This window comes from Lygodium microphyllum, chromosome 21, assembly GCF_053477565.2.
Source record: "Lygodium microphyllum isolate KBCC chromosome 21, Lygodium_microphyllum_v1.1.10, whole genome shotgun sequence".
NCBI classification, from domain to species: Eukaryota; Viridiplantae; Streptophyta; class Polypodiopsida; order Schizaeales; family Lygodiaceae; genus Lygodium; species Lygodium microphyllum.
The window spans coordinates 87,299,293-87,587,650 of record NC_141155.1 but is presented as its reverse complement, the minus strand read 5'-3'; the positions used below and the strand labels follow the sequence as shown (position 1 = coordinate 87,587,650).

The window sequence follows — 288,358 nt, the reverse complement described above, 5'->3', positions numbered from 1 at the left end:
GGTGCCCACACTTAGCCTTTTCTGCGACAGCCTTTGGTGTCTACCATGTTTGTGGTGTGCCCACACTTTGCAAGTGGTTCTCATTATAGCCTCTACACACTTTTTGCCTTTCTAGTTGTGATTGAGGAGGGGTGTTGAGAATCAGCAATCACACTCACTAAACAGCCTCTTTGTATGGAGCTTCAGGGCCAAGGACATGCAGGCTAACCTATCCCATATGCACAGTGGTGCCTACTACAGTTTTCTACTTTCCTATAAAGCATTGTACTTGCTTCCTTTTCTTAATGCAATGATAGTACTCTTTTCTTTTCAATGAAGTGTCAATGTCATTTTCCACATACACAAGATTGTGTTTATGAGTCCAAGTCTCAATCTTGGAACCTAATTCACTTGTGTAACAAACAGTGTCTTTGTCTTCTCCATCATGAGTCCACACTTCTCCTTCCATCCACCATAACTCACTGCCATGCTCTATATCCCGCATGTTTCTCAACTCACACTCACAGTATCTAAGCTTGTGCCATCATATCTTCCAATCTCTGCCATTGTTGAATGCACATCCATGTAATCATAATCGATCAGGTCTTCCATTGAATCCCTAACTAGGATAGAAAACAACTCTTCTTCCTTCATTTCCAAGTATTGCAGTATATCTAATAGAAGTAAGTATTGTACACCATCTACTTCAATGGGTGTCAAGGAGGCAAGGTTGGGTTTGTCGACTTGTGGCTATTCTGAAGAAGATGGCACCATGAGAGCCAACCCTTGCTCTATCACCACTCAATGTTCCTCTTCAACATTTATGAGCTCTTCAATTGGTTCTTCTCCCGTATATGTGATAGAAACAACCTGTGGAGTTGTATCTTCATTGCTCTCCTCCTCTAGGGGTTATCCAATGCAAGGAGGTAAATTGCCAATGCGCAATCACACTCCAGGAGATCCAAAGGTGATGTACCTGGTGCACTTCCCATGAGAACAGTGCATAATCTATGCGAAGGATCCACATGGGCCAGACACCTATTCACCACTTTTTGGTGATTCTTCCCTGCCTGAAATACCATGAGCTATTCCAAAGGCACCCAAGTCATGTCGGATCCCTCGATGGAGTATGTGCATGTAGCAATGGTGCTCACAAAGTCTTCAAAAACCTGAAGGGGGGGATCCAGCGATGAGAGCACACTTTCAAGGTTGAAGTTCTTAGAGAAAACCTGGAATATCTCGTCACCTTGGTTGGCAAAGATAGTCTTGTGAATCCACTCATCAAAGTGTGTGCGAGCATCCATCATAGCAGATAGGAGGGATGTGGTGGATATAAAGAGATGAAGAGAGAAAGTGTGAAATGAAACAATGAAACAAAAACTAAACTAGTTCTACCTAAAAAACCTTAAGTTTTAAACCATTAAGGGTTGTTCGCATACGATATTTAGTTATGGCTTTACTCTTTGTAAAGTCTACATGCATATGTAAATGTGTTGATGTGGAAAGTGTATAACAAGTGTATGATTTTGCATAAATACCATAATTTTTAAATATTGCAAGTTTGTAAGCGACAATATTCTATTGGCCAAAAAAATCCAAAAATTTACAAGTGTTGGATATTACAGCTTGTGGTGTTGGGAATTTTAGGGAGACTCTACAATTTATAATATATGTGGAGCCACACACTTTCCGCTGGTAACAGTATCCTCAGCTTGGCTTCAAATTTTCCTACCATCTAGTTTAAAATAGAAGTTAACAGGTGGATTCTGCATTAACATTGTAATTTCCTGGTGCATTATACTCAAGGGCCAATCATCCTCCATTTGCAACACTTGGGGCTCGCGGCCCTCACAAATGACAGTAACATCCACATCTGCACTTTCACACATGTCTTGATCAAGGCACAACCATTTACCCTTGAGCATCCTCCATCTACGATACTTGAACACTAGGCATAAAGTTTGTCGTGCGACAAAGTACATGTAATTGGAAAGGGAAGTTAGCCGATTCATCCCAAAGTAAGATAATAATCAACTAAGAAAGAAAATTTTTACCTGAAAGCCATGTCCCTTGTTGTGACTCGACACTCCACTGTGTCAGGACTATGAGTTATTTTTTATGTCCAAGTTTTTCCTAGAATCCTTGTTACATAATCCTCTGATGTATTTTTTATGATGTACGTACTTTTGGTACGTCTCAGACCCTTATATTCCTTGAACATGTGTGCAAAAATTGCAATCGGTATGAACCAGCTTAGATGTACATTCTTTGAGCCGGTGCTTGGCTTCATAGAATTCAATATGTCTGCTGAAATTTTTGTACTACACATGTGCAAAATGTTGCTACTACACAATGGCCATTCTATGCTATTGAGATTTGATATATGCATAGACTCAAGGGTTCCATATTCTCAACTCCCCTTGGGTAATATGTACTTGGAGTTATAGAAAAAAACAAGGTCCTCTGTGAGTTGCTTAGTTGTATGTCCCTCAAAGAGCAATCTACCAATTTCGAGGTGGTAACACTTAAAAGAACCAGTGAAACTCTCAACACTTTGCCACTCACAGCAATCCGAAGGGTATACTTCTGTAAATACAAGACAAGTTGTTACATAGGTATCATGAAAGTTCTCATTCTCAATGAGTTTCAAATACTTACTGTTTGCAATGTTTCGTTGAAAGGGCACAGTGGGCGCAATGTGTATTTGTTTTTGCATGAATATATGTTGAACAAATGCCTCTGTTACAAGGTGAGAATCAACATTCCTTTGTCTGAGAGCTAAAATTTTACCCTTCCAGTGCTTTGATACATCTGCAATTTTAGATGCTTTCACCCTGAAAGCCCCCTTCATACTTGGACGCATATGTACCCAAGATGAGCAATGATACGTATCAGTGATCCAATTCCCTTATTCATCTTTTATGTTATGTACTTCTATCGAGAGAAGGCTTGTTCTTCTCTCACGCATTATAACCTATGCATTAGATGTAAAGAAGTATGTATTAACCCCTAAATAATAAGCATTTTAAGTCCGTTCAGTAATCACCAATATGCTATACAAATCAACATGGCATTAGGAGATGTTTACACTTTTGTAACAGACATAAACATCGATATCAAAATGCATGTGGATATATACATCAACACAAAGTATAGATTTAATTTCAAGACATCACTTTAATCATACCATTTACATAAAATATAATGAAAAGAATAGCACAAGAATACTTAGAGAATTTTACCAAAATAAATTGTATTATAATGAAGAGGAGTCTGATTTGACTCAATACATTGTATGAAATGTGGGTATTATAGAGTAGTTGCTACAAGGATAATAGCCACATGGCATGCAAATCTTAATAGGCACATTGGATTGACACCTGAGATATTCTAAGACTCAACACATTGTGTGTTATATGGATTATATGATACAAGAGTTTCATGGATCATTGCCAATTGGCATGGAGATCCAAATGGACACATAGGACCAATAAAGTAGAGGATTTTTGAACCATCGACTTCTAGCAAATCCATATCATCCAACACAAAGGAATCACTCACCACATCAAAATAGTTGATGGAGAATTATATGCTTCACCTAAACCTTGTACAATACCTGCATGTACAAAAGAACACCTGCATGAATCCCTTTTAACAAAAATACTTGCATGAATCCCTTTTAGCAAAAAATATCTAGATAACTGCATGAATAGAAGCAATACAAAACATGGCCAATTTACCTATAAGCTGGTTTGCTGAAGATAAGATTAAATCATTGCTAATCAAAACCCATTGCAAATGATGGACATAAGAAAACATCAATCCCATCAAATATAAAAGTCACTAATTAAATGAATAAATTTTGGCACCACAAAATATGGTAGATTTACCTGTAAATTGAGCTACAGAATCTCTGTTCTACCTTGTGTTAAGTGTTGCAACAACAATTGATCCTTAAGTTAGAACTAGCATCAAACCCTATTGTAAAGATAGCAGAAAAGGGATAATGCAAAGAGGAAGAAAGAGAGAGTTTGTGTGAGTATGCGGGAGAGAGAAAGAAATGAGCACCTATCCAATCTTGTCCAAATTGATCTCTACAAAAGACAATTTTGCAAGAGTTAGTATTTACATCAAGGTATATTGAAAAAATAGTAGAAAAGAGGAAACATAGACAGAGAAAGACAGAGGGAGAGAGAGATAAGCACTTATGCAATGTCACCCAAAATTATCTCTGCAACAAAACAACAACAAGAGTTAGAACTAACATTGTGTTGTATTGAAAAGATATCAACAAAAAAAAAAACAAATAGAGAGAGAGAGATTAACACATTTGCCACTTTCTCTAAATAAACTCTGCAAGAAAACAACAATTAGAACCAACATCAAATTCTATTGAAAACACAACATAAAAGAGAAACAACACATAGAGAGAGGGGGGAAAGAAAGGAGAGAGAGATGAGTACCTCCGTCTCCTATCCCAAACAACCTCTGCAATAAAACAACAACAACAATAAGAAATGACATCAAACCCTATTGAAAAAATAACAAACAAGAGAAAATGCAAAGAGAGATGGGCACCTGTATTTTGCCCAAAATCTAGAGCTGCGTGGTGAAGAAAGTGCAGAGGTAACCAAAATGCTCAAAACCCTAATTACTCTCAGCGCAGGGAGCTTCAATGGAGACGAAAATTCACAAGTATAGAGAAGAGAGGGAAAGTGGTATGTTGCTCAACTTTTGGGTCAAACTGATTTCGTGAGAGGGAAAAAAACCGAAATTGAAAATTCTCCAAAAAAGGGGGGGAAATACGAGGTGAGAGAAACTCAAATTTTGTGTACTATTCATTCTCCCTTTTTTTAATCCCCCACTACCCCTTTTTTTAATAGAAAATCCAAGATTTGGAGAGAGAAGATTCACCCTCCATGGATGTCAACATCTAACCTTCCTATTGGACAATCCAAAAGGCCCACATCTTAAACTATATTATTTTTAAGGGCCCATTTGTGAGTTCATTTTTTTCCAGGTTCATTATAAATATGAGGCATGGGGAGGCACAAGGGAGCATAAGGAGACCGCGAGAGGCTGCGAGAGAGAGGTAGAGAGAAAGATACCCCTCCAAGAGATTGAGAGAGAGAGAGAGAGAGAGAGAGAGAAAGAGAGAATAGTTACCCCGAGAGGCTGCAAGGAAGAGAGTTAGCTCAATTCCCTCTATCTCAATCCTCGATTTAGCCATCTTCTCTTACGCTCTCCCATCTCAAATCTATTCCACCTTCTCAATCTCTTGAGTCTACTTACGAACGATGGCCTCCAAGCGAAGAATGTCACGTGCGGATGGCAATCCTACAACCAGCAACGAAGCTTCGGGCAAAGGCATCACTATCAATCCAACAACGGTTCCGATCGTAAGTAATGTATTTCTAAATTGATAGATGCTTGCTTTGATTCTCGGATGAGATACATTAGGCTCCATACATGATGTATGAGAATAGGATATGGGAAGGGATAGGCCTCTTCTCACATATTTGAAAGATGGAGTTTGAAAAGTACACGTATTAAGGAAAGTTAATTGCATTTAGTTGCGTATGGCTTATTCGTTGATAGAGCAATTGGTCAGGGGTTATGAATAGCATAATTATAAAAAGAATGACATTAATAATTGTGCATACAAGTATTAAGTAAATTTTGCATAGAATTGCTCTTTAATCCCAAGGGGTAGAGCGAATATGAGATGGAATTATTATCGCGTCTATTCTTGTATTGTTTGGGAAAAATATAATTAGTTTTTTTTGTTGATTGAATAACACCCTAAATGTTTCTCTTTCAATCAATTGATTATTGCATTGTGATTTGGATAAATATTCCAAGGTTTGTGTTGATGGCAAATGCATGGCAGGGGTCTGTAATGACAAGTTGCCATGGGAATAAAGGAATGTTTTCCTAGAAGATGATATTAGAACTAATTTTCCTGATTATACTTGATTCTTAATTTGATTAATTAAGAAAGGATATTTTGCATGGGTGGATCATCTCCAAGATCTTACTGTGGATTACCCCGAGAGGGCATTGCTCGATTCATGGGCCGAAGGTCGAGTGGTAAAAAGGCCAACCACTGAAATTGTGTCTCACTCCTAGGTCGCTTGGGGTCAGTGGAGCTCTGGACATCCCTTGCCTAGACCGGAATGGAATTGTAGACTGCCGTGAGCCTAACATCTGGGACATTGGAAGATCCTATTCTAGATAAAGGATAGAAATTATGGTGCCATGTGATTTGGACCGAGTATTTCTATTGGACAGAAGGGATACATAATTCTCCTGTATGTGCAAGAGACAAAGATTAACTTGAAGATAAGTTAAGGAACTTGTTTGACATAAGGACTACTTGTTTTGTCTTCCTGTCTGTGCTGTAAATTATGCGAACGAACCCTATGCCCTAAAAGGCTTAATTAATGAAGCTGATTTTAAATGTCACACATAAATGTGGTAGAACCTGATTAGAAAATTAAAGCTATCAAGGGAAGTGAGTGGATGGAATCCCCAATGGGTCTATCCTACAACAAGGTGGTCCCAGAGAATTGCGAGGCTTATCACAAGGATTTATCGCCATTCAACTTTAGGTATTGTTAAGTTAAAAGCCAGTTCATGCCGTTTCAGGATACTAGAATGGAACTATGCCCTACGAACAGAGAGGTTGAGCGGCGCATCCCTCTCGTTTCCCATTCTCTTTGAACCAAAAGCGATATGGATCTACTTCAGATTGGGTATCTCTGCATAAAGTAGGATGTCCAAAACTCGACGCTAGAATGCTGTTAGAAGATCTTGGCCCTAGGAACCCAGATTTTAGATTAATTCTAGTGGGTTTGGCCGTGAACGTTCCATTGCGAGGCAGACTTAGAAAACCCTAGGCGACAAACCCCAAAATATTCCCTAGAAGTGCCAGGTGGCAATACTTAGATCCATTTCTCGATGGACCACTAAAACATGCTTGGACAGCCGATAGGCAAGCACATTACAGTTGGTATCAAAGTGAAACTTCATGATGATGTGTGATTGATTTATGTATGGTTCATAGACATATCCTAAACAAAAATAACCTGAGTGGTATGGCTTGATTGTCAGGCACCTTATGCACCCAGGAATGCTAATATGCAAGAGAAGAAATTCCTTCTCAAGTAAATTAAGGCACATGAGTTTGATAAAAAAGGAATAGACATCACAACAGAGGAGGAGATATGGATTGAGTCGATGGACAATTATGTCTTTGCTTCAGGAACTGCTCCTACCAATCAAGCAATGATAGCCAAACTTAAGTTAGTTGGCCAGACTCGGTTATGGTGGAAGCAATGCTGCAAAGATCAAGGTGTTTCAAAAGCCGATGTTACTTGGGCTCAGTTGAAAGATGCTATACACGGATGATACCTTCTGCCAACCTACCAGACTTTGAAGATGAATGAATTTTTCAAGCTCAAGCAGCTGGAATCAACCATGGAAGCTTACTACTCAAAGTTTGTAACCTTACTAAAATACGCACCACCTATGGATATTGTGCAGCAAGTATCCAAGTTTTGCCATGGCCTAAACACTCCTTTGAACCACCGTCTTAAAGCAATGCATCCAATGGACTAGCAAGATGCATTACTCCAAGTGAATCCAATCATCCAAGAATTAAATCGGGCAATTATAGCAAAGATGACTCCCGAGATCAGGATAAGAGATGGCATATGTGCAGAGAGATAAGGCACATCCGTAGGAGATGTCCCTACCGTCAATGCTTCCATTGCAATGAGCTAGGACACGTCCAAGCACACTACCCTGACTTAAGTCTAACAGACCTTGGGCCTCCAAGAAAACGAAGCCACACAAGTGTAGCCTTTGGATATATAGGCGAATTAGATGAAGAAGAAGACCTAGAACCCATTACATCTTATCAGGATGACTAAAAAAATTCTAGGAGATTAATCGACATGTAACACAATTGAGAATAAATTCTACTCTTGTCCCTATGGTTAATTGGAATAATATAAGTGTACTACTTGAAACATTAAGAGAAGCAAAGCAGATGCATGGTGGGTCCTAACCCACAGGCCTTAAGCCCCATTAATGCTTGTCTTCCCCGGTCTCTCTCGAGATGAGGACATCTCGATTTCTCTAAGGGGAGGAGGATGTAATATTTCCACGCAATAAAAGTTAGTTGGTTAGTCCGAAAGTTAGTTATTCAATTAATGAGTTAGTAAGATTACTAACTAAAAGACTAACTACAATAAAAACTAACTAATGTTAATAGCTAATAATTTTTATTTAATTAAAAATACTGAGAGTCGTAATCTGACATTTTTCTCAGATTGACAAAGACCATAGCCACCTTTCATGGAAGTTACAACGTGAACGAGAGTTATGAGCCATATTAATCATTAATGTTAATGTGTATAATATGGACGGTCCAAAGATATTAGATTTTTGGGCAAAAAAAGTATATTTTAGATATTATCCTAAAAATATAGAATTGGATGTCATTTAAGAAAAGACAAGTGATGTCTTGGTTAAGTTTGGAGATTTTATAAAAAGAAAAAAGATAAAGAGAGTGATTGGCGAAATCACGTGCACCGCGATCACAGTCGACAGGCGGTAGACAACACTTCGAACAGGGAGAGAAAGAAGGAGTGATATGAAAGCTTTCCAATCAAGTGTCTTGGGATTTCAGTCCCCTTTTGGAGCTAATGGAACTATCAAATTTATGAGTTAAGCATCAGATCACTGAGTTTTCCAAGAGTCCCTCCACCAAGAACTCTTGTTCTCAGCCTCATCCCCTCTTCTCTAATTCATTATAAATATGAGGCCTGGGGAGGCACAAGGGAGCCTAAGGAGACCCTGAGAGAAGATTGAGAGAGAGAGAGAGAGAGAGAGAGAGAGAGAGAGAGAGAGAGAGAGAGAGAGAGAGAATAGTTACCTCGAGAGGCTACAAGGGAGAGAGTTAGCTCAATTCCCTCTATCTCGATCCTCGACTTAGCCATCTTCTCTTACGCTCTCCCATCTCGAATCTATTCCACCTTCTTAATCTCTTGAGTCTACTTGCAGATGATGGCCTCCAAGTGAATAATGTCGTATGTGGATGGCAATCCTACAACCAGCAACAAAGCTTCGAGCAAAGGCATCACTATCAATCCAATTGCAGTTCCGATCGTAAAAAATGTATTTCTAAATTGATAGATGCTTGCTTTGATTCTCGCATGAGACACATTAGGCTCCATACTATGATGTACAAGAATAGGTCATGGGAAGGGATAGGCCTCTTCTCACATATTTTGCACTTTGCAGGTAGTTGTGTATGACGTCTTCACACACTCAAGCGTAGGTCATCATAATGAAAAACAGGTGCTATGTATCCACTTCTTTATATTCTTATACCATGGTTGATATGCACATGAAAAAGTGGATGATCCTAATGTGCTCAAACAAAATTTTCAATCAAAGACGTGTCATGCACAACCATGCTTTCTAATGCTCATTCACTGACTCATTGCGGCGATGTAAGGATAGCACCGAGACAACGCTCATGCTACTATTCTCTTAATGAAAATACATTGAACCCTATATCATGTTATGCATCAGCAAAATCAGCAATAATCAACGCCCACATTGCATCATTCAAACACCCCACTCCCTACTTTTAGATAGTGCTTCCGTTGCATAGGTGTAGGGGTTCATTTTGTCATATTTTAATGTAGAAAAAGTGATAAATCATGAACTTTGACAAATAGATAGGGAAAACTGAGGCTAAACCTCATGCTCTACCACTACCATACATTCACAAACACTCATTGTATTTTTCCTTATTTTTATGAAGCGTATTTCTATTTTTCCTTATTTTTAACCGTTTATTTGACAATAATCACTATTATTTTCTAATTTTTTCATGCCAATCATTTTAGCATACTAAAATTCAATTTTATTTTCTATTTTTTCCCATAGGAACACATTTCACCCACCCGAAACGACAAAATCATCATTCTACCCTTTAAAAACTGCATTTCGGATTTATGAGATTTAAATAGCACATGTAAATCATTATGAAATCAAAGTTTTCTGATGTACAAAAATTAAAAGTAATGCAAACAACACTCAAACATATTTTTATCGCATAAGAACATCATTTCCATCATAAAATGTCAAAAAAACTTCATTTCTTTCATAAAAAATAGTCGCACCATGTTTTTATGAAACCCGAGATGCATTAAATGACTACGTGACTAGCAACAAAGCCTCCATTGCTCTCAATTCCATGCTGCACATCAATCTTCAGCATCTCCATTAATTTCCATCATCATTTGCTTCAATCTCCTTCCTGATTCTTCCTTCGAGATCATGCGCATGAACAGCCCATAGAGGGGAGAAAGAGGGAGGAGAGAGAGAGAGAGAGAGAGAGAGAGAGAGAGAGAGAGACTAGATCTAGTTCTCTTCATTGAGGCAGCTATTTCTCATGTGAGAGACAACGATGGAGAGAGAAGGAAGCAAGAAGATAAGGGATGTAATCGCTTTATGGGGTTACATTGAGGCTCCATAGCCCCCCCCCCCCCCTTCTCTAAGAAAAATTGTCACCTTCGAAGCCATATTGTCCTTTTTTTCGTCCATGCTGAAAAAAATTCCCCCCCCCCCCTTCGCGCGAAAATTTTGGAGGGTGGCCCCAAGAGTCATACCCCCTCTTACTAAGCCCCTTAAGTCCTTTTCCACTTAAGTTCCTTTTGGCCTTTGGACCTTGGGTATCTCCATTTGATTGTCCGGCATGAATTGCGTTCTGAAAAATCAAGCACGTCCATCTCAAAGTCCCCCGCTACCGGGCATCTCTTTAAGTCTCATCTGACAATCAAAAAATTTATGAAAAATCTACAACCATCAATTGGTATATCTTGAAGCACTTTCAAAACCCATCTCTGACTTTACGCTTAAAATCGAACTGACTGCCCAGCTGCCGCCTTTGACAGAGTTTATTTTTCCCTTGAAATGCGAGTTTTTTGACAAATTTTTGACACATCTCGGGCCTCAAAAATCAGCTCTCATTAGCGACCACGGGATAGGGCGACTCAGCCCATCGAATCCCACGAACAGATATGCACATGAACACAACCACAAAGAGCAGCAAGCATATACAAAATAGATACACAACAAAGCACATCACAGCTCCCACCCTACCCCCTGACAAAACCAAGGCAGGAAATCCATGAGGAGTAGGCCCAGTATAATCCGATAGCAAGCCCAAAGCTAGTCACTAACCTGCTGCTCCAACACAACCAAGCTAAAAAGAACTATCAAAAAGGTCATCCTAAGTGGTGGTCTGAACTATCTACCTAACTAAGGACAACTCAACTAGGAGCTCTTCCTAGGCGAGGACTCCTATAGCCTGATCAATAAATGATGTCTTTTAGCACATTTTCCTTATAGCCTCGAATTTTCCATACTCGTGTGTGTAAAAAGGAGGGAGTTGAGCATAGTGACCCAAGGAGAATAGGGCATCAGCCTTAGGTCCTGTCTCGATACCCAAGAACCTACCAAGCCCTCGCGAGGGGCCACTTAATCCTTTTTTGACACTCACTCCAACCTTCTCTTATTCTTATTTTCAGCTAGATGCCACCCCTAACAAGACAATGCATTGGCCCCAGGTCTTGTCTTGTCCCCAGGAACCTACCAGGCCTTCACAAGGCAATGAACAACTGCTCAAGGATTTGTCCTTTCTTGCCTTTTCTTTTTTTAGAGGATTTAGAACCCCTTTTTACACACCTCTGTAGATTCATATATTTCATTTCAAATATTTAGGGTTTTTTTCTTTTGGTTATTTTTAATAGGCTTCTCTAATTGCCCCACACTAATAGGACCTCCTAGAACTGCAGCCTAGCGTAGGGCAGCAAAAGAGGGTCACTAGAACTCCCATCTAAAATATGTCTTTCACTCTAACACTCCGACTCTCTATGCTTGGTGTTGCCATCATCATCAATGTGATCTAATTCCCTCGTTGATGCTTTCAGCTACATGCAAGGAGGACTGATTAGTCCATCTCCATTGCATCAACATTGTAGGAAGGCTTGGTTTGCAACAAGTACATGGAGCAAAGATCATTTGAATAGGGAGACTTAGTTCTTCTTTTCTTACTCAAGGGATACAAGCAAAAATTGAAATTCATAGGATTAGGACCCTACCACATTTGAGCCATCAATTGAACTAAAAATGTAGAACTTGAAACTCTTGATGGGGAGGCGATTAGCCACTTTAATGGTAGCTGCATCATGAAATATTACCCCTTGGACATCCTTGACACAAGAAGGCCATAGCAACCACCAAAAATTGAGGTAACCAAAATACCATGGTAAGACTCTTGTAGAAGGACCCCAACATGCCCCAGTAGTAGAACTTTCAAGTATGAGCAGTTGCAATAAGTAAATTGGATGACAAAGAAGACGTAGTTGTACCATCGGCTCATTTGCACCTTAAACTTATTTCTTCAAAGGAAGTCCTAATTGATACTCTCATTGATGAAGTCTTATACTTCAAAACCTTGTCATACAAGTTTTGGCATCAAAAGCAAGCCATCCCTCATTGGTACCATTTGTGATGTGAAACTAAATCCATATAGAGGCTTCATCCTATTCAATACTAGGCAAGTATAAATTGATGGTGATCATAGAAACAAAAAGAATTCTAATGCTTTTTTACATTTTCCCCAATCAAGAGAATATGGATATGGGATGAGAAATCCTATTAGGATGTTCCTTCAAATACAAGACACAATGTTAAGTTGACTTTGTTGATCAACACATCCACCTAAACCTCCTTGAATCTAGAATAATTTTTGCCTTCAATAAGAAGGGAATTGACCAAAAATGACCATCACTGACCAAACCTACCCAGTCAATTGTGCCTACAAAATAAGAAGAAACTCTACTAAAAGAACTTCCATTGTCCCAAGACTAAAAGCTCTTGCTAGTCAATAGTTTGAAAATTGCACAATACCATGATGACCTACAAAAAACAATAACACAAACTTATCCTAAGCCACATAATAATAAAGAAAATCTAAGCAAAAATCTCACATCATTGTTGCCACATGGATGCCCAAAGCCTAACTAACTACATAAGGCTACTATGTAGTCATTGGATCTAGATCCTAATTAGAACCTCTTGCGCTCACCATAATTGATGACAAAAGCCCTATAGGTTGTAGCCTAAATGCAACAATTCAAGCCACCACACTAAGATCCATGTCGACAAAACAATGCTTGAACAAGCTATTAGGATATACATGCCTGAAACCACTCAATGCAAAATCATGAACAAATTAGTCTATCATGGGCCCAAAACAGTTGTGCCTCAAGTACAAACAACAAAAGAAACACCAACTTTGACACCTTCACATAAGAAAGTGGAAAATATGATGGTGCTTCTAGCATTCAACCTAACTACTACAAGGAGAATATAACCAAGAGCAAATAAGTACTCATTTCTATAACACCCCCTTGATAAATGTCACAAAGTCACAAACACTAGTAGCTAGGATAAAGCCCTATTACACAATCTATCAAATGGCTACCAAATTGACCAAAAAGATCGATATTCCAACTATGGATTGTTTCACCTAGCTAGACAATACATTCAAAATGCTTGCTCAAGAATATGAAATGGTAGATTTGGAAATTGCTGATGCAGAGCTTGTCTCCCATTTGAAGACTCCTTGAAAGGATAGTGAACACATTTTTTGCAAAAAGTGTAGTACAAAAAGATATGCCAATGTTACTTCCGAAAAAGGGCACTAAATCCATGCACCTTATCTCAAATTGGACTCCAATTACAAAAAGCAAATAACACTACTAAGGTGGCTGAGATCTAGCAAAATTGTGATTGTCCAAAAATTTGTTTCTCAAGGTTTGGTAGAGTCATTATCTTGACACTACCTACAATGGTGGTTGGTTAATTACCAATGTGGAATAGCAATGCACCATAAAAACCCTATAGCATGACCCAACTCGCTACAATGGAATTTTGCTTCAAACAATTCTCATTGCTCACAATTTACCATATCCCTCTAAAATAGAGCAACATCCTTATTGAATAAAGTATTTCTAGAATAAAAAGTTCATGTGGCAAGAAAACTTGAAATCTTATGGACATAGTCAATTATCTTTGTAAGCTTTCATGTTGGCCATTTGAGTTGAATGCACTTATCGAGCTCTAATATAATCTGACATTTTACAATTGGTAGCTTCCTCTGAACATCATGTCAAAAAACACTCTTAATGAACCACATATTTTGTAAAAACAAAATTTACTTATTTATTTAATCTATTAAAAAACCAAAGAAAAAACAAAACCAAATCCAAACAACTTACACACATGAAATCCAACACCACATTACAACTAGGAAGCTCTCCATTGCGAAAGGAGGGAAAGCCAAGAAAGGGGGGAATTGTATTAAGTTAATGAAAAATAAAAAATTGTGCTGAATTTAAAATTGTTGTATAGATGTTGTGTCAAGTGCATTGCCTTTGTTCATATCATTCTCACAACTTTTTGTGGAACATGTGTAGATGGCTAGTAGCATTTCAAGTCCACTCAGAAGAATGAGTGATCTGAATTACCTACACTAATTAATGACCCTAAAAACAAAGAGAAAAGTGTATTTATCATAGATCAAGTATGACTTACAACCCCCCACATGGGGCCTAGGGATTCTCAAATTCCAGTTGACCAAAAACTTTGATGTTAATGACAATGACATGGCTAAGAAACAACTTTCTGTTAAAGTATGCAATGAACCAACTCACTTGATCACATGCCTAAGCTTCATTCATGACTATGAACCTAATTCTAAAATGAGTGTGTTAGGCTATTGGGTGAAGGGGAAACAAATGATCAACATAATGACACTTACATTATAGCTTAGAGACATCACCTTAGCAACACAACATAAAGAAGGGAAGTACAAAGGACCATGAGAACTCCTATAGTTCTAAAAAATGGAAAAAACCACCCAATATCACTTAACGCATTCTCAGGGAAGGTCACTACTCTAGGAGAACCAATGCAAAAACAATTGCACCCCAAAGAATCTACAGAACAAGCTAGAGAAAAAGAAAAGGTGTAGAGAGAGCAAGCTAGGAAAAGAGAGCAAGAGAAACAATAAAGAAGAAGTCAAACTTCTAGCAAAGAATAGAGTGGTCAAAAAGAGAAAAAGGCAAGAAGACAAGTAGAAAATAAAGCAAAAAGAGAAGAAGAGCAGTAGTAGAGAAGAGAGCAAAAAGAGCTCATCTACCTCAAACTTCGATGAAGAAGAGACCCAAAGAATGACCATTACCCCATACTTCCAACAAAAGAAATAAAAATGAAATGAAAAATATGGAAGATAGAATGAAAAGGCACACTAAGCACATTCAAAGGACCCTCATGCAATTATTTTTGTAGGCAAGACAAGAAATGAGCCATATATTTCAGAGCAAGTCTTAGAAATCATGACAGAGAGAGAGGAAGGTAGCTTAAGTAAAAGGAAAGAAAAAAACGGTTGAGAGCTCTCAAAATTTTGATAGGATTGGTAGTGCAAACACAAAATCTATAAACAAAAATCATTGATCTAGAGAATGTGAAACCCATAGAAGAAGGCACACTCCCTTTACAAGGTGGCAAACAATCCCGTGGAGTCCACCTTATAGAACATGTAAGATACGATGTGAGTTCAAAGAAAGGGTATATTTATTCTATTGACTTACAGTTTTCTAAAAACATAAGGGGTTCATAAATGTGCTCAATGTAATTCATATTATGGGTCATTTTATTCCAAAATTCTCAAAGGCACAATGGGGGAGGGAGGGGAGGGAGGAGGGGTGGGGATGTGCATAGGATGTGTCTATTTGTGAGAGCCCCAAATAAAAGCCCCATCTCCTTTACCACCACTCTCTCTCTTGGTATACAAAGTGTTGGCTTATTTTCAAATCACTAGCCTATTTACTTGGGATCTCCCTACTTGATAAGGAGCCTATGCCTCTTTCAACATCCCACTGTTAGCTATTAGTTTGTACCTTTCTCATTCAAGCCAAAAGCATATGGTCTATAAGAAAAAACTAATGCTTTCTCTTTGTAAACTCCTCAATAGCAACCCTCAAATAGCATTGTACCTTCCTTCCACAAAGAGACAAAAGAAAAAGCTATGCCTACAAAATCCTACCATATGGTTTTGTTGAAATAGACCTCACTTTTATCGATGGCTGGGTGCTTTCTCTTCTAATCACCTTATCATCCTAGACCACTTTCTTCAACCTATGAGGATACACCCTCCTCCGTGATCTCTCTACAAGGATCAAATTGAAGATTGAGACCCAATATCCTCCTCATAGCTAGACATAGGAGGCGTACAACTACATCTCAAGTCCCCCCTCAAGTCTTTGGGTCCTTGCTTTATCTTTTGATCTTATGCATATGTGGAAGATCAAAAGTATGCTTGAGATATGAACTTCATGATCAACCATAATTTTTAGAAGAATACAATATTTGAAAAGAAAAGCATTCATCAGACACTCTTATGTTAGGCCACCAAATAGGGATGCCATGAAAAAATTTAGCTAGCTTGGTCATGCGCGTCATGAGTGTCATGAATGGTTCACAAGACATAGGATTCATTGGTTGATTTTTATCTTAAAGAACTCCTCTCGCCCCTTTAATTGTTTTAAAAAGGGAAGAGAGGGAGAGTGTGTACGTGTTTAATTTTTTGGAAATGTATTATTTCGTGAAAGTGGAGTTAGAGAGAGGGAGAGAGAGTGTGTGAATATATGGTGAGCATGGCATAGAGAAAGGGTTAGGACGGTCCTAGTAGGTCTACCTTCCCTCAAGCCAGCGTGGCAGAAAGGATATGAGGTATCATCATCATCACCATCAATCGGATCATCATTCTTACTAGCAACATTTCCACAAGTCTTAGTAGAGAGTTGGTCTTGCAATCCATAGCTCCCCTTTGCATTCAATCAAATCTCAGGAAGGCAAAGGCGGAGTCATTATGGATGTAGTACTTCAAAGATTCCCCGCAGTGGTGGGAGTCGAGACGGTTGCAACAACAAGGTACTTTGCCCCAATATATCTAATTACGACATATTCAACCTTTGCATCTAATTATGATGTATTCAACCTCTGCAAAACATGAAATCTTGTGAGCTCTCATAGAAACATGACTTTTTCAACCTTTGCATCTGATTATGATGCAACCTCCGCAAAACATGAAATCTTGTGAGCTCTCATAAAAACATGGCTTTTTCAACCTTTGCATTTGATTATGATGTATTCAACCTTTGCAAAACATGAAATCTTGTGAGCTCTCATAGAAACATGGCTTTTTGTTTCACCCCACTACAACACCAAGCCGATGCAAGGTCTCTAGATTTCAAGCACAAAGTGATAATAAAGGCATTATGGTTGGATTGATGGTACAATCCAACATGGGGTTTTGAAGAGCTTTGAAAAACTGCATCAATGCTAACACTTGAATTGAGTGAAGCGAAGCCTCAAGAGGAGAAAGGAGCTACTTTTCTGGAGGAGACTACTCATGCTGTGGGACTTTTGAAGGCTTGTACAAAGAAAAATGATCTATTCAAGGGCACAAGTCTACATGAGGATATTCGCAAAAGAGGGTTTCTTGAAAGAAGCCCCTACATTGCAAGCACTTTAATAACTATGTATGCTAAATGTGGGGCTCTTGCAAAAGCACGACAAGTGCTTGACGAAGGTACTATTTAGGATAGATTCTCTTGGACTACACTGATTGCAGGATATGCACACAATGACCACGATGATTAAGCTCTAAAATGCTTTGATAAGATGTGGCACAAAGGCCAATTTCTTGATTCAGTCACCCTTTACATGTGCACTGAAATGAAGTATTTAGGGACTTAAGTTTGTAACATGCAAATCTGCCACCCAAAAATCCTCCATAGCACCCTTCATGCATTGATGCATAGCTTATAATTATACCTTTCTGACTATTAGAAAGCTTTGTTAGGTTGCAAAGCCTTAGATGAGGAACATACATGATTATGTACACGTTTAGGAAGGGCTCGTGTGTTTGTAGCAAGCTATGTGTTTGTAGTACCATTAAGTGGGCTATGTGTTCACTCCAAAGCAATGTACAGTGAATTTCTTGTTAGCTTTTGTAGGGTTGGTGGCTTGGAGGAAAATGATTGTCAATGGCAATGCAAAGTGAGTAGTAAGGTTATAAGAAATGGTGGGTTAGTGCCTTGTAGGGTTGGTTAGCATCTTGTGAGTTGGTAACAAGCAATGTGGTGGCCATGTGTTTTGAGTTGGCAATGTAAGTGGGTAACAAACAATGTAAATGCGCATGTGTTTGTAGCAAGTTATGTGTTTGTAGTAGCATTAAATAGGCTATGTGTTCTCTCCAAAGCAATGTACAATGGATTTCTTGTTAGCTTTTGTAGGGTCAGTGGCTTGGTAGAAAATAATTGTCAATGGCAATGCAAAGTGAGTAGTAAGGTTATAAGAAATGGTGGGTTAGTGCATTGTAGGGTTGGTTAGCATCCTGTGAGTTGGTAACAAGCAATATGGTGGCTATGTATTTTGAGTTGGCAATGCAAGTGTATAATAAACAATGTAAATGCTCATGTGTGTAGCGGGCTATGTGTTCATAGTAGCATTAAGTGGGCCATGAGTTCATTCCAAAGTAATGTGCAATGGATTTGTTTTTAGCTTGCTGCAAGATTTGTGGTTTGATAGAAAATGATTGTCAATGGGCAGTGCAAAGTGAGTATCAAGGCTATAAGCAATTGTGGGCTAGTGCCTTGTAGGGTTGGTTAGTATCTTGTGAGTTGGCAACAAGAAAATGCGGCAGCTATGTGTTCTGAGTTGGCAATGTAAGTGGCTAACAAATAATGTAAGTGCTCATGTGTTTGTAGTAGCATTAAGTGGGCCATGTATTGATTCCAAAGCAATGTACACTAGAATTTTTTTTAGCTTGTAGAGTTGGTGGCTTGGTTGAAAATGGTTGGGAGTGGCAGTGCAAAGTGAGTAGCAAGGTTATAAGCAATGGTGGGTTATTACCTTCTTGTGTGAGTGGGTAACAAGAAATGTGGTGGCTATGTGTTTTGAGTTGGTAATATAAGTGGGTAACAAACAATGTAGATGCATGTGTGTTTGTAGAGGGCTATGTGTTTGTAGTAGCATTAAGTGGGCCATGTGTCATTTTCCAAAGTAATGTACAATGGATTTCTTTTTAGCTTTTGTAGGGTTGGTGGCTTGGTAGACAATGATTGTTAGTGGCAATGAAAAGTGATTAGCAAGATTATAAGCAATGGTGGGTTGTTGCCTTGTAGGGTTGGTTAGCACCTTGTGATTTGGTAACAAGAAAATGTGGTAGCTATGTGTTTTGAGTTGGCAATGTAAGTGGGTAAGAAACAATGTAAATGCTCGTGTGTTTGTAGTGGGCTATGTGTTTGTAGTAGCATTAAGTGGGCCATGTATTCATTCCAAAGCAATATACAATGGATTTCTTGTTAGCTTTTGTAGGGTTGGTGGCTAGGTAGAAAATGATTGTTAGTGGTTAGTGGTTAGTGGTTAGTGGTTAGTGGTTAGTGGTTTTGTAGAAAAATTTAGTGGTGCTACAAGTGGATAGAAGATTGGTTATGCTTTGTGGCAATAGCTTAGCAATAGTTAGTAGTATAGCAATGTTTGTAGCAATGCTAGTTAGTATCTTGTAGGGTTTGGGGTCAGTAGCAATCATGGCCTAGAGGCATGGGTAGACGGTTTTAGGGTTGGTTTGTGATTTGCATAGTGGGTAACATTAAGTGTGGCAATGTTACATTGAGCATGGCAATACAAGTGCAATACATTAAATGTTTTTAAATGTAGCAATGTAAGTGGCATTAAGTGGCAATGTAAATGATTTGGTCAACTTGCAGGGTTGGTTAGCACATTATAGAGTAACATTAAGGTTGGCAAGTGTAATATTGTTAGTAGGCAAGTGCTAATGCTTAAAAGAGACCAGTTGGTATTTTTTTAGGTTAAGTCTTATTGTTGACTAAGGGTCAAATCATTCATGGTGGTGTGATATTCACTAAATAGTCAATTTTTGGTAAAAGAGTCTAAGTCTCTTGCTGCATGATTAATAAAAGAAAGAGAGCATGTTTGTAATAGCTTAAGAATGGTATCTTGGTCCCACGTCTTCGTGGCTTGGCACTAAGGGACATTGTAATAATAATTAGAGTCATGTGACTTATTTAAGGTCGTTATAGATTATATATCTTCAAATTTACCTATGTAAACATGAGTTTGGTTGAAATGTGCAACTTTATGTGTTTGTTGGGATGCACTCTCTAATAGGTCATACAATATTATGTGTGACCTTCATGGGGCATCTCTCTTGAGAAACAAGGTTTCAAGTTATATTTAGATACCCAACATCTCATGTTCCTTGTTTTTTTTAAATTGAGCTTTGTAGTACATGGAGTGATGCATTGAAGACCATGTGAAACAAAGCAAAAGCATTTTAAAAGCATTATATCGGTAAGCACTGCATTGGCATGCTCATTCTAGCAAGCAAAATAAAATGTAAATGTGTGTGGTTTTCTCTTGTATCTGACCTAAACGATCTGAGGCTTGCACTTTTTGCTTTGTGTTGGTGTCTCAAGCTTGCTTAGCACACAAAGACACAAGGCTTTCCTCATCTCTACAATGTGCATGGTGTCCGGGCCCTACATCTTCATGGCTTAGCACTAAAGGGGCACCATGATTAGTGTAGTGCTACAAGTACAAGGCTGACAACTCATGGCTTCAAAGACTTGCATGAAGGTTTTTGAGCATAAATCTAGTGAGGAAGTACTTTTGGGGTATGTCTAAGTTGTAGTTGATTCCACATATAGTGCAATAGGACAAGAGATAATGCAGTATGGGCTTATTCGTGGTTCGTTTAAATTTATCATTGAAGATGAAGATGAAAATAGTGGATGTTGCAAACTAAACCCAATACAAGAAGAATGTTGTCATGTCGAAAATGTCAAATTTGTCACTATAAGGAGGGATTCAATCATAGTAGATAAGGCTGGGGGTGAGGGTCGGCCCACATAATGGATATGTAAATACTTGAATGATACTATAGAAGTTACAGGCTTCAAAGCAAGTGATAAATCTATGCACAATCTAGTTGATAACCCAAAGTAAGCTATAAATAAGCTAAAGAGCATGTTGCTTTCAAAGTCTACACTTGAAAGTTGGCTAACCCAATGTGAGACTACTCGCAAGAAGTTGAGGAAGCTCAATCCACCAAGAGATGATAATTTTGAGCTTACCACGAAAGATCTTGATGGTGGACCATTGGTTCAAGTATGGTGCCATGAATGTGGATCTGCTTATGGATCAGGAGTAAGTGGTAGGCAATCCACCTACTCGTGCCTTTCCAATTTCATACGAACCCATGTATTGGAGAATCAAGCACATTAGAGAAGGTATCTAACGAACAAAGGGTTAAAGGTTTGAAGTGATCATTAGCTCAAAGGATATAGAAGAAAGCAATGAAGATGACATGACGGTGATTTTAGCTAGTGTAGAGAGGAGATGAATATTTTCAATAGCACTCATGAAGGCAAGTCACTTTTTCCTAAAAATTGAGACCTTGAGTAAATTGCTTTTTATATGTAGTACTTACTAATTTAGGAAAGAGATGTAATTCTGATTCATTTAATGCATGATCTAATTTTTAACTTGTTGAGGCAACCTTGCATGACTATAAAGACAAAGGAAGAGTAAGAGTTGTATGTGAGTATGATCAAAAGTGGCTTGCAAACACTCCTTACAGAGCATGCAAAGTCAAAGTCTCACTTCTTGGCTATATCCAAAACATCATCCACCAACCAAGTAGTTTTGGCAAATGCTCGAGGATGACCAATAAATATTTTTGAGGTGGATCCATGACAAAATTCATTGGGTGCCTTTTTCCTATCAACCCAAAAAACTACAACACCAATAGATTTGGAAACACCTTCTATTTATACAGGTGACTCAAATATGTCTCCTTCATGTGAGTTGAATTTGCTTTTTTGGGGATTATGGCAAAGAGCTGTAACTTACAAATCTTGTGATTCGGATATAAAATATATGCTACATGACCTTAAAATAGGGAATGTGTGGTATCCATAGCCATACACAAAAGTTACCTTATCTGACGGATCTATTGAAATCAAGGTACATGGATGCTATAGGCATGTGAATTGTCTTCGTATTTCATATGATGAAAAACCCTTTGAAAATTTCACTTGTGAATATTGCAAACAAATTCCCACTTGTGATGATTTTTGCATGAGAGTGTACATAGAGAGGGTTGCTATTGAGAGGGGCTACGAACATAGGAGGAGGAAGACAATTAGATTATCTAAGTGGTGAAGAGCTAAAAAATGTGATAATTGAGACCAAGAGAAACTTGAAAGAGGCCAAGAGGGAGCTATGGTGGTTGCAAGCAAGAGTTTTTGTGCTTTCTATGAGGATTGGATCCTTAAAAGAAGCAAACTTTGACAAATCAACCTCAAGGCATAGAAGTTCAGCTTGGTTGGTACCAGAGGGTGAAAGGATCACGTATGTTCACATATGACTTAACAAACTTGAACATGATTCCCATAGAGTCGGTGATCACATCTAACATACAATCCATCAAATGAAAGATATCAACTAGATGAGAATGATTATAAGTTGTTTAATGACTTTCTCAAGTGTGTTGAGTAATCATGTGCATGCTCAAAGTGATTTCAATTTGGAACAAGCTTTGTATTTTCTTTCTAAATAAGCTTGTTACGCTTTTTATAGTATATTTTTTCCTATAGGAAATGATCTTCAAGCTAGCATCTCACAAGGCAAAAGGACATACTCTTTGCAAATGAAATATTGCTAGTAAAGGATTTTTTGAGAGCTCTTCAAATTAGTCTTATGGCAAGGTACTAGGTTGACTGAAGTATGTTTTTGTTGCTAAAGTATTAAAGTGATGTATTGGGATTACATCGTGTAGTGGAAGCTCACACTCAACCGCCAAGACCCACAAACCACTTATTACTTCAAGCGTTTTAAGCAAACATAAATGGCTATCTCTCACCTAGCCGATGCTCCCATAGGTGTAATGAGCTTAGCTTGATGCCCAAATGAGTGGCCTCCTCCCACAAGCACTCCGGTAGCTCCACGATCCTAGTTGCAAGCTCAAGCAATCTCATGCCACCTCCTTCGAGCTCCATCCTCCATAGCCATTCACAGATCAAGAGAAGAGAAGATAAGAGAAGAAGAGAGGAGAAGATGGAGAGTTTCTTCACCATGGTCCCTCACCCTCACACACTCACTCCCTCACACTCTCACACTCCCTCTCTCAATCACAAGTATACACAAGCAAGGAAAATAGAAGAAGAGAGAAAGAAGAAGCCACTTTAGCCACACACCAAAGAATGAGCTTCTCATTCACTTTTTGAGTTTATATACAAGCCCTAAATCCCTTAGTACCCATCCCCTTTTTACATGACTGGGCATCTTGCCAAGGTCCTCTTTCCTTATTCCCTTCTAATTGCCTTATCCCTTCATCTATGCCCATCTAGATTTTACAATTTGCACAAGATGGAGCCTGGCATTCTTTTACAAAATTTTAGTGGCACCTTTGCATTATAAAATGTGTCTTTGCCTTTGATTTGACATTTGCAGTCACCCTTACGCTTTTGGCATTTTCTCCTTTATTCCTTTGCATGGCTACCTTTTTTCCACATTATTTCATATTTTTGAATTTCCTTTTTTCCATCTTGCATTGGGGTTAACATTACTCCCCTCCTAGACGAGTGCCAGTCCCATGGCATGTGTGAGTCTGTGTTGATGAGGGCTCGGTGATATAAAGGGCAGTCATGTGAGTCGATGATGATGGGGCCTCATGGGGATTGGTACTGGGGAGAAGTTGATCAAATGATTGAGGTAGTGGAGGCCGAGAGTGAATTCAATGGATGACAGGGCCTCCAAAGTTGGTGGTTTGCAGCATTTGTATTTATCTGAAAAGAAGAAAAGAAAGTGCACTGCCTAGGGGGTGTGTCTACCTTGCCGTGTGGTGCATTGTGCTCATGCTAGTGGAATTGGGAGCTGGTTTGAGCTTGGGTGTTGTCCCACACTTGAGGAACTAGTAGGGGAGGTGTGGTGGGTGCAGCTTAGGGAGACAAGTCTAACCATAGGAAAGGGTGACCTCCCTAGGTATATCCTGACCTTGATGTGACTTAAGCATGAAGTGGGGAGTCAAAAAAGGGCTAGGAGGTTAGGGGCAGAGCTAGCCGACTGAGGCCACTGGGCACACATAACTTGAGGACCCCTAGGTGCAGTGACTGTGACCTACATGTAGTGAGGTGAGTTATTTGCTTTCTCTATTTTTAAGTTAGAATATGAAAATTTAGAATGCTTGTATGACTAGTTAGCATGTGGTGTTAATTCAGGTGTTAGTTTTTCTGTTAAAATGCCCTATTATCAAGACCAAGATCTTGGGAGATGATGAAATCTTCAATTTATTTTCTAGTGATGCAATGAGGCCTTGGGTGCATAGGAATATTTTTGAAGAGAAGAATCGAAGAAAACTCGAAAAAAACATGGTTTTAGCATGGTGAATGCAATGCCATCTATGTATGTTATGAAGTTGTATCTATTGGGAGGGGAGGGAGGAGGTTACATCCTTTGCAAGGAGATATATTGACTATTATGGGTTTATGTATTATGTAGATAAATCCTTACGTGAATGGGCATGTGGGAATTTAAAAGATTTTAAGTTTAATCCTTGGTAAGGGATGTATGGGAAAAAAAATGAGCTATCTAGCTATGCGAGATGGAGATGGGGATTTGAGATTAATCAAATCATACTTTGCATGTAAATAGTGAGATTATCCCTTTGGCTTCCTAGCAAAGTTGGATAAGATGAGTATGAGGAGAATTGATATATTAATGGTGATATGGAGTCCTTGCATGAATGTAGCATGGTGTTGCCATGCTAAACACTTTTATGGCCAAACAATGATAAAATATGTAGAAATGCACATTTGATTGATAGTGGGGTATGCTAATAGGCCACCATGATGATGTGATCCATTTCTATCATCCTTTCTTGATCGCTAGACTAGACCTCCTCCCTTTCATATCTATTAACCTTCTTATTAAACCTTTGAAAAAGTAGATATTTTTGGGTCCTTTGACATGGGCAAGTACACTAGAGATGGTGTCTTCAACCACATGGAATAACTACAAGCATGGATTGGAGGTTACAATCATAAGCTTTTATTGGGGCTATCTTGAAAGAGGATGAGGCATGGATGGAACTCTTCCCCAATCGAGAGTCTCTCCACACACCTCACCTTTGTCTCGAAAACACAATTAAAAGCCGCCTGTCAAAGGCAAACCTTATCCCCTCAGTTCCCTATCTCTCACTTAAGATGCTCCTCATCCTCATTCTCTCTATAAGCCAAGCAAACTACAAACTTATTATCCCCAATAAGGCTACTTAACAAGCTAAACCTCAAATGAAAGAGCTTGAAATTACCGAACTATGGATCATCCATTGTAGTGAAAATGGTTGTCTACAATGGCTCCATGGGTTGACACCTCCAATCTTCAATGCTCCAAGCTCTCTAAGCTTTTCAAGTCTAGTGAGCTTTAATCTCCCACAAGTAAGAAGAGGAGAAAAGAATAAGGAAAAAGAGGATGAGGAGGGAATCTTCCCTTCTTTCACACCATTGACTCACTCATGCACTCAAGCTCCCTCCTTTGCACGCTCTCTCTGACAAGTTATGGAAGAAGAGAAGAGAGAAGAATAGAACAAAGAATGAAGCCGAAATTTGGCACACACAAGGATAAGCTTTCTATTTCCTTTGACACTTTATATACATTAGGAGTAGGGTTAAGGTGTTCTCATTGAATCCAAAGTCATATTTTTGTCTATTTGTACACTTGGTCTTTGCTAAAAAGGCCTTCGTGGCTTGCCATAGAAGTTTCATACAATTTGCACAAGATAGATCCCAACACTTGGTTTTGTAAGTAGTTAAAAAATATATAATTGCTCAATTTTATGGTGGTCTCACCTTTTTATTTGCTTGATGTTCATGTGTCAACCTTATTCCTACTTTACTTTTACCTTTGCTTTTCACTCTTACTTTTTCCTTTCTTTAACTTCCTTTTGCTTCCACTCTATAATCCTAGAAATAAAAGATAAGATGACAAGAACTTAGTGGTATACTATGCATGCTTTACATAGGTATATATTTTTAATGTGCATAAAAAACTCATGCATATGATACTAAAAATTGTACACCTAAACATATGATGGATTTATACAAGGTTGCTTGCCATGTTATGGCTCATGGAGGTAAGCAAGTATATCAAATTAGGGAAAACGTTTGTAGTGGATCTTCAACCTCAATATAGCATATCTCTATTGCATCCTAAACACTTATGAAACTTGGATGAAATTGTTGTCCATAAAAGGCACAATCTTTGGGTAGTATGATCACCTAGTCATATGTGTGTTATATCTAAAGAACTAATGATGCTTGTTATGAAACTATCTAGAGAGGATCAAAGATAGCAATAGAAAATGTGTACAAGGAACTTGAGGAGTTCTTTCTTTGGGACATGCTCCTTCCCAATTTATAGTAGCAATCGTATACCTTTGCACATTTTATTGGTTCCTCCGCCTTTTATTTAGGCTTTCTTACTACCCTTAACTCAACCAAACCCTCATTCCCTTCTCTTAGGCAAGCCATTCTGAATTTCTTATTTCTTCACCTTGTTTTAGAAACTAATGTGAAGAGGGTGCCCAAGTGGCATTGCAAAGAATGCATAATGCTCCAACATGTGTAAATATGCATGGAAGACAAAATCATCTAGGTCACATCACACATTTCACTTCCATAACTCATCAAAAGAGAACCCATGTGTTCTTAGGCATGCTTTAATGGAGCTTTAATGAAGCACCACATGGCAACATGCAAGAAACTTTCTCACGATTTTGGTATTGGGGAATATATGAATATATATATATATATATATATATATATATATATATATATATATATATATATATATATATATATATATATAAATCACCACCTAGCGGTCAAAGTATACAACACTAGTAATCTTGATAAAGCAACAACTCTTTTCATTATTTAATGTACCCATGGTAGTGTTTTCTTAAAAGGAACTTGATTTGATAGAGAAACAAAATCACAAAAATTGACAAGAGCCAACTTTGAGCATAAATGATGGAGTGCCTTGCATCATCATTGAATAATATAAACAAGAGATCTTTCTCCACCACTTCTCTAAAATATTGGTTTTTGTTCAATTTCTATTTGTTTTTGAAACCCCACATAGGGAATGCTTGTTGTCATCATCATCATCAAGCAACCAAAATGAGCAACCTTGCATCCACCATCTTCTTCAAAGGGTAACTTTTGTTAATTTCTTATTTGTTCAATTTCGACCATTATTTCTCTAATAAAGCAGGAGCCTTTCAAAGTGCATCCTCAGTGGCTACATGTATGACCAATGACATGCAATGTTGTGCCACATTAGCGAGGTGGTTGGCCCAAACCTTGCATGACCAAACCTTACTTATACATGTACAAATTGCTTATAAGTATATATTTTTAAGAGATCATACCCATTCTTCACATGGCACTATCAATTTTGTATTTCTTTTTGTTTGAATGGGAATAAACAAAGCAGATCTTGGGGTGTTGTTTTGGTTGTGACCTATAGGATGAAATTTGCAACCTTACCTTGGTGTTCTTTTTGAAGTATTGTTTCTTAGGACATAGAAGTTGAGAAATTGATTTTGGGCTTCAAGCAAAGCCTAATTTTGGCATTGATCTTAATGTATGATGATAGAGTTTTTCATAAAACAAACAGTGCCTTGTGTAATAATAATATCTAATAGATTTTGATTTTCTCCAATAATATAAGGTGGATAACATACTATGGTGATGTAGACACAACATACAAACCAACTTGGATCAATGGATTTTATCAAAAGAGATACCTTGATATGAAAACAAAACCAACAAAGCATTTTGGTCCTCATTAATGCTTTTAAAAAACCTAGGTTGAGTGTAATTCACCTTCATATTTTGAAATTTCCTTTTAAACTAAAATTAAAAGATGGGTAAAGCTTCAAAATGTAAACTTTTAATATAAAAACCTTCAAATATAGGCATTTTACCACTTCAATTTTCCATTGAAGGTTTTTCACCTTTTGGAGAAAGCTTTTTTCAAGCATTGCTCCTCACATTGAGAATTTGCAATTGAGGATTTTCCTAACTCTCAAAATTTAGGATATCTAGGAGACATTCTCATGAGGTAGTTCCTTGGAAACTATTTCCAATGGTTTTTACCGAAAGCTTGAAACCCCTCCAAGTAACATGGGGTGGTTTTTGGTGAAAACCTCTTGCTCCTTTGAGGTGGTTTTTGGTGAAAACCTCTTGCTCCTTTAGGATATCTAGGAGACATTCTCATGAGGTAGTTCCTTGGAAATTATTTCCAATGGTTTTCACCGAAAGCTTGAAACCCCTCCAAGTAACATGGGGTGGTTTTTGGTGAAAACCTCTTACTCCTTTCAGAACCTAGCTTGGGTGGTTTCTAACTAGAAAACCACATCTTGCTTTACGAAAGGTCCTAAAATAAAACCTTCGTCAAACATTATTTTAGGTTAAGATCTCAATTTCTTGTATATTTGAATGTACAAGTTTTCCAAACTATCTCTCATGTGAACAAAAGGGAGCTATTCACACGTGGATTTTCAATAGGAAACCATTTTCTAGAGAGTTCCCCATTACCAAAAGAGGTTTCTTGGAAACCAGAAACCAATCAAAATTTTGGTTTCTAGAAAACCCCCTCATGAGAACAGCTCCCTAGTGAAAGCTTCAAATTTTGGCAATGCTAGCAACCTACAAACGTTGTCATTGAGTGTGAGCCCTATCATGGGTTCAAAACCCACAATGGAGAGGCTCATTAGTGTCTTATCCCTGGGGATGTATGTACCCATTGGTGAATAAGGTAGGGGGTTTCCCAACCACCAATAATCTAGCTATGTATTTTGAAGAAAAGCTTGCAACCCAAAGCACAAAATATTTGTGGCATGTGAATCTATTTAGAGAGAAAGGGAGGGGGGAGGAAATGTTGGGGGAAAGAGAGGTAAAAAAAAGAAATATCATTAAGAGAGAGTGCAAAAAGAAAATGTGAAGATCAAGAAATGAAAATTTGGAGGGGGGAGAGGGATATCTTGGAGAGAGAGAGAGAGATTTAGGGGAGGGGGAGAGAGCGAGAGAGATTTAGGGAGAGAAATTTGAGAGAGAGAGAGAGAGAGAGAGAGAGAACTGAAATTTTGGAAAGAGGAAAATACTTAGAAATTGAGAGAGGGAGGGAGAGGGTATTTTGGGGGAAAGAGAGGTTTAGAATAAATAAATATTGTAAAGACCATGAGCACAAAAGAAAATGCAAATATGTAGAGGGAAATTTTGAGAGAGAGAGAGAGGGAGAGAGAATTAGTGAGATAAAGCAAAACATTTGGAAAGAGGGAAAAATTTAGAGAGAGAGGGAGTGAGGGGAGGAAATTTTGGGGAAAACAGAGGAAGAAATAACTATTGTAGAGAGAGAGAGAGAGAGAGAGAGAGAGATGCATTTGGTCTACAAAAAATTTGGGTTTTTGAGCATGTGGAAGAGAGAGTGTGTGTGAGAAAGGAAGAGAGAGAGAGAAAGGAGGAGAGAGAGAGGGGGGAGAGGGGGAGGAAATTTTGGGGACAAAAGAGGTAGAAGAAAAAAGTTTTGTAGAGAGAGTGAGAATCTCATTTTGTCTACAAAAATTTAGGATGTTTGAGCATATGCAAGAGAGAGAGAGAGAGAGAGAGAGAGAGAGATTACAATTCATAAAAAAAAGTTAGGGTTTTTGAGCCTGTGGAGAGAGAGTGTGTGTGTGTATGTATGCACATGCACATGTGGAAGGAAAAATTGAGAGAGAGAGAGAGAGGGGGGAGGGGGGAGAACAATAATTTAAAGAGAGACGGGGAGTACACACACACACACGCAGAGAAAGAGAGAGAGAGAGAGAGAGAGAGAGAGAGAGCAAAGTTTAGAGATGAAGATATAGAATATTGGCTCAAAGAGAGAGTAACGATGGTAGTGTGACTGAAAGTAAGGAAGTGTGCGAGTGAGGTGGAGCACCACCCGCAGAAACCGGATTGTGTGGCGCCAAACCGACTGTTAAGGGCAGTTTTGGCACCAACGGTACCATTACCACTCTTGGAAGGACACGTGGAGGCCTCGAGACTCTCCTCTGCCATGTTCTTGGTAGACAAGACATCTGTCCCTGTGGAAAGACAACATGCCGCATCAGGCGCTCATGCTAATAGTCTCGTCATCCTGCAAGGGCTGCCCCCCAGGTAGGGATATCTCCTCTCCACCATGGAACTAGCATTCCCTCCCATCCTGAATCAGCTTTGTCCCTCATCCCACTCCCATTCGGCACATATGTGGCATCCACTTCGTCCATTATGGACATGACAATGGCGCCCCCCTCCCCGCCTACTAATTACCATGGTAGATTCCCCATCAAGGACCAGAGATTTAGAGGAACCATGGCAGAGGTATTTAGTAGCACCAATGGGCAGAGAAACCACCCCTCTCAGTTACAGCATCAATCGTCCCAGCATGCCGCGAAAGGGAAAAGCTCCACACCCGTGGCCACGACCCAGCTGTCCCCACTTAGGCAAGAAGTCCCTAAAGGTATCGACAAGCTTCAACAAGAAATGGTCAGCAAAGGTGTTATGGGAAGCTCTAGCATACAGTCTTCGGGCAAATCCGGACCTTCTACCACTGTGCCGGTGGCCGACTTTGGGGAAGGGCAAGAGCGAGTTTTTTTAGCGAGCTTTTGAGTGAGTTTTTTTTTGCAATCCCTCTATTTTTATTCCACATAGTTCTTCTAGCCTTAGATATACCCATCTTCACTTCCACTTCCACTACCACAAATGTACCCATCTCCACTTCCACCACCACTGCTACCGCCGCCATCGGCCATTGTTGCTAGCTCTACCATCACCGTCACCACCGTTACCTTCACCACCACCTTTACTTTCTCACTCTCTTTCTCTCACTTACTCACTCACTCATGCACGCACACACACACAATCTCTCTCTCTCTCTCTCTCTCTCTCTCATTTGCATTAAAAAAGTATTTGTGTGAGTACTCTAGGTTTGACATAACTTATTTTACATTGGATTATAATATGTGTCACAATAAATAGTTCACTCTTTACTTGTAAATAGCTCTCTCTCTCTCTCTCTCTCTCTCTCTCTCTCTCTCTCTCTCTCTCTCTCTCTCTCTCGTTTGCACTACAAAAGTATTTGTGCAAGTACTCTAGCTTTGACATAACTTATTTTACATTGGATTATAATAGGTGTCACAATAAATAGTTCGCTCTTTACTTGCAAATAGTTCTCTCTCTCTCACACACACATTTACAATACAAAATAATTTCTACAAGCAATCTAGATCTAGATTTATATTATATTGATCTCTAGCAAGTGTACTATTGTTCCACAAACTGATAGACAATTATAGTAAAATATTATTATAAATTTAATTATAGCTAACCAAGCAAGGTGTGTATATATTTTCTCAATAAAATAAAATGCATTTGCTATAAGAATTAGAAGTCTTTGCTTTGCTAGTCACACTATGGGCTATGTTGAAAATCTTTTTCTCTTTTTAAATATGAGATGTAAGTTCTCTTCCATATGCATGGATTGGTGTATAAACATGTTTATATTTGTATCCATTCCAAATACTCACTAAATATTTTTCTTTATACATGGCTCTAACAACCTCATTAAACATTGGTTAAAAAGTAAAAACTCATTATTAAAACTTACACATTTGTGGATTATTTATTATGGTGGCAAGAAGAGATATTGATTGGTGAAAATATGTATAAATTTGATGCTCAATCAATATGCTTAATGAGAGAGAGAGAGAGAGAGAGAGAGAGAGAGAGAGAGAGAGAGAGAGAGAGAGAGAGCATTATTTTGATCTCTCATTGTGCATGCATTTGCTAGCTTGACATCATATTGCTGTAATATTAATATTCAAATGCTATAAAATATAGTTATATTTCTTTGAACTAATCATATGTGTGTACATGTGTATGTGTGTATTAGGACTTTCAATATACACACATAAATATATGCATGTGTGTGTGTGTGTGTGTGTGTGTGTGTGTGTGTGTGAGGGAGAGAAATAGAGACTCTTGGTTATAATAGTTTTTGAATAAGAGAGATATATAGAAACAAGTTTTAATGAGGCACACACACATGTGCATGCATTCATGCATGCACACACACACACATATACATAGAGAGACAAATCAAAGTATTTGGATAAGAGAGAGATATAGAAACAAGTTCTTAATAAGACATCCATGTGCGTGCATGCATGCACACGCATATATACATAGAGAGACAAATCAAGGTAGGTTTGTGTATTGTATATTACATAAAGAAGAGACATAGCTTTAAATATTATTGCTCATACAAACTCTAATCCACCTTGACTAAGTAATTCATAAATGGTTTGTCTAGTCTTTAAAATAAAAAATGCATTCTAGATACTTTGAATGCAAGGAATTTCAATTGGAAGGGTAATAGGACAAAATGGAGGAGAGAGAGAGAGGAGAAAGAGATAAAAATAACTTTTGGATAAGAGAGAGAGGAAGAGAGAGAGAGATATAAAAATACTTTTTGATGAGAGACAAGAAAGATGTGTTTTTTAAAAAATCATCGATAATAGAGAAAAAAAGAAATGTGAAAACTTGTTTGGATAGAGATGTACATTTTTCAAATTAATGTAAGAGAGACCCAAAAGTAGTATTGTAGTATTATAGGAGAGAGTGTTAGAAATTTTTGAAGCCAAAGAAGGGGGCGTTGGCACCTCCTTCTCTTTGGCTTCAAAAATTTCTAACACTCTCTCCTATAATATTACCTTAGACTCTCTCCTACATTAATAGCCTTGGATCTTTATACACACACACAGACACACACACACACACATTCTCTCTCTCTCTCTCTCTCTCTCTCTCTCTCTCTCTCTCTCTCTCAACAATATTATTTTTGGGCCTTTCTTATACATTAATAGCTTTGAATTTTTATCTAAACACACACACAATCTCTCCCTCTCTTTCTCTCTCCTTGTAGCTTTAAAAAAATCTAGCAACTCTCTCCTATAATACCATAATACTATCTTTGGACTTCTCCCATATTAATAGCTTTGGACCTTTATCACCACATACACACACACACACACATATGTGCATGTATGTATATGTGTGTGGCTTTAAAAAATATTTTAACTTTCTCTTACAATACTACATTTGGGCCTTTCCTACACATTAATAGCTTTGGATCTTTATCAATACACATACACATGCACACACTCTCTCTCACTAACTCACACACTCACTCATTCACACACACACACACAAACTATATATATATATATATGGCTTAAAACAATTATAGCAACTCTCTTCTATAATACTACAATACTACTTTTGGGCTTCTCTTACATTAATAACTTTGGACACACATTCTCTCTCTCTCTCTCTCTCTCTCTCTAGATTAACTTCCTCTATTTAAAAGTTTTTTGTCTAAGTACAATTAGATGAAAAAGTCACATTTTGATTACAATTTCAATAGTATAATTTTAAAAAAATATTTGATAATGTCTTTATTTTTCCAAATACACAATGCAAAAGAAAATAGCCATTATATGTTATGTTAATTATTAGTTTTCTATGTTAGGATTTAAAAATATCCCAAAAGAGAGGACTGTTTTTTATTTATAAAGTTTAAACATTTCAATATAGTTCATTCAAAAAGTCTCAATCTACTATATCTCATATTAAAACATATCATAAATATGTATATAATTTGATCTTCTTAGCTAGTAATTATTTTTATATCTTCTCTCTCATCAAACATTATTTTAAAACTTTCCTCTCCTTTTCTCTCTCATAAAAAATCTCTCTTTCTCTATTAACTCTATTAAGTCTTGAATGATGAGAGAGAGAGAGAGAGAGAGAGAGAGAGAGAGAGAGAGAGAGAGAGAGAGAGAGAAACACACAGAGGTACAAGAGATATATATAGTGAGAAATGAAGATAAGGGCCATGCACAAACATATACACATACACACACATACAGAGAGAGAGAGAGAGACGCATACACACATGCACTACTTAATTTATTACTTAGTTAATAACTTAATTATTAATTATTTTTTACTTAATTATTAAATAAAAATATAAAGAGAGGAGGGAGAGAGATAGAGACAAATGAGAGAAGGAGAAAGCGAGATAACGAGAGAGAGAGAGAGAGAGAGATTATGTGACTTACTTTGACTTTTTTTTTGGTCAAGAAGGGGGTTGCTAGCAACTCATCGAGAAGAGGATTGCTTGCAACCCCTTCTTGAGATGATTTTTTTTTTCACAAGTCTCCTCCATCATTTCTTCGAGGGGACTTGTGAAAAAAAATTTCACCGAACAGGGTGTTGCCGGCAATCCCTTCTCAACAAATTTGTTTTTCACAAGTCCTCTCTTTTAAAAAAATCACTAAACATAGAGCTGTCAATAACCCCTTCCCAACCAAAAAAAATTCCATAAGTCCCCTCAAAGAGATAGGGGCAACTTGTGAATTTTTTCACTGAGAAGGGTTTGCCAGCAACCCTTGTCTAGCGACAAAAAATTTCACGTCCCCTTAGACATATGATGGAGGGGAGTTGTGATTCAAAGCATTCTCTCTCTCTCTCTCTCTCTCTCTCTCTCTCTCTCTCTCTCTCTCTCTCTCTCTCTCTCTCTCTCTTGCCAAGAAGGGGTTGCTGGCAACCCCTATTCGGCAAAAAAAAAAAGTTATCCCCTTAGAGAGATGATGATAAAGTCACATAATCTCTCTCTCTCTCTCTCTCTCTCTCTCTCTCTCTCTCTCTCTCTCTCTTAGTGAGGAAATTACTACAAAATTCAACTGGATAAAGATTTGTTCTTCTCATTCACATAGGAGATAAAGAGAATTTCAAACTAGATGATGATATTGAGTCTCAAAAGTCACGCAAGTTAGCAGCATGGAGACTTCTCTACAAACAAAAGTTGATATCCTTCTATAGAAGTATATTTGCAATGGTATCTTGTCGATGTATTCTCTATATGTAATAGAACTATGAATGGTAGGTTCATGTGTGGGTAATTGGAGAAGGAGATATTCAAACTTTGCCAAGAAAAATTCATAGACTAGGTGCATTTGAAGAAGGAGTAGCTCATATATAAGGATCACCAAATTGAGCAATAGCGGAATGAGGTGTACTGGAGATGTCATATCTTCCTCGACTACCTAAAGGTGAATTCCCCTCCAATGAGAAGGCATTATACCAAACATACTCGAATGAAAAAATGTGCAAGAGACATAAGGATCTAGATTCCAGTAAGTAATTCCACATGTATTCTTTAGAATATATTACACTTTTATGTCTTCTTCTAAACAGAATATGGATTATCATTGGAAAGTGATACCTCCAGTGCATTTCTTTTTGTAACTCATTCTTCAGTAAGGAGTCAGGGTGAAGCCACAATTTCTAAAATGTTTTGATGATATTGATTGGCCACAATTAACCCCTACAATGATACTATTTGTGGATGATAGCATTAAGAAGATACATTGTAACTTACCTAACTCCTTTACATATCCATTTACATTTTAAGAAAATCCCATGGATACCATCCTCGTCAAACACATGCTTCCCTACTTGACTGAGGTAAATCCTTTCAATAGCATTGTCTTGGAATACATGCTTCCATGTTTGATTGAGCAAGTACATTTTCACGGGGGAATCTAGGAGTTTGTTAGAGAACATCCATTTCACCCTCCAGCAATGGATATCTGGATTGATATTTAATATTTGCAATAAATATGTTCATTTACTTTGCGCATAGTAGTTCACTAACTTGCAAATGCATTTGTGTATTTAGTATTTTTTTGTAGATTTTATAATAAGTTCATGCAATATGATGTGAAATATATCAATATATTAAAATATTTGATTATTAAAGTATGGAGTTTAAAATGAAGAATTCTTGAAAAGAATAACAATTACAAGTAATGAAGCAATATGGAGATATATTTTATGGAGATTGTGAAGCAATTGCTTGCAAGGGTCTATTGTAAATGAATGCATAACTTCTGTCCATATGTAAGCCTAATCAAATGAGAAAGAGAGAGAGCAATGTGCAAGTGTAAGTAGATCTGTCTGTAGTTTGCTTGTGTGTGCATAATTAAAGTACTAACACATCAAGATGTAATTATAAAATACATGTAAAGAAGGGAGAGAGAGAGAAGATATAAATGTATATGTAGTGTGATATCTCATATATATGCATAATTGAACCATTAACATCGTGATAATATTATCAAAGATAAGCACATCAACTTAATCTAGTGATGTAAATAAGTTAAGGAGAGAGAACTACTAATGCATTGTTAGAGAGAGAGAGAGAGAGAGATGATAAATGATAGAGTTGGGGGTGAAAAAGACAGAGAGAGAGAGAGAGAGAGGGGAGGAGGAGGAGATTGTTATTCAGAAGGAGGAGAGGGAGATGCATGTTGTGGATCCCCAATACGTGTGTGTGTGTGTGTGACAGACAGAGAGAGAGAGAGAGAGGAATGTGTAAGTGTAAGTGTATCTAGTTTTACTCTTGTGTGCACAATTAAAGTACTAATACATCATGATGCAATTATAACATGTATGCAAATAATTGAGAGAGGGGACGTGAATGTATACGAAGTGTGATATCACTTGTGTGTGTAATTTGACTACTAACGTTGTGATAATATTATAAAAAATAATCACATAAGCTTAATGTAGTGATGTAAAGCAATTAAGGAGAGAGAGAACTACTAGTGTTGAGAGAGAGAGAGAGAGAGAGAGAGAGAGAGAGAGAGTTGGGGTAAAAAAGAGAAAGAGAGAGAGAGATAGAAAGAGACTGTGTTATTGAGGGGAAGGAGGAGAGGGAGATGCATGTTGTGGGTCTCTAAGAAATGAGAGAGAGAAAGAGAAATGTTATTGAGGGGAGTGAGATGTCGGTAGTTGGTCTCCAACATATGAGAGAGAGAGAGAGAGAGGAGAATCAGTTGTGGTTTTGATGAGGAGGAGGAGAGTAAGATGTGGTGATGTAGTGGTAGTGGTAGTGGTAGTAATGTTATTGAGGGGAGTGAGATGTCAGTGGTTGGTCCCTAACATACGAGGAGAGAGAGAGGAGAATCAGTTATGGTTCTAATGAGGAGAGGGAGAGTAAGATGTAGTGGTGGCAGTGGTGGTGCTAGTGGTGGTGGTGGTGGTGGCGGTAGCGGCGGCAATGGAGGAGCAGCATTGGTGCTTGAATATGCCCAAAAGGAAAAGAGGTCCAAGTGGACTATGTGGAATAAAACTTGAGGTTGCCAAAAAAGCTCGCTCTAAAAGCTCGATTCTCGCATGCACTCCCGACTCCCCCCCTCTCGCTCCTCAACTGACTCCAATGAAGAAGCGGACCAAGAAGATACATTCTCTATTCAGATTCCAGATGATGGTGTTTCTCATAGGATAAAAGAGTATCAAGCCAAAGCGATGTATGGTTTGTGTCATGGTTCGCGTCAGCCAAACAGAAGTCCTCAAAGCTTGGATGAGAGATCATTGGTAGCCCCTTGGTATTAGGGTGCTACATGCTAGGTATTTTCCCAATAATTACATCCTTTTCCTCTTTGAATCTCACCAAATGGCAGTCCATGTGATGTCCTTTGGACAATGGATGCTAAAGAGCTCCCCGTTAACCCTATTTAGGTGGGATGAATCCTTTGACCCTCTCGGTCCTAAGCCAAGCAAAGTACTTATATGGGTCAAGTTCTCCAACCTCCCGGACCATTTTTACCCCTTCCTCCACTCCATAGCTACCCCCATAGGCAAAATCCTAGGGCAATGACCTTACTCAGATATTAACCCGAGATGGCACCCCCATGTGCTAGTTGAGGTAGACCTAAGCAAAAAATTGCACAATTCCGTCCTAATCAAGAACAACATTGGAGTTGTTCTAAGAAAGCAAGAAATTGTTTATAAGAACCTCCCCAATTCTTGTTTCAAATGTCACAAACAAGGACATTTCATAAAGGATTGCCTCGAATGGGCTAAAGAAGATGATTCTAGTAACTCGAAATCAGGAGCGAAAGAAGTCTCGGAATCTGGGGTCAATAATGATAGATATGATAGCTTCTAATCAATACAGAATATGAAATCAAAATGTTCCAAATCAAAGGGTAAGGCCAAACATGCCTCCATTTCAGCCTCTAACAGTAGATACTCTCCATTGCTTATGAGTCTCGAGAACTCTGAAACACAGCGCAAGCCTAAAGGCAAAACACACCCACTGTTGTCTAATGCATTAGATTTGGACAATGAGGACTTTATTGATGGTTGAAAGTTTTTTAACAAAACGGCCAACTCTGTTTTGATGGATCAGAGAAGGGCTCGGAAATTAATCCCCCTCCACAGGGTGAGACCATGTAGGTAGGGGAGGATTTAGAAGGGGAGGAGGAAGAGAGTCACCCCTCCTCGAACCATTGGGTGGGACATCATGAGGCCACTCTCCCTAATAGCATAAGTATAGAAGAGCACAAAGAACATCACAATGGGTAGAAGGGCCCCACTCTAATGGAGATGAACAAGCATTAGCAGCAAACGACGGCATTCTAAGGTAGGAGCGGGGCCTCGATAGCCCTGTGAGCACTTCAGGTAAAGACAAAGGTAAGAAACCAAATAAAGTAGGTAAAAACTTAATGACTTAAATATGATTTCATATAACTGCAAAGGACTCTCAAAATAGTCCAGAGCATTAGTATTCCGCAATTGGCTACATCTGAATGCCATTAACCCCAACATCATTGGCCTCCAAGAAGTCAAAATAGCTGGTAAGTGATTGGAGAATAACCTCCAAACCATTAAAAATGAATATACATGGTACTCAACCAATCCTAGGGGGGGAAAAAGGAGCTGTAATTGGTGCAGGCTCCAAATTGCAACCTTACATCCAAGAAGTTCTCTTGGATCCAAGCAACTATTGGTGTTAGTCTCAAAGGCATTGAGGAGTTTGCAGTTATCTCAGTATATGCTTGGGGAACAAATAAAGATAAACCTAGAATATGGGACTTGATTAAACTCCTAGTTTGCTTGATTACCCTTGCAAGGGATTTTAATTTTGTTGAAAAATTAGACGATCGTTTTGAAGCTAAGGGGAACATTATCTTAGGTAAGGAGAGAGACTCATGGCTCAATCTCAAAGGATTCCAGAGCCTAATCGAACCTAACCTGGAGGCTGACTTCACTTGGTTGAATAATCAACGCGGGAGCCTTCTAAGGAAAGCCAGACTTGATAGATTCTATGTCACAATATGACTGCTATCCACCTTCATGGATGCCAAGACCAAGACATGGCACAACATCTCCCTCTGTGACCATAAACCAGTCCAACTTACTCTTTCCACTACTAATCACATCGTTAGAGCGGGGTGGTTCCACGCAGATCAGTCCTTGCTCCAGATGGACTTCGTCCAGAAATCCTTGGAGGCCATATGGAGGGGGAATGTCACACTTCCACTTACTTTAGCTAAGGCTTGGGAATCAATGGTAAAGGACACCTAGAGATTCCTAAGAGAGACCAAACTTCAAGTTACCAAGCATAGAAGGGAAAAAAGAAACCTGATCTACCAAGAGGTTATCTTGCTGGGAAAAGCAGTGGAAGATGGACAGATCGAAGTGCAATATATATTTTTGGAATCCAAAAGCAGACTTCGTCATGAAGAATTGGCTGAAGCCGAATCCCTCCAGGTGTACTTTCGAGGATGGTGGGCGGGTAAAATTGATTGCCCCATGAAAGAACAATTTAAGTTACTCAAGCTCAAGAAGGAGAGGGACAAAATCCCACTACTTATAAAGGATGACGGTCAAGTCTCGCAAGAGGAAAATCTTGAGATTGCCTACGACTACTTCACAAGGATATTCAATCAATCCTCTCAGTTACACCCGGTTAAGACTGCTGCAAGGGTTGAAATAACTAGATGTCATCACTCAGTAGTTCCGAAATCCATAGCAAAGCTTCTAGAAGAAGACCTAAAGCAAATAGAACTTAGCGACACCATAGACTCTCTCTCAAAAGGAAAATCTCCAGGCCTCGACAATGAATTCTTTCAAGAATTCAAGCAACTCCTCCTCTCTCCTCTTACTAGGGTTTGGAAGGAGGCTATGACTAAAGGGTCTCTTCCTTTGTGCATCAATGAAGGGGTAGTCAAGTTGATTCATTAAGAAGGACTCCAAGGAAGACCTAGCTAATTGGAGGCCAATCACGTGTTTATCAATAGCCTATGAAATCTTCGCCAAAACTCTAGCTAGAAGGCTAAGTACCCACCTCCATAAGTGGATTAGATGGGAACAAAAAGGCTTCATTAAAGGTAGGTACATTCTAGATGCAATTATAGGTCTGTGGGAGGGGATGGAACACGCTTCGAGAACTAGTCAAGATATCATCTTCCTTAAGATCGATTTCAACAAAGCATATGATAGGATAGGATAGAGTGGGACTTCATCCCATAGTCCCTTCACAATATGGGACTCGGGCATAGATTCATCAGATATGTTAGTGTGTTGTTTGGCAACGCTTCAACAAGAATCTCCATCAACGGAGCACTTACCAAACCGGACATCCTTAGAAGATCCATCCGGCAGGGATGTCCCCTGGCACCCTAATGTTCGCCATAACTACAGATGCACTAGAATGGATGTTAGAAGACCAACTCAACTAGGGTAATATCCAGGGCACCCAACTCCCAAACTCAGCTAGACAGATGCTGCTCAACTTATTTGCTGATAACACAAATGCCACCATCAAGAATGATGATCTTTCACTTAAAACCTTATGGATGTGCCTCCACAAATTCTATCAGGCTTCAGGATCTAAAATAAATCATGCTGAAATAGGCATTCGATCCATGCTAGCCCCCCCTGCCCCAATGTCTTTTGGATGAAGGATGCCAAGTCATCCAAGAAGGAAAAATATTGAGACTCCTAGGTATTCCGATGGGTTTTGGGGTCACTTTGAAACAAAGATGGTAGTGGGTAATGGACAAGCTCAGTGGTAAGCTAGATTGCTGGAAGGGTTTTCAAAATGGGATGACCGCGAGGAAGTTTGTTGTCCTACATCACTTTGTATACTCTTCCTGTATCTACTTCCTTGCGTGTTGGAAACCAAGTAATTCATGCATTAAACAGTTAGATGCCTTTTGTAGAAACTTTCTATGGGGAGAGAACTTTCATGGGTATAAAATGCCTAAAGTAGCTTGGAATACTTGTATCCTGGAAAAAAAAAGGGTGGCCTGGGCCTCCTAGATATAAATCTACTGGCATCCAAATTAGCTGCAAAATGGATCATGAGAAGCTTGCTCCTTCTAGAAGACGACTAGACCATACTCTTGAATCACAACTTCCAAAAAGGGGTAATCTATGAGGGGATTACCTTTCAAAACTTACCAGTATTAAACATCCTCTTTAGTCAAACATGTTTCCATATAAAAAAACCCTCTCAACTTCTCAGGACCATGTGGGATGCCTAGCTACAATATAAGATAGAGTTCCCACTTGAAATCAAAAGGAAAAAATTCGTGCATGGGCACCTAATGACTCAGTTTGGTTCAACCTTACTATACCCCCAATCAAGGAAGAGCTAGCCAAAACAGCAGGCAAACTCCAAAAGAAAGGCATCCACATGTGAAATAACCTTTGGGATAGCACACATAAGCCATGGAAAAAACTGTTAGCCCTCAAAATGGAGTTCAGACTTAACAATCAAGACCTCGATACAATCATGAATAGAATTAATGTCTGGGATGCTTCTAATACTGGTTGGATGCTTAGTAGTCTGCATGTTAAAGTAGAGGACATCCATTGGAAAGGAAGACTTCAACTTCTCCCCCTCCCGCCCTTGACGGACATAAGACTAGTAGGTAAACTCAATAAATGGTGGAACAGTCAGTGGTCAGAAGCTCAGTGGTACTACCAATTCGAGCAAGCATGGTCGGTCTCCCTGCCCCCTAAACAATCAATTTTGTTATGGACTATCCTTCATCATGCTATGTGGACTAATGAGAAGGCAGCCCGAATTGGCAAGGGGAATGGACTATGCCCCATGTGTGGTCACTGGTCAGAGTCCATTCCCCACCTAGAACTGCACAGAATTATCTTTCCCCTTCACCCTACCTCTCTCTCGTAGAAAGAGATCCTTCTTCCCCTAGTTATTTGGACGGTGTTAAGAAGAGCATATCTATGGGCCATTTGGACCTTCAGGTACGACTATGTTTTTAAAAGGAAGCGCTCTAAGCCTAAATAGTCATTTATCTCCCTTGTTTGGTGGTAGGTGGCTGACATAAAGACGATCATTCGCAAAGAAGAAGCTAGGAGGATGCTGCAGAGAGGCAACACTCCAATGGGGAAGAAGGAGAGGAAAGACACATTGATGGCTAAAGAAAGGGAAGTTGCTGAGGTACTCATTTCCTTAAAGGAAGCCATCATGGAGGCCCGTCCATCTTTAGCTGCGGAAACATAGAGCACATCAACCCATGCTAGTCGTGGAGGCAGTCCAATTTTTGTGTCTTCGCCACCTACCCATGGCCAGTGGATGTCCGTTCACTTTTGTGACCCAATGCTTATATAGTGTTTGAGTGGATGCTACCACACACTCATGTATACATCTATACTAGTGACTGTCTCTAAGTACCACTCAATGTAGTTTTCCTCCCCAGCTTAACAATGTTGACACTTCCCCTTGTATAAACCTCTTTACTCGAATACAAATCAATGCTTTAAAAAAAAGAGAGAGAGATAGGGAGAGTAACTAAAGAGATAGAGGGAGGGAAAGACAGAGAGAGAGAGAGAGAGAGAGAGAGAGAAGAGAAGTGAGAGAGATGATATAAAATAAGAAGAGAAAGAAAAAAGTTAAGAGAGAGAGAGATAATAAAAATGAGAAGAGCCGCACGACAACTTATTAAGGAACACCGGAATGGTCTATTTGTCTAGCACAAACAATGTACAACTTTTCTTTCTTTAATGGAGAAATATCTCTCATTGAACAATGAAAACCTTTGGCTAATACGCCAAAAATACAACTTTTTCTTTGAAGCCTTATTTATTTTTCTGGAGAAATATCTCGCATTGAAAACCTCTGGCTAATACGCCAAAATACAGCTTTTCTTTCTTGAATGAAGTCTTGTCTTGTTTATTTTGAAGCGTGAGGCGTCCGAGAAGCCACATAAGTTTTACAACTGAATGGGTGGGCTGGTGTGGGTGGTACCCACAAACGATAGAAGGATGCACATGCATGATGCGACGTTGATCAGACCCAGTAACCAATATAATCAATCACAGTAATCAGGGCGGCATGGAATAAGGATAATTTAGAAGGATTATTATTCCCTTTTCAAATGAAAATGATTGCAGCAGGTCAGGCAAAGCTCACAAGCTTAAGAAGAAGAAGAAGCAGATCAAGAGGCATCGGCTAAGCCCCAGCTGTTTGAGAAAGAGAGACAACACAAGCAGCAGCAGAGATTAGGGACCCATCCAGCCCTGTTTGCTCCCTAGGGCTCCATTGCTGTGCTGCAAAGCTCAAGCAGGACAGAGAGGACAAGCTGCAGCAGAAACATCGATCAGATAAGGGGATAATTCAGCACGGTTTTCCCCCTATGGCACCATTGCTGTGCTGTAAAGCTCAAGCTGCATGATAAGGAGAGAGAGGACCAAGCAGCAGCAGAAGCAAATATCAGACAAAGGACCAATTTAGCACTCTTTGCTCCCTTGGGCTCCATTGCTGTGCTGCAAAGCTCAACAGCAGCAGCAGCAGCAGAAGCAAAGATCACTTAAAGGACCAATTCAGCACTATTTGCCCTGCAGGGCTTCATTGCTGTGCCCCCTGCTGCATGACCCTGGCCACCTGGCCCTGTTGACATGCCCCCCTGCACATGGCTGCCACCATCGTCTGGCTGAGACGTGACCTGCGCATCGATGACAACCCTGCCCTTGCTGCAGCTGCAGCTGCTGCGGCATTTGCAGCAGGCCCTCATGCTGGCCTTGTCATCCCCGTGTTCATTTGGGCACCTGAAGAAGAGGGACAGTTTCAGCCTGGGCGTGTCTCGAGGTGGTGGCTAAAGCAGAGCCTGTTACATCTTGCTGACTCACTGTCGCACCTCGGCTCGCCGCTCGTACTTTGCAGGTCCAGCAATTCTCTTGCTGCACTTGCAGAGCTTGTACGGCACACAGGAGCAACTCAAGTCTACTTCAACCAACTCTATGGTTCAGCTCTAACTTTTAGCTAGCACAGAGATTGATTATGTCTATCTGTTTGTCTTCTCTTGCATTGAGGGTTTGCTGCTTACACTTCATATGCAAAGTACAACAGTTATATTTCTCATTTACAACTTCCAAATCTTCCTTTGCTTTTTGGAAGGAATGTGCACCTCAATGCTTCTTTAATGGTATCATCACCAGTTAATAAAGTTCCTTTTGGTTGTCACCTAACAACAATGTAGGTTTTGTTTCTTCTTATGAACCAGAAGCACTGACGTTTGTCAGACAGAGACCTCTCATTTGCACACCTGTGCTGAAAGGAAAGGTTTTCCGCTTGTCTGGATATGGCAAATAGAGGCATACAGTAGCTAGTAGAAACTTACCGATTTTCATATTTAAAAGCTCTGTAGCCTTCTTGAGTCATCTGTGTGAAGAACATAAATAAGCATGCATGAAAGTGAGCGGAGATCTCATTTGTGCAGAATGAAAAAGAAAACCCTTGGGACATTTTGCTTGCCTCAAAGTAGCAATCTATGAAGAAGCATGCAAAACCTTATTAAGATGGATTTTTGGTGAACTACTTTGTTTACCTCAAGAAAGTGTATCTTAAATGTTGCAGATCCCATTTTAAGAAAGCCTAGTATCTTCAATGTTGCAGATCCCATTTCTTTAGTCCGGGATCACAGGGTGAAGGAGGGACTTACACAGGTTGGTGTTACTGTCAAGTGTTTCAATGCCGACCTATTATACGAGCCTTGGGAGATGAAGAATATTGAGGGTAGGCCTTTCACCAGCTTTGATGCATTCTGGGCCAAATTCATGAACATGGATGTGGAACCAGAGGCCCCATTATTACCACCAAAGCGTCTTCTGGGTTTACCAGGTCAGATCTGCAATAAGTTATGGGCAAGACTCCAAATTATGTAGATCACTATGACTGTGATTTTGTGTCTCTCCTTTAGATGGATTTTATTGTTCTTCTCGTAGGACTTAACTTCTAATTGTGTAACCTACTATTACTCGTGTAGGGAACCATTCAGTTGAATTTTTCTGTATGGTTATGATACTTGCATGAAATCACTTCAGCTACCTCTTTAATGGGGCTCTCTCTTTTAGGTGGTGTTCCAACCTGCTCCCTGGAAGACTTGGAACTTGAGAATGAGTTTGAGAAGGCTAGTAATGCATTGCTCGCGCGAGCATGGTCTCCTGGATGGTGTAATGCAGATAAGGCCCTTGAGGCCTTCATAGAAGGGAATCTTGTAACTTATGCCAGTAGCTATGGTAAGGTTGATGGGGCCACCACGTCCTTTTTGTCACCTTATCTGCACTATGGGGAGTTGAGTGTGAGGAAGTTGTTTCACAGCATTCGAATGAAGCTGGTACTATGGTCAAAGGAAGGAAAATTAGGTTGTGAACAGAGCGTCAACCTGTTTCTTAGGTCCATTGGTTACAGAGAATATGCTAGGTATTTATGCTTTAACTTTCCTTTTACACATGAGCGACTTCTTGTGCAAAGCAAGAGGGCATTCCCTTGGCGTGTAGATGAGGGGCTGTTCAAAGCATGGAGGCAAGGTCGGACAGGCTATCCGCTTGTGGATGCTGGTATGCGTGAGATCTGGGCCACAGGATGGCTGCACAACAGAATCCGTGTGATTGTTGCCAGCTTCTTCGTCAAGTTTCTGCAGTTACCTTGGACATGGGGCATGAAGTACTTCTGGGATGCTCTTCTTGATGCAGATCTTGAGAATGATATCTTGGGTTGGCAATACATCTCAGGTGGTCTCCCTGATGGTCACGAATTTCATCGTATGGACAATCCTCAGGTAAGCATATTGTGTCTATTGTGGTTTGTCAATTTTGATCTGTCCTACAAGGGAATCAAACAGATTATTATGGATTTGCTATGCAGCTGGAAGGCTATAAATATGACCCTCAAGGAGAGTATGTGAGACGATGGCTGCCAGAGTTGTGTAGGTTGCCCACTGAATGGATCCATCATCCTTGGGATGCTCCCCCGGGTGTGCTTCGTGCTGCTGGGGTAGAACTGGGATGCAATTATCCCCGACCTGTAGTAGAATTTGCAGCTGCTCGAAAGCGCTTGGAAATGGCACTAGCAGGAGTGGTAATTTGAACATGGAATCTGCAATGTCACAATGTAATTTGCTCCAGGAGCTGTACTCATGTCCACGCTGAGGTTGAGGACTCACATCGAGTTCTTCACATACTTCCTCCCTTGAATGAACAAATCCTCTGCATCTTCAGCCCAGTTACCTGTCCTCATTATGGCTGCCCACTGCCGGAATTGTGAGAAGGTTCCCAACATGTGCCTCCGCAAAGCTGCTTAAGAACACACGGGTTTGCCTTTTGCTGAAGATGGCTCTGAAATGTGTGATGTGACCTAGGTGGTGACTTTCACATCCCTTTCATGCAGTGTATGTTTTTCTTTTCCTGCGTTGTTTCTTTGCAAAGCTAGTTCCTTATTATTGTGTTCTGTGCAGATGTATGCACTTTGGAGCATTGTATGTTCATTCCAATGGCACTTGGGCACCCTACAAGCAGCACCCTGTTTACATTAGTTGAACCTGCTAGGGTGGTTGAAGGTCTTACGGCCGAGTTGAGCTTTGATGGTCAACATAGTGGTGTATAAAGTGGACCTTTCTTAAAGAGTTGCAGTTATAATAGCTATACCCAGCTTTGATGTAAATGTTTAGATTGTCTGATTTCCAGTAGCTTCTGCTAATCAAAAGGCATATGTTAGTTATTTTGCTCAACTATTGTCTGTGCATGCTCAGCTAGAGTGCCAACCTCTGTTTTGTGGAGACAAAATGGCCTTTTAATTGCTTGATGTTGGCAGTTGTCCTCCTGGTTTCAAGCAGATATCTATGGAGTGGTATGGTGTGCTGTGGGATGTAAGAAAGTATTTCTTTCTCATTGAATGATCCTCTCTGAACAATAACTCGTATTTGTTTCCTTTATTCATGCTGCTGTGGGGTAAAGGCATTTAGTAAATCTGTCAAAGGTGAAGGTTATATTCAATAGGAAGATAATTGAAAACTTTTCAGGTCTTCTAATGCTGATAATGAGCAAAACACCCATAGTCACTATCAAGATTGACTTGGAAAATTGAATTGCCTAGCGGCTGAAATGTGGACTCAAATCTGCGAGGTTGTGGGTTCAAATCTTGCCAGCTGTTTGATGTGGTTGGACACCTATATTCATGTGGTGTGCTTATGGATAGTATTGGACCTATACTATTGATGTGCATACAGCTAGCTTTAAGTTCCTTCATTTTAAAAAGGTAGAAGTTTGGGCTCTTGCCCACTTGAACACTTGGACCTTCTTGATAGGGTCATGGAGGAGAGTTCTAGAGTAGTGGAGCTCCATTGGTTAAACTTTACTTGATTCAACACAAATCACAATAAATAACAAAATTTACTAATCTAAATTTAAACTTTACCAATTAATATTGGGTAGTTAACACTTATTTGAACTCAACAATCAATGCTCCTTGTGATATTTCATAAGTTCAAATATGGATTGATATTCATCAATCTTCCATACAAGTGGTTGTCGCAAAGGATTAACAACAACAATAATCTATGTGCCCCTTGATTGGACTAGGGATTGAGCATAAGTTGATTATTGGGTTCTTGCATGGGGGCGTAGTCTAGTGGAAATGGACTTATTGCTTGATCAACAGTACATTCTCAATTCATAACTTTTGCTATGAGTATGGGGTTTTCAATTATTGGGCAAGGATCTCTAGGTGACTAAGCAACCGTACTGGCTATTTCAAATTAGGGTTTTAGCATAAAAAATCATTGTTCTTCACCAATGATTGGAATTTATTGGGAATTATTGAGGGATTATCAAAGAATGAGACAAGGAATCGATTGGAGGGAGAATCTTTTGTATGATAGCTTTAAGGGTGATTTTGATGGGGCCAAGCCCTTGGAAAGGAGGGATAGAACTCTAATGCAATTAGTGAGGCTCCTTATCCTATTACCACTTCTCACTAAGAGTTCTCCCTCCACTTTAGTGAGATTTTCCCAAATCGATTAAAATTGATGGAAAATGAAAGATTGTGTATTGCAAAGTCAATAACTAATCTTAAGTTTTTGGTGAAATCTATACTTCTTTACTATATTGTAATTATTGAAATTGCCAAACTTCATAATTTCTTACATAACATGCATGCATTGTCCTTGAATTTCTTATTCTCAAATTATGATACTCTCTTAGAAATATAAGCACACTATATTGAAATCTCACACACATGCATGCACACGCACACACACACCCACCCACATGCATGCACACACACACACACACCCACCCACATGAAATTAGCTTTTCTTCTCAAATAGAGTGATAGATAACTTGATTCAATACAATTTACAATAGGTAAAAAATTTTACAAATCTAAAATTTAAACGTTAGTAATTAATCAATCTTAAGAGTTTATACGTGTCTGGGCCCAACAATAAGCACTCCTTGTCATATTTCTTAAGTTTAAATGTGTGAGATATCGATTGATTTCCTTCAATCTTCAATACAAATGGTTTTCACAAATGACCAAGAAAAACAACAATCTATGTGCCTCGTGATTTGATAGGAGATTGAGCAAAATTGATCCTTCAGCTCTTGCATGTGAGCTAAATCTAATGAAAGTGGGCTCATTGCTTAGATTAGTTATAAATTCTCAATTCATAATTTTTGCTATGAGTATGTGGTCCTCAATTATTGAGCAGGGATCTCTAGGTGACAAAGAAGCCCTAATGCCTATTGCAAATTAGGGTTTTAGCAATAATAATAATAATAATAATTTACCAATTGGTTGAAAACTTTGGGAAATTGTTGAGGAATTGTCAGAGAATGAGATAGAGAATCAATTGGAGAAAATCTTTTGAATGATAGCTTTGATGGTGATTTTTATGGCACCAATTGCTTCAAAAGGGGGATAAAACTTGAATGCAACTAGTGAGCCCTCCTCTTCTATTGCCACCTTTCACTAAGGTTTCCTTCTTCACTTTAGTGAGATCTTCCCCTATAATTAAAATTGATGGAAAATGAAAGATTTTATGCTGCAAAATGCAAACTAATCTTTGTTCTTTGGTGAAATCTAAACTTCTTTACTATATTGAAAAATTGATGAATTTGCCAAATTTGACAACAATACTACATAGCATGCATATAATGTTCTTGAATGTGTTTTTCTCAAATTATGATACTAAAAAATATAAGCACTTTATATTGAAAGCTCTCTCTCTCTCTCTCTCTCTCTCTCTCTCTCTCTCTCTCTCTCTCTCTCTCTCTCTCTCTCTCTCTCTCTCTCTCTCTCTCTCTCTCTCTCTCTCTCTTAAAAATAGGCTTCCTTCTTGGATAGGTAGATAGATAACTTGATTCAACACAAACTACAATAAGTAATAAAATTCATAATAATTAGCACTCCTTGTGGTATTTCTTAAGTTAAATATGATCAAATATGGATTGATCTCCTTTAATCTTCAATGCAAATGGTTGTCATAATTGGTCAATAACAACAATAATATATGTGCCCATTGATTTGATTAGAGATTGAGCACAAATTGATACTTGGGCTCTTGCATGTGAGCTAAATCTAATGGAAGGGGGCTCATTGCTTAGATTAACTATAAATTCTCAATCCACAACTTCTGCTATGAGTATGTGATCCTCAATTATTGAGCAAGGATCTCTAGTGACTAAGAAGCTCTAATGCCTATTACAAATTAGGGTTTTAGAATTAAAAATCATTGTTATTCTTTGCCAATGGCTAAAAACTTTTGGGAATTGTTGAGGGATTGTCAAAGAATGAGAAAGAGAATCAATTGGAGAGAATCTTTTGAATGATAGCTTTGATGGTGATTTTGATGGCACCAACTGCTTCAAAAAGGGAATAAAACTCTAGTGCAACTAATGAGCTCCTATCTTCTATCCTCTTTTATGTGTGTGTGATCAACCATTGCTTAATAAATCAAGTTGTCACCAATCTTAGAGCAACGTTTGGATGATATTCTCTATGGCTTTTGGGTCTTCTACTAGTTGGCACAACTCCCATTTGTTCTTGGCTAGCTAGAAACCTTTCTCACAGTAGCTCTCCACCTCCCTCCACCTTTAGAATGGATGGCCACCTACTTTGCTAGCTGCAAACAACCTTCTCTGAGCTTACATGGGCAAGTTTGCTAAGTGTTAGCCTTTTAAAAGCAATTTCTAGCATCAGTTAATTCATTTTTAGAATCTGCTTTTTTGAGAAATAATTAATTATTTATTTATTATTGGCCAACAATTCGTTGGTATCCATTCACATTTAATGTTCGAATCCCTTTGGAACCTTAAGTTTTTCCCAATATTAAATGACCTTAGACTAGTATTAATTAATTAACTAATGCTTAGCTTTAATGTCACCACAATATATTTTAAAGATTCATTTATGTCCTAGGCCCAACTTGACATAAGGCACCCATAAGTACCTCTAAGGCATAACTTACACAATTTTTGTAAATGTCATCCATTGTTCACCTAGGGTCACCCTAACTTAGCTAACTTGCACTTCACATGTGCACAACTTAATAATGCCAAAGCTAAGTGTTAAAATTACAGGACCCCATGATAGAACTCCCCTTGGAATCCTTGCAATAAAATGTGACATCAAGGCATTACTGACCACTCAAAACACATGTTGGCATCGTAGTCAAACAACATGTGCACTTATTGCTTAATCATGCTTATGCCCTCTATATGTTTGAATTTAGAGCCATTTACACCAATTATGATCCACACACATGAATTATAACCACTATTAGAACCATAAGGGATGCATCTGCATTCCAAAACCCAACACTATTATGACTATCAAGGCAAAGTAATGCATAAAAATTGAGCACAAACAATGCCTTATAGCAATGATGCCCCACATGATACTCATGTTAAACCACATGTAATTTAGGCCAATATACTTCTCTTGCGTGACCTACAAATGTATGTTGCATACCATCCACATGTCTTCACATGCCTTGCAAATATAGATGACATACAAATGTACATTCTATGTATTCTATGTATGTCAGTAGCCTTGTAAATGCATAGTTTTAGAGCCTAGGTGCGGATCATACAAATTCACATTCCAACTCACAATGACTACTACACTGAATAATGATCCCAATGGCCAAAATTCTGTCAACACATAGAACCATGGATGCAAACAAATTTTATCTTAGTTCCACTACATAACCAAGCTATCAATTTGTAGGGGAGTGGAGGTGTAACCTCCCTTTTGAGCATCAAACAATACTTTGGATCCTCTATGCCTTATAGGTACGTGCCCAATCCAAAGTTGACTCTAAATTGAAACACATAAAGGTAAATCATTGAGAATGATGTGGTCACCCTCCTCTGTCCATGTGCATAGGTGAAATAATCCTAGAATTTCATCAAATAGTACTAGAAAGTTTACCTCCTCAAGACCCACACTAAGTTCTAGGTCTTCTTCTATCTAGATCACATAGATCCTTGTAACTTTCACATTGTTGACAAAAATTGGTACATTTGCCCCATTTCTCTCATGAGTAGCATTGTATGAAGCATTTGCATGACCATCATTAATATAATGGGCCCCAATTGCACCGAGGCTAGCAAATTCATTTCCAAACATGCCACTTGGTGCCCCAAACATCATGCCAATATTAGTATGCATGGAATTCTTGCATTCCTCTAGCCATACCTAGATACATTGGGCCCTGCCTTCCATGTGTTTCTTACTACATACCATAAGGATTTGTGCCATACATTCCCATAGACAAAGCCCCTGTATGGAAAATAGATCCACCACCAAAGCATCCCCATAGATGTTCCTTGAATAGTCATTGCATGGAAAATATATTGATCATCAAAGTATCACAAGTATCCTACATTAGCATCCATGCGTTGCTATCCAAAACTCATTGGATTGGCGGTACCAAGTTGGCCTTGCATTTGTGGTACTTGCACCATCGACATCATTTGCTTGTGTGCATCTTGTAACTAAAGTGGCTCTTCTTTTGTAACATCATGTTGTCCCAAAGCTTTAGAAGATGACTTGTTAGCCTTTGTTGTCCTTTGAAAAAACATTCAAGAATTGCACAAACCAAGGATTCTTTACCAACTTTGTAAAGAGATCAACCATCATCCTCAATTGTGCCTTAAACTGATCATCATCCTTTTCTTCTTATTGGTCATCAACATTTTGAGGCCTTCAAATAACAGCTTCTTGGTCAAATCCAACATTCTTAGCATGCTACCCATGCTATATGATCATTTTCCAATATTAGGTATTTCGTTTTTCCCAATGCTTTGAGAACGTGCAAATTGTGAATAATCTTTATGACTTGAACCCATTTCACTAGACTATGATAAGATGCTTGTTGCTTTGCACTTAACTGATCACAATTTCACCAAGAACACAAAATCTCCAACTTGTCCACAAGTGCCTCAGGTCCACCTACCCACCAAGGGAGTTAATGTGATATGGTAATGGAACCATGAGACCATTCTTCCTTCTCCAAAACAATGGTAAATGGCACTAATTATAACCAACAATAAATTCACATAGACTAAAATATAAATGTTGGAAAAGAGACTCCCAATTGGCCCCAAACAAGTGGCATCCCTTGCAATATTGAGTGGAAGGTGCATACTAATTAACACTTCCTTTACACGAATGAGTAATATTTTAGCTTTTTTTTCATCTTCTATGCCTATTAATTTTACAAACTTCATCACACATTTTTCATTGAGTGCATTAGTTAGATAAGTAATGTTGAGAACTAAATATTTCTATCTCTTATTAGTGCTCTCATCTGGAAAAGTTGAGAACGTTGACTTCCAGTCATCTCATTTTTAAATTTATTCCAATATAACAAATATGTTGATTAAATAAAAAATCCCAAACTATATATGAAGTTAGCACTCTTCTTCAAAACTTCCCAAATACATATATTTCTTGACAATATGGTAAACTATTTGGAAGACATTTATAATTATTATTTTTCCTTAGCCACGTTTCTCTATTATTTTGGCTTGACTATCTAAAAACTTCTTTTTCAAAATTTATTGATTATGTAGCTCTAATGCCTCATGTATTTACAATACATGTCTTTGACTTGTTTTACTTCCCTCATTTGCAAAAGCTCTCTCTGTCTCTGTCTCTCTCTCTATGGGTGCATTTAAGGCTAGCCAAGGTGTTCTCTTTGCCATCCCGCAAGTTTTTCCATTAGGTAGGTAAATCTTCTTCCTCGTTGCCTCTTGTAGCTCTTGCACCATTGATGGCCATTGCTCAAAATGGTGGAATGCTTATTCATACAATGAGAAAGAGAGTGATCCACAAGTTCAGCAAGATTGAGAAGCCAACAACATGATCACATATAATGAAAGTGAAGTGCCATTTTCTACATCGATTGGAGGGTTCCAAAGCATGACAATTGACAAGTTATAAATTGCCAAATAGGAACTTTAATTGGAAGATAGAGCTAGAACCATTTCAAATACACATGGAGAACAAGTACTAATAGAAAGCTTGGATGTCTTTTAGTAGCCAATGTTTATATCCCCACCTTCTTTTTAGCCACCTATAGCTTGAAACCTTGCCATAAGAAAGCTTGGATGTCTTTCAGTAGCCAATGTTTATATCCCCACCTTATTTTTTGCCACCTATAAAGAAACTCTTTCACTCACTATGCTATTGACATTGTTTTAAATCAATTATTGCTATCCCTTTTAATTATGCATTGTATATTCCATAGCTACTCATAAAAAACTACAACATCCTATTATCTATGTTAGCCCCTCTAAAAGATCTACTAGTTTTATGTAGCTCCAGTTGTCAACTTCTCCCCTTCTCCATAGTCCTCAACACAACTTACAATTTTTTGATCAAAGGTCTTCAAACTCTCTTTCAAAATGTAGATTTGTTTTTTGCTCTTCAAAATCTACCAGTCTACTTTTGCTAAAGATTGGTTTCCTTTTTCATTTTTTGTTTTACCAATTGGTGTATCTATAACATTTTCCCTTTGAGTGAAACTCACTCTCTAAAAGCAAGTTCCACATTGACAACAAGGAGATGATGCCCCTAATGAGCACTAGTGTAGCCTAGGTCCAACATGGCATCCTACTACTATGTGAAAAAAGACACACAGAGAGAGAGAGAGAGAGAGAGAGAGAGAGAGAGAGAGAGAGAGAGAGAGAGAGAGAGAGAGAGAGAGAGAGAGAGAGAGAGAGAGAGAGAGAGAGAGAGAGAGAGAGAGAGAGAGAGAGAGAGAGAGAGAGAGAGCTTGAGCTCTTGTAAGTCACAAAACACAGAGAATGCATACAAGATAGGAAGTTGAAAACCATTATCTTTCTTCTTCTTCACACACGCTAACTAGCAAGAGGACTAGATAGATATTCTGTAACTCTAGGTAGTGGACTAATTGATGTCTAGTTGTAAAGTATCATTGGAAGCATATGCCGATGTTGGTACTATTAATGCTAGTGATATGAATGTGGAAATGGTAATCCAAATACTTGAGTATTATTGAGCTGGAAATAGGCAAATGAAAATCCGCAAAATAAATAAATAAATACTATCTTATGTTCATATAATTAAAATAAATAAAATATCATAATATTTCATGAGGATAGAAAAGCAAAAATTTTCAATTGATGAAAATAATGTGAGTAATCAGACACATGCAAGTAGTCCATCATGTGGTCAAGGTGTGAACGTATAAAAGTAGCTTCCTTTTATTAATCCATTATACAAATGTGTTAACACGTCCTTTATGCACATGAATAAACACTTCAAAAAATAGTAATAAATTAATGTAAATAGTTATTACAAAATCACATACAAGAGTGGTCAAAATTGTCCCACTTAGGATGGAATCTTCCAACCTTGTTAGGTAAAGCATATGGAATTGCATTGTTCCCATGGTCACAAGGGATGAGCAAGGGATTTATGAGCTCGTAGCCTCATTGAGCTCCCTTGAGCCTCCAATGTCATCTTATATTACTACTTGGTCCTTTGCCATATCAAGTACTTACCACTTAGTCTTTGCCCTATCAAGTACTCAATTCATCAAACAAAACAAAACACTTATACACTTTCGCAAGAGTGTAGGACCCTCACCCCATAATGTGAGTTTTTCCAACAATCCACAATATTCTTAGGTTTTGTTGGTATGGATATCCCAAACGATCTTTATCCACATATCCTCTTATTTTTTTGCTATCACAAACACAGATCTTAGGGCAAAATAGCACATACACAAATTAAAGAATAGTCAGACCAGAAAGAGAAAGCATAGTTCAATTATTAAAAGAGCATGATATACATAAAGATACCTTTTCTTTTATCCCCTTTTTCGTTCCTAAAAATAGAAAAGTCGTCTAAATTTGATTTGAGGGTCTCATGCTTATTATTGAAGTTAATTTTCAACCAACACAATTTGAGAAACAAGATATTATTTTTATTGTGCTTTTTTAGCACTCTTAGGATTACTTTTATTATGCTTTTATAGCACTCTTAGGATTGCTTTTATGTGCCCAATAATGTGCAGATGACTAGTCACATGATTATAAGAGAGAATCAAGGAATTTAAAGTGGATTTTAATGGAAAATTTATTTATAATAATTTAGCCAAACCTCATTATCCTTACTTGGCCAACACTACAAGGGTACATGGCCATAGCAACGAACGGTAGCAATGCTTTTTTTTTTGGCATCACTATGACCATCAATATTAGTGATGCTTATATTGATGCACTTTTCGATGCTTATTCCGACATAGATATCGATGCAAATGGCAACAGTATATTGTGCAAAAGGAGGCAAGCTTAGTATTAGCCTTATGTAACTCCTCCTTGGATGTGTGGAAATAGACACTTGAACCTTGTTAGATTTAGGGTTTTAGGAACACAAGTACATAGCTAGGAGAAGAAGAAACATGAGAGAGTATGACTCAAAGTGTATTTAAGAGATGTGCAAGGATAAGATTTGTAAGACTAAGTATGCCCTAAAGTGAATAGGCATATATACAAGGATGAGGGGAAAAACCTCCTACAGAGGGAAAAAGTGCCCCGACGATCCTAAGTGTACTCACATGCATCACTATCAAAATATGCAACGAATTCCCCTTAGGAGTGATGCAGTGAGCAAGAGATAGCACTTATATACATAGAAGTGCCAAGCCCAATGGATTGGATCAATCCACAATGGGGAGAAAGTCGATAACTTTGTGGAAAGCTTCAAATTAAAGCCTTTTTGAGAAGATCTGCAAGGTTGTTTTGTGTTGGTACATATGCCAAGTTGATCTAACTTAATTAGAGTCTCTCCCTAAGATAATGATAGTGTAACACTTAACGTGCTTATTATGGGCATGGAACATTGGATTTCATGCAACTGCCAATGTGCTCTAATTGTCGATAAAGATGGTGGTGGCAGATGACTATCCAACATCCAAATCAATCAAAAGGTGTTTAAGCCAAACATACACAACTAAGTTATGAAATGTGCCATGTACTTAGCTTCACATTAGAAGTGGCTAGAGTGGGTTGCTTCTTGCTTAAGCACGATATGCATGAGTTGCCAAGTATGAAGAAAAAATCACTTATGGATACACGAGTGTCATAACTAGCATCCTGATTAGAATTTGAAAAAGCATGTAAATTTGGTGGTAATGATCCCTTCTTGGAATAAAACTATCCAAGTTTCTAAGTATCACTCAAGTACCAAAAGATTCACTTCATTGCTTGCCAATGCTTACTGCTTGGGCTAGGCATAAACTTACTCATTTGTGAGATTACTAATTAAATGTCACGCCTCATAATACATACATAAAACAAGCATCCAATATTCCACTAATAGAGAAAGACATAAATGCAATCTCTAGCATAATGAAGGTTCAAATTTAAACTTGTCTCCATAGGAATAGCAATAGGCTTGCAATCCTCAAAACCAAATCTTAGTGATAATGTTTCCATATACTTTGTTTCACATAAAGCAATACCTCCATCACACTACTTGAACTAAATCTCCAAATAATGATGCAATTGGCCCAAATCTAGTATGTCAAAAGTTGAATTAAACTTAGCCTATTAGGACAAAGAATGGGTCTGACATTGGCTCTAGGGCTCTAGTTAAGCTTCCTATACTTACCCAAACAACCCCATGGCCTCGTGGCGGCTAGGAGCATATAGACACTATGAACTAATTTATTGAAAGAACATGTTTATAGATACCATCTCTAGATTGTAGCCAATGTGATGCCCTTCTCGAATTCAAGTAGAGGGAGTAACCAAACATATAGGTGGCTAACACCTCGTAACACAAACAAAGGGAACACCCACTAGCTTATCACTATGGCCCCACTACGGCTCTTCTACACCCAAGGGATTGATGCTGGCCCCAAGATGCACCGTCTCAACATTTAACACATACGCACAAAGTCCACTCTTCACAATATTCATTCTAGAAGATAGTATATTCCTTAAAAAATGAGTCTCCAAGGAAACAATTATACTAAACCTACAACATAGGGAGCCTCACACTCATTGTGGGTCAATAGTTTGAAACCAAGTGCTATGCATCTAGGAGATGATAATCTTTATACCATCTCGATGTAGTGTAATGCAAAATGGATGACTTTGAGTGCATAAACATTTTACTCAAACAAAATCAGCATTGTGAATGTGTTGAAATATTTTTTCCATGATTTTCTTTCACTAATGACTTTGTTGTGAGCCTATATGAAAAGAGCATCAAATAAATCATATTTTGAACCATATTCAACACATAAAATCCCCATCTCTCCCTACTATTTAGGAATTTGCATGCAATGGGTAGGTTAAGAGGTGTTTTCGTGTATGTTTCTTCATAATGTAAGCAATAAATACGCACTAAAACATACTAATGGGGGACAGCTGATGCAAATCCTCATGCCCTACATCCATTATACTTGTACAAACATAGCCCTATTTTTTCATAAATTTTCACGTGTGATATCTAATTTTTTCTCAATTAAAACTCATTTTTCAAAAAGTTATTATTTTTAGGGGGATGGAGAAGGCACCGAAAAAAAAACGCCCCCCTCCCCCTTCCCTCCCCATTGCCATGGCATTCATTTCTTGGCTTTTCCTCTTCTTAATCAAGGTTAACATAAAGCTACAACTTATTTAGTTCATTTTGGCCTTTCACACTTAACCGAAGTGGTTTTGGCTTTTGGTTGAGGGGGCAAATGATCTTAGAATTGCGATTCGACTACATGGACGACTTTCTGGTGTCGAAATCTATCACCCTGGCCTCCATCACATACTTTTTAGCTTCCAGATTTGATAGTCACTTCATAACACCATACCTTAAATGGGGGGTCAAACGGACTTCGATTGATGAACGGACACTTGTGTTGGATTCTCGGCATCGAAATGCATGTAGGAAAACTCCAGCTCCTTGATATGCAACCATTTCATTTTCCATGAAAATTTGCTCTTTTATACCTCCCATGTCACTTTTGCACTTTAAATTTGGCCTTGAAAATCTGCTCTCATTTGGCAACCATAGGATAGGATGACTCAACCCGTTGAATTCACGAACTGATCTGCACATAAATAACCATCAAGCTGCTTTAAATAAAATAAACAACAAAACACAAAGCAACTCTTACCCTACCCCTTACAAAATCAAAATATGAATTCCACGAGGATAGACTAAGCATAATTTGACAGAAATCCAGAGCTAGTAGTTGACCACTTACTCCAACACAGAACGACTAAAAAGAACTATCAAAGGAGACATCCTAAGTGGTGGTCTGACCTTCCTACCTAACCTAGGATAATTGGACTAAGAACTCCCTATTGTGACCTAAGGAGAATATGGCATTAGTCTTAGGTTCTGTCTCAGTACCCAAGAACCTACCAAGCACTCGCAAGGCGACACGAAATCCTTTTTCCTTCCGCTCACTTTTGTTTTTGCTCCAATCATCCTTATTTATTTTTCAGCTTAATGTCACCCCTAGGAAGACAAGGCATCGAGTAGGTTTGACTCGTCCCCAAGAACCTACCAGGCCTTCACAAGGCAATGATCATCTCCTCTTGGAAACTTTCTTCCTTTATTTTCTTATTTTAAGGGTTAAAATCCATTTTTACACACCTCCGTATCTTATATAGATTTCACATATATTCATTGTTTTTTCTCTTTTTTTAATTTGCCAGGCTTCTCTATCTACCTCACAACTAACTGAAGCTCCTAGAAATAGCTTCCTAGTAGGTTGGCAAGATAGAGGGTCACTAAAAATTGCATCAAAACAGATCTCTAAATGTATGATAATGCCTTTACAGGAGACAGAAAATTACTCAGACCTTCCCAAATATACCAAAATCTACCTTAGGACTTCATGCCTTGACTTGCTGGTCCCCAAAAGAAGAAAAATTTCCACAAACACATATACATTCTAACTAAGGAACAAAAAGCTCGAAAAGGAATAATAACACTTGGACTTGGCCACAAGAAGCTTCTGCGCAGCAAGCGGCTCTCTCCAAGCACTTTTTCAAACGTGTTTGGTGCAACCCTAAAATAGAAAACCATCAAACACACCTGCACCAAACAGACACAGACACATGGCCCTCTTGGCCTAATGAAATAAAGCATTTCATGCCAAAAGAAATGGCCCTCTTGGCCTTATGAAATGTAACCATACAATACACCATTTAGCAACCTATTACTAAAATCAAACCCTTGGTCCCCACATAAACTCTACTATAGCTCAAAACTAGACCAAGGGATGGCCGCTCATGCCCCCTATACTAAATGCATCTAATTATTAACTAGCTTCCCCACATAAATGGCAAGGGGTGTCCGGTGAATATGTTGTTGAACAATCCTATGCATCCATGAAAGAATATGAAGATGGTCAATCGCTACCTGGCTCATCACCCATACTAACCATCGGTGGCCATAACAAGACATGTCAGCAACAAGCAGTCCCCACAGTAGTCTTGGGCTAATAAGATTGGACAATTCTAATAACCCCTTAGGACCATAGTTGTGAAATATGTCCTCTATAAAGGTATAATTTGCCAACGAATCCGCAAAGCGGTTCCATTGACGAGGAACAAATTGACAAGTCACTATCTCAAAAATATGAAGTATATCCAAGGTTGCACGATAATACATCCGCAGAATGGGATCCCTCACACTATATGTCCCATTGAATTGGTTGATCACTAGCGACTGCCTTTCACCAATAAACAACGGATACCTCCACATTGGGCTATATTCAGTCCCATGATTAATAAAAGCCTGCTTAATCTTGTTGGTGAAGTTATTATGTGATCTCAGGCATTCTGGATTGTGATTATTAGAAGAAGTCCAAGAAAACTCCAAATGCAGACACAAGGAAGAAGCAGGAAGAAAAATGGCTAAAAATGCAAGGGCGGCCTCAAAAGCTAAGTCAAAGGCAAAAGCACAAAATACAAGCTACCCATAAAACTTTTGTAAAAGAGCTCCAAGCTCCCTCCTGTGCAAATTATAAAGGGTAGACACCTTATATTTTTTCATATTATTAGTAAAAGCAGTGCCTAAATAAATTCCCATTTTTCATAATGACTCTACGTCAAGGATATTTAATAATCATATTAACACTCACATGCTTTGTAGGACATCGTGAAGCTCCATTAAAATACAAAGTATAGACCCATTCTTCATTAATAGGCCACACCATACCAATTAGTCTACTCATACTTATGGTAGTCAAAGTCAAGCATAGAGAAAGGATGTATGACATGTACAATCCCTCTTTCCTCACTAAACTCAACAGGGATGCTAATAAGAACCCTATGACAATGGTGGCAGTAGACCTTAATATCCCACGTGAAAGATCCTTATTGTTGCTTAGTAATATGATAACCCTTACTCCACTAGATCACTCGACCTTGGTGGTAACACTACTCTAAATACGGATATTCAAGATAAGGAATGATTCTGCCCATCTGATTGCCTTGGCACCTACTGCAAGTTTAAGCTCGATCTTGGAAGATGTGCTAAGGCACCAAGTCCGATGTCAACCCCTATACATAATAGGGCTTCAAATTATTAAAGTTTTCTTTAGTTTTAAACTCTACCGCCTGCAAATATGCTAAAAGGAATGTAAAACCATTCTTTCCTATATAGACAATCTTATAAGGGCCATCCCATTCGGGTTTTAACTTGCCAGGAAATAACTCGCGACGTGCATCATAATATAGGACCAACTGACCCTTCACAAATTTATATCTTTTAGCACGAAGGTCATGAAGTGCTTTCATCCTCTTCTTCCCTACCTCTTGTCAAGAAGTGAACTGGAGAGAGAGAAAGAGGAGAGAGAAGACTGTAGAAGAGAGAGATGGAGTGTAGAAGTGTTATACCTATGTCAATGTGACATGGTATCACTATTATTTTCACACTAAACCACTACTCTTTCTAGCTTTTTATAATTCATCCCTTCTCAAGGGTTTTTGCCCTAAAAAACAAACTTACAAAGATTGGGAAAGGATGGATGAAACAGAGTACTACTCTATTTTCAACTTTACAAATGGAAAAATGAATGAAAGATGAGAGACATATGAACTAAAATGAATAAATGGAAGCAAGCCTCAACTATATACATAAGCAAGAATGCTTCAAAAGTACTTGGAGCCGTAAATTCTTCAAATGATGGACTCAAAATGAAGCAGACAACTTGTTGTAAGAACAAACTATGCTGAGCTAAATCTGCCATAACTTCTGGTAGAAGTATCCAAACGAAGTGTGCCACATGTCAAAATGTAGCTCTTGAAGAGTACTTTAATCCTATGTAATTTTGAACATTAGGCATATTAAAAATTGTTCTAAAATAGTCTGCTATCAGGTCCCTGTGTTTGCACCATAACTTTTTTTGAGTCAGTAAGCTTTAGCCACCAATGTGTCCTGTAGTGTAAGGAAACTCATCTAGTATAAAAGCAACTCAAGAAGCTTCCTCAAGTGGTAAACCTCTCCATTTGATCAAATATTCAATGATGGAGCAAGATCAAAGCTTCTTCTAATGCTAACCTATGACAACCTCCTCTGGGATGTATTGAATAAGACCTTGTTCATCAATAGGTGGCAACTTATCAACTGTATCAACAAGATCACCAAGGCTTGAGTTGACTAACATGGAATACATTATGAATCTTAGTGGAAGAGGGTAGCTCCAATCTATGTACCAAGTCTCCAATGCACTTCAAGCTCCTGTAGGGCCATAAAATCTACAAGCAAGCTTGTTACTGGATCCATCTTTCAAAGTAGAATACTGAGACTTGGATACCTTTAATAAAACCACTTCTCCTTCTTGGAACTCTAAAGGTCGCCTCTTCTTATCTACATATATCGTCATTTGATCCTGGGATTTCCTATGTTTTACACTACTAAAGAAGGGTTTGTGTTCTTTCCAATTATTGTTTTCCATGAGGATTGATTATTTAATTGAAGATGATTGTGGGTAAGGGCACCTTATAACCATACATAGTCTCAAAGGAGGGTGAAACTCCAATGCTAATATGAGTGGAGTTATTGTAGGCAAACTCAGCCAAGTGTAACCAAGAATCCCATGAATTCTGGACATCATAACAAAAATGGCGAAGATAAGTGTCCAACCACTTGTTTATCCTTTCTGTCTGTCCATTAGTTTATGGATGATAGGCTGTAAAGGGAACCAATTTAGTGCCCATGGATGTGAATAACGCCTGCCAAAAGTTACTTATGAACTTTGAATCTATGTCATGAACAATAACCTGCAGTAATCCATGTAATCTAAAAATCTACTCCATAAATTGACTAGTCACTTGAGAAGCAGTAAACTGGGTATTGGTTAGAATGAAATGGGCTGCCTTGGCGAGTCTGTCCACCACCATATATATACAATTCCATTATCCCTTTTTGGTAGTAGACAAGCGAGTAATAAAATTCATGGCAATGTGCATCCATTTGCCTATAGGAATGGGTAATTGGTGCAACAAACCACCTAGCTTATGGGTGCTGTCCTTATTCTGCTGACAAGGTATGCACTTCATGACAAAATCTTTGACATCTTTCCACAATACTTTCTAATAAAAGCTTTTACTGATTATACCATAGGTTTTGAAAACTCCAAGGTGTTCAGCTAAAGACGAAGAATGCAACTCCATAATTTTTTGTGTAAAAGAAGAATTAGAGGGAATGACAACCTTGCAATTTAACCAGATTAGGCCATTTTGAAGCTAATAATGTGACTTCTCTTCCATGAAACCTTGTTGTAATTTTTGAAAAACATGACTGAGCTCTTTATCAAAAAAATAAGCTTCATGTAATTCTTCAATCCAGTCACTATGTAGCTCAATCATTTTTGCTAAACTTTGCAGGCCCACATACGAGAAAGAGAATCAGCCACTACATTGTCTTTGCCCCTGATATGAGTGATGTCAAAATCATAATTTTGTAGTGTAGCTACCCACCTACGTTGCTTAGGAATAAGATTGGAATGAGTGAGCAAATACTTAAGACATGTGGCAGTTTGAACTCTGAATTGGCTACCGTACAAATAATGGTGCCATTTCATTATTGCATACAAGATAGCCAACATCTCTTGGTCATAAACATTCATAGCCATTTTCTTATTAATAAACTTGTAACTTTCAAAGGCAACCACTCCATGATCATGTAACAAAACAACCCCTATGCCTCGGCCACTAGTATCACACTGTATGATGGTAAACTCTGAAAAATCATGGCATACTAGAATAGAAGCAAAAGTAAGGAGTTCCTTTGACGGGTTGAAGCTACTATTAATAAGAGCATCCCAAAAGAAAGCTCCTTTCTTCAACCTATCAGTCAAAGGAGGTGCAATAGCCACATAATGTTTGATGAATAGGCAATAAAATTAATATAGATTAATAAATCCTCTAAGTGAAATAGTGGTAGTAGGTGTTGGCCAATCTTTAACACACTGCACCTTCTTGGGGTCATCATGGATCCCTTTTTCATTGATAATATGTCCCAAGTATTCCAATTTAGTCTAGATGAAAAAAGATTTCTTCTCCTTAGCAAAGAGTCTGTGATGCCTCAATAAATCAAAGACTGTCCTCATGTGTGATAAATGGTCATGAAGGGTCTTACTATAAATCAAAATGTCATCAAAGAAGACTAGGGAAAATTGAAGGAGGAAAGGCTCCAAAATCCTGTTCATCAGACTCTGGAAAAGGTAGCTGGAGCATTTTAAGCCCAAATGGCATCACTAAGAAATGGTAAAGCCCTTGATCAGTCCTAAAAGTAGTTTGGATTTCATCACCCTCTCCCATACGGATCTGATGATACCTTGATCTCAAGTCAATCTTCATAAAGAATCTAGCCTCCTTGTTGAGCTCATCAAGCAAATTATCAATTCTCGGTATTGGGTACTTGTTCTTTACTATGATCTTGCTAAGATCCTTGTAATCAATACACATCCTGAAAGATCCATATTTCCTTTTAACTAACAAGACTAGAGATGCATAGAGTGAAGAACTAGGTTCAATGAATCCCATTTCAAGAAGCTCCTTGATGTGCTTGGCTACTTCTTCACGCTCACACTTGGACAATCTATAAGGTGGCTTATTAATTGGCTTTGAGTTGGGCTCCAAATCGATTGGGTGATCTATTGCTCTCTTGGGAGACAATGAAGTAGGCACTTCAAACAAATCCTTGTACTCCTCAAGAAGAGCTTTCAAAGCTAGATGACTTGGTGAATTTGTGGACTAATCTTCAACCTCTTTATTTAGGTGCAAAACAAATACATGTGAGTGCCTCTTGTACTTCTTTTTGAGTTGTTGAATGGTGTTAAGATGAAAATATGATTTACTAGAAATTTCCTATAAGTGGATAAGCTATCCATCAAAGATAAATTCTATATATAGTCATGAGAAATCCATATAAATTTTGCCTAATGTCGTCAACCAATCACAACCAAGTAAAAAATCTATGGGTCCCATTTCCAAGGTTATCATGTTTACTTTTACTTTATAAAATTTAGACAATTGTAAAGAAACCTGTGGGCATATTTGAGTGCTGATTTCTTCTTCACCATTAGCAACTTGAACTCTTATGGGCTACTACAAGTCAATGGGAAGACAATTCATCTTGTCCATAATGGACTTATTCACAAAACTGTGTGTATTGCCACTATCTATTAGGATGATGAACACATCCTTTTTATGAATATTACCCTTCAAATGAAGTGTATTATGGCTCTTAGTACCTATCTAAGCATCCATGGAAATGGAACAACTAGTGGCAACAAGTGGCTCATTATAAATCCCTCATGAGTCAAAAGGAACACTTCCACCTAGATCAAAAGGAAAAGAGTCGACATGATCATAAAAATATTCTTGCCCAACTTCTTTATCATGATCATCATTTTCAGTAGTAGGTATAAATGCATTGGTCTCATCAATATCATCTTCAGAATCCTCAAAGACTAACATACTATGAACCTTGACTTTTGCATTTTTGTATTCACACTTTATGGCATGATTAACTATATAATTTTCTCCACATTTGAAGCATAAGCCTTTTTCCTTTCTTTCTTTGTAGAGGTCCATAGGAATAGACTTTGGATTCATATTAGCTAAAATAGATTTAGACTTGCTATCCCCTTGTTTAAAATCTACTCTTGGACTATTTACTATCATGAAATTGCTTTGAGGTCTTGAAGCATTGAATGATGGATAAGTCGACACTCTTAAGCTCCCACTTTGGTGTATGATTGTTGTCATAAACATTGCCAAACATTCCTTGGATTCCCATAACTAGGCTGAAATGGGGACCCCCTTCTATATTTTCTTCCATAGTGCTTTGCAAGCTCAATAGCTTTGAAAAGAGTAGTAGGGTTTTGTGCCATAACATCAGTTGTGATAAAGATAGCTCTAAACCATACATGTACTTGTGGAGTTTAGCTTCATTCACTAATGCTCTCTACATACATGGTAAGATTGAGGAATTGGTTGTTACACTCTCGTACACTTAGGCCTCTTTGCTCTAATCCATACCATCTCCGTGCCAATTTCTCTTTTTCAAGAGGAGAGACAAAGACCTCAACCATAAGTGTCTTGAATGCATCCCAATTTTCTACAAGTATGTTCTTCTTCTTAATGTATCTCCACCAAAGTATGCGCAAATCCCTCCAAATGCAAGGATGCAAAAAATAAATCTTCATATCATCAGTTCTAGGGAATATATCAAAGTAAGATTTCAATTTGGAAATCCATTCCTCTAGTTTGGATGGTGAAGATGATTGACCATTGTACTTTGCCAAAATGATATTATCTTTCAGCCCTCTTTCATGAAAGGGTTGTTGCCCCAAAATAGAATGGTCATGAGTATTAAGTGTGGAACCCCCAAAATAAGATGGAACTCTCCTAATAGGTGGCAAAGAACTAGTATGAAACCTTCCCATTGGTAGATGACCTCTAGGAAGTTGGGTATTCAACACAAAAGCTTGGGAGTTAGCACAATTTAAATTGCCCAAATAGTCATCATGCCTTTGTGAAGTCTCACCTACTTTATTTTTGCTGTTTGGAATATCCCTTCACCCAATGATACCATGACCTTGACCATTTTGGTTAGGTGGCTGAAGCGGGATTGAGGGTTCACTTTTTGAATGAGCTTTCTCCTTAGCTTCTTTGGTTCCCATTTGCATTTGCATCCACTGGGAGAATTGGGCCATTATTTGAGAATTAGATTCTACTAACTTGTCAATTGAAGCCTTGGGTTTGGGTAGTGGAATCCACCAACTTCTCAATGGAAGACTTCGGTTGGCTAGTAGACAATATCATCTGCTCCACTCTTGATAATAGCTCCACATGCCTTTGAGCATGCCTATTCTCATGTTCACACATGGTATTATTGAGTGGATTGATTTCTCCATGTACTTGAGGCTCTTCAGAGCCCTCTTGAGGTATATTATCTAGTATGGAATCTTTGATTTGCTGTGCATACTCATCTTGGCCCTGCCATAATAGTGCAATCCTACAAGATCCCCTATCAAAAAATTGGCTATATCTTGAGCTAAGAAACTTTGATTCCCATACTTTTTGCTTCAAATCGAAGTCAACCATACCCTCTTTAAGATGAGCTATAGCATGCCATAGGTTTAGGATAGAAAATTTTGCAATTCAATCTCTGAGTCTAAACTGTGCAGGCATGCACCCTGTTTCAACATGTAAATATCATGGTTTCACTTGTAAGAGTAAAATGGTGGTCCCAAATGGCTACCAAACCCTGTAAGAGACTGAATAGGACCTTTGGGCACCCTGTATTACTTGCACTTGTACTTTAGTAATGAAGTTGGTACTTGTAAAGACTTATATATACCCTGAAGTGTCTTGTAAATTCTCTGTTTTACCCTGTTTTGCTCTTGCAGGTACTTGAGTCTTTGAAAGTGCTTTAATCTTCAATTCTCCACTCACTGTACCTGTGTGAGGGATAAAATGGTAGGACAGGCTCTGAATCACTGGGAGATGGGCAAAGTTTCCCCCACGCCAGTTGGTTGCACCCCTTTAGGATCTTTAATAGTGAGAGAGGGTCACCTCTCTTTTGTCTCACTATCTTCCACGGCATCCACCTTTTTCCTTGGTGGAAATTTCAACATGGCAGTAGCATACTACTCTAATCAATTAGCATGAGATGCATTACTGAAATATCCATTTTGCTCTTTTCATGTAATACAAGAGAATTGAAATTTTGGCAAAATGGATAGGAAGTGGATCTTACCAAACAGCGACTCACTTCTAACTTACCCTTTTACAATGGGGTTATGATATATTTTGCCATGAAGGAATAATCATCAGCAATCAATGGATTAGAGCAAGCAATCTTATCAATCAATCAAAGGACTTAATCAATTGAATTAAATACAATGCTGAAATTTTCACTTTGAAGCTTCTAATTCACTTATTAGATCCAATATGCATCAAAGCAAACATTGCATTACATGAATGGGATGATTTAAGCAATGGTTGGTTGATATTTGATGTAAATTATACAATTCTTCAATCTCTCAATCAATTGGATAAAGCTCAGTAAATGGATAAATGAGAGAGATTAAGAATTGAAGAAGAGTACATTTAATATGATTCATGAAGACTTGATTAATCTCCAAATGTTTGATGAAGCCTTTGGTGGTCCAATGTTGCCAAAATAATCTTCAAGGCTTGTGTATTTAATTCTTGGAAGCAATCTTGAAGCTTCATATGCTTAAGATTGAAGCACTAAATCCATTTCCCTCAAATGTTAACTCCATAGAAGCTCTTGAGCTTAAATCTTTGGCCATTTGTGCACAATCCTTGCAATTTCTTCAAGAATCATTTACTGAAATGATTCCACAGGTTGAAATGATGAAGAATCTTCAAGAAATTGAAGAGAAATGAAAGCTTGAGCTGAAGCTTTCATGGCTATCCACTGTCCATGGACAATTCTATTAGGGTTTCAAGAGAGCAAAAGGATGAGAAATAAAGCTTCATTTGGGAGTCCAAACATCAAAGACTTGTAGTAAACAATTATAATGATAATTTAGAAGCATCAATGCTATCCATGAGATGAAGATTTGCTAAAGAATAGGGATAGAAATTCAATGCAAATTTCGGGTTGCCTTCTTGTACACGTGGTCCTCCACACAATCATGAAAATGGTATTATACCTATTGGATTTGATGCCTAGAAGGCCATTATGGATTCCATTGTTGAAGAGAAGCAAATATTAATGAAGGAGAAGAAGATCTCTGTTGAAAAATCCATGGAAGCTTGACCAAAGCTTAAAGAAAGAGAAAAGAAAAGCCTCTCTTGAAAAGTAACCGCAGTTTATTTCCCTTGTAAGCCTAGTTAACTCCCATTTGACCAAGTTACCTCTCAAAATTACACGAAAATTTGATGTGAAGACTTGCTATTTTAGCCTTCCACCACCATATCTGTTCTTAAAGATCTCCATATATAGTCTTTATTCAATTGTAGATGTCCTCCTATAAGTGACTGCTAGTCACTGTCCGTGTTTAGTAAACACTATATTTGGAAATTTGGAAATTTCCATGCACTTTGGGAATGCCCAATACCTTTATGTTGAAAGTGGAAAAATATTAAAATTTTGACTGATTTTTGTTGTTTTTGAGGTCTGAATGATTGATTTTTGATGGATTTAGAGTGATGTATGGTTGTTAATGGAAGTGTTTGAGAGTGTTTTGGATGATATTGATTATGTTTTGGAAGCTCATGATGATTCTCAGTGGAAATATGAAGCTCTGTGATGCTCTGATAGGTTCTGTTAAGGTTCTAATTGGTTCTGATACCTTCTATATAGCTTCTGTTTTGTTATGATTTTCTTCTATATGAAGCATGGATTGATGATTGATGAAGGTTGAAATCTTTTGAAAGCTTATTGAATAGTTTTTGATAATTTGAAATGGTTTTAGTATGAGTTATGAGATTTTGATAACCTTCTGTAACCCTCTGTAAACCTTCTGTAGAGCCTCTGTCTTTGTTCTGTCTCTGTATTGTAATTGTATTGTAGCTGTCCTAGTACTGTACTGTGACTGTTCTATAGACCTTCTGTAAGTGTTCTGTAGAATGTATGTGTGACTTTGGGAAAGTTTTCTAACTTTTGAAAAGGATGAATCTAAGTTCAAAAGAGCTAAAACAAATGGAAGAAGCAGCTGCTGACGAGACTGAAGAGAAGACTGGAGTGACAGTGATAGTAGGTAGCTATGAAGAGACATTGTAGTGGCTGTGGTGCCTCTTCACATCAGACATATCTCTTGGGAGGTGTATCCACAGCCTAAGAAGGATTATTGAGAGTCATTATGAGAGTATTGTAGTGAGGAGATGATGTACTATTGAGAGAGTGAGAGAGAGTGAGCCAAAGATAGCAAATTCTATCAAAATAGTGTAAATGTATATGAGAGATTGAGAGAGAAAACTATGAAGACATTGAAGATGAATACTGTGTGATTGATTTCCATTCAAAGATGGTGTATTCTTCTATGTTCTTTGTTCTATTGATGGATTCTATAAAGATATTGAAGATTATGGTTGATTCTATCAAATTCGTGGGAGATATCTACTATGATACTATGTGAAGATTTGTTGTTTTCTTTGTTTTGATGATCAAAAGAATGAAATAAAAATTTGTTGATGTTACAAGATAGATTTTCTTGCAGTAGAATCCCTTTTCCTTGGTGTTTCTCTTGGGGCTCCACTTTATTATTTGACCACATGGTCAAATCTTGTGGTCTTAAAGGTGGAGTCTATCCTAAATGCTATATAATCTACCTTTCCCAATCCCACTTTTAAATACGGATCAAGATTTAGCCACATGGTCAAATATTAATTACTTATTTAAAATTGAGACTTGGAAAATTTTCAAATTCTCTAATATGGTGTTAGTACCTGTAGTACTTGAAATTAGTTTTTATGGTGAAAAGTTAGATTGAAATAGAAGAAAAATGAATCAAAGACCAATGCTTTGATACCACTTGTGAAGAAGTAAACTAGAGAGAGAAGACTACAGAAGAGAGAGATGGAGTGCAGAAGTGAGAGAAAGAGAGGGATAAGGAGACAGAAAGACTAGAATAGGAGAGAGAAAGATAGAAAGAAGTAATAAACCATTGAAGATGAGAGCAAGGTAATGAGGAGAAGGACAATAATGTATTAATGTGTCAAAAGATACTCAATTGTACTTGGATCTTGAAGTCAATCCATGCAATAAATATTGCAGTTGGGTAGTAGGTGGAATAGGGATAGAGGCTTGCAATTTGTGAAAGACCTCTTTCATCTTCTTGGCATATGCTCGGGCATTTTCATGGGGTTCTTGACATTTCACATTTAGCACAGGTAGCCAATATTGTCCATCTCTCTCAGGGCAAAATTTCCTTCGAATGGTTGCAAAAAATAAATTGATTGTGGTTATGGTACAGGCTTTTAAGCCAGACATGATACCGCATTGCAACCGTCCTTTTTATGGTCATGCCAAAGAACATCATTAGATTTTCCTCATCCTAAATTTGACAATTAAACATGAGTTTCTAGGACTCACTGATGTGAAGCTCTATATCCTCCTCTGCTAACCCATTAAAGATGGGTAGAGAAAAACCTAAAGCTGGCAAATTCGTCATTCCTATAGAATTGTAATAGCTTGCACCATAATGACGACCGGATTCACTATACGAGTTTATAATAACAGTGTGATTGAAATCCCACTTAAAGTGGGTTGACTTACTAGGAGAAGGGGAGTACTAGAGCTTCCTCCTCCTCCTAATGGATTGTTAATGGCACTAGGGCCACTAAGCTCTCCCTCGTAGGTGTATCGGGCTACTACATTGAGAAGAATACCTCCTAAGGATTTCAGCCCGCTATCTAGCCCTTTCGGCTCTTTTTTCTTTTGGGATCTCGACTTGTCGGTATTTATCGAGAAATAATGGGTCTATCTCGATGCTCTTTGGCATAAATTGATTAAGTAGTCCCTAATTAACCAAGGTTCAAGAACCGTTACTTATGATAGATCTTGGCAAAAATGGACCCAACATTGGCTCTAGGGCTCTAGCCAAGCCTCCTATACTCACCCAAACAACCCCATGGCCTTGTGGTGGCCACGAGCATATAGAGACTATGAAATGATTCATTGAAAGAACGTGTTTGTACATACCATCTCTAGATTGTAGTCCAACATGATACCGTTCTTGACTCCAAGCAAAGGGAGTACCCAGACATATAGGTGTCTAGCACCTCATAACACAAACAAAGGGAGCAACCCCAACTTATTGATATGGCCCCACAATGGCTCTCCTAAAACCCAGGGATTAGCTCCAAGATGTATTGTCTCAATATATAATACATACACACAAAATCCACACTTTACAATATTCATTCTAGGAGATAGTATATTCCTCACCAAATGAGTCCCCAAGGAAACAATTATACTCAACCTACAACATGGGAGCCTCACACTCATCGTGGGTCAATAGTTTGAAACTAAGTGCTATGCATCCAAGAGATGGTTCTCTTTATACAATGTTAGTGCAATGCAATGCAAAGTGGATGACTTTGAGTGCACAAATATTTTAATTAAACAAAATTAGCATTATGAATGTACTCAAACATTCTTTCCATGATTTTCTTTCACTAACAACTTTGCTGCGATGATAAGGCACTGTCGAACTACTCCGTGCCATTATACCTCTTAATACTTAAAATAAAATCAAAACCTATATGAAAAGTATAGCAAAAAAAAATCATATTTTGAACCATATTCAATATATAAGACCCCCTCTTTCCCTACCGTTTAGGGTTTTGCGATGGATAGATTAAGAGGTGTTTCTATGTATGTTTCTTCATAATGTAAGCAATAAATATACACTAAAACATACGTGAAACACTTAAGAATACTGACCTTTGTTAATACTTTCCATTTCCCTCAATATGAACACAATTAGCCATGATGGAACTCATAAAATTGATAATCTAGCATAAAAATATACTTTTGCGTATGTTAAATAACGTGTATAAATGGTTAAGACTTGTTGTTCATATTGATATTTATGATAGAATGAATTATTTTCAAACACTAGAAACCAATTTCAATCCCATAGGAAATCAATATGCATTGTAAAACCAAGAGAAAGCCTAGTTATACATAAGATCATATACGCACGCCTCATAATTAAAAACCGGGAAGCCGATGATGCAGTTTCTAGTCACTGATGCTTCCTTGGTGCTTTCATGATTTATCTCTTGCATTCTGTCACTTGTGCGTGAATTGGCATCCATTCCCTCTCATTCTCTCAACCCATATGAATCATGTTTATAACGAGAGAGAAAGACTAAAATTTGATCTTACTCAATACTACATCATTTCTCGCACAGATCTGAGTGATGGAGAGTGAAAAATTGAAGCATCCAAGGCCTAGGAGAGCAGGAAGGAAATGGTTGCAGAAGGGTCAAAATTGTCATTTTAAGGGGGATGGAGAAGGCATCGGAAAAAATGCATCCCCTCCCCCCAATGGTGTTTCATTTCTTGGCTTTTCCTCTTCTTAATCAATGTTAACACAAAGTTACAACTTATTATCTGGTTCATTTTAGCCTTTTCACACCTATCCCAAAGTGGTTTCGACTCGGTTGAGAGGGCAAATGATCTTGGAATTGCGATCTGACTACACGGGCAGCTTTCTGGTGTCAAAATCTATCACCCTAACTAAACTTTGATCTTACTAAATACTACATCATTTCTCCCACAGATCGAGTGATGGAGAGTGAAAAATTGAAGCATTCAAGGCCCAAGAGAGCAAGAAGGGAGTGGTTGCACGAGGGTCAAAATTGTCATTTTTAGGGGGATGGAGAAGGTGTCGAAAAAAATGCATCCCTCTCCCTCCCCCCCCCTTCCCCCCTGGTGTTTTTCTCTTCTTAATCAAGGTTAACATAAAGTTACAACTTATCATCTGGTTCATTTTGGGCTTTTCACACTTATCCCAAAGTGGTTCCGACTCGATTGCGAGGGAAAATTATCTTGGAATTACGATCCAACTACACAGGCAGCTTTCTGGTGTCAAAATCCATGACGTTAGCCTCCGTCACATGCTTTTCCAGCTTTTGGATCCAGTAGCTGCTTCATAACGCCAAACCTTGCGGCTATTAAATGGGGGGTCAAACGGACTCCGATTGACGAACATGCACTTGCTTTGTATTCTTAGCATCGAAAGGCATTTATAAATCCTCTAGCTCCATGATTCACAACCGTTTTATTTTTCATGGAAAATTGCTCTTTTATGCCTCCTCCTAGGCCACTTTTGGGCTTTAAAATCGGCCTCAAAAAACTGCTTTTATAGCCTTAAAATCAGCAATATGTTTCTCATTAGGACTAATGAGTATCATGCCATTGACATAAATCACAATGATAAAAAACATATTACCCTTATGTATGACATATAAGGTGCTCTTAGTTGGACTATTATGAAAAATATGTGCCATCAATTATGCATGTATCTTCTCACACCAAGCCTAATGTGCTTGTTTCAAACCATACAATGCCTTCTTCAATCTACACACCTTGTTTTCTTGTCCCTTTTGCACAAAACCATGAGGATGAAAAGCATACACTTCCTCATGTAAATCACCATTGTAATTTTGATGTCCAACATTCTAAATGGTAATGGACGTGGTGGTGGATAGACTCACCAAGGCAACCCTTTTTATTCCAACCAAGACCCAATTTACTCCTTCTCAAGTGGTCAGTCAGTTTATGGAGCACATTTTTAGACTACATGGATTACCACAGGTGATTATTCATGACAGATATTCAAAGTTTATGAGTAACTTTTGGTGGGAGGGTATTCATATTCATGGGTACTATATTGGCTCCCTCTACGGCCTATCGTCCACAAACGGATAGACAGACACAAAGGGTAAACAAGTGGTTGGAGACTTATCTTTGTCATTTCTCTTATGATGTCCAGAATTCATGGGATTCCTGGTTACACTTGACTGAGTTTGCCTACAATAACTCCACTCATGCTAGCATTGGAGTTTCACCCTTTGAGGGTATATATGGTTATAAGGTGCCTTTACCCCACAGTCATCTTCAATGAAATAATCAATCCTCATGGGAACTTTTTTTTGGAAAGAATACAAACCCTTCTTCAGTAGTGTAAGATGAATCTTAGGAAAGCCCAAGACCAAATAAAGATGTATGTATATGAGAAGAGGCGACCTTTAGAAGGAGAGTTGGTTTTGTTAAAGGTGCCCAAGTCTCACTATTCTACTTTGAAAGATAGATCCAGTAACAAGCTTGCTCCAGATTTTATGGTCCCTATAGGATCTTAAAGCGCATTTAAGACTTGGCATATAGATTGGAACTACCCTCTTCCACTAAGATTCATAATGTATTCCATGTTAGTCAGTTGAAGCCTTTCTATGGTGATCCTATTGATACAGTTGATGAGCTGCCACCTATTGATGAAGAAGGTTTTATTTAATACATCCTAGGGGGCTGTCATAGGTTAGCGTGAGAAGAAGCTTTGATCTCACTCCATCATTGAATATTTGATCAAATGGAGAGGTTTACCATGTAAGGAAGGTTCTTGAAGGCCTAATTCCATATTAGATGAGTTTTCTTACCTAAGGGGCACATTGGTAGCTGAAGCTTACTGACTATGGAGCCAATTATGATGCAAGCAGGGATCTAACAGTAGACTGTTTTAGAACAAATTTTATTCTGCCTAATTTTTAGAATTATGCCATCTACATAGGGTCAATGTGAGGTGCCTCATTCAATAGACTCGGAGTTCTCTTAGTAGTCGACTGAAATTCATATCCATGAACATCATAATCTAGTCTCCCTATGGGGAACCTAGGACTTAGTTGAACATGGGAATCTTAGTTCTACTTCACAGGGGAAGAGTGGACAAGTCACCCCTAATAGCAATCTAACGCCCACCTAAGAAAGACCACTTTGCAATCAATCAAAGGCAAGAGTGAGGTTAACACCGCACTTGGTTTAAAGAGAGTGAGAGATGGGGGAAAGTGTAACTCGATCCCCCTACCCATAAGGTAAAATCTCAGCTCTGACCCCCCAAAACGGTGTTAAACTTGGTAACTCATCCTACCGATATTGGGAGGATCATGATTTAATAAACTCTATCTAGTGTTGGAAAGTTACTTGACTTATCGAGTTCACCGAGCCATAGGCATTTGATTGTTAGGATCGAAGCCTTTCACTTTCCTCGATTGGGTTTGCTTAGTTTTCTAATTAGCAAAGCATACCACCATGCCATTTGAATATATAAAATAAACTTTTTTTTATTACTCATTAAATTGGATTCATTAAACTCAATCTTTAGCACATAACAAACAATTCAAAAATCAAATAATTTATTTCATAGTAATATCCAGAACCATCACTCTACAGAGTGGTGTAAAATCCATCTTTTCATAGAAAGACACTGTCTAGCCTAGGATAGGACCTTCCAATCCCTCGGGATTGGGTTGTATGTGATCGCACTCTGTCTGCGGTCAACAAGGAATTTATTGGCTCATAGCCTCTCTAAGCTTCCATGAGCCTTAGGAGCCATCCTATATAATAGGGGCACTCTCAGGTGCTTGAGTGATCAAAAACCAAAAATACTTACCTTCCTCGGGAGCATAGGATCCCCACTCGCAGGTGAGTTTTTTCCACACTTCATAGAGTGTTAGGGAGCATTGGGTTAGGGACCCCAACGTCCCAAATCACCACAATCTACAACTCGTTTGGCTGCTAATACAAGCCCGGAATCATAAGAGACATAATTCATTAATCACAAATCCAAAAGTAGTCATAACCATAAAATATTTTAAACACACTTGTCAATGTATGCGATGCATAGAATCTATCCCCCTTATCAATTCTTGTGTTCTTTTCTAAAAAGCAATTGATAATACTAACATGCTTTTGCAAGTTTAAGTAAGTTCTAACTAAGCGTAATTCTTTTCTTATGTACTAACTTGATTATCACCATTTGGCTACTCATCGTGATTATGGGGCGCAATCTCAATTTGTTGTGGGATAACTGGTCCTTCGGGTTGAATGAATTCAGGGTTAACTTCCTCTTGCGCTTCAACGACGACTACTTCCTCGCATTGAGGAGCTCTTTGAGCATGATCTTGCTTAGCATCTCGATGTCTCTTGGGAGCCATGGAAGAAGCTTGATGGATTTGAGTAGTGCTTCCGCGTAGGTGTGGAGAGAGAGAGAGAGAGAGAGAGGCTCGACTGATTGCAACAAAGCTTCATTGTATCAATATGCAGAGACACTTCTGCACGGGTCATTGTGTTCCCTTGATGTGATGCTCTATCCTTGTTTATATAGTAATGGGGGGGGGGGGGGGGAGGGGGAGAAGGATAAAAAGAGAAAACCCTTGTTTTTTAACGTTTTCGATGACATCATTGATATGATAAAGAGAGAATACTTTCTTTTAGCATCCTCGATGATATCAAAGATCTTGGCATACTTAGCAACGGGCTACGAAGGCTTCGTTGGCTGCACGTGAGAAGCTCATACTAATTGTAGGAAAAGCTTCTTGGGAGGTCACCCATCCCAGCAACGTCGCCACCCAAGTGTACTTAATTTCCAAGTGACTATCCACCACTAGGCTAGTTTTTTTTTTTGTTCTATACTACAAATATAGTTTTAATAAGCTTGTCTTGGGAGAGTTTTCTAAGTTTTCCTTCCATGAAATGGCATATAATACCTCATTAATAATAACAATTATCTTCATAGTTAGAGCTAGTTTTAAAAATGTGTAATTTATTTTCAATATAAATCAATTTTTGGAATGTATATACACATTGCTTATTGAAATAAATTAAGTAATGGGGACATTACAATCAAAGTACTCTTCAAGAGCTACATTTTGACATGTGGCATGCTTCGTTTGGTTACTTCTACTAGAAGTTATGGAGAATTTGGCTCAACACGTTATGTTCTTACAACAAGCTGTCTACTTTATTTTGAGTTCATCATTTGAAGACTTTAAGGCTCCAAGTCCTTTTGAAGCATTGTTGCTTATGTATATAGTTGAGGCTTGCTTTCGTCTATATGTCTCATCTTTCATTCATTTTTCCATTTGTAAAGCTGAAAACAAAGTAGTACTATGTTCTATCCATCCTTTTCCAAAATCTTTGAAAGTTTGTTTTTTGAGGGAAAAAACCATTGGGATAGGATGGATTATAAGAAGCTGGGAAGAATAGTGGTTTAGTGTGAAAATAATAGTAATATCATGTCACATTGACATAGGTATAAAAGGAGGGGACATGTAATTTTTCTCATCTATTTGACACATTAATACATTATTGCCCTTCTCCTCATTACCTTGCTCTCAGCTTAAATGGCTTCTTACTTCTTTCTATCTTTCTCTCTCCTATTCTAGTCCTCTCTCCTTATCACTCAGTTTCTCTCACTTCTATAGTCTTCTCTCTCAAGTTCACTTTTTAACATGCTTTTGGAGAAATACTTATGTTAGATGAAAAAGATTCATGATGTGTTATATAGACTTGCAACTTAAGTGTTAAAGGAAATGCTATATATAATTTCTCAAGTAATTTCCTTGTAGTTGCACTCTTTGACGGAAGGTTCTATTGTTTGATAAAATTGGTTGTTCTTTATGGAATAATAAAATGTATTGTTTGATAGTAACTAATGTTTTTCTAGTTTAAGTTAGGCTTGGTTGCCTTGCTTTTGCTTTCATCAAAGAAATTTCAAACCCATGTGGACTAGTGTTATGGGAAGGGTGAGTTGACAAACTGTAATCAGATTTCCTCACCTAGTGGAATAAATTGGAAAGAGTTATATTAATCATGTGCTTGAGAAATAATGCCATCTCACACTAATATATTTATTGAGATGTAAGAAACTTGTGAAATTTTCATTATTCAGCAATACACAAAACAATCTCTTCATCTCTCTAATTTCTCCAAGCTTTCATGGTTTGTCTCACCTCTTCTCTCTCAGTCGTCTTTCTCTCTCCTTGTCAATATTCTCTCTCCTATTTTCTCTCTCATCTGCACTCTTCTCTCTTCTCCCTAGTCTCCTCCTTGACAAGTGGCATTGAATCCTTGGTCTTTTGTCCCCTTTCAATGGACATTGAGGCTATGGAGCATTATGGATCAATTTGGGGCTTCCTTGAGTTGAGGCTTGATTCATATTAATTCATCAAACATCTTCGACCTCTAAAAGAGGTAACCTACTCATCTCATCTCTAAAATCTCTCTTAATCCAAATGTTGAAGCTTTATCCACTTATTTATGGGAGATTATGGCATACATAAGCATCGAATTCAACATAAATCAAAGAGAGATACATCTTTAAATTGATACAATCATTGTTGATCAGTTCTCAACATTAAATCCAATGGAATTGCAGTCATATTTCAATCTTCTTATGATTTCATTGAATAACCCTGATTCGTTCTTAGATCTTTATTTTTCCAAAAATATATTGTATAAGGGTGAGCTAATGCAATCAATGAGTCACTAAATTGCAACTATAAGACCCTCATCCCATCTTCCATTTCAATTCTCTTTTCCAATTGATCCATGCACCTCATTAAAGATTGAAAGCTTCAATTCTAGAAATGCATTTATCCCTATTTTCTTAGATTAGCATACTCTTGTCATGTGGAATATTTCCACTGAGGAAAAATGTGAATGCTAAGGGAGATAGTTGGAAAAAAGAGAGATGACTATCCCTCACTATCAAAGATCTCGAAGGAGTGCAACTAGTCGACTCAAGGAGAACTTTGCCTACCTCTTAGGGATTTAGAGCCCATGTAGGGAGCCTATCATACCGCTTAATCCCTCACACAAGTACCACAAGAGGAACATTGAAGACTTGAGTTAAATGCAACAAAATAGGGTGTTTACTGATTAGCCTATAGAATTTGCAAGTTATTTTCATCTTCAAGAATGTGTTGCAAGAGTTTACATGTGAGACATGGCACTATAGTTTATTTTTGGGAGCGATTTTCATCCATTTACAGATGCTACAAGGTATAATAGGGTGTATGGAGATTTATTATAGGTCATTGGAGGTTTCTCTCAATAGACACCTTACTTTGAACGTACACATGGTTAGAACACTAAGACATGGCATTTGTAGGTTACTAGATAGTTTTGTATAGCCACAAAATAATGTTTCTAGAATATTTTTTTCTAATTCTAAAGGATTTCTTGATAGCTCATCCTTGGCTTTCATTTGAATCAAAAAATAGCTTGTTTGCATACCACAATCAAAATTTATAGCCATTATTTTGATAGGTGATCTGTTTGGACATCACTTAGATAGCACATAGAAATGGCAGGAAACAGAGGAAAGAACAAGGAAAATGAGGATATTCAACCACAAATAAAGAAATCTAGAAATGCAATGACTAAGCCACATAATGAGGAAGAAGATCCTCAAGAGTATGAGGCATGTAGCACTTTAAATGCCACTCTATGTAACCATGAGACTAAGTGTTCAATTAAGCATCTTGAGCTTGTTTCAAAAGTGGATCAGATGGTTGAGCATATGGTACAATATAATGTCTAAACCAAGGAAGCAATTGAGAAAATGGTTCATTCTACCAAAGATTATTTTGATAAGATCATTGCTCCTACAAGGGATTCATTGCACAACCTCACTATCCAAATCTCATAGCCTATGATAGCAGAAATGGCTGATAAAGAAAGTACGAACATAATTGAATTGAAATAGCTATTTCAATCTCCTCTAATCTTAACTCATAGCCTCAAATAATTGGATAGAAAAGAATATCTACATACAACTTATGAAACAGTAACCATCTTATAGAAATGAAGAGATGGTCTTGAGAATTCATACATCCAATCCTCAAGGGGTGAGCATTCAACCAACTCTAGCTCCAAGTAGATTTTAGAAATCTTATCAAAGGAGTACTTCAAATAATTTAGTCTCCATTGGAAGTTACATGACATACGACCCCAAACTTCTAATGGCTTTTTTGAAAAAGAACTTAGTACTGATAAGATAGTTTTGACTACCGATTAATCAAGTGAATAGTTGTCATAATAGCCTTTGCCCAAAAGCCAAGGGATAATGCATCATGAGATAACAAAGTACGGATTTTATCCTATATGGTACGATTCATATGCTCTGCAACTCCATTTTGGGGTGGATTATGAGGCACAGTGAGCTCCCTCTTTATCCCTTTGTTGTCACAAAATGCCTAAAAGGCATTGGGTATATATTCCCCACCATTGTTAGAGCGAAGACACTTAAGTGTATTATCAGTTTGATTTTCAACCAATGCCAAGAATTTTTGAAACTTGTCAAGCACTTCATCCTTGCTACGAATAGGGTAAACCCATATCTTCCGTGTAGCATCATCGACAAAGGTGACAAAGTATTTCTTTCCCCATAAAGATAACCCTGGCATTTGATATACATCAGAATGTACTAACTCTAGAGGAGAAAATTTCAACAAAAGAGACTTCTTATAAGACGTCTGTGCATGTTTACCATAAACACAATGATCACAATGCTCAAAATCAGCATAATGAAGACAAGGCAAGTAACCCAAATGAGAAAGCACTTTCATTCTAGTTTGACTCATGTGTCCTAATCGGCCATGCTACAAAGAAACACTTGGATACTCAGTCATGGCAACAACATAATCACACACACTAGATACATGGAGAGGATACAAGGTATTACTTTTACAACCTCTAGCAATCACTCTAGATCACTTACAGATCTTCCATTTTCCATCACCAAAGGTGGTATGAAATCCATCGTCATCTAGCTGCCCTGTGCTAATCAAGCTCTTCTTGAGCTGAGGTACATGCCACACATGCTGAAGTGTGAAGACAAAACCATACTGAAATTGCAACTGCACACTACTAATACCTGCAATGTCATATGCATAGTTGTCCCCAAGATGGATAACACCATGTCGACCCCCTGTATAGTCAGAAAACCACTCACGATAAGGGGTGGCATGAAAGGAAGCACCTGAATCTAGAATCCAAGTGTGCATGCCATCATCGGTATTTATAAGTAAAGCATGTGTACTAAAGTGTGAAGAGATAAAGAGTATGTCATTCCCACAGTTACTATCATGAGTGACTACATTCACCTCTTCAATTTTGACACTGCTCTTCTTAGGCTGACTCTCTTTCTTCTCTTCCTTGCTATCATCTATCTCCTTGGCCTTTCCTTTCTCTTTTCTCTATTTATAGCAGTCACGTTTAAAGTGACCGTTCTTGCCACAATGATGGCATTCAACATCCTTACCACGTGATTTACTATGTCTCGTGCTATCAGATTTTCCTTTCTGCTGTGATCTGCCCCTAGTATGCAAAGCACTCGAAGACTTACTGGATGCATTGTTCTGCTGATTAATTTCTTCCATGAGTAGAGCACTCTCTACATCAGCATACAAAAGCATCGCATTAGAATTGCTCATAGCGGTCTTGAATGTATCCCAACTCTCTAGAAGAGTGCAAAGCAAGAATGTAGCCTTAAATTCTTCATCAATCATGAACTTCAAGGCAACCAGCTGGCTGAAAATGGAGTTCAACTCACTCAAGTGAGTAGACATTGCTATACCCTCTTTCATACGCAAATCCATAAGCTTTTTCAGCTAGTAAACTTTGCTTGTGGCACTCTTCTGGGCATACAATTCTTCCAGTCGAGTCCAAATAGCATATGCAGAATCCAAACCTTGAATGTTAAACAACAAGGCATCAAAAATCGAGAGCTCGATGGTTGAGTGTGCAAGCTCATTTAACTCATCCCAATCTTCATGTTCCATATCTGCGGCGGGCTTTGTCCCTTTGGTCTTAATCGGCCTTGCCTGCTTCTTCTGCAAAAGGATATGATAGCACTTTTTGTGCAGACTGCAAAGTTATGTGCTCCTTCAAGTTTCTTAATGTGCATGAGATGACTCCTGTCATATTGCCAACCATGATTTTCAACCCAAACATGACCAAAAAGTTCAGCAAATACATGACCAAACTGTCACACAAGTGACCAAGGTATAAACAAGTACCAACCAACAATAAATAACCACGTAAAAGCATAAATTTTAGATCTGCAAATAAATTTTCAGAAGCACTAAACCTTGTGCTACAGCACTCCACAATTGATTACAGTTGTTCCAAGGACAAATACATCACATTACATGAGAAGTCCCAAATATTAGATGCAATTTTTGTTGTACATGCATCCACGGGCACAAAATTTGACACGCACGATCAAAAGCCCCAAAATTTTTGTGCTCAAAGCATCAACCATACATCTGCAATGTCTTTGACATGCATAGAATAGGCCAATTTTGCCAAAATAGAGCAATTTCAGCAAAACCCCCAAATTTTTCTAGGTGCTAGATGTCCAAATTGCATGGAATTAAACCTGCATGTACATAAAATGACCAAATGGCACAGAAATTTCACCCAAACAGCAAAAGCCCCAAATTGCACGGGGTCCAATGTGCATCAATGTCAAGAAATTGGATAAATTTCAGCGCAATTCTTGCATGTACATGAAAAGCCCCAAATGTCAGAGGCAAAATGTCACAACTTCCTGCAATTTCTGAGACAAATATCAATGACGTCTCTTGCTCACATCAAATCTAGAGAAATCCCCAAAATTTTTCAGGTCCCGTATACACAAATTTCATTGAAATTGAAGAAATTTCGCCGAAATGTGAAAAAACCTCAAAATTTCACGAGCAATTGCGCACTGATTTCACAATTTCTGAGTTAGATTATCCACTTCTGTATTAAAATCCCCAAATTTGAGAAAAGCCCCAAATTTTTTAAGAGCAAATGAGCATAGATTTGTATTCTATGCTTGTATGCGTGAACGTCCGATATGGAAAAGAAAGGAAACCTCATTTTTTTTCTTTTCAATTTCAAAAAAAAGAAGGAAAAAGTTGACCGTCAGGTTCATGACGACCTCCCTAGTCACAGCCCTCACGTGTGACCTGTCAAGCCCATCCCGTTTGGTTGCGTGCCATGGCCTGCAGCCCGTTTCACCTGCGTTGTTTCATGTTGCTTGCGCCTGGTCGCTTTGCCTGCAGCGTGGTTACCTATGGCTGTTTCCTATAGCCTACAACCTACCGACTACTATTGAACCTGCTGCTTGGTCTGTAGCTTGTCGCCCCTGCCGTCTCTTTTGCACGTATCAGGCATTGGCAGCTGATGCTGCTTGAAGTTCCCACTCGCTTGTCACGAGCTTTGTGAAGAGTGCACAACCTATGTGCTCTAATACTAGTTTGAAGTGAGCAATGTGTAGTGGAGATGCAATGTCTTACAATGAAAACGTTAGGTAGAGAGCAAAACGTGAGCAAGAGTAGAGACTTAGAGTCAGACACAGAGATGCACGATGTTCTTGGGTACAATTTTGTGTGCATATCTCTTTAGGTTTTAGATAGATATATATGAAAGTACAAATGTGCTAAGGGTGTGTTCACACCCATGCACATATAAAAGGCACGATAGCCCTTTATTCCCAACAACGACGGTGCATCACTACTTCACATTACAGGTTGACATTACATGCTTCCTACCCCGGCATTGCCTGTTTTCGTATTCGTTGTTCATAACTGCGCTTCCAATATGTCGTATAGTTGGATCTGTATTTATGGGTCGCCATTACTCCTATGAGTAGAGAGCATTTGAAGCTTGGCTTATCAGCTTCTTGCACATCAAATATTTCGATACATTATTGCATCTACAAGCTGCAACGATTGAAAAACTAGTTGACCTATTCCTACAACCCTAATCCACCATAGCTTCTTTATCTCAAGCTATTTTTCCACTTCATTTTCTCACTAATTCCATTACACTGGACCTACTGCCACTCTGCTTCACTAATTCACTGAATTTCTAGCAAGTCAAACCTCAAGAAAAAGATTTGGAGCAACCCACCTGAAGATCAAGAATACCACTTGAAATCAGGCAACATCAAGCCTGAAATCAAGCTAGTATCTTTTGATACTATTTTGCTTGTGTCTCTTGACACATTGTCGTATAACTCTTTTTGTTGGATATTCTCAGTTATTTGAAGTTGATTTCCATCATGAGAATGACCAAAATCAAACCTTTTATGAGGATGCTTCTCATGAAGAGTAACATAATCATTGTTGCTAACTTCAACTACATGGAAGACTTGTTTGACCTACTTGCAGGAAGATATGTAGCTACCCATACCAAAGTAATCAATGATCTTATTTGAAGACTCTGAAGACATTTCTATTGCCTTAAAGATGATGGTACCTTTGCTTGAGGGGGATATGAACACTAATGCAAGCAAATAAGAAGACCATAAGGACCATGAAGAAGAGGACCAAATTATCAAGAATCACCATGGAAGTCCTCTTAGTCCCAAGCCCACTGTTACACAAGTGAATTAGATTCCAAGATGGAAGATTGGACTCATAAACACAATCTTGTGCAAGGGACTAACACTGTCTCTCTAATCTATGTCATCATGAATCTAGTCTTCATCTTTAAAGGATTTTCACAAAGCATTTAACAATGCGCCTCGAGTTAGGTTCATGCAGCGACTACAAGATATTGGCACTCCAAAGGATCCTTTTTGATAAGATGGACACTATCATCAGGGTGAAGCAAGGATACCCACTTTTAGCTACTCTCTTGGGTGTTTATGTTGATGAGCTCTCAGATTATGTGAATAGATTCGAAGGGACATGAGGAGCTTAGTTCACATATTGATATCAATTTTTTCGTATGTGAATTATGTGGTATTGATTGCAAATTCTCTTGAGTGCTTACTGTGGGAGCTTTCGCTTAACCGCCAAGATCCACGGACCGCTTATTGTTTCAAGCGTTCCAAGCGAGCTCTAATGGCTATCTATCACCTAGCCGACACACCGTCGATCCTACGAGTGTAGTGAGCTTACCTTAATGCCGATATGAGTTGCCTCCTCTCTCACACACGCCGGTAGCTCCATGATCCTAGATGCAAGCTCAAACACCTCAAGCCTTCTCCACCTCCAAGCTCCATCCTCCATAGCCGTGCACACAAGAAGAGAGAAGAGAAGAGAAGAAGAGAAGATGAGATGGTGAAGAGCTTTACCCTCTTGATCCCTCACTCTCACACACTCACTCCCTCACACTCTCACACTCCCTCTCTCAAGAGCACACACAAGCAAGAAATGAGGAGAGAAGAAGAAGAAGACTCTTGTTGCCACATACCAAAAGAATGAGCTCTTATTCACTTTTTGAACTTTATATATACAAATCCTAAAATCCCATGGGCACCCATTCCTTTTTTACATGACCGGCCATTGTGGCAAGGTCCTTTTTTCATTTCCCTCTTCTAGCCTTATGCCTCTAGCCTACACCCATCTAATATTTTATAATCGGCACAGGAGGGAGCCTGTCGCTCTTTTATAAGAGTTTTTCGAGTTTTTTAAGACGCCTTTTCATTTAAAGTTGCGCTTTTTGCCCCGGTTTATCTTTAGAGGCCGCTTGTGTCTTTGCTCTTTTTCCATCTTCCTTTTGCTTTTTCCTTCATTTTTCCTCCATCTCGACTTGGGGTCAACATTATCTCCTTCCTAGACGGATACCAGTCCCATGGCACTTCGGCATTGGATTGGTGTAAGGGTGAGGGCCATATGTAAACTCAGGTGCTTGTGGAAGCTCAAGAATGATGTTTGTCGGAGCAACTAATTGGATGTCATGGGTGGATGAGGGCCTCTGAAGTTGGTGGTTTGGTGCTTTTGGGGTGTCTGAAGGAGAAGATGTGGTGCTCTACCTAAGGGGGGGGTGCTTCCTCAGCATGTTGGTACATTGTGCTCGTGCTAGTGGAATGGGGAGGTGGGTCTAACCGCAGGTGAGTCTGGGTGATGTCCCACACTTGAGGACCCTATTTGTGCCAAGGGGGTGCGGTGCCAGTGGCTTAGGGTGACAGGTCTAACCATAGGTGAGTGTTACGTCCCTAGGTGTGTCCTGCCCTTGATGTGCCCTAAGTGTGAAGTGGGGGAGCAAAAAGGGCTAGGGGGTTGGGAGTAGAATTGGTCGATCGAAGCCACCAGACACGCCTAACTTAAGGACCCCTAGGTGCAGTGATTGTGCTTTTTGTGGCGATAAGTGCTTCTACAAGTGGGTGATGTTGACCAATCTCTTTTTTTAAAAATTAGTGGAATGAATGACAACTAGGCCTAATCCTCTTCGTCCGAATGAGGGGGGAAAGGAGGGCGGATGGACTTGTGCAAAAATTGTTGGCTTTGCGTGTACCCTTTCAGGTTCATGCGGACGTGGAGAGAGATGGTGGAAAGGAAGGGGTGATTACACCTAGTGAATTGACTGTCACTCATGTCCTCTAGGAGAGCTAAGCAAAAGGAAGGTAGTAGGCTAGCTCTCATAATTAAGCGTGCCATAGCACAGCTATCAATAGCATTGGGATCAAAAAAGAGGGGAGGCAAACTATTTTCCTGCGGTGCCAGATCTTGCTTGAGTAGGAGCTTAAGAAGCCTAAGGTAATTACACGTAGTTATGAAAGCCAAATCAAGACATGAGGAGAATTCCGCGAGGAAGCGCGTCATGGAGTCGGTTAGGCTTCCTAAATAAAAAAGTAGGGCATCCTCGAAGGAGGTGGCATTGGAATTGTAGATGATGGGGAAATCATGCCTCCCATGGAGGGTGGCGACAAAATCCACGCCTACCCTACGAGGATACGCCATGAATGTGGGGTTGTTCCTCTCGTAGGGTAGGGTGTTGCAAAATGCCATCCAGGTGAGCATGTTAATATTGCATATTTGCCTTCTCTAGAGGGGTTGGCAGTTGTAGCCCCTTACGGTATGTGGCACTTCGTACACTTTGTCTTGCCAAAATTCTGCTTCCTCCGTGCCCCATAGAGTGGGGGTCTTTGCCCTATCGTCTAGCCATTTTTGGCCCAGTCGACTGCCAGCCGCGATCACCTCCTCCATTACTTTGATCGGCAGGACCCTTCTCAAGCTGTTAGGCATAAGGAAGCTGAAAGAGAAAGGGTCCTTTTCGATTTCCTGCCATTCCCAGACCACCAGCTCCGCGTGGAATTGCGTTGGGAGGTCATCAGGGCATGGTGGGAGGGATGCCAATGGCCACACGACTGGCTTAGCCTGCAGCCTTTTTCTGGCTTCTTCCACCAATTTTTTCCGTCACTCCTTGAGCATGGCTTGTCTGTCCAAGGGCGGATCAAGTGGTTGTTGTTCCTGAATGTGCGGCGAGGGGGGTTGTGGGATCACATCTTCTGTGAATCTATTCATGTCGACTTCGAGTTCGGCTTCCTCCCCTTGCCAGATTCCATGTGGTGCTCTCTCTTCAAATCGTAGGGCATCCACTTCCTGGGGGGTTAGGCCGGCCAGCAATAGGTATTTTCGTTGCTCGTCCAGGCTCAACCTAACCTCCGCAGGTTGGGGTGGCATTTGCAGTCCTGCATGTAGGGCTCTGCGTGCAATGCTGAGCTTCCTTTGTGCCATCTCCAACGGCTCTCCCTCCTCTAGGCGGGTAGTGTCCATGATGGTGTTGAGGAAGGCTTTTTGTTGGGCACCGAAGGTCACTTGGGCGGCTTCTGCCTTGCTCTCTGCAATGATCTTTTTCTTTTCTACCAGAGCAAGGTGTCGTGCCAGTGCCTTCACCCTCTTTTCATTATGCACCGCCCACTCCTCAGCTTGTTCATTTTTTCCATGCTCTCCCCTTGCTTCAGGGTCAGTATCATGAGCCTTTGCTCTTGGTCCTCCAATTCCCTAATCAGCCTCTCCTGTTCTTCTCTTTCAGAGTTCCACTGATCGGTTAGGTGCTCAATCTCTTCTTGCTGCTCCTCCATGTCCTGCTTTCTTTTCTCATCCCTAGCGTTGAGCTTAGCCATGAGCTCTTCAACTTTAGTAGTTTTTGCAAATGAGCTCTTGATATTGCATTATGAGAAGCTTATGTTCTCTTTGCATCTTCACCAGCTCCTGTGTTTCATTCTCGAGCTACTGCCTCCAGTGCTCTTCTTTGTCATCCTTAGCCTTTATTTCCTGCTTGAGATATGCGATCTCCCTTTGTTGCATGGCTATTATCCTTGTTTTGTCAAGGTGGAAGGTGGCTATTGATTCCTTCTCAACTGCCAACTCAGCCACTGCTACCTTTCGTTCCTCCTTAGCTCTCTCCAACTGCGAGAGTAGCTCGGTGACGTATTCGTCGTAATTAGCTGGTGACATCATCGTTGTTTGGATGGGTGTTGTTGAGGCCTCCACCTTTTGTCGTTTAGGATCTTACCTAGACTCTGCGTCTGTGGCCGGCGGCTTTTGCCTTGTAGCCGTAGTTTCAGTGCTCGTCCCCTGGGCTATCTCCTTGTTAATGAAGTACTGCATCCATGTCACAAGATTTGATACGTCTATACTGGTGGGGATGCTGGGAGTGATGGTGGTTGGCTCGGTGGGAGGCACCAATAGAGTAGGAATTGGGTGGATTGGAGCCTTGCCCTTGCTCTCAATGACGACGGGCGGCACAATCTCCGGCCCCTATGTGCTTGACCCAGGCCTTTCTTCTCTATGTGGGCTCAAACTCCCCAGTTCATCAGCTCTGCATTGTTATTCGATGGACCAACGTGTAGCTTCAGCCAGGTCCTCTTCCTCCTTCCTTCTTAGTTCTTCCTCTTCTTCATCAGCCTTTCTTCGCCTTTCCTCTTTTGTTTTTCTCTGCTCTTTCTTCTTTTTCTCTTTTTCTTCATTTTTCTTTCTTTTTCTCTCCTCTGCTTCATGCTTTGATGCCTTCTTAGCCTTCTGTAATTGCTCCTTTTTCTTTTCTTCTTCCTGTTTTTTCTTCTTCTCCCTCTCCTTGGCCTCCCTAAGGGACTTTCTCTTGGCCTTCTCTAAGTCCTCTTTCTCTTTCCTGCGGCTCTCGTCATCCTTTCTCTTTTTCTTTTGCGTTGCCTTCTTCTTGATCTTCTTGACCTGCTTTTTGCTTTTATGTTCTTCCCCTTCTTCCTCGGTCTCAGTCCTATCATTGGACCTCTCCTGGTGTTGATGAGGAGGTGACCTGTCGGGTGTTTCTCCCTCCCCCTCTTCTGTTTTCTGCGTCTCCTTTACGGCCTCCTAGATAAGCGCCGTTAAGACACCTCCATACCCGATGTAAGAGGCCTTGGATGAAGCTTTCTTCCTCTCTGTAGCTTGGAGGCTGGAGACCCTCCACTTACTGGCACACTTCCTAAAGCCAATGCTTTAGCTGCCTGGTCCATAGTTTTTTGTACATACCCGTTCCAGTCAACTTCGTCTAGAGTGTGGGCCGCTATGTTCTCCAGCACAAGCACGCTGATTCAATGCATCAAGGAGTTGTAGCGCTGGCTGGAGAAGAGGACATGTACTAGCTTTGCTTGTAGCCTAGCTTCTGCGTTGGGGATGTCTAGGATGCTGATGCCGTCATTGGTGAGCACCTCCTTTTTCATTTTCAGCATCGCATAGACATCCCTCTTCTGTTTTCTCTCCATCTTTGGCTCCAATCCCAACGTCTTCTCCACCAAGGCTAGGTGATGGGACCTGAAATGGGTCGACACTGGCTCATGCACTAGCCGGACCTCTATCATGCGCTTAACAACCCCACGGCCTGTTAGAATATCAAGCTCATTTAGTGTGTGTTGACCGACATGAGCTGGACACAACTAGTCTAGCCATAGTAGTTAGATACATTAAATAAGTCGGTGCCTTTGGTGTGAATGGTCTTATGATCGTAGGTTGTATCTTTCACTATTGAGTGTGGTATAAATAATAGAGTGTGAGAGAGGAAGCGAGTTGCTTCACTCTGTCTGTCATCTATCTGCCTCTTTGAATCTGAACATGGTATCAGAGCTTCATCCATGAGGCTGTGGGAGAATGGGCATGACAACTTGCAGTGCAAAGGAGATGGAAGTAAGGAATCAGGAAAAATTGTGGACTGCCTCCTGAAACCTATGTTTGAAAATCGTGGACTGTCTCCTGAAATCTGTGTCCTGAAATCGTGGACTGCAACCTGTGTCTGAAAATCGTGGACTGCCTCCTGAATGGACAGCAACCTGTATCTAAAAATCTGCGCCTGCTGATCTGAATGGATAGCAACCTGTATCTGAAAATCTGCGCTTGCTGATCTGAGTGAATAGCAACCTGTCAATCTTCAGTGGGGCACCTGGACAAGGTTCATAGAGCATGTATGCTCACTATTGAAGGTATTTGAAGTGTGCAAGGAGTAAATGCTTGTGTGGGAGCTCTGTTATGAGCTGGAGTGACAGACACAGACCTGTAATCATTTCTGAACTGCTATAAACATGAATGGACAGCATGCATTCAGTCATTACTGACACACAGGAGCCTTGTACTACACTCAGAAAGCATCTTTGGAGCACAATAATGTGTCAAAGCATGTATACATTGGATCAAATGTCTTGGAGCTGAGATTTCTTGCTCAGAATACTCAGATCTAAAAATCTGAAAACTGCCATACACAGTCAATGACAGAATACTCAGATCTGAAAATTTGAAAACTGTCATACACAGTCAATGACAGAATACTCAGATCTGAAAATCTGAAAACTGTCATACACAGTCAATGACAGAATACTCAGATCTGAAAATCAATGATAGGCTGAAAACTGTCATACACAGTCAATGACAGAATACTCAGATCTGAAAATCAATGACAAGCTGAAAACTGTCATACACAGTCAATGACAAGTACTGTGCATTACTGAAGCAATACAGGTCATCTTGGGGGTTCCATCATCTATATGAACTGGCCTATACATGCTAATGCATGGAGAATTGAAGCAAGCAATGAGCATCATTGAAAACTGAATTTTGAAGCTGAAGTAAATGCAGTTACACTGTCCTGGCTAATTACAATTTTGGAGCTGCTTGGAGCTTGGTATGCTGAATTTTGGTTGACTGCAACCTGAAACTGAATTTGTTGACACACTCAGTTTTGGACTTGAAATTGCTGCTGGTTACTCACAGTTTACAGTTTTCAGACTGCATGTATGTACCCTGGCAGTGAGGTTACATAAGCTTAAGCTGAAGCAAACACATAGCTTATGTATTGACAGTTATATCTACAGTTGAGACCACTTGTTTGTGGGTTGTTTTGGGGTGTCAGTGGACTGAAATACTCTGGTTTTTTTACTGCAATTAATTGCAGAAAACTGTCATAAACAGTTCCGGGCTGAAGTTGAACTGTTAAGAAAATCTTGGTTTGCAGGTAGTCAGGCAAGGTCTGCAACATGGCAAATGCTGATAGAACTGATAATGTAACCCAGATTGTGGGAGAAAAGCTTGATAGCAACAACTATGCAATATGGAAGTTCCGTATGGAGAACTTTCTGATAGGCAAAGGATACTGGGACTTAGTGACAGGTGTTGAGGCTGAACCTGAAGTTCCAGATAGGAATCCTACAGCTGATCAAAGACGAGCACATCGAGCTTGGACGGAAAGAGCTCGCAGAGTTTTACATTGGCTGTCATTATGTATATCGGATGCTATGGTGATGCAGATCATGAACTGTAAATCCCCAGCAGATGCATGGAACATATTGGTCAGGTACTATGGCACAACTACAAGTGCCAGGAAGATACAACTGAAGCAAAAATTCAACAACATAGAGAGGAAGAACAGATCCATACAGGACTATGTCACGGAGATTAAAACCTTAGCAGATCAGCTCGCATCTGTTGGCTCACAGGTAGAAGATGAGGATATGGTTGCAGTGACCTTAAATGGCTTGGGTCCGGAGTACAAGTCTTTTGACACTTCAGTATCTGTGCGGGCTGAGATGCCTGATTTTAATGAGCTGGTTGCGTTGTTGATTCATGAAGAGGTGAAGCTTGGCTTAGTTACAGGGTCAAGCAACTCAAAGAATAAGGATGCAGTTTTTTATTCCAATCAGCGTGGTCGTGGTGGCCGTGGTAGAGGCTATGGATCTGGCAGAGGAGGCCAGCAGAATGCATCCTATAGTAATAGCAATCAACAGTCATCACATGCAAGAGGTAGTGGCAACTTTCAAGGAAGGGGGAGATCTAACTCCCGTGGCAGAGGCTCATGGCAGCAGCAGCGTCAGTCAGACAATCCAAATAAAGATAAGGATTGTCACTACTGTGGAAAGTATGGGCATATTGCAAAGGATTGCTGGAAGAAGTAGGGAAATCAGAAGGGCAAGCAGCATGGACATTATGCTACGTCCAGTCAGACAGATGACTCTGGTGATAGACTGTTTGCCATGCAATATGTCAAAGATAAGGCTGCTGAAAAATCATCTGATGATGCAGTGTGGTACATTGACTCGGGGGCGTCGAATCACATGACCCCTCATGGTGATTGGTTCACGGATATGGTGGCTGAAAAGCATGGCTATGTATGCACAGGTGATGACACGCAGCATAGCATTGAGCATAAAGGCAAAGTGCCTCTGGTTGTACATGATGGCAGGAAGAAGAATCTTCATGATGTTTTGCATATTCCTTCGATTACGAAGAACCTATTGTCTGTGGGTCAAATGACAGAGCAGAACTTGTAGGTTCGCTTCAATAAGCATGGCTGCTTTATTGAAGAGTTTGGCAATGGATGCAAGTTGATCGCGAAAGGCCACAGAAATGGAAGAATGTTCACTCTTGATGCTACACTGCCAGAGCTGAATTTCGCTATGTTTGCTCGGGGTTCTGGCACTATCAGGGACTTAGAGATTTGGCACAAGAGAGTGGGGCATGTCAATTTGCAGAGGCTGCAAACCATGCAGAAGAAGCAGCTGGTAACAGGGCTACCTAGATTCCAATATTCAGATATTGGTCATGTCTGCGAGGCTTGCCAGTTTGGTAAGCAGTCACGATTGCCGTTTGTCAGGCATGTAAGACAGAGTACACGACCACTGCAGTTAGTGCACTCTGATGTTTGGGGACCAGCTCATAATGCATCTATGGGGGGTTCCAGATACTATGTATCCTTCATTGATGACTACAGTCGATATACCTGGCTTTACATATTGAAAACAAAAGATGAGGTCTTTGCTGTTTTTCAGAAATTTAAGGCACAGGTTGAGAAGGAATTTGAGTGTTACATCTCTTGCTTGAGATCTGATAGCGGTGGGGAGTATGTCTCCAATGAATTTGCTGATTTTTTGGCTGAAAATGGCATTTGTAGGCAGCTAACCTGCAGCTACACTCCGCAGCAAAATGGAGTAGCTGAAAGGAAGAACAGGGTTCTAATGGAAGTTGCCAGGGCCATGATGAATGAGAAGCATATGCCGCTTTACAATTGGGCAGAGGCTGTTGTGACAGCCGCATATATTCTGAACAGGACTCCCACTGCAGGCATTCATGACATGACACCGTTTGAGAGGCTCTATGGCTATAAGCCGGATGTAAGACACATGAAGGTCTTTGGCTGTCTTGCTTATGTGCACATTCCAGATGAGAAGAGGAAAAAGCTGGATCCCAAAGCGCATAAGAGTGTGTTCATTGGATACTCGCAGGAGAAGAAGGCATACAAATGTTATGATCCCTCTACCAGGGAGACTTTGGTAAGCAGGGATGTCATCTTTGATGAGCTAGGCTCTTGGTATGTCTCACCAGTTGCAGTGCTATCCGATCTGTCTTCCACTCATGTCTCTACAGTTGATATGCAGCAGAGCACTGCTATGACAGGCCCTATCAGTCAGACAGTATCCCCATGGACAGGGAGATTGAGGAGCTCACCGTCCACTGACACGGGTATGTCAGTGAGGGGGAGACATGATGTCTTGGACAGCAAAGGAAAAGAGAAAGTTAGTGAGGATGGTATGAAGACACCTGGCAGAATGACTTCGGGCTATGAGTCTAGTGATACTTTAGACAGCGAACTTGGTATTTCGACTGTCTATACGCCTGGCACGAGGCAGAACAGGTACATTCCGCCTCATGAGAGAGGTGAATCGAGTAGTGCACCACAGACTAGACGATCGCAGAGGGTCAGATACCCTGTTGACAGGTTGACGTACTCTGGTTATTCTGCAAAGCATTATGCATACATGACAAAAGTGATGGAGATCAAAGAACCAGGTACTTATGCTGAAGCTGCAAAGGATGAAAACTGGTGCATGGCTATGGACGAAGAGATGAAAGCCTTGGCTGAAAATCAGGCTGGTCGCTAAAGGATATGCTCAGCAGTATGGCTTGGATTATGATGAAACATTCAGCCCGGTTGCAAAAATGGCAACCATACGAACTGTTATTGCCTTGGCTGCTGCAAAAGGCTGGAAATTGCAACAGATGGATGTTAAGAATGCATTCCTCAATGGTGATTTAACAGAGGATGTATACATGGTTCAGCCGAAAGGGTATGAGTACCCTGATTTTCAGCATTATGTGTGCAGGCTGAAAAAGGCACTGTATGGGCTGAAGCAGGCTCCGAGAGCCTGGCATGCTAGGATCAGCAGTTACTTGCAGAGTCTTGGATTTGTTGTTGGCAGGGCTGATCACAGCCTGTTTACAAAGAAGACTGACAGTGGCTTGGTAGTGCTGGTCATATATGTTGATGACTTGATAATCACTGGAAATGATGACATGGGAATTCAGCATGCTATGAAGATGCTGAAATCTGAATTTGACATGAAAGATCTGGGAGATCTGAAGTATTTCTTGGGTATTGAGGTCGTACCAGCTGAAAATGGCTTATGACTGATGCAGAAGCACTATGCCATGGAAATGCTTAAGAAGTATGGCATGGCTGAATGCAAACCACTGGATACACCTCTGGACCAGAATGTAAAGCTAGACATGAATACTGGGGCTGAAGTAGAAGATGTGACTATGTACAGGCAGATGGTCGGCAGTCTGATTTACTTGACCATCACTAGGCCTGACTTGAGCTATGCAGTAGGGCTGATAAGCCAGTTTATGCAAAAGCCGAGAAAGCCGCACTTGGATGCAGTTAGACGCATCATGAGGTATGTTAAGTCCACTGTAGACTATGGGCTGTTCTATGTCAGAGATAAGCCCTTGATACTGATTGGATACACAGATGCAGATTGGGCAGGATGCTCAATTGACAGACGATCTACGAGTGGCTATGCCTTTGGCTTTGGTAGCGGCATGATCAGTTGGAGCAGCAAGAAGCAGCCTACGGTTGCTTTATCTAGTACTGAGGCAGAGTACAGGGGGGCTGCATTGGCAGCATGTGAGATTGCTTGGCTGCTCAAGCTTATGGCTGACTTGGATATTCAGGTTGATGCTCCAGTGAAACTGTTATGTGATAATCTGAGTAGTGTACTCCTGGCCATGAATCCAGTTTACCATGCTAGGACAAAACACATAGAGGTACACTACCACTTTATTCGTGAGATGGTTCTTGTAGGAAAGGTTGATCTTATGCATGTGAGGAATGATGAGCAGGTAGCAGATATCTTTACCAAGTCTCTGGGTAAAGATAAGTTCTGTGGTTTTAGACAGCTACTTGGAGTACATATGCTGTCTTGAGCTTGAGGGGGAGTGTTAGAATATCAAGCTCATTTAGTGTGTGTTGACCGACATGAGCTGGACACAGCTAGTCTAGCCATAGTAGTTAGATACATTAAATAAGTCGGTGCCTTTGGTGTGAATGGTCTTATGACCGTAGGTTGTATCTTTCACTATTGAGTGTGGTATAAATAATAGAGTGTGAGAGAGGAAGCGAGTTGCTTCACTCTGTCTGTCATCTATCTGCCTCTTTGAATCTGAACACGGCCTCGCGGCCAGGAGCGTGGATGATACAACATCTTGCGTTTGTACCATGTCTCGTAGTCCAACTCTAACCCAATTAACACTCCTCAGAGAGAGTCCCAGCACATTGCCAAATAGCACGAAACACAAACATAGAAGGTCCTCCCACGGCTGACTGCCGCTACCTCACTGCGACTCTCCTACATCTTGGGGATTAGCCCCTTGATGCGTTGCTAAATATATATAACACAATATCGCACACATTTCCACTCAAGGTACCAATTGATCGTATCCAGGATTGTATCATTCCTCACTTTATTTTTCCTTAGACCCAACTCCTAGCCTACAGCTTGGGACAACCTTACTCACTCAACGTTGGTCATGTTCCACTAGAAAGCAATTGCCATGCATCCAAGAGGTATTGTCCGATACCTTTTATCATTTTATGCTTCATGCAAATTGTGAATGTCCATGTGCTCAAACAATTAAGAAAATCAACATTGGTGCACATGTGAAAAACATTTCTTTCAATGATTTTCGACTATTGCTCGTATGCGGCATTACATGAACCTAGTACCGAGAAACCCTCGTGCTACTAGGTTCTTAATTTTTAATTATCGACCAACCTAAATGGTATTAAAAAAAAACAAGCTTTTCATCATTTCATTCAGTATTTAAACACCTTTTATACACTCTACCTCCTCACCCGTTTAGGTTGTGCATGGTGCATAGGTTTAGGGTTCATTTTCCACATTTTCATTACATAAAAAGCCATAAAAACTCACTAAAATATAAAGGTAGGGCTGAACTGAGGCTAAACCTCATACTTCAGACCCCCCATACATCCACACACATGAATCTTATTTTTTTTAAATTTTCGATACTCAAAATCTTTTTTTTTTATTTTTTAAATATTTTCTCTATTTTTCTTATATTTTTTTCAATATTAAATGACTGAAAATACAAAGTGAGTTGTGGGCTGTGGCCCTTAGGTTCATTTGTAGTAAAAATACAAATTTAGTTGGTGTGTCTTATTATATTTTCCATTTATATCTCAAAAACACCAAATTTTTCTATATTTCATGTGTTTTACGGATTTTACACTATTAATTTTATCTACAATACTTATGATTTTATGATTTCAAACAGTTGGAAGACATTACAAACAACATTATAATGCATAATCATCCCATGGGAACAAATATTCATGAAGCAAATTACATAAACCATCAATTTCCTTTGTAAAAATGAGATTACCGTTCTTTGCGGGTTGCGGGTTTTTATTTGCCATATCTCGAGACTGATTTTCAGCCACCATTAATGCTCATGACAGTCCACAATCAGCAATCTTCCTTCCTCTTGCACCACGGAGCAATCCGGTCTTCATTGGATAAGCATCCGTCATCCATTCTTATTATTCTTCTTCACCACATGAATCTGCCCTTAGATGAGAGAGAGAGGAGAGAGAAAGACTGAAATCAGAATTCTTCATAGAGACCGCCATTGGAGGAGCGAAGATCAGCGATATGATCAGCAGGCAGAGAGGAGGCAAGGGCCATTGTCAATTATAGTGGTTGTTTGCAGGCAGGGAGAAGCATGATCAACATTTAGGCGCAAATTTCGGCGCCTATTCCTCACGCCCTCCTCCATGATTTTCTTTCTTTTATTTGCATGAAAGTTTCATGCTACATTAAAAGTTGGGCTCCCAAGGGTCACTTGCCCACTTTGGCCAAATTTTGTCCACCTCTTCGCATCTTGACTGGTTTCTTGGCCATTTCCCCGTCCGGACTCTGAATTGAGCTCTGAAAAATCCTGGGCGTTCGTCTTGGCATCTCGCATTGGCCAGTAACTCTTGTCAAACCGCATGACTGTCTGAAAAATTATGAAAAATCAACAAGTGTCACTCGGGCACCTTTAAAGCACTTTGACGCTTAAAATCGTCCTAGATCGAGCCGCCGCCTTCGACGTTGAATATTTTTCCCTTGATATTCATAATTTTTAGATATTTTTAAGCACTTCTTGGCATCAAAATTCTGCTCTCATTGGCAACCACGGGATAGGGCGACTCAGCCCGTCGAATCCCACAATAGATCTGCACAAAACAACCAAAGGAAGCATCAAGATTATATAAAAGAAATACATACTAAACACAGCACAATGCTCACCCTATCCCCTGACAGAACCAAGGCATGATATCCACAGGAGTAGGCCTAGCATCATCTGATAGAGGATCCGAAGCTAGTCACTAACTAACTGCCCCAACACAGCCAAACTAAAAAGAACAGTCAAAGAGGTTGCCCTAAGTGGTGGTCTCCACTACCTACCTAACTAAGGACAACACAACTAGGAGCTCCTACTAGGCGAGGACTCCTATAGCCTGATCAAGAAGTATTTTCTTTTAGTACATCTCTTCTTTTAGGGTTTGTATGTTTCATACTCGGGTATGTAAAAAGGAGGGAGCTGAGCATAATGATCCAAGGGAAACAAGGCATCGGCCTCAGGTCCTGTCTCGGTACCCAACAACCTACCAAGCCCTCGCAAGGCGATAATCATTTTCTCACGCTCACTTTTATTTTCACTCCAACCTTCCTTATTTTCTTCTCTAGCAAGATGCCACCCCTAGGAAGACAAGGCATCAACCCCAGGTCTGACTCATCCCCATGAACCTACCAGGCCTTCGCAAGGCGATGATCAACTGCTGATAAATTCTTTTTTCTTTTCTTTTCTTTGATAGGGGTTAGAACCCCTTTTTACACACCTCTGGTATATTTATCTTATCAGATATTCAGGGTTTTATTTTCCTTTATCATCATTATTTTCCTTCTGGCAGGCTTCTCTGGCTGCCTCACAACTAACACGAACTCCTAGAACGGCTGCCTAGCAGGCTAGTACAACAGGGTCACTAGAACTCCCTTCTAAAACAAGTCTTTCAATGCCTGATAATGTCTTTACAGGCGGCAACGACTACTCAGACCTCCCTCAAACATACTAAACCTAAACCTCGGGACCTCATGCCTTGGACGTTGGTCCCCAATAAGAAACGAAAAACCCTCTTAACAAGTACACAAACACATAGAGCATAAAAACCACAGTACTCATAAAGGAAAGATATCACCTGGATAGGCCACAAGAAGCGTCGATGCCGCGACAAAAGCTCCCTCCAGCTCCACGGAATCTGTCAAGCATAAAACTCAAACAAGAAACCATTAACTGCACTTGCACTAAACAGGCAACTGGCCCTCTTGGCCTAATGAAATAAAGCACTTCACTACCAAACTGAATCGGCCCTCTTGGCCTAACGAAATAAACCATTCAAAACCTCGCAAAACGGGCCCTCTTGGCCTAACGAGAACAAACAAAATAGCGCATACACATCCCTCCCTAAAATAGTGCAGATATACAATAAGATGCTCCTTTCCAAGGAGGAAAAACAGACTCGTAGCCCTAAACTAAATGCATGAGGTTATGACCCATCTCTCCTGCATAGATAGCAAGAGGCGTATGCCTAACATGTCATCTAATTAACCTACGGGTCCAAGATAATAATGGTAGATTGGTCTCGCCTACTCTTTGCATCACCCATATCAACCATCGTCTGCCATATATTGCATGTTCTGATAACATACCCCACAAGCGACCGGGTCCTGTTTCATCATTGATGACAATATCCAAACTAGGACCACAATTGAAGAAGAGGTCTTCTTCATAAGCAAGATTTGCTAATGAATCCGCAAACTGATTCCAGTAACATGGAATCAGCTGAAAAGACACTCTCTCAAACTCCTCTAGTAGGGTCATCGCAGTCCGATGATACATACAAAGAATGGGATTCCGCACTGTGTATATCCCATCTAGCTGATTCATGATAAACTAGGAATCCCCTTTTACTAACAACCGACGAATACCACCTTGTTTGGCAATATACAATCCCATAATCAAGGCTTTATACTCCACCATATTGTTAGTGAATCCTACCCCGAGATAAGTAGCTGACTTCATCGCAACTTTGCGTCGGGGATTTCGGATTACTACTCCAACACTTCCTTTTCTATTACGGCCCCTGGACGCTCCGTCAAAATATATTGTATATGTCCATAATGGGTTTACACAGCTGGCCATCACAAACTCCTCTATTCGTAATTATGGTAATAAAAGTTTAGCATGTTGAGAAGATGAACTGACGGCTCCATCCCACCTTCTTCATCGAACTCAACAGGGATACTCGTTAACAGTCGTAAACAGTGATGGCAGAAGACTTTGATCTCCCACACAAAGGTTCTGTCTCCCTGCTCAATCACTTTGTATCCTTTGCTCTACCAGATGAGTTTCCCCTGATGGCATCTTTGCTCCAAATATGGGTGCTCCAAATAAGGGATTAACCGACCTATCCACCAGCTTTTAAGCTTTTTTCCGCAGGTCTCAAATCATCCCCAGCATGGACCTGCAATGCATTTTCTTTGTATTAGCAGACTTAGAAGTAATAAGGTTTAATCTTATTAAGATTAACCTTATTTTTAAACTCTACTCTCTCTAGACCAGCTAATAGGGCTGTAGACCTATTCTTCCCTAACCTGACGATCTTGTAGGGTCCGTCCCATTTAGGTTCCAACTTCCTTGGAAACAACTCCCTACGCGCATTGTAATACAAAACCAGTTGTCCTTCCTTAAAGGTATACTTCTTCGCCTTTAAGTTATGCAACTGTTTCATGCAACGTTTAGCCACCTCTTGATGTAACAGGCTTTGCAACTTGATTTCATCTAGGTGTGCTAAGGTCATAAATCGCTCTAACAAGGCGTCTTTACTACCCAAAGAATGGTTTATTGCAAATCTAATGGTCAGTAACTCAATTTATAAGGGTAAAACGTACTCTTCACCATAAACTAGTTTGAACGGGGTGTGGCCAGTGGCTCGCTTGAATGTGGTATTATATGCCCATACTGCCACATATAGCTTCTTATCCCAGTCGTGTTTCTTTTCAGATACAACTTTCGATAGGATACCCACAAGCTGCTTGTTGATACTTTCAACCTGCCCATTTGCCTGCGGATTATAAGGAGTCGTTTTATTGTGCTTGATTTGGCAAGCCTCAGTCAAGCTTTTGATCATCTTATTCAGGAAATGGGTTCCACGGTCCGACACTAATTCTTTCGGTGGACCAAAACGGCATATTATCTGCTCTAAGAGGAAAGTAGCAGTTTCTTTAGCATCATCTTTCCTTGTTGCACGTGCTTCTGACAACTTTGTGAAGTAGTCAGTTGCTACAATAATATACCTCTTGTGCAGTCGACGACGAAGTAATAGGATCCACAAAGTCTATTCCCCACTTCTCAAATGGAAGTATCGCCATAATAGAGGTGAGTGGTCTTTTTCTATTCTCTTGACTATCATGTCGTTGACAAATATCACATCTCTTAATATACGCAAATGCATCCTGAAATATGGCAAGCCACCAGTAACCTGTTCTTAAAGCCTTTTGTGCTGTAAGCCGTTCAGCAAAATGACCTCCGTAAGCGGAATCATGGCACTCTTCCAAAATGAATGGCACCTCGTCAGGCATCACACATCGGCGATAGATGTCATCAACCCCTTGCCGATATAATGTACCTGCGATCAAGGCAAACTTTAACACATGCTGCTTAATTTTCCTTCTATCAGCTTTAGATAGTTCGGATCCAGCCTCTCCTGTCGATAAATAATGCGTTATTGCAGCATACTAAGAGGGAATAGACGTAGTATCTATCTTAAATAACGACTCCATGTCACTACCTTCAGCCACAGATTCTTTCGGCTCCCCAAAGTCCACAAGACATTCCACAATACCCTGTAACCTTGGTGGTTTACTCCTGATCTCATAATCAAACTCCTGCAAAGTGATTAACCACTTCGCTAGATGATCAGGCGGCTGCATCTTATTCATCAATAATCGAAGCCCCTCCTCGGCCCGCAGGGCCGTTACGGTAAACACCATGCGCAATGCCAAATTTTCAACTACTTGTCGTAAGTTTCAGCCCTCCGCCTTCGTATAAAGCACAAAATTCTCATAGAGAATATACTGCTTGAATTTCTTGGTCCCAAAGACCATCGCAAGACACAACTTCTCCATGTAGGTATAATTGATCTCTGAAATGCCCAATTTTCGACTAGCAAAGACTATCGGATGATACCACTTTTCTTCCCAAATTTGGGCTAAATAGCAGCTGATACTATGCTGCTGAAAATATATAGAACACCTCACCTCTTTTATGTTATTTTAAAACGGGATCTTTGACTAGATCCTGCTTCACATCCTCGAATGCCACCTTACAGGGATCACCCCATACAAACAAACAGCTAAAGGACAATAGATTTGTAAGCGGCAACATTCTTTTTGCCAAGGCGTTTATGAATCTATGGTAATAACCAACCGAAGATAGGAAGCTATGAACTTCTTTCGGAGTGCGTGGTGGACCCATGGCAACTATGACTTTGACCTTCTCGAGATTTGTCGCAATACCTACCGAACTGACCACATGACCCAGCAGGAGCCCATAAGGTATACCAAAAACACACTTCCGTGGGTTTAGAGCGATACAAAATTGTCTGCAGCGCTCAAAGCATTTTCTTAAAATGATCAACTACCTTTCTCTCACAGTGGCAGCCCCTAAGTCATCAATAAATACCTTCAATTCTTCGGGGGATATGTCACCGAATGTCTTATCTGTTGTTCGTTGCCACGAACCAGGCGCATTGCATAAACCAAAGGCCATCACATGGTACGTAAAAGTACCAAAGACAGTAATAAAAGTTGTTTTCAACTTGTCCTCTTCTGCAATTGCCATTTGGTTATATCCTACAAAGCAATCCATAAACGAATATATCTCCCTACCCGCTAATTGATCCAAAATCTGATCAATAAATAGCAATAGGTAGTAATCCTTAACCGTTTGCTTATTTAGCTCTCTAAAATCTACACATAATCAGATTTGATTATTTTTCTTCTTTCTGATAACAACTGGTGAACACCATTCCGTGTGTTGCACAAGAAAAATCAAACCCGCTCTCCTTAGCTTCTATAACTCTTCAAACAGCCCGTCCCTCAATTCAAAAGGCATACACCTTACTTTCTGACACATAGGGCGGCTTCCTTCCTTCAACAGAATTGTATGAACAGCCAGGCTGGGAGGAATGCCTCTCAGCTCATCATAACTCTAGGCAAAGATATCACGAAATTCTTGAATTAGAGACACATAGTCCTCCCTTTCTGCTGAACTGAGCATGGAACCTAATTTAATTGGCCACGAATCATTTGGTGTGCCAAGGTCTAGCTCGATAAAATCTGCATCTCTTATACAATCTTGGGCCTCTATCGGCTCGTTCAAAGTGATCTGATAGATGTCTTCCGTGGTGGATCCCTCTTTGGACTCATCACTCCGATGGCGTCTCACTGGCGGATAAATCCTCTAATGTCTCCAATTCTGTGGAAGATAGAGGAGATCTCTCACTTTGCGGGGACTCAAGATAGGCATCAATCACCACGCGATGAGCATCTCTGCCGAATATCAGCCGACTGGCGGGTATATCCACTTGACAGTCCGCTTGCAAGATCCAAGGTCGTCCAAGTAATACTCGGTAACTTGGACGCCCTGCAAAACGAATTACCCTAAAGTCCAACAAGCATTCTACATTTGCAATAGTGACATGGATCTTAGTAATGCAGCCTTTCGGCTGTCTCAAACTATCATCCGCCATTCTGAGAATTGTGGAAGTATCTTTCTGGATCGCAAGACCCAACCTTTCCATCAGTTCAGAACTCATAATGTTAACAGATGATCCTGTATCGACAATGGCATAATCTACTAATATCCCATTGGCATAGGCTGCAACTCTTGGGCAATGCTTCTCAGCATGCTCGAACCAGTCATCACCAACTCGCGCAATACCCAAAGGTTCTATGATATACCCGGTACGCAGGATCTTTCTAAATTCCTTGCATACTCCTGGGGAAAGCTTATTAAGCTGTAAAAGGTTCACATTCGGCTTGACTTCGCAAAGAGAGCTCGCCAAATCGAATTCATGATAGTTCGATAGAGTTCGCTTTTCACACCAAACCATCCGCTCTTTAGGTCGCTGAACCGGCTTTATTGCCTCTTTTTTAACTTTCACCTTCTTCCTTGGTGGTTCCTTATCCTTCTTAACATCGGCTTTACTCTCCACGGGCTTCAGAGGTCCCCCTTCCATGGTAGGATCCAGAACTTGCGTTCCTTTGCCGCCCTATTTAGGGTTTCCGTCGACAGGCTTATCCTTGTCGGCCTCTCTACCCTTTTGACCTCTTCTAAGGACAGCTCGCATATTAGAGGTTTCAAAGTCATTAACGTGCACAGCCTCAATCAAACTAACCCGACTACCACTAGGCAGCTCCTCCACTGTAGTCTTTGGTCGTTGGAGTATTTGTTTAGACCCGTCTTCTCGCTGGGAATCATTTCCTTGCACACGATGATTAATAGGCCTTGGTTTCCGACTACCTCGTTGGAGGGAACTAATCTTACTCTAGCAAGTGGCTGCTAAATGGCCGAATTTCCCACAAATGTCACGCTTGACATTTGGGCAATTTCGTGGATAATGTTGCCCACCACACCATTTGCAGCTAAACCTCGAAGGTGTACCCTCATCTGGGTATCTACTTCCTATCAAATTTTGTTGTTTTTAAAGAAAGTTGACATCAACGGCTATTTGTCGATACTGCTCCGTAATCATGTCGGTATAATGCTTCATCATGTCCTTAACCTCGCCAAGAACATTGGAAGTACTCGACTCGTAGCCTTGATCATTACCCTGTCGTTCCATCGGCCTAACAATTCGATTAGGCACTAGTTGTTGAACCACAGGCATGGTATTAGGATTAACTACCTAGCCTCCACCATTTGGAGCCATTTGACTGCCTGTAGGTATCGACATGCTAGGGGGAGCTGGTAATAAAGGCACATTCTGCATCATGTTCCCTCTTCCATTAGGATTAGCCATCGCCATCCCTAGGCTACTACTGCCATTGGTCGTCGCCATATTATTTCCCAATGTTAGATCCATATTCGAATTGCCTCGAGAGGCATAGGCTGCTTGTAGTCAGGATTCCACTTCTTGTGCTCGTGTAATGGCAGTATCTATATTCCCCAAAGGCACACTACTCAATTGCAACTGGATGTTAAAGTCGAAACCATGCAGAAAACATTGCAATTGGGCCGCTGCGGGGATAGAAATAGAGGTGTCCAACTTACGGAAAACCTCTTTCAGTTTCTTCGCATAAGCATGAATATCCTCGTGTGGTTCTTGACGGGTCACGTTGAGTACACGCAACCAATATTGCCCACCCCTTTCAGGGGCAAACTCCCTTTGAAAAGCTCCATAAAATGAATCAATATTCAATATGGTTCCGACTTCTAAACCATGATACCATATGGCAGCTCTTCCTTTGAGAGTCATATTGAAGAATATCATTAAATGTCCTTCTTCTTGGATGCGACAGTTAAACATCAACTTTTGAAACTCCCTGATGTGGAGTTCCGCATCTTCCTCAACTAACCCATTAAAAATGGGTAGCGGGTAACCTAGAGCCGACAAATCTGTCGTTCCTGCAGGAATCACAATGGGCTGCGCCATGACGGAAATTGGATTTGTATTAGAAATAGGGGACGGTGAGATTACACCTCCTGCACTTGATATAGACTGCCTTATGGAAGAAATGGGAGCACTAGAGCTTCCACCTTCTCCTAACTTACTGCTTGTGGCACCAAGACCACTAGCTCCACTCCCTCATAAGGGTTCAATACCACTACGCTTAGGGGAATACCTCTTAAAAATTTCAGCACGTCGCCTAGCTCTTTCGTCTCTCTCTTGCTTTTGGATTTCGGCTAGACGATGCTTATCTATGAATAACGGGTCAATCTCAGTATCCTTTGGCATAAACTACTAACTGGTCCCTAGACAACCAGGATTCGAGAACCGCAACTTCTAAGCGGCTCCCGGCAAACGCACCACTGATGGGACTTGAAACGGACCGGCACTGGCTCATACACTAGCCGGACCTCTATCATGCGCTCAACAACCCCACGGCCTCGTGACCAGGAGCGTGGATGACACAACGTCTTGCGTTTGTATCACGTCTCGTAGTCCAACTCTAACCCAATTAACAATCCTCAAAGGGAGTCCGAGCACATTGCCAAATAGCATGAAACACAAACATAGGAGGTCCTCCCACGGCTGACTACCGCTACCTCACTACGACTCTCCTACACCTTGGGGATTGGCCCCTCGATGCGTCGCTAAACATATATAACACAATATCGCACACATTTTCACTCAATGTACCAATTGATCGTATCTAGGATTGTGCCATTCCTCACTTTATTTTCCCTTAGACCCAATGCCTAGCCTATAGCTTGGGACAACCTTACTCAATGTTGGTCATGTTCCACTAGAAAGCAATTGCCATACATCCATGACGTATTGTCTGATACCTTTTATCATTTTATGCTTCATGCAAATTGTGAATGTCCATGTGCTCAAACAATTAAGAAAATCAGCGTTGGTGCACATGTGGAAAACATTTCTTTCAATGATTTTCGTCTATTGCTCATATGCGGCATTACATGAATCTAGCACCGAGAAACCCTCGTACTACTAGGTTCTTAATTTTTAATTATCGACCAACCTAAATGGTATGAAAAAAAACCCAGCAAGCTTTTCATCATTTCATTCAGTATTTAAACACCTTTTATACACTCTATCCTCTCACCCGTTTAGATTGTGCATGGTGTATAGGTTTAGGGTTCATTTTCCACATTTTCATTGCATAAAAAGCCATAAAAACTCACTAAAACATAAAGGTAGGACTGAACTGAGGCTAAACCTCATACTTCAAACCCCCCATACATCCATAAACATGAATCTTATTTTTTCTTAATTTTCGACACTCAAAATCCATTTTTCTTCTATTTTTTATCAATTTTTACTATTTTTCTTGTATTTTTTTAAATATTAAATGATTGAAAATACAAAGTGAGTTGTGGACTGTGGCCCTTAGGTTCATTTGCAGCAAAAATACAAATTTAGTTGGTGTGTCTTATTATATTTTTCATTTATATCTCAAAAATACCAATTTTTTTCATATTTCACGTGTTTTACGGGTTTTACACTATTAATTTCATCCACAACACTTATGATTTTCTGATTTTTTGATTTCAAACAGTTGAAAAACATCACAAACAATATTATAATGCATAATCATCCCATGGAAACAAATATTCATGAAGCAAATTGCATAAACCATCAATTTCCTTTGTAAAAATGAGATTACCGTTCTTTGCAGATTGCGGGTTTTTATTTGCCATATCTTGGGACTGATTTCCAGCCACCATTAATGCTCATGACTGTCCACAATCAGCAATCTTCCTTCCTCTTGCACCACGGAGCAATCCGGTCTTCATTGGACAAGCATTCGTCATCCATTCTTCTTCTTATTCTTCACCACATGAATATGCTCTTAGATGAGAGAGAGAGGAGAGAGAAAGACTGAAATCAGAATTCTTCATAGAGACCGCCATTGGAGGAGCGAAAACCGACGATACGATTAGCAGGTAGAGGAGAGGCAAGGGCCATTGTCAATTATAGTGGTTGTTTGCAGGCAGGGAGAAGCATGATCAACATTTGGGCGCAAATTTCGACGCCTGTTCCTCACGCCCTTCTCCATGATTTTCTCTCTTTTGTTTGCATGAAAGTTTCATGCTACATTAAAAGTTGGGCTCCCAAGGATCACTTACCCACTTTGGCCAAATTTTGTCCACCTCTTCGCATCTTGACCAGTTTCTTGGCCATTTTTCCGTCCGAACTCCGAATTGAGCTCTGAAAAATCCTGGGCGTTCGGCTTGGCATCCCACATTGGCCAGTAACTCTTGTCAACCCGCACGACTGTCTGAAAAATTATGAAAAATCAACAAGTGTCGCTCGGGCGCCTTTAAAGCACTTTGACGCTTAAAATCGTCCTAGATCGAGCCGCCGCCTTTAACGTTGAATATTTTTTCCTTGATATTCATAATTTTTAGGTATTTTTAAGCACTTCTCGGCACCAAAATTCCGCTCTTACTAGGTCTAGATGGACTTGCACCTGCTTGGTACTTTCTCCTCTAGCCACTGTCACTGTGCCACATTCTTGGTCTAGGTCGTATGATCTGAGGAACTCTACACACTTCAGGTGGTCCGGCTCCTGTGAGAATTTTTCAAGGTACTTGCTGAGGTTACATTGCTCGACCACCCTTCTAGCTGCTTCCTCCCTAGCCACCACAACTTCTATGTTACGGATGGGTTGAAACTTAAGTTGGCCGAAGGCGCGGTTTTCTAGGTAGATGCGATATTGCTCTCTTTCCTCGTCTCTGAACGGGAGTCGGTGGACGCGGTTTTGCTGCAATATCTTTTGTTTCTGTCATAAACCGTAATTTTCCTTAATGCTTGCGGCATAATAATTTGCTGAAAAAGAAAAACTCTATGCTTTTGAATGAATTCATTAAGATCCAATGTAGATTCTCATTTTCAGACTTTGACTTTTTACCCTTTACTTCAAATTTTCCATGCCCTTTTCCTATCCCATCCGTTTTTCATAATATATGTCTATGTGTTTCACTGACTTTGATTTGATTTACTGATTCTGATTTGATTCACCTTACCCCCTCCCCTTCCAGCTTGAGAGGAATCCTTCCTAGGATTTAGGGTCAGAAGGTTAAGGGCTTTCGGCATGGGGGTGTAGGGGTTACTTGTGAAGGAGCCAAGTATAGAAATTGGGATTTTATTACAAATGAGCTTCGCGGTCCAGGTCAAAGGGTTTAATCCCCACTTGGGTGATATATGTGAGAACATCTGTTAGGAGGTTACCAGAGTTGACTCGGCTAGCAATGTGCAACTCTTCCTCGGTCAACAAGCGGTCGAGGTAGGGATGTCCTTTGATGTGTTCTTCTATAGGGCGGCCCTGAAGAGTGGTTAACACTCGATATGAGGTTGGCGCGACATATGTGGGGTCGTACTCTACTATTTTGATAGTGTGGCGCTGCTCAACGTTGGTCATTATTCGGCATCCTTCAACTTCCCATTGCAACCTAAGAGTGTACCAATGCCTTAAGAACTGGGATTCTATCTCAGCAAGTCTTGACAGCCCTGCAACTTCTTGGTCAGTGATGGGAGAAGTGGTTCGATGATCATATGACGTGATGAGGCGTTGTTTGATTGCTTGCTCTTATCTCAGTGCTGAGCAATTCAGCAGTGGAGATAGCAGCTTTTGCGAACGCGAATTCAAACATTTCTCAAGAACAAGGCATCGTTTGAACTTCGGTTGCGAAGGATTCGTCCAATACGCCTAAGTCCAAGCGATCGTAGCTCAGAGCTAGTGACACAAAAGTGGCGTCTAATCGCTTAATGCAATCCACCACGTCATCCCCTGTTTCTTCAGCTAAATCAGTTGCTAGTGTGAGAAAGGATTTCCTCTCGTAAGAGGGCCTAAGGCCTGCGGGTGGTTTGGGTTTGGTAGGACTTAAGCCTTTGGCAACGAAAAGTTGCGGTGGTGAGTATTCTTGAGCTTGCGATTGGGTCACTGGGACTATGGCTGGGTTAGCAGCAGCCTCGAGTGACGGCCTGTTGCTTTCAGGATGGATTTGGGAAGTCGGATCGACTCTGGTGGGTGATGACTCTTGTGACGGTGGCTGTCGCTTGGGTCGATAGGCTTGGGCGACTCTCTTGGGTTCATGCGTGGATGAATTTGATGGTTGCGGGTCAGGGAAGCTCTGCGGCTTGTGGTTTTGAGGTTTTATGGTTTTTGGGATGATCAAGCTTGAGGCTGGCATACGAGTGGTGCCTTTGGCCGTGTGGACCTTAGGTATCCATAGCCAAGCATTGCCCTCATAGTAGCCTTGTGCATGCAAGAGGGCTTTGGGGACCCATCTTTGACTGATTACGCGTCTATTCCTGTAATTGCATTTGGGCCTCCTAGGTTTAGAGTTTCTGGTCTTATGAGGATAGGAGCGTCGACTCCGAGGCGGCTGTTGCGGCTGTTTAGGCATCCATTGAAGGCGAGGCTGTGGGGCCTTAGCTTTGGCTACTATGGGTTGCGGTCTATGAAATTCGGGGAGTGGCGGCCGCACACTAACCCCCTTCTTAGACTTGACTACATATGTTTCTATCGGTGGCTTTGTGGCCCGGGATGAGGTCACGCAGCCCTTGCTGAAAGCTGTAACAATGCGAATGTTGTCTATTGCGAGGTGGATGCGCTCTGACTCGTAATCAACATTGCAGTGGATCTATTTTTTGAAAGTTCGCCCCAGCAGTGACTCTGTGCCTGCGTTTTTAGCATTTGACAACACATAAAAAATCATTGGAACAGCCTCAAACTCGATAGAAACGGCTGCTTTGCACTTGCCGAGTAGTGCATAGGAATGGGCCCCATATGGGCTTAATTCCGCATTAGTGGGCTGAAGTTGTGGTCTGCCAAGTTGAGTCCAATGATCGTGGGTTAAGACATTGAAGTCTGCTCCCTCATCGATCAAGGCCTTGAAAGCGCATGTTTGTTTTGCCGTGACCGTAATATGGAGGTATGCAGGTTCTACGGCTTCCTCATCCTCATCGTCGATTTTAGTGATTGTGACTACTCGTACTTTGACAGGCGGTTCTAACATCGGTGGCTCATGCAAAGGATGCATAGGAGGGTAGTACTTCTTGACACGACTGCCATTGAAGAAGCCTATTCCCTCACCGTCTAGGGTCTCAAGTTCGACATTGCCTGTTTGGTTGATTGCACGAACTTTGAAGGGTCCAAGACCTCTAAATTTCATTTTTTGCTTATGCCTCTTAACTGAGTAGAGGAGCACTAAGTCACCCTCTTCGAACTCGTGCTACTTGACGTGCTGGTCAAACTAGCTCTTGCATCAGGCTTTCTCACAAATCATCGTATGGGTGGCTAGAAGACGAGTCTCCGAGAGGCATTCGAGTTCAACTAGACGTTGTGTCCATGCCTCCTTCCCTTCCCATCGTTCTTGAAGCGCTATTCTCAGGCTAGGAATGAAGAATTCTAATGGTAGAATCGCTTCTGTTCCATATGTCAGCCTAAAGGGGGTTTGACTGACATCCGTTTTATAAGCTGTGCGGTAAGCCCACAAAGCTACCATCAGTTTGTTGTCCCAGTCGTTGCATGAAGCAGAGACAACTTTGGTTAAGACATTGAAAAGAATCTTATTCGTGGATTCGGCCTAGCCGTTTGTCTGAGGGTAGTATGGCGAGGATTTGCGATGGATGATGAGGAAGGTGGACAGGAGATGCGCAATCACTTCATTGATGAAGTGCGTGCCTTGATCACTGACCAGTTCGATGGGGCAGCTGAATCGTGAAATCACTTGCTCCCATAAGAACTTAGCAGTCATTCTAGCGTTGTTTTTTCGTGTTGCTCTCGCTTTTGCCCATTTCGTGAGGTAATCCGTGGTCACAATGATGTATTTGGCCTGCGAATACTGTGCCGCAGGACTAATGGGTCCAATGAAATCAATTTTCCATTTTTCGAAGGGTTGTCGAGCAATAACTGGGGTTAATTCCATTTGATCCTTGCGAATTGGAACCTTCGTCCGCTGACACTCGTCACAGTGCTTGACAAATCGTGCTGCGTCGCGAAAAGGCGTGGGCCACCACAGTTGAGACTGCAACACTTTTCGTGCTGTCATGTCTCCGCTAAAGTGCCCTCCGCCAATGTCGTCGTGCGCTTCTGAGAGCACATCGTGCATCTCATATTCGCATACGCATCTACGCAGCAATCCATCTTGCCCCAACCTATAGAGTTGGCCTGCAATCAGCTGATAGGGCTGGATTTTAAGGATTAATCGCCTAAGTCAGGCTTTTTCTATCGGTGGGTCAGGCAGTCCATGCTCAAGCACTTGGACTATGTCATCTGCCCAATATGGCGTTAGATCAGCCTTAAATAGATCTCTTTCGCTGGGAAGGTTAAACAGATGGGTGTTGGGTAAGTCATTAACAACACCTTGTCCAGCGGCTTCTCGGATGGGAATGCATGATATGTGATCAGTCATGTAATGATGTTTTCCCTTCCGCACCACCACTGAGAAGTCAAACTCTAAAAGCAAAAGGAGCCATCGAGCTATGCGTCCTGTAGCGCAAGGTTTGTTTACTAGATAGAGCAAGGCTTGATGGTCCACAAAGAAGGTAAAGGGCATGGCCAAAAGATAATGCCGAAATTTCTTCACTGCGAATACCATGGCTAATCCCTCTCTTTCCGTCGTCGAGTAGTTCATTTCCGTCTCAGTGAATTGTCTGCTAGCAAAGCTCATTGGATAGTCTAAATTGTGTTCGCCAGGATGGCACAATACTGCCCCCACGACAAACTTAGAGGCATCGATATGCACGTGGAAAGTAATGGTTCAATCTGGGGCTCGTAGGATTGGTGTTGTGGTTAGAGTCTTCTTCAACTCTTCGTATGCCCGTTGGCATGCTTCGGTCCATTCGAAGACAATAAGCAGCTTGTACAGGGGTCTGGTGATCAACGCATAATTCAGTACAAATCGTCGATAGTATCTAGTATGGCCTAAGAAGCATTGAACTCCCTTGTAGTTGTTTGGGGGTGGAAGGTCAACAATAACCCTGACCTTTGAGAAGTCAGTGGCAATGCCGTTCTTTGACACCATATGCCCTAGGATGCATCCATGCTTCACCCAAAACTGGCACTTTAAGGGGTTCAAGGAGAGACGATATAAGCGACACCGCTCGAAAACTGCTTGGAGTTTGTCTAGGTGTTCGATCCAGGTCGAGTGGACACAGAGGTCATCGACAAAGACTTCTAACTCCTTGCGAAGCATGCCCTTAAAGATGGTGCACATGAGGCGTTGGAAAGTGGCAGGGGCATTAGTCAACCCGAAGGGCATGACTATGTAAGCAAAGACGCCCCGCTGAAGGCAATCTTATGCCTGTCCGCAGGATGCACTTGCACCTGGTTGTACCCTGAGAAGCCGTCCAGAAAATTGTAGGCTTCCTTGCCTACCACTCTCTCAAGCATGTGCTTCGTGTACGGCAACGGATAGTTGTCCCTCTTGGTAGCAGCGTTCACCTTCTTGTAATTGACGCACACTCGGATTTTTCCATACTTCTTCATCACGATGACTATGGGCGATACCCAGTTTGTGTGCTCAATTTCGTAGATGAATCCCGCTCTCATCAGCTTATCAATCTCTTCTTTGATAGCATGAGCATGTTTTGGATTCATAGGGTACGGTCACTGCTTGACCGGCATTGCGTCTGGCGTCATGGGTATGTTGTGAGTCATGACACTTGGATCTACCCCCTTAAGCTCTTCTAAGGACCAGGCGAACATGTCTATGTACTCTCCCAAGAGAGCGACAAGACACGTTTCTTCTCCATTAGTCAAGTTATCGGCAATGAAGACTGGTCGGGGTGTTTCCCCTTCTTGGGCTAGGTCCACCTCCTTGACCTTGGCTAATCCCTCGATTGGTTCGCTTGTCTGCGCTTGACGTTTGGCACCTAACAAAACTACCACCCTATCCCCTTTTTTGAATTTTGTAAGTCGTTCAGGGAGGTCATGCGGTTTTCGTTGTTCTATCGTTCGTGTATCCCTGGGTTGTTTTGCCTTTTCCTGCCTTGATCGTCTGCGCCTCAGGTGGACGGGTAGGTCCCCCTTGGTGCGTCTGGCTGTGGGCGGCCTAGGGATTTTTGGATCACCATTCGAACTAACCTCCGATTCAGAGTCGAACCCTCCATCTTCGCTAGAAGAGGTGGTCTCCCCTGGTGGGCGCAGTTCAGATGGTGATTTAGTCCTAAGTACTGATGTTGTTCCTGGATGGGCTAGGCCTGCTTGCTCAAGGTCTATGGCTCCTATGTGTTCCAACCAAGCGCAATCACATTCCACGCGCATGACTCCTCGCTCCATCCTGAAGATACTCTTTTTCTGCGGCTTGGAGTCTGCTCGTATTTGCTCTATTTCTTATCCTTCAGTGTCATATTCCACGGTATCTACCTCACCCTTACTTTCATCACTGAAGGATTGGCAGTCTTTGTATTCGTCGTTAGAATTCTCTTCATCAGATTGCTCGTCGTCTCCTAAGGCTTGGTATGTCTCTGGTCATTGGTCAGGAGCCAAGGCCCAGTTATACATGAGGTTTAAGTTATGCACTCTGGTCCATTGCCACTTGGATTCATTTAAGAGATCCTGGAGTGGTTTGAAATTTGCAGCTGGATTGCCAGCTAGCTTGTCCGTTAGGTATTCTAGTATCTCCTCGAGTTTCCTTTTGTTGGTTGGGACTTGAAAGTTGACTGGCTTCGGTTTTCCACGAAGGCTTCTTGCCATCATGCAGACTGGTACGGAGGGTGTGTCGTTAGCCTTGTCGATTGTTTTGATGGCTTGCTCATACGCCTCATGATCCGAGAACGGTAGGTCGATTGTAGCAAGGACATGCATCTAATCCCGCTCGTTCTTTGGGCACGGGATATACTTGGTCAAGGGCCCATAGGACTTCTTGACCTAAGCATTATCCTTGAGCATAGCAGAGATGGCATCTAAGTCGACTAGTGAGGTCTTCTAGGTGTCTATCTCTACTCTCACAACGTCCGTCCTATTGCCAAGGAAGATCAAGCCGCTACCCCAATCTTCGATGACTCTAGCGTTGCGTATCCAGGGTCGGCCTAATAGGATGTCGTAGTCCACTCCCTTCATGACTATAAAGTCAATGGAGAACTAGACACCTACGATCTTCACTAGCCAATTCTTTAGCACCCCGAATGGCTTGACTCTCATACCATTTGCTAGTGTGACATTAAACCTCGTAGTCTCAACGGGTGGGTTTCCCCAAGTCTGAAGCACTGCGTGGCTAAGCACACTAACCCCAGCCCCCGTGTCCACGATTCCCTTTCTCGTATTGCCTAGGGCTAAAACCGGTAAGACCGCATGCATCTCAGAACCTTCCCAGAAGGCATTGACGTGCAAGGATTTAGGCATGGAGTGCAACGTCAAACTCGGTATTTGCGTCTCTGCATCATGGTCATGAGGGTCTGCCGTGACCTGCTCTTGTGACCCTTCAACCCACTGCTTAAGATCTTACCATAGGGTGGGGTGCTGCCTAAGCAGATCTCCGAGGCTAAGTGTTATAGGAGTGGTCACCAACGTGGTCAGGAGATCGTTGGGTATTCGTCTCTCTCCTAACCTGGATCGTCCTGACCAGTGGCCATGACTGAACCACGGCCCTGTGGCGCCGAGGCTTGGCCTTAGCGGCACTACTTGTGGTGCAATTGCTTCTCCCGACTTTGGTTGTGGAGGTGAGGTTGGCGTACTTATGCTGGAGAGATCATCGATCTCGTCCTCTATGATGGGCTCAGCGTCTTTTAGATACTCTTGGGCTTCCTTCACTCATTCCTTCACCTTTTCTATGGCCTCTAATTGTCGCTTCGGATGCGGGTATTCCCCTACCTTAGCACTTCCCTTTGCGGCCGTCTTAGGGGCTGAATTTTCTGCCTCTGCGTTAGAGACCTTTCCAACAGGCAAAGTTGTAGCACTCTCCGTTTTTAGTGCGATTTTAGCTTCCACCTCTTCCTCCTCCGTCTACGGCTCTTCGTTCCTATCGAGGTTGCATTGAGATTGCTAGGTCCCGGCAGAGAGATGCCGGCCTGCTTCGTTTGGGTACGGGTCATGACCTGCAATGGGATAGGCGCAGCTTGCCCATCGTGGTTCTCGACACCAAACAACCCCAATGGGACAGATAGCACGTTGGTTGAGCTAGAAGGCAGCTTTCACTTTGGGCAATTGACGAAGAGATGGGTGATTCCGCACTCAGCACACCTTTGGTCAGCCTTGTCTCTATTTTACTGCTCCCTTTCAGGGCAACGTGATGAGACATGACCTGGGTGACCACAAGTCCAACAGGTGATTGGATCATACGTCTGCCCTCCTAGGCCTTTACCTCGTCCTCTTCCTAACGCCATCACCGGTATGAGGTGATAATCCATGAGGACAACGTTGCCCTCATCGTCATGTGAGACGTAAGGCCATATGTAAGCTTCTTCCTCGTTCGGTTCTTCCACATAGTGGACAGGAGCGTTACTCGGTGGATGGGTTACATAAGGACCAGGCGGTCTAGGAATGCCTGTAGGATTTATTTCCATCCTAGGAATGCAGGGAGGGTCAATGGGACTCCCCTTCCGAAAAATGGCTATGGCCTGTTCGCTAGGTAAGGCTGGCCATATGGTTGTGAGTATGAAAGTCTTCTTGGCAATCTATAATGTGCGACGTCATGACCAAACCTACCGCAGTTAGCACAAGGTCTTGACCTAGGGTCTTGACACTCGGCTGGCAAGTGGTTTCCGCCACAATACACGCATTGGACGTGTGGGCGCGTTGGTCGTCTCAGCATGTCTTGCAACTTGGCTAGTTCCATCTTAACGTCAGCCAAGTCTTGGTTCGTCTCGGTGGTTTTCTCCTTATCCTGGGATGATGAGACTGATCGCTTACTCGAGGCTGACGCTCTCTCTGAGCTTCGCGAGTTGGTCTCTTCTAGATTCGCGCTTCTGGAGCTCTGCTCCTTCAGCTGATTGTCAACTTGGATGGCTTCCTCAAAGACCCTAGCTAGTGCGTCTCGCTGCAAGCTCGAGTTGCCTACCAAAGCCTTATATAGTTCCTTGTTTTGAATCCCGCTTATGAATACAGTTGATACTACTCTTTTAGTCGGCCGCTCTCCAATAGGGATTCTCTTGAAGAGACTCCGCACATGGGTCACGTAATCGCGAATGTCATTCTTCTCTTTCTGCTTGACGTTCATCAAGCACACTAGTAGATTATCGGAGTATCCGGGCTCGGCAAATCTCTTAATGAAGATATCCTTGAGGCCATTGAAGTTGGCTCGCTCTGCGGTATCTAAGCTCATATATCACGTTCTACCCTTGTCGCCCAAGCAAAGCCTGAACGCTTGAGAGCGTTGAGTTAGGTCATTGAGGCCGTTGGCTTCGCAGACTTGCTCGAACTGCTCAGCAAAGCTGTATGGATCATCATGGGGTTGGTACTTATCGAGTTGTTTGGCAACAATAGGGATTTTAGACTGGCTCTTTGAGCCCTGGTTTGCTCCTAATCCTGCGAGCAGCGATGTCGCTAAAGCCGTGGCACTTTGCTCTGCAGCCGTGTTATCGAGCAGCCGCTTCATGAGAAGCTCACTCAGCGTTAAGTCTTCTTCTTGCGCTCTCTCATGGTCCGTTCGATTTTTTCTAGCCAGGTTCAGCACCCCCTGTACCTCTCGCAACTCCATGCTTTACCTTTGGCTCCTAGCCTGCTGATCCCTATTATATTCAGCCATGCTTTGCGGGTCAGCTTTCTCTCCTCTTCTAAATCTGCGATGATGGCGTCTGCTGTCCTACCGCGGTGCTCATACCGAGTATGAGCGTCGTAACTGCTGACTAGCTACTGAATAGCATTTGAAAAGACTCCTAGGTCCAATTCCTCGTTAGATCTGCGGTTTGAACTTTCTTCTGCCATTGTCGAGTTATCGTGCTCCACCAAGTTATCGATCAGGTTCAGTAGACTTGTCAAATCCACTTCGTCGACGCCCCTTGCTTGGTCCTACTTTTGTGCATTGATGGTTTGTCTGTCTTGGGTCCTCTCCTACTGGTGGGTTCCTTGAGTGGTTTATCTGGGTGAGTCCCTTCAGTTACTGAATACAATCCTCAATTTATGGCCACTTAATGTGTGTGTCTTTTTCTGTGCAGTTGTGCTCAATCAGGCTTTCAGTTTCCTTAAGTGTACTTCAAGTGCGAAAATTCACGGTGAGTGCAGCAACCAATTTCTAGGCGTCTTATGCACTCTCGCGTTGTTTCGGGCCTAATAGGCTTGTTGGTCAATTTTCTGGCCGTCTTGGCAGGGTTTAGGGTTTCCCTAATATGTTGCCTCGTTCGTTTTTTGTCCAATCAGGCTTTACAACTCAGCTGTTTCCGTCTAGGTCTCTGGGTCTAGCAACTACCTACTTCTAGCTGCTAAGCGGCTGCGCCCTACGATTTTGCATATTCCATGTGCCAGAATCAAGTTCTGAGCATCCTAAGGGCTTTCGACAGTTTGCGCTGCTGAGTTCTAGCCGGGTCAGGTTAAATTTCTAAAAATTTGGTAAAAACCTACACTCGGCCCAACTGGTTCGAATTGCAGGGTCCGAGTGGATCACTCGGATGGGCCGAGGTGCATGGGCCGAGGGCCGAATTTGAGACTTGGACAGAGTGGGCTCGGACGGGCTGAGGAGCGGACTCAAACGAAGTCACTCGGATAGATTGGCTCGAACGGGCCGAGTGGTCAATTCGAACGAGGTCGCTCGGACGGGCCGAGGGTCAAGTTTGATACGTTGCAGAGGGCCAAATTGGTCCACGGTTCGAATGGTAGACTCGGACGGGCCGAGTAGGTTTGGGCCGAGTGGGCCGATTAGGGTTTGGGCCGAGTGGGCCGAGGGCCGATTCTAGGACTCGGCCTAGAAGTGACCGTTTGGACTCGGGCCGAGTGCGTCGCACGTCGACAGCGCGAGTTTGATTTTGATCATTCCTTGTGATTTACTCAATCTTATCAAGCACAAACCTCCAGATCCTACCTAAGGGAATAAGGGAAGGGATTCATATACCTGGATAGAGTGGTGGGCTTGTCGTTGGTGCGATCGGATTAAATCGGGCAACAACTCTCTCTCTCTCTCTCTCTCTCTCTCTCTCTCTCTCTCTCTCCCTCTCTCCCTCTCTCCCTCTCTCTCTCTCTCTCTCTCTCTCTCTCTCTCTCTCTCTCTCTCTCTCTCTCTCTCTCTCTCTCTCTCTCACTGAAATGTCACAAATGAGCTCTCCCTTGGCCTTTTGGCTCTTATACCCCTTCTCGGGTATGGTGTTGGTGACCCCAATTACTCACTTTGCTAATCTTAGGCATCACAAGCAAGCTTCTTGCCATTTTTGCACGATTTTTGCCCTGTTTTGCCCTATTTTGCAACAGTAAACCCTACCCTTCTCCGATGCGATTTCCTAATCCTAACCTACTCTAAATACAACAAGAATCGAAAGCAAAACACTGAAATGATTTCTCCATGTTTCCTAATCATCAAACAAACAAAATAACCCAAAATACTTACTTGTTTTGAAGATCAAAAACACCCAAACTTCCTACCTATCTCAAGCTCCGTTTTGGGGATGAATCCCTTATTTCGATGCTCGATATGAGGCGCGTAAGTGCTCAAGCTTGAATCCATTGGTCCCGGCAACGGAACCAAAATGTGGAAGTTTTCGTTCAACCACCAAGACCCATGGACCGCTTTTTGTTTCAAGCGTTCCAAGCGAGCTCTAATGGTTATCTCTCACCTAGCCGATGCGCGGCGATCCTACGAGTGTAGTAAGCTTACCTTAATGCCGATATGAGTTGCCTCCTCTCTCACGCACGCCGGTAGCTCCACAATCCTAGATGCAAGCTCAAGCATCCTCAAGCCTCCACCTCCAAGCTCCATCCTCCATAGCCGTGCGCACAAGAAGAGAGAAGAGAAGAAAAGAAGAGAAGAGGAGATGGTGAAGAGCTTCACCCTCTTGATCCCTCACTCTCACACTCCCTCTCTCAAGAGCACACACAAGCAAGAAGATGAGAAGGAGAGAAGAAGAAGACTCTTGTTGCCACACACCAAAAGAATGAGCTCTTATTCACTTTTTGAACTTTATATATAGAAACCCTAAAATCCCATGGACATCCATCCCTTTTTTACATGACCGGCCATTGTGGCAAGGTCCTTTTTCCATTTCCCTCTTCTAGCCTTATGCCTCTAGCCTACGCCCATCTAATATTTTACAATCGGCTGAGAAAGCCTGGCGCTCTTTTACAAGAGTTTTCCAAGTTTTTTGAGACGCCTTTTCATTTAAAGTTGTGCTTTTTGCCCGATTCATCTTTAGAGACCGCCTACATACATGTCTTTGCTCTTTTTCCATCTTCCTTTTGCTTTTTCTTTTATTTTTTTGCCATCTCAACTTGGGGTTAACACTTACAAGGAAACATGGATGCATTGCAAGCATTTTGAGTGGATAAAGGATTGATAGTGAACCTTTTGAAGACCAAGGTCATGGTGTTTAAGACCACACAAGCTTGGGTAATGAAGCAGGACATGAGTTTACTCTTGGAGGGGATATTGTTAAGTACACTAGATCCTATGTTTATCTAGGGATCACATTTACATGACCTATATTTTCATTATGAGATGCAATAATTACTAGATTGGATAGAGGTTATATAACACTTGGGGCACTTCATAGAAAAGGTGCATATGCTCAATTCCAAGAACTTCAGACCAAGTTATGGCTATTTGATACATTGGTTACCCTAGCCCTACTATATGCATCCCCAATATGGGGGCCAAGTCTTTACAAAAGATGTAGAAAGGTATGGAGAGGCCACTAGTGATGATGATTGCTCACATGATATGAAGCAAACCGTCAGTACTTCATGAAATTATTAGAGCATAGATTGGAGCAACATCCATGGTCATAGAGCATTATTTCAATTAGTAACTTGCTTAGAGAGAGATGTATTATATGTTACAAGATTAGAGGGACATTTCATTGCCTTGTTCAAGAGGGGTTTGGGCCTCTATGCAAGGCGATGGAGTACAAGGATTAGAGTTGATTAGGACCATTCTTATTAGAGCTCCATACATACAAAGAGAAGCTTCTGAGGAGCAAGACAAAGACAAAGGCTAAGTTGGCAAGCTAGCGGGTTCTTAGAGATTTTTTCAATGTTAGCTCTAGGGTTAGCTTACTAGATGTTGCCACTATATATGCTACCATTGCAACTACTACCACTACAACAATGCCATTACATTATCCACAGGTTAAAGGGATCACTGTAGACCAAACAACCACATTGTAGAGCACAACACTGACCACGTCAATGTGCCCGACATCCTTATCTCCAATAGATTTGAGCCATCATCGCTTACCACCATAGATGAGTATGTCTTCTTAGTAGACTCCATATCTTGAACCACCCCTAATAGATATTCTTGCCTCAAGGAGAGTACATTGTTTCTAGAGAGTCATATTAATCAAGGTGGCATCTTACAAGTTAGCTAAAGGATCATCCAAAGATCATTTTGTACATGATGATAGCCTATACTTGCAATAGTCATAGTCATTTTCATTTTCATTGTTGTACTTCAATCTAGACAAAATGGTTAGATGTACTCATTTCTTTGTCTCATAGGCCATTTTGGCTTTTTGAAGATGTAGATATATATATATATATATCTCCCCTCTCCAACATTTCATCCACAATCACTACTAGCATTTTTCATCATTACTAGCATTCTTTTATCAACGGCCCCCATGTCAAAGTTTCATTAGTAGCTTATTCTTCAACTTTTCGATCAACTCTCTCTCTCTCTCTCTCTCTCTCTCTCTCTCTCTCTCTCTCTCTCTCTCTCTCTCTCTCTCTCTCTCTCTCTCTCTCTCTCTCTCTCTCTCTCCCCAACTTGTCAAATCTTTGCATAATCATTTTGGTCTCTGGCTCATTAAGCTTCTACTCTAGCTTTTTAGGTCTCTAATAGTCTACCTACACATGTCTCTTGATAGGTGAACCTTACCTTGCATATCCCTTTCTTATTTCCTTTCTTTTCCATCCCATCCACATATTCTCCCCTTTTCATAAATAGTCTTGTTCACGTTGAGAGGCTAATTGATTTTGAATATTCTCCACCATCTTCTTGTAGGGTGCAACCGCAACACTTAGGGGTCAAGATTAGACCTAAGCTCTTATCCTAACAGTAAGAACCCAAAGACTCTCTTAGCAATCTTGGAATTACCACCCAAGTCAAATCAAGTCAAGCTCATGAACGGAGTTCTTATATTAAGGAGTTCACAACTTGGCAACTCGCTTGCCAAAGTGTTTGCATGCTTAGCAAAACTAGAGGGAAAGATGGAAACAGAACTAGATGCAACGAATGAAAATATTGAATATAAATTTTAGGAAGCAACAATCAAAGTCCAACATGGAGTGTTAAAAGAAATTAAAACAAGAAAGGAGGTAGATCAACAAGTACATGAGGAAATTATAACAAGAAATGAGATAGATCAACAAGATATGACAAACACCATCTTTTCAGCAATTAATGAAGCTCTACTACAAAAGAAGATCACATTCCATGCACATATAGGCAACCTCCCTAAGGGATGGCATGAAGAGCAAGAGAAACTACTTGATCAAGAGCGTCGAGAATGCTCAAAGTCATACATGCTAGAGACAAAAACTAAGGCCAATATTGAAAGAATATAGATTCAACTGGTTGGTACCATAACGAGTCATCAAACAAGGAAAGAATCAAGCAACTTTCAAGTTTGGAAACATAAAAAAATGAAGTATTAAAGCAATCAAATGTTTCAAGCGAATTAGACTATGGATCATATATGAGCTAACACTAATATAACTCAAAGTGGGACCAAGCAAAATTACCAATGTAAAGGCAACCAGAAAAGAGGACAAATGGGCAATTTGTAAAGGTGGAAAAGTCATCGTAGAAACACTAAGTTACATTTGAGTCATGATAAGTAACTTGATAGCATTAGTGGTTGATTTTCTTTTAGGCATTGATAACACCTTGCCCATGGGTTTCTTTTTGTGTTCATGGCTCCCCCAAGTGGATTGTAGCTGAAAACTTTGAATTGTATCTTTGTCCTATACACCTTGATGATATCTAAAAAAACCTCTCTCTCTCTCTCTCTCTCTCTCTCTCTCTCTCTCTCTCTCTCTCTCTCATATCAGACAATCCCCTCTTGTCACATAACCACCCATTTTGTGTCAAAGACTCCAATCAATCTCTCACACACTACCCAAAACCCTAGTTTAGACACTAACAAACTCTACATGTAAGCTTCCATCACCTTCTCCTTTAAGGGCAACCCCCCGTGCGAGGGCAATACCTAGAAGAGAAAGTTAGACCAAAGTTTTAGGCCTAGCTTCAACCTTTTTGAGGGTCCTCACAACATTGTCGAAGCAATAGGAATATCTATGCCAATGAGTTTGCAGCTTGGAAGCAAAGAACACAGTATTGAAGGATTGATTGGCCAAAAAGTATACACACTTAGCCAAGCTAGAGAAAAAGTTGGAGACAGATATAACAACCATTAAGAAGATTGAAGATGAGGTCAAGGAAATCCAAAAGGTGCAAAGGGAAATCCAAACAAGGAGGCAAATAAACTAGATATGGCACATACTATCTTTTTGGTAGTCAATGAAGTTAGATTGAAAAGGAATATGGCATCACATGCATGCCTATGAGGCCTTTGTGATGGGTGACATGAAGATGAACAAGATTAACCGGATGATGAAGAGTACCAAGAATATTCAAAGTCATGCAAACAACTTTGGTGTTTGGGAGATATAGTAAGATAAAGTTGAAGAATTAAAGCAATCAAAATGTTTAAAGGGTATAAGAATGTGAATCAGAGATGAATTTACACCAACACAACTCAAAGTATAGCCGAGTGGAGTTGTGAAGATAAGAGGCTAGGAAAGAGAGAAAAACGGGCACGGCAGATTATCAAGGTGCATAGAGGAGTTCATAAAGCCTGAGCACTAAGGTGGCTGAGGGTCATTATGTATTTAGTAACTCTTGTAGCTTCAGCAATTGGGTTTTCTTTTATCTTGATTTTTTTCATTTTGTCGTATGTGCCTTTGAGGTGTCTTAAAGGATCTACCTACCCCCCTCTCTCTCTCTCTCTCTCTCTCTCTCTCTCTCTCTCTCTCTCCAAAAAAAAAAAAAAGGCCAGGCCTCCATGACTCCTTTCACCTTGTTTTGACAAAAAAACATATAGAAACAACACTTTTTAATGCAGTCTGCCAGATATGACAGCATGGGAATATGACTTCATTTCTTAAAATCATGCTGCTGCATAGCATGTAAGTTGGAAATTATATATGATTTTGTCATTGTCTTTACAAGCAACCGAATGAGCATTTAGTTCTTCAGTCTGAAAGATTCAAACTGTTCAACACAGGCTTTTTCGAGTAAATTATGGCCATAAAAGCCAGCATCCTGAGGGAGATGGAACTCACTGCACCCTTTTCTGGGGATTCCATCTTCATTTATAAGGGTTAAGAGTCATTTGTCTATCTTATACCCACACAGTAGCATGTTAAGAGATTCTTGAATACTCTGCAGAGACTTTCAAAACCTTGAGAAATATCTAAAAATGAACCAACAACTCTTACTATCAAGTAAAACATATTGAAATTGAAGTCCAACACTGATAGGAATGCAAAATTTTGTGTAGAATGCAGTCCTGATGATTTATCCTCCATTATCTGAAGGCCAGCTCATCCACTTCCTTCAGCTCCTGTTTCAGATAATGTATGAGAAATAAGAATAGAAAGGGATAATGCAGTGCCAACTCTTATGACCATCAAATCTCACCTAGCTGTTTTCTTATTACATTGGACATTCAATAAGATTTTTATCATTTTTAGCAGCCCTCCTAACTCTTACCATCCTACAATACGCAGATGCTTATTCATTTATTTCATTGTCAATGAAAGGTTACTTGCAAGCTCAGAAGTCCTACCCTAGTCCCATAGTTTGCTTTTAGGTTTTCGGTTAATGTAGAAGTTGTGGTATTCAATGTTCAACAACTATTGCTCTAGCTTGGCTCTAGAGTTCCATCATCTCACACCTGCAAAAGTTTGCTTAGATCAATTGCAAGAAAATTCATTGCTAGCGAGGCCCTAGGCATCTCTTGAAGGGTGAAGTCCGAGTGGAAGCACAAGCAAGAGAGATGCGATCCACGGAGGATGATGCAAGAGAGCAAGAGAGAGAGACACAAGATGTAAAGAATAAACTGACAACGATGGGCACACACCCCTCCCCCCCCCCCCCCCCCCAATGTACAGGTATGTCGTAAATACAGAGCAGCGTAGGCATAGGTACCTCCCACTTAAAGGTAAATGTGCCTCTAGTAAGGAGAGAGCAAGAAAAAAAAAGTAATGAAGTACAAATGTACATAAAGTGCAACAAGATGAGGAATAGACCTCATCTCATCCTACGCCCATCATCTTCGTAAAGAAGGAAAAACGTTTCACTGAGAGACTTTTAGCAAGCAGATATGCAAGATCTTGTCAGTCGAAGCTCAGCAAACTTGTCCTCTATCACCTCCCTAATGAAGTGAGGGTACCTCAATGTGCTTTATTTGCACATGGAAGGCCAAATTCTTGGCCAACTGAATAGCACTCATAGAATTAGAATGCAATGTAGGAGTAACAGTAATACCAAGGTTTGCCACCAAAGGGCCTAACCATAGGAACTCCTTGCAAGCCTTGGTGACCACCATATACTTTGTCTCATTAGTAGATAAGGCCGCATATTTTTGCACCTTGGACATCTAAGAAATAGCATCTCCAACAAAAGTGAAGACATATCCAGAGGTAGACTTCCTCCTATCTGTATGTCCTGCATAGTCGGAGTCCATGTAACCCACCATTGTAATATCTTGGCCACCACAGCAAATGCACATATCTGCAATGTCTTTAAGGTACCTCATGGTACCCTTCACTGCGTCCCAATGTCATCGGCCAAGTGTAGCCATATAGCATGCCACAACTCCGACTGCAAATGCTATGTTAGAGAGAGTGGCTATCATGGCATACATCAAATTGTCCATTGCGAATGCATAAAGGATCTTAGCCATCTCGGCCTTCTACTCATCGAACTGGGAACAATTGACCTGATTGACCTTCATATGGAAAGAAAAAGGACAGCCAATAGGCTTAACATCATGCATATAGAATTGCTCCAACACCTTCTGAATGTGCGCCTCCTATGACAAATAAAGGAGCCCCTAAGAACGATCTCATGTAATGCGTATACCAAGAATATATGAGGCATGCTTTGTATCCTTTATCTCAAAGCTTGAGTCTTCAAATCATCGAGCTCATCATGAGCTCTTCTAACAATCAACATATTATCAACATAAAGTACCAAGATAATAAGGTGGTCATCACGAGCCTTCTTTTGCTAGGAATATCTAGATAACAACTGAGATATGTAAAAGCAACTAGCAGTGAATAGGCATACAACCGGTACTAAAGTCTGTCATAAACTCAAGGGTGTTAAAAACCAATACATCTCATAGGCATACACATCATATATATAAGAGATCTCAAGATTAAGTATAGAGATCTGCCAAATACATGAGAGTAATGAAGCTCAAGACATAACCAAGGAGCATGTATACATCACTAGATCCTGCTGATAGAGGTAAGTGTTGGTGTCCAAAGCATTTAAATCAAATCATCCCACTAGAAAGTGTAACTGTATCCACGACTATCCAAGAGAGCATGTACATAAGGCAACAGTTCCACTATCTCAGTAAACCAAGCTCAACAACATAGAAAAATCCAAAGCTCTAATGCAATGTATCCAAATAAATGCAAATAACTTAAATAGGTGCCCAAAGACATAAGTCAATACATCTGGAAACATAAAATCCAATGAGTCTTCAAACTCATAAAATAACAATCACTAAAGTAACTGAATTAGGTAGCCAAAGCTCGAAGATATCAAATGTAGCTCAAATCAAGTACCAAATCGTTTCATAATCATATCCAGATCCAAGCATCAATATATTCAAGTGGCATACCCGTAGAGCATATAGACTTCAAATGCATAAAGCTTACTCTTAATAGCTTGTTGTCCAAACGGTTATTACAGCAATGAACCTTTGCAAAACAAAGCTAATCAAGCTCTAAACAATCCAAGAAACATCCCAAAGCATAGTCATAACATCCGGGCACCAAAATATCACCATCAAAGCATTAAACTTATAAAGCTCATTGTTTACTGTACAGATGATATACAACATGTCTATACCAAACTCTGAGTCAATGGCTGAGCAAGCCGAACAATGCCAGAATAAATGCCAAGGAGTGTATCAAGTGCCATGAGCAAACAATGGTTGAACTGAGCGAAGTGTGACATGTAGAGAGCAGCCCACAAAATGCAACGAAAATTGCGGGTTGTTCCTTGCTCTCTTCCTTGGTGCTACCGATCACAACAAAGCCTCAAGCAATGCCCAAACAACCTCTTTAAAGTTCCAAAATAACCTTCTAAACCTTGGATTAGATGGAGACTTGATGCGTACCTCAAGGTGAAAAAACCATGGCTACCATGAAACCTTGACTTGAAGCTTTGTCACCGGTTGAAGTGAATAATGAAGAAGCCTCAAGCAATGCCCAAGCAACCTCTTTAAAGTTCCAAAATAACCTTCTAAACCTTGGATTAGATGGAGACTTGATGCGTACCTCAAGGTGAAAAAACCATGGCTACCATGAAACCTTGACTTGAAGCTTTGTCACCGGTTGAAGTGAATAATGAAGAAGCTCCTCGAATAATATGCTTTGATACCACCAATTGAAGGGTTAAGCCCGAGTGGAAGCATGAGCAAGTGAAAGCAAGAGAGAAGCAAGCTATGGTGGATGGTGCAAGAAAGCAAAAGAGAGATACACAAGATGTGGGGACTCCAACATTCACAATGTGTGACAACCTTAACTTATACTGAAAGAATAAAGAATAAAGTCACTCAAGCTCTGTATGGATTGTGCTTCTACATGTGATTCCCTAAGCTTAGTGGTGAACCCTCACACATGCGATGTCACTAGGATGTAGTCTTGAATTGTGCCTCAATGTTGTATCTTTCGATATCATGAATACAAAGATTCCTTATTGATATATCTTGTGTGCCTTTCCGTTGTGCCATTTGTATACCTCATGATAGGTTATGACTTAAGTCTCATGAAGGTTTGTAACACTTGGCATTAGAGCAACTCTAGCATAGAACATACCAGCTTGAGAGAGAAGCAAACTCACAGATGCAAAGAAGATCCTACCGCAACGCGACACGTAATGTGACACAAAAACCCCGACATGACACAACACAGTGTGACGCTCCCTAAGAGTAGTACCTGCTAAAAAGTGAAAGTGAACCTAATGTGCCAACAAAGTTGAGAGGGAATCGTAACGCGATAGAGATGCGCGGCACACCATTCAAACCAACTACACGGAGAAAGCTTTGGAATGACACTTTTTTTAAAGAGAAGAATGAGCTATCTCAATGGCTAAAGACTACATACAAGGAGTTGCAGTTCAAATAGGTGAAGCACACATGGGACTCACAAAGAAATAGATGTGCTATGCAACTTGGAAGAGAAGACTAAAGAGCTGGATGAAAAATTGGAGGTTGACTACCAGTTAATCACGGTGCGAGAAAGAGCCATGTAGTGGCAATTGAAGATGGCCCAAGGCCTCAAGACAAAGCTGCAATGAGAAATCATGCTGAGGTGAGACTGGGAGACTGCCTCCGGATTTGAAGAAAGAGTAGGCTAAACCATACTTGGCATATGAGAGCCGAAAGAGTCCAAGAGTTGAAGAATGGAATAAAGCCAACCAAAGAAGAGCAAAAAAACCAAGAGAAACCAAAAGAGAACCAAGGAAAGGAGAAACATGTGATAGAAAAAAAGAGTTTTGGTCAGATAACGAAGAAGAAGAAGAGTACCGACAACCAAGAGTTGACTGCTACAAACCCGAAGGCTACTATGAAGAAGGCTACTCCGAAGATCAATACCCTTAAGACTACTACCCAAAAGAATGTGGAAACTACTACCCTAACGAATATCCTACCGACTACCACCCAAAAAAAAGAATACCTCTACAACAACTACCCCTACCCCGAAGGAGTTCAAGAAGAAGAAAAAGAGATAGAATACTATATGAAAGGAGGAGAATGGAAGGTGGATATGAGTTCAAAGATAGAAACCATTTTGAAGGAGTTAAGATACAAAAAGGAAGATGAAGATAGGTGGACATGTCAGAAGAATAAGCCCTTGTACCCACAGGTTGTAGCTCAACTTGCCAATCATATAAGAGATAGAGCTTGAGAAGGGGGAGGAGAGGCTTGATACCAATCAAGAAACCCCTCTGTCCATTGAGATTGAGGGTGAGGCTAGGACAACGCCCTCCTTTGAGGCACATGATGTCTTTGATGAAGATGCTAATGAGGATATAGATGAAAAGATAGACTTGGAAGATAAGAATGGAAGGGTAAAAGCACCTTTGCCAAGGCATCCACTACATAAAGCCAACACTTCAACCTTAGAAGAAGAGTTAGCCAAAGAAAAAGAGAAAAAGGAAGAGTTAGAAGAAAACGAAGAAGACAAGGGAAAGGATGAGCTTAGCCTTAAACAGAAAAAAGATGGAAGAGAGAATCGATAAAACAATATGAGAAGAAACAAGTAGAAGAAAATAAGAAGAAAAAAGGTACTGAGCAAGTAGAAAGGGGCGAAGGAGCCAACCTAGTTGAGAAAGTATGGAGAGCTAGAAAGCCAAAGGAAGAAGATGCAAAACAAGAAGAGCAAAACAAAGATAGATCTAGGCATCATGGCTAAGGAAGAAAAGATAGAAGATGAGCTAAACTTACACAAGAAGAAGGTAGAAGAAGAACAAAAGGGAGATCTAGGCAAAGAAGGCTAAAAAGAAGAAGGAAAGATAGAGAAAGAAGAGAATGAGAATGAGAATAATAAGAAGGTGAAACAAGACGGCAAAAAATCATTGTAACAAGGGATGCTCATCTCGGGTCCACGGGGTGCCCGAGCACCGTTCCGAGACATGATGCCCATGCAAGACATGGAAGCAGAATGGGCGACATCCCCGTGTTGTGCTAAGAAATGCACTTAGCCACTTAAACAGCCCCAAAACATGCTTATTTTAGCCAAAACCCTAAAATGGGGAGTGGATCGAGAAAGTTAAGTGGGAGAGGATCTAGAACCCTAATTTTCTATAAATTGGCAACCAGCCCTCCACTCTTCTACAATCTCGTTTTTGCAGGTTTCAGGTGTTACCAGCTTGCTGCCCACACCCCGGTCACGGAGGACATCTCAGCCATTGCTGTCCATCACTATTCCCTACAGTCTGGCGCCTGTTTCCAAACCTCCACATGCTGATTGCTGCTGTTTTTGCCTGGCGACTGATTGCTGTTTATCTGCACTACTGTCGTACAGCCTACCACGCCAGCAAACTGATGCGTTTGCAGGCTCCAGCTGCTGCCCTGGCAGTTTTCTCTCTCATGTCTGCAGTCGCTGCAGTCTTCCTCTCTCCTGCAGGCTGTCCTGCCTGCGTTTTCACTCTTTCTCTCTCCTACAGGCTTCGTTTTTAGTCTTTCTCTCTCCTGCAGGTTGTCCTGCCTGCGTTTTCAGTCTTTCTCTCTTGCAAGCTCCGTTTTTACTTTTTCTCTCTCATGCAAGCTCTGTTTTTAGTATTTCTCTCTCCTCACTACTGTCTGCATCAGATCCAGCTTCTCATTGCTGCATTTCTTGGTGTTCGATATCCGGAGGCTACCTTGCTGAGATTTGGGATCCGTTCAAAGCACACTCTCCAGCTCATTACCCCTGCCCTGATCCTAGAGATACAAGAGTTCGAGGTTCAGTATTCATTCACTGCATAGTGTGTGTTTGCTGCATGAGCATCGTATTATTAGTAGGCATATCATTTCATTTATTCACTGTGTTTATTGTCTCTGAGTTACTCTAACCCTAACCCTAACTGTGTTCTTTTTATCAGTCTGTGCTTTGTCGTACGGTTTCTATTTATGTTTCTGTGTTAGGGCATTTTTCTTTACATGGCATCAGAGCCGGGTACTCTTTGAGAAATCTATGCCTTTGATCTGAAAGCTCTTCGCAAGAAGCAAGAACAACAGTAGGTTCAAATGACTTCGAACACATCAATACCGATTCTGTCTCCAAATCAGCCTATACCGAGAACCGAGTGAGAGTGGGCCAATCAACTTGCTCCACAAAGTTCCGACATAGTGGGAGAAACATCTGAGTACATGGAAGAAAAGATAGGCAAGTTGACCTCTGAGGAATATAAACTGATCATAGCCTATCGACAAAAGAAGATTGAGGAGCTCGACCGAAGGATTGCCCTTCAAGAAAAGCTTCTGAATGAAGGTATGCATGGATTTCACTCTTCAGATGTTGCGCGTAAGTCTAATGATGTTGCAGGGCCGTCGAGACCTCCATCAGGGATGGGCCCCCCTCTTGGAGAGCAAGATCCGGAGTATGTTCCATTTTTTCAGACTCTTTCATCCTCTTCGGTGCAAGGTACTTTTGATTCGTCTTTTATGCCTTTTTCTTTTACCTCTTCTGTTTTACAATATACTAGTGGAGATCATGTGGAAGAAAGAGTACAGTCTGTTGACTATGGAAAAGGTCCTCTAGAGGACCAATTCTTGTATGTTAACACACGTTGCGGGGATTATAAGAAAAAGCTAGGTATCTCTTCTTCTATCCTTCCTTCTTTTCCGTCTACTTCACATAATCAGAATGAATTGGGTGTTCCTTTCACTTCATTACATGGTTTATCATCATCTTCACAGTTTCATTTTCAGTCTTTAAATGATAAAAATGAACAAAAAGAATCTGCACCTCATACACCTCACTTTCAAAACCCACCCATCCCACCACCTTCTTCCGCTGCTTCACCACTTCCATTTACACCATTTACATTTCCATTTCAGACACCTCATGTCACACCGCACAACACTGTGGGGGGTTATGGAAACATAGGCACATCCTTTAGGACCTCATCCTTCCCTCAGTCGGGTGGTGTTCCACCTACCTCATACACACTTTCGGTATCATTGCAGCCTGGGTATCCCACTCAATCTCTCCCGAGTGTAGATCAGTTGCCTCCACAGTTTGCCTCCATGGCATTGCCTAGTGGACCTTCTGGTCATCTTGCTGTGTCCCAGCCTTACTTTGGACAAGGCTACTGTGTCCCAGTGCCTCCACCTACACTAGCACCTTATGGAAACATTCATGTTCCAGTGCCTCCGCATCAATCGGCAGTCATTGGATACTCACAACCTACTTCTGCCTACCCACCTCTTCCCTCTCCTTCTTACTCTTATCAGATACTCTCACCTCCACCATCTTTTCCACCACCATCTTTCCCACAATCATCTTACTCCACCCACCCGACACCTCATGGTTCTAGCTCATCTTCTGCCAAGAATGCATTTAATGACAAGACTCAATTTAACGAGTCAAACTTTACTACTTGGTCGAATTTGATGAGACATGTCCTTGATTCACAGAACCTATGGGATCTAGTGCAGGGGTTGGAACCCCAACCCGATCCCACATTTGTTCCATACGAGGTCGTCCGCTCATGGAAGGCTAGGAATGCCTCCGCTATTGTCGAGCTGATGCAAGGCTTATTGCCAGAGTTTCATTCTCAGCTTCAACATTTTGACTTAGCGTGAGAGCGATGAGCACACTTGACTGACCGCTATGCGGCTCGAGATAGGACCCATCGTATTAATCTTGACCATGAGCTTCAGCTTTTCAAAATCACTGACCGGGATGACTTGAAAGTCAAGTTGGCTGAGTATTGGCGTCTCCTTGCTGAATTCTCCACTACGGGGACTCCCAAGTCCTTTGACAATTAGGTCACATTGTTCCTAAATAAACTCCCCAAGAAATACTTCAATTTTGTGGAAGGAATGGTTTCAAAGCCTACCATGCCTAAATTCTATAAATTTGAGTGTCAACTATTGCGTTACGCACGGTTGTTCGATTAGTTTCGTATGAATTCCTCTTCAGAGGGGGCTCTTCTTGCTCATTCTCAAAAAGGGCAACAAGGGAAGGGCAAACCAAACCAAACCTCCACTCAAAATCAAATTCAAATTCAAAAGCTAAATCAATTTGGGAATTCTCAAGGAAACTCCCAGTCACAACTCAAACCTAGGTGGTAGAATGTACCTAAAAAGAATAGGTATTGTCAACATTGTCAAAAGGCTGGCCATTTCGACGACGAGTGTCGATCAAAGGCACGAGGCATAGCATCAAAACCTAAGTCTCAGACCCCCGCCCCTCAGTCGGGCAGCCCCCAGCAGGGGAGGTAGGGTGATGGCAAGGGGCAGTTTAAAGGTCAAACTCACACTGCCACCGCACAGTCATCTCAATCGACAACGTTCTCAACTCCAAAGGGCTTGTCTGATTGGTCTGCAGAGGCCCATATCGTCTCCATAGAGACATCAAATGCGAGTTTCATCCACATCTGTGAGTTGTCTCCCAACGAGGTTGTTGCAGAGGCCCACTCGTCACAGCCGAGCACTTCAGCTCCAGTTTGGATTGTGGACAATAAAGCTACACATCACATGACTCCTATAGAGGACATTTTCCGTACCCGAGTTCCTGCAGCCGGGCGGGTTCGTGTAGGTAATAACTCCTCCGTCAAGATTTAAGCTCAAGGTTGCGTTAGTTTTGCCACTAACAAGGGTCTGGATCTGGCTTCGCTGGACAATGTATATCATGTCTCTCAACTTGGGGTGAACTTGTTATCTCTTCAGCAGCTTTGCCGAATGGGGCAAGCAGTTTTCTTTACAGCAACCACAGTCAAGGTCCTTGACTCTTTGACCGGTTTAGTGATTGCTCACGGTGAGGCACAGCCTAATGGCCTATACCACATGACACGCTTTTTGACCGAGCCGACCGCCGAAGGCTCCGTGTTCCATAGCTTCCAAGCCTTAGCCACATCTCGAGAGCCTACGCACAATGAGCGTCTTTGGCATTTTTGCTTAGGGCATCTTGGTTATGACTCACTTTATGAGTTGTCACGCCGTGAGCTAGTTAAGGGCCTTCCACGCCTGAAGCTAGCTTGAGATGTCTGTAAAGCCTGTCAGCTCGGGAAGTAGCACTATACCCCATTTCCTCGGCAATCTACACATAGAGCTGAGGAGCCTCTTAGATTGATTCACGTTGATCTTTGTGGACCGACATCCACTGCTGCTTTGAACGACGTGCAATACTTCTTTTTGATAGTGGATGATCATTCTTGATACATGTGGGTGTACTTCCTCAAGCATAAGTAAAATGCTTTCACATATTTTTCTGCTTGGGTACTGTTGGTTCATAACCAGACTGGTCGTCGTGTTGGGTGCATGAGGAGTGATAGCGGTGGTGAGTTTATCTCCCACGAGTTTTCCAAGTTTCTATAGAAGCATGGGATTTCTCGCCAGCTCACCTCTACCAACTACCCCTCGCAGAATGGAGTCGTAAAGCGTAGGAACCGCACAGTCATGGAAATGGCACGCTCTATGCTGTTTGCAATAGAGCTTCCTGAGCGCCTTTGGGTCGAGGCTGTTAACACTTCGGTGTATATCCTCAACTGGTGCCCGACTGCAGCTCTTCCTCAGAAGACCCCATATGAGGCATTTTTTGGCTCTCGGCTTGTTATTTTCCATTTCAGAGTCTTCGGGTGTCGTGCGTACACACATATGCCTGATGACAAGATAGAAAAGCTTACTCCCCAAGCTAATCTCCTTATGTTTGTGGGATATTTCTCTGAAGCGAAAGCCTATCGTTTGTTCGATCCTCGGACAAACAAGGTGATCGTTAGGCGGGATGTCGTCTTTGACAAGAGGGATATTGTGCAGTCTTCTGCATCGGATTCTGATCTGCTTCCTTCTTCCACATCATCAGAGATTATGCCTACTGAGCTTGGTCTACTTCCTGCTCCTGACATTCTCGCAGTTTCTTCACCTCCCAGGCCCCCTTCGCGAGACCCGTTACCTCGCTGGTACCAGCAGACCATGCGGGATTCGAGGATCCTACCACCAGATTTCACTCCGGAGGGACCTAGATGATCTGCCCAGCTTGCTCCTCAGGCATCATTTGCATCGCTGTTTATAGCTGATTACATAGCGCATTCTAAGCCGAATACCTGGCAGAAGGCTCTTCAGCACCATCAATGACGAGAGACTATGGAAAGGGAGCTAGAGAGTATTGACCAAAATGAGACTTGGACATTGGTGGATCGTCTGAGCCACAAGAAAGTCATCGGGACAAAGTGGATTTTTCGGACAAAGCTAAAAGCTGATGGGACTTTAGACAAGAACAAGGCTCGCCTTGTAGTGCAGGGGTTTCGACAGAAGCACGACATTGATTATGAAGAAACCTTTGCCCCTAATGCACGGTTGACTTCCTTTCGGTTGCTACTCGCGCTCGCCGCTCACCACGGCTGGCCGATATGTCAGATGGATGTCAAGAGTGCCTTCTTGAACGAATACTTGGAGGAGAAAGTCTATGTGAAGCAGCCACCAAGCTTTCCCTCAAGGAACCCTAGGGATACAGTATTCTGCTTGCAGAAAGCTCTTTATGGGCTGAAGCAAGCGCCGCGGTCTTGGTTCCATAGAATGGATGAGTTCTTACAGACTCATGGATACCATTCTACCCCTTATGACCCGAACTTATATGTTCGATCCACTCCAGAGGGGGTTAGCTATATCCTGCTATATGTTGATGACTTACTCATCACAAGTTCAGATTCTGCTACCATAGCGGAAATTAAGGCTAAGCTTAAAGCTACATTTGAAATGACAGACCTTAGTTTGTTGTCTTATTTTTTGGGGATGGAGGTAGTTCGTTCTAGAGGATGTTTTTTTTGTGTCACAACGGAAGTACGCACTTCAACTTGTGGAACAGTACACTTTGGATCAGACAAGGCCAGTGGCCACGCCTATTGATCCTACTGTCCACTTGTCGAAGGATACCCTAGGATAGCCCTTCAATGCACACACCTATCGTTCTGTTGTAGGAAAACTTCTTTGGTTAATTCACACTAGGCCAGATTTAGCTTACTCAGTTAGCATACTCAGTCAGTATTTCACAGCACCTAGGATGTCACATTGGATTATATGTCTTCGTGTGTTGCGTTATTTGCGGTGTACTTTTTCTTATGGCTTGACTCTGGTTTATGTTTGCACGAGTACGCTGATTCTGATTGGGGAGGAGATCCTGACACACGACGTTCCCATGGCGGCTACCTCTTTACCTTGGACATGGTTTCCATTTCTTAGTCCAGCCGTAAGCAAGAGACGGTGTTGGCTTCCATGGCCGAGGTTGAGTATCGGGCTCTCTTTGATGGCACCACCGAGGCCATCTATCTGAGGAGTTTACTGGCGGGGCTTCAATTTCCATATGACTCTCCCACAGTTGTCTACTGCGACAACCAAAGTGCCATTGCCCTTGCGGGCAATCCAATCATCACACCACGGATACGGCATGTGGGAGTCCACTTCCACTTTTCCAGAGAGCAGGTTGAGCTAGGCACTATTCACCTAGAGTTTGTGCCTTCATCAAATAATTTTGCAGAAATCTTGACCAAAGCGGTCAACCGGCCGGTTCTTCAGTACCTACTACCCAGGATCAGCTTGGATGCACCCTCCCCTACTTTTTCAGCTTGACGGGGAGAGGATGCTTCCCTCTTTCTTTCTGTTCCAGTTTGAGAGGGGGCGGCTCCTACTCTTGATCGTGACAGTGATGATGCTTACAGTTTTTTAGACATTACATTCACTTATTCTTTTGTATTGTATTATGGGCATTTGTAACTTCATCCGTACTATCAGGATGACCTGATTGTAAAAGCACACTTAGACAAGTAAGCACTTCCCCTGCAAGGACACTGTCCCAATGGCACCGTTGCATAGCATATTGCATGAGCATGATATCTTGCATCTCCCTTTGCATTACCCTATGCATTGGCATTCTGTTCATGTCAACATGCGTTTGTGCGCATTTATCCCTTTTCGGTCTTTTGGAGTGGTCAACTCTAGGATCCACCATATTCGTAGACATAGGAGTTTTTCTACATGCAATTTCCCTACTCTTGCTTGCTTGCTTGCTTTGCTTGTCTTGGTAAGCTCACCGTTTTTTTTGCCTCTCACATATTCAATACATGATTGGCACATACACTCACTTTAATCATCCTTAGGTACTTATCATCGTCAGTGTGAGGGATTGGCTTGCTAGTTTTGTGAATAACTTGGATTTAAAACTCTCTTTATCTTTTCCTATTTGTCACTTAATCGGCCGCTACCTCTATATTACTTATGTATTTTCAAAACACTTTTTAAAAAAAAAACAAGCAAATAAACAAGTCCATTGTTGATTCCATCTGCCTTTGTAGGCCTTGGTAAGCCCTTGGGCAGCCGACGAGCACCCTTGATCCGATGCCCTGACCTCTCTGGGGTGATCACTTGGGCTCCCTTGGTAAGATATCCATTGCCTCTGTAGTCTTGGTAGGTCACTGGGCAGCCGACGTGCACCTTTTGTCCGATACCCTGGCTGCTTTGGGGTGGGACGCCTTGGGGTAAATCAAAATTTAGACTGGCCTACTTTTCTCGCCCTATTTTGGGCCTAAGAGGGGGTGTTCTACTAAGAAATGCACTTAGCCGCTTAAACAACCCCAAAACATGCTTATTTTAGCCAAAACCCTAAAACTAGGAGCGGATTGAGAAAGTTAAGTGGGAGAGGATCTAGAACCCTAATTTTCTATAAATTGGCAGCCAGCCTTGCACTCTTTTACAATCTCGTTTTTGCAGGTTTCAAGTGTTACCAGCTTGCTGCCCACATCCCGGTCACGGAGGACATCTCAGCCCTTGTTGTCCATCATTGTTCCCTACAGTCTGGCGCCTGTTCCCAGCCCTCCACACGCTGATTGCTGTTGTTTTTGCCTGGTGACTGACTACTATTTATCTGCACTGCTATCGTACAGCCTGCCACGCCAACAAACTGCTGCGTTTGCAGGCTCCAGCTGCCGCCCTGACAATTTTCTCTCTCCTGTCTGCAGTCGCTGCAGTTTTTCTCTCTTGCAGGCTGTCTTGCCTGCGTTTTCAGTCTTTCTCACTCCTGCAGGCTGTCCTGCTTGCGTTTTCAGTCTTTCTCTCTCCTGCACTCTCCGTTTTTAATCTTTCCCTCTCCTGCAGGCTGTCCTACTTGCGTTTTCAGTCTTTCTCTCACTTGCAAGCTTCGTTTTTAGTCTTTCTCTCTCTTCACTGCTATCTGCATCAAATCTAGCTTCTGACTGCTCCGTTTGCTAGTGTTCGACATCCGGAGGCTGCCTTGCTAAAATTCGGGATCTATTTGGAGTACGATACACTCTCCAGCTCATTACCCCTGCCCTGATCCTAGAGATACATGAGTTCGAGGTTCAGTATTCATTCACTACATATTGTGTTTGCTGCATGAGCATCATATTATTACTAGTCATATCATTTCATTTATTCACGAGAGTTCATTGTCTCTGAGTTACCCTAACTGTGTTCTTTTTATCAGTCTATGCTTTGTTGTACGGTTTCTATTTATGTTTCTGTGTTAGGGTATTTTTCTTTACACCCCGTTCAATAGTGTCACAAGGGGACAGCCGTCCCCCGTCCTGGGGACAGGATTGTTGGGAGACAAAAAGTCACCGTCCCTTGCTTTTGGACTATCTTCCCTCCCTCGTCTTTCGCTTTCCCGTCTCTCTCCCTGCCGGACATGCGCAACTCCCGCCTGACTTACCGCTCCTCTGACACCTACTCTAGCCTCCAGCTCCTACTCCCCCAGCAGCCCTTCTTCTTCTTCTTCTTTCTCTCGTCTCCTCCTCCTCCTCTTCTTCATTATCATCATCATCGTCTAAAATCATTATCATCTTCTCTTTCTTCTTGCTTCTTTGCAGCTTGAGCTCCTAGCTTCTCTACATCAGGCACCTAGGTGCCGCAGTGCAGCCAGCAACCAGCAACCAGCAGCCAATTGCTTTCCAGCACCCATATCTGCCTATGTATTCCGCCAGCACGTTGTGTTGCACAACACTCATCTTTGCATGGCTTCTTCACAACCGGCTCGTCGGGTGGGAGGGGGAGGCAAACGCTCCAACACATGGTCGCGGTGGGATGAGGTAAATGCTAAACACCCATCAAGCGGAGGAGGATCATGCCCTTGGTAATGCAAGCTGTGTCCATACCGGCGTACGAGTGGCGCAAATAAAGTAAGGGCCCATTAATTGCATGAACCAAGATTGGAAGTGCAATTTTGTCCCAATGTCACGTCGGAGAAGAGAAGGGAGCTTCTAGATCATGTGGCTGGACAAGAGGCTCTATTTGCATCGAGGCGTGCACGAGTGGCGGTTGATCCATCTACACTTGCGGTGGTGGCAACAATAGCAGCAGCTGATAGGCCTAGAGCTTCATCTACAACAGCGAGTGTGGCATCCACTCCACATGGAGTCACTCGATTGAGTCCATATTCACCATTAGTGCCTTTGTCCTCCACCATTAGATACCAGACTACTCTCAAGGAAAGTTGGGACCTAATAAAAAAAGAGGAGACAAATTCAACAGTGGCTCGTTTCTTCTACCATGACCATATTGCCTTTCATACAACCAGATTTTGAGTCTTGACAAATTGATATGCTCGAGTCTTTATTATTTATATTTTTTTCCCTCAAATAATATAATTTTTAAATTTATAACTTGGTTATAACTTATATAATATAAACTTATAAAAACTTATAACTTATTTTAAAATCGTGATAATTATTGTGTTTATTATTTTATGTCCCTAGGTCGAACTTTAGAGCCATGTTGAAGAAGGCTGCAGAGTGTGGGCCTGACTATGTGCCGCCCTCTTCTGAGACTTTACGCACCACTTTGCTCGATAAGGAAAAGTGTGTTGTGGAGCAAGATGCAGCAAACATAAAGAGAGATTGGGAGGGGAGAAAAATGGTGTTACACTTATCATTGATGGGTGGAGTGACATGAGAAAGAGGTCTATCCATGGCATTGTAGCTTACTCTAGATAGGAGATGTATTTTATCTCATCCCATGATGCTTCACGGACTGGGAAGTCTACAAGACGGCTTGCAACAGAGTCGATCTCTGCCATTGGGATTATTGGGCTACATTTGGTGGTTGGTTTTGTGGCTAATGGTGAGCCCACAAATAGGGCAGTACGTGCCATCGTTTAGGGAGTTATAAGCATATCATATTTTCTTATTGCATGGTGCATTGCTTGAATAACCTTTTGAAGAATATTGGTGAGTTATCATGGGTCCATCTTGTGATACATGATGCAAATCAAACTTTTATTTTAAATCACCAATATCTTCGCTATGAGTTTTCAAAAAGGTCAAGAAAGATGTTAAAGTATTTAGACACACGGTTTGCCTACAACTTTTTGATGTTGGGATGCCTCAAAGTGCATGGATACAGTGAGACAGTTGTTTGTCAGTGATGAGTTTAGTACTTCATTTTGGTAGCCACTCCCGTGGGCATGACATACAGAGAAAATGCAGAGAGCAATGAATTTTGGGATAATGTAAAAAAATTTTGATGCAATGGTTGTGCCTATTGTACAGTTGTTGAGACTCGTTGATGGCATGCAACCATGTATTGGCTAAGTGAACGAGGCAATGGATAGGATTATTCAGAAGTTAAAAGATTTAGTGCCTGATGTTGAGCAATATCAGGAGATACATGATTTATGTATTGAGAGGTAGAATGCCTATAGCTCACCTTTGCATTTAGGTGCATTTGTTTTGGACCTTGAGTTTCAGGGTAAGGATCAAGAAAATAATGTTGAGGTCAATCTCCATTAGAGGCAAATTCTTGAGCGCATGTGCGTGATGTTGACACTAGGCGCAAAATTAGAGATCAACTTGCTCTCTATAGAAGAGCAAAAAACTCTTATGGCTATGAGGATGCTCTACCTGACCGATGCAGGGTTAGGGCACCTTTGTGGTGGGAGGATTTTGGATCAGATGGGCCAGAGTTGCAGAAGTTGGTTGTTCGTATCATAAGTCAAGCAGTAAGCTCCTCTTGCTTGGAGCAATTATGGAGCATCTACACTCATATTGCTTCAAAGAAGAGGAATTGCCTTGGATTAGAAAAAGCAAATGATTTGGTCTTTGTTAGTGTCAACTTGAGAATGCTTTGCAAAAGTGTTACATCACAGGCCGATCCATTTACCCAGTGGGAGATGGCGCAACAGGAGGAGCATACTCGTTTTATGGAGACTATGGATGGCACCCAATGCTGCTGATGCGCATTTTGCTCAAGATGATGATGATTCCCTCTAGATTTGGCCTTATTCCTTGCTAGAGTTCATTTTATATGTTAGTCTATGGCTAGTTATAGCTTGGTATCCAACTAGCCAATTGCCTATATGATGTCATGACCTATTGCCACAGCTTGTAGACGCTCATTTTGTTGCAGATGATGATAATTTCCTCTAGATTTTGGCTAATTCAAAGCTGAAATTCATTTTGTATGTTGCCTTATGGCTGATTGCAACCTAGCAGCCAGTTGGTTGCTTCCTACACCCTAGGGCCTACATGATGTCATGAATAATGAAGCTACTTTAGTATTTCATCTTTTACTACTCAACGTTCACTCTCTTTTTCCTTGAACATTTGTTTTTAGTTCCTATCTTTGAAGTTTAAACTCTTAAGCTTTCATGTCACATGAACAATGATAAGTCACAGTGGAGTTTGGACGCATGCTCTTTTGTAATACATTGATTGTTAAAGTTTATCCATACGGTTTGTATTTGTGATTTGCTCATCTCATGTTCGTTATGCGATATGCTAATAAAATTCAATGAAAAATGATGTTTTAAAGCTCACACTATGCTTGTTTATATATTTCATTGCAATAGAGTCCAATGTGATGAGCTGAAAACTGTTTTATATGTGAAAATGCATTTTTCAAATATGCCATCCCCCCTCGGTCCCCAATCCCTGGTTTTGGCCAACACCCGTCCCCGACCCTAACCCTGACCCCGACCCTGACCCCGACCCCATTCCCATCCCCCATCCCTTGTGTCTATGCAAAAAATAGAGGCAAGCTGCCAAAGCCAAGATAAGAGATGAAAATAAGAATGCCTCCACAACCCCCCAAGCTAAACTTGTGGCTAAGAATGAAGCATACCTTGCATTCATCCAAGGTCATATCCCATCCCAACCAAATCGAATCAAAGTAGGAACCAAGTGCATTTCACCGATAAAATCATTGGCTACGTATGTAAACCCAAGGAGGTGAATCCTTACAAACTTGGACAAAATGAGTCAAAAGATGAAGCCTCAAAGAAGGGAAAGCATGAGAGAGTGCTTGCAATATGATCTGACCAAGGTAACTTAGTACCATAGAAGGAAGCCTTGCTAGCTGAGCCCTAGAGAACTCTCCAACTCACTCTTAAGGTGAACGTCTTTGAACTATGGAACCCGTTGGAGCCATACTCAATGCTGGTAAAGATTGAGATCTCGGCATTCAGGGCCCAAGCAGTGCAAGTAGTTGCCATCCCGATCCTATGGATTTGTAACACGCCAAGCACTCCCAACATGGGCGTCACCCCAAGTACTTCAATGATATCTCCATCTTCGTAACCCCAAATCTGGTCTAAGTGTGATGGCTTAGCCCATACCCCCCAAAGCATTTCAACTCCAAATGAGGCTAACAAGAGCCAAAGAGGTGCCATGCACCAAGACCACACCTTCTGTACGAAAAGGTAAGCTGAATCAACCAGATTATCTAAGTTTAAGGCAAGCAAGAAAGATCTGGTTAAGAGGCCAAGGAAAATAGCCCAAGTACTTGACTTGGAGATGAGGGTAAAGCGTCTTGGAAAAAGAACCAAGAGACCCAAGTCCCCAAGGCCCAAGGCAAAGGCAAGAAAAAAGGGAGGAACTGCACAAGGAGCAACCCAATGGATTGTCTCCCTTAAGGTGTGGCATAGCATGGCAATTACCAAGCCATCATGCCTTGAGCCCAACAACACGACAACTTGGGATCGCACCTACCAAGCTTGGCATGCAAAGCCATAAGAGACAAGCCAAATGAAGTTAGGACTTTGAAACCTCCACCCCTCAAATGTAATTGAGTCAAGGATGGACTTGAATGAAAAAGAAATAAAAGCACGGAGTCTAGATGGACAAACCCAGGCCAACTTGATAAGAAAAGCTATATTAAGACCCCCATGTCGTAGTGCAGCATACATAGAACAACTTGATACAAAAGGCAACGTTAGAACCCTGCTAATGAGTTAAGTCCTAGACCGGTAGACACTAACCAGCTTGATAGAATGAGATGTATTAAGACCTTGAAATGAGTAAAAAAAACCACCCTTAGATTGCTAAGGACAATAATCCATTGAGTAAGGGTGAGTGCAAGGGTAAGGGCTTTGTAGGTATACCATAAGGATGCCTACGAATGCACCTATATAGGGAGTAGTAGTCACTCGAGCTCTACTGGGGTTGTGCTTCTACATGTAATTCCCTAGACTTAGGTGAACCTTTACATGTGTGGCATCACGAGGGTGTAGTCCTGAGATGTGCCTCAATGTTGTATCTATCAATATCATGAATACAAAGATTTCTTATTGATATATCTTGTGCACCTACAAGGTGTGGCAATAGGTCATGACATCATATAGGTGTTGAGAAACCCTTCACCCGCAGTTTGCATTTTTGAGTTTTTGCGTTTTGCGTTTAGGGTTTGCAGCCCCAAAAAGGGACGCCAACCTAGACTGAATGTCCCTATTTATAGACCACTCTCTCATTCATTTCTTACAGCTGATTCATTCAATCCGTCACCTCTTCTTTCCAACCTCTCCACCACCCTCACACCCCTTCAGGAAGGCTTCTCAACATTTAAATAGGGATGGCATATTGACCTTAGATAATGTAGGGTGGAACCAAGGTTCATGGTTCGTGGTTGTCTTCATCATCTTCCTTGTGCTACGGCACCCTTATTCCCTTGTATCACATTCACTCCATGATTCAAATCTTCATCGTTCCATTCATCAAAGTTTCTTCTCTCTTTCCTTCTCTTCTTCATGTTTGCCGAGTTCACTCTGCGTTCCTCCCCGCAAACCGTACTGTCTCGCTGGTACGTCATCTTTTGACATGGTATCAAACCTAGATCTGCTCAAACAGCGACAAAGATCCTCCACTCCAGTGAAGGCAAAGACCGGTGGCGGATTCGACATCCACTTCTCTTCTTCTTCTGTTGTATCAACACCCTAACTTGCGGCTGCTCCCTCCTACGTTTGCTGTTTTCCAGTCCGTGTTCAAGGCTGCTACTGCCACCTCCACCTCACCTGCGTTTTTATTATTTCTCTCTTCCGCACTATCGTCTGTACAGATCCAACCTTCCTTGGCTGCATTTGCCCACAAAGATCCTCCTCATCAGAGAAGACAAAGACCGATGGCCGGTTCGGCATCAACATTTGATTTCTCTATCATTTCCGTTGCGCATTGGAAGATATCCTTTTTCTCCCTCCCATCCTCCCTTCTCTAGTTTGCCACACCAGTACCATGGCGTCTCCATCGACAAATTGTCCTTCTACTAGGTGCTACTACTGCGACACAAATAGTCATCCCACAAAAGATTGTCGACATCGACCTTTGCTTCCCACCCCTCTGGAGTATTTGCATCTTCCACTAGACACTCCTTGTGCCACCTCTCCTTTCGGGGCCACAAGGATTGTTTTGCATCGGCTATCAGAGTATTATGCTCAAGGCAATAAGCCGCAACCGACGCGCACTAAGTCCTTTCAAGCACACACAGGCTCTAAGATCTTACGGGGCGATAAGCCCTCCTAGAGACCACCCCATTACGCGGAGGTTTCCCCTACCCACTTCCAGATATAGTGGCTTTCACGGCCCACATCTCCTCCACAGTCCACTCTCCTGAGAGCCTGCGATTGTTCTCCAACCTTGGCTCATCTCGAGCCTCCTTTTCCACCCTCTTTAAGCCACTTCCGGGTGCTTTCTGGCTTCTTCTTATGAGCCTCAAATACCTTCTTCAGCATGACCAGCGGCACTTCCTTCTTCATAGGATGCTTCGCAGTCCATGAGCCATGAGTGGCTGGATTCCCTTTCTCTCTCAGATTGGGATTTATAAGGGAATTTTCTTACTTTGCCCTCAGAGGGGGACTTCTAGTCTTCTTTGGCTTCAGAGGGGGCTCCTACTTCTACTCCTTCCGATTCAGAGAGGGACCCTATGTGCCATTAAGTTCTTCACACACCACCACCTTTCACTTTCTAGGAGTGGCTCTCCTTTGAGTAATCATTTCCTCTACTCATACTAGGATCTAGAGGACCTACTTAGATCAGTGCCCTTGGAACTTCAGCAACGACTTGGTGACTAGACCTTCGTATTCATTTCAGCATGGAGTCAGGGAGCTAGTGGCTTCTCTCCCAAGGTTGAGTTTCGAGTTCTACAACTCATCCTATCTCCTGATTATCTTCAAAGGTCTCTTTTCAAGTAGTATTCTTGGATTACAAGGTGGATCTTCTTCGTCCCTTGGTCAGCATGGAATCAACTCCCGAGATCGAGTACGGGCATATCCTTACAGTTCCGGCACCACACAAAGTTCAACATTCCTCCTATGCATTGCATGTTTTCATCATCTTTGTACTAGGGCACTTAGGCAAGTGAACAATTTTCCCACCGAGGACAATGTCTAAGTGGCACTTGCTGCATGAGCATTCTTCAACATGTAGCATTGCATCTCCATACCTCTCTTCTCATGTTCCCCTTTTTTGGGTCTAAGAGGGGGTGTTGAGAAACCCTTCACCTACAATTTGCGTTTTTGTGTTTCTACGTTTTGTGTTTACGGTTTGCAACCCCGAAAAGCGATGCCACCCTAGACTAACTATGCCTATTTATAGGCCACTCTCTCCTTCATTCCTTACGACGGATTCATTCAATCTGTCACCTCTTCTCTCCAACCTCTCCACCGCCCTCACACCCCTTCAAGAGAACATTGCGGTTCGTGGTTTGTGGCTGTGTTCATCATCTTCCTTATGCTACAACACCTTGTTCCCTTCTATCACATTCACTCCATGATTCAGATCTTCATCATTCCATTCATCAGAGTTTCTTCTCTCTTCCCTTCTCTTCTCCATGTTTGCCGAGTTCACCCTGTGTTCCTCCCCGCAAACCATATTGTCTCGCTGGTATATCATCTTTTGACAACAGGTGGGTAGCAGTAGGATATCAAGCTATAACTAGCCATAAACCAACATACAAAATGAACTCTAGCAAGGAATAGGGCCAAATCTAGAGAGAATCATCATCATCTCGAGCAAAATGTGCATATGCAGCTCTTTAAGTGCTAGCCTCATGATCATGGGTGCCATGCATAGTCTCCATAAAATGAGTATGATTCTCTTGCTGCTCCATCTCCCATTGGGTAAATGGATCGGCCTGTGATGTAACACTTTTGCAAAGCATTCTCAAGTTGGCACTGACAAAGAGGAGCTCACTGCTTGACTTAAGATACGAACAACCAACTTCTGCAACTTTGGCCCATCTGATCCAAAATCCTCCCACCACAAAGATGCCCCAACCTTGCATCGGTCATGTAGAGCATCCACACAACCATAAGAGTTTTTTGCTCTCCTATAGAGAGCAAGTTGATCTCTAATTTTGCGCCTAGTGTCAACATAAAGCACCATGCGCTCAAGAATTTGCCTCCAATGGAGATTGACCTCAACATCATTTTCTTGATCCTTACCTTGATATTCAGGGTCCAAAACAAATGCACTTGAATGCAAAGATGAGCTATAGGCATTCCACCTCTCAATACACAAATCATGTATCTTCTCATATTGCTTAGCATCAGCCACTAAATCTTTTAACTTCTCAATCGTCCTATCCATTGCCTCGTACACTTAGCCAATACGTGGTTGCATACCATCAACGAGTCTCAACAACTGTACAATAGGCACAACCATTGCATCAAATTTTTTTACATTATCCCAAAATTCATTGCTCTCTACATTTTCTCTGCATGTCATGCTCACGGGAGTGACTGCCAAAATGAAGAAGTACTAAACTCATCACTAACAAACAACTGTCTCATTGTACCCATGCACTCTCTGAGGTGTCCCAACATCAAAAAGTTGTAGACAAACCGTGTGTCTGACTACTTTAACAATATCTTCCTTGATCTTTTTGAAAACTCATAGCGAAGATATTGGTGATTTAAAGTAAAAGTAACCATTTGATTTGCATCATGTATCACAAGATGGACCCATGATAACCCACCAATAGCCTTCAAAAGGTTATTCAAGCAATGCACCATTCAATAAGAAAATGTGGCATGCTTATATACTCCTTGAACAATGGCATCTACTGCTCTATTTGTGGGCTCACCATTAGCCATAAAACCAACCACCAAATGTGGCCCAACAATCTCAACAGTGGAGATCCACTTTGTTGCAAGTTGATCTACGGACTTCCAAGTCCCTAAAGCATCATGGGATGACATAAAATACATCTCTCCTTGAAAGTAAGCTACAATGCCATGGATAGACCTCTTTCTCCTATCACTCCACCCATCAGCGATAGTGGGACACAATTTTTCTTCCAATCTCTCTTTATATTTGTTGCATCTTGCTCCACAATACGCTTTTCCTCATCGAGCAAGATAGTGCGTAAAGTCTCAGAAGAAGGGGCCACATAGCTAGGCACATACTCTCCAACCTTCTTCAACATGGCTCTAAAGTACTTTGACCTAGGGACATAAAATAATAAACACAATAATTATCACGATGACATGATTTTAGAATAAGCTATAGATTCTTAGAAGTTTATATTATATAAGTTATAACCAAGTTATAAATTTAAAAAGCATATTATTTGAGGGGAAAAAAATGTAAATAGTTAAGACTCGAGTATATCAATTTGTTAAGACTCAAAACTTGGTTGTATGAAAAGCAATATGGTCATGGTAGAAGCAATGAGCCTCTTGTCTAGCCACATGATCTAGAAGCTCCATTCTCTTCTCATCCGTAACATTGGGACACAATTGCACTTTCAATCTTGGCTCATGCAATAAATGGGCCCTTACTTTATTTGCACCACTCGTATGCGGGTATGGACACAACTTACATGACCAAGGGCGTGATCTACCTCTACTTGATGGGTGTTCAGCATTTACCTCATCCCACCACGAAAATGTGTCACAACGTCTGCCTCTCCCTCCAACTTGACAAGCCGGTCGTGAAGAAGCCATGCGGAGACGAGTATTGTGCAACATAAGGTGTTGGTGTAATACACAGGCAAGTACATGTGCCCGAAAGCAATTGGCTATTGGTTACTCAGTTGCTCACTGTGGGACCTGGGTGCTTGATGTAGGGAGCCCAAGTTGCAAGGAGCAAGAAGGAAAAGAAGATGATGATCAGTGACACTAGATGATGATGATAATAATGAAGAAGAAGAGGAGGAGACAAGTGAGAAAGAATAAGAATAATAATAATAATAATAATAAGGGCCGAGCGCGTTGTGGGGGCGAGTAGGAGCTAGAGCAGGTGTGGGAGGAGCCGAAAGGGAGGCAGGAGTTGCGCGAGTCAGGCAGGGAGGGAGATGCGAAAGATGGGGGAGAGAAGAGAGTTCGAAAAGCGGGAGACGGTGATTGTTTGTCTCCTGACAGTCTCGTCCCCGACAGGCAATCCGTCCCCAGGATGGGAGGACGGCTGCCCCCCTGTGACACTGCTGAAAGGGGACAACCCCCGTTCCGCCTCCACGTCCGGGACAGGTGTCCTATCTCGGAATGGCATTTCAGCGTCCCAAGGGCCGGGGATGGGCGTCCCTTGTTTCTATGCATTCTGTGCCTCATGACATGTCATGACTTGGAAGTCCTGTGAAGGTCCGTAGCAACCCCGGTCCCCCCTCCCCCAAGTGTCCTTTTCTCTATCTCCCTCAAAGCACCTGACAAGGTATGTCTATGATATGATGTAGCTACAGTTCTGCTATTGAGCGTACTCCTTTCAGCTCAAGCATATTGTTAATCCCTTGTGCTGTGATTGAATTAATTGAGTAACATAACTGTCACCCTTTGATAACACAAGAAAAAGAATATCATAACTCATTGCAATTTAAAAACTGGCCACAACTAGTCGCTCTCTTTATAACACAAGAAAATGAGCATCCGTACTTCTTGTGATCTTGAAATTGGTAGCAGACTAGTTCTGCAGGACCATTAAGAACACTATCATATAGAACCTTAGGTTTTCTATATAATCAAGTCACCACAACTTTTCTATGACAACCAGTCTTCAGTCTTCATGATAAATAAGCCTAGACAATCGCCTCCATAACAAGGAAAGCTGCAGCTACAAGATGATTGGTTTTACTACATTACGGATTGGTGTCTCAATCCAGCTTTGTTAAAGTTTTCAAAATTTTCACAACATAACATACAGAAAAAATGCACACCCATTACAGATATCTACACTTTTATCACAAAATTAAAGCCTCAATGCACAGTGCATGTAGATGTTCCTTTTTGCAGAAAATTTAGGGAGTACCATTCTCATTTATCAAGGCCCAATAGACAAAATACCTGTGATAGCTGAACCCATGCATCAAGGACCTTCAGGCATTTCCCTGTCCGATGTATTTCTTGACTCAAACGTATGCCCTCTCCCAGGTCTTTCACCATTCCAGACACCAAAAGTCCTGCTGCTGCATTCAAAATCTGCAATATTCACTCGAACCCAATATATTAGCAACTTTATGTGGCACCACCAAATATCTTTCTGATAGATATATATATATATGTATATGTATACTGAAATTTATTAATACTTCCATACAATGATACGCATTCCATGACTTTGATTGACAGTGCACCACTGGATATCTACTTGATTCAAACATAATATTAAAGCCTTCAATAAAACAGTACAACTTGAGAAGGCAATGAAAAATCTCAAATCAATGCAACAGATAAAACAGCTGCAAGTCTTCTTTGATTCTCCCACTTGTCTTTCAAAAGCACAAAAATTGACATGCCAGGCTTTCTTTACAAAGAATTTATTTTGCTCCCATCACTCACTTGCAAGCATAGTAGCAAGGGAACGGGAATGAGATCAGGAGGGAGATATCTTGGGGGAATGGGAACGGGGCCCTAGAAAGAACGGGAACATGAGGGGGACCGACTTCAATTGTATACATAATACATATGCCTAAATTTATTCATTTATATATATCTTACAAAAGCTCTTCGAAAGGAACATGTTCAATTTGCAAAACATGATAGTATACTCCACAGATGATACACTAGTTACATCAAAATGGAACATAACACCCAAAATAAATGATAGCCTAAGATTAAACTAGATGAAAGAGTCAAGAAGCATCAAGATAACTGAACATGGCACAAGTTGAGGACTCTGTGTGTGTGTGTGTGTGTGTGTGTGTGTGAGAGAGTTGTATAACTATTTGAGTGAAATAATTGGTCCACGCATATGACTATGGGAGGGGCCAAATGCAATGGTGCACGGACATCCAACACAAGTGAGGTTTTTCCTCTTTCCCAACAATTAACAAAATGAACTCCCACGTTCCCCTTTGCTGGAACGGCAACCTTGACATTCCCCTAGCCATTCCCCTTGCTCGATGTTCCTCCTTCAAGTTCCCCGTTCCTTAGTTTTTTTAACGGGGAGGAACACGTTTCCCCATTCCCAAGGGGAATGCTTGCAAGTTCCAAAATACAACCACAATACCTTCCAAACAATGCAAAAGGAGCATGCTTGTCTTGTATACCATCAGCTTCACCATTGGAGAGGTAGTTAAGGCCGACTCTGCTAAAAAACAAGCTCTAGCTAGGGCATTTGTTGCTACCACAAAGTAGCCAAACTTCTAATAGATAGGCAAGTACCAAAGGAGATCAATCTGAATTTGCCTCACTTAAAGAAGAGGCTTCATCTTAGTACAATATGCTAGCTTGTTAAGTGATACTTCATTTGCAAATGCAAGGGCTACTTTGAGAAGTATGCCCATTTTGCTAAGCCTAAGAAGAACCTCATGGACCTCTATGACACAAATCCCTTGGCTCTAGAAGGCACCCCTCAAGGGAAAAATAGCCACTTTTTTTTTTGCAAGTAAATAAATTAATAAGTTTGGAAAGTTATAACTTGCAAGTAAACAAATCAATTACCTCAATGATGGCTTGCCGTATGTATCAATACATAAAGGAGCCTGTGGTTCTCCTTGCCCTTGTGTTAGCATCCACCACTCATAGAAAGGACGTACCAAGCAAGCAAGAGACAAAGATATTGATAATCCTTTTCTTAAAACAGTTGCTCCTGTACTTTGCCCAACCAGCACGCACGAGCTCAAGTGACTTTCTCTCTCTCTCTCTCTCTCTCTCTCTCTCTCTCTCTCTCTCTCTCTCTCTCTCTCCATCAAGCTTCCTTGTACACATGTCATGGTATGTGATACCGTACCGTTTCTCGCATGGACCTACGAGAGCAATGGCTTTCACCATGCGCTTCCATCAATCCGCTTTAAGGATGTGAAAAGCAAGATTGCACTCAATTATGGTGCATGCAATCTTGCTTTCGGCTGGTCCTTGCCTCTTTTTGAGAAAAGAGAGGACCAAATACTTGGCCTATTGCTTGGGCAAGTGTGGCTTGCCCCTTGACATAGGTGCCCCACTTGAATGGCTCCTTGTTGATGGGATACAGGAGGCCCGTCCAATGAAGGAAACGGAGACGGTTGGAGAGGGATCTTCGTATGGTATGGCCTTACCTCCCAATTTGCATATGTGAATTAGGAGGCGAGTAACAGATGAGGTTTGGATCTTGGGGTAATACTAGCATTGCCACTTGCAAGTGTTTAATTTCTCTTTCACTCGCTCGAAGTAGGCAAAATGCAAGCAAAAGGCCTCATGAAGAGAAGGTGCCATCAATGATTGGGTGTATGGGGGTAGGAGAGAGAGAGAGAGAGAGAGAGAGAGAGAGAGAGAGAGAGGATGGAGACTCAAAAAAATGGATTTGGAGACTCAAGGGTGGAGGGTGGAGGGTGGAGTGATTAAGGGAGTAGAAAGGGAAGAGAGATTGAGGAAGTAGAGATAGCTTGAGGGAGTAGAGAGCTTGAGATGGCAAGAGTGGTTGAGAGAGTAGAGAATGCTTGAAGGATAAAGGAGATGAGAGAGAGAGAGAGAGAGAGAGAGAGAGGAAGAGTACTTAGGGTTTAGAGTTGGTAAGGAAGGAGAAGGGAAAAGAGGAGAGAGAGAGAGAGAGAGAGAGAGAGAGAGTCTATATACTATGGGCAATAGGTGGACCGTGGCCCTTCATGATTCATCCATGCTACACATAGTTATCAAGAATGGGAAACGGGAACGGAGGGAACGACACACACATACACACACACACATAGAGAGAGAGAGAGAGAGAGAGAGAGAATCAACACTTAAGTCTTAGAATCTAGAGAGAGATATCATATCAACCATAATTCGTGAAATTAGAGACATACTAATCAAGTTTCAACAATAATAAAGATTCAGAACATTGTAATCAGCAATGGATTGTAGCATTCATGATTCAACATTGTAATCAACGATGTTGCATAAGTCCAATAAGAGTGTGTTGCAAAGACACAAAATATGCACTAAACTTTAAAGTCTAAAGATCCAAGTTACAAGAGCTCCAATTTCCAAGTCAATACTCTAAAGTTCCAAACGGCTAGCCGCTAAGTGCTCTCATTCATGGAAGATGGCTCCACTCTACCTGAATGCTCATCCCGCTAAACAACATCCTCACCATCACCATTATCATCATCATCGTCGTCGTCATCTTTCTCCCAACGTATAAAAGAATCATCCAACTGATGTACGAGCTAGTAAGCGAAGATTGGAGCTCACATAAACTAGCTCATTCATCTTCATTGTACCAAGACGATTTCTCTTCTTTGAGTAAATGTGATTGAATGGGCTCCATAGTTGCTCTAAACAAGAAGAGCTAATTATTTGGCTAAGAATACAAATAGCCAAACTCTAAGACTCTGGAGCTTTTGCCCCATAGTCCTTCCACCATAAAGCAGCCCTAATATTTGTCTTGTCCGCTAGTGCATCCTCTGTACCAAACATCCCTAATGTTTGCCCATACATAGAGAGCTAATTTTTAATTTTGTGTTGCATTTCACGGCTACGATAAAGCCTTGCAAGCAATGTGTTCCAAGCCTTGAACACCTCAAGGTCTCTTTCTTGCATCTTTCCTTGAAACTCAGGATCAAGCACATATGCTGTAGCATGCATAGGAGAGTCATACTCATTCCATTCATTGATGCATAACTCCTTGATCTGCTCATACCTATCTGCATTTGATTCCAAACTCTCCAACCTCTCAATCATGCGATCCATACCTTCATAGATCTTCCCAATGCATGGATCCATGCCGTCTGCAAGCCTCAACATGTGCATAATAGGATCAACCATTTGGTTGGTGCAATTCACCTCATTCCAAAAATCTCTATCAGAGACATACATTACATAACACAGTAGTAGTAGTGGCAGCCCCAATCCAATTTTCATACTCATCATTAGCAAATAGCTCCCTAATTGCACCTTTGCAATAGTGCAATTGACCAAGCATAAGAAAGTTATATGCAAATCGTGTATCCGAGTATTTGAGAAGTTCTTTGTCACTTCTCTTGTAAAACTCAGTATGCAAGCACTGATGATTACATATAAATGTGATAATCTTGTTGCTTTTGCAACAAGAGATGCAATCCATGGCGAGTTCCCAATATCCTTCAACAAGTTATTCAAGCAATGCGCCATGCATGGACTAAAGGTGATATGTGGATACATTGCCATTAAAATGTTTCCCGCTGCCCTGTTTGTAGGTTCACCATCTGCCACAAACTGCACTACATTTTCTGCCCCAATAGCTTGCACTGCCTCACACCACTTGGATGACAATACATTTGCACTCTTTCCAATCTCTGAAGCATCATGACTACCAATGAAGTATACATCCCCACGAGAATATGCGATAACACCATGTATGGACCTATGGCGTGTGTCACTCCATCCATTTGCTATCAATGTCACTCCATTTCTTGCCCATTGATTGCGAATATTTGCTGTTGCAATCTCTATGGCTGCTTTCTCCTTCTGAAGTAATGTAGTCTTAATAGTTTCTAATGAACGGGGCTTATATGTGGGCCCATACTCTGCAATCTGTATCACCATATTTAAAAAATAAGGTGACCTGGCTGATTTGAATGTAATATGGTCATGGTAAAAAAAGCATGCCACTGTTGCATCTGCTTCCTCTTTTTTCTTTGGTTTCCATGAACTATGCAATGAACTCTATCTAACACCACGACTTGCTACCACTGATGGTCCACGAGAAGGCTGCGTAGCCACTAAACCTGGTGGTCTTCTGCATGAAGCACCATGCCTTGTTGGCCTTGGAGTTCATGTTGTTGGATCCACTGCTATATTTGGCATCCTCCTGGCATGTGAATTCCCCATAGAAGTGGCTATGCAGTCAAGTAACTTCTACCTTTTCTCAATTGATACATTGGTGCAAAAACGCACCTCTTTCCCCTCCTCATGTAGAAGATGGGCTCTCACTTTATCAATCCCACTAGTGCGAGCATAAGAGCAAAGTTTGCATTTCCAAGGGTGAGTCCCTCCACCTCTCAATGGCACCCCTCCATCTACCTCATCCCACAATGACCAAGTAGTGCTTCGACTTCCTCCAGTTGTTGACAAAGTACCTGCTGAGGATGATGAAGATCCCATATATGTCAATGCTATCATCTATATAAAAGTGACAATAATCAGTAAAGTTCAATGAAATTGCAGATATTTGCAGCCAAAATGTCAACATGCATGTGTTAAATGTTTGCTAAAAATGCCCGAACTTTGGTGCTACTTCAGCCTGCATTCCTTTGATTGAAAATGCCACAAATTTGGGGCATTCCATCCTGCATTCCCTTGCTAAAAATGCCCCAAAATTTGGCATATTTTCAGCTCCCAAATTTGAGGCAATGACTGATTTGAAATGCCACAAATTCGGGGCATTCCAGCCTGCATTCCCTTGCTGAAAATGCACCAAAATTTGGCGCATTTTCAGCTCTCAAATTTGGGGCAATGACTGATTCAAAATCCCCCAAATTTGGGGACTCTTTTAGATCCATGGATGATGGATCCCAATGCCCCAAATTTGGGGCCATTGCAGCCAAATTTGGGCGCCAATCCTTGAGAAAGCCCCAAATTTTGGGGCAACTACCAACAACTCATCCAAAATGCCCCAAATCTAGGAGAGATAATGGTCCCACTAAACAAAAATCAGTATTGAGTAGACAAATACTTTGGTTGGTGCTTTACACGAAATTCCTCACTTGATCGCGGGCGGGCTAGGCAGGCGGGAGCAAGCAGGCGGGGCAAACGGGAGCAAGCAGGCGGGCGAGAGCGGCTGGAGCAAGCAGGCGAGAGCGGTTGGAGCAGGCGGGGCAGGCGAGAGCAACAAGCGAGGTAGGTGGGACAAGCGGGAGAGGCGAGGCAAGCAAAAGAGGCAAAAGTCAAGCGAGAGAACGGGCGTCGTCGAGCCAGTGAATCACGACCCTAAACAGGCGCAAGTTTTTTTTTTTATAAATGTTCGCTGATAAAACGGCCGTTCCAAACAGGGTAGGGGAACAGCCAGGGAATGGCCCAAAATGGGAGGGAACAAGACATGGAATGGACTGGAACATTCCGCCAGTGTTTCTTGGGCTCAGACCTCCCAAAACGCGTTAATCCGTTCCTATGTGCCGGAACGGGCGTTCCATGTCTCTATGCTACATGGCCATAATCCATTGAACCTTCATTTTTCATTTTTCTTTTTTTTGGGAGGGGCGAGAGGGAGGGATTTGTGTCATGTTACATCAATATGTGTGAGAGAGGAAGGGGGCCAGGGAGAAAGAGACAGTGAATGAGAGAGAGAATGTGATGGACGATTAATGATAGAGCTATTGGAGAGTGGTTGTTGCAGCCTATAGAAAATGTGCAAGGAAACAAGTAGCAAACGCGCAAGAAAACAAGCACTTTTGACTGGGCAGATGCATAATAGGGAACCTATCGAACGGGTCTGGATGGACCATACTAGACGATACAAATCAAATGAATTAATCCATTCATCACACATAGACAATCCTGTTCTCGATTTCCCATGATGTCTTATCAAGCTTCTCCATCATTGGAGGCCCTAACAAGACATTATGAACACAGCAAGAAAGACAACACCCACCTTCACTTTCGGCTTCTTTTTCTTTTCCTATTCCAAATTTTGGTCACTTGACTGAGTAAGGGTTTGAAGATACTAATGCATCACATAAAATCAGTTTACACCCCTACCAACTTTGCTACTACATTTGAACCAATTGGTGAGACTAATCACCTCTCTGATCATGGACAACATACGACATTTGGGACGACTACCATCTTCTTGATCTGAGCCACGTCCAATGTTAGGTTTTTGCAATCCCTTTGAGTTGTCTCAATCAAAACTCTCTTCTAGTTCTCCTTTTCGTGTGCAGGATCTGGATGGTTTTCAATATGTAAACTTCAATAAAGAGGGCTCTAGAAGCAAACATCCTTCATCAAGTATATCTATATCTTTTGTTTCATTTGAGCATCTAAACGAATCTTCTCAAATCCCTCCCATCCCACCCTCTTCTATTCCACCACTAGATTTTCTCTCTTCTTCATTCCAAAACCTTGGATTGCACTGCATTTTCATATCCAACATACTAAGACTTGAATCCTGCATCTCCCTCCCAACACTTTCTCTTTCTCCACACCATATTCTACCTACCCTCACTTTCCTATCTCTTTGCACCATGATTCATCATTAGGGGGCCACCCTTTAACATTGTGCCTTCCACATATCCCCAAGTGAGTAGTTCTTTTCAACCTAGGACGGTTGTGACGGGCATGCCCCTCACTACCCCCAGTCACTCACCCCATAGTTGCCAAGGGTTTATGAAACGAGAGGTATAAAACGGGTTTGATAGGTTTCATAGGAGTTTCGTAAAATATTAGAAACGAGTTTCCTTCAAGATGAAAAAAAGTATAAAGGTTTTATATACATATACTGTATGACTCATGTGACATAGAAAACACAGATTGACATTATCCATTATTCTATACACTGCAAAATGAGCATCCAACATGGCATCAATATTTGCATACATCATGGTCCACTATCCATACCCAACATCAACTTTAGATGTTAAAGGAGCCATCAATATATACAATCATCATGGATAACAACTCAAAGCAAAACTCCGGCAATCAATGTCAATACCCATATCACATGTTAAATAAATCCATGATAAATGATAATGACAAAAGTCCCGAGACATTTAGCATATGACGTTTGTAAAAGTTTAAAATAGGTGTTTCTACGTTCATGAAATGCCTAGGTATAAAACGAGTTTCCTAACCTTATGCAATGGGTTTCTTCACAACTATGACTTAACCCTCCATTCATCGACCTTCCAAACGCACAAATTTGCATCCTCTGCTTATGGTGCATCATCATACCACTCCATGGTTCATTCCCACAGAGGGATTTCCATCCTCAACTCCACATGTCCCTATCTCTCCTCCATGGGCTACTCATGCGGTCATTGTGCCCATGCCCAGTGAATCCATACCCACATTTGGATCCACTATGTATACTTCCCACATGCATAGTGGACACTCTGGGATTCTCTCCCAAATATACTCCAATCCCCCACCCTACTCACCCTATCCACCCTACCCACATTATCCTTCTTGTGTAGCACTACTACTGTTGCTATCGCCAAGAATACCTTTAAGGATATGACTCGTTTTGAAACCAACTTTCCTCCTCGGATAGGGTGGTAAATAACCTGATTAAGCACTATTTACAGCAATTAACAAATTCACAAAACTGAAATGCACACTTTACCATATAATCTTGGACATTGGACACCCTGTTGGCCCCAAAACTAGCACCTCTTTCGGTATTTATTTAACTTAATTGAAGAAGAAGTTGATATACAATGGGATTCTTCCAATCCCTTTCGGTATTCCAACTCCCCTTACTGTCCAAAATGACCTGCAAGTTTTCAATCTAATTTGCCCCTTGATTCAGGCAGTCAATTGGCCTTCACCTGCTTTGATGAAGATGAAAAATGCCCCAAATTTATTGATTTGTTGGTCCCTTCACTTAAATTTAACTGAAAACAGTTTCAACCCTGTTGAATCCAAGTCTTCGAGCTTCCAATTTCTAGCATGCCTCCCAAGGCTGTTGCTAAACCCTAATTTCTGATGCTGCAAAATAGGGTTTACAGTAGAGAAATCTAAAATTTCTCAGTCTCTGGTGATCTCAACGCTGTCATCTTCAAAGCAAGGCTATAGAAAGGCTACGAGATGAGAGAGAATGCTGAGGAGAGAGAAAATTCAGACTTTCTTCGCGAAGAACTAAAAAAAATCTGTCATTTACTATTGCTGCACTGTCTCAACAGCTTGTAGATGCAAAGAACTGAAGAAAATCAGTCACTTATTGATACTGCCTTGTCTCAACAGCATGTAGATGCTATCATCTGCTGTTGATTGGTCTTCTCTTACCCTTCATTGCTTCAGAAGGTCCTCCAATGGCTGCAAATCAAACCAGCAACATCTCCTCCCTTTCACTTGCAGGCTGAATACACTAAAATGTCTCTCTCTAGCCTCTAAAGACGCTATTAATTTTCAATCTTTAAATATTGAAAACTAATCTAATAATTATTTCGATGCCTTGAAAAATAATCTCACTAGACAATAATTAAATTGGCTAGGCAACTTCCATTCCCAAGTGTCTCTACGCCATCTTTGACCATCAGATTGGCGTTAGGTACCATTAAACGCCACTTCTCTAGTGTCACCGACTAACACTTATGGCCAAATGAATGACCTAGGCCAACAACTAGTACCAAATACCACCAAGTACCTGTGAGGTATAACTTATAGCAACTTTTGCTTTTGACATCCCGTGATTTCCTCAAGTCCCCAACTTGTGAATTTACTCTAACCCTAGTTATACCTCACATGTGCAACATTCACTTAGCCATATGGTTAAAAATTAATCCACATGTTAAGAGAGGTTTCAGAAATACATGTCCTCATGACATGTTTCAATGGGTTGAATTCCACCACTTGATTGAACTTTATGCAACGAGCCCTCAATCGGCTCACCCTGAGCATGTGCGTCAATGGAGAGTCCTCAATGCCATAGCCAATGTTGAGTTTATGCAAGGGTTGATTCTCCACTCTCAATTGCAGCATTTCCTTCTCATATCTCAGCATTGGAGTAATCTCATTGAATGCTATGCAACACGAGATCATACTCGACGTATCAATCTCAGCTTTGAGCTTTAGGAGTTCTCCATTAAGGAAGGAGATGATCTAAAAGTCAAGTTGGCCGAATATAGGCAATTACTCCTCACTGAGTTTGCCACTGCTAGCTTCCCAAAGTCAATGGATAACAATCAAGATACATTCTTTTCGAACAAGCTTCTTGAAAAGTATTTTCATTTTATTTAGCATAGTATCTCGTAGCCCCAGTTGCCGACCTTCCATGAGTTTGAGTGTTAGTTCTTGTGTTACACGAGGCTATACAATCAAGTCCAAAAGAAGTCCTCCATATACTCTTATTCAGAGAGGCGCATGGTTGCCTCTTCTTCGCAAGGAAAAGCTGGCGATGGCAAGAACTCACAAGATGCGAAGGAAAGCCAAAACAAGAGTGACATCCTTCATTTGACAACAACAAAGAACCAAAACTCATCTAGCAACAACTCCCTAACAAAAATAGGGTTTGCACACACTGCTAGAGATCGGACCATGGGAACAACGATGTCATACCAAGGCCCCAAGTCTTCCTCCTAAGAAACTTCAGTTGCCTATTGCAATTGCCTCCACTTCTACTCGATAGTCCAATAGGGCTACATCTCTCATTGTTTCCCCATCTGCTCCTATCCCAATGGCTGCTGGACATGTGGCATGTGAGCAATCTCAATAGCCTATATCTTTCAGTACCCCTAAAGGATTAGCTGATTGGTTTGCTAGATTCTCACCCATTGCACTCTTTGCATCTATTTCTCTACATCTCTATGTATGACTACTATTCCACCTCATCAAGCATTTCATTGGCAGCAACTTGTTGATGGACGTATGCAATGGTAGACACATCCTTGGTTTTCCCTTCTTTAGTCTTCCATTGCACTCACTCATCCTAACACACTCATTGCATTGTTTCTTCATTTAGCTCTCATTTTCTAATTTGTTTTGCTTTGGAGCATCTCACTACTGACCTATGTTTTATAGATTCTGAGCCATAGAAACAGGGAACGGCCGTTCCGGCCTGTAGGAACGGCCTAACGCGTTCCAAACCCTCCAAGGAGGTGAAACGGCCAGGGAACGTTCCCTGCCGTTCCTTGTTTGGAACGGCCGTTCCAGGCCTGTTTACTGCTGAAAATTGACGTTTTTTCTTGTTTTTTTTTTTTAACTTGGGTCATAGTCCTTCCACATATTCACCCATCTCCATTGTTTAATGCGCACACACTAATCTCTCTCTCTCTCTCTCTCTCTCTCGGGTTGAAGATTCAAAGTGTCAAGACAACCCACAATCTAATTAGGAGTCTATGCAAAGTTCAAATTTGATGCATTATCAACTCTTGCAAATCAGAATCAAATTTCAGCCAATCCTCGATTCCAAGGTATTCATCCATTTATATTGTCTAATTTCAAGGGAAATTGGGATAATTGGGGCAATTCAAGGCAATTTGGAGCTATGGGGGTAATCGAGTCAATGTTGGGACATTTGGGTCAATTTCATGCATTGACGGGTATTGGGGCAATTAGAGGGACATTCTTTGGGGCAGTTTGGGTCATGCAGGGCATATTTGGGGCACTTAAGACATGTGCCGTTCCCCCCGTTCCCGTTCCCCGACCTTGGACATTCCCCCCGTTCCAGGGGGTCCCGTTCCCGTTCCCTATTCTAGGTAACTATATTCTGAGCTCTTTTATAGGGTTTAGGCCTAACATGCAAGTTTGCACTAGTCCTTCTTGGGCTGGAGACATGTGATGCGCCTTTCCTAGTTTCCTCTTTCTAAGAGGTTTGCTCTTCTACCAACATGGAGGCTTTTCCTCCAGAGGTGGATCATGCAACATCTCTCTTGACGCTATCATGGCAGTAACTTCTACCTTGCTCTTCCAGTCAAGGTGCTTCATTCTTATCTTCATGGTTTTTAGCACCACATGAAGACCAACATCAAGCTCCTCTTCCTTCTTCGGCATTGATATCCAAGGTTGAGTGGAGGTTCCTACCCTTCTTAGTATTCTACAAGATTCAGCACTTGTCTTCAATATTAGGCGGCTCCCTTCCTTGTTGTACCTCTCCTTTGCATTGCATGATTTCCTTAAAAAATCAAGGACTCTACCCTTCATAGAATGCAGTAGCAGTGAAGTGTGGGAATTGTGCTTGATAGACATGGATGCGTGATGTTATTGTCTAAGATTACCCTACACAACATGATCTAACGTTATAGACCTAGTATGAATCCATGTAGTACCTGTAGATATGTTGTAGTACCTATAGATATCTTCTGGAAACTTTGGAATGCCCTATAGTACTTATAAATGCCATGTGCATGCTTTCTAATTCCTATGGTTGTTTCAAATAGGCTTACACCCTATAGGAACCCTGTTTTGGCCTAAGATTACTCTATATTCCCTAATCTAGTCTTGTAGACCTAGTATGAATCAATATAGTATATGTAGATATGTTGTAGTACAGCCCTCAACCATCTATTGGTGTGAAAACTCATATAAGGAGTTGTAAGCAAGGTTGCCTAAGCAAAAAATGCCAAAGTCACTCCTCATCCAAAGGATTCTTGGCTACAGCTAAGCCATGAAAAGTATGAAACTCGACGCCTTCAACTATTGATTGGGATAAGTATTGTGTCATTAAATATAGGCCATTAGGCTTACTGTAGAAACTCGAAAAACTTGTGGGAGAGAGATGAACTCACAACTACTATCACTTCTCATGCAACCAATACAATGACCCGTCTGATTATAAACCAGTAATATCCAAGCACAGAAATATGTGAAAGCATTAGACTTATACTTGAGAAGTACACCCATATGTATCTCGAATGATCATCCACTAGTTGGCCCAAAAAGATTAACGGGAATCAATCTAAGAGGTACCTTAGCTCTATGTGTAGACTGCTGAGGGAATGGGATACAATGCTACTTCTCGAGCTGACATGCTTTACAGACATCTTGAGCTAGCTTCAAGCAAGGAAGGCCCTCAACCATCTCATAGTGAGACAACTAATAAAGAGAGTCGTAGCCAAGATGCCCTAGGTGGAAATGCCAAAGATGCTCATTGTTCATAGGCTCCCGAGATGTGACTAATGTCTAGAAGCTATGGAACACGAAGCCCTCAACTATCAGTTTGGTAAGAAAACGGGTCGTGGTATAGGCCATTAGGTTGTGCCTCACCGCGAGCAATCACTAAACCAATCAAAAAGTCAAGGACCTTGGCTGTGGTCCCTGTAAAGAAAACTGCTCGCCTCAACCGGCACAGTTGTTGAACAGATAACAAGTTCACTCCAAGCTAAGGAACATGAGATACATTGTCCAGCAAACCCAGATCCATACCCTTGTTAGTGGCAAAACTGATGCAACCTTAAGTCTGGATCTTGATCGAGGAGTTGCTTCCTACGCAGATCCATCTAGCTGCAAATGCTCGGGTATGCAAGATGTCCTCTATAGGAGTCATGTGATGTGTAGCTCCACTATCCACTATCCAAACAAGTGCCGATGTGCTCGGCTATGACGAGTGGGCCTCTGTGATAACCTCATCAAGCGGCAACTCGTAGATATGGACGAGACTTCCATCGGATGTCTCTACAGAGACGATGTGGGCCTCTGCAAACTAGTCAGATAAGCCCTTTAGAGTTGAGAACATTGTCGACTAAGATTGTTGACCAGTGGCAGTATGAGTCTAACCTTTCCACTACCCCTTGCTATCACCTTGACTCCCCTGATGGGGGTTGCTCAACTGAGGAGTGGGGGTTGGTGGCTTGGATTTTGGTGCAGTGTCTCGTGCCTTTGATCGACACTCATCGTAAAAATGGCTAGTCTTTGGGCAATGTTGACAATACCTACTCCTCTTATGTACATTCTGCCACCCAGGTTTGAGTTGAGACTGGGAGTTTCCTTGTGATTCCCTTGCTGGATTTTGTTTTTTATTTTGATCTTGATTTGAAGTTTGAATTTTTTTTACCCTTCCGTTGCTACCCCTTCTGAGAATGCGCAACAAGAGGCCCCTCTAAGGGATTATTCATATGAAACTGATCAAACAGCCGTGCATAATGCAATAGCCAACACTCAAATTCATAGAATGTGGATAAATTAAGCAGAGAAACCACTTGTTGCATAAAATTGAAATATTTACACAACAACTTGTTAAGAAACAATGTGACCTAATCGTCAGAGGACTTAGAAGTCCCTGTAGTGGAGAATTCGGCAAGGAGATGTCTATACTTAGTCAACTTGACTTTCAAGTCAACCCGATCAGAGATTTTAAAGTTTTAGAGCTTAAGATTTATTCGACAGGTCCTATCTCGAGCCGCATAGCAGTCAATGAAGTGTGCCTATTGCTCTGATGCTAAGTCAAAATACTGAAGCTGAGAATGAAACTCTAGCAATAAGCCTTACATCAGCTCGACAATAACAGAGGCATTTCTAGCCTTCCATGAGTGGACGACCTCGTATGGAACAAGTGCGAGATCGGTTTGGGGTTCCAACCCCTATAGAAGATCCTATAGGTTTTATGAGTCAAGGACGTGTCTCATCAAGTTTGACCAAGTTGTAAAGTTTAACCCGTTAAAACCAGTCTTGTCATTGAATGTATGCATCGCGGAAGATGAGGTAGAGCCGTGAGGTGTCGAGAATGTGGGGTAAGATGGATATGGAGGATAAGATAATGGTGGTGGTGGTGGTAGTGGTCTCTGATAAGGAGGGAAAAGAGATGGGTAGATAGAAATAGGATATGTCCAATGAGTGTTGATTGATGCGAAGGTACTAAAACATGAATGTTTCCATAAGGTATCTGTGGAGGTGGAGACACAAGGACACATAAGCCCTGTCCAAATGGCGACTAAGACACAGCATAATGACAGAGGGTCCACTAGGTAATGCTATGGAGGCAAACTGTGGCATCAACTAATCCATACTCAGGAGAGATTAGGGAGAATATCCAAGCTACAATGATCTCAAAAGTGTGTAAGGACAAGATGGAACACCACCCAGCTGAGGAAGAGATGAGATTCTAACGGTTGTGCCTAAGTTTGAAGAACCCCCTGGTGTGATAAATGAAAATACATGTGATTCTACATGAAATCCAACATGCGATGCACTTAATGAAGGCTGAAAGGATGTAAGAAATACCCTAGCACAGAAACACAAATAACACCATTTAACAAAGCACAGACTGATAGAAGAAAACAGTTAGGGTTAGGTTAACTCAGAGACAATGAACACAATGAATGAATCAAGTGATATGATTATTAAATATACAATGCTCATATAGCAAATACACTATGTAATGAATGAATATTATACCTTGAACTCCTATATCTCAAGGATCAGGGCAGGGATAATGAGCTAGAGAGTGTGTCGTACTCCGAACGCATTCCAAATCACAACAAGGCAGCCTTCGGATGTCAAACACCAACAAACGCAGCCAAGGAAGGCTGAATCTGATGCAAACGGCAATGCAAGAGAGAGAAAGACTAAAAACACAAGTGAGGAGAACGAAATACTAAAAACGCATGTAAGGAGAGAGAAAACAATGAATGCAGCTGGGAGGAGAGAGAAAACAGCAAACGCAGGCTGAGAGGAGAGAGAAAATAGCAGCAACAAGCTAGGGAGATGATGGCAACAATTGGAGGAGAGAGAAAACTGGCAACGACAGGCTGAGGAGAGAGAAAATCTGCAAGGCGGCAATTGGGGCCTGCAAAAAAAGTATGTTGACATGGCAAGCTGTACAACAGCTAGATGACGGACAGCAGCAGTCGCCTGGCTGGAAACAGCAGCAAAATGATGATGGAGGGCTGGAAACAAGTGCCAGATGAGTGAAGGCTGCAATGGACAGCTTGGACTGCAATGTCCTCTAGGAATGGGATGTGGTCAGCAAGCTGAAAATACCTAAAACCTGCAAAAACGAGATTAAGGATGAATGGAGGGCAACATACCTATTTATAGAAAGTTTGGGCCCTCCCAAGTGGGTTCGTGCTTATGGGATACAGATACTCTCTAGGAAAACATTTATTTTTAAATAAACAAGGTTTCTTCCTTACTTAAGTATGTTTTGAGGCTGTTTAAGTGAAGCTAATGCATTTTTAGCTCAACACCACACCCACCTGTGTTTTCTATTCCAAAAGAATAGCCAGCCAATATTTGGATCTTTTCACTCGGCTTCTTTGCACTTGGATCTTCAAGCCCAATCCAATTATGTATTCGACAAGCTCACCAGCTCAAGCACAATAGGCTTTGCAGCTGGCAGGATCAAAGTTTGCATAGACTCCTTCATTTGGACCAATCCCAAATGCTGGTGAGGACTTGAAAGCTTAGAACCCTAGAATCCTAGCATAAAACTTCAGATGCAGTCTCCAAATGGTGTGAATTCATGTTCAATGAAGGATATTCTGTCAGGAGATTGAGCTATTAGCATTTAACTCTTGAACAACAAAATTATAGCAGCATGATGGATGTTCTTGCCATGGCAATCAGCCTCAATTCAACAAACATGGAGGGATAATATAAGGGCAACATAAGTAAGACAGCTTAAGTTTAATGATACAATTGAGCCCTAAGTAGACAGAATTACACAACTTCTTCTGACAGGATCTTGTAAAGAAGCAATACTAAGCCATCCCATACAGAAGGTTTCATATAGCATTAAATTACCAAAGCATCAGCAATCGGTCCTTTTTTCCCTCCAAGTACTTCACGCAGAATCCTTGCATTGGTTTGCGGATCACCCCCTTGAAGATCTTCTAGTTTGCAACGTGGTATCTGATAATCCACTAGCACCAGTCCTCTTTATTAGACAAGACCCATCAATGTAGAATACAAAGCAATAAGCTCTAGCAAAATAAGCAGGTTTACAAAGAAACTACTGTGCTTGAACAGTCTTATCAATTTCAAAGTACATCTTTCAATGCAAAACCATTTCTCAATGTGATTATCTCCTAGTTAAAATGACAAAAAACTGAGGAAAAGAACAAAAGTAAATTCTCACACTCCCACTCACTCTAATGCAAGAAATGCTGTTTCAACTCACTGGGCAGGAAGATGTCACTCAATAATGTTATAACAATTGAGTGTGCTGATAGTGTATGCATGTGTGACACAATGCAACTGAAGCTAAACAAACATGTGCATTTTTGTTGCTAGCTTCTCATATTTGACAGCTGCAGGATACAAAGCATGAAACATTGTGGCATGGCAAGCATGTCATTATGAAAAATGATCAGTGTATATTATACAAATGGGTGACAAGAGCTAGACAAATAGCTATTGTGGATCATGCTGTTCATCTACAGTTTTGTTTAACAACCTCCAAGAGTCTCAACAAAAAGAAAATATTTGCAGAGTCAAAATTGCGGCTGGCCAATGGACAAAATCTGTGATAGAGTTGAGTGCTGTTGTAAACAGCATTATGCTGATTTGTTACTGCCCCTGCTTTTGGTACTCCTAATATGGTTGAAGCTAGATCAACTGTCTTACATCATGTTCAACATTATTTCTCATCTGGATGCTTGGGGATTGGAAGAACCTTTCACTATGGCTGAGTTGAACGATGCTTTGCACTTATTGGGTAGATGCAAAACACCTAGATGGGATGGCTTGACAGTGGAATTTCTTAGTGCATATTGGAATTTGCTTGGCAGATCAATACCTTCCATGATAAATGAGGCATGCAATGAGAATCTAAAGCATGCATCAAGAGGGTTTGGTTAAACTGTTTCCTAAAAAGCAGCTTTGTGAATCACTCTCTCTGATTGAAGGCCAATAAACGTAATGCACACGGTTTACAAATCGACCACCAAGTTGTTTGCTAAAATGACAAGTTGTTTGCATGATGGGTTGCATCTTTGCTCAATACGGCTTTGTGCCCAGAAGACAAATAAATGACAATATTGCTCGCTTGTGTATTGCTATAGAATATGCTAAAGGGAGATGTGCTTATACCACACATAGACATTGAAGACGCATTCGAGTCTTTGAGTTGGGATTACCTTGCATTGACACTAACCAAATTGGGATTTGGACCTAAATTGAAGCAGGCCTCTTCAGGCTCTATGCACATATCAAAGCTTCCCTCACGCTGGAAAATAGCTTGTACAATTCATTGTGATTGAACAGATCGGTTCATCAAGGCTTTCCATTGAGTGCCTTACTTTATGAGGAAGCCAAACACCCTCTTCTCTCATACTAAAATTGGCAGTTTACATGGATTGAAGTTACCATATGGGAAGCACTTCTTGGCACATACTTATACGGATCTTTCCCTGTTTATGCCCAGGAACAGTCAACATGATGTTGCCATTCTTACATGTGCATTGGAGTTTTTTGTATGGCTGCAGGTTTATGGGGCCATTTTTTTAAATCTAAGAAGCTTGCAATGAAGGAACAGGAATTGACCTGCTTTCTTCAACCTGGAGAAATTTCCCTGCAAGGTCATGTGGTTAGACATCTGGGTTATGCATTGGGTTGGAATCTCAAACTGCAGCAAATGGTTCGATGGGTGCTTCAGAGATTGTGTCAAAATCTGGACTACTGGAAATTATCCATTTGGTCTCTTCATGCCTGTCTCAAGATTGTTGAAGCCATAAGAATGGCATAAATTCAGTTCTCTCTTCCACATGTTCAGTGGCACAAAGTAGATATTGATATATCAATGTATATGTCTGTGACATTCTTTGGAAAACTAGGACAAATAGGAAGGACATCAGGTTGATGGTTTTTGTTTAAGTGTGCTTCCCAAATATGCACAGTAGTCAAAATATTCTCAATATTCATATCACATGTAGGATTAAAAGCTACATTGTTGCTATAGTTTCTTCGACAAAAACAGCCCTGATCTATTATGCTAATGACAGCCTTTGATAATTGGACAATCTCTCATTGGGAAATGGTTTTTGATCACTTTGAGGACAAGATATCAAGCTGTCCTTTCTCCAATTAGTTAATCCACAGTTGACAAAAGATTCTTGTGTGCCTCCAATGAACTCCTCAATCAACACAGCAAGGCAACTCTTTGCAACTGGAAAGAAATCATTGGAGCAAAGTATTTGTTGAACCACTAGCTGTCCATGAGCCGAGAAGAGCTTACTTTATTGACGAATGGCATTAATTATATTTACAATGTGGTTGATGACTAGGATGTGTTGTCATTTTTGGCTGCTTCTGCTAGATATGATCTAAGGATACACTATTGACTGGTTTGGCATGAAGTTAAGGATCTTCTATCTCCCTTGGAGCCCATTCCTCCTTTTGATTGGCATCCCAAGCTACCAATTTGAAGCTTATAGTGGGTAAATAACCAAGGTCAAAAAACCTAATCTTCACTTCATGCCCCTATAATGGAGGAAATTGACACACAAGAAAGGCTAACAAACAATGGAAGTGTTAGGACTCCTAATGTCCTCAGCTAACTCAAGCCGAGTCTCACAAGAAGAAGATGTACACAAAAAAAGACATAGAATAGCATGTGTGCTAATTATTATGCTAAAACAGCATTATATGTTGATTAGCCATTTAAACAGCCCTAAAAGAAGCTAAACTTTCATTAAAAAGAAATGCATTCCTAGAGAGTGTTTGTGTCCCATAAGTCAAACCCTAATTTGGGAGGACCCAGCCATCTATAAATAGACAAGCTGCCCACCACTCAACATTATTCCTGTTTTGCATATTGCTGGTGTGCTTCTCTACTACCCACACCCCGTTCAGGATATCTCAGTTCGAGCTGCTCTTTGCTGCTGTCCAAGACTTGGAGCCTCCTCATTAGCCATCTCCATCAGTTTGCGACCAGTCTACAGCCTGCATTTACTGCTGATTCATTGTCTACTCCTACCGTTGGACTCTGCCAGCTGTCGCCAGCCTGCCACATGGCCTGCGGCCCTTGAGTTTATTGATTCTATTGTCACCATCAGCTACCACATGGACTGCAATCTGTGTTTTGCTGATCAGACCTGCTGTACAACTGTCATGCCATCACAGACTGCTCTGTTTGTTGTTTCTTGCATTGTCCGATTTCGTCTATCACTGATCTAGCTCTTACTGCTGCATTTGCTGCTGCCAAACACTGTTGGAGGCTGCATGCTGCTTTTCGTGATCCATCAAAGTACAACACTCTTATGCTCATACTCTCTACCCTAGTCCCTAAGGCACAGGAGTTCGAGGTTCAATATTCACCTTGCATAATTTATTTGTTGTATTGAGCATTGTATTAATTCATTATTCATTATTCAATTTCTTTCATCTTCTGTGCTCATTGTCTCTATATTACCCTAACCCTAATTATGTTTCTTTATCAATCTATGCGGCTTGTCACACGATTGTGTTTGTGTTTTATAGTTGAGCATTTCTTTACATGGTATCAAAGCTAGGTACTCATTGAAGAAACCTATGCCCTTGATCAAAAAGCCCATCTTCAAAAACAAGAACAATAGAGGGACGATGACGTTGAACAGTCCCATACCAACTCGGTCTCTAAAGCATCCTATGTTGAGAGCGAGAGCAAGTTCCACAACCTACCCTACGAGGTTCCACAACACAGGTGGATATACTTTTAACTGCCCTAGAGACTAGACCTCATCTTATTACTAATGAGGAGCTTAAGTTGATCATTGCTCATAGAGCAAAGAAGATCAAAAAGCTTGACAAAAGATTTGCACTTCGAGCACAGCTATTCAATGATGGTATCTATGGTTCTTTCTCTTTAAATGTTGCATATATATCTAACAATATTGCAAGGCCATCAAGACCTCCATCAAAGATGGGCCCCCCTATTGGAGAAAAAGATCTGGAGTATGTCCCTTTTTTCCAAATTCTTCCTTCTACTCCGATGCAAGGTACATAAGTTTCGACTTTTGTTCATTCCTCCTCTTTTACTTCTATTCCTTTGTATCATTTTGGTAAAGATCATGAGAAAGATAGAATTCCGCATGTTGATTATGGAAAAGGTTCCTTGAAGATCAATTCTTGTATATTGACACATGTGGAGGGGATTATAAGAATAAGTTTGATAGCTCTTCTTCCACTTTTCCTTCTTTGAATTATGCTTCTCAAAATCAGAATGAGTTTAGTGTTTCATCTTCATTGCATTCTATATCTTCATCTTCATTTTAATTCCCATCATTAAATCGACAAAATCAATTCAATACATCTACATCATTTACACCTCAATTTCAAAACCCAACGATCCCACCCACTTCTTCCATTGTATATCCATCACCATTCATACCATTTACATTTCCCTTTTAGACATCGCATATCACTTCACACACCACACCAAGGGATTTTTCAAACATAGGCATAACCTTTAGAACCTCTACGTCTTCACTTTGACTGGTGCTCATGCACCTATGGAAGAGATTCATCCTCCACCTTACCCACCTTTAAGATATTCATAGCATGGGATGCCTACCCAAGCTTACCCACGTGTAGACCAATTGATACCATTGTTTGCCAGCATGGCAAGTCCTGGAGGACCATCTGGTTATACCACTATGCCTCAGCCCCAACTGTTGTGTAAGGTTTAAGAGTCCCTATGCCTTCTCCACACATACTTGTGGGTCCCTCTCAATCTACCCAGGTCCCACCCTATCCCCCTCTATTCTTGCCTACCCACCTATCCCCATCCCTCTTCCTACTATCCCCCTTATTCTTCTTTCCAAAAACCTCATAGTTCTTCATCCTCATTAGCCAAGCATGCTTTTGCTGATAAGACTTGGTTTAATCAGTTTAACTATTCCACTTAGTCAAACCTGATGAGACATGTACTAGATTCTCAGAACTTGTGGAACCTTGTCCGAGGGTTGGAACCCCAACCAGACACGCGCCTTGTTCCACCAAAGATTGGCCGCTCATGGAAGGCCAAAAATACCTCCACTATAGTCAAGTTGATGCAAGGTCTACTTCCTGAATTTCACTCAAACCTACATCACTTTGACCTAGCTTCAAAGAAGTAGGAACACTTGACTAATCACTATGCAGCTCAAGATAGGATCTGTCATATAAGTCTCGATCATGAGCTTGAAAACTCTAAAATCACTAATAACCACGATGACCTTAAGGCCAAGCTAGCTAAGTATCAATAACTTCTCAATGAATTCTCCACTTTAGGGGCTCCTTCAACAAAAACATGACATAAATTATAAGGAGACCTTCATACCCACTGCATGATTAACATCCTTCCATCTATTGATTGCACTACTTGTTCACCACAATTGGCCACTCTATAAGATGGATGTCAAAAGTGCTTGAATGATTATATGGAGAACGAAGTCTACATGGAGCAGCCTCCCGGATTTCCTTCTACGAACTGTAAAGATAAGGTCTTTCGCTTGCAAAAAGCTCTTTATGGGTTGAAGCAAGCACCCTGTTAGGATGGACGATTTTCTTAGAACTCATGGTTACCATTCTGCCCATTATGACCCAAAATTATATGTAAAATCTACTTCACAAGGGATCATCTATATTCTAACTTTTTCTACATGTTGATGATCTATTTATCACAAGCTTGGATTCTACTACCATAGTAGATATAAAGGCCTATATTTATTCCACATTCAAGATGAGTAACCTTGGTTAGTTGTCCTATTTCTTGAATTTGGAGGTAGTTCCATCAAGGGATAGTATTTTTATCTCACAACAGAAGTACATCCTTCAATTAGTTGAGCAATATTGCACTAATCAAACACAGTCTTGTTGAAAAACCACTTCTTTGGTTTATTCACCTCAGTAAGCGTTTCGCACTGACAGCCCCAAAAAGGGCCGACGCCCTCATTCTAGACATTTTTTAATGGTCGCCCACACAGTGATGCACCACCCTAGACAGCTAGGGCCTATATATAAGGCACCTCTCCCCTCATTTACATACAACCATTCCACACATTCATTCCTTCTAACACTTTGTCACTCTCTTCCACATTCTTCTCTCCTTTCTCCATCCTCTCCACTACCGTTCACACCCTACGAGGAGGACATTATGGACCACGGTTCGTGGCTTTTGCATCCATCCCCACTTGGCATTCTACTACCACATTCTACAATGGTATTCTACTACAGCATTTTGCAGCCTGGCCCACTTCACGGCATGTGAGGACTGTGTTTTACTCCCTCCATAGCTCGTGATCATCTTCTTTATCACTGATGGCATCAGAGGACTGTGTTCCACTCCCTCGACAGCTCTCCGTCACCTTCCAGTGATTACTTAGACAGCCCACTACCTGGAGGATTGTGTTTCACTCCCTTCACAACGCAAATTCCCAATAGGTAATGCCGCTTGATTTAGGCAAGATAGTGCAGTCATCTTCTAAGCTTCAGCTCCAATGTATCAGCTTTTCTTCACATAGCATGATTCACTGCCTCATCATCTTAATTCTTTTTTGTTTTTTGAATTTCTCTTCTCTCTCAGTGTTTTTCGTACACACTGTGTTTCTACATGCAAACCCTGCTATCTCTCTAGTTCATGGTATATTTTGACATGGTATCACAGCACACTTATTAATCTAACATGGTATCAGAGCTAGAAGTGCTCAAAGAGCCGCAAAGATCCTCTACACTCAAGTAGGCAAAGATAGGTTGCGGGTTCGGCATCATCTACTAATTTCCCCCCTATTTCCGTTGCATCACTAGGAGACATCCTTCTCATCTTCTCCTTCCCACCCTCCCTTTTACAGGTTGACACTCTAGTGCTATGACTTCTCCTCAGGCAGATGGATAGACAACTGGGTGCTCCTATGCGACATCACCGGACACACCACTGATGCTTGCCGACATCAATCTTTGCTCCCTACACTACCAGAGTACATGTCTATCCCCAAGCACTCATTATGCCACCTCTCCCTTTTAGGCCACAAAGTTTACTCTACACCGGCTATCAAATTTTTAAGTTCAAGGCAATAAGACGCATACAATGTACACTAAGTCCTCTCGAGCACCTAGAGGATTGACACGCACTATACCCTCCTGCCAGCAAAGGTTTCCCACTCACCTATTTTCAAGTCCAGTGGCTTCCACGGCCCACGGTTCTACAGTCCGCTCCGCCAAGAGACAATGATTCTTGGATACAATCTACTCGTTAGTCCACTCCTTCGCAAGAGTGGTTGTTCAATACCTTCCATTACTTCAGCTCCATAGTTCGCTCCACTGAGAGACGACAACTGTCAATCACCCTTGGCTCAACATGAACCTCCCCTTTTCCCATCCTCAATTCCTCAAGTTCAAGAATCTATCTCTGGGAGTTCTTCAACATCTTTGGCACCCCCGATCATGCCTAGCAACACTTTCTTCATCATTAGTTGATTCCGAGTCCATGATCCATGAGTTTTCATGTTTCCTATCTCTCACAAAGGGGATGTTCTTTCTTTGCTCTCCCCGAGGGCTTCTACTTCTTCTTTGGCTTCAAAGGGGGCCCCTGCATTTCCACCCTCAGAGGGGGTACCAACTCATCATGAAGTTTTTCACCCACCATTTACTATTTGGGGATGGTTGTCTTCAAGGAATCATTTCTCCTATCAATGCCTAGGATCTTCAAGTACCACCTAGATCAGAGCCTTGGAGGTTCAACCACGACTTGGTGAGATGAGGCCTTCGAATTCCTTCCAACATGGAGTTATGGAGCTAGTGGCTTCCCTCCCGAGGTGGAGTCGAATTCTACAATTCATCTTGTCTGTTATTCCTTACTACGGGTTACCTTTCAAGTGGAAATCTTGGATCTCATGGATTCTCTACATATTCTCCTTACTTCTCTTCACTCCTCTTTTTTCTTCCCTTTTTGGGCCTAAGACAGAAGGTTGAGAAACCACTTTTTCGGTTTATTTGCTTCGGTTAGGGTTTCGCAAACACATCCCCAAAAAAGGGCTAGCGCCCTAATTCTAGACATTTTTTAGTGGGCATCACAAAGTGGTGCACCACCCTAGACAACCGGGGCCTATATATAGGTCACCTCTCCCCTCATTTACACACAACCATCCCACACATTCATTCCTTCTGACACTCTCACTCTCTTCCACATTCTTCTCTTCTTTCTCCATCCTCTCCATTGCCGTTCACACCCTGCAAGAAGGGCATCACGGTTCATAGATTTCACATCCATCCCTACCTCGGATTCTACTATGGTGTTTTACTGTGGTATTCTACTGGTATGTTCTGCATTCTGGTCCACTTCCCGGCATGTGAGGACTGTGTGTTTCACTCCCTTGCTAGCTGGTGATATTCTTCATCCCTCACGGCATCAAAGGACTACGTCCTACTCTCTCGACAATTGTCCTTCACCTTCTAGTAATTACTTCGATAGCCCATTGCCCATAGGACTATGTTTCACCCCCTTCACACTGCACATTCCCCACAAGTGTTACCGCCTAATTCAAACAAGACAGTGCAGTCATCTTCTAAGCTTTGGCTCTACTGTATAAACTATTCTACACATACCATGATTCAATCTTCATCATCTTGTTTTTGTTTGTTTTCTGAGTTTCTCTTCTCTCTCACTATTTCTTGTACGTGTGAAGGAAATTGCTAGGGTTTCCACTGAGGACACACAGAGTGTACAACCATGACAATAACACAAAGAGACACACACAAACACAGAGGGCAAAACTCAAACCCTAAACGCAAAACTCAAAACTCAAACACAAACAAAAGAAGGAAGAGAGAGAACACAACTCTGAAGTGAATGAATGCTGTAAATGAATGTAAGAGTGTATAGTGTGCCCAAGGGCAGAGCAATGTCGGATTGTGACATCCACCGAATGCGGATCCCAAGCATGTGACCACCAGTCGGAGTGTAGGAGTGCTGAATAATGAATGGTAGCAAGCTGGTCACCAAAATGCAGCAGTCTTGAGGCTGGAAACTGGTAAACGTAGCGGTGTACCACCAATAGGAGGCTGGAAACTGGTAAACGCAGTAGTCTACCACCGATCGAAGGCTGGAAACTATGCACAGTTTGCTGTAAACAGCAGGCTGAAATAGTGTCTGCGAGTGTCAGGGCCTGCAATGCTGAAAACGCAGGCTGGCTGACCTTGGAGATGATGGACAGCAGGCTGGACTGCGGTCTGGGACAGTCTGGAGCAGTCACCAGCAACTAAGAGCTGTCGCCTACAGCAATGGGCAGGCTGAAGATAATGTGGCTGCAGTCGATGAGGGCTGGACAGCAGATCGAGGCGAGCTGCAAGTTGGAAACTGGGCGCCAACAGCAACAGAGGTGTGTGGGCTGGTATAACCTGCAAACAAGGATGATAGCTGAATGGGGGCAGCCTATCTATTTATAGATGTGGAAGGGCGCCCCAAAAATTAGGGTTTCCACTAAACTCTCTCGAACCGCTCCCCGTTTTAGGATTTCCACTGAACTTTCTCGAACCGCTCCCTGTTTTAGTGTTTTACTCTAAAAGAGCATTTTTAGTGTGTTTTGGGGCTGTTTAAGAGACTAATCAACAAGTAATGCATATTTTAGCTCAACACCCCCTCTCAGGCCCAAAACCGAGCTGAAAAGGTTAGGCCAACCATTGTGATGTTTATGTACCCCAAGGCGTCCCACCCCAAAGCAGCCAAGGCATCGGACAAAGGGTGCACGTCGGCTGCCCAATGGCCTACCAAGACTACAAAGGCGATGGTTATCCTACCAAGGGAATCCAAGTATTCACCCCAGAGAGGACAAGGCATCGGACAAAGCGTGCACGTCGACTGCCCAATGGCCTACCAAGCCCTACAAAGGCGGATGGAACTACATGGATTTTATTTTATTTTTAATAAGTAAACTAAATTTGATGGGATGCAGTCGATTGAGTAAAAGTGACCCAGAAGACAGAAGTAGGGAGGATACACCCAACACGTCACAAAACAAAATAAGCTAACCCATCCACTCAGAGTGTCGATAACGAGGGAAAATAGGTGATGAGGTATCCATGATGAAGAAGGATGGTCCTGTGGTATCAACAGCCGCTAATGGAAACAGCTTAGGATCCGCGCAAGTGGTGCTCTGCAATAAGATGCAAAGTATACTACATGCAGCAGGTGCCACTTGGATAGTGTCCCTCGTAGGAAAATTGTTCACTTGCCCAAGCGCCCTAGTACAAGCATGATGTAATCATGCAATGCAAAGGGTAAGGTACAACAGGGGAAAGAAGCCGATATCGAAGACAAAGTGCTAAAGCCTGTAGAATACAAAGAAGGGTAGGAACCCCCTCTCAACCTGAATGTAGATGCCGAAGAAGAAAGAGGAGCCTAATGTCGGTCTTCATATGGTGCCGAGAACCATAATGAATAAAAGAAGATGAAGAGGATGAAGCACCCTGCTAGAAGAGCAAGGTAGAAGCCATCACCATGATAGCATCAAGAGAGATGCTGTACTATCCGCCTCGGGAGGGAAAACCGCCATGCTGATAGAAGAGCAAGTACTCTTAGGATGATGAAACCATGAAAGGAATGGTGCGCATCCCCACGTCTCTAGCCCAAGGAGGACCAAAGCAATCTGCAAGTTAGCCCTACATTGAAAGACAAAACCCTACAAAAGAGATGAGAATTTGCAAACACAGAGGTTAGTGGTGAGATATTCCAAAGCAAAACAGAACAGAATGAAAATCTAACTCAAAATAAATGCAACGAATGTGTATGTATGTGAGGAAATCCAACGGAAAACAAAAAAATGGAAAAACTAAGGATAATGAATCCTATGGGCCTGAGTGTGAAAAATGAATGCTAGACTGACCTAGGGTATCTGAAAGGACCTAGAGGCATGCGAGTCGAAGAAGGTGGCTAACATGGCGTATGTCTAGTAGCAGGGCTCTGCCAAGGGACACCTGACGAGGTGGAGAGGAAGGGGAGATTGATGCATGAAGTGCAACGAGATCAGAACCTGCAGACCAATCAGTCAATCCCTCAGGGTAGTGAAAGAGATGGACCTTAAGGCTGTACTCGAGCCACATGTCCAACAACAACAACGACAAGTGTTGAAGGAGCAGATGAAGCCAGAGCTCAGAACATAGCCCCACTGAACTCTGCAGTCGCAACGGTTTGCTAAGGCTTTTTAGGTGGAAGACGTTGGGCCTTGGAGCAACACTCCTCATCCACATGGTCTGCTCTCTGGCATTGTGTGCAAAACCAATTTTTCTTAGGGAGTTGCTGCCAGATAGGTCTAGATTCTTTGGTTCCATCTGAGGAAGAGGAGTCACCCTTTGATTGGCTTGCCTTCGCATCTAGCGAGTTCTTGCCACTAGTGGTTGCCCCTCCCGAAGAAGAGGCAACCAACCCCCTCTGCTCTGAATAGACTCTGATAAGGATTTTTTGAGGACTTCATCATACAGCCTTATGTAACGCAAGAACCGGCACTCAAACTCGTAGAAGGTTGGCAATCTAGGTTGGGAGATGATGTGTTGAATGAAATTAAAATACTTGTCAAGCAACTTATTCAAGAAAAATGTAACCTAATCGCAATCTGACTTTGGAGAGCCACTAGTGGCGAACTTGGCAAGGAACCGCCTATATTCAGTCAGCTTCACTTTCAAATCATCCCCTTCCTTAATAGAGAACTCTTAAAGTTCAAAGTCGACATTGATGCGCTGAGTACGATCATGAGCTGCATAGCGGTTGAGAAGGTGACTCCAACGCTCTGACGAGAGCGGGAAGTGCTACAATTGCGAGTGAAACTCAAGAAGCAATCCCTGCATCAGCTCAACATTGATTGTGGCATTGCAGGCTCTCCATTGACGGATCTAATTAGGGTGAGCTAGTCGAGGGTCCGGCATAGGCACTAGACCAATGACGAGGTCCCAAAGACCCTGAGACTCAAGCACTTGTTGCATGAAATTAGACCAAGTGGTGAAATTTAACCCGTTAAAACGTGTCTTATCCGTGAAGGCATTCTTGGTCGTTGCAACAGGAGTGGTAGTGCTCAAAGATGCATAGTGTGAAAAAATGTAGTGTGTGTAGGATGGGGGAGTGGAGTACACTTGAAAATGGGCCCCAGAGTGCCCACCAGGCATGCGTGTAGTGTGCAAGGTGGATCCATAGGTAGGGATGGGTTGACTAGGCATGGACATGGTAGCCACATGAGGAACCCAAGGGGATGGGACAGGAACACGGTGAGCAAAAGATGGCAATCCTTGCGTAGGTGTAACCAAAGGAGAGTGTGAAGACGCATCATAAGCTGAGGATGGAAACCCCTATGCATGAGTGGTCATGGGAGATGTGAAGCTGGGGATAGTAAGGGGGATGCCCATCACAGTCGTCCCAAGAGTTATGGGCATGCTCATGTGCTGAAAGGTGAGAGGCATTGTGTTAAAGGGTGGCATTTCCCCTAACGAAGTACCATGGTGCAAAGCGGTAGAGAATGGGATGGAGAAGAAAAAGGTGCTAGGAGTGGAGATGGAAGATCCAACCCCTAGGGTGTGTGATGCAGATGTTGTTAGCAGATATTAGTCAGCTCATGGTGTGAGTCTGTGTGCAGAGGCTGGGCATTTTATGTAGCATTTTATGCAGTATTTTATGGCGCATTTTTGTGGCCATTTATGATGTACTTTTAGCATTTATTGCTGGCCGACTTGCATTTTATGCTCCCCACTTTTGTGGCTATTTATAGGGCTCCTCCTCCACAGTCTTTGGTGCTTCAGCCATCAGTGGAGATCCTTCTGGGAGAGAGGAGCCGGTGCTGAGGAGCCCACGCAGCTAGTGACTCACCGTTGTATGCTACTGTCTCGTGTTCGATATGGATTCTATTTCCCGAGCATACATCTGAGTTCTCATCTGTCTACTGTGTTCATTCTTTCTTTCTATTTTCTATCTTGTGTTTCAGCATTTATTTCAGCATATTCTTTACGCTTCCATTGCTGCACCACTTCTGACATGGTATCAGATTTCAGGCTGCAACCTATTTGTGCTGTGTTTTCTTGCTGATTTCAGGATTTACACCTTTCTTGCTGATCAGCCAGCTGTCCTTCCTGCTGGCGACTGCTGATTTGCTGCTGGCGACAGTGTTTCAGCATTTGCGTTTTGCGTTTTTCTGGACAGATTTGCGTTTACTACTGTTCCACTCTTTGCTGCCCGTGTTTCCTTCATCACACTGCTGGCAACAGTCTTTAGCCCTTGTTTCTTCAGTTTGCAGCCTGCGTTTTGCTGTTTACAGCATTATTTTTGCCTGTTTTTCTGATTATTCAGGCCCGTTTTACTGTTTTTGGCAGTTTTAACCTGATTTTTTCACTTTGTGCAGCAGTTTTTGGCTTATTTTGGTCAGCCTTTGGGTTATATTGCATGTGAACTCACTATTTTTGGTGTTTTTGGTTGCGTTTTGGCTGTGCTCACTCTCCAAACGACCTTCTTTTCTTCTACTTTTCTTTTCTACCTCCTCCAGATGGCCCCTCCGTGCACCTCAAGTGAAGATAAGTTACATGGACCTGATTATCTCACATGGAGTGCTGTCATGAAAGCTTGGTTTGTGCGGAAGCGGCTATGGTACATCGTCTGTGGAGCTCTTGCTCGACCTCTCCGTCCTTTTCCTCTTCCTGAAGACTTTGATGAGGACAACCATGAGAAAGCGGTGCTCACATGGAACTCGGACGATGCCCGTGCTTACTCGACGTTGCTTCGGTGTATTTCTAAAGCGGTCTTACCGGCGGTTACCTCCTGTAGGACGTCTCCTGAAGTATGGCAGAAGTTGCAGCAGATGTACGAGGCACCTTCCACCATGCGGGCCGTCACACTTTATGGCCAGCTCCAGCAGATGAAGTTTGAGCCGAAAGATACTATTCAGTCTTTTCTTCTTCGTGTTACGCAGGTACAGGACCAGCTTCGGCACATGCAATCTGCTCTTCCCGAGGTGCATCTTGTCGGGATGGTTCTCTACAAGCTCCCCCCGGAGTTTGATGGAGTGGCCAATGCTTTGCGGGCGCAGACATCATCGACTCCTGTCAGTTTTACACTTATGACCTCGATGCTTCTTGAGCATGAGGCATCCTTGAGATTATAGGGGCGGCTTCCGGCACATTATGGAGGTGAGGCTTATGTAGCTTCAGAGAGGGGTGACGGGAAGAAGAAGTCGCAGGCCCAGTGTTACCACTGTGGCAAGAAGGGACATTTGCAGAAGGACTACAAGAAGTTAGCGGCTTCCAGGAAGAAGGAGCAGAAGACGAAGCGGGATGCTGACTCTACCGATGAGTCCTCTCCTTCATCAGACTCCGACTCCGATCCTCCGACCAAGGGGAAGTCCAAGGCGCGGAAGGGATCCTCTTCTTCGGATCGCGGGAAGGGCTTGGTTGCCCCTTCCTCGGCTGCTTTCTAGTGGTGGTGATGAGGTCATCCCTCACGACTCTCTTATGCCAGAGAGGGAGTGTGAGCGGGTGTTGGTGGGGCTGCAGTGCCTCATCTATATTTTGATATAGATGCACAGGATCCAGAGAGGGATGTCCCTGACGTATCGACGGTATCTGGCAGTGAAATCCTAGAGACTGGAGTTGATTTCTGGGTTCATGATGAGCTGTTCTTCTTGACAGAGAGCGAGAGGCTTTCGTCTGGAGCTCACATGAGGGGACACTTTGGTGGTTTGGCCAAAGGCGGGGAATCCATGGTCACATGTTCAGAGACATGTTTGGCAGATTGGCTTTGTATGTCCTGAGTGACATAGGTGACATTACACAGAGAGCTGCTATGAGTCTTCTCTATTTTCCGGTGTTGTTGGTACGATCGACATCGACATCAGATAGTCTCCGAGGCATCTTGGTGGTGGGCTGGCCACTCACCGCTTGGACATCCATGGTCCTTCTGGTGTTTCTTTGTTGTGTAGTTTATGATTCTCCATCATTGTACTATTTTATTGTATCAGATCACACATGATCTGAGAGAGGGTGTTAGCAGATATTAGTTAGCTCATGGTGTGAGTCTGTGTGCAGAGGCTGGGCATTTTATGTAGCATTTTATGCAGTATTTTATGGCACATTTTTGTGGCCATTTATGATGTACTTTTAGCATTTATTGCTGGCCGACCAGCATTAAATGCTGGCCGACTTGCATTTTATGCTCCCCACTTTTGTGGCTATTTATAGGGCTCCTCCTCCACAGTCTTTGGTGCTTCAGCCATCAGTGGAGATCCTTCTGGGAGAGAGGAGCCGGTGCTGAGGAGCCCACGCAGCCAGTGACTCACCGTTGTATGCTGCTGTCTCGTGTTCGATATGGATTCTATTTCCCGAGCATACATCTGAGTTCTCATCTGTCTACTGTGTTCATTCTTTCTTTCTATTTTCAGTCTTGTGTTTCAGCATTTATTTCAGCATATTCTTTACGCTTCCATTGCTGCACCACTTCTGACAGATGTGGAGTGTAATCTAAGGTTTTGGAAAGATGATGAGAGGTGTGATATAGAAGAGGGTGGGGTGGGAGCAAAGTGAGAAGTGTGTGTGATATGCTCAAATGAAACAGAAGCTGTAGATGTACCTGAATTTCGTGTGCTTTAGCCCCCTCTATTGAAGTTCACATATACAAAGCCATCCGGATCCTGTAACTCAAAAGAAGAAATAGGCGAGGGTTTTGATTCATGCAACACAAAAGAATAGTACAAACCTGACATTGGACCTGGCTGGGATAATGAAGATGGATCGCTAGACGTTCGGAATGCCGTATGTCCTCCATGATCAGAGAGATGGCCAGCCTCACCAACCGGTCCGGATGTGGTAGCAAAACTGGTAGGAGGGGTGTAAACATAACCATATTTGTTGTGATGGTACTCCTCAAAGTCCTCCTCTGTCATGTTAGTGAAATTTGGTAAAGGTGGAGTGTCGTCGTCCTCACCGAGTCCATAATGCTATCTCAGGGTCTCCAATGATGGAGAAGCCTTATAAGACATCATAGGAACTGGAGAAGGTGTCTGGGACATTGTGATTCGGTTATGAGTTGTATTGTGTGCCTGACACAAAGACTAGCTCTCCACAATATCGCAGGATACTCTTTACAAGAGCACTAGCTCTGATACCATGTAAAGGTAACTGTAGGGTTTGCACTGAGGACACACAGAGTGTATGACCACGACAGATACACAAAGAGACAGACACAAACACAGAGGGAAAAACCCATATCCTAAATGCAAAACTCAAAAACTCAAAACCCTAAACAAAAACTCAAACACAAACAAAAGAAGGGAGAGAGAGAATACAACTCTGAAGGTAATGAATGTTGTAAATGAATGTAAGAGTGTACAGTGTGCTCAAGGGTAGAGCAATGTCGAATTGTGATATCCACCGAAGACAAATCCCAAGTCTCTAACCACAAGTCGGAGTGTAGGAGTGCTGAATAGTGAATGGCATCACGCTGGTCACCAAAATGCAGCAGTCTGGAGGCTGGAAAGTGGTAAACGCAACAGTGTACCACCGATCGGAGGCTCGAAACTGTGCACAGTCTGCTGTAAACAACAGGCTGAAACCGTGTTTGAGAGTGTCAAGGCCTACAATGCTGAAAACGCAGGCTGGCTGACCCTAGAGATGATGGACAGCAGGCTAAACAGTAGTCTAGGATAGTCTGGAGGAGTTGCCAACAGCTGAGAGCTATCACCTATAGCAATGGACAGGCTGAAGATAATGTGGCTGCAGTCGATGATAGCTGGAACGCAAATGGAGGCGGGCTGCAGGCTAGAAACTGGGCGCCAATAGCAGCAGAGGGTGTGTGGGCTGGTGTAACCTGTAAACGAGGATGATAGCTGAATGGGGGCAGCCTATCTATTTATAGATGTGGAAGGGCGTCCCAAAAATTAGGGTTTCCACTAAACTCTCTCGAACCGCTGTGGGCTGGTGTAACCTGCAAAAACAAGGATAATGGCTGAATGGGGGCAACCTATCTATTTATAGATGTGGAAGGACGCCCCAAAAATTAGGGTTTCACTAAACTCTCTCGAGCCACTCCCCGTTTTAGGGTTTCCATTGAACTCTCTCAAACTGCTCCCCATTTTAGGGTTTTACTCTAAAATAGCATTTTTAGTGTGTTTTGGGGCTATTTAATAGACTAATCAGCAAGTAATGCATATTTTAGCTCAACACCCCCTCTCAGGCCCAAAACTGAGCTAAAAGGTTAGGCCAACCATTGTGATGTTTATGTACCCCAAGGCGTCCCACCCCAAAGCAACCAAGGCATCGAACAAAGGGTGCATGTCGGCTGCCTAATGGCCTACCAAGACTACAGAGGCAATGGTTATCTTACCAAGGGAATCCAAGTAGTCACCCCAAACAAGACAAGGCATTAGACAAGGGTGCACGTCGGCTGCCCAGTGGCCTAGCAATTCCTACAAAGGCGGATGGAACTACAAGGAATGTTTTTTTTTTTTAATAAGTGAAGTAAATTTGATGGGATGTGGCCGATTGAGTAAAAGTAACCCAGAGGATGGGAGTAGGGAGAATACACCCAACATATCACAAAATAGAACAAGCTAACCAATCCACTCAAGGTATTGATGACGAGGAAAAATAGGTGATGAGCTATCCATGTGATGAAAAAGGAGGGTGATGTGGTACCAACAGCTGCCGGTCAAAAGAGCTTAGGATCCGCGCAAGTGGTGCTTTGCACAATGAGATGCAAAGTATATTACATGTTGAAGAATGCTCATGCAGCAAGTGCCAATTGGATAGTATCCCTCATGGGAAAATTGTTCACTTGCCCAAGCACCCTAGTACAAGGATGATGTAATCATGCAATGCAAAGGGTAAGGTACAACAAGGGGAAGAAGCCGATATCGAAAACAAAGTGCTAAAGCCTGTAGAATACCAAGAAGGGCAGGAACCCCCTCTCAACCTGAATGTAGATGCCGAAGAAGGAAGAGGAGCCTAATGTCGGTCTTCATATGGTGCCGAGAATCATAAGGAATGAAAGAAGATGAAGTGGATGAAGCACCCTGGTAGAAGAGCAAGGTAGAAGCCACTGCCATGACAGCATCGAGAGAGATGCTGTATGATCCACATTGGGAGGGGAAACCATCATGCTGGAAGAAAAGCAAGCACTCCCAAGATGATGAAACCCTGAAAGGAACATTGCACATCCCCACGTCTCTAGCCTAGAAAGAACCAAAGAAATCTGTAAGTTAGCCCTACACTGAAAGACAAAACCCTGCAAAAGAGATGAGAATCTACAATCACAGAGGTTAGTGGTGAGATGCTCCAAAGTAAAACAGAACAGAAAGAAAATCTAACTCAAAAAAGCAAAACAGAACAGAAAGAAAATATAACTCAAAATAAATGCAATGAATGTGTATGTGTGTGAGAAAATGCAATGGAAGATAAAAAAATGGAAAAACTAAGGATAATGAATTCTATGGGGCTGACCACTAAGAGTGCGAAAAATGAATGCTAGACTCTGAGAAAGAGGATTCACCCTTTGATTGGCTTGCCTTCGCATCTAATGAGTTCTTGCCACTACATGTTGCCCCTCCCAAAGAAGAGGCAACTAACCCCCTCTGCTATGAATAAGGCTCTAATGAGGATTTTTTGTGGACTTGATCATACATCCTCGCGTAACACAAGAACCGCTGCTCAAACTCGTCAAAGGTTGGGAATCTAGGTTGGGAGATGATGTGTTAAATGAAATTGAAGTACTTGTCAAGCAACTTATTCAAGAAGAATGTAACCGGATCGTCATCTGACTTTGGAGAGCCAGTTAGTCGCGAACTCGGCAAGGAACCGCCTATATTCAGCCAGCTTGACTTTCAGATCATCCCCTTCCTTAATAGAGAACTCTTAAAGCTCAAAGTTGAGATTGATGCGCCGAGTACGATCACGAACCGCATAGCGGTTGAGAAGGTGACTCCAACTCTTTGACAAAAGCAGGAAGTGCTACAACTGCGAGTGAAACTCAAGAAGCAATCCCTGCATCAGCTCAACATTGACTGTGGCATTGCAGGCTCTCCATTGACGGATCTAATTAGGGTGAGCTAGTCGAGGGTCCGGCATAGGCACTAGACCAATGACGAGGTCCCAAAGACCCTGAGACTCAAGCACTTGTTGCATGAAATTAGACCAAGTGGTGAAATTTAACCCGTTAAAACGTGTCTTATCCGTGAAGGCATTCTTGGCCGTTGCAACAGGAGTGGTAGTGCTCAAAGATGCATAGTGTGAAAAAATGTAGTGTGTGTAGGATGGGGGAGTGGAGTACACTTGGAAATGGGCCCTAGAGTGCCCACCAGGCATGCGTGTAGTGTGCAAGGTGGATCCATAGGTAGGGATGGGTTGACTAGGCATGGGCATGGTAGCCACATGAGGACCCAAGGAGATGGGACAAGAACACGGTGAGCAGAAAATGGCAATCCCTGCGTAGGTGTAACCCAAGGAGAGTGTGAAGACACATCATAAACTGAGGATGGAAACCCTTGCGTATGAGTAGTCATGGCAGATGTGAAGCTGGGGATAGTGAGGGGGATGCCCATCACAGTCGTCCCACGAGTTATGGGTGTGCTCATGTGCTGAAAGGTGAGAGGCATTGTGTTAAAGGGTGGCATTCCTCTTAACGAAGTACCATGGTGCAAAGCATAAGAAAAAGGTGCTAGGAGCGGAGATGAAAGATCCAACCCCTAGGGTGTGTGATGCAGATGTGGAGTGTAATCTAAGGTTTTGAAAAGATGATGAGAGGTGTGATATAGAAGAGGGTGGGGTGGGAGCAAAGTGAGAAGTGTGTGTGATATGCTCAAATGAAACAGAAGCTGTAGATGTACCTGAATTTCGTGTGCTTTAGCCCCCTCTATTGAAGTTCACATATACAAAGCCATCCGGATCCTGTAACTCAAAAGAAGAAATAGGCGAGGGTTTTGATTCATGCAACACAAAAGAATTGTACAAACCTGACATTGGACCTGGCTGGGATAATGAAGATGGATCGCTAGACGTTCGGAATGCCGTATGTCCTCCATGATCAGAGAGATGGCCAGCCTCACCAACCGGTCCGGATGTGGTAGCAAAACTGGTAGGAGGGGTGTAAACATCACCATATTTGTTGCGATGGTACTCCTCAAAGTCCTCCTCTGTCATGTTAGTGAAATTTGGTAAAGGTGGAGTGTCGTCATCCTCACCGAGTCCATAATGCTATCTCAAGGTCTCCAATGATGGAGAAGCCTTATAAGACATCATAGGAACTGGAGAAGAAGGTGTCTGGGACATTGTGATTCGGTTATGAGTTGTATTGTGTGCCTGACACAAAGACTAGCTCTCCACAATATCGCAGGATACTCTTTACAAGAGCACTAGCTCTGATACCATGTAAAGGTAACTGTAGGGTTTGCATTGAGGACACACAGAGTGTATGACCACGACAGATACACAAAGAGACAGACACAGACACAGAGGGCAAAACTCAAACCCTAAACGCAAAACTCCAAAACTCAAACCCTAAACGCAAAACTCAAAACTCAAACACAAACAGAAGAAGGGAGAGAGAGAATACAACTCTGAAGTCAATGAATAATGTAAATGTATGTAAGAGTGTACAGTGATCTCAAGGGCAGACCAATGTCGGAGTGTGACGTCCACTGAAGACGGATCCCAAGTTTGTGACTACTAGTCGGAGTGTAGGAGTGCTGAATAGTAAATGGCAGCAGGCTGGTCACCAAAACGCAGCAGTCTGGAGGTTGAAAACTGGTAAACGCAGCAGTGTACCACAGATCGAAGGCTGGAAACTGTGCACAGTTTGCTGTAAACAGCAGGCTGAAATTATGTCTGAGAATGTCAAGGCCTGCAATGTTGAAAACGCAGGCTGGCTGACCCTGGAGATGATGGACAGCAAGCTGAATAGCAGTCTGGGACAGCCTCGAGCAGTCGCCAGCAGCTGAGAGCTGTAGCCTACAGCAGTGGACGGGCTGACGATAATGTGGCTGCAGTTGATGATGGCTGGACAGCAGATGGAGGCGGGCTGCAGGCTGGAAACTGGGCTCCAACAGCAGCAGAGGGTGTGTAGGCTGGTGTAACCTGCAAAAACAAGGATAATGGCTGAATGGGGGCAGCCTCTCTATTTATAGATGTGGAAGGGCACCCCAAAAATTAGGGTTTCCACTAAACTCTCTCGAACCACTCCCTGTTTTAGGGTTTCCACTGAACTCTCTCAAACCACTCCCCGTTTTAGGGTTTTACTCTAAAAGAGCATTTTTAGTGTGTTTTTGGGATGTTTAAGAGGCTAATCAGCAAGTAATGCATATTTTAGCTCAACAGCACATTGGTGTTCACTACCACTTCACGAAAGAATAGGTTGAGCTAAATACTATTCGCCTAGAGTTTGTGCCTTCATCAGATAATTTTGCAAACATTTTGACCAAGCATATCAATCATTTGATTCTTCAATATCTTCTACCCACGATCGGCATGGATGCACCCTCCTACTACAAATCGATGAGGAGAGAGTGATTCCCTCCAGCTTTCCCTTTCACTTTCAGAGAGGGCCATTTTCTTATCTTGAGTGTGACAAGATTTTGATTCATTTATTTCTTTAGAGACAATTATTTTTATACATTATATCATTATCCTCCTTTGGATGACGATAATTATAAATGGGCAATCGGGCAAGTGAACAATTCCCTTCTAAGAGCATTGTCCAAGTGGCACCATTGCATAGCATTTTGCATGAGCATGATGATCTACATTGCCTCTTGCATAATCCGATACATTGGCATTCTCTCCTTGTAAACATGCATCTATGTGCATTTATCCCTTTTTTATCAAAGAGTGGTTGACTTGGATCCACCAAATTCGTAGCAGCTCACATGGCAATCTCCTTGGGCAATCTCCCTACCTTCCATCTCTTTTTTTCCCTCTCCATATACAACCCATAGCTTCTTCACAGAAGGAGGCACACATTACTCAATAGAATGAACACTGATTGAAAACCTACACTTAATGTTAAATCAAATCACAAGTTCAAAACCCTCCAAAAGAAACAGTCCACTATACTTCCATCTGCCTTTGCATGTCTTGGTAGGCCTCGAGCACCATTTGTCTGATGCCTTGGCCCCTCAAGGGTGATTGCTTAGGCCCCCTTGGTAGGATAACCATTACTTTTGTAGTCTTGGTAGGCCACTAGGTAACCAATGTGTATCCTTTGTCCAATGCCCTAGCTGCTTTGGGTTGGGATGCCTAGGGATGAAAGAAAAGAAACCTATGGCCTTGGGCTAGTAGAATCCATTTTTGGTTCCAATTTTGGGCTTAACAGGGGGTGTTGAGCTAAAAATGCATTTTATGTTGATTGGCCATTAAATAGCCCCAAAACAAGATTTATTAATTAAATTACCAAACTTTCATTAAAAAGAAAAGCATTCCTAGAGAGTGTCAATGTCCCATAAGCCATGTCAGAAGTGGATGTAGTAATGGAAGCATGAAAGAATGCTAAAATAGATAGCTAAACACAAGGCAGAAGAGAAAGGACAGAGAAAAAAAACAAGAATATTGCAAAGGATAACTCAGAAATGTGCTCGAGAATTGGAATCCATATCCCAACCTCGAGACTATCACGTATAGCAATGAGCCATTACCTACATGGGCACTAGCACCGGCTCCCTCTCTCCACAGGGCATGCACTAGATCTGCAAGTAATGAATAAATGAATGTGGAGGAAGAGCCTAAATAAATAGGCCAAAAGAATGCCATAAATAGCATTGAATTGACCAACATAAAAGGTTAAAAAATAATCACACTAGTGACTACTAAAAAAAACCTAATAAACTCAGTAATACCTGGCATCGCCTAGACACTCATGAACAGACTAGACTGCCAACACCCTCTCACAAATCATGGGTGATCTAATACAATACAATGATACAATGATAATGACTCATCATAGGCCATACAACAAAGACCACCAAAATAGAACCATGGATACCCAAGTAGTGAGTGATCAAGCCACCACCAAAATGCCTCGAAGAAAACCTAATCATTGATGTCGATCGTACCAACTCCTGAAAATAGAGAAGAATCAAGGCACCTCTCTATATCTGTCATCAATATCTCACAGTAGCATACACGATCATCCTATCAAAAATGCCTCTGAGCATACGTGAACATGGATTCCCCACCTTTGGCCAAGATTGGCAAAGTATCCCTTGGGCCCTCATGTGAGCTCGGACTAAGAGTCAATCTCGCTCTCTATCAAGAAACAGCCCATAATGAACCTAGAATTCAATCCCAGCTCTAGGATTTAAAAACCTGCCAAACTTCAATTAATGCATCAGGGAAATCCCTCTCTAGAGCGTATACACCTATATACCTATATAGACGAGGCTCACCTACCCCACCTAGCCACCCTCTTTTGTTAGCCTGCTCTTCTTCAGTCTCAGTCTGTCATCTCCTGGTTGTGAGCTCCTGTCAGAGTCTGACAGGAGACAAAGGAGCTCTGTCAGTGTGTTTTTTATGGCTGCTTTAGTCAGCATGCAGCCTTGGGCATTTTACAACCCAAACTGGGCTGTTTTTGGGCTGACTGCCCATTATTCTGGGCAGTCGGCCAGATCTGGCCATAGTCGGCCAGATCTGGCTGGTCGGCCAAATCTGGCCAGGTCGGCCAGTTTGGCTGGTCGGCCAGTTTGCTGGCTGGCTGCTATTTATAGCAGCCCCTCCAGTCAGTCCAGCACTTGTTCTCTGCAGGTACGGCACTGCTCCCTTCGTCTCCGTCTCCGGCATTGGTGCTGCCTCTGCCTCTGCCTCCAGTCTGTCCTGGTTCCCTCACTGATGCTCCGGGCTGCGTGCAGGGACTGTTCTGTCCATTCCAGTGTATTCAGCATTCATCTCAGTCAGTGCAGACATTCTTCCTTCATTCTCTGCTTTCTCTCTCCTCTCCTCTGTGTTCGTGTTCTTCTTTCGCTGCGCACTCTCACATGGTATCATCACCTGATTGAGAGCACGGAGGACATACCTTTAGGAGAGATATACCTTACTGCTGCTGCCAACAGATCCACACCAGCCAGGCGACTGCTTCAGGAGGCTGCCAACAGATCCATCACAGCCAAGCGACTGCATCAGGAGGCTGTTCAGCCTGCGTTTGCTGTCCACGCTGACTGCAGGGGCTGCCACATCATCCAGTGACGCAGCAACTCTGCGTTTGCAGCCAGGCGGCCTCTCCTGCTGCTGGGCGACCTTCCTACAGGCTGCGTTTTGCTGCTCTGCCGGTCGCTTCCACCCCAGGCTGCTCCTTTCCTGCTGGCGACCTCTGTCCGGGCTGTTTCCTGGTGCTGGTGGTCTCTTTTCTGGTGTTCGACATCAAATCTCTTTGCGTTTTGCAGATCCAGGTGTTTGTAGGCACTCTCTGCCTGCGTCTTGGTGGTTGGTGACCACATTGCTGGTCCTATTTCGACAGCAGCACAACTTTCTTTGGTATTTTGCAGATTGGAAGATGTCTTACCAGTTTTCAGGCTTTGAAGACTCAGAGGATGAGCTTCTCTCTCATCATTCCTCTGAGCGGAGGCGGGACTATCGTGAAGTTCGACATCGGGAAGACCCTCCTCGCACTCGTCCTTCTTCAGTCCATGCATCTCAGAGGGTTCCATCTACTGCGAAGGTTTCTTCTGTGAAGACTGCCTCAGATGTGCGGAAGCCTTCCTTGATTCCCTCTATCCAGGTACCGATTCTCCCTTCCTTTCCGAAGGAAGATAAGTTGGATGGTTCCAACTACTCCCTATGGTCATGCAAGGTGGCTTGCATCCTTGATACCTTTGATCTGTGGGAGCTTGTTTCTTCGCCCATCGACCGACCCCCCGTGGATTCGTCCGATGGCACCTCTGTGGACCGTGCAGCCTTATGGGATAGGCTCAACTCTCGAGCCCGTTCCTTTCTTTTTATGAGTCTCCATGATTCTGTTCTTGTACATTTTCACAGGTTAAAGACCGCGGCGGAAGTATGGACAAAGCTTGCGTCTTTGTATCAGCACAAGACATTTGCCCACAAGATTTCCCTGGAGAAGAAGTTGCGGATGCTCAGTCTTGATGGTTCTTCTTCCATGAAGGAGCACATCACGAAGATGGAGGATATGCGAGGCGAGCTAGCCTCTCTTGGTCGTCTGATATCGTCTGAGGATATGGCGATGATTCTGTTGACTCAGCTGCCATCACCCCGTTATGATGTCTTCTACACCAACCTCATCACTTCGAGGACCCGTGAGACACTCTTATGGAAGGAGCTTTCCCCGCTTGTCTTGGAGCATGACGAGCGACTCAAAGAGGTTGGAGCCAGTGGCTCCACCAAGGCATTTACGGCCGGCACAGGTGGCGGCAAGAAGAAGAAACAAAAGAAGGAGCAGGCCAAGGACAAGAAGGAGGAGGACAAGAAAGATACGAAGGAGAAGAAGCCCAAGTGTCCCCATTGTGGGAAGAACACTCATCCCGAGGAGAAGTGTTGGTAGAAGTATCCCCATCTGAAGACTAAGGAGAAGGACTCGAAGGCGGCCCCAGCCACAACAGAATCTGCGTTTGTGCATCTCTTTGTTGAGGAAGACACTGCCCTAGCTTCTTCCACTCAGGAGAAGCCTTGGCTCGTCGACAGTGGAGCATCTTCACATATGACCTTCCGTCAGGATTGGCTTCAGGATCTTCGTTCCAGAGGGGGTACAGTCACCATTGGTGACAATTCTACAGTTCCTGTTCAAGGCGTGGGGACTTTACCTATGTTTTCTGACAGGCGGTCTTCCTCAGCCAAAGTTCTCTATGTCCCTGATTTGGGTTTTAACCTATTATCTGTGTATGGTCTTACTCAGCTAGGTACCCGAGTCATTTTTACTCAGGATGCAGTCACAGTGGAGGATGCTTCTACAGGTGATGCTCTTTGGACAGGTACTCAGGAAGGTGGGCTTTACACGCTCACAGCCTTGGCTGCGCGGGCTTCCCATGAGCTTGGGCTACTTTGGCATGCTCAGTATGGTCATTTGAACCTCGATTCACTTCGCCGGGCTTCTAGGAGGAAGATGGTGGAGGGCCTTCCTGATTTCCCTCCTCTTCACACTTTATGCCCTAGCTGCTTGAGGGGCAAGCAGCATCGGCAGCCTCACCCACAGGTTGCTACTAGACGGGCTACTTCCCCGCTTGAGTTGGTTCATACCGACCTTTGCGGACCTATGGGCACGGCCTCCCTTGGGAAGGCCAAGTATTTAATGCTGATTGTGGATGACTTTAGTTGTTATGTGTGGCCTTATTTCTTGGAGTACAAGAGCGAGGCGTACTCCCGTTTTTGTGAGTGGCAGGTGTTTGTGGAGACCCAAACCACATCCAAGGTTCGTGGTGTTCGAGCTGATCACGGTGGAGAGTTCACTTCTCATCTTTTCTCTCAGTTTTGCAGGGATCATGGTATTCGGGTGGAGTATTCCCATCCGAACACACCATCAGAGAATGGTGTGGTGGAGCATGCGAATCGGACCATGCTTGAGATGGCCCAATCTATGCTGGAGCATAGGAGTCTTCCTCGTTTCCTTTGGGGTGAGGCGGTGGCTACAGCGGTGCATATTCGCAACCGCTCTCCGACTTCGGCATTACAGGACATGACTCCGTATGAGGCTTTCTTTGGAAAGAAGCCTTCCATGTCCCATTTTCGCATCTTTGGGTGCGATGCTTTTGTCCATGTGGACAAGAAGAAGAGGAAGACGAAGTTCGACTCTAAGTCGCGAAAGCTTATCTTCGTTGGTTATAGCACGACCACGAAGGGATATCGACTCTATGACCCTACGACGCGGACGGTTGAGGTGAGCAGGGATGTGATCTTTGATGAGGCTTCGGCCTCTGAGGATCCGCTTGATGGTTCCATTACAGATGTTTCTTCATCATCGACGGACCCCCCCCCACCTTCTCTCCCTTCACTTCCTTCCAAAATGCCTCTTCGCACCCCCCCTATTCCTCCTCCTTTGGCTTCCCTTTCCCCTTTGGTGGATGTGCCTTCGTCTTCGACGAGCTCTTCTACTGCCACTTCGGGATCTTCACGGGATATGCAACCTTCTTCAGATGCGGAGGATCTACCTTCACTCGGTGAGGGGGCTTCCCTCTCCGATATGGATGCTTTATAGGTTCCGGAGACCCCAAGGTCTCCCTCACAGCAGAAGGAGTCTCTCAGGATTCCTTTATGGTATCGCTGGCTCATGCAGGATTCAGGTGTTACTCACTTTCCTGCTTCTTCTACAGGTCCCCGTCGATCAGCGCGTTTACAGGCTCAGCGGGATAGTTCACTATGTGTGAACTATGCTCTTATGTCACAGATTCTTCAGGATTCCGAGCCTTCCACTGTGGAGGAGGCTCTTGCACAGGATATTTGGAGACAGGCTATGCAGGCCGAGCTCGATTCCATCAAGCGAAACCATACGTGGGAGCTTGTTCCGCGTCCCGCGAAACGGAAGGTGATTGGTGTAAAATGGGTCTTTAAGACCAAATATCTTGCAAATGGCTCCTTGGACAAGCATAAGGCTAGGCTTGTTGCCAAGGGTTTTGCTCAGCGTGCAGGGTTGGATTACTTTGAGACTTTTGCTCCTACAGCCAGGATGTCTACCATCCGAGTTCTTTTGGCTCTTGCTGCTCACCACCGTTGGCCTGTCTTTCAAATGGACGTCAAGTCTGCTTTTCTGAATGGCGTTCTTGAGGAGGAGATTTATGTTTCACAGCCTCCTGGTTTTCTTGTGCAGGGGAAGGAGGATCATGTCTACCGGCTGCGGAAAGCTCTTTATGGCCTCAAGTAGGCTCCTCGTGCGGATTGACCGCTTCTTTCTACAGAGTGGCTTTGCACGCTCCGCTTACGATCCCAACCTCTACTTACAGGTTGTGGATTCTCTTTCGGTGTTCCTCATCTTGTATGTGGATGATCTTATCATTACAGGGAGCGACACTCAGCAGGTGGAGCATACACGGTCCATTCTTCAGCAGGAGTTTGACATGACGGATCTAGGGATCCTTCACTTCTTTCTAGGTCTGGAGATCTATCAGATGGCACAGGGCATCTTTATCTCGCAGCACAGGTACATCTCCGAGCTTCTTTCGGAGTTTGATATGGCTGATTGTCGGCCTATCTCTTGCTCCATGGACCCTGAGTCCAAGCTTTTGACAGCTGGAGTTCCTCTTACCGATCCCACCCGTTACAGGTGCCTTGTCGGATCTCTTATCTGGCTACTTCACACTCGGCCGGATATATCTTTTGTGGTGGCTTTACTGTCTTCCTTTATGCAGACTCCTACCCAGGATCACTGGCAGGCGGCCTTGCGGGTTCTTCGCTATTTACAGGGGACTCGATCCTTTGGAATCATGTATGGAGATGGGATTACCCTTTCTGGATGGAGTGATTCTAATTGGGCAAGTGATGTGGATACGAGGCGATCCACTACAGGTTAAGCTTTCACCCTTGGATCTGGTGCTGTCTCTTGGAGCAGCAAGAAGCAGCCTACTGTGGCACTTTCTTCTACAGAGGCTGAGTATCGGGCCTTATGTTCGACCGCTATGGAGGTAGTTTGGCTCCGTCGCTTACTCGCGGAGATTGGCTTTTCCCAGACCGGACCTACGGAGCTGCGCGTGGATAACCAGAGTGCTCTTGCTCTGGCCAAGAACCCGGTGTTTCATGCTCGTACGAAGCACATTGAGGTTCAGTATCACTATGTTCGAGAGCGGATCGTGGATTCGGAGCTGGTGGTGGCCTATTGTCCTACGGCGGCCAATGCAGCTGATCTCTTTACGAGGCCATTGCCTCAGGCTTCTTTGCTTCATCACATGCGGTTCTTGGGTCTTCAGAATCTCCCAGGAGTTGAGAGGGGGTGTTAGCCTGCTCTTCTTCAGTCTCAGTCTGTCATCTCCTGGTTGTGAGCTCCTGTCAGAGTCTGACAGGAGACAGAGGAGCTCTGTCAGAGTGTTTTTTATGGCTGCTTTAGTCAGCATGCAGCCTTGGGCATTTTACAGCCCAAACTGGGCTGTTTTTGGGCTGACTGCCCATTATTCTGGGCAGTCGGCCAGATCTGGCCATAGTCGGCCAGATCTGGCTGGTCGGCCAAATCTGGCCAGGTCGGCCAGTTTGCTGGCTGGCTGCTATTTATAGCAGCCCCTCCAGTCAGTCCAGCACTTGTTCTCTGCAGGTACAGCACTGCTCCCTTCGTCTCCGTCTCCGGCATTGGTGCTGCCTCTGCCTCCAGTCTGTCCTGGTTCCCTCACTGATGCTCCGGGCTGCGTGCAGGGACTGTTCTGTCCATTCCAGTGTATTCAGCATTCATCTCAGTCAGTGCAGACATTCTTCCTTCATTCTCTGCTTTCTCTCTCCTCTCCTCTGTGTTCGTGTTCTTCTTTTGCTGCGCACTCTCACATCTTTGGCACTGGAGAGCCCTGAGGGAAGACCACATCACTTGTACTAAAAGCAAGAAGGGCTACCAAGCCCTTCCCTCGATCTGAAGAAGATGATCCTTTTCGCACCTTGGCCTTGTGTGGGCCTTGGCCAAAGGATCCAAGTCGGAGTCAAAGGAGGCAAATGACTCATCGACAAAGTTAGTGTCTTGTAGCTTCTTTTTCTCCTCCTTCCCTTGAAGCCACTAACTATTTGCAATCCTTGCGTAAATATCCCTTCTTACCATTGTGATAGCACTTGCCTTCGACTTCTTCCTATCAACCCTCTTTGAAGCTGCAAATGTCTCATTGGAGCCACCATACTGGGATGGAAGCCTCCCCTATAACCGTAAAGATGCCTCATGCTCAAGCACCATCTAGGACATATGGGTGAAACTCATAGGCATCAATGATATCTATGTCAAGAAATGATTGAGCAACCAAAGAGACAGTAGGGTTTGCAAGGAGAAACACAGTGTGTGTATGGCAAACATTGAGAAAAGAAGACAAACTCAAATGAACAAGATGATGAAGGATTGAAATAATGAAGTAAATCTGATACAAGGGTGTCGTAGCACGAAAGATGCCCTGGATCAAGGAGACTATTGAAGAAGCCTCTAAGCCTACAAACGCAAGGATAATGCGGCATTGCCTGGAGCACAGAGACTACCATCGAAGAGGAGCCTTTGAGTTTGCAAACATAGGCCTAATGACTGATGCCACAAGTGCTAGGGAGTGACGTCGGAGGTGAAGGAGAAGTCAGAAACTGAAAACGCAAATGTAGCAACCTTTGATGATAACATCTGGTGGAGGAGGTTGCCCAGCAGTGAAGGAGATCCTAGATGCAACAAACACAAATGGGTGGATGGAGAAGCCGCCTAGATAGCTAAATGCAAACTAATGAAACCACCAAGAGGAGAAGCTAACGCTAGCTTTCAAAAGTCAAACGCTAGGAGTGTTGTCACCCACTGGGTAGGAAGGTTGCCAAATGAGGAGAGAAGCTACCACTAGAAGGCAGCCCTGATGATGGTGGAGAGTGGCGCCTAATAGCAAGGGGTGAAGATGATGGGAGGAGAGGAGAGAGAGAAAAGACGAAGGTCTTATGAACAGAAAAAGTGTGGTGAGTGAAGAATGAATGCGAGGTGCCGAATATATAGGCACGAACAATCTCAAGTCTCACCCACTGAAGTCTCTCGAACGGCACTCCACCACTCTGGAAAGACCCTAAAAAGCCTTTTTGGGGCTAGAAACTGAAACCAAAAATAGGAATGAAGAAGGGAAACTATACAAAATAATGTGATTTCTCAACACCCCCTTCTCAAGCCCAAAAAGAAGCACAAAAGAGGAGTAAGGTGAAGAGAAGAAGGTCCACCCTGTTATGCGAGAATGCCACCTAAAAAGAGACCTGTGAAGATAGTAAGGAGATTGAATGAGCAAGAGAACCTAAAACACAACCTCAAGTGAGAAGCCACCAGCTCCATTACACCATGCTGGAAGGAATACAAAGCCGAAGTCATAAAGTCGCTGCTGAAAATCCAAGGGTCTGATCGAAGATAGATCCATTAGAGATTCGGAAGAAGAAGAGGAAAGGATCGCTCGAAAGAGAGCCACTCCTCGAAGGTAAATGGGGGTGGGGAAAGAACGGCAAGAGTAGTAGGGTCCCCCTCTAAAACTGGAGGAGTAGGAGATGCACCCTCTAAGAGCAAAAGAAAAGGATTCCCCTCTATATCCCCCTCTGAGAGAGAGAGAGGGATTCCAACCATGGATCACGAACTTTGAGATGTCGGATGACGAAGGAAGTACCACTGATCGTGCCAAAGAAGGGATCTAGGGCTTCAAAGGAGCAGAAGCCGGAGAATGCCCAGAGGTATCTTCTCAAACCTAAGTAGAAGAGGGTGGGATAGAAGGAGGCTCAAGGTGAGCTAAGTGTAAAAAACAATCACGAGCTCACAATGGAGTGGACTGTGGAGGCGATGTAGCTTGTGGTATCTACTAGACCCAAAAATGGATGGGTGAAACCTCCACCCAATGTGGTAGTCTCTAGGAGGACTAATAGCCACATGAGGTTTGAGAGCCTCTGTTTGCTCATAAGGACTTAGTGCGTGTCGAATGTGTCTTATCACCTTGGGCATAGTAAGCTAAGAGTTGATGCATAACAATCTCTGTGGCTCAGAAAGGAGAGGTAGCACAAGGAATGCTTGGTGGAAGATACATATACTCTGGTGGGATAGGGAGCAAAGATCGATGTCAATAACCTTCAGGGATGTGACCGTTCTTGTTATAGTAGGAGCACCCAGGAGACAAGCAATCTATCACTGGAGACAACATGGTACCGAAGTGGTAACCTATAAAAGGAAGGGTGGAAGGGAGAAGAAGGATATCTCCCGGTGACACAGCAGAAAGTAGAGTAATAATCAGATGTAGATGTCGAACCTACAACCTATCTTTTCCTTCTCTGATACAGAGGATCTTCGTAGCTCACTGAGCGCCTCTAGCTTTGAATACCATGTCAAGAAATGACTAAGCAACTAGAGAGACAGTAGGATTTGCATGGAGAAAAATAGAGTGTCTACAGCAAACACTAAGAAGAGAAGAGAAACTTAGATGAACAAGATGATGGACTAAATCAATGAAGTGAATTTGATACAAAGGAGTCCTAGCAAGCAAGATGCCCTAGAATAGGGAGACTACCGAAGAAGCCTCTAAGTCTACAAACGTAGGGATAATGAGGTGTCACCTAGAGCATGGAGACTGCCGTCAAAGAGGTTACTCTGAGTTTGCAAATGCAGGCCTAATGAATGACACCAGTTGTTTGGGAGTGACGCCGAAGATGGAGGAGGATTCACAAGCTGAAAACGCAAATGTAGTAGTCTCTAATGATAATGCTTGGTGGAGGAGAAGGTCACCAGCAGTGAAGGAGATCCCAGATGCAGCAAATGCAAAAGGGTGGAGGCTCCTCACTACCAAACATAGGGTACAAGGACTGGTAATCTGTCACCAAGTCATGGAGAAGCTGCCCAAACAACCAAACACAAACTAATGAAGCCACCTAGAGGAGAAGAAGCTAACGCTAGCTATCAAAATTCGATGCAAGGAGTGTTGTCACCCACTGTGTAGGAAGGTCACCAGCTAAGTAGGAGAGAAGCTGCCACCATAAGACAGCCCTGATGATGATGGAGATTGACACCTAATAGTAGGGAGTGAAGATGATGGAAGGAGAGGAGGAAGAAAGAGAGAGAGAGAAGTAGGGGGGTACAAAGGCCTCATGAACAGAAGTATGGAGAGTGAAGAATGAACGGGAGGTGCCAAATATATAGGCACAAACAGTCTCCAACCTCACCCACTGCGCTTCGCTACTCTTGGAAGACGCTAGAAAGTCATTTTGGGGCTGGAAACTGAAACCAAAAATAGAAATGAAGAAGGGAAACTAAATGGAATGATGTGGTTTCACAATAGTCTGGGCCTGAAAAGCATTTGCTTCTCCATCAAACTCGAAAGAAAGCTAGTAGAGCATAGTCCCCATAAGATGAGCCCCTAGAAGGGCAAACTACATGTGTCAAAGCTAATCCCGTACATTGAAGCAAGAATAACTAGATATCATCCTTCAGCTCAAACTTCATCTACTAGAGCTGACCATAAAGGGTAATTGCACACATGGTCGAAGGGGCCTCATACTGTAAAATATTACACGGCACAGCGAACAGAATCTGAGAAAGAGATAGAGAGTACACAACAGATAAGAGGAGAATCATAAATTCTTTAACTCCAAACAACCGATACAAAGATGGCTCTGTCCACCCGTGCGCTTCCACTGTGTGAAGCTTAGATGGCGATCTAGACAGAAGATAGGTGAAGAGCTTAAGGCTAGCTGGAATAACAACTCTGACTGGGTGAAAGATGAGTGTGTGATGGCTGCGAAGGGGTTTAGCTTTTATAGCCTGCGAAGGTCGTTAGGTCGGCCTGCTGACCGACCTACCATATGAGCCTCCACTAGTCGGCCAGGGAATATTCCCTTTACCATCGGGCCGGGGGCGCTGCCCCCGGACCCCAGCCAGGGGGGCCGCTGGCCCCCCTGGGACCCCCCAACCAGGGGCCGCTTCCGCGGCCCCCGGACCCCACAATAGGGGCCCCTTTTAACTCCCTTATACCGCAACTCGATGCAATACGCCTCGAGTTGCTACCAGCTTAACCACTCCGTCTAACCCAAAGATTAGACCCACAATGGTTACCTTTTTGCCATCCGGTCACATAGACCTCATCTGATATACAAGTCAGGACTCTACCAATGTCCGGGCTCACACTTGGCTTCTCCTCATAATGGGGGCCTTACAACTTTGAGCACCATGGATCATTGGTAGCACCTAATGAGGGTGGGGCATTGATCATATCTAACACATACAACATCTAAAGCTTCACCCAAATCTCGGAAGAAATCTTGCAAGAGATATAGCGAAGAAGAGCAAAATATTTACGGGCATCATCATTATCCCACGTGAACACAACTTTTTCATAGTTGTCCTAGTCAAATTCAACTAGAAGAGGAGTGAGACGCTTGAAAGCTCTAGAAACAGCATACCATAACTGCTTCTGCACAAACCGTGCTTTCATAACAACACTCCATGTTGGGTAATCAAGGCCGTGAAGTTTGTCATCAATAGAATAGCAAGGAGTCGTCATCTAGAGAGGATAGAAAGAGAAAAAATTAAAGGAAAAGAAGAGGAGGAGAGAGAGACTATAGCCAAAGCATAGTACAGAGTACATTGATTGGAGTTCACATGCAGTGTAGAGATAGCTAATCACAAAATAATTGTTGCAAAAGGACAAAATCTGATCAAACACAGCCAAAAGGTAAAGATTACAGCCAACAAAACCTGAAAATACAGTCGCCCAGCCTATAGGAGTCAAACTCAGACAAAACAAGCATTAAATGCAGTAGTACCACAATCAAATAATGCAGAAAATGCAAATGCAAACTACTGGAGACAAAACACGGGTAGTAGGAGCAATTAATACAGTAAACGCAAATGGCATAGGCTGGAAACTGGGCGATTTGCAGCGGACAAGTGTTGTCAGGCTGGAAGGAGGTGGCAGCAAGCAAGGGAAATCAGTCATCAGCAATAGAAGACCTGTAATCAGCAGAAAACAACAATAGGAGCATAGATCTTGAAATCTGATACCATACCAAAAGTGGATGCAGCAATGGAAGCATGAAAGAATGCTGAAATAGACTGCTGAACACAAGTCAGAAGAGAAAGGAAGACAAAAAAAACAAGAACATTGCAAGGGAGAACTTACAGATGTGCTCAAGAAATGGAATCCATATACCAAACACGAGACAGATGTGCACAACAGTGAGTGACTCACTGCATGGGCATTGGCAGTAGGTCCCTCTCTCCACAAGGCATACACTTGATTTGCAAGTCATGAATGAATGAATGTGGAGGAAGAGCCTGAATAAAAAGGCCCAAAGAATGCCATAAACGGCATCAGGTCAGCCAGCATAAAATGCCAAAATAATCACACCAGTGACCACTAAAAAACACCTAATAAACTTGGTAATATTTGACATAGCCCAAACTCACTCATGAGCAGCCATGACTAGACTGCTAACAAGCTCAACCCTAATTTGGGAGGACCTAGCCATCTATAAATAGATAGATTGCCCACCACTCAGCGTTATTCTTGTTTTGCAGATTGAGGTGTACTTATCTGCTGCCCACACCCCATTCACTGAAGATATCTCAGTTCAAGCTGCTGTTTGCTGCTGTCCAAGACCTAATGCCTATTGATCAGCCATCTCCAACAGTTTGCAACCAGTCTACAACCTGCATTTACTGCTGATTCATCGTCTGCTCCTGCCATTGGACTCTTACCTGCAGTCATCAGCCTGTCGCATGGCCTGCAGCCCCTGCATTTATTAATTCTATTGTCACCATCAGCTACTACATGGACTGCGGTCTGCGTTTTGCTGATCAAACCTGTCATACAGCTGCCCTGTCATCACAAACTGTTGCGGTTGTTGTTTCCTGCACTGCGACTTCATCCCAGCTCGTACTGCTGCATTTGCTGCCACAACACACTGTCAGAGGCTGCCTACTACATTTCAGGATCCACCAGAGTACGACACACTCTTCTATTCATACTCTCTACCCCAGCCCCTAAGGCATGGGAGTTGGAGGTTCAGTATTCACTGCATGGTATGTTTGCTGCATTGAGCATTGTATTTACTCATTATTCATTATTCACTTTCTTTCATCTTCTATGTTTATTGTAACACCCCCTCTCAAATCTTGGATGTGGACCAAGGCACAAGAAGTAAAAAATCCAATGGAAGACCAAAACACGTCCAATTAGTTGATGAAGATAATTAGTTGAGTAGCATGACCTCCTCTCCGAATGAAAACCTGCAAATAGGGATGGCAAGAATATGCCAATGAGAGTGCAGAGGCCTTGAGTGGGTCACACAAAACCGATCGAGTTGAAAATGGATGAGCCAAGTCTCTCGTTCAACAAGAAGATGATAGCAAGGAGCTATCAAAGGAAAGCGTACACTTGCTAAAGATGGATATTAGGTACCAAAGGGCATTCTAGCAAAGGAAGAGTGGGATGGAGAAATGTTAAGTAGCCATTGCATGATGTAAAGGCTCTATGAAGATGTGCATCCTTGCAAGAGCACCTCACGAGTCTAGGAATCCCCCTCTGAAGCTAATAGAAGAGCCAAGGAATCCACAACCACATGATCGATGTTTGTATTGCTATGAAAAGGGGTAGAGGTCCGAGGAGAACCCATGAAAGAAGATAGTGGGGGATGAGTAGAAACGTATGAAAGAGAAGGAAGCCTCGTGGCTAATGCATTAGGGAGATGCCAAGGCAAACCTTGCACAAAAGAAGGGCAATGGAACCAGTAAAGCCTGCACTCCTAACATATCCAAACAATGGCTCTTGAGATAGTATCCTCAACAAGTATGCTCAATGAAGATAACCGAGTACTAAGACAAGTAAGGCCATACACTAGGAGTTTTGGAAGCCCAAATCTTAGTCATGGAAGGGAACTTGACAATGGACGGTCAAGTAGAATCAGCATGGTGCCCCACGCCAATGATAGGTATAGATAAGATATCACCATAGATGGTATCCTCACGGAAAATAGATGTTTGAGCCAATCATGTGACTCAAAGATAAGAAAGCCAAGGGAGAGGCATCCACCTAATGGATATGAAGAAAATTTGACTCAATCATAACGATGGGAGTAGATGTGAATGAAGAGGTAGGTTCCTTTGCACCAAGATGAAGGTGAGGGTACTTTTTCCAGCACTTTTGCTCTAGATGCAAGGTCTTTCCACAGTGAGAACACTTGGGAAATCCTTTTCGCTTCTCCCCTTTGTCAAAATCGGAGTTGGAAGAGGACTCCGATATGAATTTCTTCCCTTTCTTCATTTTCTTTTGTCCTTCCCCTAAATTAGTGCCAACTGCAAAAGTATGGCTAGCGGATCTAGCTCCACCAAATATTGTCTCCTTGTATTGCACATGCTGCTTAAGAACCGTAGGGACTAACTCCTCTTACATGACAGTGTCCCAAACACAAGAGGTGAGGAGACTTCTTGTATCATGCATCTAGCTCAAGAACCATAGGGACTAACTCCTCCAAGGTGATAGTATCCAAAATACAAGTGTGGGGAAATTAGGTGGAAAACTTTGTACTTCAAAGATGGTAGATGTGACAAAAGAGTCACAACCATGTCATTTGAGGCAACCTGCTTACCAAGGGATGCAAGCTCATCCCATATCTCCTCCATCTTTGTCATGTGATCCTTCACACCTAATAAAGAGAGGGATTGGATCCCAATGTCAAAGGCATTATGAATGCATCATACATGAATGAGAACTGAATCATTAGGAACATGCTCAAGAGTTAGTTGAATTTGTTGCAAACTCAATCTACTAATCCACAACAAAATCTCAAAGATCTAATGTGTCAAGAATACACTCAACCTTACATGACAAAATGGCCCAATTTGAGCCATCAAGCTTATATTTCTCTAGGAGATTGGGAAGACTAGCACCTAGATGGCCATCCACAAAATATAGGACATCAATAGGTGAAGGGGGATAGGAAAGATGGAGGAAGGAAGAATAGAAGGAGGCTGATGACAGCCCACATCTCGAAAGATTTCACAAACTCTTTGGGGTTCTTTGCATCAATCCACACAATCACAAATGTCTTCATAGTGATCCTCCCAAATGGCAATCTTCACAATGATCCTCCCAATCATAGTGGTCGAAACATTGGGCTTCTCGCTCTTGGTCATCTATTTCGTGGTTGCCTGTCTGCAGGAGCTTAAAACGCAGTAGATTTGAGAGAAAATGCAGCAGATTGAGGGCTCCCTATGATTGCACATGGCGATAATAAAATGTGAAAGTGTGCAGTGGAAGTAAAGGAACATGGAGAGAAGAGAAGAGCAGTTAAAACTTGAATGAAATTGAAGGAAACACTGTGATATGATGTTAACCCTTGGAGGAGGCAAGCTGCAGAAGGCTGGTCTGAACCTGGATATAAAGAGCAGGAAGAGAAAGTGCAGCAGATTGAGGGCTCCCTATGATTGCATGTGGCAATAATACCCTGTGAAAGTGTGCAACAGAAGTAAACATGGAGAGAAAAGAAGAGCAGATGAAACTCGAATGAAACTGAAGGAAAAATTGTGATACCTCACTAAACCTTAGAGGAGGCAAGTTGCAGAAAGCTAGTCTGAAGCTGGAGAGCAGGAAGGCCAATCAAAGGTGCCAGAATTAATTTTTGCAAAGCTAGGTGAAATTTGGAAGATTCATTGTGTTATTTTAGGCACCACCCTTGCATGACGTGGATTTGTAATTTTCCCATTTACCAGAGCCAGGCTCACTCCCATGCAGTTAACCAGGTCTAGACTAGAAGATCTACACGGACAAGAAGATTGTGGACAACTCTATTTTCTTTTATTTAAAAGCATGTCCAGAGCACTCAAAGTGGAATGCAGAAAGGAGGACCAGTCATGATGAGAGAAGTAGGGTAGAGGGTGCCCTCTCAAAAACCCTAGTGTATATAATCTGTAAAAGTAAATAGAGAGCCATTCTTGTGTGTACATACTTTGAGTCTACCACTACCTTCTTGTCTACAAGCTTCTTGCTTCCATACCTTGAGAGTGAGGGTGAGAGAGTGAGAATGTGAGGTAGAGTGAGGGACACGATACACCCTTTGATTGGGACTTGTTTTTGGCATGCAAACAGATGAACCTCCATTAGATCATGCCCATTAACCTTTAAAACACAGCACGAAGAATTGTAGCAAAAAGAAACATGGCATACATGGGTCAATTGTCATCTCAGTGATGCCATCAGAAGTGACCGTTGTCATGCAGCTAGGACCTGCATAATTGCTATAAGAAGTCAGAGATGTACAAAAACATAATACAAGGAACTTACACAACACTAGAAAACATAAACAAAACTTATACGATATACTGTACTACCAAAACACATTGATCTTTAGCTTGCTCATGTTGAATGAATGACTCAAACTTACCAAGCGGGCTCATCTCATCCAGCCCTTCAGAATGAACAACAAGAGCTCTTTTCATTCCAAAATGTTGAAGAGCCCTGGCCATTATGTTGACCTTCACAACAAAAAGATCAAAGTCAGAAAACTCCAATCTTATTCTCCATTAAATGCATAACAATCAGGCTGGATTCACTACTCACAAGGTTTGAGTTGTATACACCAACAACAGCATATGGTACACGAGCAGGATTGAGCATGGGACCCAAAATATTGAACACTGTTTTGATTTTTAAAGATCTTCGTACGGGAGCAACAACTTTCATAGAAGGATGGAACTTTGGAGCCATTATGAAGCCAATACCTACCTCTTTCACACACCTTGCAATACCCTGCTCCAGTGGAAAAGTAATATAAAAATGTTAATTACCGCATACAAACCTCAGTAGAAGTGATCATAGCATCCAAATGGAGAGAGAGAGAGAGAGAGAGAGAGAGAGAGAGAGAGAGAGAGAGAGAGAGAGAGAATCCTGTTCCCAATGAATGTGAGAATCAATGTTTACATCTCTCTTTTATCTACCAAAAAACATGCAAAAGCTTTCTCAACACATGCCTTTGCACTTACTGGAAGAGCAAACTGACAGCCACTAAAACATCTACAATCCCAGAGATGAACAGGAAAAAGCTACAGCTTTTCTTTACCTTTGGACCTAACGAAATGGCTACACCGAAGGCCTCTAAAACATCTGCACTCCCACAACTTGAAGAGCTGGACCTGTTCCCTTGCTAGATACAGTAAGGAGAAACAATAGATCGTACTCAGAACTACATACATCACAGATGTTATGCCCAGATTCCTATGAAAGTTATCATACAAAAAGTCAGGGCCAAACAAGCTTCTGAAACAGCAATAGTACTGCAAACAACTGATAGGTTTTGAGAACAAAGTTGGAATTTGAAATTTTGGCCAATCATGTTAATGAGCTGTGTCACCCTCATTCCCCTATCCAACAATCTTTACCATGTCTGCAACAGGTGTATTTTGGTGCACACCGGCTTACAAGTATATAGAGGACAACTTCAACAGCTTGATACGGAGAGCACTCGAAAAGAAGGGAGATGGATTGGCCATGATGCAATAGATCAGGAAATGATGATTTAGAGACCATGTACATACCTTTGCAACTTTAGCACCACAAGCTGCAGCAAGAATACAAGCTGCAGTTGAGATATTTACAGTATCAGCACCATCGCCCCCGGTACCAACAATATCAAAGGCATCCAAAACACCTTCTACAGGTACACAAAGATTTATCATGGCCTGAGCTAGACCACTGATCTGCACTAACAAACAATAGTTTAATTGGTCTTGAAACAGACTTGTAAAATATGTTAGCATCAACTAAAAAGGCTCTCAAAAATTTACAGATGGCAACACTCATGTCATGCACAATCCACTAGATGTTGACACAGTGAATTCAGAACTTTAACATGCAAGGATCTGGACGAGGCTAAGTACAAGAGCTAAGTACATGAAGAATGCATTCTTGATCAACATGACAAACTCACAATAAAGCCAGAAAAAGAGGAACAAAATAAGTAAAATTCAGTAAACATTGCAAGTGCAACGTAGAGCACAAACCCTGGCTCTCCCAAGATGTGGAGCTGATCTACAATAGCAATCTGCCATGAACAGCAGTAAATTGAGAGATCTGAGATGGAAGAAGGTTGGATACCAGAGAGAAAAGAAAGCAATCTGAACAAGAGAATCAGGGCAGCCTTTCTATGGGGGCTGGAGCAGGAGGCTGACGTGCAGCTGACATGTACTGGGTCAGACCAGCTCTGATCTAGGTGGGCTCCACATCAGAGTCAGACCTGCTACATCAGCAGTCAGACTGCTATTGCTGCCAGCCCATCAGCTGCTGGTCCTGTCCCCCTATCTCACTCTTGGTATCTGACATCAAGGTGTATGGCAAAACAACCAAGCTTCTCCAAGGTACTGGCCTCTCCCCCATCGAAGCCCACCATTAGGCCTTCTCATTCAGAACACTACCTGTTGGATGTGGTCCAAAAACTACTACAAGAAAATAAAATGCTAAAAGAGAAGCTGACAGAGACGAACGAGAAGGTCCAAAACCTGGAGGAACAAACCAGCCAGCAAAAGAGAGCTGAAGATGCAAGCATCCATTAAGTATAGCAATCCAAACCACAAAATGAATTTTGAGTAAAAGAAATCGTAACAAATTGAAGGAAAACAGCAACAAGGATGGGTTGCCAAAGATATCTGAATAGGGTCATGGATAAAGGATGGGACAAGATCGAGGTTCCAGATGATGAAGAGATAGAGAAAGTCATTTTTGTTCCAAAACAACAAATCATACAAGAAAAGGTGTATAGGGCCATTCCCTTCATTGACATTGGAGATCCCTCAATCATGGCCAAAGGAAAGCATCTAGTTTTACACAACAATACAAGAGAAGGTGGAGGTAATGAAACAAACTAAATCCCTACAAGGGAACTGGACAGTCTACCAACGAAGTAGAGCCGTCATTGCAAAGTTCCAAGCGCCCAAAGTAGAAAGCGAGTGATCATCTAAGAGTGTCTAGGTGGATCATGTGATTTGATATATTGTGCCCCTATCCTATGATGATAGGTTGATCTTAGTGTTTAGTTTTTTAGTCTTTCGATTGAGTATGCCATTTGGCACCCCAAGTTCTGATGATAGGTTGATCTTAGTGTTTATTTTTTTAGTCTTTAGATTGAGTGTGCCATTTGGCACCCAAAGTGAAAGATACAAATGATGCTTCATGTATCTAATTTTATTTAGGTCAACTATGACCTCCCCAGTATGTTAATATGACCATCCCGGATTAGAGATGTCTCAAGCTCTTCTTACTAGAGCTATTTCGTCACAGAGAGCACCTCTTACGAACCTAGGAGCAGAAATAGAGAAAGATTTTTGTTCAAGAACACCAAATCATACAAAGAAAAGTGTATAGAGCCATTCCCTTCATTGACATTGGAGATCCCTCAATCCCGACCAAAGGAAAGCATCTAGTTTTATGATACACAACAATGCAAGAGAGGTGGAGGTAATGAAACAAATTAGATCTCTACAAGGAATTAAGAGATGAATGGCATATGAGCTCACAGCCAACCAGCTCAAGAACTAGTGAAAGTACATGAAGTACCAAAACAAGGGAAGTGGGCAATCTATTAACGAGGTAGAGCCGTCATCATAGAGTTCTGGGCACCCAAAGTAGAAAGCAAGTGATCATCTAAGAGTGTCTAGGTAGATCATGATTTGATATATTGTACCCCTATCCTATGATGATAGGTTAATTTTAGTGCTTACCTTTTTAGTCTTTAGATTGAGTATGCCATTTGGCACCTGAAGTGAAGTCTAAAAATGCTGATTGATGTACCTGATTTCTTTGCTTTAGGTCAACTATGACCTCCACAGTATGTTAATATAGCCATCCTGGAACAAAGCTGTTGCAAGCTCTTCTTAATGTAGCTATGTGGTCGCAAAGAGCACCTCTTACAAACACAGGAGCAGAGACAGGGAGCTGCACACCAGTGCACACTCACAGAGTTCTACCGAGCATCGGTGGCTACCCCCACTATAGAGCCCTCCTCGAACCGCCAACTGGCAGCCCCACCATAGGGAACAACCCTAGATATACCCACAAAGAGGTGCAAAGCCTGTCATCCACATCCAGCCAATCCACACCCCTACAGGAGGTGTCATCTACAAATACAAAGAATACTACATTGTCATCAAGGGACCATACCTCACCGCTTTAATTTCTCTACGCTAGATAGACCCATGAGAGATATCTTGGGATGTGCCTCCTAAGCGATTCCCACTTTGTATCTAACTTAGACATCATTTTGTAATTATCAACCATGTATTGTTTATTGTTTATTTTCCACTTAGTTAGTTATAGCATTAGATGCCAACTATCTTGGGACCTAGGAAATTTCCTTGACTTTTTAGATGTTAAATTTTGGTCTTATAGGCCGATCTGACCTTTTGTAGATGTTAATATCACACACACACACACACACACACGCACACGCACACGCACACGCACACGCACACACACACACACACACACTCTCTCTCTCTCTCTCTCTCTCTCTCTCTCTCTCTCTCTCTCTCTCTCTCTCTCTCTCTCTCTCATTCATTCATTCATTCATTCATTCATTCATTCATCAAGTGGCTACCCTAGCGGTAAGCCCCTTGTGTTTTATCAAAATGCTGACCCGGGTTCAAATCCTCCCTTTTTGTAACACCTATACTAAATGACCAAGTAGAATGTAGGAGTTGAATTGAAGACCTTATGGTCACCACCTTGTTCAACTTAACCAATTGAGACCATCAGCTTCATACATACAGTACATGGCATGCATCCAGATGGACACAACACAAGACTTCACGATATGCATAGGTCAAGCAATGGCTCACAAGATACGGAATTGACATGGACCACCTCCCCCCCTTTTAGTATGACCCTGGCTCGCCCTTCATACACCTCTCCCACATATAGAGAAACTTGGTCATGCAGCAAGACCTTTACTAGTTGTACATACAGCATACATGGATTTCACACCAGCAGCCCCTTTCCCCGAAGATGATGTACCATAGAGACCACTTCATGAAGACTATAGCAGATGGCTTCATTGAGAGACTTGGAAACCTAGATGTATACATGCCATGTGAGATGCGGGTAGCCATTGGCCAACTTAGGGTATACTCTCATTAGCTTGAGATTGAGACCAAGAGGGCAGCCCATATTCCCAGAGCTGAGAGGATTTGCAGACTACACCAAGAGGTGATGGAGAGCAAGGAATACTACATTTGCAAATACAGAGCCTATAGTACAATCCGAGCTCGATACCCCACACTATTTGGAAGAGACATCTCCCTCCAACTAGTCATGGGATCCCCAAACCAACACCGCTTGGGCCGATTTCTAGTCAAGATTCAAAGGTTCCACACGTCATTACTACATGCTAGCACTATGTAGAGAGAGGGACATCAACCACAACTCACCAATTTCTTCCAGATGGCGACCACACACACGGCACCTACATAAAGAGGGGTGACAATCTAGAGAGCTGAAGGCGCACATGGATTAGCCATCCTTAACGGCTTGGCTAGATGGCCTAGATCGAACGCTCTCACATGCTTTCCACATAAGAGTGCATCTAGACGTATAAGAGGAGCCCCCTCTAGAGGGTCCATACAAAGAGTAGGAGCAAGCACAGTGGACTATCTCCTAGGGCCCTTATCCCTCATCCCCAACATACAATCCTTCAAATTGTCCCCTCGTCCCCTAGCAATGGCAGTCGACCACGTCTACCTACAATTTACCATCACTTGCAGACATGGGGTGATCCCTCCAATGAGCAACCACCCGAGATTCCCTAGATACCACTTCACCAAATTGACAGTGAGTGATTATTGAATCATCTATATTGGTGCTTGCACGAGATGGACCCCCTCATATACCTTGAGGATTTTACAACATAGCTTGCAAGAGCACTTCACACTTGAACTACTATGTATTTTCCCCACACACCACACCCATACCAGCCCCCCAAGTAACAATGTCCCACAAAATAGATAGTATGACGAGGAATGCAAGGAAACCCGTCTTCATCTCCAGTAAGGCAAAGCACAAGTGACCTATACACATAGCCAAACATGCTCAATCTTTCGCTGCCGAAGAAGAGGGCATTTCTATCCGAATTGGAGCACGAGTTTTATTAGCTATTCTTGGGATAGGATAGTAAGAAGGCATGGAGAACATTCCAAGTGCCTAGAGCTCATACACCCATCACCTCCCCAAACATGTGGCATGCATATGCTACCTCATTATACCAGATACATGGGCAGCCCTCATTGCCCTGACCATCAAAGGATAGACCCACATCATCTACCTTCTTCAACATAGCAATGGTTCGAGAAGCCATCAATAGACTCCAGAACAGCCACTCAAGACCATGATAGACTAGTAGCAAAGCACCTATCGCATGCCAAAGACATCCTCACACCCCTTCTAGCCCACCTATTCAACAGGGCCCTATGTGAAGGCTTCCCTACTAGTTGGTCAACTAATACTATCGTACCAATCTTGAAAGCTACAGACCCCATGGTTCCTACGAACTATAGTGGTCATGGTTGGCCACGTGCTAGCCAAGCTTTATGGATCGATACTAGAGCATCAGCAAAGCAAATGGGCAAAGAAAAACCAACAATGGGCATATGGACAAGCAAGGTTTGGGGGGGGCTACTCCACTCTTGATCATATCCTCACACTCTGACCCATCATGGAGGGGAGCATGGCACAATACTACTTTGTGGATTTCCGTAAGGCCTTTGACACAGTACCACGTGCTAGGCTCATGCAGAGACTACAGGAGCTAGAGGTCCCAATGGAGATGAGATGCGGGATATTAGCACTGTACATATCTATTATAGGGGGAGTATGTGTTAGAAAGTCATTTCCTAGACAGTTGGTAGACAGCAGGCTCCACGTCAGCAGTACGGCAGGACATGTCAGCAGTATGGCAGGATGCCACATGGCACTGGTACAGTCGGCCAGATTTACTGCAGCTGGCTGCATTTAATACAGCCGACCTGCTCCAATTATTTCCTATTTTTCGGCTATTTATAGCTGGTTTCGTGGCCCACTCCAGTATTCATTATTCAAATTCTGATCTTGAGATCTGTTGGCTGAGACAAACTGTGCTCGGGTTGACGGAGATCGAGGTCATCAAGTCAAAGACATACGCAGATATTTCCTCTGCCCCCTTGTGTATTTCTGCACTCTTATACAGCATATTACACCACAGATTTTATGCGTTTACACTGTCTCTTTTCTCTCTCTCTCTTCTCTCTGTGTTCACTCTCTCTCAGTCTTTGTCCTACGCTTCCGCATCACTGCACTCGGACATGGTATCAGAGTGGTGAAGATGGACTGACTGAGGGCTGAACCTATCTGAAGAGGAGATTTCAGCGCGACACAAGGCTGCGTTTCCAAGTTTCGAGGGCAAGCGGGAGGGCTGCGCATCGGATCAGGGCTGAAGCGAGCGTGGGCGTGCGGGAAAGGAGTCTAATCGGTGAATTTGCTGCAGGTTATTGCTGTTCAAAGGGGAGGAAGGCTGCGTTTAAGGCCTTCAATTGCAGATTTTACCTTTTCATCCCCTCCGGTGGGTGAAGAAGATTTGGGCAGCAAAGGAATCTGTCCTAGAAGGCTGTGTTTTCACAGTCAGAGGGAGCTGCTTTTGCGTTTGTGCAAGTATTGTAGGTTAGCATGTCTTCAAAGACTGATTTGGAGTTCCAAGCGATCATGGACAAGAAGGTGTCTGTCCTACCGGCTCTTCCAATGGATCAAAAGCTTGATGGTGACAATTACCATATCTAGCGGGTGATGATGTTGGCCATTTTAGAGTCTTATGATTTGGCAGAACTGGTGATGGAGGAGATTAACAGACCCTCGATGAGGGATGAGTCCAAACTCTCTTTCAATGCTCGTGCAGAGTTGACCAAGGCCCAGTCTCATTGGGACAAACTAAATGGCAGGATTCGATCTTTTCTGTTTTTGTCTTGCTCCACAGCCGTGATAGCTCACATCAAGCAATTGACGGTGGCTCATGAGATATGGTTGGAGCTCGACCAGATGTATAACCGGATGACCCTGATGAAGAGGGTTTCTTTGGAGGTGCAAATGCGAACTTTGTCCATGAATAAGTCTTCTTCGCTTCGGGAACACATCAACAAGCTTCGGCAGCTTCAGATGCAAGTTCAAAATCCGGGGATGCCTATTTCCTCCGAAGACATGGCGATCAACTTACTATCCCAATTGCCGCCACAAGTCGGTACTTTTTATTCCGCTCTTATTGCTTCAAGGCAGGAGTTGACTCTTCGGTGGGAAGAGTCGGTTCCTATGGTCTTGGACTAGGAGGAACAATTGAAGGGACAAAATGCCTCCAAATCGGAGGCATTGGTTGGTCAAGCCTCTTAGAAGAAGGGGAAGGACCAAAAGAAGAACAAGGAGGACAACAAATCCAAGAAGGACAAAGAGAAGGAATCAACTTGCCATATTTGTGATAAGACCGATCACTAGAAGAAGAATTGCCCTGACAAAGACAAGAAGGATACCAAGAAGAAGGACACGAAGGACTCTGGAGCGGTGGCTGCACTCTCATCAGCTGCTTTTCTACACTTAGCAATCATTGAGAACTCTACACCGACAACTTCTGATGCTGCGATGACAGCTCCCCAGACTCGAGAGTGGATTGTGGACAGCGGTGCCTCACGGCATATGACTCCTTCCGTTGGTGTTGCCCATTTGCGACCTTCGTGTGGGCAGATTCTCATTGGAGACAGCTCTTCTGTGTCTATTGCTGCGTGGGGTGAGATGCACCTTATTCCAGATGGACGTGGTGGTACCCACACCTCTGAGGTGTTGCATGTGCCAGGATTGGGGTATCATTTACTTTCGGTTCACAAGATTTGTGCTCTTGGCCTCTTGGTGGAGTTTGATAGTGATACTGTTCGAGTACTTGATTGTGGATCGAGGAAGGTTCTCTCTGCAAGGTATGAGGAGAATGGAGTCTACAAATTGAAGTCTTCTTCAACTCTTATTTCTCTTCTTCTTACTTCTCAAACACAGTCTAAGCTATGGCATGCTCAGTTTGGCCACCTGAACTACTAGTACCTTCAGAAGGCGTCGCGAGGGTCATTTGTCCGAGGCTTGCCGAACATAGTGGTGAGCCATCGGCCATGTGTCTCCGTGGAAAACTGCATCGAGATGCGATTCCCAACAAAGCTTCTAGGCGGTCTACTTCACCCATGGAGCTTGTATCTACGGATCTTTGTGGCCCGATGAGGACGGAGTTCCTGAAAGGGAGCTTGTACTTCAAGTTGATCGTAGATGACTACAGCAGAATGACTTGGGTCTATTTCTTGACTTTGAAGTCGGAGGCTTTCTCTCATTTCAAGGATTGGCTTCTTTTTAGAAGAACCGTTCTGGCCGGCGGCTGAAGACCCTGCGTTCAGACAAGGGACGTGAATTTATGTCTAATGAGTTTGCTTGTTTTTGTGCAGATAGGGGCATTCACCAGAAGTTTGCTAACACCAACACTCCCCAAGAGAATGGCATTTTGGAGCGGAAGAACCAATGTGTGATCGAGATGGCACGCACCATGATGGAGCACCGACAAACATCTCAGTTTCTGTGGACCGAGGCAGTGGTTACCGTAGTTTACATCCTTAAATCGATCTCCCACTTCAACCGTTGACAGGATGACACCTTTTGAGGCTTACTTCAGGACTAAGCCTGATGTCTCTTATTTCAGGATCTTTGGGTGTGACACTTATGTGCACATTCCGAAGACACAGCGTGATAAGTTTGAGACGGCTTCCCGACGACAGGTTTTTGTTGGCTATAATAGCTCCCAATCCCAAGGTTATCGTTTGTCTGATCCCGTTAAGCGGGATGTCTACACGAGCCGAGATGTGCCGTTCGTGGAAGTACCAGCCACAGAGGGGGGTGAGGAGCACCCCGTCCTTGGAGATCCAGGGGAGAGTTGGGCTGCCGAGACAATTTCTTTGGATCCAGAGCCTCTTGATGGAGATTCTTCTTCAGATTCAGAGTCTTCTCTTCCGCCGGCCATCCGTAAGGAGCTTCTGCCAGTGGATGTTCCTGAGTCTTCAGCACATGGAGAGCGACGGAGAGAGGTTCATCCTCCTCCTCGTTGGGCCCGTGACACCCTCCGCGATTCAGAGATCAAGGGGATCCCTGAGGAGTGGGAACCACAGGATGGACCGTGGAGGTCACGGAGAAACCAAGCACATTCTTCGGAGCTTGTTTGCTCCAAATATTGTTTGCTAACCCGTGTTATGCAGGATCAAGAGCCCACTTCAGTGAAGGAGGCTTTGCAGTCTGATCATTGGCGGAACGCCATGGAAGCTGAGTTGGAGGCTATTGAGAGGAATGGCACTTAGTCTCTTGTGCCTCGTCCCTCTCACAAGAAGGTGATTGGTGTCAAGTGGGTCTTCAAGACCAAGTACCTTAGTGATGGTTCTTTGGACAAGCGCAAGGCTCGCCTTGTTGCTAAAGGTTTTGTTCAACGCCGAGGTATTGATTTCCATGATACTTTTGCCCCCACTGCTCATATGGCGACTATTCGAGCTGTTCTTGCCTTGGCTAGCCATAGGAGATGGCCTATTTATCAGTTGGATGTAAAATCGGCCTTTCTGAATAGTGACTTGCAAGAGGAGATCTATGTTGAGCAGCCTCCTGGCTTTGGATCCGCGGATGGGAAAGTTTATAGGTTGAAGAAGGCCTTGTATGGCCTCAAGCAGGCTCCACGTGCATGGAACGAGAAGATTGACTTGTTTCTTCAGTTGAAGTTGGGATATCGACGCTCCAAGGCCGATCCGCAGCTTTATGTGCACACTTCCGAGGTTGGTCGTGTGTTGTTTGTGTTGTATGTTGATGATTTGATTTTAACAGGGGATCATGCAAAGAAGGTCCGAGAGACCAAGATAGCTTTACATCAAGCATTCGAGATGACGGATTTGGAGCTTCTTCATTTCTTCTTGGGTCACGAGATTTATCAGTCTCAGAGGGGGATTTTCATCTCTCAACAAAGATACATTCAGGAGCTCTTGGTGACTTTTGAGATGGAGACTTGTCGGCCCATTACTACTCCTATGGATCCGAATTGGAAGGCCACTTCACACTCAGATTCTCCCGTGATGAATGCTTCACGCTACCGTCAGTTGATTGGATCCTTGATTTGGCTTCTCAACACTCGTGTTGATCTTTGTTTTGTTGTGGGTCTTTTGGCAAGGTTCATGATGGAACCCAAACACGTGTATTGGCAGGCTGCCCTGAGGATTCTTTGGTATTTGAGGGGGACCTCTGACTTAGGGATTTCTTATCCCGCAGGTACAGATGCTACTGATCTGGTTCTTGTAGGTTGGAGTGACTCGGATTGGGCTGGAGATGTGGACCACCGACGGTCTACTACAGGCTACTGTTTTATCTTGAGTACAAGTGTTATCTCTTGGAGTAGCAAGAAGCACCCCACGGTAGCCCTTTCTTCTATTGAGGCAGAGTATCAGGCTACGTCTTCCACCACATGTGAGGTTGTGTGGCTTCGGAGATTGTTGGAGGAGCTTGGCTGCCCCCAGACTCCTCTCACTGAGAGTTATATTGCCTTGGTACGGAATCCAATATTCCATGCTCGGACGAAGCACATTGAGATCCAGTATCACTTCATTCGGGAGAAGCTTCTGGATGGGACCATTGATGTGGAGTACTGAAGACAAAGGATAATCTTGCAGATTTGTCTACGAAGGCACTTCCCCAAGATCTTCTTCGGCAGCATTCTAGATCCCTCAGTCTTTTGACCCGTCCAAGATCTGAGAGGGGGTGTTAGATAGCCATTTCCTGGACAGTTGGCAGACAACAGGTTCCACATCAGCACGTTGGTGGACAGCAAGTTCCACGTCAACAGTACGGTAGGACATGTCAACAGTACGGCAAGATGCCACGTGGCACTGGTACAGTTGGCCAGATTTACTGGTACAGTCGGCCAGATTTATTGCAGTCGGCTGCATTTAATGTAGCCAACCTGCTCCAATTATTTCCTATTTTTCGGCTATTTATAGTCGGTTTCGTGGCTCACTCCAGTATTCATTATTCAGATTCTGTTCTTGAGATCTGTTGGCTGAGACAGACTATGCTCGGGCTGACAGAGATCGAGATCATCAAGTCGGAGACATACGCAGATATTTCCTCTGCCCCCTTGTGTATTTCTGCACTCTTATACAGCATATTACACCGCAGATTTTTTGCATTTACACTCTCTTTTCTCTCTCTCCTCTCTGTGTTCACTCTCTCTCAGTCTTTGTCCCACGCTTCCGCATCACTGCACTTTGACAGTATGAGCACCAAGGGGGCTATCAAAGGAGATCACCAACACCATTGGGGTGAAACAAGGATGCCCACTCTCACCTACTCTATTCGGCCTCTATATTGGTGAGATATGGACTACATTGATGTACTTGAAGGGGAGGGAGCTGGCTTTGGGTGGGTGGGGGGGGGGGGGGGGGGTGGGGGGCGGGGGGGCGGCGGGGCGCATTTATACTCATACTACTTTATGCCGATGACGTAGTCCTCAATTCTCCCAGTGGATTCAGCGATCAATACCCCATTTCACATATGGAGAGGAGATAGTGGAGGTGGTCCAACGATGTGTTTACTTTAGGATTACATTTTCAAGACCGAGATTAGCTTTGAGGAGAGCAACAAAGGATAGATTGACATGAGGCTATGAGACTCTGAGGGCGATGGAGAGCCAATGTGCACTCATACAATTTTAGGAGTCTCGAACAAAGCTCTCGCTCTTCAACACTTTGGTCATACCAGCACTTTTGTATGGGGTCCCCATACGGGGATTGAGCCTCTATCACACAAGGAGAGCCACACAAGATCAATCACTATCCAAGGGAGAGGAGATATATGAGAGGTGGGAGCAAATGGAGAGATCCATAGTACTGATGATTTTACAGATGGTTCAAAGTAAACCCTTTGTATCACATGAGATTATCAAAGCAAAGATGGACGCACCACCTCTAGTGATAGAGACCCTCTCCTAGACAATGACTTTCTTGCATAGGTTTTGGACCTTGCCAAGACAAAGATACTCTCGACTTGCACTAGAGTCATCTAGACAGCTAGCACTACAAGGGGATAATGAGTGCTTGTATGCCCGGCCAGAAGCATCGCTACAATTACATGGATTACACATGGACCACCTCCCACCACTGTAGTATAGCTTGGATTGCCACCGCTTGGAGTTCAACCAAGAGGAGCTAAACCACATCATCAGGATAGACATTATTCAAATACACACAGCCAGGACATGGGTGACACCTAGTAAGAATTTGGGGATGAAGATGGCCTCCTCCCGAAAGCATCTTCTACACATATCCCCTAATGGCTTTGTTGTCAACATGAGATACATGGATGCACACCTGTCGCATGGTGTACAATGTGGCATTGCATAGCTCCGTACATCCTCTCTCTCTCTCTCTCTCTCTCTCTCTCTCTCTCTCTCTCTAGCATTGTATATTTACTATTTAGTCATTCATTCAGATTTCCAATGTTCATTGTCTCTAAGTTACCCTAACCCTAATTGTGTTCTGTTGAGTTTATACTTTGTCGTGTGCTTTCATTTATGTTTCTGCATTAGGGTATTTCTTCACATGGCGTCAAAGCAAGGTTCTCTTCCATGAAACCTCGACCTTTGGTCTGAAAGCCCTTTGCAAGAAGTAGAAACAATAGGAGGGTAAGATGACTTTGAGCACATCTTCACTCCATCATCATGATGCTCCCAAGCCTAGCACATCAAGATAGGAGATGGAGTGGACTTCATGACTTGCTCCTCCTTCCGACATGGTCAAAGAATCTTCGAACCACTATGGAGTCCACAAATCGTACGAGATCTCGCGAGCCGAATATGATCTCATCCTCAAGTATTGAGCTCAACAGTAGATAATAGGTAAATTTGAGTCTTCTCCTTCAGATGTTGCAAGAAGCACAAACACTCCACAACGGACTTTCCATCCTAACATGGAAACTAGCATGGAGTACAAACCATTTCCCCCTCTACCACCATATTCTCCATCCTTACCTCTTTCATCTTTTCCACACACTTCTCTGTAAAGAAAAATACCCTAACACATAAACATAAACAGAAACCGTACGACGAAGCACAGACTGATAAAAAGAACACAGTTAGGTTTAGGATTAGAGTAACTCAGAGACAATGAACACAATGAATAAATGAAATGATATGACTACTAATAATACAATGCTCATGTAGCAAACACACTATGCAGTGAATGAATACTGGACCTCGAACTCCTGTATCTCTAGGATCAAGGCAAGGGTAATGAGCTAGAGAGTGTGTCGTACTCCGAACGGATCCCGAATTACAGCAAAGCAACCTTCGGATATCAAACACCAGCAAACGCAGCAGTGAGAAGCTGGATCTAATGCAACAACAATGAGGAGAGAGAAAGACTAAAAAAGGAGCCTGCAGGAGAGAAAAACTAAAAACGGAGCCTACAAGAGAGAGAAATACTGAAAACGTAGGCAGGACAGTCTGCAGGAGAGAGAAAGACTAAAAACAGAGCCTATAAGAGAGAGAAAGACTGAAAACGCAGGCAAGATAGAACAATATCCCTCTCATCAAAGACGACATCCTGCCTAACGATCACCTTGTTTGTCCAAGGATCGAACAAACGATAGGCTTTTGCTTCAAAGGAATATCCCACAAAAATAAGATCAGCTCAGCGAATAAGCTTTCCTATCTTGTCATCAGGCGTGTGTGTGTATGTACGCACGACACCCGAAGACTCTGAAATGGGAAATAACACGCCGAGAGCCAAAAAATGCCTCATACGGGGTCTTCTGAGAAAGAGCCACAGTCGGGCAATGGTTAAGGATGTACACCAAACTGTTAACAGCCTCGACCCAAAGGCGCTCAGGAAGCTCTATTGCCAATAGCATAGAGCGTGGCATTTCCATGACCGTGCGGTTCCTACACTTTACGACTCCATTCTGCGAGGGGGAGTGGGTAGAGGTGAGCTGGCGAGAAATGCCATGCTTTTGTAGAATCTCGAAAAACTCGTGCGAGATAAACTCACCACCGCTATCACTCCTCATGCACCCAACACAACGACCAATCTGGTTATGAACCAACAACACCCAAGCAGAAAAATATTTGAGGAAATACACCCACATGTATCAAGAATGATCATCCACTATCAAAAAGAAATACTGCGCGCTATTCAAAGCAGCAGTAGATATCGGCCCACAAAGATCAACGTGAATCAATCTAAGAGGCTCCTCAGCTCTATGTGTAGACTGCTGAGAAAATGGGGTACAAAGCAGCAATGGATGTCGGCCCACAAAGATCAACGTGAATCAATCTAAGAGGCTCCTCAGCTCTATGTGTAGACTGCTGAGGAAATGGAGTACGGTGCTACTTCCCGAGCTGACAAGCTTTACAGACATCTCAAGCTAGCTTCAGGCGTAGAAGGCCCTCAATGAGCTCACAGCATGACAACTCATAAAGTGAGTCATAACCAAGATGCCCTAAGCAAAAATGCTAAAGACGCTCATTTTACGTAGACTCCCGAGATGTGGCTAAGGCCTGGAAGCTATGGAACACAAAGCCTTCGGCGGTCAGCTCGGTCAGAAAGCGTATCATGTTGTATAGGCCATTAGGCTGTGCCTCACCGCAAGCAATCACTAAACCAGTCAGAGAGTCAAGGACCTTGACTGTGGTCGCTGTAAAGAAATTTGCTCGACCCAACCGACAAAGCTGCTAAACAAATAACAAGTTCATCCCAAGCTGAGGGACATGGTATACATTGTCTAGCGAAGCCAGATCCGAACCCTTGTCAGTGGAAAAACTGACCCAACCTTGAGCCTGAATCTTGACCGAGGAGTTGTTTCCTACACAGACCCACCCGGCTGTAGGGGCTTGGGTACGGAAAATATCCTCTATAGGAGTCATGTGATGTATAGCTCCACTGTTCACAATCCAAACTGGAGCTGAAGTGCTCGGCTGTGACGAGTGGGCCTTTGCAGTAACCTCGTCGGGAGGCAACTCACAGATGTGGACAAGACTCGCATCTGATGTCTCTATGGAGACGATATGGGCCTCTGCAGACCAGTCAGACAAGCCCTCTGGAGTTGAGAACGTTGTCGACTGAGATGACTCTGCGGTGGCAGTGTGAGTCAGACCTTTAAACTGCCCCTTGCCATCACCCTGCCTCCCCTACTAGGGGTTGCCTGACTGAGGGGCGGGGGTCTGAGACTTAGGTTTTGGTGTTGTGCCTCGTGCCTTTGATCGACACTCGTTCGTCAACATGGCTAGCCTTTTGACAATGTTGACAATATCTATTCTTTTTAGATACATTCTGCCACCCAGGTTTAAGTTGTGACTGGGAGTTTCCTTGAGAATCCCCAGATTGATTTAGCTTTTGAGTTTGATTTTGATTTTGAGTGGAGGTTTGATTTGGTTTGCCCTTTCCTTGTTGCCCTTTTTGACAATGAGCAAGAAGAGCCTCCTCTAAAGAGCAATTCATATGGAACTGATCGAACAACCGTATGTAACGCAACAGCTAACACTCAAATTCATAGAATGTAGGCATGGTAGACTTTGAAACTATTCCTTCCACAAATTTGAAGTATTTCTTGGGAAATTTATTTAGGAACAATGTGACCTGATCGTCAGAGGACTTGGGAGTCCCCGTAATGGAGAATTCAGCGAGGAGACGCCGATACTCAGCCAACTTGACTTTCAAGTCATCCTGGTCAGTGATTTTGAAAAGCTGAAGCTCATGGTCAAGATTAATACGACGAGTCCTATCTCGAGCCGCATAGCGGCCAGTCAAGTGTGCCTATCGCTCTGACGCTAAGTCAAAATGCTGAAGCTGAGAATGAAACTCTGGCAATAAGCCCTGCATCAGCTCGACAATAGCGGAGGCATTCTTAGCCTTCCATGAGCGGACGACCTCGTATGGAACAAATGCGGAATCGGGTTGGGGTTCCAACCCCTGCACTAGATCCCATAGGTTCTATGAATCAAGGACATGTCTCATCAAATTCAACCAAGTAGTAAAGTTTGATCCGTTAAAAAAAGTCTTGTCATTAAATGCATTCTTAGCAGAAGATGAGCTAAAACCATGAGGTGTCGAGTGGGTGGAGTAAGATAATGGTGGGAAAGATGGTGGAGGTGAGAGTGTCTGATAAAAATAAGAAGGGGGAAGAGGTGGGTAGGCAGAAGTAGGCTGTGAGTGTCCAATGAGTACTGATTGATGCGGAGGCACTAGAACATGAATGTTTCCATAAGGTGCCGGTGTAGGTGGAGGCACTGGGACACAGTAGCCTTGTCCAAAGTAAGGCTGGGACATAGCAAGATGACCAAAAGGTCCACTAGCCAATGCCATGGAGGCAAACTATGGAGGCAAACTATGGAGGCAACTGATCCACACTTGGGAGAGACTGAGTGGGATACCCAGGCTGCAATGATCCCGAAAGTGTGTATGAGGTAGATGGAACACCACCCGGCTAAGGGAAGAATGAGGTCTTAAAGGATGTGCCTATGTTTCCATAACCCCCCGCAGTGTTGCGCGGTGCGACATGAGGTGTCTGAAGTGGAAATGTAAATGGTGTAAATGGAAGTGGTGAAGCAGCGGAAAAAGGTGGTACGATGGGTGGATTTTGAAAGTGAGGTGTATGAGGTACAAATTCTTTTTGTTCGTTTTTATCATTTAAAGACTGAAAATAAAACTATGAAGATGATGATAAACCATGTAATGAAGTGAAAGGAACACCTAATTCATTCTGATTATGTGAAGTAGACGGAAAAGAATGAAGGACAGAAGAAGAGGTACCTGACTTTTTCTTATAATCCCCGCGACGTGTGTTAACATACAAGAATTGGTCCTCTAGAAGACCTTTTCCGTAGTCAACAAACTGGACTCTTTCTTCCACATGATCTCTACCAGCATATTGCAGAACAGAAGAGATAAAAGAAGAAGGCACAAAAGACGAATCAAAAGTACCTTACACCGAAGAGGACGGAAGAGTCTGAAAAAATGGAACATACTCTGGATCTTGCTCTCCAAGAGGGAGGCCCATCCCTGATGGAGGTCTCGACGGCCTTGCAACATCATCAGACTTACGTGCAACATTTGAAGAGTGAAATCCATGCATACCTTCATTCAGAAGCTTTTCTTGAAGGGCAATCCTTCGGTCGAGCTCCTCAATCTTCTTTTGTCAATAGACTATGATCAGTTTATATTCCTCAAGGGTCAACTTGCCTATCTTTTTTTCCATGTACTCAGATCTTTCTCCCACCATGTCGGAACTTTGTGGAGCAAGCTGATTGGCCCACTCTCGCTCAGTTCTTGGCATTGGCTGATCTGGAGACAGAATCGGTGTTGATGTATTCGAAGTCATTTGAACCTACTATCGTTCTTGCTTCTTGCGAAAAGCTTTCAGATCAAAGGCCTAGATTACTCAAAGAGTACTCGGCTCTGATACCATGTAAAGAAAAATACCCTAACACAGAAACATAAACAGAAACCGTACGACAAAGCACAGATTGATAAAAAGAACACAGTTAGGGTTAGGGTTAGAGTAACTCAGAGACAATGAACACTGTGAATAAATGAAATGATATGACTACTAATAATACGATACTCATGCAACAAACGCACTATGCAGTGAATGAATACTGAACCTCAAACTCCTGTATCTCTAGGATCAAGGGAGGGGTAATGAGCTAGAGAGAGTGTCGTACTCCGAACGGATCCCGAATCGCAGCAAGGCATCCTCCGGATGTCGAACACCAACAAACGCAACAGTGAGAATCTGGATCTGATACAAACAACAGTGAGGAGAGAGAAAGACTAAAAACGGAGCCTGCAGGAGAGAAAAACTAAAAGTGGAGCCTGCAAGAGAGAGAAAGACTGAAAACGTAGGCAGGACAGTCTCCAAGAGAGAGAAAGACTAAAAACGGAGCTTTCAGGAGAGAGAAAGACTGAAAACGCAGGCATGACAGCCTGCAGGAGAGAGAAAGACTAAAAACGCAGGCAGGACAGCCTGCAGGAGAGAGAAAGACTGTAACGTTTGCAGACAGGAGAGAAAACTCTCAGGGCAGCAGCTCGAGCCTGCAAACGCAGTAGTTTGCTGGCGTGGCAAGCTGTACGACAGCAGTGCAGATAAATAGCAGTCAATCGCTAGGCAGAAACAGCAGCAATCAGGGTGCGGAGGGCTGGAAACAGGCGCCAGACTATAGGGAATAGTGATGGACAGCAAGAACTGAGATGTCCTCCATGACCGGGGTGTGGACAGCAAGCCGGTAACACCTGAAACCTGCAAAAAATAAGATAGCGAAAGAGTGGAGGGCTAGCTGCCAATTTATAGAAAATTAGGGTTCTAGATCCTCTCCCACTTAACTTTCTCGATTCGCTCCCCGTTTTAGAGTTTTGGCTAATGAGAAGATAGACTCATTTCTTCGATAGAGGAGGAAATATCAAAGATCTTTCTCCATGCCTAAATGGTCAAGCAAAACTAAGGATGCACTTTATGCTAAGTTTGAGATGACAAAAATGGAGCTTGTTCATATCTTCCCAAGTCATGAGATATGGTAGACTAAGATGGATATCTTTCTCTCTCAACAATGGTATACACAAGAGCTCTTGACTACTTTTGAGATAACGAAGTGCCAATCCATTTCTACTCCCATGGATCCAAATTGGAAGGTTTCACAATCCATGTTGATTCACCAATAAAACTGATACCTCTAGATATTGATAGTTGATTGAATCATTGATTTGGCTTTTAAATACCCAATTTGACTTGTGCTTTCTAGTTGGTTTGCTTACAAGATTCATAAGTGAACCCAAGAAGGTTTGGCTGCCTTGAGGATACTACGGTTTCTCAGGAGGATCCCTGATCTAGGCCTGTGTTATCCAACAAGTGCAAGGTGGTTCAGCTTTGGTGCTTGGACTAACTCAAACTGAACTAATGATGTTGATTACAGGTGATGTGTGATAGGCTTTTGCTTTCTTCTAAGTACAAATGTGATCTCTTAGAGCAACAAGAAGTAGCCTACAATTGCCCTTTCATCTACAGAGGTGAAGTATTGAGCACCTTGTTCTACCATTTGTCAAATCATTTCACTTCGAAGGTTGTTTGAGAAGCTTGGCCATCACAAATAAGGGCTACCACATTACTATGTCACAACAAGAGTTGTATAGCCTCCGCATGGAATCTCAAATTTCATGCTAGGTTGAAACATATCTAGATACATTATAACTTCATTTGTGCTTGGAAGGGACTATTACTATGGAGTATTAGAAGACAAAAAATAATGTGGCAAATTTGTTCATCAAGGCACTTCCTCAAGTTGTTCTTCATCAACATTCCAAATGGCCACGTCTAGGATCCGAAGGGGGGTGTTAGAGATTTGGTCACCTCCAAGATAGGCACAAGCATAATCAAGGTCGATTAGGGTAGTCTAAGCAACAGTGCGTATACAAGAGCAAGTTGGACAACAATTTTGGGCAATCGCCAATAGTTTGGGCAATGATCTAGGCAGGCCAAACAATTTTGGGCAAGCACAGTAATGGTCAGACAACAAGGAGGTGCTATGTGTGAAGATATGCTAGGGTTTGCACTAAGAAAACACACAATATACGAATGTGAGAAAACGCAGATACACAAAAAGAAACAAAGAAAGAAAAAGAACTCTGAAGTGAATGTACCGATACTATAAATGAAGGAAAGCATGTACAGAATGGTCAAAGCTAGAGCAATGAATGTAATTGGAGTGTGACGTTCGCCGGAGATGGATCCCGAGTGTTGTAACCACCAATCATAACTGAGAGAGTGCTGAATGTGGAAAGGCAACAAGTTGCCCATCAAAATGCAGCAGTTTGGAGGCTGAAATCTAGTAAACGCAACAATGTACCACCCAAACAAGGTTGGAAACTGAAAGGGTGGCCTGCTAACCAGCAAAACACAGGCTGAATAGGATCAATGATGACGTCACCTATTGGCAATGCAGTGCTGGCTGTAAATGCAGCAGTTATGGCACCTCCTAATAGCTGGGCAGCGGCAAAAGAGAAGGCACCAGGGGCTGAAAATGACGTGGCTGTAGTCGATGATGGCTGGACATCAAATGATGAAGGGCTGCAGGCTGGAAACAGGGTGCCAATAGCAACAGAGGATGTGTGGACTGGTGTAACCTGCATAACAAGGATGGACCAAATGGTGGGCAGCTTGTCTATTTATAGATGTAGAAGAATCTTCCCAAATTAGGGTTCACTTATGAGACACAGAAACTCTCTAGGATCAAGCACCGGTCAATGAAACTTTTGGTAATTTGATTGTTTTGGGGCTATTCTTGTTCCCTTGTATCACATTCACTCCATGATTCAGATCTTCATCATTCCATTCATCAAAGATTCTTCTCTCTTCTCTTCTCTTCTCCATGTTTGCCGAGTTCACTCCGTGTTCCTCCCCGCAAACCCTACTGTCTCGCTGGTATGTCATCTTTTGGCAAAAAGAACTACCAATAACATGCTCAAGTGAAACAAAAGTGCCAGACATACCTATGGAAGTACATTTGCTTCAAGAATCTCCTCAATTTACATTTACATACTCAAACCTGTCATTATCCAGATCCTACATACCAAAAGTAAAAACAAAGGGAGGATTTTGATTCAAATGCAATGGCTAGAGGCAAGAGCACTTTGTACTAAGAGATGGATTTCTGGCAATGAATGGACGATTGTGTGTGACAAAGCACTTAAGAGCCAGAGTTATCACTTAAAGTCATGCTCCTCCGTATGCAAGACACAGAGCAAGACACAAAGGTATTGATACCACAGTCAAGGCAGTGGAGCATTTCTTCTATTGGCCAGCTTTGAGGCATGATGTAGAATAGTTTATCAGGACATGCATCGTATGTCACAAGGTAAAGCATGATAGGCAAAAGATGCCAAGTTTATTGTAGCCCTTGTCTATTCCAAATAGGCCTTGGCAAAGCATTGAAATTGACTTTATGTTTAAGCTTCCTAGGACACCTACAGGGAATGATGGGATATGGACTATCATTTGCAGGTTTAGCAAACAAGCCCATTTCATTTCAGTGAGGAAGAAAATAAAGGCTGATCATATGGCACGATTGTTTTTGCAACACATCTTTAAGAACATGCTTTGTAGTTTGCAAAGGGCGATTATGTATTGCTACATTTTGAAAAGGCAAGGCTTAAAAGGATGAAAGGAAGTCTGAAGAGAAATATTGTATCATAAGTCGAGTATGAGATATGGGCCCTTCCACATGTTGGAGAATATCAGCTGAAATTACCTCCGCATCGGCGGATACACAATGCCTTTCATGTCAGTTTGTTAAGGCCTTTTAATGTGATATGCCAAAGGATATGTTTGCTGAAATCCAACCTGAGGTTGAGGAGCTGGATGAGATTTTGGTACCCGAGCTGACTTTTGCACATAAGGAAAGAAAGGTCAAAGGTAAAGTTTCCAAGAGATACCTCGTGAAATTTCAAAATTATTCACCAATGGATACCAAATGGATGGAAGAGGATGACTTGGCAAACCATCCTCAATTGTTGCAGCTTACCTAGATGCCTTTCAATTAGAGCTGATTACTTTTTTTTAAAAGTAGAATGTGGCTGATTATATTACTCAAAAAAACTGATTACAACAGAGTGCTCATGCTCAACAGAATAAACTGGAGCTGATGCAAAGTCACCACTACATCATGCTTACAAGCCTCTCAAGGCGGTCTAGGGGGGATGGGGGCAAGAAGCCATGGGGGAGGGGTATATCGCCAAACAAGACTGCCTGCCTGCATCACGAAGAATAGGCCCTGGCCGCCCCAGGTACGCATGAAGTGACCACAGAGCTCCTAACAAGCCCTAGACTCGCCTTGCACCTGACCCCATCGGCCGCGGAGGAAGTGAACGATGGAGGTCCATAGCTCTGCTAAGGTCATAGGTGCTGAGAGTCTCTCACAGCCGAAGGCCACCTAGCATCGTGCCTTCCATATATGCCATCCAGTAAGACTCCCTAAGATCTCCCATATCTCTGAGCGGTCTGTTGTGGGCTCCAGTACGAATAGGTAAAGCTTCCAGACCAACCACAGCGCATGACCCTGCCTCGATCATGAAAATCGTGTCCTGCATCCCGGCCTCATACAGAAGGTGACGGCCCTGGCTAATTGCCTGCCAATAGAAAGCTCCCCATGAAATATACCCGAGGCTAGGGGCTATACGTCGAAAGATACGACATGCTTCTCTCCACACCAGCTGTGCCTCCTCACAAGACCAAAGGCAGTGCTTTGGGGTTTCTAGAAGCTGTTGTGTGCAGCGCTTACAACCTCCCTCCTGCATCTGGGCAAGCCAGCTTCCCACCGCCAATCCTCCATGTGCCACCAGCCATAAAAAATACGACACCCTCCTCGGCCTCCAGCTATCCCATAGGCAGCGCCAGAAGGTCCGTCAGAAGGGCTCCGTGATGCTGTGCTCCGCTCAGTGCCTGCTGCGTGATGGCTCCCAGTCCATATCCTCCTGCATCAGTACATGTCTGCCAATCCTGGCAGTGTATTCTAGGAACCTGGGTGGCTTTTTTGCAACCGCAGAGGCCGGCCATAGCCACTCTCCTGGATCCCACTCCAACTCATCAAGTGGTCTACCCTCCCAAATCCAAAGGCGCCACTCCTTGAGCTCCATCCAGAAAACATAGGGGTCCAGTCACCAAGTCTTCCCCTGAAGACCCACCACCCGAATCCTCCTCCATGAAAGGGTGGCAATCCCCTCATCCTGTTGCCCTCTATCAAGGGTCAGACGTCCCCCCTCCTGAACGGCAAAGAAGGTCCCCTGGGGGGCGCCACCCACTCTACCTGCCACCTGAAGAGGGATGCCTGCTGGAGAGAACCTGGCTGCCCATACCTCCCCGGCCTCTATTGGTTCTCGTATCGAGGGGGCAAGCCACTCCGGAGGTATTGCTGCATCTATCTCTCTTCTCCTCAACTCCACTCCTCTCGTGCACCCTGATACTCGCTGTAGCACCTCCTTGTCTGCCATCTTGTACACCTCCCGCCATGTCCTGATGGAACAAGCCGGGCCGGCCTCCCACCCAGCCCGCTGGACGTGGGGGCGCTCACCTTTCTGTGCCCCTTCGCTATCTTTAACCTGGAGGTTCCAGATCACCGGTTGATGGTCTATTTCCTCCTGGCAATCCAGGGAGCTCTGGATTAGGGCCTTACGGAGACCCTGCCACACGCGGAGTAGGCTCCGCAGGAAAGGTGATATGGGCGGGGTAATCTGGGCTGAAGTGAAGATCCATCTCAGGGACGGCCTCCACTCCCCACCAAGCCTTGGTTTACAGTCCTGAAGGCCCTCCTGCAGTAAGACCTTCCAAGACTGCCCGCCTGGTGTGAGACTGCGGACAACTAGCTTGCCCAAGAGGGCCATACTCTGATATTCTGGGTCTATGATCCCAAGCCCTCCCTATGATCGATGTCGTATGATGGTCGCCCATGCCACCTTGGCCTTGGAGTCTCTTGAGCCATCAGACCCGAACCAAAGGAAATTCCGCACCAGGCGACGAAGCTGCCCTATGCATGATGAGGAGAAACACCAACACGAGGCGATGTACCAAGCCGTCGCTAAGAGGACTTGGTTAACCATCAGGGCTCGACCTGCTAGTGAGAGGCGAGCCATGCTCCAATAGGTCAGTTTCCTCCTAATAGAATCTAGAACAGGAAGAAACTGTTGGGCAAGAGTGATATCAAGTCCCACCTGGAACCCTAGGTATCGGACGGTCTACCCTCTGCTCACCCATCTAAATCCCAAGTGGACTCCCCACTCCGTGCTGGAGTCCGGGTCTATGAGGAAACCAACCGACTTTCACCAGTTAATTTTTTGCACCCGCTGCAACACAGAATGCCTCAAGAGCCAGTCTCATTCTTTCCAGCATCACCTCATCGTCCTCTATGTAGAGTCCTGTGTCATCTGCGTACTCTGAGTCTAACAACTCAGTCTCCTCTCTCACTGGAAGTCGGAGGCCGTGTAGTCCACTCACACGTGACCTAAGGAAGTGAGACATCGCCTCTGCGAAGAGTAGGAACAGGTATGGGGCTAGGTGGCAGCCCTGTCGGACCAATCTCTCCAACCGGACCTCCTCCCTTCACCTTCCGCCTATGAGAACCCTGCTGGTGGCTGATCTGTACAGGCCGGAGACCCCGCAAATCCAAGCGTGGGGAAATCCTAACTTCACCGTGGTGCCCTCTAGGGAATCCCAGTCCACCCTGTCGTAGGCTTTCTCGAAGTCCAATAGTAGTACTGCCAATCTTTGCCCACTCTGTCGCCTCAAAGAATGTAAATACATTGTATAGGATGCTCCTATTTTTTCCACATGAGCCACATGAGCTCCGGCGAGGCAGTCTGTGGCTCATGTGGAAAAAATGGGGGGGATTGGTCATGTCGGGTGGGGCGGACAGGGGGGGCTATGGAGTGCTCTGCCTAAAGGGCGGCGCTCGTCCACCATCACCCTCCTGATGAGACTGGGCCTGAGGGGCTGGCTGCGCCCCCCCTTACCGTCTCCCTCTCTGTCGCCTCTGGACCCTTGTGAAACCGTCAGCGTCCACCTGTGGACCTGTGGGCGGAGCCGCCTTGGCTCCAAACCATGTACAAACTGCTGCCCGATGCCCAAAGTCGTGGCAGCGCAAGCACTGCCCTAGTTGCCCAATCACAATGACCTGCTGCCTAAAGGAATGCCCTCCTGCCTCAATCTCTAGGAACTGTCGGATATTCTTGACCTTCTTCACTGCCACCCGTACCTTTGGGACCCCTACCGCTGTCACTGCATCCGCAAAGGACACGAGAAGGACAGTGCCGAAGAGCCTCCCAAAGTCTTCCACCAACTGGCGGTACTCAATCGCCAGGCCGGGGAAGAGGAGGGTGACCAGGTGCCGAAGAAACCTGTTGTGGAGTGCATCGCCATGCCAATACTCAATCGCCAGGCAGGAGGGGGAAACGGCAGACAGGCGGCCGTTACACAACATTGGGGCGAGGGCGCGAGAACAGAACTGGGAGGCGCGAACAGTGCTGGGACAGCCACGATCAATCGGGGCGGGAGGCCAATCAGTCGGGGCGGGGCAAGCAATTGGACAACGGGCGAACAGTCGGATGGCGCGATCGGACAGGCGATCAGTCGGATGGCACGTAGTCGGGGCGGGGGGACAGCAGCACGACGTGACGGTTGAGTTTTTTAACTATTAGAGCCGATTTTAGTTCGAGCTCAATTAGGTTCAACAAAGCAAGGGTCTGGAGTATTGTTTAATGCTCAGGAGGGAAGTAGCACTTTCACTCCACTAGTTGTGGACAGCTCTCGTATGTAGTGGATCTCATATGTATTTAGCATGTATCCAAGGTATTGTGCTGATAGTATGTTTGCCATGAGGGCAATACTTAGTGTACTAGTCACTATGAGATGTATGCAAATGAGTATGAGTTTCACCCAAGCACTGGAACTATACTTTTGTGTCAACTTATGATCAGTTTAGCATGAATTTTGCCTCAATTTTGAGAGAAATTTTCTTATTAGTTTCAGCTCAATTTTTTATCAATTTAAGAACCGTTTACGATCACTTTTGAGATCAATTTTGCATTGATTGCTGGTCAGTTTTTGCAATGAGTTCGTGATCAGTTTAGGATCACATTTGCAATAGTTTGTGATCAGTTCTCACTTCAGCAAGTGATCGTCTTTTTTACAAGAAGACAAACCCACACAAATGTCTAATGCAGATTGGGCTAGAGTCAACAAAAAGACTGTGGCTTATATAAAGATGGGTGTCACTGATGACATTTTGACAAACATTAAGGGCTTAGATACTAGTTATGCAATATGAGAGAAGTTGAAAACTACCTATGAGATCACCACGCTGTTAATCAGGTGCATTTAATACGCAAGTTGGTGAATATGCGACTGGATGAGTCCAAGCCTGCAGCTGAGCACTTGAGTGCATTTACTAGTGTTTTAAATCAGCTCAAGGATGCTAATTTGGATTTTGATGATAAGTTGAGGACGATCTTTCTAATCATGACAGTGCTTGATTCTTGGGAGACCTTGGTGGTTTCTCTCAGCAATAACCCCAATCTCTCATATGATGGTGTGAGGGGTTCAATCTTGAATAAAGAAATTAGACGTAAGTCTAGTGGAGAAGGCAGCAACTCAACTTACAATGTTAGAGGCAGGGCTGAAAAGAAAAATGCAAATGTTGGACAAAGAAGTAAAAGCAAGAGCAAAGGAAAGGAAAAGAGTGATATTACTTGCTATCAGTGTGGTCAGAAGGGCCACAAGAAGCCTGATTGCAGGTACTACAAGAAGGAACAAGAGAGAAAGAAGAATGCAGGACACAAAAAGAAGAAAGAGGATAAGATAGATGCATTTGAGGCAACCAAAGGCAAGGAAAAGACCAATGTGGCCTCTAGTGTAGTCATAGAGGAGCTCTCGGATGCAAAGGCTGATGTATTATGTGCAATAGATTATGATGCCCTTGTATGTCACATGCAGGATATGCAGATTACGAAGGCTGATGTGATTGATGCACTTTTGTCAGTTGATGATGGTGTCACTCAGACTTGGATTGTAGACTCTAGTGCCTCTTTCCATGTAACTTCTTGCTTGGAGTGTTTTGCTATGTTCAACACCGGCAGTTATGGAAAAGTATATCTTAGAAATAACCATGCTTGCAACATTGATGGGATAGGCACTGTACACTTGTCTTTGGGTAATGAGCAAGAGCTTGTGTTGAAATATGTCAAATATGTGCCTGGCATCAAGAAGAGTTTACATTGTTGGACAGTTTGACTTGCATGGTTACGCTACATTGTTCGGTGGTGGTTTGTGGAAATTGAAAAAGGGGTCCATGCTGATTGCAAAAGGAACCAAGAAGGGCACTTTGTATTGTTTGCACTGCAAAGCTTTGAATGGCAAGTTTCTTGCAGTTGCTAAAATTGGCTGTCATTTGCAGTTGTGGCAAAAGAGATTAGGCCATATGAGCCAGAAAGAACTTGATGTCCTTACCTCTTTGAAGAGGGTTGATGGAAAAGGCTCTAAACTTGATTTTTGTAATGACTGTCAATTTGAAAAGCAAATGAAAATTTCATTTTACTCTGGTGTCTCTCGTAGGTCCAATGTCTTGGATTTAGTACATTCTAATGTATGCAGTATGCCCATGAAATCGTTGGGTAGTGCTGCATATTTTGTCTCTTTTATTGATGATTGTTCAAGGAAGATTTGGGTTTATCTATTGAAAAAGAAAAGTGAAGTGTTTGTTGTTTTTAAAACTTTTCATGCATTTGTGACCACTCAAACAGGTAGAAAGCTGAAATGCTTGAGAACTGATAATGGGGGTGAGTTCACATCTACTGAGTTTAAGTCTTTTTGTGACTTCCATGAAATTAAGAGTTTACATTGTTGGACAGTTTGACTTGCATGGTTACGCTACATTGTTCGGTGGTGGTTTGTGGAAATTGAAAAAGGGGTCCATGCTGATTGCAAAAGGAACCAAGAAGGGCACTTTGTATTGTTTGCACTGCAAAGCTTTGAATGGCAAGTTTCTTGCAGTTGCTAAAATTGGCTGTCATTTGCAGTTGTGGCAAAAGAGATTAGGCCATATGAGCCAGAAAGAACTTGATGTCCTTACCTCTTTGAAGAGGGTTGATGGAAAAGGCTCTAAACTTGATTTTTGTAATGACTGTCAATTTGAAAAGCAAATGAAAATTTCATTTTACTCTGGTGTCTCTCGTAGGTCCAATGTCTTGGATTTAGTACATTCTAATGTATGCAGTATGCCCATGAAATCGTTGGGTAGTGCTGCATATTTTGTCTCTTTTATTGATGATTGTTCAAGGAAGATTTGGGTTTATCTATTGAAAAAGAAAAGTGAAGTGTTTGCTGTTTTTAAAACTTTTCATGCATTTGTGACCACTCAAACAGGTAGAAAGCTGAAATGCTTGAGAACTGATAATGGGGGTGAGTTCACATCTACTGAGTTTAAGTCTTTTTGTGACTTCCATGAAATTAAGAGAGAGATTACGGCTCCTTACAGCCCTTCTTCAAATGGGGTGGCTGAAAGATACCATAGGACTTTATGTGAAAGAACACTGCCAATCTCCCTCATGAATTTTGGGGAGAGGCACTTAGAACCGCGGTTCACATTTGCAACCACTCTCCGAACAGGTCGTTAAATAATGGCATCCTTGAGGAGGTTTGGTGTAGCAAATCGGCCTCATATAACCATTTACGGATATTCAGTTGTGATGCTTTTGTGCATGTTAGAGATGAGTTGAGAAGCAAACTTGAACCAAAATCCACCAAATGCATTTTTATGGGCTATGGTGATGAGGGTGAATTTGGCTATAGAGTGTAGTTACCTCAGTCCAAGAAAATTGTTCGCAGCCATAATGTTGTGTTTAATGAGGCAAAGTTGCTGAAAAGTACTTTAGCCTCTGATGAAGACATGAAAAATGTCAAATTTCAGAATTTGCAGCCACCTATTACTTCAGATGATGAGCCTCATGGTGCTGTACCACAGGTTGAAACTGATGATCGGCCGGTTATTTTTGAGCCAAATGATGATGGACAGCAAATAGAAGCACAAGGAGGTCATGGACAGCAAGATAGGCTTGCTGATTATGAAAATGCAGGTGCTAATAATGAAAATGAAGGTGCTATACAGCATGAACAGCATGCTGAAAATGGCTTACAGCAGCCAATAAATGCTGAAAATAACATATCTCCAGATGTAAACCCAATTCCAGAGATCATTGGGTACACAGGTCTACACGCTTAAGAAGGCAGCCACATAGATATGACCCCTCCTTGCAATAAGTGATGCTTACAAATGAGGGTGAGCCTCTTACATATAAAGAGGCCAAGTCATGCAAATTCAGCAGTAAGTGGGAGCTAGCTATGCAGGAAGAGATTAAATCTCTGCATGCTAATGATACTTGGGATCTTGTGTCGTTGCCCAAAGGAAGGAAGCCTCTTCCAAACAAATGGATTTACAAAGTAAAGACAGTTGATGAGAAACCCAAGTACAAGGCAAGATTGGTTGCCAAAGGATATGCACAAAAGGAAGGGATTGACTTCCGAGAGGTCTTCTCACCTGTTGTAAAGATGACCACTTTGTGTGCTTTTTGCTCTCGCTGTTGTATTGGACTTAGAGCTATACCAAATGGATGTGAAAATAGCTTTTCTACATGGTGAAATTGATGAGGAAATATACATGAAACAACCCAAGGGCTTTGTAGTTCCTAGAAAAGAGCAGTTGGTGTGTAAACTAAAACACAACTTGTATGGGCTGAAGCAAGCACCACAGCAATGGTACAAAAAGTTTTAACACTTTTATGCTCTCTCATGGGTTTACACGCAGCCATGCAAATCATTGTTTGTACATGAAAAAGGATACAAATGGCAACCCCATCATACTTGTTTTGTATGTGGATGATATGTTACTGGCTGGGAAACAAAAGACTAGCTTAAATGCTCTCAAAGATCAACTGAAATCAGCTTTCTCCATGAAAGACTTTGGGAATACAGAGCATATATTGGGCATGAGGATTCACAGGGATAGAACACAGAAATTGTTGTTCTTATCTCAAGAAAAGTACATTGAAAAGGTATTGGACAGATTTAACATGGCTGAAGCTAAGCCTTTTGGGGTGCCCTTACCTCCATATCTTAAGCTTAGTAAAGCCAACAAACCAAAAGATGACGTGGAAGCCAATGCTATGAAGGGAGTCCCTTATGCATCAGCTTGTGGCTCTCTTATGTATGCTATACACTCATCTACTCGCAAAGCACCTTTTGAGATTGTGAAAGGTGGAAAGAAACTACCTCCCATTTTACAGACAAAAGATAACATTTTTGAAGCAAATCGTTATGTAAAAGATTGGGAAGAAGCATATAAAAAGGTCAAGTATGCCTTAGAAAAGTCACAAGCTAAACAGAAAATAGCTGTGCTGATTGTCATTGTCACGAACTCTTGTTCAAAAAGGATGATTGGGTCTTATTGCGTTTTTTGAAAAAGCACGTTTGAGAAAACAGAATGGCAGAGAATGTTTGTTTCCAAAGCTGAGTATGCGTTACTATGGCCCTTTTCAAGTCTCAGAGAAGATCAATGACGAGACATATAGGTTGAAATTGCCAGAGAATTGGAAATTTCATAATGCATTCCATGTGAGCCTATTGAGGCCTTTTATTGGTGAAGTGCCAGAAGATATGGTTCAAGAGGAACAGCCTGAAGTAGAGATTCTAGTTCCTAAGCAGATCCTGGCACATAAGGATAGGAAAGTGAAAGGTAGAGTTATAAGAAGACTTTTGGTGAAGTTCAAAAACTATTCACCAATTGGCAGATTCGCCTCAATTATTGCAACTTTACCGAGAAGCTTTCTTGCTAGAACCTACAGTGACTTAGAATGCTTTTTGAAGTAATGTACATTCTCTATTGTACAGTTGAATACTGCATCTCATTGAATATTGCACAATGTATGGTTTACACTTGGAATTAACATGTATATCATTGAATGAAATCTCGGTGCTTTGAAGTTGTATTTGTTACACTTCAGTTGAATGATTATACATGTACGGACACTAATAGTTCGCAAATACATGCTATCGCCCTGTGTTGCATCCAGAAACATGTATATTAGAAAGGCTCCTAGTAACCATAGTTGGATACAGGTTTATGTCAAATCTTGGCAAAACACATTGGGAGGCTATCAAGTGTATTCTTCGATACCTAAAGGGTACACAAAGAAAGTGTATTTGCTATGGGCAGGGTGCACTTAGTTTGCAGGGTTATTGTGATGCAGATATGGTAGATGACTTTTGGACACTCGCAAGTTCACTAGTGGGTATGTCTTTATAGTTGTTGGTGGGGCCGTTTCTTGGTGTTTCAAGTTGCAAAACATCGTAGCACTGAGTACTACTGAAGCTGAATACATATCAACTACTGAAGCTTCTAAAGAAGCTATATGGTTGAGCAGACTTGCAGAGGATCTCGGTGTGTCTATGAGTACTCCAATGTTGGGATGTGATAACCAGAGTGCTGTGTATCTGGCTAAGAATGCCATGTATCATTCACGCACAAAGCATATAGATGTGCAATATCACTTTATCAGACAGATTCTGGAAGATGGTCTAATCACATTGATCAAGATCAAAACATGGGACAACCCTAAAAATGTTCTCACTAAAAGTCTAAGCAAGGCTCAGCATGAGCATTGCATACAACTAGTGGGAGTTGGTTAGAGGTTTATTTTCGACCTTTAAGTGGAAGGTTGTTGGGGTGTAAAGGCCCTTTTATTCACCTTTGTCATGTATTATTTAATTGTACATGTGAATGCACCCTTACATGCCCCAAGTATAAATACATTTTATTCTTTGTGTACCAACACATTGTTGGTACACCCAAATCGTATTGTACTCTCTCTCTCTCTCTCTCTCTCTCTCTCTCTCTCTCTCTCCAACTGCTGCACACTCCCCACAAGCATTATTCTATCTCTTTCTCTCTCTTCTCTCTATATTCACTTCTTTCTTTCAATCCAATCATACGCTTCCACATTCGCTACACTCTAACAATCCCATGTGGGGACACCCCCCCTAATCCCATGTGGGGGCACCTCCCCTCCCCCCAATAAGGAGCCTCCATATAAAACTTTCTGTTGGTACAAAAGCTTAGATCTCCACAACTAAAGCAATCAATCACGCCACTTAGCTTTACTATCCTGAGAAGACCAAACTTTATTTGCTTTCTTAGTCACACGTCCCTTATCCTTAACCATCTTATCATAAACCTAATTGGTTGATTGTTTCAAGGAATCATCTCATCACACAAAATCCGACCATGGGGATGAAGGCTAAAATATAGGCAAAGGAGAATGTTACCAAAGCCGTTTTGCCAAGCTCATCCAAATAAGCATGTAGCCTCAAGGAACCCAAAAGTACAATGGATATGGCGAAAAGAATAAACTCAAGACTAACCAAGAATGACAGCATCTTGTATAGTCCTTAAACTCGTCATGCCATCCTATTAAACTTATCACATTCCATTTTCTTTTCAAGCTAGTCAAGCAACCTAGATATGAGAAGAACCTCAACTTGCAATGAGTTAGCCTCCTTTCTAGAGTTAGGGAATGCCAAGTAATGAAATGAAGGATCATCACAAGAAGAAATCAAGTGTGATAAGAAGAAAAAACTATGGTGGTTTCATCTCTTGCGCCTAGATTCTAGTGTGACTGTGTGAGATGCCAACTTCCTTAATGAAAGCCATAGCAATGTCTTCCCAAGAATGTTGCTGCTCACATAAGGACTCTAACAGGGCCATCTGCAAAACTATCACATGAATCTTGACATCCAATAATGCAACACTACCCAAACGCTTTGGCCTAGTAGCATGTTCCCTTCCTCCCTCCCCCTCTCTCTCTCTCTCTCTCTCTCTCTCTCTCTCTCTCTCATGATCTTTATTTTTAGATTCCGAGGTTGCTAGCATAACTAGGTCACCTAGAATAGCTTTATTTTTTATTCCAATTCTAGTGTTCAAAGTCATGTGGTGAAAGGTCTTCTCCACTAGCAACTGGATCTTGATCGGTATGCAAGCCATCTACCTTTGGAGGATTTAATCCCCTAGCATATGCCAATTTCCTCAATTGTTATGTTGTCTCTTTAGTTCTCTCTCTCTCTCTCTCTCTCTCTCTCTCTCTCTCTCTCTCTCTCTCTCTCTCTCTCTCTCTCTCTCATATGCACACGTGTGCACGCATGCATGTATGTGTATGCATCTGCATATGTATACATAGTATATATGATATGGGCCCATGTCAACTACTCTAAGTGTCCAAGGCTTCAATGATTCAAGGTACAAGGGTCACCCTCCATAATATACCAAACCTACACTATATAAATCCTAGAGTCCTTGTCCACATGCTTATACCTTTCACTAAATAATGTATATTAAGCACAAAAGTCAAGTCCAAATTTCCTATGCTACAAGTTAAAAGAACTTGTACCTCTTCAAAAGTTTCACCCTTGGCTCTGAGCAGCACCAAGAAAGCACTAATTTGTGCAGGGTCAGCATTGTGTATTAGATAATCCATGGTACTTTGAATTTGTAGATCTGAGAGGTTCCGTTTACTGATAAGAGCTTCAATCAGCTGAAATGCCCCTACCAATTGCCAAAATGAGGGCATCTAGCAATTAAGCCTTTATTCTACCAATAAACATAATAATAGTAGCTAGTGGGACCTTGAAACGGACCCATAATCCTTGCAGACTGTGTGTGCAGAGGGTGATGGTAACAGCATTGAATGTGTGTGTGTACAAGAAGTTTTAGACATTTTCCCGTGTAGGAATCTCCATTTCCCAAGCTCCACCAACACATCATGAGCTTCTGCTGGGAGCTACCACATACCTAGCCTCGTGCAGTGGGGGAACAGGATCACGGGCACAGGGGGCTGTCCCCTACTACAACAGGCTAGGTATGGAGTGGCTCTCTGCTGAAAGTTGACGTCATATTAGCATAGATCTTCCCACAATGATGAACCGAAATTTCTTTGGGTGTGATAGAAACAGTTTCCTACGATGGAAAATCGGTAGAACTTCTTGTAGGTAATAAGGTAGGTTTCATGTCCCTGGTGGTAAAGCCACTGAACAAAGAAAAGCAACCAAAAAGCAATGCAAAAGAGAGAAAATGTGATCTGAACCTCTGGCATGTTGAGGGTGGCAGGAGGAGAGGCTGTGCTGGTCGCGGAAATCCTCCAGGAGGGGGGGGAGAAGAGACCAGCCTTGGCAATCCTTTTGAAAGAGGTAATGGCTTCGCCTGCGGAGCAACGTTGACCGCACCAACAAGGACGTTCTTGCGCAATCCGCAGTTCAGAGATGGCTGGCAATCGACTGCATTTGCACTTGACAGAGCGCACGCCATTGTTGTGTGTCTGAAAATTCACAAAGAGAAATGAGTGGATCGTGCGGGCCGCTATATAGCAAGCCAGATTCCTTTTATTCAATCTATATCTATATTTATATACTGTATACTATCTTTTATTTTATGATTTACCGTATCTATCGCCGAGCCTGACTACATCCTATATACTCCATATTTATATGTACACATTATATTCTCTCTTATTTCTATAGAATACCATACCTATCACCGACCCTAACTACATCCCACCTCGGCAAGCGTTCAGAGAAACCTAAGAGATAATTATTTTAAGATTTTTCTTTATAATAGCAACTTTTTAAAAAAAGAATTTACTTGAAGTTCTTAATACCCTCTATCTCTTGCATGCAGCTTATTAAATACTTTCTTTCTCTCTCTCTCTCTCAAAGCGTCTCGTCTTTACGCATGCTTTGCGGCTTCGCTCTCCCTCTCATCAGAACGTGGCTGCCTTCATGCCATTCTAGCACAGACCTCTCTCTGCCTTCGTGCGCTCAATTTTCGTTTTTATATGCACAGATTTTCCTCTTCTCCCATGCACACCTTCATGCACTCAGCTCTTCCCCCGTACCTTCTCTGTGTTTGTGCGTGTGCACGCACGCAGGCCAGTGGAATCCTGAGGATCTTCCACGAATCTGCTTAGTAGGAGTCAGGCGCAAAGAGATGTACAGCATATGTGCTTGACCATAGGCCAAGGGAATCGTTTCGACGTGAAGATCGGAGGACGGTACTACCTTCATCTTGCCTTTGCGCTAAGAGCACAAATTATTTTAATTTCCTTTAAGGGGTTGCTATGGTGTTTACATCCACACAATCCCAATTATCTTTTTATACATAGACTTTTGTTAACATCCATACAATCCCAATGATCTTTTTATATGTATACTTTCATTAACTTAGAGATATTTAGAGCTTATGTTTTTAAATGAGAGAGGGAGAGGCATGTAAGCATACACTAGAATCATGTAAATGCATAAGCTCATGCTCTCCCATGACATCGAATATATGTAGATCGATACACAAGCATACATGCACATACAACATTCATATGTACACATTGATGAAAATACATGAAAATGTTTAATTGGAATTAATAGAGCATAAACATCTATGGTTGTGTATATGCGTGTCTCTTATTGGGGATCAAGGTGCATGTGTTTGTCAGCTTGTACTTACTTTACACATTGTGATCTCACATCTCTACACTATAGGTGATAGGTGTCTATCATTGTCATTTTATTTTTTATTTTTTAATGATTACTAAATAAAAGAATGTCAATCACACATTGTGATTGTTAGAGTTTACACAATATATACTGTGTCTCTCTCACTCGCTTGTACCATTCATTATAGCTCTTGCTTCACTCTTTGCCTTATTGTGATTGTTAGAGTTTACACAATATATATCGTGTCTCTCTCACTCGCTTGTACCATTCATTATAGCTCTTGCTTCACTCTTTGCCTTTACTTGTGTACTTTCACTCGAGCTTTACCTTTCAACTAGTATTATAGCGGGCATTTGAGGAGCTTTTTAAACTATATTTGATATACTTGGATTTGAGTCACATTTGATATACTTGGGCTTTGGTTAGTTGCTTTGAACTTTTGTGCTTGCTCACTGATAGGTATTGAAGCTTCATTGGACAATTATGTTATTGGATGTATTTGTGATGTAGTTAGGCTTTTTGGATGCTTTATGTACATGTCTTTAGCTTTTCTTACTCACTTCTTAAGTCATGGAATACTTTTCGTACTACCATGTATGCTAATATGCTTAAGAAAGGCAAACCATACTCATAGAGGAGATACTTCAAGATGTTGAAGATGTCTTAGTCACAGGAGACAAGCAGAAAGAATATAGATACATCCCATACTTCTCATGTATTGACTGTCATAGATAGACATGATGGTAAGAACGATAATGATTGTCATGGTGGTAGAGACTCACATTCCATACTTCTCATGTGTTGACTATCAAGGATAGACATGATGGTAAGAACGGTAATGATTGTTGTGGTGGTAGAGACACAAGTCTTAGTCTCACAGACACTCCTAGTAAGTTTGATGGTCATAAGACATCTCTTACATGTCATTATTATAGGAACAAGGTCATATTCGGTCGCAATGCCATAAGATGTGTGATGATACGTCCAAACAGAAAGGTAAGAGCAAAGTACAAGAAAATAATGATTGTAGCATTGTCTCTACTAAGTCTGGTATAAATATAGTATAGTATAAGTTAGATTATGAGTACCTCTTGGCCACTTATTCTCTTGATGCTAGTCAGTTGGCTAATACCTCATCCACTTTTTCTTAGTGTTGGTTGGTTAATTTAGAGGTTGATTTCAATGTTAACCCACAAAGATTGGTTTCATTTCTATCGCAGCATGATAGATTTGTCAGTCTAAAAAATGACTTGGCATTAGATATTATTGACATTGGTGATGTCAGATTGCAATTTACTTTAGGTAACACTTTTGTTTTGCATTATGTATGTCATGTTTTAGCTTTGACCAAAAGTCTACTCTTTGTTGGACAGTTGAATGATGTACGATATCATATATCTTTTGATGATTCCGTATAAAAGATTACCTAAGGGAATCTTATCTTTGCTCTCGAGGTGCTAAGACTAGCAGTTTCTATCCTTTGCTTGTATTTGGGTTTATTGATCATGTTTTAGCTATGGCTAAAGTACCACATGTATCTTTATGGCATCATTCCCTTGGATATGTCTTTCAAGGAAATAAAAATGCTTACTCACTTGCCGTATCTTTCACTTTTTTATTATATATGTTTTGATTCTTGTGACCATTGTCTTTATGACAAGTAGATACTTAGTTCTCATAAGAAGTGTGACATTACGTGCATGGGTGAGTCTTTGGCTCTTTTTTATTATGATGTATGTGGTCCAATGCCTAATCAATCACTAGACGGTGCAAAGTATTTCATGAATTTCATTAATGATTATTCATATAAGGTCTAGGCATATCCTATTAAGCAAAAGTTGAAAGTCTTATCTACCTTTTAGCATTGGCTTGCTCTTGTTAAGAACTAGTTTGGGTATAGGCTAAAATACCTAAGGTCTAACAATGCAAGTGAATATGTCTTTAAGGCATTTAAGTAGTTTTGCGATGAGGGATATTAAGCGTCAATTGATTGCCCCCTACACTACCCTATAATGATGTTGCAAAGCGCATGAACACGACGATTCAAGAAAGAATTTGTAGTATGCTTAGCTAGGTAGGCTTACCGCAACATTTTAAAGCTAAGATAGTTACTACAGTCGTACGCTTGATAAATACATCCCCATGCATTGCTATTGGTTACCAAGTTGCAAAGGATATATGGTTTAGAAAACCTCCCTTGTATACGCATCTTAAAGTCTTTGGATGTGAGGCTTTCTACCATGGGCCTAAGAGCAAATACAATAAGCTGGATCCTAAGTCGATGAAGTGCATCTTTTTATTATTATTGGGATGCAGGTGAGATGGACTATTGCCTATAGGATCCTCAGGCTTGAAAGGTCATCCACAGCCATAACATTGTTTTCTATGAGGGGAAGATACATAAGCAGCCTAAGCAGGTAGTTAAGGTACTATATAGCTTCTTGTTATTGTATAGTACACTTAATACTCCAATGGCCCATAACCATGATGTTAGATAGGATGTATAAGTCCCATAGCATGTTTTATAGCGGTCCACTAGAGATAGATGTTAGCTTGATAGGTTTGCACCCTCCATGGACTATGTTATAGTGATAGATTCTGGTGAGTCTCTTACTTATGAGAAGACTATACGCAGAGGTGATAGTAACTCTTGAAACATGGCCATACAATTAGAGTTTAGCTCACTGCAAAAAAATCATACATGGGATTTGATTCATTTGCCTAGTGAAAAATATACATTAATATGCAAGTGGCGTATAAGTTGAAAGAGTACCCTTGGATACCCCGAGCTAATATATAAGGCCAGATTGGTTGCTAAGGTTTTTAAGTAGAAGCATGGTATTCACTTTAATGAGATATTTTCTCTTATAGTCAAGGTCTACCATACGCTTGGTGTTGGCCTTGGTTACTTAGTTAAATTTAGATCTCTGGTAAATATATGTTAAGACTGCATTCTTACATGGGGACTTGTATGATGAGATTTATATGCAATAGCCTAAGGGCATTTAGAGAAAGGGTTAGAGAAAACGTAGTATACAAGTTGGAAAAGAACCTTTACAGGGAATGATATCATAAGTTTGATGTATTTTTGCAATCGTTGTCTTACTTCGGCATTGAAATGGATCTGCGTCTCTACATGAAAAAGGCTCGTGATGGTGGCAACCTTATTATCTTGGTACTTTGTGTGGATAATATATTGATTGTTGAGAGAGCTCATGATGAGCTAGATGCTTTGAAAACTCAGCTCAAGAAGAGCTTTGAGATAAAGAACATAGAACAAGCCTCAAATATAATTGGGATTTGCATCACACTGCACGATCGCTCTAAGGGACTCCTTTATTTGTTACAAAAAGAGTATATACAAAACGTCCTTGAGCCATTTCATATACAGGATGTTAAGTCTATTGACCGTCTTTTATCTTTCCATGCAAAGGTTAGTCATGCATATTGTCCCCACTCAGATGAGCAAAAGGTTGAGATGGCTAAGATTCCTTATGCATTTGCAATAGACTGTTTGATGTATGCCATGATAGCCACGCATCCTGACATAGCATTTGCAATGGGAGTTGTGACACGATATATAGCTACACCTAGTTGGTGACATTAGAACACTATAAAGGGTATTATGAGATACTTGAAAGAGACTACAGATATGTGCATAAGTTATGGTGGCTAGGATACTACAATCTCATGGGTTACACTAACTCCGACTATGTAGGACATGAAAATAGTAGAAAATCCACCTTTAGGTATATCTTTACTTTTAATAGAGGTCGTATTTTATGGATATCTAGGGTGCAAAAATACATGGTCTTATCTACTAACACTACAAGATACAGGCCTCATACAGACATTCAAAGCGACGAAAATATTCATTAAAAAATTTGCCCCCATCATCGCTAAATATGCCGGTATTAGCATCTCCATAGAATCATCTGTACCGACGCCAATAGCGACGGTTTGTGACACATATTGCGACGTCAATAGTGACATGTGCAAATAAATTTGTGACACTAATAGAGATGGTTATAGAAAAAAAAATTGTGGTAGGATAGCTTGCTGCTCTGCCACATGTAGCACTATGTGTTATATTTACATTCTACAAATGGATTACATGTTAAGTGTAAAATGATCGTCAAAATGAGTGCAAAATATATTATAACCCACAAGACTGAAACATAAAATAAATACAAGATCGCTGAAGAAAACTCATGAAATCATGGCAAGATACAAAGGATGATAATAACATAGTACATTGAAGATGTCTGCATAAATCACAAGATTAAAAACAAAGAGGATATGCGCTCCATAAATCCAAGCGCAAGCTATAGATCCTCATTATCCGAAAGCTTACCCAAATGCAAAGAAGTATCGAACAAAGTCTACAAAAAAAAACTACTACACATCAGTCTACCATATATAATGCATTTTAATAAAAATAGTAACTAGGGACAAGAAAGATGAGTGACTTACCGGGCCATCGTCACGTGCATACAGTCTATCGATCAATGCAATGAGATCATGTCTCTCTACATATCAAGTCTCTAGGTCGATGGGATCACGTTTTGTAATGGAGTGCTGCAAAGAAAATAAAATACAAATGTTAGAAAGACGATTAACAGTACAAGTGATATTGCAAAAAAGAAAGCTAGGAGAACAAAAGAAAAACTTACAAAGTCCTCCAGATAAGTCCTGTGGCAGCCACTCCCAAGATAATGGACCACCCCTGCCTCCAATCGTGCCCTTATTGTCTCACGTTGTTGTCTCCAACATCCTGAAGAATCTATAGCCTCCTCCCTGATTCTTTGTCAGTTGTCTGCATCTAGCTACTCAGGCTTCGAGGCGCCACTCTTGAGTTCCTTGCCTCTGTTTTGTCTGTGTGACATGTACACACGCATGCACTCCATCATCCAACCTGTGGAAAACCTCTCTTTCGTAGTGGATACCGAAAACTCCTCATGCAAGGATACTACTATGTAGCCCTTACTCCCCTAAGGTATGTTCTTCCAATGGTCCAAGACGAGCTGAAAAACTTGTTGGCACAACTCTCTCATACTACGAACCATCACCCTCCTTCTCTCATCATTTATGATCACAGCTCCTGTCTTGTCATCTACAAGGTATCCATATCCCTCTAGTATATGTCTAAGATGTGTCATCTCCCACCTACGACTGCACTCATGGACATAACTAGGAGACCCCTGTACATCTGGTGTATCCACGGCGGTGGTATCTCTTGGAATAGTATCCATAGGGGTGCCACCTGTGGACAGTTGAGCAAAACCTCTGAGTCACTGGAGTATACATTCCCACAAGTGTGACAAATTGTATGGATGACGCAACTCTACCAAAACGACAAGACGCGGAGGCACTACATCGATGCCTCCAAAACCACCTAAGCCACCCTCTCTCAAACATGCACGAGAGTGAGAAGTAGCACCTATATCTCAAGCTGACCACGGGCTCACTGCATCCATGTCTCCACAGCATCCCCCAGAACCACTCCCTCCTTCCAGCCCAAGTCTAAAGCGTCGACCTCGTCTACTGGAAACCGAAGCATCAGAGTGTACCAATGTAGATCTAACGGAACAACCTGATGGTGTCCAAGACAGCTCCTAGTCCGCCATATCTCCGAATCAATCCATCTGATCTAGAGACATACGTAAGTATATATTGCAACTCCTCATCGCTCATCCCTCAACTCATTGTGCTCTCCAAAATATCGCCAAATGTCACCTACACAAACAAAAAGTGATGTTAGCATAGTCAATATAAAGATTCAAACAAAGCACGGTAATATAACTTTGAAAAAAATGATGTTACTTAAAATGCATATTCTAGAGTACCCTTATAAGAGATTCATCAACGAATTGTGTAGGCAGATGTTACAATTATGACGTAGCCTATGGTTCCATGCCAATCTCCTAGCACAACTCTGCATAGACTGGAAAGTCAAAAGACGAGTCACCACAAAAGGATGAGTCCACCTCGTTCTTAAAGAATTCTTGGCCTCATGTCTTTCCGTCATCTTGACCCGATTCTGCCTCCTCTACACACTCCAAGCCATCTTCGACCGCCATTCCTTGCAATATTTACCCCTCCATCTGCATACTGTCCTCATCTACGTTGGGAACATTGCTTTCATCATATGTTGTTGCACTTTGGAGAGCTAAAAGCACAACATACCACCATCGAGGTTGTCGAGGGTTTGAATAGAAAATTACATGTTCAAAATTATATACAAGAGAGATTCAACATTTGTGACATACCATATCATGATAAAATTTTAAAAAATAGTTTATGTACCTGTTCACAATGGGCCGACAAGACAAACGTGTCGCACAGATCCGTTCATCTGTTTTCAGAATCTATTTCAAGAAATCCAAATGGATCTCATCGAACGATTGCTGCGATTCCTTTCAGTATCACTTTAAACCACTGCACATCGAATATAATCATGGAAAGCTATGGTTATCCACCGTGATAACACTTTGCAAGTTCCCAAAATACTCTATCTCATCTATAACGGTGTTTGGATCCATGGCTCACTGTTGGCTTTCTTACTCGAACTTTGCTATGACACCACAATCCATTGTGGAGCGCATTTTGCCGATGCGCTTGATGCGGAAATGTCACCCACACGACTATGCCGCACTATATATTTTGTACTGTACATTGAAACAGTTAGATTAGTTGTCACATATAAAATCCAGTTATGACAGTTAATAAAATATGTGGTCACATTTGGACTACATCACCTCGAGAATTCTCACTCCTTAGTAGAGATCTCCACCCCTTCGCGAGAGGTTGCGATCAAAGCTCCATGTAACCATCACATAGATATAAACTAAGGCATCTCCTCCATGCCCTCGGGATATCAAATCGATTAATGGCACGTACTGCATCGAAATTTCGATTGCGCTTCTTCTCAATCTTTTCTGGCTTGCTCGTACCTAGTGAGCCACGTCTCCATGGATGTATGGTACAACATACAAAAATGATTCACTTTCTCCTCCATTGTAACATCTATCATTTTTTCTACCCCATTTCCAACCACCACATCTCCGGTTAGGCTATCATCGTCATTCAATGACCATAGCATACTGTTGTCTGAATCCGCCATTGGTAGCCACTATGGAATATGCACTAACACCTCAAACACCAACCAACCTTCAGCCACACTGCCTTTTGGCCAAGCTCGTTGTCGCACAAAGATTTTTGGGATTTTCATGAAGCACTCCAAGAAAAACATCCATCTCATATGGATAGGTCCTGCAATCTCCACTTCATCTACAAGATGCACCATGAGGTGGGTTTGTATCTAAGCATGCTGGTGGGCAGATACTTCTCAAAGAGACAAACCGTCTCCACTACTCCCCGCCTTGCAAATTCAATAGAGGATGTTTTAATCTCCTTTTGTGAGATCAATTGCATTAAATTTGACGACTTGTAAATTACTCTGTATATTTCTGGAGTAAGGTATTCTACGATGGCGATCAATAGTATAAACTGCCACAAAATGAAGAATCATTATGAACACCGACAAGACTCCAAATAAAAAAATATGCATGCCACTTATAATCCATTCATAGTACAAACCTGACATATGTTATGCCAATCATGGGATTTTAGCCCTGATAGTTGGTCATCTTTAGAAAAAATAAATCTAAGATAATGCATTATATCCGTTGGAGTGTGGATATACATGATAATTTGCTTCACAATGCGCTCTTCTTTAGTGGACAAAATCTAGGGAGTGTGAGGTACTTACAAGTGACCATTAGCACTCGACTATGGCCAAAGCGCCTCCATCTTACCTATCTCCTTCAAATCCATTCGTGCCCCTACAGTGTCTCTCTTTTCTGTGATGTGGTCTCGTAGTAAGCTGCCCACATCCTTAAAAATATGCATGGGATCCATAAGTGTATCCAATATGGCAACTCGTAGAAAATCGAGAACCGTCACATTCTGTTTAGATGCGACTTTGTGTGGACCATTTTCAACTCGTACCAGCTTTGGGTGTTTATTCGTGCTAGAGGTCATCTAAGAAAACCTTCCCTCAATTCATGATCCTTCAATGAGAAAGAGGTGTATCCTTGATATACAATCTTCTTCATGGTTCGCGACCTTTAGGAGTCTAACTGTGATCCACACAATAGACATGCATGATAACCTGAGGTAACCAGACTTGTCCCAACACTTCTATTTAGTGAACACAAACTTGAATAAGCTATGATAGATATGACTAATGAGAATGTAAGCCTACTTACCTAAGCATTCCCCGAATCTGAAAAGTCATGCATGGTCCACATGAGAATGACGCATATATTGACAGACTGTCGACCATCGCACTTGCTCATATCTTCTACAACAACCCCCTCCTCTTACAAAATATTAAGCTCATCGACTAATGGACAAAGATAGACATCCATATTCTTGACTTTGTAGCGACAAGGAATGAGCAAGCTAAGGATCATGTGTCCTTTCTTCGTAGAAAGCCATGGCGGGATGTTGTAGTTTACAATGACTACATGCCACACACTGTAAGAAGTTGAGCGAAAACTGAATGGGTTCACGCCATCCATAGCAAGACCGAGCCGAAGATTCCTTAGCTCTCGTGAAAAGCCTAGAAATGCAAAGTCAATGTGGCTCCATGCATGTGAATCCACTGATATTGGTTGGACTCCATCTATGGGTCTATTTGGTGCATGCCACATTGTCAAGCTCGCTATGCCCGACATATAAAACATGTAATGTATATGGGAGATAAGTGAAAAGTATCTAAGAACTTTCTAAGGGATGGTTTGCCCTTGTAAGTCCTGTCAATACCTGTGAGCACCACACTTTGGACATGTCTCCATAGTCTTGTACTCTCCTCGAAATAGCACGCAATCATTGACGCATGCATGGATGCTATTGTAGTCCATACCAAGCTTTTGTAAAACATGTCACATATCATCATGAGACTCAGGCATGGTATTTCCAAGTAACAATATATGATACTTTAGCAACTTCAAAGAAATCATAAAACACCTTGAAAAAACACAATTATTTTTTATAATGGTGCTGAAAAGAAATCAATGAAGCGTGCGTAGAAGGTACCTGAACAACTTGGTTACACTTACATCGCTCCACCCGTATTTTGCTTGCACAAGTTTTTGTCTCCATCTCTCTTCTTATATTCTTAAGTGAGCTTCCTCTTATGTGTATGGTGAATATTACGACCATGTCTAATGTTTTTGTATATGATATTCAATTAGTTTGTGAAAATAATATAAGGCATGATTGATACACATTTTTCTTACCGTTTGCTCAAAGTCTGAGATTGCTTGATCAATGATCTTTGATTGAAACTCGCTGAAGCATCATCATAGGTATTCTATAGATAAACGATACTTTTGTCTGATTGCTAACTTGCATTGAGAGCAAGGACATGAGACACACTGATTAAGATACGCCTCATGAACTTGAACATCACGACCATCATTATTTTCCATTTTGTCTATATTAAGACAAACAATTAGTTTTTGTTCTCATTCTCTTTTTCTTTCTTAATTTGTTTAAGAATGGATTTCTTATCTTGTAACTCAACAAAATTAACATAAACTAAAGTCTTGGTTTTCTCCCCCTTTCTTTGCACATTTCTTTACACTCTTCGTTTTGTATTCACTCCCCCTTCTCTCTCTCTCTCTCTCTCTCTCTCTCTCTCTCTGTTTCCCTTCTCTTTGTTTCTCTCAATCCCCTCTTGTTTTCTCACTTATTCTCCTCTCTCCCTCCGTCTCTCTCTATCTCTCTTTTTACATTTCTTTGTTATCTTTCATGTTTATTCTCTCTCTCTCTCTCTCTCTCTCTCTCTCGTTCTCTCTTCCTTTTCTTTTCTTCTTCTCCCTCTCTTATTTACTCTCTTTCTCTCTCAATGCACCTCATTCTTAAGAAAAACAAACAAAAAAAGGAAGAAAAAACAAGAACAAACCAAGAGGAGGATGGATTGCTCGTTTCCTCTTCGCAACAAACCCTCTATTTGTTTCTCTTCACCCCCTCGTGTTTTCTCACTCATTCTCCTCTCTCTCTCTCTCTCTCTCTCTCTCTCTCTCTCTCTCTCTCTCTCTCTAAATTAGCTAGAAATAATGGCTATAAATCTATAAATCTAAACTTACTAATTGTAAACAAACCTACTAACTTATTAATCAATTATTTAAATAGATAACAATTTAAACAATACAAACACCTCTCTCTCTCTCTCTCTCAATCATTGATTAGTAATCTAAACAATTTAAAGCAAAGTATCTAACTAAACTAACTAACTAATAGATAAATCTATAAATCTGTCACCCCCTTGTGTTTTCTTACTCATTCTTCTCTCTCCCTCCCTCCCTCTCTCTCTTTAAATCAGCTGGAAATCATGGCTAGAAATCTGTAAATCTAAACTTACTAAATTTGTAAACAAACCTACTAACTTACTAATCAATTATTTAAATATATAAAAATTTAAATAATACAAACCTCTCTCTCTCTCTCTCTCAATCATTGATCAGTAATCTAAACAATTTAAAGCAAAGTATTTAACTAAACTAACTAACTAATAGATAAATTTATAAATCTATATCCCTAAACTATACAAACCTCCTCTCTCTCCTCTCTCTCTCTCTCTCTCTCTCTCTCTCTCTCTCTCTCTCTCTCTCTCTCTCTCTCTCTCTGTGTCTTTTCTTTTCTTTTCCTTTTCTCCCTCAATGCATCTCATTCTCAAAAAATAAAAGAAAGAAAGAAAGAATAAGAACAAACCAAGATGAGGATGGATTGTTTGTTTCCTCTTCGCAACAAACCCTCTCTTTGTTTCTCTCCATCCCCTCGTGTTTTCTTACTCATTCTCCTCTCTCCCTCTCTCCCTTTCTCTCTTTTTTATATCCTTTGTTATCTTTCATGTTTATTCTCTCTCTCTCTCTCTCTCTCTCTCTCTCTCTCTCTCTCTCTCTCTCTCTCTCTCTCTCTCTCTCTCTCTCTCTCTCTCTCGTGCTCTCATCCTTTTCCTTTCTTCTTCTCCCTCTCTCATTTCCTCTCTTTTACCCTCATTGCACCTCATTCTCAACCAAAACAAACAAAAGAAAAGAAGAAAGAACAAGAACGAACCAAGAGGGGACAATGTACTCACCGCAAAGGCTTAAGAATGGATTCTTCGTCTCCTCTTCACAACGACCCCTCTTCTTCCTTCATGCACTTCCTCCTATTCTTCGTCACGAATAGCGACGGCGGTGGCGACAGTGGTGCGAAGCTCTCCTTCTCTATCTTTCTCTCTTCCTCTCTCTCTCTTTCTCCCAAAGAAACGATCTCTTTTGCTCCCTCTTTCACTCTTTGCGAAAAAATGCCATGCTAGGGTTTTGTCTGTTTTTTTTTTAAATCTGAGTACTGTCGCTATTTGTGTCGCATCGACGCCACTAATATGTGTCACAACTGCCCGTCGCTATGCCCCTATATCCTTGTAGTGTAATGAGGTAGAGTATGTAGCAACCTAAGGCTTGCAAGGAGACCTTATAGACCTTGATATTAGTGTGACTCCTACACTGCATTTGGATTCTATGAGTACTATTCAAGTGGCCAAGAATCCAGTCTTTTATGTAAAGACAAAGCACATTTGAATTCTATGGGTACTATTTAAATGGCCAAGAATCTGGTCCTTCATGTAAAGACAAAGCACATTGAGGTACACTATCACTTCAAAAGGGAGATAGTATAGGATAAGTTTATTGAGTTTATCAAGATCTCAATTAATAAAAGTCTTATTGATCTGCTCACTAAAAGTCTTTTAGTGAAAAAAAGAAATTTCTTAGGAAGATGATGGGCATAGGATGAGATGACATCTATCCCTCGTCATGTTGTACTTTATGTATATTTGCACTTTGTCACTCTTTTTTATTGTTCCCTTCTCATTAGAGGCACGTTCAACTTCAAGTGTGAGGTTGTTGGAGGTAAAGTTATTTGTGCCTATGCCACCCTGTATTTACTTCACACACTATGATCGCAAACCCGAACACTGCAAGTGATGAGCGCCCATCACTATTGCTTTATTTTTTGTTCTTTTAATGACTATTGAATAAGGGAAGGTCGATCACACATTGTGACTATTGGAATTTCTATTGAGATATCGAGCTCCACTCGTGATACGCCACGGTGACCGTTGTGTATTTATGTCACCGACTTGTCAGTTGTTGCAGACGCGGTTGGTATACCGCCCATGAATAATAGCTACATGATAGCTATCCTTATCTACTCTAGTTCGTGGCTCAGTTAGTATGCCACCTTAGTTAGTTGAGTTTGGTTTGAGACCCATATATAGGGTTCTTCTATTTCTTTGTACTTGAGTTCTTTTGGCTTATACAACTAAGAAGAGGAAAACAGTTTTTAGCCTCCACCTTTGTGTGTATTCCCCCATTGTGCAAGCAAGAAAGCTACAAGTGAGACTCCTTCCTTCTCTCCCACAATCTTGACATGGTATCAGAGCCTTGTTCGTGGTAAGGAGCTCAAGAAAGCAAGCCAAGCTCGCGGTGTTCTGGTAAGAGGAGCAGTGTTGCTTCCATTTTCTGTTTTGGGAGCAGATCTCTACAGGTAGCATAGCCGGAAAGTGCAGGAGTGCATTGTCTCAGGTTGAGACGCCCTTCGCGATGAAGCAAGAGACAGTATATGCTGCGGGAATAGGGCTTTAGCCCTTGGCGACCTTGTTTTTTTTATTTGAGGCCATTTCGGGGCCTGTTTTGGAGGCGGAAGTTTTTTGCACGCACTCAGGAAAAGGCCCAGTTTTATGTTGTGCAGCCATTGTTCTACAGGTTGGTGAAAAGTTACTGTAGAAATTGCATCGTACGCTTGTGCGCAGAGACATTGGGAGTTACAGAATCATCCATGTTGCCTGTTGATGCAAAATCGTCACTAGGAAGTGACTGTGTGGCCAAATACCACTTTTGTCAGTTTTGCAGATTCGCCTTTGTGAGGCTAATGCTGTGTTCTTTGCAGTGACAGAATTTTTTGCAGTGTTCTGTAATGTCATCTGATTCTCTCTCACAGATTGTCACTGAAAAGCTTGACAAGAACAACTTCCAAGCATGGAAGTTTAGAATGACGAATTTCCTTGTGGGAAAAGGATATTGGGAATTTGTTGCAGGAAAACGAGTTCTTCTTGATGTTCCCAATCAATAGCAAATGCAGGCATTTAAAGCATGGCATGAGAGAGCCAGGAAAGTTATGTACTGGCTGTCTATCAGCATTTCAGACTCTATGATTGTGCATATTCAAGATGCAAGTACGCCAAAGGAGGCATGGGATACTTTGTCAAAAATGTATAGCACAAATACGCAAGCCAGGAAAATGCAGCTTAAGCAAGAGTTGCACAATGTGCAAAGAGAAAGTATGAGCATCAATGACTACCACATGAAGGTGAAGAAGATTGCAGATGCACTTGCTTCCATTGGGTCTCTAGTGGAAGATGATGATTTAGTCTCAGTGACCTTGAATGGTCTAGGAAAGGATTATGCACAGTTCCGAACATCCATTTCCGTCCGTGAAAGATTTCTTGATTTTGAGGAGTTGATTGCTCTTCTAATTTCTAAGGAGCAGAGAAATGGTGGTGCATCTTCTTCAGGAGGAACTTCAAAAGAAGCTGTCTTCTACTCAAATGCTAGAAGAGGTAGAGGCAGAGGTAGAGAAGGCCGATATGGAGGCCGTGGTAGAAATCAAAATATGCAGCAAACTCAAGAAAACCAGTCCTATGGAGGAGGACGTGGTAACTCTAGAGGCAGGGGGAGCCAAAGAGATCGTGGTGGATGGCAAAGAGGCCAAAATGCAAACAGTAATGTTGAATGCTACTACTGTGGTAAAATGGGTCATATGGCTAAAGACTGCTATAAAAAGCAGAATGACATCATGAATGGAAAACTGCAACAAGGGAATTATGCATCTTCTAGTAGACAGGGTGATGATAGAAATGAGTATTTGTTTATGGTGCAGCACATGAACAATTCTGTGACAAGTGCAGAAGAAAGCAATGATGTATGGTATGTTGACTCAGGTGCATCAAACCACATGACAGGTCATGTAGAATGGATGGAGGATGCAAGGAAAATGGAAAAACCAAGATTTGTGGAGACTGGTGATGATACTGCACATCCTATTGGGCAGATTGGAAAAATTCATTTGTCTATGCAGGATGGGAAAAAGATATACATGTCCGATGTATTTCATGTCCCGAATATCACCAAGAATCTGGTTTCTGTTGGTCAAATGGTTGAGCAGGGCTTGCAGGTCAGATTTAATCCTCATGGATGCTTTGTTGAGGATATGAAAAATAAAGGTCGCTTGATAGCAAAAGGAAAGAAGAAGGGCAGAATGTTTACGTTGGATGCAGACATGCCTGAATTGAGTGCAGCAATGTTTGCACATGGGACCGGGTGTAGTTGCAGATATTGATATCTGGCATAAACGCATTGGTCATGTTAATGTACAGTGACAAATCAATGCAGGCCCAAAATATTGTTGCAGGATTGCCAAAATTCAAGGTTGTAGAAATGCATAAGGTATGTGAAGCCTGTCAGTTTGGAAAACATGTAAGGAAACCATTTCCTAGACATGTTCAAGAGAGTGAGAAGCCATTGGAATTAATCCACTCTGATGTGTGGACTACTAAAGCTGCATCTCTTGGAGGCTGTCATTATTTTGTCACTTTTATTGATGACTATAGCAGAAAAGTTTGGGTGTATTTTATGAAAAAGAAAAGTGAAGTTTTTGGGCACTTCAAAACTCTTAAAGCTATGGTTGAAAAAGAAACAGGCATGCAGATAAAAGGTCTAAGGTCAGATGGAGGGGGAGAGTACCTCTCAAATGAGTTTGCAAGGTTCCTGCAGGAGCATGGCATAAAGCAGCAATATTCATGCAGTCATACCCCACAACAAAATGGAATTGCAGAAAGGAAAGACAGGCATATTTGAGAGGTATCTCGTGCCATGCTCAATGAAAAAGACTTGCCAGATTTTTATTGGGCTGAAGCAGTTGCTACAGCAGTCTACATAATGAACAGGACTCCCACTGCAGCAATACATGGAATGACTCCAGAGGAGAGGTATACTGGTAAGAAACCAGATATTTCTCATTTGAAAATTTTTGGTTGCATTGCCTATGTACATGTGCCAGATGAGTTGAGATTCAAGTTGGATCCAAAAGCTGAGAAGTGAATCTTTATTGGTTACTCTCTGCAACAAAAAGGGTATAGATGCTATAACCCTTCTACTCGTAAGTTTACAGTGAGCGGAGATGTTGTTTTTTATGAGATGAGTAGCTGGTATAAACCAGTAAATGTGATTGATGATATAGATGCACAAAATGGTAATGTTGCACAGAATTCACAGTAGTAGTCACAAAATATTAGTGGACTTGGAGCGTCCTCTAGCAGTGGTTCACATTCTTCGCCATGGACAGGCAGATTGAGATCAAGAGAATCTTCTCAAAGGAATGCAGATAGTGGTATGCAGGTATCACGAAAAGGAAAAGAGAAGGTTGATCAGCCCATGTTTGATGTGAATGCATGTCACTCTTATGTGGATGGTGAATCCAGTGGCTCAGAACAGAGCATTGATGATGAGTTGGGTATTCCTTCTATTGTTACACCTGGAGTAAGGAAGACCAGGGATGTTTTGAGAGCACCTAAGAGTGAACCTGCTTTGCGCAGGTCTACGAGAGCTAGGTATCCTGTGGATAGGCTGAAATATAATGGATTTACAGCCATTCACTATGCATATATGGTCAAAGTGATACAGAAACCAAAACACACTTCTTTTGAGCAAGCCATGGGAAAAGAAAAATGGGAGAAAGCCATGGATGAAGAAATGGATGCCTTGGAAGCAAATGCTAAATGGGAATTGGTACCTTTGCCTAAAGGTAAAAATGCAATTGGCTGTAAGTGGGTTTATAAGGTGAAGCACAATGCAGATGGTTCTGTGAACAGATACAAGGCAAGATTAGTAGTCAAGGGGTATGCACAAACATATGGCATTGATTATGAAGAAACATTCAGTCCGGTTGCAAGGATGGCAACCGTAAGAGTAGTCATTGCTATGGCTGCATCAAAGGGATGGTCTTTACATCAGATGGATGTAAAGAATGCCTTCTTGCATGGTGATTTGCAAGAAGAGGTCTATATGGAGCAGCCACCAGGTTATGTGCATGCTATTTATCCTGAGTTTGTTTGCAGGTTGAAGAAAGCCTTGTATGGCTTGAAGCAAGCACCTAGAGCATGGTCTGACAAGATAGAACAGTATCTTGTCACTATTGGCTTTCAGATTTCCAAGGCAGATTTCTCACTTTATGTGAGAAAAACAGAGAAAGGTATTATGCTACTTGTCATTTATGTTGATGATTTGATTATGACAGGTGACAATGATGAAGATATCCTTCATGTGAAAATGCTATTGAAGCAGAAGTTTAAGATGAAGGATTTGGGAGAGCTGCGTTATTTCTTGGGCATTGAGGTGATTAGATCACCAAGTGGGATATAGCTCTTGTAGAGGCAGTATGGATTGGACATGCTGTCCAAATATGGGATGACAGGCTGTAAGCCTATTTTAGTTCATTTGGAGCAGAATGTGAAGCTGAGCACAGATGCAGGTGGGCTTCTAGAAGACCCTACTATGTACAGATGCATAGTAGGAAGTTTGATTTATATGACTATTACCAGGCCAGATTTAAGCTATGCTGTTGGATTGGTAAGTCAGTTTATGCAGGCTCCAAGGAAACCACATTTGGATGCAGGCCTTCCCCTATTCAATAGTATAATTGAAGGAATAAAGAATAAAGTGACAGAGATGGGCACATGCCGTGCCACTTGTAGTGTACAAGTGTGCAGTCATGGTATCTGTAAATAAATACAAGGTGGCGTAGGCACATGTGCCTTTATTCCACAAGATAGGGGGCATAAGCTTAGAAGGTCCTACAATAATGAATGGCTCCATAATCAGCAAGAAGAGTGCCAAGGAAAGGAGAAAAAGATCCTCAAGAGTGAAGGACTCTCAATGGTACCTGAGACAACTACTGCTTCTAGCTTGCAACGTGTTCGCTTGTCCACTTGTGGGACACGTCTTAGTAGCCCATCGGGAGGAGAGTCTAGAAAGTGCCACCTGGCACTCGCAAGGAATGTCACAGGGTTTGCGATCTAGGTCTTCCCGAGTCTGCCCTGAAGCAGAAGTATCCGACCGTTCCCACTTAGGACCGACCTGAAGTCAGGGTTTCTTTCCTATCAGTCAAGTCTCTAGGAAGTAGCTAGCGTCGAGCTCCAGATGAACCACTTTGCGTAGGAACAACAGAGTTGAAGCGGATTTATGCTGCACTTGGTCCATGGAGAATGGAAAATGAGAGGGATGCGAAGCTCAACCTCTTTGCCCATAAGGCATAGTCCCATTCCGCTCTCGTAAAACAACATAAATCGGGATTCTAACTCTACAGACTCTAGGTCTTCACAGTTTTGTTATTACGTCTTTTGAGAAAAGTTCCCAGCTAACCGGAAGCACCCTTCCATAGGACGGATCCAAGTCACGTCCACCACACTTTCCTCGATAGCTTTAGTTGTCTAATTAGGTCCTACCACATTTATGTGTGACATTTAAAATTGGCTTCATTAATTAAGCCTTTTAGGGCACAGAATTCATTCACGTAATTTACAACACATACACAAAAACAAAACAAGTAGTCCTTTTATCAAAAAAGTTCCTTAACTTATCTTTAAGTTAATCTTTGTATCCTGCCCATATAGGAGAATTATGTATCCCTTCTGTCCAACAGAAGTACCCGGTCCAAATCTCATGGCATCGAAATTTCCATCCTTTATCTAGAATAGGATCTTCCAATGTCCCAGATGTTGGGCTCACGGGAATCTCCAACTCCATTCTAGACAGGCAAGGGGTGTCCAGAGCTCCACCTGACCCACAAGCGGTCTAGGAGTGAGATGCCATTTCCGTGGTTGGCCTTTTTACCACTCGACCATCAGCATGTGAATCAAGCAGTGCCCTCTTGGGATAATCCGCGATGTGATCTTGGAGATGATCCATGCGTGCAAAATATCCTTCCTTAATTAATCCAATTAAAATTCAAGCACAATCAAAGCAATCAACCCTAATATCATATTCTAGAAAAACATTCCTTTATTCCCATGAAAACTTGTCATTATAGACCCCTGCCATGCATTTGCCATCAACACAAGCCTTGGAATGTTTATCCAAATCACAATGCAACAATCCCTTGATTGAAAGAAAAACATTTAGGGTGTTATTCAATCAGCTAACAAAACTAATTGTATTTTTCCCAAACAATACAATAATAGACGTGACAATAATTCCATCGCATATTCACTCTCCCCCTTGGGGCCAAAGAGTAGAATTTACTTAATATTCCCTCCTTTAGCCTAAAGCATATGCTAAATGTTCCAATACTATACATGACGTAAGTCCTATCATTCCAATGCAAATTAATCAATCTAACAAGAGCATTTATGCCTCTTCTCTAAGTGACAATTATCTTTTAGCATTTTCCTACTATGCAACATTTTTTTCTTAGCTTTATCTTCCTTTCTCCTAAGGCGAGGAGTCGCATGTCATCGATGCAAAGTTTACATAATCTCTCCCATGTATGTACCGTGTATATGTATTTGCAAACTTTAAACAATATTATCCTTGGTAAAGATTAATCAAAGACTCATCGATGCTCAATACTTTAGTGTCCCATATGTTGCTTGTGCTATGCATGGATTCATCACATAGCAACTATGTGCAATTTAACTCCCTTTGACACAAGCACTTCATCTTTGAATATTGGAGATGTGATTTATCATTTTCAATGACGTATTCTAGCACCACAAGGTATGGAGCCTAATGTATCTCTTGTGAGCATTAAAACAAGCATCTATCAATTTGAAAATACATTACTTATGACCGGTACCGCAATTGGATTGATAGTGATGCCTTCGCCCGAAGCTCTGTTGCTGGTTGTAGGATTGTCATCTGCACATGACATTCTTCGCTTGGAGGCAATCGTCCGCAAGTAGACTCAAGAGATTAAGAAGGTGAAATAGATTCGAGATGGGAGAGCGTAAGAGAAGATGGTTAAATCGAGGATCACGGTAGAGGGAAATTGTGCAGCCTCTTGGGGTAACTCTTCTCTCTCTCTCTCTCTCTCAATCTCTCTCTCACAATCTCTTGGAGGGATATAATCTCTCTCTCCCTCTCTCTTGCAGCCTTTTGGGGTCTCCTTATGCTCCCTTGTGCCTCCCCATGCTTCATATTTATAATGAATTAGAGAGAAGGGGATAAGTCTGAGAACAAGAGTGGAGGGGCTCTTAGAAGACTCAGTGATCTGATGCTCAGATCATAAATCTGATGGTTGCATTAGCTCCAAAAGGGGGGTAAAACACCAAAACACTTGGTTAGAAAGCTCTTAGTTCACTTCTTCTTTTCTCTGTTCAAAGTGCTGTCTACTGCCTGTAGGCTGCGATCGCGGCGTGCACGATTTTGCCAGTCACTTTTCTTTATTTCTCTTTTTATAAAATCTCCAAAACTAATTAAAACATCACTTGTCTTTTCTTTTAAATGACTTTTAGTTCTATCTTTTTAGGATAATATCTAAAATATAATAGTTTTCCCCCTCCCCCCAGGAATCTGATATTTTTGGACCATTCAAACTATACACATTAATACTAGTGATTAATATGGCTCATAAGTCCCGTTCACATTGTACTTTTTGTAAAGGGTGGCTACGATCCTTATCAATCCTAGAAAAATGTCAGATTTATGACTCTCGATTTTTTAAATATATTTTTAATTGAATGAAAATTATTAGCTATTAATGCTAGTCAATTTTTACCTTAGTTAGTCTTTAGTTAGTAATCTTACTAACTTATTAATTGACTAACTAACTTTTGAACTAACTAACTAACTTTTATTGCGTGGAAATATTACATAGCTCCAAGAGTGCCACAAGAGCACCATGGACTATGAAGGGAACCCTTGCCAAGGATAACTCCTATCCTAACCCAAAGCAACAACTAGTTGCAATCAATTCAAGGAATGAATAAAGGGAATGCAAGACAAAGAGTAGGTTAAAGAGATGCTTAGCATCCCAAGCCTATCTCACATGTCCCATGCGTCTCTCTAAGCAAAGCCGTGGAAACCTGACAAAATCACCATTGAGCCATCTAAGGACTAGCTACCATGAACCAAAGTTCTCTCATTCTTGATGTAATTTGCTAACCATATATCTATGAAAACATCAAGTCTTCCATTATTGTAGGCATCAACAAACATTTCCATTCAACTAAGAAATCTACTCAAAGATAGTCCAATGATTTGGTAGGGATTGAAAGGATGGGAGGAAGTAACAAATCCTATAAAATCCCACCACATTCCACAACAAAGCTCTAGTGAACCTATGACCCTAAGTGCCTTGGTGATTAGTACATTTTGGGAAGGAGCCAAGCAGCATACTCTACTCCCCATGGAAACACTTAGAGACACTATATGGCAAGGAATTGTGGACTTTTGGAGCTAGTGTGAGTAAAGTTAACCAGAACATACTCCAAGCTTGGGAAAAGCCACAAATTGAACCAATGAACTTAATTTAAGTGTATTGATGGATTTAAAGTTAGACCATTAGGAGTGTTACGGGACTGGCCAATCAAGATTATTGGGGTATAGTTCAAGATTAACTTTGTTATCATGAAAAGATTTGACTATGACCTATTGCTTGGCCGGCCATAGATGCACAATGCTTGTCTTTTTAAATACTGGGACAATGGTTTAGTCTTCCAGGTAATCAAAAGGAGGTTGACTACATTGATACGGACTCTTGGAAAACATAAACCGTTGACCTTGATGCTATCTTTGTGCTATTAAGAGGGGACTTTAACAACACTCTGACCACTTGACCATTGACCAGATCTATTCCCTTCCTTGATGATGAGAAAGATTGGATGCACATCCTTGCAACCTTAGAATTGCTATTCACTGAGGAGTTGGAATATCACTCATCCCATGAATGCATGAGTCCGAAAGATGCACTGAACATTACATCCCTTGTCATCAAAGCTTCCATGGAATTGAATTTAGTTCCTCTCTTCATGAAGACCCCTTGCTCAATGACCATCACTTTCCACGTCTATTCAATCCCAATATATAGGATTGCATTGCCAAAAACCCTTAGCTAATGGAGGCCATGTTTCTACAATTGCTCAAATGCTCATTTGACTATCTTTGAAGAACTCACAACTCACGAGCAGCCCCACATGGCAATGGATGAATTTGCGCCAAGTCTTATTTGATTTCCATAATATCCTCTTCATTGCACTAATGCGTGAGCAAGGAATAAACTTGGAGGAGATGAGTACATTTAAGGGCTACATGTCCATTTAAGACAATGAGAATTCTAATTTAGACACAATTGACTTGGAGGAGATGAGTACAATGAATAGACATGGCATTAGATCAATGATCTTTGTCCAGAACTTGAGATGCTAGTGGTTGAAAATGATATTGACAAGGTCCAAGGGGACACCACAATAAGCTCTAACTCAAATACAGAAAGAAATAGCAATTTTGATCCAGAATTTTCCACATCATTACAAGCTAAGAAGTCTAAATCTAGACTCCTAGTCCATCTGAGGAGGAAACACTTAAAGCATGATGCATGCAACAAGGAGTCTAAAACTCAAAGTCAGAAAAAACCACATGACCTACCTCCATGCTTCATGAAGTTCAAGAAGAGTGATTAGGTAGTTATATTGCTTGGGGAAAGTGCGAAGGCACATCCAATGAACCCATTAAGGGACCACGAAGAATGAATATTGTAGAGCCTAGGGAACCACGTAAACCTTTGCACATTGCTGAGGATCTCAATGAAAAGAATGAAGCATGGCTTGTGAACTCATTAAAAGAATATCGTGATGTATTTTCTTGGAACTACTTTGGTCTTAAGGATGCATCACCGCAAGTCCTTATACAGACACACACACATTTGAATCTAGCTTGATGCCAAGCCTATCAAGCAGATACCCTATCCTATGAACCCTTCCTATGATCATCATGTTAAAGAGGAGATTGAAAAGTTACAAAAAGTAGGATTCATATATAAGATTGAGCATATCAACTGGGTATCTGTAAGAGGTAGATTTAAAGGCATACTTTTTGGGTTTTTGGACAATTTTAGATGGATCCACAAGGTGTTTGTGGGTGAAAATGAAGATTTTAGGCTTCAAAGTAGTGCATAGTGATTTCAGGGTGCAAGAGACAAAGCATTTTGAAGTTTGAGAAGCAATGAAGCACCAAGTTGAGTCTACAAATAATGAAGAAGCATCTAACCATCATTTGGTTAATTTTGCGCGCTTGGGGTTTAATTGAAGGCCAGGAGACCTTAATTTATGTGGGAATGTGGCGTAGGCAACGAAGGAGGTAAAAAAAGGATCAAAAACCATGTGAACATGCCAAATTGAAGGGACACTTATGGTAGGCCTCAAAGGGGTGTTTTTTCTTGATGTGTCTAGTCATTTGGAAGAGAGAAAGAAGGGAAAAAAGTGGGCAGAAAATAAAAAAGGCCATCATGTTGGGCTTTTGATGATTGTTGCACACACTAGATCCTTATCATTTCTCGTGTCATGTGATGGATGAAACGAAGCTCCATCGCATCCTCTATGCGATGATGTAAATTTTGTGGCTTAATATGAAGAATAAAGAATGTTTTTTTTAGTTTTTCTCTCTCCTTTCTTTCCTCTTGCATAATGGCTCTCAAATATAAAGAATAAAGAATGTTGTTTTTTGAGTTTTTCTCTCAAAAGAGCATTTCTCTCTCCTTTCTTTCCTCTTGCATAATGGCTATTCTTATGAGAGAAAGGGGATGGGTGAAAGAGAGGGAGAGGTGAGAGTTATTTAAAAGAAATGGTTCGTGGCATGTTGTTGGAGCATTGTGGAGCGCCACCAAGTACACCTCATTCGTGTTACAGCATGTAAGCTGTTTTCAGGTAAGTTTATTAATTTTCATAGTAAATGGAATGGGATTGAAAGACTATTTTAGAGGGTGAAAAATTGATATGAATTCTTAATTTTTAGCACTTTACATTTGTTGCTTGCTATTTTTCTATTTTTATTAAATAAATAGATAAAAAATGAGAAAATTCACAAAAATATAAAAAATACCAATAAAATATAAGTATATTTTATTTATGAATTTAGAAATAATAAAAATAAGCATTTTTGTATCTAAATAAGGCATTTCGGTAACACGAGAGTGATCCCAGTGCTGTTTGCAATGTGTTAAAGGAACCCATGTGTAAAAAAGTAGAAAGTAATTGTTAAAAAGAATGATTTTTTAAATGTTTTTCATGAGTAGGATGGTCATGTATTATTTATATTTTCAAAGATAGCATGAGTCAGGAGGACTTAGTGCCTTTGGGGTGTGGTTAGCAATGCCGCAAAGAGTAGAAAATTCATGGAAAGATGTAAAGGAATGATTGATGTACATTTATACTTTGGTTGTCTCATTAAACATGTCTATGCACATTTATTCACATTTGCATACACGCATAATCTTACATAGAGAGTCGCACTGCAATTGTATTTTATTGATGGAGTGTACAAGACATATCCAAGACATTGAGATAAGTGGTCATAAGGGATATTAGTGAGGACAGACCGGAGTATGTTTTTTGATTTTTTATGTATTAAGACGGCACATCATGTGGCCAATCCTTGGGGTGTTGGAGAGCCATAGGGGCCACAATAGTCTACTAGGGGGGTGCCCTTTGTGTGTGTGTGTGTATCAAGATGACGTATGTTTTGTTATTCTTTATGTATTAAGACGGCACATCCTGGGGCCAAATCTTGGGGTGTAGGAGAGCCATAGGGGCCATAAGAGTCTACTAGGGGGTGCCCTTTGTGTATGTGTGTGTGTATTGAGATGAAGTAGTCGCCTATATGTGGGAGGCTCCCTTTTCTTGGAGTTGGGATGGTCAGTACGTTGGACTACAATTTGAAGATTACATCTACAAATGCATTTGCTAGATAAATCATTTCATTGCATCCAAACACTCCTAACTGCGAGATCGTGGGGATTTGTTTGGTGGATGTAGGAGCCCCAACTAGATCCTTAGAGCCAGTTTGGGGTCCGTTTTTGGTCCCAACAGGTGGTGCATTTGCCAGGAGCTGCCAATAAGTGGCAGTTTTTGAACCTCATCTAATAGGGACCCAATTAGTTAGTGTATGCCAAAAAATATGGAGATAGATCCAATATATCGCGACACAAACCGTTAAGCCAAAATTCAACAATAAGAAAGAGCTAAAAGGACTAGATAGAGAGCAGAGATCATAAGGAGGTATTGTCCTAAGCGCAGAAGTCCAATATCGCTAAGAGTGAAAGGTCTTATTGACCCAATTAATATCCCAATTGGTCTATCATAGGAAGAAGGAAGCTCTAGCATTCTCCTTTTCCTAAAAAAGTCAATCTACTTCGAGTGAGAGTGTAACTCCTCTAGTACAAACCCCTAGAGCAAACCTAGTTGTCGTGATGGTGCAACCGATCGGGATACTCGCAAGAATGGTAGATTTGCCAATGCTTGGTTTTCCCTTATCCATTTTTAATGGGTTAGTAGAGGAGGATGTAGAACTCCATATTAGTGAGTTCCAAAAGTTAATGTTTCACTGTCGAATTTAGGATGAAGGACATCTTATGATGTCCTTTAATATGACTTTGAATGGAAGAGCTACGGTGTGGTATCATGGCTTGGAAGATGGAACCATAACTACGATAGATATATTTGAATGGAAGAGCGAGCTACGGTGTGGTATCGTGGCTTGGAAGATGGAACCATAGCTACGATAGATATATTTTATGCGGACTTCCAAAGAGAGTTCTCCCTTGAGAGAGGTGGTCAATATTGGCTGCATATTTTGAATGTGACACATCAAGAGCCTCATGAGAATGCTCAACCTTATGCCAAGAAATTGAAGGAGGTGTTTCGCAAATCACAAGCCTCTATTCCCATTCTTCCTATTTTCCAGCTACAGTATTTCCTACATGGATTTGATTTCAACATCCAAGTGTAGTTGAGTAGTATTCCTCTTGCTAATATAGATACTGAGATTGTACAAGCAGAGGAGACAGAGTCATGATTACAAGTGGCCTATGTTGAGATATCGAGCTCCACTCGTGATACGCCAGGGTGACCGTTGTATATTTATGTCACCGACTTGTCAGTTGCAGACGCGGTTGGTACACCGCCCATGAATAATAGCTACATGATAGCTATCCTTATCTACTCTAGTTCGTGGCTCAGTTAGTATGCCACCTTAGTTAGTTGAGTTTGGTTTGAGACCCATATATAGGGTTCTTCTATTTCTTTGTACTTGAGTTCTTTTGGCTTACACAACTAAGAAGAGGAAAACTGTTTTCAGCCTCCACCCTTGTGTGTCTTCCCCCATTGTGCAAGCAAGAAAGCTTCAAGCGAGACTCCTTCCTTCTCTCCCACAATCTTGACATGGTATCAGAGCCTTGTTCGTGGTAAGGAGCTCAAGAAAGCAAGCCAAGCTCGCGGTGGTCTGGTAAGAGGAGCAGTGTTGCTTTCATTTCCTGTTTTGGGAGCAAATCTCTGCAGGTAGCACAGCCGGAAATTGCAGGAGTGCATTGTCTCAGGTTGAGACGCCCTTCGCGGTGAAGCAAGAGGGCAGTATATGCTGCGGGAGAGGGCTTTAGACCTTGGCGACCTTGTTTTTCTGATTTGAGGCCATTTCGGGGCCTGTTTTGCAGACGGAAGTTTTCTGCACGCACTCAAGAAAAGGCCCAGTTTTATGCTGTGCGACCACTGTTCTACAGGTCGGTGAAAAGTTACTGTAGAAATTACATCGTATGCTTGTGCGCAGAGACATTGGGAGTTTCAGAATCATCCTTGGTTCCTGTTTATGCAAAATCGTCACTAGGAAGTGACTGTGTGGTCAAATACCACTTTCGCCAGTTTTGCAGATTTGCCCTTGTGAGGGTGAAGCTGTGTTTTTTGCAGTGACAGAATTTCTTGCAGTATTCTGTAATGGCGTCTGATTCTCTTTCACAGATTGTCACTGAAAAGCTTGACAAGAACAACTTCCAGGCATGGAAGTTTAGAATGACAAATTTCCTTATGGGAAAAGGATATTGGGAATTTGTTGCAGGAAATGAAGAAGAACCAGTTCTTCCTGATGTTCCCAATCAACAACAAATGCAGGCATTTAAAACATGGCATGAGAGAGCCAGGAAAGTTATGTATTGGCTGTCTATCAGTATTTCAGACTCTATGATTGTGCATATTCAGGATGCAAGTACGCCAAAGGAGGCATGGGATACTTTGTCAAAAATGTATAGCACAAATACGCAAGCCAGGAAAATGCAGCTCAAGCAAGAGTTGCATAATGTGCAAAGAGAAAGTATGAGCATCAACGACTACCACATGAAGGTGAAGAAGATTGCAGATGCACTTGCTTCCATTGGGTCGCCAGTGGAAGATGATGATTTAGTTTCCGTGACCTTGAATGGTCTAGGAAAGGATTATGCACAGTTTCGGACATCCATTTCAGTTCGTGAAAGATTTCCTGATTTTGAGGAGTTGATTGCTCTTCTAATTTCTGAGGAACAGAGAAATGGTGGTGCATCTTCTTCAGGAGGAACTTCAAAAGAAGCTGTCTTCTACTCAAATGCTGGAAGAGGTAGAGGCAGAGGTAGAGGAGGCCGATTTGGAGGCCGTGGCAGAAATCAGAATATGCAGCAAACTCAAGAAAACCAGTCCTATGGAGGAGGACGTGGTAACTCTAGAGGCAGGGGGAGCCAAAGAGGTCGTGGTGGATGGCAAAGAGGCCAAAATGCAAACAGTAATGTTGAATGCTACTACTGTGGTAAAATGGGTCATATGGCTAAAGACTGCTATAAAAAGCAGAATGACATCATGAATGGAAAACTACAACAAGGGAATTATGCATCTTCTAGTAGACAGGGTGATGACAGAAATGAGCATTTGTTCATGGTGCAGCACATGAACAATTCTATGACAAGTGCAGAAGAAAGCAATGATGTATGGTATGTTGACTCAGGTGCATCAAACCACATGACAGGTCATGCAGAATGGATGGAGGATGCAAGGAAAATGGAAAAACCAGGATTTGTGGAGACTGGTGATGATACTGCACATCCTATTGTGCAGATTGGAAAAATTCCCTTGTCTATGCAAGGTGGGAAAAAGAAATACCTGTCCGATGTATTTCATGTCCCGAATATCACCAAGAATCTAGTTTCACTTGGTCAAATGGTTGAACAGGGCTTGCAGGTCAGATTTAATCCTCATGGATGCTTTGTTGAGGATATGAAAAATAAAGGTCGCTTGATAGCAAAAGGAAAGAAGAAGGGCAGAATGTTTACATTGGATGCAGACATGTCTGAATTGAGTGCAGCAATGTTTGCACATGGGACCGGTGTAGTTGCAGATATTGATATCTGGCATAAACGCATTGGTCATGTTAATGTACAACGACTTAAATCAATGCAGGCCCAAAATATTGTTGCAGGATTGCCCAAATTCAAGGTTGCAGAAATGCATAAGGTATGTGAAGCCTGTCAGTTTGGAAAACAGGCAAGGAAACCATTTCCTAGACATGTTCAAGAGAGTGAGAAGCCATTGGAATTAATTCACTCTGATGTGTGGACAACTAAAGCTGCATCTCTTGGAGGCTGTCATTATTTTGTCAGTTTTATTGATGACTATAGCAGAAAAGTTTGGGTGTATTTTATGAAAAAGAAAAGTGAAGTTTTTGGGCATTTCAAAACTCTTAAAGCTATGGTTGAAAAAGAAACAGGCTTGCAGATAAAATGCCTAAGGTCAGATGGAGGGGGAGAGTACCTCTCAAATGAGTTTGCAAAGTTCTTGCAGGAGCATGGCATAAAGCAGCAATATTCATGCAGTTATACCCCACAACAAAATGGAATTGCAGAAAGGAAAAACAGGCATATTGGAGAGGTATCTCGTGCCATGCTCAATGAAAAAGACTTGCCAGATTTTTATTGGGCTGAAGCAGTTGCTACAGCAGTCTACATAATGAACAGGACTCCCACTGCAGCAATACATGGAATGACTCCAGAGGAGAGGTATACTGGTAGGAAACCAGATATTTCTCATTTGAAAATTTTTGGTTGCATTGCCTATGTACATGTGCCAGATGAGCTGAGATCCAAGTTGGATCCAAAAGCTGAGAAGTGCATCTTTATTGGTTACTCTCTGCAGCAAAAAGGGTATAGATGCTATAACCCTTCTACTCGTAAGTTTACAGTGTGTAGAGATGTTGTGTTTGATGAGATGAGTAGCTGGTATAAACCAGTAAATGTGATTGATGATGTAGATGCACAAAATGGTAATGCTACACAGAATTCACAGCAGCAGTCACAAAATATTAGTGGACCTGGAGCGTCCTCTAGCAGTGGTTCACATTCTTCGCCATGGACAGGCAGATTGAGATCAGGAGAATCTTCTCAAAGCAATGCAGATAGTGGTATGCAGGTATCACGAAAAGGAAAAGAGAAGGTTGATCAGCCCATGTTTGATGTGAATGCAGGTCACTCTTATGTGGATGGTGAATCCAGTGGCTCAGAACAGAGCATTGATGATGAGTTGGGTATCCCTTCTATTGTTACACCTGGAGTAAGGAAGACCAGGGATGTTTTGAGAGCACCTGGGAGTGAACCTACTTTGCGCAGGTCTACGAGAGCTAGGTATCCTGTGGATAGGCTGAAATATGATGGATTTACAGCCATTCACTATGCATATATGGTCAAGGTGATACAGGAACCAGAACCCACTTCTTTTGAGCAAGCCATGGGAAAAGAAAAATGGGAGAAAGCCATGGATGAAGAAATGGATGCCTTGGAAGCAAATGCTACATGGGAGTTAGTACCTTTGCCTAAAGGTAAGAATGCAATTGGCTGTAAGTGGGTTTATAAGGTGAAGCACAATGCTGATGGTTCTGTGAACAGATACAAGGCAAGATTAGTAGTCAAGGGGTATGCACAAACATATGGCATTGACTATGAAGAAACATTTAGTCCGGTTGCAAGGATGGAAACCGTAAGAGCAGTCATTGCTATGGCTGCATCAAAGGGATGGTCTTTACATCAGATGGATGTAAAGAATGCCTTCTTGCATGGTGATTTGCAAGAAGAGGTCTATATGGAGCAGCCACCAGGTTATGTGCATGCTGTTCATCCTGAGTTTGTTTGCAGGTTGAAGAAAGCCTTGTATGGCTTGAAGCAAGCACCTAGAGCATGGTCTGACAAGATAGGACAGTATCTTGTCACTATTGGCTTTCAGATTTCCAAGGCAGATTTCTCACTTTATGTGAGAAAAACAGAGAAAGGTATTATGTTGCTTGTCATTTATGTTGATGATTTGATTATGACAGGTGACAGTGATGAAGATATCCTTCATGTGAAAATGCTATTGAAGCAGAAGTTTGAGATGAAGGATTTGGGAGAGCTGCGTTATTTCTTGGGCATTGAGGTGATTAGATCACCAAGTGGGATACAGCTCTTGCAGAGGCAGTATGGATTGGACATGCTGTCCAAATATGGGATGACAGGCTGTAAGCCTATTTCAGTTCCTTTGGAGCAAAATGTGAAGCTGAGCACAGATGCAGGTGAGCTTCTAGAAGACCCTACTATGTACAGACGCATAGTAGGAAGTTTGATTTATATGACTATTACCAGGCCAGATTTGAGTTATGCTGTTGGATTGGTAAGTCAGTTTATGCAGGCTCCAAGGAAATCGCATTTGGATGCGGCTAGACGCATACTCAGGTATGTGAAGTCCACATTGCAGTATGGACTATTTTATGAGACTGGGGTTCAGATACAGCTGCATGGATACACTGATGCTGATTGGGCTGGTAGTATTTCTGATAGACGATCTACCAGTGGATATGTATTCTCTTTTGGGAGTGCTGCAGTCACTTGGAGCAGCAAGAAACAGCCTACAGTTGCCTTGTCGAGCACAGAGGCTGAGTACAGGGGTGCAGCAATGGCTGCATGTGAGGTAGCTTGGTTGCATAAGCTACTTTATGATATGCATCAGTCTACAGATGGGCCAGTTGTCATTTATTGTGACAACATGAGTAGTATACACTTGGCAAATAACCCAGTCTATCATGCTAGAACAAAGCACATTGAGGTGCATTATCACTATGTGCGAGAGAGGGTTTTACTAGGTCTTATTGATCTAGTTTATGTCAGCACAGAGGATCAGGTAGCTGACATATTCACGAAGGCATTGGGCGCAGAGAAGCTGCGCAAGTTCAGAGACCTGCTTGGTGTGCAGGAATTGGGATTGAGCTCGAGGGGGAGTGTTGAGATATCGAGCTCCACTCGTGATACGCCAGGGTGACCGTTGTATATTTATGTCACCGACTTGTCAGTTGCAGACGCGGTTGGTACACCGCCCATGAATAATAGCTACATGATAGCTATCCTTATCTACTCTAGTTCGTGGCTCAGTTAGTATGCCACCTTAGTTAGTTGAGTTTGGTTTGAGACCCATATATAGGGTTCTTCTATTTCTTTGTACTTGAGTTCTTTTGGCTTACACAACTAAGAAGAGGAAAACTGTTTTCAGCCTCCACCCTTGTGTGTCTTCCCCCATTGTGCAAGCAAGAAAGCTTCAAGCGAGACTCCTTCCTTCTCTCCCACAATCTTGACAGCCTATGCATCTAGGGAAAATCTCTATTCAAGTCTAGGTCCTAACAATAATTTGGCATTACCTACACAGCTAGTGGGGGTCAAGGTGGGATAAGCCCACCTATAACAAACCCTAATGCAAGAGGAGGCATTACACCAAATGTACCTATGCTGCCAACTCCTCCTAATGCTGCCATGCCAATGGCTAGCCAAATGGGCCCATTAAATAGTGGAAGCCAATTGATGAATCCCAATGTAATGCTAATTAATTAGCCTAATACCTAACCAAGTGGTTAAGCCATTGGGATGCAAAGCGGATTATTACGGTTATGAGTCTAGTACATCGAATGTTCTTGGTGAAGTCAAGGATATGATGAAGCATTATATTGACATGATAATTGAACAATATAGACAAATAGCCATAGATGTAAACTTCCTAAAGAAGTAGCAAAACTTAATAGGAAGTCAACACCCTGAAGAGGGGTGTCCATCAAGGTTTAGTTGTAAGTGGTGTCATGGTTAGCACCTCCCATGGAATTGCCCTCACGTGAAGTGCAATATATGTGGAAAGTCTAGACATATGGCCAATACATGTTGGAGTAGAGTTAGTTCACTCCAGCAAGGTAGTCAACAACCGGGGCTAGTGAATCATCATTCAAGTAATGCAAATCCTCGAGGGGAGGGCCCTAAGAAAATCATGAAAAGGGGAAAAGACACCCTAGAGAAAGTGCCAAGTGGGGTTAGTTTGATAGATGGGAATTCAACCTCTAGCGATGTAAAAGTGGTCACTAGGGGCCAAAAAATGAAAGAGGTTCATAATGATGACCCTAGTATAAGCAAAACTAACCCTAAGTCTATTGTGGTTGACAAGAAGGTTGCAAATGCCAATAACCAAGCATGCCTCTTAAATCTAAAGGTGTTTTGGAGGAGCCTGTGGTTAAGAGCAAGCATAAGTCAAAAGCAAAGGAGGTTGTTAAGGCTATCAGAAAGCTGAAAGGGAGGATGGTGTGGCAAGAAAAAAGGCCTATTGCAAACTTATGTGAGTTCGATCTAGTGAATGATCTATGTGAATTAAAGCTAGATGAGAACTTGCTACAATTAATATGGTTGTCACCTAACATTTACCAAGAGTTCAAGAAAATCCTACGAACGAGTTATGTCATACAACCTGATGGTGTCAATCGAGTGGGTAGTGAATGGCGGAAACATGTAGAGAAACATTACCCTAGTATGTAGGCATATGGTGATGGCATCTTGATAGAAAATGTTGTGGTAGACTCGGGATTTCGTAAACATTATGAGTATGGAATTACTGGAGAGGCTTGGTTCACCCATTCAAAAGGATGTTACAACTATCCTAAAAATGGCTGACGATAGTTTAAGACAACCAAAAGGAATAGTATCTCAAGTACATGTAGCAATAGTGCATATTGAATGTGTTCTTGATATATCCCTGCAGGCCATAAGAACCCCCCCTTTTATCAAATTAATAAAAAAATTTTAATGCCCCCCGTGTCAACGCTGCCAGTTGGTAGAGGGAGGGGGAGTTGCAATAACAGTAGATGTACGAGGAAGAACACGATGTTGATGATCATGACACAGAGGATGACAAAGGAAAATAAGAAGTTGACGTGATGTTGATGGAGGGGGAGGCCACGTGGCCTACCACCCCCCCAGGCCACCTGTCCAGTCCACAGCCCAAATTGGGCTCCCCGTTTGCCATGCAAAACTGACAAGTGATGGAGGCACCACCACCACTCCACTTCCCCCCCCATAATACCCACCTCTCCTGGTATAAACCTCCCCTTTCCTTTCCCCCTATGCCATAGGAAGAGGCCTTGAATGACATGTAAGAGGGTGGCCACACACACCTATTTTTTTCTCTTCTTTGCGAGATTATCCTCCACCTTACAAGCTCAATTTTTCACTCGATTGGCCCCACTATTTGAGAAGGAGGTTGCTGAAATCCTGTGGGAATTGTGTGCAGAAGAAAGGACGATCATGAATGGCCCCCAAGTGAAAAATGTCAAGTCTGGGTGGCAATTCCACAATATGCAATAAAGCCTCGGGCAAGGGCATCACTACCAATCCAATTGCGGTACCGGTCGTAAGTAATGTATTTCCAAATTAATAGATGTTTTCTTTGAGTCCCGCATGAGATATGTTAGACCCCGTATTATGCCACATGAGAATAGGTCATTGAAAGGAATGGGTTTCATATCACGTATTCGAGAGATGGAGTTTGCAGAGTGCAGGTATCAAGAGAAGTAAATTGCATCTAGATGCTATGCGAAAAATTTGTACGTAGCATAAATAACATATAAGATTCCAAGGTATTGTCGACTCTCCCTTTCTTGAAAATAATAGATATGAATTTTACCACATTGAAAGCATGTTGTAGCTTGCACGCTTGACGGATGGCATGGTAAGCGATCTAGCCTAAGGAAATTCATCCTAGAAACTTTAGATCTTTGCCTAAGCTCTTGCTAATAACATGAATTGATAACTTATATTTAATGGATTGGGATCTTGATGGTGTGCATAATTAGTGCAAACAATGATCATAATGATTAAAACTAAGAAGCCTTGAGATCTTTTTGATAGCTACTATGTTTCATCACTCCAATTCAGGGTTGGGTTATTGATCAACGTAAGTGATCTATAGAAGTTACATATTGTATAGTGTTTGAAACCTTAACATATGCCTTAGTCGAAAGAAGGGAGTGTTAAGTAAATTTTACATAGAATCGCTCTTTGACCCCAAGCAGAAGAGCAAATGCAATGGAAATGTTATCACGTCTATTCTTGCATTGTTTGGAAATATAATTGGTTTTGTTGGTTGATCAAGCAACATCCTAAATGCTCCTACATTCAACTGCTTGTTGGTTTATCGTTTGGATGATTATTCCAAGTACTTGTGATTGCGGTTCAACCCGAAAAGGGCACTACTCAATTCACGTGCCAAAGGTCGAGTGGTGAAAAGGGCAACCATAGAAATGGTGTTTCAATCCTAGGCCGCTTGTGGGTCGGGAGGAGCTTTGGACACTCTTTGCCAAGTCCGGAACGGAGTTGGAGACTGCTGCAGCCCCAACGTTTGTGGCATTGGAAGATCCTATTCTAGATAAAGGATGGAATTTGTGGTGCCATGTGATTTGGACTGGGTACTTCTGTAGGTGAAAGGGATATATAAATTCTCCTATAGGGGCAGGAGACAAAGATTAACTTGAAGGTAAGTTAAGGAACTTGTTTGTCAAAATAACTGCTTGCTCTGTTTTCGTGTCGGTGCTTTAAATTATGCAAAAAAACCTAGTTTCCTAAATGGCTTGATTAAGGAAGCTGATTTTAAATGTCACACATGAATGTGATAGGACCTAATTAGATAACTAAAGAATGCCTACTGAGGGAAGTGAGTGGGCGAAACCCCTGACGGGTCTGCAGCAAGGGTGGACCTAGAGAACTGGGAAGCTTCTCACAAGGTCTAAAGAACACCTACTGAGGGAAGCAGGTGGGCAAAACCCCCGATGGGTCTATCCTATGGCAGGGTGGTCCCAAAGAACTTAGAAATTGTTAGGTTAGGACACTAATTCTTACCATTTTAGGGATTGGAATGGGACTATGCCTTATGGATAGAGAGGTTGAGCGGCGCATCCCTCTCGTTTCCCATTCTCTTTAAACCAAGTGCTCATAGGTCTGCTTCGGCTTAGGTATCTCTACATAAAGTAGGATTTCTAGGATCTGACGCCAGAATGTTGCCATGAGACCTTGACCACTAGGAACCTAGATTTTAGGTTAGTCTAGTAGGTTTGGCTACGAACGTTCCATTGCGAGGTGGACTCGAGAAACCCTAGGCAACAAACCCTGTAACATTCCATGGGAGTGCCAGGTGGCGACACTTAGATTCGTCTCTTGGGACCTCTAAAGACGTGCCTGGACAGCCGATAGGTAGACATGTTACATTTGGTATCAGAGAAAAACTTGTAATGTTGTGGGATTGATTAGTATGTGGTTCGTGGACATATCCTAAACAGAATACCCTAAGTGGTATGGCTTGATTGTCAAGCACCTTTTGCACCCACGAATACGAACATGCAAGATAAGAATTTTCTTCTCAAGCAAATTAAGGCACCTGAGTTTGGTGGAAAAGGAATAAATGTTGCAGCGGAGGTGGAGTTATGGATTGAGTCGATGAATGATTATTTCTCTACCATGCGGACTGCTTCTACCAATCAAATAATGATAGCCAAACTTAAGTTAGTTGGCCAGACTCAGATATATCAAGTATAATAAGTTGTTGTTTCAAAAGACTGTATGCTAATGAGTGATCAGAGTGTTGCAACAAATGTGTGATAGGTCCTACCCCACAGGTTCCAGAATGAAATCCCCAGTTCTTTCGAGATGAGGACATCTCAAGTTTCCTAAGGGGGAGAGGATGTAATATCACCGTGGGCCATAGAAACCCCCCCCTTTTTATCAAATTAATCGAATTTTTTAACGCCCCTCCTATCAATGCCACCAATTAATGGAGGGAGGGGGAGCTGCAGTAACAGTCGATATATGAGAAAGAACATGATGTTGACGCCGCCAGTTGACGAAGGAAAAGAATAATTTGACGATGATGTTGATGGAGGGATAGGCCATGTGGCCTACCCCCCAATCCCCCCCCCCCCCCCAAGGCCACCTGTCCAGTCCACGACCCAAAATGGGCTCCCTGTTGCCATAAGCCTTTCCTATAAGGTTTATTATCATGGTGGAAAGGATGTGTCGTTTACAATTTTTCCAAAATGTGCCTCTATATTTTGTGGATGAGAATAAGAGTCTGGAACATCTCAACTTGAGCATGAAGTTCAAGAAAAAACATCTTCATCCTACATAGCCTATGGACACTCTCTTGGTTGTATTGATCTTTTTAATGAAAATCTTTCTCTTTGCTCTCCATGTTTTGGGACCATATGCCATTTAGACTTCATTGTCTTGTGTTTGTGTGAGTTTTAAGTATGTTCTATGATGTATATGTGGTGTTTGATCCTTCTTGTGTGGAGTTGAAGATGAAGATGGAGCTGATATTGAGAATTTGAGTGATGGTGGTTCGTGATTCGATTTGATGGATGGATGTTTATTGTGAAAGCAACCTCCTATATCCTTTATAAGTTTGTCATGCTCTTCTTTTCTAAGCTGTATTAATGGATAGAGGTGTTTTTCTTTCATCGAAATTCTTTATTAGATGCACTTTTAAGTTGGGGACATGTTTGGATGGTGTTTTCTTGAAGTTGTTTGTGGAAGATCAATCTGAGCTATATTTTGAAGTTTTATTCTCTTTTTCTAAGGTCGTGAGAATGCTCCCTGATTAAGTGTGTGGATATGTTAAGGGATGATATGATTGTGTTTTTGGCTATTTTTAATTGGATTTTTGGGTGATTTTTATATGATTTGGATGTTGATTGATTGTTTTGGAAGTGTTTTAGATAAGGTTGGATAGGTTTGAGAAGCTCATGATGTTTTTTGAGTGGAGATATGATGTGCTGAAAGGTTCTGTTGAGTGTCTGATAGATTCTGGTTTTGTTGAGCTTATGTTTTGTTCTTTTTTCTTTCTCTAAGTATGAGAGGTTGGAATGATGATTGATGAAGTTTGAGAGTGTCTGGAAGCTTATTGAATGATTCTTGATGGTTTTGAATGGTTTTAGTCGAGCTAAATGCTTTCTAATGACTTTCTATTGACCCTCTATCGATCGTCTGTAGAGTCTCTATTTTTGTTCTATTTTTTCTCTCTATACCTCTGTAAGTGTTCTGTTGGATGAATGTGTAGCTTGGGAAAGTTTTCTAATCTTTGGAAGAGGTGAATACAAGTTTAAAATAGCTCAAAGAAGAAGAAGAAGTAGCTGATGAAGACTCAAATGAAGTAGTGGCTTTGGTGATCCTTCATATCAAACATACCTCTTGGGAGGGGTATCCACGACCAAAGAGGGATTATGGATGATTATTCCTAATTATTCCAATGTACTATTGTGAAAGAGCATGTTTGAGAGAGATAGAGAGTGAGAGATAGAGAGTGAGAGATAGCCATGTTCATGCAAAACAATGTATCAATGAGTGAGAGATTATGAGAAAGACTATGAAGACTATGAAGCTATTGAAGATGAATGCTATATGATGATTTCCATTCAAAGTGGAGCATTCCTTTGTGTTCTATTATTCTTTTGATGAAGAATATGAAGAATGTATTGAAGATTTGTTGTGATAAATCTGTGGGAGAATTGTTATATGATGCTGCGTGAAGATTTGAGAAGATTGGTGTTGATTTTCTCCATGTGGTTGATTAAAATATGAAGAATATGCTTGTTGAAAATACAAGATAGATTTTCTTACAGTAGATTCCCTATTTTTCTTGGTGTTCCTCTTGGGGCTCCACCTTGTTATTTTCAAGGATGGGATATCTCCATTCTAGCTATTGTGGCTAGGATTCTCGTGGTTTCATGGGTGAGGTATTTGCTTTTGGCACCTATGGCTTGAGAAGATTTCTTGAAGGCTTCAACATCAAGTAGCGATGCCCACTTTTTTGCTATGCTCTTGGTTATTTGGATGAGTATCCATACTATTCATGGGGGTAATGGTTCCTTGAACGTGTCTCCTTTATCTAGCTTAAAATAAAAATCATTGCATTGCTAGATTCTTCATGCATCTAAAATTTCCATATTGCCTCCTTACAATTTCCGTGCTCTTCTTCTACTAGAAGCTTTGGGGGGAGAGGAAAATTAGTTACCTTCTATGGTTATGCCTTTAGTTCCTCAATAACGGCATTATAGGTTGCCTTCTACTTAGGGTTTCTTAAGTTGGCTTCTCCATTAACTATCCAAAGTCAAAATCCAAATTATCGAGTAGGTCCATAAGTGGTGTCATGATGCTGGGTGGCTCCAAGGAAAAATTAGATTTTTTTGGGGAGGACTCACCTTGTAGAAATCCAATCGCATGTAGTTCTCTATCCTTGTGCCCTATTAGCCTACGAGTTTAGCTCTTCATACATTAATTCTAGAGTTTCTAGGCCACCCACTATGCCATGTTGCTTGGGATGGTTCTGAGTGCTCTTGGCTTGCTACTACTTTTCTTGATGTGTTGTAGTGATTGTAGGCATGGTCTTGACTAGCTTCGATATTTGTTTCTATAATTGTTATAGCTATTTAATCTAGTTTTCCATTTGGCTTTGTAGGTTGAGCAAGAGAGTTGGGTTGGCTGGTGGAACCTCTTCTACTTTCTCCTTTCCTTTTCCAGAGCTGCTCTCTCCTTTTTCTATCCGAATTAGAATCTCACCCAATTTCTTACATAAGGATTCTTCAAAGGAAAGTGGTATAACTTGATGGTACTCTTCCCATTCCCTTCTAGAGTTGGGTTGGCTGGTGGAACCTCTTCTACTTTCTCCTTTCCTTTTCCAGAGCTGCTCTCTCCTTTTTCTATCCGAATTAGAATCTCACCCAATTTCTTACATTCCCTTCTAATTTGCACTTGTTTTTCTTGTTCCCTCTTGTTGTTTTCATCTTTGGATTGTGTAAGGGATCTTTCTAGCAAAATCATGTCTTCTTCTTCCTCATCATCTTCCCTTTGCTTTTTTCCTTGCCTTGATTTTCCTCCTGATTCCTTTTCTTGTTGTTCCTTTTCTAGCTCTTGTAGCTTGGTGGTGGAAGAGGGGCAATATTGGGTCCTGCAAAGATGCCCATATGAGAAGCTACTTCGAGGTGAGACAATGCATTGTCATAATCAATGATAGTGTTTTTAGCTTCCATGCAATTCAATTTGGTGGTTGTCTCCCTAGATTAGACCTTGTGGGCCTTGGCTAGGGATTTCATGATGAATTTGATCCACTACACATTCAAATCTTGTATCAGTAGGTTCCCAATTAAGATGTCCTCCACAAGCCACTTGGGTGTTCCAATTTGGCTAGTTGAGGGCTTGTTATAGGTGAATAGATGATGGAACACCTATGTGATGATTGTTAGCTCCTCATCCTATATGCTTGAGTAGTAGCATGTAATAAACCTCCCCCTTCCCGTGGTTCCATAGGAACACCCCCCCCAAAAAAATTTTCATTACAATTAGTGCAAACTTTTTTTTTCCTCCTCCCCCTATCGACTCCAAACAGGTGGCAGGGGGCGGGGGGGGGGGGGGGAGAAGTAGAAGATGACGATGATGAGGTAGATGACAATGATGATGATGAGGGGGAGGCCATGTGGCCTACCACCCCCCTAGGCCACCTCACCCAGTCTTGTATAGCGGGAGGTTGAGAACCCCCGCCGCCATGCACATTAATAGGTGGTGGGTGGGGGAGATGCCACCACCACCACCACCCCATACCACCTTTCCCTCACCTCCCTCCCATTATAAACCCCCCCATCAAAACGAAAGGAGAAAGAAGAAGGTGCCAAGGCATGCTGCACAGAGAGAGAGAGAGAGAGAGAGAGAGAGAGAGAGAGAGAGAGAGAGAGAGAGAGAGAGAGAGAGAGAGAGAGAGAGAGAGAGAGAGAGAGAGAGAGAGAGAGAGAGAGGTTTTAGAAGGTTTTTTTCCCTCCTTAGATGGAGATCACACGCACCTCCCCTTCCCTTCTATGCCACGAGCCTTTTCTTTCCCCCATTTTCTCCTCTATTGAGCAAGAGATTGCTGAAGTTCCTGTGGGGGTTGCACTTAAAGAGAGGAAGATCGAGAATGGCCCCCAAGCAGAGAATACAACTAATGTACCGAATATAAATAATACATTTCTAAGTTGTTAGGTGCTTACTTGATTAACACATGAGATATATTAGGCCCATACTATACCACATGAGAATAGTTCATTGAAAAGGATGAATTTCATCTCAAATATTTGAAAGATTGAGTTTTCAAAATGCATGTATCAAGAGAGGTTAATTGCACCTGGATGCTATGCGATAGATTCATACATAGCATAAACAACATATAAGTTCCAAGGTATTGTTAACTCCCTCTTCTTGCAAATTAATAGATATATTTTCGCCACATTGAAGGTATATGTTGTAGCTTGCACATCCGATGGATTGCATGGTAAGCAACCTAGTCTAAAAGAAATTCATTTTTGAAACTCTAGCGAGCTCTTGCTAATATCATAAGTTGATAGCTCAAGTTTGATAGTTGGGATCTTGGTGATGTGCCTAGTTAGTACAATCAATGATTATAAGGATTAAAACTAAGATGCATTGATATCTGCTTGCTAATTACTAGTTTCATCAATCCAATTCGGATTGAAGCTAAATACAAACAACAACTCCAAGTCTTAAAGGCAAGTGGAGAGCTCAAAGATTAGGAAACCCTAAGTTAAAGGAAAGATCAATAATTTTATACTTGTTGGGAAGAGGGTTGGGTTGTCAATCAATGTAAGTGATCAATAGAACTTACATCTTGTATAGTTGTATGAGACCTTAACATATGCCTTAGCTGAAGGAAGGGAGTGTTAAGTAAAATTTTGCATAGTATCACTCTTAGATCCCAAGGGGGAGAGCGAATATGCGGATGGAAATGCTATCATGTCTATTCTTGCATTATTTAGAAAAATACAATTGATTTTGTTGGTTGATCAAATAACATCCTAAATGTTTTTACATTCAACTAATTGTTGGAGTGTCGTTTGGATGATTATTCCAAGTGCTTCTGATTGTTGATGGTAAATTCATGGCAGGGGTCTGTGATGAAAAATTGCCATGGGAATAAATGAATGTTTTCTTGGAAGATGATATTAGGGCTAATTTCCTTGATTGTGCTTGATTGTGAAATGAATTAATTAAGGAAAAGTCCTATGCATGGGTGGATCACCTCCATGATCGCACCGCGGATCAACCAAAAAAGGGCATTGCTCGATTCATGGGCCGAAGGCCGAGTGGTGAAAAGGCCAACCATGGGAATAATCTTTCACTCCTAGGCAGTCTGTCGGTCAGGTGGAGCTCTGGACACCCCTTGCCAAGTTCGGAATGGAGTTGATGACCTTCGTGGCCCCAACGTCTGTGGCGTTGGAAGATCCTATTCTAGATAAAGGATGGAAATTGTGGTGCCACATGATTTGGTCCAGTTACTTTTATAGGATGGAAGGGACATGTAATTTCTCCTATATGGGCAAGAGACAAAGATTAACTTGAAGATAAATTAAGAAACTTATTTATCAAAAGGACTGCTTGCTCTGTTTTTGTGTTGGTGCTATAAATTACGCGAATGAATCTTGTTCCCTAAAAGGCTTAATCGAGGAAGCTGGTTTTAAATGTCACAGATAAATGTGGTAGGACCTAATTAAATAACTAAAGAATGCCTATTGAGGGAAGCGAGTGGTTAAAACCCTCGATGAGTCTGCCTTATAGTAGGGTGGTCCCAGAGAGCTGGGAGGCTTATCACAAGGTTTTACCACCGACCCTTAGAAATTGTTAGATTGAAACCCGGATTCATGCCAGTTTAGGGGACCAACATGGGACTATGCCCTATTGGTAGAGAGGTTGAGTGGTGCATCCCTCTCATTTCCTATTCTCTTTGAACCAAGTGCAGCATGGATCTGCTTTAGCTTGGGTATCTTTGCGTAAAGTAGGATATCTAGGACCTGACACTAGAATGTTGTCAAGAGACCTTGACCACTAGGAACCCAAATTTTAGGTTGATCCTAGTGTGTTCTTGGTTGTGAATGTTCCATTATGAGGCAGACTCGAGAAACCCTAGGCAATAAACCCTGTAACATTCCATCGGAGTGCCAAGGAGTGACTCTTAGATTTGTCTCTTGACGGACCGCTAAAAATGTGCCTAGATAGCCGATAGGTAAGCACGTTACAGTTGGTATCAGAGTGAAACTTCGTAATGATATGTGATTGATTAATGTATGGTTCGTAGACATATCCTAAACAGAATAAACTAAGTAGTATGGCTTGATTGTCAGGCACCTTTTGCACCCACGAATGCTGACATGCAAGAGAAGAAATTCCTTGTCAAGCAAGTTAAGGCACCCGAGTTTGATGGAAAGGGAATAGACGTCATAGCGGAGGCAAAGATATGGATTGAGTTGATGAATGATTATTTCTCTACTACGGAAACTGCTTTTGCCAATCAAACAATGATAGCCAGTTGACCAGGCTCAGATATGGTGAAAGGAATGGTGCAAAGATCAAGGTATTTCTGAAGCCACAATCACTTGGATTCAGCTGAAAGATACTGTACGTGGACAATACCTTTTGCCAACCTACCAGACTTTGAGGATGAATGAATTCTTCAAGGTAAAGCAGCTGGAATTAACCTTGGAAAATTACTACTCAAAGTTTGTAACCCTACTAAAATATGCACTACCTATGGATATTGCACAACAAATATCCAAGTTTTGCCATGGCCTGAACACTCCTTTGAACCACCATCTTAAAGCAATGCATCCAACAGACTTGCAAGATGCATTACTTTGAGCAAAGCCAATCATCCAAGAACTTAAATTGGGCCGTAAGAGATGTCCCAACTGTTGATGCTTCCACTGCAATGAGCTAGGGTATGTCCAAGCAGACTGCTCTGACTCTAGAAGATATTGAGCCTTCAAGAAAACAAAGCTACACAAGTTCAGTCTTTGGATATATAGAGGAATCAGATAAAGACAAAGACCTAGAACCCACTACACCTCTTCTGATTAGAAACCCTAGAAATTTTATCAACATGCAATACAACTTGTATTGGAATAAACCCTACTCTTGTAACTACAGTTAACCCGAGTAATATGAGTTGCATCAATTTTGAGCCTAGAACTTACAAGTAATTAGAGATACTTTAGCAAGCAATGACAATTATAACTTACAATGAATTTCTCTTAAATTGTTTATTCTCAACTAATATAGATTGGGTCTTACCAGAATGTCGAAGCTTGGGAATATTCTTTAGTAATACAAGAAAAGCCGATTGTCCATGGATCTCAGTCCCCCAGATCTAAAAAGAGGACCATTTGGAAACAAAGTTTCTAAAATAAAGGACCACTTTGGTCTGCTAAAAGGATCCTAGGGCAAATTGGTCTAAAGAAGAAAATCGTACCAAGACAACCAAGAATCTTGTGACCCCAAGTGGTAAAGTCCCACACTATTTCTATTGCAAGGAGTTAGGTCATTTCAAAAGGAAATGTCCAAAGTACCCTAAACACCGATGCTCCTAGTGCCACAACATTGGAAATATCCACATCAATTGTCCCAACAAGACTCAAAGAGAACTTGAACTTACAAGAAATGAAGTTGTACAAGCTTCAGTGATCCAGAACCTACCAAGAAATTATCAAATACCTAGGAAAAAAACCTAGAAGATATTCATTACAATAAACTTTCTCTTGTAATCTAGACTCGGATATATCAAATACAATAAGTTTTTATTTTGAAAGACCACATGCTCAAGAGTGGTTTGAGTGTCACAACGAATGCATGATGGGTCCTACCCCACAAGTTCCAGAACAAAATCCCTAGTGCCTTTCGAGATGAGGACATCTCAAGTTCTCTAAGGGGGAGAGGATGTAATAAACCTCCCCTCCCCCTCCGTGTGTTCCATAGGAACCCCCCCTTATAAATTTTTAGTACAATTAATGCAAAAAAAAAAAAAATCCTCTCCCCTGTTGATGCCAAACAGGTGGCCGACGAGGGGGGGGGAGTAGAAGATGATGATAATGAGGTAGATGATGATGATGATGATGATAAGGGGGAGGCCACATGGCCTAGCACTCCCCCAGGCCACCTTACCCAGTCCGTGGGAGGCTGAGAACCCCCACCGCCATGCACATTAATAGGTGGTGGGTGGGGCAGATGCCACCACCACCACCCCATACCACCTTTCCCCCACCTCCCTCCCATTATAAAACCCCCCGTCAAAATGAAAGGAGAAAGAAGAAGGTGCCACAACACGCTACATAGAGAGAGAGAGAGAGAGAGAGAGAGAGAGAGAGAGAGAGAGAGAGAGAGAGAGAGGGGGAGGGAGAGAGGGAGGGAGGGAGGGAGGGAGGGAGGGAGGGAGGGAGGGAGAAGGTTCTAGAATGTTTTTTTTCCTCCTTAGAGGGAGATCACACGCACCTCCCCTTCCCTTCTATCCCACAAGCCTTTTTTTCCCCCATTTGCTCCTCTATTGAGCAAGAGGCTGCTGAAGTTCTTGCGGGGGTTGCACGTAAAGAAAGGAAGATTTAGAATGGCCCCCAAGCAAAAAATGTCACGTGTGGGTGGCAACTAGCAACTAAGTTTCAGGTGAGGGTATCATTGCGAATACAACTAATGTACCGAATATAAATAATACATTTCTAAGTTGTTAGATGCTTACTTGATTAACACATGAGATATATTAGGCCCATACTATACCACATGAGAATAGTTCATTGAAAATGATGAATTTCATCTCAAATATTCGAAAGATTGGGTTTTCAAAATGCATGTGTCAAGAGAAGTTAATTGCACCTGGATGCTATGCGATAGATTCATACATAGCATAAACAACATATAAGTTCCAAGGTATTGTCGACTCCCTCTTCTTGCAAATTAATAGGTATGTTTTCACCACATTGAAGGTATATGTTGTAGCTTGCACACCCGATGGACTAAATGGTAAGCAACCTAGTCTAAATGAAATTCATTTTTGAAACTCTAGGTCTTTGCTTGAGCTCTTGCCAAATAGCTCAAGTTTGATAGTTAGGATCTTGGTGATGTGCGTAGTTAGTACAAGCAATGATCATAAGGATTAAAACAAAGATGCCTTGAGATCTGTCTACTAATTACTAGTTTCATCAATCCAATTTAGAGTAAAGCTAGATACAAACAACAACTCCAGGCCTCAAAGGCAAGTGGAGAGCACAAGGATTAGAAAACCCTAAGTTAAAGAAAAGATCGATACTTTTATACTTGTTGGGGAAGAGGGTTGTGTTGTCAATCAATGTAAGTGATCAATAGAACTTACATATTGTATAGTTGTATGAGACCTTAACATATGCCTTAGCTGAAGGAAGGGAGTGTTAAGTAAAATTTTGCATAGTATCACTCTTAGATCCCAAGGGGGCGAGAGAATATGCAGATGGAAATGCTATCACGTTTATTCTTGCATTGTTTGGATAAATATAATTGGTTTTGTTGGTTGATCAAACAACATCCCAAATGCTTTTACATTCAATTGATTGTTGGATTGTCATTTGGATGATTATTCCAAGTGCTTCTAATTGATGGTAAATTCATGGCAGGGGTCTTTGATGACAAATTTCCATGGGGATAAAGGAATGTTTTCTTGGAAGGCGATATTAGGGCTCTGAGTGCCTTGACTGTGCTTGATTCTTAAATGAATTAATTAAGGAAAGCTTCTATGCACGGGTGGATCACCTCCACGATCGCATTGTGGATCAACTTGAAAAGGGCACTGCTCGATTCATGGGCCGAAGGTCGAGTGGTGAAAAGACCAACCACTGCGGGTTAGGTGGAGCTCTGGACACCCCTGGCCAAGTACGGAATGGAGTTGAAGACCTCGTGACCCCAATGTTTGTGGCGTTGGAAGATCCTATTCTTGATAAAGGATGGAAATTGTTGTGCCATGTGATTTGGACTAGTTATTTCTGTAGGGCGGAAGGGACATGTAATTTCTCCTATATGGGTGGGAGACAAAGATTAACTTGAAGATAAGTTAAGGAACTTCTTTGTCAAAAGGACTGCTTGCTCTGTTTTTGTGTCGATGCTATAAATTACGTGAATGAACCTTGTTCCCTAAAAGGCTTAATTAAGGAAGTTGGTTTTAAATGTCATACATAAATGTGGTAGGACCTAATTAAATAACTAAAGAATGTCTATTGAGGGAAGCAGGTGGACAGAACCCCCGACAGGTTTGCCTTATGGCAGGGTGGTCCTAGAGAACTGGGAGGCTTCTCACAAGGTTTTTGACCCTTAGAAATTGTTAGATTAAAACCCCGATTCATGTCGTTTTAGGGGACTGAAATGGGACTATGCCCTACAGGTAGAGAGGTTGAGCAGTGTATCCCTCTCATTTCCCATTCTCTTTGAACCAAGTGTGGCATGGATCTACTTCGGCTTGGGTATCTTTGCGTAAAGTAGGATATCCAAGACCCGATGCTAAAATGTTGTTACGAGACCTTGACCACTAGGAACCCAAATTTCAAGTCGATCTTGTGGGTTCGGCCATGAACATTCTGTTGTGAGGCAGAATTGAGAAACCCTAGGCGACAAACCTCGTAACATTCCATGGGAGTGCCAGGCAATGACACTTAGATTTGTCTCTCGATGGACCGCTAAAAATGTGCCTAGGGAAGGCATGTTACATAGCACTCCCTTTGGGCCAAAAATAGAGTCCTTCTATTATTGTGGCAATGCCACCAATTTCTGAGGTTTTATGTACCTTCATGAATTTTCTTATATCCCCAAGGTCTTTTCTACCACCTCCAGGGTGAGCTCACTTTTGTATTCCTGGTTCACCCATTGGTCTCTGCTTTGAATGTTGAATCTGAGCTTAAAGGCTTTCCTTTTGGGATAGTAGTAGAAGATGGCAGCTCCATATGCTTAATAATGGATGGGGCTAGCTATGGCTATGATGTGAGCTCCTAGTTCACATTTTGATACAAGTTCTCTAAGCGACTAGTAATGATTCACAAATTTCTCAATGTTACTTGTGGTCCGGAATTGGACGTAGCCCATTTCATACATGTTTCTTGCTATTTCAAAGTTGGAATGTTGCTAGGTAGTGAAGATGGTTTTATCTTAATTAAGAGTTTCTTTGACAAGGATGGGATTATTTCCTACTCATGGTTGTTCTACTTCCTATGAGATCAAGAAAATTCCCATGGGTTCTTCTTAAAAAATGTTTGAAATATCATTTCATATTCAACAATATATCTAGATAACATTACACAATGAAATCCATAATTTTTATGCATCTCCTTACCATCATTACAATAAATTGTTACTTGGTTTGAGATCTTGATTGTTGGTCTTGGCAAGTTGCTTGCCTATTTAGGAACTTGATCTCTAGAGATTACATAGATCTTGATTACTTTGTATCTTTGGTCTCCCTCCCTCCCTTGCAATATAGAAGCAAGCTTCCTAGCTTGGAAGAGAAGGTCACACTATTTGCGGAAGGAATGATTAAAGTTTGTAGTTTTATTAGTATGTACAATTAAAGGAATGATTTATTTATGTACAATAGGAAAAGGGCCTAGAATCCACTAGTCATAGAATTTAGGGTTGTACTCTAGTTTGGAAAAGCATCCAAGTTAATTAGATAGATAATTAACTCACAAATATATGATGTGAATTTATCTAGAAGTGAAGGTTCATTTAATTGACTTGAAATGTGAAGCCCTTCCTCAGTTAGTAGCTTGTTGATGATTGGGTG

The 288,358-nt window shown here is 41.9% G+C and overlaps 2 protein-coding genes across 4 annotated transcripts; one reads left to right on the top strand and one right to left on the bottom strand.

Annotated features, from left to right (window-relative positions):
* The first annotated feature begins 43,473 nt into the window (after positions 1–43,473).
* Positions 43,474–47,862, top strand: LOC148018247 (cryptochrome-1-like). The gene is made up of 5 exons (XM_087661414.1): positions 43,474–44,435; positions 45,088–45,312; positions 45,546–46,252; positions 46,339–46,831; positions 46,928–47,862. The coding sequence occupies exons 1-4, from the start codon at positions 44,105–44,107 to the stop codon at positions 46,558–46,560; spliced, it is 1,485 nt and encodes a 494-aa protein (XP_087517540.1). The 5' UTR covers positions 43,474–44,104; the 3' UTR covers positions 46,561–46,831; positions 46,928–47,862.
* Positions 47,863–124,562: 76,700 nt separating this feature from the next.
* TRP1 (tryptophan biosynthesis 1) lies at positions 124,563–240,028 on the bottom strand. 3 transcript variants are annotated; one of them, XM_087661723.1, is made up of 10 exons: positions 239,868–240,028; positions 239,175–239,318; positions 206,634–206,795; positions 206,159–206,242; positions 205,660–205,848; positions 205,484–205,574; positions 205,267–205,326; positions 166,352–166,470; positions 149,927–150,061; positions 124,563–125,052 (listed from the first exon to the last, which is right to left on the bottom strand). In XM_087661723.1, the coding sequence occupies exons 1-10, from the start codon at positions 239,874–239,876 to the stop codon at positions 125,017–125,019; spliced, it is 1,029 nt and encodes a 342-aa protein (XP_087517849.1). In that variant the 5' UTR covers positions 239,877–240,028; the 3' UTR covers positions 124,563–125,016. The 3 variants fall into 3 exon arrangements, with proteins under 3 accessions (XP_087517849.1, XP_087517850.1, XP_087517851.1); XM_087661724.1 differs by lacking the exon at positions 206,159–206,242; XM_087661725.1 differs by lacking the exon at positions 239,175–239,318 and having other exon boundaries at positions 239,868–240,024.
* Between the last annotated feature and the right edge of the window lie 48,330 nt (positions 240,029–288,358).

What these genes read in the sequence shown, in the direction of transcription:
- LOC148018247 (XM_087661414.1), top strand. Translation starts at nt 44,105, where the DNA reads ATGGCTGCCACCATCGTCTGGCTGAGACGTGACCTGCGCATCGATGAC. An exon ending in GCGTCTTCTGGGTTTACCAG is followed by an intron (nt 45,313 to 45,545) that starts GTCAGATCTGCA and finishes TCTCTCTTTTAG; the next exon opens with GTGGTGTTCCAACCTGCTCC. An exon ending in ATCGTATGGACAATCCTCAG is followed by an intron (nt 46,253 to 46,338) that starts GTAAGCATATTG and finishes TTTGCTATGCAG; the next exon opens with CTGGAAGGCTATAAATATGA.
- TRP1 (XM_087661723.1), bottom strand. An exon ending in GTGTATACAACTCAAACCTT is followed by an intron (nt 205,575 to 205,659) that starts GTGAGTAGTGAA and finishes TTTGTTGTGAAG; the next exon opens with GTCAACATAATGGCCAGGGC. An exon ending in GGATGAGATGAGCCCGCTTG is followed by an intron (nt 205,327 to 205,483) that starts GTAAGTTTGAGT and finishes GCAATTATGCAG; the next exon opens with GTCCTAGCTGCATGACAACG.